Below are 288358 nucleotides of genomic sequence, written 5' to 3' on the forward strand. Positions count from 1 at the left end.
CTTCCACTACTGATGAATTTTTCAGTTAATAATTTCGAACGTGTACTTGTTGCAGACAACAGACTATATGCTCTACAACGTGAGTAGCTGTACTAGTCTGCCTTTTCTACAGCCCAACATTTCTGTCTGAGGAATTATTACCCTAGTAGGCCTTTGTTTAATAATATCATGATAGATGTGACAGTTAGTGTTGGTATTTTATTGAAGTAAGGCAGAGATATGTTAAAATTCTGCTGTTGCTGCAAATTTACATATTTGTACTAGCTGATATAAATAACATCCTTTATCATTACTAAAGATCTTGAGTACTCCATGCTATACAAACTAATTTGGTGGCAATCACTTACAAAATCTACTTCTTATGTGTGAGATCTGTTTCCCTACAGTCCACACACCAACAACTCTTACGAAATATTTTACTTTCCTGTAGTACTTAGTTAGTCTACGCCTGCACCTTCCAAGGCCAAACACCGTAAATTCATTAGAAGGTTGCTGTTGATTCTGTCCTAGCTTATGAACTTTGACACATGCTGGAATATGTATTAAATCTGGACCATGCTTTAGCATGAATATGGTTTGAATGTATGTGGTTTACCATTTCAAGTTGTGTAGGTTTTGGTATTCTTTTTTTTATTTCCTTATAAAAGAACCATTTCAAATATTCATTCTTTACTTGTGCACAAAATATTCATAAGCAGAGCCGTTCAAAGTGTACTCTGAAGAAAAAAAAGTTGAAAACATGGTTTTGGAGAAATAAAACTGATGTTGACATTATTTGATTAACAGTATCAGGGAGAAAATAGAGGGATTAGAAGTGGAAAAAACCAAAATATCTCATGTCAGTTTTGACAAACAGAAATATGTAAGCGCATTTTAAAAAGAAAATAAGGATTGGGTATGTTCAGTAGACCCCAAGTAATTTTATGTATATACATTTCTGAAAGGCCGCTGAACCAAAAGATCTATTATTTGCACAGCTCTACTCATGAATACTAAGTGTTAAATCTTCCTTTTTACTTTACCCTTTCTTTCCTTCAAATGCTTGAAGTAAGATAGCTCCTTGGGTGTGTCTTTTTGTCAGTCTTTCTATATCAAAATAATTCTGCCTGATATATTCAAGTATCTGGTGTTTTTCTTGTTACTATAGCCTGAGGATTTCATAAACAGGACTTTCAGCAGACACTGTTACTCTAGACAAAGAGACTGCCATGGACGTCAGATAGCCTCATCTGTATTATGCTGCCAAGTGATGTTTTGGGATTTTCAACAACATCACATAGCCTTTTTGAAACTCATAGGAAATATATTTTGAAACCAGATTTGATAGATTTGTTGTCCATGTGAGCTGTAAGTCAAACCCGGTATTCAAAAAGGCTACATAAACACAGATTTGCTCTACTGAAATGCCTAAAGGCAAATGCTTAAGGCTCGCTAGTTGGTAAAACATTGCTCCCACTTTGTATTCACCAGCTTTGCGGTTTCCTCATCTCAAATGTGTTCAGTACTTCAGAATGAAGTAAGTCACTAATTTAGATTTCATGGAATTGCACGCGTTTGAGGACAGATCCAGGCAAACCCATGAGGGACTCCATTGCCCAGCAAAAGTGCAACAATGAGCTATGCATCATTGATGGTTGATTCTGTTTATTCTATAGAAAGAAAATGTCTGAAATCACCCAAATTCTCTTAACATCTCATTAAAGTACTCATTCGTTAAAAGCTAACTTGTATAAAGCATCATACAGAGACAAGGCCTTTTACTTTTTACATTTGAGAGTCCTTTGAGAGAGTCTAATTGGTATACAGTAATATTGTATTTGATACATAATGTGGCTTTTTGATGTGGTTAGCATCAAGATGTTCAAAGGAATTTCCAATATTAAGATGTTACCTGCAATCATCCTAGCAACTTCAAATACTTCGTATTGCTAATATTCTCCTGGTTTGGAGAAAAATACCAAAAGCCACCCATACCTACTATCAATTCATAAAATATGGTGCAAGAAGCCATTTTTTCAGTTTACCTTTTTTTTTTCTTGCTAGCGTACTGAGTAAGAACAACATCCTTAATGTTCATGGTAAATCCATCACAGTGAAGCAAAAAGCATGGAGTTCAAACATAAAGTATGAAGTACTTCAAGTGTTCCCTTCCATGCTCAGAATGACACATACGTAGCAAATATCTGGCAACATGTGAATAGTAATGAGGAAATCCAAAGAACTTATTATTAGCTTCCTGACAGTTGGCAGAGAGGCAAGTTGAATGTTTATATTCCCTCATATTTAAAGGTTTGTCTGAGAATTTCAGTTCAATGAGTTAGAGGGAAATCTGAGACCTATTACCTAAGAAGAACAAAACTCAAAAGATATCTGGGCTGCCTGATGTTTTTAGGTTGCCTGCACTTTGAGTGATTTCCATCTCCCCAGTGAATACGACTTTTCTCAACCCTCCTTCAGGTCAGCACTGACTATTCAGAGGAGCTTTGTTGTACACTGCAGAAAATCTTCACAATTCTGTGTCAGAACTTCAGAGGAAAGATTGTAAAAGGCTAAGCAGAGTCTTCAAATTACTTGCTCAGGAAGAAAATCTCAAGTGAAGCAAAGGCTCAATCAGAAATGAGTATGAACACAGTTAAAATGGAAATGGAAAACAGAGCTATTTTAAATTGCCAGTTAATTAGTAGAGTCAAAAAAATTCTCCTAGTATTCTTTAAAGAACATCTGTTGTCCCTGGTTAGTTTAGATATGCCAGAATAACAATGTGTTTTCTCTGCACTCAACCACAGTCCAGGTGGCATTTGCAGACTGTTTACAGCAGAGAAAAGGAAACTGTCTTGGCAAGGATTGGACATGTGGAGGTCTGGAGACTTAAAGCACAGGAGTGGAGCAGTCTTTTGACCTTGAGTTATCAAATACAAAGCAGGGACGGTAAACAGAACACTACAAGAGGTTTCCTTTAAAGGTTTTATGCTAGCTGAGGTATTCAGGAATTATATTTAGCTGAAAGAGGCTGAAAATGAGCATCTCATTCCTTATGGTTAATTCTAGTTCTGGATAGTCTTACAGTACTGCTTGTGCATTTTGGTTCAGAACTGAGGCAAAGCTACCCTGAATACAACAGAGAAACAAGTGTGCACATGGCATATATGAACCGGTTCACTCTCCACACTGTTAAGAATGAGAACTAAGCAGAATGAATTACTAATGTTATATTACCTGCATCCTCTTCAGAGGCCTGGGAGTTATTGTAAGCATATGTGTGGAAGTGTGACCAGGGTACTGGATACAGGGAAGAAATTCTGGTGAGCAATCCCAGCTGAGGCAGGGGAGACTGCCTATGCCATTTCTACAATCTGGCACCTGGGGACAGTCCGATGCACTGCTTATTGTGCACCTTGTGAGGCTGAGACTTTGTAAGAGGTTAGCATAACATTGAGGAGACTGTCACATTTTAGAGTAAGTCCCATACCTTTCCCCAGAGCAGAATAAAGAGTCTGTAACTGAATTTTGAAGGTTACAGTAGACAGTGTGGTGAGGGAGATGACTGACAAAAGTAGAACGTGTATGGACTAAGAGGCCACTAAACTTGCTTGCAATTGCAATGAGCCAGTACCAGTGGGTAAGAATGGCGATGAGGCTGAAGACAACCCCCTTTAGGTCGCAAAGAGTGAAAAGGGCATGATAACCTATACTGCACAAGTTACTGCCAGATAGCTCCCAGATGAATGAAGTTAATAAAGTTTTAGGCTAATTAAACCGTATCCCCTGTGCTTTGTCATTCTTTCTGCATGTCCAGCACAATGAATAATTTAAAATGAGACTGCAAAATAGAGCTGTTTAACTAGCCTTTTAATCCTTTCTCAAATTAGTAGTACCAATAGCTTTTTCATTTCTCTTAATTTCCCTTCCAGCATTATTTAAAGCATATTTGTGGTTTCCAGGTAGGTTTGCAGTTGATGGCCAAATGGGACTGCCATTTCAGCTAATACAGTGTTAGTATCTCTTCCTAGCAGTCCATCTTTTGATACATGTAGTGAGCAGGATGATCATTGGGGACCATATTTGAATGAATGCTGTTCCACTATATATATATATCAAGCTATATTTATGCACGATGATTTGTATCCTGTGTAGAATTCCCACCACTCATTTTACATGCTTCTCTTTCTAATGGGACAACCAGATGCACTAAATGAACATAAAAGTCATCCTTCTTACTGAAAATGCAGTTTAAAGATGGAGATATTTAAGCGGATTTAATGTCCAGGAGGAAGGGCTGTACATAGAAATCTCCTTTTTTCTCCAGAACCTGTGTAATGTAGATAACAGCAGTGAAAACTCCATGTCTGCAGGGAGCTGAGACAGAAAGTTTAGTGTCTATGAAGTTGTTTTTAACCTGTGGCCCAGAGACCTCCACCAGACTGTGAATAATTTTTAATGAGTCCATGAAGGGTAAGCAAAGAAGAGAAAGTTCCTGTTGTCAGGAGGCTTCAATTCAGTCCACAGATCTGTGCTTCTGCTGGAAAATGTTTGGGGATCTGCAAATCCAGAAAATAAAAAAGACCTGCTCTGGGCCAATTTAGTGTGTCACTTGGCTGCCAGGATGATCAAGAAAGGTGATGATGGTGACTGCTATTGAAATATGGACACATCCTCTGAGAAAAAGACAGAGCCCACTGATCCATCTCGTCTGCAGCACAAAATTACTACTGGGTCAGAATAATCACTGTCATTGTTATCAGTCATTATCAATATGAGTGAATCTGAGGTAGAGAAAGTAATATTGGCTTCATTCCTACCAGTAAGGAAACATAGAATAGAATAGAAGAATGGAATTCAAACTAGACCATGATTTTTCAAGGCAATTTAATATTATGTAGAATGTTTAAATATTCAAACATCAGTTCACATTACTTTCAGTTGCACTGGAGACACTCAGCACTTGTGCAGATCAGCCCTTGAAATACAGAGTGAAACATCCAGAAAACAAAGACTATGCTGTAAAAGAAAAGTTTGGTTTTAATGTCTTGATTAATTGAAAGTGTCAATTGACAAAGCTGGGAACAAAAAATCCAAATTTTTGGAGAACCATTCAATTGATTTAACTAACTTCTATTCCTTCTCTTCTTGCAGTGTGTTTTCTAATTTTGAAGGACTAAATCGGCCTAAAAGGTCAAAGATGTAAAATGACCATATGACAGTAAAGCATTAGATTGTTGAATAATGCTCAAGTAATGAATACAGAGGCTTTAGAATACGTGTTTACCAAGGGTTTTCTTTTTAATAGTATCTCTTATTCCCTTATTTTTACTGTAAAGAGTTTTTAGAAAGAAAATTTCCTGCTTGATCAATTTACAGGAATGCTAGTCTTTATTGGGGAAAAAAAAAAAGACATTAATTCTGTTGTTTCTAGAAGGAAGGACAAGAAAAACACACACAGAAGAGGAAAGAAAAAAGAAAAAAGATGTTTTCAGTTGGAGCTGCAGATTCCTACTTGCAAACTCACTGCTAGAGAAAGGCAAACACATCACACAGCCTTATCAGCCCCTTCAAGACCTGGCAGATGCCAGAATCAGGTTCTTTAAGTCAGTGCTGTTAGCTGCCCTTCTGGTCACGGGTCACAGTACTGTTGCAAAAGATGAAATCTTAGCTAGTTAAATCAGTCTCTGTATTTAAACAGGAGGAAAAAGAATAAAATAGGAAAGAGGGAAACAACCCTGAGAAGGCAAAGGAAACATGAGAAAATTGTGAAAAGAAAAAAAAGATCCTCTTTTTGTTCTTGTTGTTCATAATTAAGTCTAATTAGAATCTTACAATTGCTTTAAATTGATTTCTAGCCCCACCTTCATTTTAAACAGCAGTTGTAATGTTACCTCAGGCTCTGGATGACATTAAGAGGCATAGTTTGTTTTCGGTTTGTTACTTTAACTTGTTTGTACTGCAGAAAATTTGGAAGATTCTGCACAATTTGTGTGGCATTTGTGACTGTATCCAGCTTATGCAAAATAAATAAATAAATAAAGTGGAGAGATTAGCATCCTGCAAACAAGACTCTCCTTTACTGAACAGACCTGCAGAATTTCATGGAGAGATGCTTTCTGCACAATGAATGACACTGAGTGATCATACAATGAAACCCCACAAGACAGTGCTTATGCTGAATCCCAGCTGCCATGATCCCAGCCCCACAATGAGTCTCCCAAGTCTCCTCAGGCTCTTCCTATCTCAGGATCCTTGCCTAAACACCCTGCTTCTCCTAGCTGACTGTCTCCAAGTACTCACTTGGGCAATCCCAGGTCTATTTGTCTCAGGTCTCTCCCTGATCTGTCACATTTTGCCCCGTTTCTTTCCTTGGTCCAACTTCACACCCACATTCCTTGGCCATTTTCCTGCCAGCCCAATATACCTTTGCAGGACGCCACGTTCCAAAATCTGAGTCTCTGTCCTCAACCCCTGGTCCAGCAGATTTTTACAGGAAGCAAAAGACTCGTATCTCATATCTTGCAGTCTTTCCTTCTGCTTTTTCTCCTCTCTTCCTGCTCCTCCAAATAAAAGGTATTTGAGTATTTCAAAGAAAAGCTTCTGAATCATATGGACAAAACAACCTATTTTCCCCTAGCATCATTCTCAGAAAAGCTTGAAACTTTACGATGCAAAGATTCAGCTGGAGGCAGAAATCGGCATGGAAAAATTCAGCACAAACAGCTAGACTCTGGCTGAGTTATAAGTAACTGAAAAAAGTCATGTATCAAGGTGAATGCTTGGCAACCTCAGTAATAGGCAATGCTACTTAGTTTTTCCTAAAATATCAATGCTCATAACAAAGAAAAAAAAATGGTAAAAGATAACTAAGAAATTCTAAAGATGTTGGCATACAAGTACGGAGGAGAAGAGAGATTGAAAACAGCAGCTGCTGTACATTAATATGCAAAGCCACTTTTACAATATTAGATATACAAAAGGAAAAAATCCACCTGTGGTTACTTGCAAGCCTGCATACTGGAGCAACGAGTATTTTCTAACTCAGATGGCCAGGGGCCTGCAGATTGTGGGTGTCAGGCATGCCCCCAATATCCAGCTCCAGATGTATCCTCCCTCTGGGTCAGGACAAGACCCGCGTGCAGCAATCTCCTCCCCACAGATCCCTGCTTCCACTGGGAATGAGGCTGGAAGGGGTGCACTATGGCATTCCCTCCAGTCTAGATGACGGACATACCAGAATGGCTAAATATTACCATGGGGTATGTCTGCTCATCATACTTCATACTGTGCAGCCTCAGCTCTGTCATCTGAGTAGACTGCTAAGTTGTGAGGGAAAGCTGTGGAGGTGCCTGATGCCTGGGGCTGGGGCTGCCCCAGCTGCCTCCCAGCTGCCCTACTCTTGGCTGGGGCCGACACAGGCCCCCATGGCACTGTGACAAGCCCAAGGGCTCAAGAGGTAAAAAAGTGATGTGAAAAATGCAAAAAATCCTAAGGAAAAAATCAGGGAATTGTAGATGGTGACTCAGCAAAGCTATTTCAGGGAGCACTAGGCATAGACCGCTCTGCACCCAGCTGATGACCTGGCCAGCCAAAACACCCCTTATGCAGGGTCGTGACGCTTAGCCTAACAGTTCACTCACTCCAGCTCTCCGTTATGTGTGTTATCTGCAATATCTGCTTTATTCTTATAAACTGTGCAGAATTTCTCCATACGTGACAAAAAGTGCCCAGGAAAAGCAATCCAAGGAGGAATGGTGATAGCACAAGTATGAAAGCAGGCACGTAAACAAGAACTCATAAATCTAAATGCAGGAAAGACTTCCTTTTTAAATATTTTGATGGTGCAGGGAAAACTTAAAATATTCCTGTAAACAATGGTTAAAAGAGCAGAATTTAGGACAGAATTTTATGGTTATTCAAATGGTTACTCTTCTTTTCCCCAGCATGACTTATTAATTCGGTCTTCAAGAAATGGCATCCCAAAGAAATCTTGACAAAACTGCATTGTAGTATTCGAGCTCATAGAAACAGAAAGAACACAATGCAATGTAGAGGTCCAGAAAAATGCAGAGCTAATCAATTCAGCCACATGATTTTTTCCGGCTTAAATTAAATCAATGGTCAGTTCATAGCACAGAAAACAGTAGCAAGATCCAACAGTGTATAATCATTCCGGGTCTCATTGCGCATTCTTTGCACACCCAGTTGTACAGAGGTCATTAGACATTGTGGTGCATAAAGAAATTGGGATTAGGTCTTCTACAAACTCCGTAGGAGCAAGAGTAATTAAAATTTATGACTTCACAGTCGGACCATCCAGAGAGCTGATCCAAAGACTCACATTTCAAGCAGAAACTTTTTGTTCAGTGTGTGAACCAATTAACCTTGCCAATTCCTCTGTATTTCTGCAACAGTAGTGGTATATTTAGGGAATCAAAAACTGTCATTGGATCCAAAAACCATTGCTGGTCCATCTCTGCATGTATTTAATTCCCTATTCAAATTAAGTTCACATACACATATCCCCTAAAACTCCTCACCTGTCTATTAATGCTTGCCCATAAGCACTGTAGGTACACAATTTATTACACAAAGGCATGAAAATACCCTTTAAATGACAAGTCTCTTTCTCCCAGAACAAAAAACTAAGGACTTCAATGTTTCTGAACCTCTCTTCATCTTGATCTGCACTGAGCTCCATCTAAATTACTCTTATGATATTATCTAGGCCAGATTAATTACCAGATAACCAAGAATACATTTTTCACTGGCAGAGCAATCATTGCACCTTCTATTTTAACCTGTGGCAAAACATTGTGGAGCTACGTTGTTCAAACATCAGCTGAGATGAGAAGCCCCTGAGTGCCTCACTTGCAATTATTCATCACTGCTCCCTTACTAGACATGGCAGTATGGCTGAATGAAACCTCACACTTCATCCTGGAAAAGAGGAAGACCATGACTGCCATGAAATTTATAGCATTCTCATGGTGACTGACCCCATTTGCCTGTGGTGCAGGACTTCTTATGTTACACATCATTTATGATATTCTCTGCCCGAATGCTTATAATTCCAGTATTGGTCCAGTAGCACATATGCAATAACCAAACGAAGTCTTAAGAACGAAACTAAAATGTCTCTGAACTAGTTTCTCTCTTCATGTTATACAGAGGAAACCCTTTCAAACATCAGTAAAGACAAGACATTTCATTGTAGCTGAAGGTTTGACTCTTTGATTTTTCTTTTTTTGTATGGATCAAAGTCTCTTCCATCATTTAAATAATTAGTGATCCTCTTATTTTATTTATGTACTATCCATGCAGCAATTTGTCTGCATTTGTAACATGTCCAGATTACCTACATTTTCTCCATATACTTTGTCACAAAACTTACCTTTAGAATTCACTGCCTTTGTGAATTAACAGCAACTCTCTGATTCAGAGAAACTGCTCCCTGAACTGCAAACTTGCATTTTACTTCTTTTATTAACATACTGCATTCTTACTGGTGCTATAGAGCAGACATCCTAATTTATAACATAATATCAATGACAGATCACAATGCAAACAGAAGAGAGCAAAGGAAACCTAACATTCTGCCTCATATGAGGCAGAACATAAAAATAAAGCAGCCTCTCAGAGATACTTCTGTGAGAATGTTTATGGGTTTTTTATAGTTTTTGAAATCAGCCCCTTTATGACAGAGAAGAAATATCTTAAGTGCAGGTCATTTGTCAGCAGGTGTATATCCATATATCACAGATGCCTATGATATGTAATTACATATATGTAAATGAGACACAAGATAAAGCTTTTCCAAATGCAAGCATTGGCAACAACTATAATAACAATGACATTGGTTTAAACAAATTTCTTTGCTATCACAGCTAAATAACTGCAAAGGACTACAAAAAAAAAAAAACAAAAAAAAACCAAAAAAAACCAAACAAACAAAGCCAGCCAGAATAACATAAAACAAGGAAGTAGCAGAACACAACACATTATTTGTGGTGTGGGATTAAATACTTCATTTAATTTTAAGGAAGTTTTAAATTATGGTTTTCAATAGCCTAAATTAGAATGCATTTTAAATAGGAATGGGAACGTCTGTTTAAAATACAGGTGAAACTTAAACACTGAACTAAGTGTAAACCTTTCTTTAACAAACAGTTGTTGGAATAATTCATAGAGAATATTATACTTTTTTTATATTTGGTTACAGAAAAACGTATGCTAATGTCAGTAATAGATTACAATAGGATAAGTCTTAACATAGATGGAAATGTCTAGAACTTGGTTGATAATCATTTTGAGATTTTGGCTGAGGACTGTCTCACAACACTATGGAGGTACTTGCAAACTGCTTATTGTTGCATCAGCTGTGGGATCTGCATATCCTCAGCTCGACCTGAAAATTACTTAATTGCTAATGGAGATGGGACTAAATCTATTATCAGCACTGCTGAAAGAATTGCAATAGGTGCGGTTTTCCACCAAATCTCCAATGAATTTTCTATGTTAGGGTTGAAAGTGGTCTATTCCAGTTTCCACTGGAGCAAAATCAATTTCAGTACTAGCTGACTTGGCTCCAAGAGGAATTTCTGATGAACATTATCATCACTCAGGCATATTATTAGTATACCATCTCAATATTTTTCACTGGTTCTTTGTATTTCCTAATAGCCTGGTACTGTTGTCTGAAAAGCAGATTCTTTGCCTGGTGTGCAATAGGCCAATAATCACACACTCAGGAGAGACATTGATTATTTATTTCAGGTTTGCGCAAGCCTGGGTGCTCAGTGGTTTCCCACAAATCAAGCACACGAAACTTCTACCAACGGCCCTTTTTATATCTTACAAACATAACATACGTAATCCATTACATAGCCTTTTTGCTACCTGATTGGTATATGTTAATATACATTCCTAATTTGATAACAAGATAAGTACCTCTTTACAGAGCATGCCCAGAGAGTAGGGGTCTCCTTAATCAGCAGAGGGTCCCACAGTAGGGGGTGTGATTTTTAGTATTATAATGAGGATAGTTCACAGAAAGGACAGGTATGTTGTCCACTGTTTCCATAGTGTCCTTGGTTGGTTTAAATCAAAGAATCCAAAATCAGTTATTACTGACATTTCAAAAGACATCCTGGCTATATTTAAACTTTTAATATATGAACACCATCCATCGGACTACACTCCTACAATCTAACTGTCTATCTATTAAGTATATTCTGTTTCCTAATAATGAATTTCCAGTTAACCCTCAACAGTACTACAATCTCTTCAATCTGTCAGATTTGCCTTCATCACTTCTGTTTTCTCCCTGCTTTGTTAAGATCAGATGCAGTCTGGAGATTCTTACTGTCCCAGACTCGCTGGGAAAAGCAGAATATTAATAGGATGCAAGAAAAGGAAATCAGATGCCAGAAAAAGACAGCTCCAATAAAGAAAGACAGAATCAGAAAGACACAAGGACAAACAAAATGGAGAACAAAAGAAATCCAAAAAGGTGAAGAATGATAGCTGGCAGGATGACATTTGGAACGTGAATCTGCAGAGCGTATTAAGCTTAATTTTCTGGATTGCAGAATGAAACCTGACAGGATTTTCAGCACTGCCAAAAGAGTAGCACCCAGTTCTGGAGGTGGGAAAAGACAATGGGCGAGACGCTATGATGCCAACAAGGACTGGAGTCCTCTGTTTGTGAAGTATGGACTTCCAAAGCCAAGTCAGCAAATCTGGAGAAGAGGAAGAGTTATCCCCAGCAACTCACAAGATGCATCATTCCCAAAAGATGCCCACAACCTCAAGGAGCAGGACTTTCTGGTGGCAACTTTTAATGGCCAAAAAGTGGCTGCAAAGCAGACAATTAGTTTCATCAAATAGCTTCACCTAAGAAGGATGGAGATCAGAACAGGAACAGAAGAAAAAGAAATATCTGGTAATCCTGAGAAAAGAAATGGCAAGAAATGAGAAGTCAGTAAAAATGTGGGGAAAAAAATCAAAATTTGAGGAGCTTATCTGATCTCTCAACCTTTTGGCAGATCATCTTAGTTTTAAAGAGGTCTGTCTTCTGCTTATTCCTTGACACTGACCAATACTACTTATTGAAAATGTCAACTGAATATTAATCCGATTATTGCTGAAAGAGTGAATATACATTTTCCTCCACATATCTTAATTATAGCTATATTAAAGGGTGCCTGCAGGCATACTGCATATTTAAGTAGTCACCACTTACAAATGAACTTTCCAATTTTCTGTGGAACCTTTATTTCCCATTTAGGACTGAGGTCTGAAATGCTACCTTTAGCTTTACCATTTAATCTATTTGATAAATTTCTGTTCGGCTTTGGGCCAGACTAAAGCAAAATTACTTTTGGAAACTACTCCAACAACCTACTTAATGTATCTTGCCCTTGCTATTAGTACTTGTGGACATATCTGTAGGGATCAACAGTTTAGATTGAAAAATGAAGCCAACCCAATTTTTTGCCAAAAGTCCTTATTTATGCAAGCCTACTTCTTGGTAGAATTTATTTTTCTAAGAATATGGAATGAAAAAAACCTAGAAAACCTAATAAATATCAGATGTAATTTTTCAGGCTTAACAGCCTGTTTTTCACTTCTAAAGTATTTATTTAAAAGAAACATCATAAATAGCAGTGTTCTATAAAGCTGCATTTCTTGACAATTTCAAATGAAAGGAAACACAATATTAATGTTTTACTAGTACAGTTCCAATTTAATTTCCCAAAGTTTTTCTTTTTTTAATGGAAACTGTTCAGGCATCATAGAATTAGATGTGACCCTGAGATACAACCTAGTCCAATAGCCCCTCACTTTTTGTAGCCAGAACTCACTGCTGCTGTTTTCTTTTCTTAGCCTAAGCCTACCTCAACTGTTTTACCACACCGCCAGTCTCCACCTGTCCCTTAGGCTCACCATGGTATCTGTGCTTCCTGTCCTTCCCCAAGCATTACTGCAGCATCACTTAACTAACAGCCCAGCCAGCCAAAGCTGAATCTGCTGAAATTTGGCCTGGCACAAAATCACACAGCTTTTCAGCTTGAGCTATACTTTATACCGATATGTCATTTTGGGGAGTAAATTGCTATTTCATACCTCTTTCCCCAGCTATATACCCAACACATTCCTGAGGGACATCTATCCAGCTTGTCTTTTAAAATCTTAAATGGCAGAAGATTCAACAACCTTCCCAGTGAATTTATTTTAGTATTTAACTACCCTCATAATTTCTTTGTTTATAATCTATGGGGTTTTTTTCTTCAAATTGACTATTATATGTCCAATACCCTGCATATGGAAACTTTTTTTTTCACTTTCATTTATTCTGCAGCTACATTTGGAAATCCGTTACTATGCATTCCTGACACATTCTCGGAAATGAACAATCCCATTTCTTCTAATGTTTCCTCACACAGTTTTTAAGACCTCTGATCATTATTTTGTGTCTTGCCTAAATGGTCCATGTCTTGTAGAAAAATGTGCTAAAACTGGACACAGTACCCCAGCTATACTTGTACTAGGGCTGTCAAAAGCAGAAGAATTATTGTTTGAACTTTACACACACATCCCTACTCCTATGCCCCTACATGAAGTAGAATGATTGATAACTTGCACTTGCCAATGGCAGTAGAATGGGTTTTCATGTGAACTGTGGGAGTGATGCAAACTTAACCTTAAAACCATACACTCATGCCTTGAAGCTCTGAAGCCTTGACATGTATAAGTTTTTACCAAATCAAGGTGACAGTGCTGCATGATTTCAGAGGAGTTTTGAATAAATGTGCACTGAGGCCTTGATTCTGTATGATAAAGCTGTGAATTCTGAAAGATAAACATGTTGTTACATGCTTTCTTAGATCAGGTACCTTGTATTTAACATAACAATGACTGGAGCATAGCTCCCCTCTCTTTATAAGAAAAAAGTCTTAACAGCCACAGTGATGTTGTTAGTGATCAGTTGCTAAATGTAGGTAAAGAGGGATTCCTCCATTTAATCTCAGCAATATTTGGTGACACATGGAATACAAATACTTACAAGACCTTATTGCTGTGGATCCTCTCAACAGATGCTACACACCTTACCTACTATGAAAAATCCTAATTTTGAACTTTAGTTTCATTCGTCTTTCATCACTATAGATGGAGTCCCAGTGCTACTCAAAAGTGTTGAAGTCAAAGACACCAAGTCCTGGATAATCTTTGTCACTGGTGAGTGCAATTTAATAGTCTCAGTAAAAATCCTGAGGTGCTGGTTTCATATGTCTTTAATTCAAACCCTCAAAATTACTATGATAACAGTTTCCCATCCCCTCCATTTAAAACTGGGATATCATGCCAATCTTTGAGCTCTAATTCAAAGCAAATTTTGTTCTGCCTATAGTGTAATTTTCTTTTATTAGAGTCACATGCAGACTATAAATAATGTTCTGGTCTGTGGTTACTTTTCAGGATAAATTTAATCTCCATAGGTTTGTAATGTACATCTCATTTTCTGAATTTCTGCCTACACTGTAGATTTTCATCATGTTGGAACATGGATGTGAGGAACAGGATAACATGATGTAAGTCTGAATACTGTAGTCAGCACAGACCATTTGCATCATCATGACAGATAATCACAATAAAATTTTCTGTTTTACACAAATTATCATTTTTTCTATGTTGAGCACAATGAAAACCATTCCATAATTCCATTTCTATTTCTGTTTTACTTTATTCACAATATCTACTATGCTTTGCTTTAGACACTGACACATCTCACATGATCTCAGGAAAATATCAGCTTAAAAATGTTATTCATATTATCCTAAATCAGCTGATCTCTGTCAGTTACAGCATGCTTAGGGCTGGTTTACTGTTGCTGAACATTGAATCTGGCCTCAGACGTCTGTGGTGCTCGGGAGGTGTCTTTTGTCAGATATCCAAGACAGTGGTTCTGAGAGGCCCTAATCAAACTGGATAAGACATGACACATACTAGTCCTAGGCTTTGAGAAATGTCTACATGAAATGTTGGCCTCCAGCCTTTAAGTCATGGCTTCCTTCAATATTAATTTTCTCCCTAAACACTACGAAGTGCATAAGTAAGATGATAAGGACAGAGCAGAGCCCTGTCCCATCTGCAGGGATGGTAGCTGTAGTGCTTCTCCACAGGTACACTGAGGCTTAAGAAACTGGAGGGTTTCCATCTAGTCAGTGACCTGCTCCTGTTCATTAGGAATACAGAAGCACAGTTTGTCAAAAAGAAAGGAAACAAAAAAAAAAAATTTAAGGATAATATGCAATACACGCTTTCATTTTTAAGACTAAAGTTGAAAAGTTACCTTGGTATGTATCTCATTACTGAGAATCTCTAAAACAAGTTGTGGTCACCAGCTCTTTCCTCTGTGTGCTGAATTATGTATGTCTCTGTAGGGCCAGAAATTGTATTAAAAAAAAAAAATTACTTTTCTCCAATACTTCAGAGAAAGATCAGAGTGATCATGTGGAGTTTTGTGTGTCTCCACAGGGTAAGGATGAAGACTTCGCAATCATAGCCTCAATCTATTCACCATTCTTTAAAATTGTCCTCAGGCTGGCCAGGATTGGGGAAAAAAAAAAAAAAAAGTAAAATATGAGATCTGTTGTTTTTATTTAAAATGTTCTTAAAAATCCCATGAAGCATGAGGCAGAAAGATCTTTAAAATTGCCTTAAAAAAATAAACAAGGATTTCCTATGTAGCATCAAACAAAATATAGTAAGGTATAAGAAGCCCAATAAAAGGTGATGTGTACTGTACAGTAAACATAGTGTGCATTTTAAATTTTATGTAATGAAATGTTCCAGAGGCAGAAAAAGATGAAAGAAAAGGAAAAAGTAAAAGAAGTTGAACTTAAAAAGAATACAAAACAGAACTGCTAGAGCTTTGCTCTACAAAGTTCCTGATACCTGAGAAGAACAACTGCTCTGTTCTAATAAATATGAAACACTACAAAAAGATTTTACGCAGTGTCTGATAAAGCTTTCAGTATCACTATTGTAAATATAATAGAAAGAGTAAAGGCTAAGACAGAATATCAGCTATGAGCTCCTATGAGCTAAATGGCAGAGAAAGTAGGTCACTAATAAAAGTAGGAAAAATGCAAAATCCAATCTAATTGTGTTTAATGTCTTTAGGTATCTAGAGCACATACTGGTGTCTGCACCATCATAGAGGTTGAGTCCCTTCTGCAGTTATGTATCTTCACCAAATATACTGAGCCTTCCTTGTCACCAAGGTGATGTTGTTCTCACTTTCCCCATTATCATAAAGGATCTATCTCTAAAATCAATTTGATATGGGAAAGCTCTTTGATGAGGGGATTCTTATTCTATACCTAATGGTGGAAACTTACAGCAGACAGCTACAAAATTTGTACCCCATATATACACAAGGGGAAGGGTTTGCTGCAGCATACTGAGAAAGAATTAATGTCCAGTCATGATAAGACACATTTAGGTTTAAAAAACTAACTAAAGCAATCATCTATGCAACTTTTAAATTACTAAACATTACAGCCTGGGGGAGGTTCAGAGGCTCTGATACTGAGGGCATTCTAGCTTTCCTTTCAACCCATGTGTTCCTATGTTCCCAGGTTTTACCCTTTCTATTAGCTCAGCAATCTTCATGCATAAGTGAGCTGCAGAGCTCTGAAACTGATATGTACAAGAGGAAGCATTACAGCAGGACAGTAATCAATGTAAAATAGGGCTGTTCAAGAACTAATATTGTGACATGGATGATGTTGGAATGCATTAATAAGATGATGTTGCGTGATATATTATATGATACACTAATAATGAAAAACAGAAAAAAATTACCAACATAGCCTTTGTAGGAAAATAAAACACGAAAGAACATTTTGAAACAAAAATTCCATGGTAAAACAAACCTTTGGATTTAGACATTTTTGTGAGCAGCAGCTGAACCCTTGAACTGCTGTTTCATTTTGAACACAATCGATGCAGCTTCTTCCATTGATGGCTATTGGATCAGAACTTTTTGTTTTCCAGGGCAAAATAGTGTCCTTATAGAAAATTAATGACCAAAATCCCATTAATTTCATTGAGATTGAGACTGTCAGCATTCTTTGTGTCTACTATTAAATTCACTTCTTAAAAGCCTCTTGGTTTGGCATATCTTTTGAGAGGTACATTCAATACTGCAAAGTTCTTTGAAGAGGCAGAGCAGATATAGTGAATTCATCATCAAAAAATAGTTTGATTTTTTTCTTGGAAGAGCTGCAGAGGAAATTGAGAAAGGGTAGAAAGTCCAACATGGAAGAAAAATATCATGACTTTCATTTCAGAAAGGAGCAGAATGGAAAGGAAATCAGAAAGTAAAACAGTGGCATTGATTGACTTTTAAAAATCTATCAAAAGACAAGAAAGAAAGGGAAAGAGCAGTAAGAAATATTATATTTAAATTGCATGTACTATATATTAATACCAAATAGCCAGTTAAAAACCTTATATTAAAGGATCTGAGTAACATAGTATGTCAAGATGGAAATAGCAAGTGATTTCACTCATAGTAATTGTTCAATGACTTACAAGACACGCCACTTGGTGGTAGCAACACCATCTGTCTCTCTGGCAAGTGTGTTCCTGGGATTCTCATCTTGATGATTTATATGGATCAAAACACTCTCTTGCTCCATTTCCTTAGTCCTTCTTTGGTGTTATATCTGGAAAGAATATACCATCTATTGAGTGGCAGAATGGGGCATTGCCAAAGGGTGAGGGAAGTGGGGTGAGAGGACAGAGGCAGAAAGTCTCCTGGGGAACAGGAGGGAGAGAGTAGGATCATCGGCTGAGACAACGCAGAATCTGATTGTCCGTTACTAATTATGGGGCCCTTAGGAATCCTTAGCATTTGGCACACTGGTTTATGTCAGGATCAGATATAGAAAGAGGGAGACACAACCCTCTGCCTGACGAAGCCTTGCTGTGTCAAGGGCAATCTGCCATGGTCAATATGCAATACTCCTTGTCTCTCAAATGGGTGTACCATTACCCAAGGGCCAGGAGTAGCTAGTAAACATTTTGTAACGTGTAGACATTTTGATACTTTGATTCCAGCTTATCATATCCCAGTTTTGCAAGGCTACAACTGACAGCTTTGTACCATTTTCAACAGGGGCAATCGGGCCATTAACAGAAACACATATATCACAAATTCAAGCTAATAAATTTCTTAATACTAGACCACACTAAAGTACATTACACCACCATATAATAGATATTCAGAAGCGACAAAGATTTTGAAGCAGCATGGTTAGCGATGCATTCACACTACCTACTTCAGCTGCTTTGAGATGACCTGGATAACTGAAGTGGTTCAGCCATGGCAGCATAGCATTCACAGCTAGCTGCAAAGCTGACAAGGGGTAAGGTAAATCCCCTGCAAGCTGGTCATCTTCCATGGCTGATCTGCTATCAGTGCTGAAGACTGCAGTCAGAGCGTCAGGAAGAGAGGGTGTAATCTAAATTAGGCATACATCACCAAGGAATTATGTCACACATGTTTTTGTATACTCTAAGCGTTGATGGAAATAATAAACCTTACTATATTTTTCAAACTTATGATCTCGCACAAAATGTTTCTGTTTCCAGCAAACTATAATAGATATAGATAAAGAACTCATTAAAAATTAATATATCTGTTCCCACGAGCCCACTGTGAAAATGTTAGAGTATCTCTAGATCTTCAAGTACTCTGAAGTTATCAAAATGGCTGGTCTATTCTAATTTATGTTCATTCTGCCCATAGAGTATTTCTACAACACTAACCAAAGCAGAGTACTTTTCCACATAGCCAGCACTTCCATACAGTTTATTTGAAACTTTTGAAAAGAATAAAGGTTGAAACTCAAAGTATGCTTATTGAATTATAATTTATGAGTAACACATTACCCAGGTGTTTTGGACAAGATAGTGAAAGGGTAAATCAGGAAATATGACACACTGCTTTCCATTAACCCCCTGGCACTGGCAATTTGAAGCTCCCCTTACTAAAGGCTAATCCATTTTGCTGTAGTGCTTAGCATTTTAAAATCTCAGCTCCTCATGTCAAAATATTTATATGCATTTAGATATTAGAAAGGCAGGTAACAGTTTTGATCCCCTTACTATTTTGTGCATTGTCATACCCAATCAAAACAAACAGCAACACAAAACATACCTACTGAAAAACAGAGCTCTTCAGTGTATAAGAATGAACTATTTCAATCCCTATTTTCAGACAAATGCTTTTGTCCAGTCTCCAAAATTCTGTAACAAATAGTAAGTACTCACAGCAAAGCTCAAGTTTAATACATCTATGTTCTAGATAATACTAATAATGATGTTACTTGTGAAAACGGCTTTTCATTGTTGTTTAGAAAGTAGATTTGGTCATAGCAGAAGCAGCCTACCTATTCCTTAGTGCTGAAACTGGAGCAGGAAACATTTTGCCTATGACATTTTGCAACATACATTCTTTTCTTGGATGAAATCTAAGTGCTTCAAGAAATGAAATAATCTGTTAGGAAAGTGTCTATTAGCTTAGTCAGTTCAGCAGGTCTTATATTTTATTTCCATAACAGATTATTCTGAGAACAACAAAGAAAGATAAAAGTTTGAGTATCATTTGGATTGTTATATCCATTTACTCCTCAAGGAGCAGAATAAGGGAACCCTACTGTCATTACTATTAGGAAAATAAAGACTATAATTCAAAAAATACCCTCCATAATTTAGACAAAATTGCCCTTGCTGCCAAAATATCATCACTCTTTCCCATACAAGCAAGAAGCGGATAACCATCTGGAGTTGTTTTAAGTTTTCTCTAGAGTGATTAGTTTAGCAACCTATACCATGATGACATGCATTTGTTTCTCTTGGATTAGATGTTTTGACATCTCTCATTTAAGCTTTAGAAAATCTCATATCACTGAAAATTCCCCAGTTAATATGGCTGACAATCACCTGCTTAGGATGGAGCTGTTCTTATGATGAGTTTATACTGGAGCCTACAGAAATGACATTAATTATTAGAAAATGAAAGTGTCATTTTACTCATTGATATGGAGAGCAGAAGCTGCCTTCAAGTGCCTGCATGCACGCTTGGAGCTGAAACAGAGCTTGCTGGTATTTGTCTATTTTCTCTTGAAGGAGTGTCTCATGTTTAATGTTGCAGAATTCCCTTCTGTCAGTTAACATCTGTATGACTTCCAGGTAGAACCAAGGGAAACAGGAGCTTCTGTGATTATGTCTACATAAAGCATATAACTTTCAAGCTCACTTTCGCCAGGAGGAATGCTACATTGGTATTGACACCACCAAGTATACCGCATGTGGAACATGTCTACATGGCAGTCAATTTTATAGTGCTGTCAACAGTCCCATGTCTAATTAACATGTTTATTGTCCTACAAAGTATAATCAATCAGTGGTTTCCAAGAAGCATTAAAAAGTTCGCATATTTATTGTATGTCATCTTTCCTAAACACTAAATAATTCAAATGAAATTTTGTATAAGTATACATTAAATGCATCTACTTATTTGTATTTTGGGCTGATTTTTACATCATGTTCTCAGAGAACACTAGCACTATTGGAAAGAAGCAGAAATACTGGATAGCAACTTGCATCTTAAAGGTGCATTCAAAGGATCTCACTTTTACCTGGTCTTTCTCAACAAATTTACACAACAGCATACAGAGAATGAAAAACAAAATATAGCTAAGTGTCAGAGACTTTATGAAACCTCTCTGCCAAAAGAACACGGTGAAAACAGCTAACCTTTATACTTTCACATTTCTTTTTGAGAAGAATTTTGGGAAGAAAATCTTGAAGTTGGCAGCCCAAAAATAAGCAGCAAAACTATGTGTCAGAAGAAATAGCTGAGAGTCTGCATATCATGAGCCCCATAACAAGATTTTTAACACCTGTTTTGTAACACAAAGATGCTCTTTGACATCAAATTGCAAACATAGCATGGTAAGAAGTTTTCATAGTGCACTTTGTATTGAATTTCCGATCAAAGCAAACTTAATGAGGACAGAGGGGACAACTGGAAGAGTGGAAAGCATCAAAGAACAAAACCAGCAGTGATGGCAAATGGTAAAAAAGGTCTCTGAAACCTTTATGACAGACCAGAATTAAAATGAAAGAGAATGCACAGACAGTGTATATATATTGATTCTAATACCTAAATATACAAGCCAATGTTGTAGAACCCAAGAATAAAATGCAATATATTGTCTATATGTTTTAAAAAATAAGCTGCTTCTGTGGATGTATGTTTGAGTTCTTTTTACAGTGTATAGCCTCATATGTTAAATTAAGGCAATCAGGAAAGAATAATGTACCTAGTAAACTCCAAGGGAAATAAAGATAGGCCAAATGTAATTACTCAAGCTAGAATTCACATTTTTCTTTACATAAACAAAAGAGTGAAATTGCATATTTTAAAAGTACAATGTATTTTACTGTGTTAGAAGTAGTTCCTTGACACATTTGAATTCAAGAGTATCATCAGGGAATTGAACAGCAGAATATTAAGAAGAGATTTCAGAGCAGATGAAAATTTCATGATTGGACAGATTGTGATAATTTATGTGATAATTTAAATTTCATCGCTGATTTGATTTAAATGTATAATTTTGACCTTATACCAAGCTAGGAACTTTGTTTCTTTAAATAAATAAATAGATAGATAGATAGATAGATAGATAGATAGATAAATAAATAGATAAATCCAATGCAAAATGGTGTTCCCTTCTATGAGTCAAATGTTCAAAAAACCTTTGAATTCATTTGTCTTTATTTGTTTGCAAGTTTGAGCTTTTAAAGTCTTTTTAAACTCTGTATGGTTTTTAGCTCTTTTTTCACACTTATCTTAAAATTTGAATATGAATGTAAGGGTAAACATAGGTATAAAGAGAGTGCACCTGAGAGAGTGGGAGGGATTTGTGGATGTCAATGAATCAGCAAAATTTTCCAGGAAGATCTTTTAAGCCATGGAATATTTTTCCAAGAGAAACAGTTTGCATTCTATCAATGGGAACCCTCAAAATCAGATTTGGAAAAACCCTTGTAATTGCCAGCTTAAAAATATAATCTTGCTCTCACAAAGAGATAGAATAGATCACTCAAAGGCATTTTTCTTCTCTGATGCTTATATTTTGTAATTATGCAGAGACTGAATATTTCACTCCGTGTTCAAAATGTTAATTAGAAACTCAGTCAGGGATTCTGGTCCTTAATCAGCTTCTGGATCTTAGTTTAAAAACCACATCTAGAATTCAAGATCTCCCTGCAGTGGGTGACATTATTAGCTAAAGATTTTTTTGCCTCTCAGTTAGCTTCACTGAGAAATACTTGGCTACGTTTTCTTGGGGAAAATAAACCCTCTTAACCCAATTATTTTATGTTTTTTAAAAGCAAAAAATCAGATTTTTGGTCCTTTTTCAAAGGAATTTAGTTTATATCATTTAAGTAAACTGGCCTACCATTTTCTCTTGGCTATATTTTCAGTTTTTAGTCATACATACATCTGTACGTTTATGCCTATGTATACATATGTTGATTAAACATACATTAATCCTTTAAAAATTGCTGAAACTGAAAAGGTTGATTTGCAAGCATTTAACTGTAGTTAGTCTAAATCCTTATGGTCCAATCTTGTTTTCCTCAAGTACTTTGCAAACTTAGCTATTGTCAGAAAAAAAAAATAATTGCAAGCTTGATCTAATCCTCCCTCTATTTTATTTCAGTGCTTTTACCCACATTAAGTATGTGTTTTATTCCTTACTGCATATCACATCCCACTAATACAAATCCTTTAGAATAAGGTCTCTAGTACCAGCACTTATAAAGAGGTCTCATGTAAGTCATTTCTTTTTCTCCTCTCTGACTCTTACTATTAATCTACCATTAATCCCAGCAGAAAATGACCTTTTTTCCCAAACAAATGAACAAACAAAACCCTCTAGTTATATTCTGCATAAACAGAATGTTGGGGGAAATATGGGCTATGGTAGGGATATGACAGCCCTCATTAAAAATGTTATTAAATCCCTAATTTCTTTCTAAAAACACCAATATTTTTCAAAGACAGAGCTAATCTCTGTTGGCTTTTTAAAGAATATTTTATTGACATTAATTGGAAAACAAAAGCTTAGCTAATAAATTCCTTTGATGGAAGTTTATTATTAGATCGATTGTTTTTTCAATTAGGAAACCAAGAATTTCTTTCAAGCTATCTTTTTTCAGGTGGTGTTTAGTCATAAAGGGAAATTTACTCTTCCCTTCATGGAAAAATCCTGCAGAATCTAGCAGAACTAGTTAGCCCTTCTGTAACAGTGTGATGTGATAGAAATGTTAGAATCTTACTGAATATCAAAATATTTGAAAGCTCCACACTTCATTAAACATTGCTTAATTACAAACTTCCTTGGAAATTGGTTCTCTTTGTTTCAGAGCTGTCATAAATCTGTTCAGCTTTACAGTTTAGGCATAAAATATTCACTCTGGGAAAACTAGAAGCAGCCTGCCCAGACCTGAGTATTCTCTTTACAGACTTTCCTTTCATTGATTTCTTGTTGATTTATGAGACTAAGAAAGGCTCTGACTTATTCAGCTCTGGAAACAAATATGTATTCAAGAGAGTCATCAAAATATGTGCTTGAAACACCAAAGTACATTGACAGTGACACAAGCCAGACTAGTGCAGCACGATAGCTTCCCAGGAGATCAGAAACATGGTCCTGATACTGCTGGCTCTAAGATCACTGCAGCTCTTGAAGCAGAGGAGAGTGGATGGGAGGAAGAGGCAGGATCCCAAAGAGTTGGGAAGGCATGAGCAGGTTTGCAGAGGGGCAACTCAGGCTGGGATTTTGAAATTTGGATTGACAGAAACAGAGGACAAACCAAGGGTCTCACTTAGCTTGCTGGAAAATAAGAGATAGGCACTGTTCCAAAGAGTTTACTGCCTATATAACTAAGACATAAAAATAGATAGGAAGAGCAGCCAAGGAGTGATACACTCAAGATCACCAAGAAAATGACATCATCACAGACCTTAGCTTTTGCAAGTACTTATTCAATGCCCAGTTTACCAAACAGACCATCTGTCTCATAAGAACGTGTTAGTAGGCATCACCAGTTGCTGCACTGCTATCTTGCACTAAGCTTGTTATTATTTTTAACATTATGATGAGTTATGCTTTTCCCAGCTTGATCATAGAATTCAAAATAGATTCTCCTTGTTCTAAAGAAAGTAATATCCAGCTTTGGCAACAGTCCATTTAGCTCAAGTTTGCTATATACGATATCAAATCTGCTTCAGTACATTTTAATTTTAGACTTTGTTGCTTTTTTTTTTTTGAGGGTATCAATTTTTCTCCCCTTCAGTTCCAGTAATTTTCAGTTACACCATCTTTTTGGAAACAATGGAAAAAAGATTATTCCCCCACTGATGCATATTTTAGAAGCTTCAAAGACCAAAGCCAAAGAAAAATCAAGGGAGGACTTCTAAGTAGTGTAGGAAGTATTATGACAACCAATGATTTTTAAGTTATCACAGACACAAGAAATACCATGGTTTCTTTAAAAGGGAAAGGGAGTATTTGTACTTAATTGTCATTGGATTTCAGCTTAGTTACAGCTCCAAATTTTGGAGTTATTCAACACAGAAGGGGTGTAAAGCAGTTGAAAGACTCTTTCCACTCTGCTGCAAATACAGCATGGAATTTTTCCCCATTAATCTTTTCTTAAATTCTTTACTAAATACAAGCGCAACCTAGATTAGGTCTGCTCTGCAATGCAGCTCCATGTAGATCTATCCAAGCTAACTCCAAGAGCTTTTCACTAGCACAGCTAATCGAGCTGGCCATGGAGCAGTACTAATGTGACTATATCACCTCTAGAACCAAGTTGCATGGTGCAAGGAGATATTGCAGCAAATTAAACACTCTCTCACGTACCTTTGCACAGCACTGTGTTTTATATATATGTACTCTATGAGATCCCTGGCTCAGGAAATAAAGCCTCAAAATATAAACTTGCTTTTAGCATCATATCATCTCCTGAGAGTGTGCATGTAGATAAGGAAGGTTACTTTTTCCTCTCTTCACAGTTTTATATCACTTACAGGCATATGTAGTCCATCTGAATAATCACTCCCTTTAATATGTATCTGGTGTTTAGTACATAACTCATTTCATGTATTCTTCGTGGGCTGGAAATAAGTCTATCAAAGTCCTTGCATCTAGTGTCTATCGAAGTCCTTGCATCTAGTGTGATGGGGCTGTCAGTTCTGATCGGTAGCTCAGGTGCTCTCACCATACAAAAAATTAATAATAACAATAGGCCACAAGACTCTACAGTTACACTGAGCTGGAATGTCAGATTTTCTTTGAAAAAAGAAAATACAATGGGACTTCCTGAAGTGAGGTTTTTGAAGTGAAATTACATTGTTCTTATCAAACACTCTTAGAGCATGTTTTTATGTTAACTGTTTATTCAGAAATTTAAAACACAGTCATTTAAAAGAAAACAGATTTTTACAGGCAAAGGACCAGAGGTTAGCATAAAAGCAAAGTGTGGTAGCACAGAGAGTAACTCAAATGGAAAACAAATTAAAATTTTTCAACTCAAAACACATTAAGAATAGAGGGAAGACATAAAATTCAAGATGTGACGTTGATTTAACCTGACAGTGTCCTTTAATCTAAAGAAATCATATAGTATTTCAAGATAGTAATGTAAATTCCACAGCATGCAATCCCCATGACAGCTTCTCTAAGAGATAACCAACTGACATCTCAGAGTAACAACTACTCCCATGCTTAAACACTGAATAAGGATATATGCTTGTGCTGCATACTGTCATGCAGCATGTACATCCTCAGGCCAGCCATAAATACACGAGTGTGAGTGCCAAAAGCAGCCAACCAGCCTGAAAGCAGGGTAAATTAATTCATATGGTGTTCATTTCTACTGCAGCTAGACTCCTGTGGGAGTGCAAACGAATTCACTTACAGCTAGCCTCATCTGCCTCATCATATGCAGAATAGGTACATATTGTTTCCAGATATATATGTTTTTAATACTTACTTGCACAAGCAAAATGCTGTTCCTTTTCAGCTGTTTGTGGGTTTTACACATGTATAGTGTTTCCCAAAACAGTCAAGGAGCACATTGGGTATTTTAGTACTTTAAGTTAAACAGAAGTTGGGCATGAGAAGTCTAGACTCGATCATTGTCATTTCATATCAACATTTTGACACAAAATATTGGGTTTGTTTTGCTTTATTTTATCTAAAATGAAGGAAAGCTCCATGCAAAACTAAATGAAGATTGTAATTTCATTTCCAAATGTCAGTTCAAAACTAAACAATTTGTTTTTACATTTCTTGTTGAAACAAACTGTATTTTCATTAGATTTGACACATTCCTGCAAGACTTTTAGTTTCAACAAAATATTATTCTTCAGCAGAAAAATCTTCAGCACACAAAGTCAGCCAAACATCTATAGTAACACCAATGGAACCAATTCTATTCTGAGGAACCACTAATGTGATGCATTACTAAATGGCCCCAGAGTTGAATTAGGCTCTATCAATAGCTATGGTCATTATAAAGCTTTTATACTTCTGTAAATTAGTCAGTCAATGTTACGTATGGATATTAGAAAAATGTACAAAACACGTTCTGTTCATAACTTCATCTGATGGGTTTTCTCATTCATGATTTTTCTCCACATGCTTCTACCTAGAGTAATATAATGGGTTAACATTAATATGAATGTTGAGAACTTCAGTCTAAATATGTTTGCAAATACCATTACATCTGAAATATCATTTTACTAGGGAATGTAATGATGACTAATAGGTATGAAAGAGAAATCTTACTGCTTCATTTTCTAACTACAAAATACATAGGAAAATGAGGAATGTAGCTGATACATTAACATTCAGAAAACCATTTAGGGATATAATTGGTACTTACTAAACCAATTAGTATAAAGTAATCAAGTGTCAGTGAGCATATATAATTTACTGTTGCCACTTAAAGTGGCCAAATGCTTTGTTATTCTCAGTAAATGTGTACAAACAATTGTAAGCAAACAATCTGATATTTAGGACACAGTTTCCTCAGAAGAGTTTATTACTTGATGAAGTTCTGTCTGTACAAAGTCTGTCAGCAGTCAACAAACAAATGCCCATGTTGAGTCTCAACTTGGCTTAGCTCTTAACTTACATTTTTCTTTCCTTTTTTTCTGTTACCAGCCACATATACACTTTTCAAGCAGATGTTTGTTTTTGCTTTGAACATGGGCTTCTTAGCACAGCCAGCTGTGAAGTTTAAAAGAGAAGCTGTTTCCCTCAGGTTGGAAATTGCCCACTTTCCAAGGAGCACATTGAGATCTATGAATACAGAACACAGCAGGAGGCTTGGGGATCTGTACATAACAGAGCTTGAGAAGTCCTTTTGCTGATCTCCTGAAAAAGAGCGAATTTTACTTCACATGGTACCAATTTCTGTGGAGTCCCAGGCTTTCAAACCAGTGGGCATGAGCTACTTTTGTGACAGGAATACTGTGGGTCATGTGTCAGTTCATTTTCAGGACTCTTTCAATTAGGTAAAGGAGGGCTAAAAGCTTCAAAAACAGTTCACATGGAAAATATCTAACCCCTTATTTGCTCATTCAAGCAAAAAATTACTTGCAGATTTAGTGATCTGAAAGGAAGCAAAAATATTATTATTATTTTTAATAATTTTTTTTAAAAAAGACTCACCTGTCTTTTGCATAGCAGGTGATTAGAGATGTCTTACATGAATGGAGACACTGATTTTGTTCTTTCCTCATTTACACATGGTTCAAAACCCGTAATGGAGAATATTGTGCTAGACAACAGGCTAGGTAACCCCAGCAATTAGTGTGTAGGGGTAGCAAGTAATTAGTCCATCTTCCTCAGAGAGGATAGATGAAGATTGCTTCTGTAGAAGGCTTTTTGGTCTGCAGGTAATGCTAGCTGAATGTAAAATACAGATATGATCCTGAAAATAGACACCAAAACTCAGAATCCCCTTTTCTTAGCAGGCAGCACAACAGCACACGAACCTCCATGCTCCACTGATGTCTCCCTCCTTGTGATTATTCTTCGGAGTCCCGTTTGACCCCTTATAGCTCCCACAGCCCAATAACATGTCTACAAGCATCAGGGGAGGGACACAGCCCCAACACAGACACTGGTTAATGAGCTCATGAAGTCTGTAGGAGACTCCAGAAACAGTTCCAGGCTTGAGGTGCTTTGAGCTGTTGGTGTTTTTTAACTTCTTCAGTGTTAAATGTATCAACAATTCAGAAAGCACAGTTTAAAACCGTGCATTCCTTTCTCAAGTCTCTTTGCCACAAATGTTTAATTCTTTCCTTTTTACTGGACTGTAGGCATCCGTGAAGTGTAGGAAGTCCATATCTTTCCAATTCATCATGACGGTAAGCTTCACAAGATCCAGTGGTTTGAAGAAATTCTAAACTGTGGAGAACTATAAATCCTGACATCTTTGATTAAGTCTTCTGAGACATTTATATTCAGGCAATGCTTACTGCAGAAGAGTCTGCCTTATTATTTTAACTAAGTACTGAATTTTTCCCTGGCAAGGTGGCACACCTTTCCTTACATGCTGTCTTACTCTTCACGCTCTCTCTCAGGCAGCCTTAGAGCACTTCACAGGTTGGACAAAGCAGTAAAACCAGTGCTTTCAAGTTATTCATACCTTTAAAAAAAGAGTAAGGATGGTTTATGCTTAAGGGAACCACAGAATAGATTAGAAGTAGATTATATTTAGTCTGAAATCGTTTACCTACCACAGGCATTCTGGGCAATTAAATGTCTGCTTATTGGGATCACTGCCAAAAGAACAGATTCAATTAAATGAATTGCAATGACTCCTAATAATAGTTAACTGGCCCACCTAATCCGTTTAAATAGTGCATCTGCTCTTGTCTGCTCGCCTGTTCATGGTTCACTCGTACAGCATTTGCTAACGTAAATGGCCTGCAGTGAAATCCTTTTTTTGCTGGTTTATTGCTGAATTCCAGCCACTGAATGAGTAGATCTAACTTGGGCTGGTGACATCTTTTGATATTTGCCTACACCTTTGCCATCTATTGTCAGGCAGTTTGGGGAAAAAAAGTGGAGGAACAGAAAAAATACTAGCTGTAAAAAATGATTAGCCAATCATTTTTTTCAAGAAATACAAGCAACATCAGAACTGAATGAACAGTCTCTAAGGGGAAGGAGAATCTTTCATCACATTATATGAATAAAGTTGCATCAACCAATTAAGAAAATGTGCTGAGGGTAGTAGTTTATTCAACTTCACATATCTGAACTCAACACATGTAAGAAAAACATCAAAAATCAAACATCTATATATTGTAATGTATCCAAAAAAAGAATTTGAGAATTCCCTACCACTGACCTTGAATGATGAAACAGAAAAGAGTCCATAATTTCTCAAAGTTAATAAAATAAAAAATAAGTAAAATATATTTATTGAGAGAAAAAAAAAAAATCCATAAGCTTGAAACTTGTTTTGGAGTGTTGGTTTAGGAGAGTTTTTCAAAATCTACTTCTCTTTCTAGTTATACTGGTCATGAAAATGAGGCAAACTAGTTACTAAATATGCAAACAAATAAAGCTAATTCTAAAATTAGCACTGCTGACAATAAATTAGTTTTTGTCTCCCATATGTGAGTGCTGGGGTGAAATTATATTTCATACACCAGAATTTATTGAATGAGCCTAGCATTTACGTCACTCTGTGCAGCCAGCCCATACTTACTTATGGTCTTGAAAAATCCTAGGGGCTCCAGTGCTGTATCAAGAGCTTCTAGATGCTCTGGCAACACAAATCATTCAGAATGCTCACTACCACAATTACCTAGATGGAACAGGCTTATAGCAAGGCTCTCCTGGGAACAGTAACAGGAGTAGAGGGGTTGCCGGTGTCCACCCACGCCAAAGTCCCTGCTGCTGGATGGTACCCAGGAAAACGGCTGTCCACCCACTGCAGCTGGCCCTGGCTCTGCTTTTAAGCTGTGTTTCTGCCTTGAAAACAAATGTCAACAGAACCTGATTACCTTGTAAAAGATTATATCATTAGTTAGAGTGCCCATGAGAAATTGCACAGAGGAACGAACAGAAAGAACATGAAAACCCCCAAAGCTACTGAGACATAATAGAATTACCAGTCTTTCTCAAACCATTTTTCTTTGGCAGAAGAAATTGAAGTGAAAAGTTATAAATCATTAAAGCTCTTTTCACATAGTATTGGTATATCACATAATGGCTACAAACAAGGTACTAGTGATTATCTGAATCTTATTTCATGAACATGAATTTCTTAACTGGGTGATGCCTTCTTAATTGAGTACAGTCAAATCAAAGTAATTGTCTCCAACATTAAATACTTATGTTAAGTCTTCAGATGAAGAACATATCCAGCACCTAAGTCTTTTCTATGTTACTGTGTTCATAAGATTTAACAGAAGTGGAAGGCAATGCTAAATATAAAAATAAAATTAGGCATTTAAAGAGGACTATTCTCTGTAAATATGAAGGTTGCTAGTATCCTTCCATTAAAAATACTCCTATCCAAAACAAGTGGTAAGTAGATGTAAACATCTATCATTCACCCATGAAATATAAGCTAGCAAAATGCTAATAGTATAGCAGAAAATGCAGGTAAGCAAAGACAAGCAAACAAAATATTTTTTAGAATTAATTTTGATTTCATGGAGTGTCTAGTAGTTGTATGTGTTATGGAAATTACACATGCCAGCCACTATAACAGATTTTGACTCTAAGTTTCAGCATAAGCCGAAAGATAGATTCCTTTATGAAAGTACTTTTTATTAATGGTGCTACAGCTGGAGCTGGGTGCCTCTGAAGAGGGACCCCAAACAAAGAAATTCTTGGGCAATTATACCCTTACAATCTAAGTTCCCCACCCCTCAAGTGATAGTTCAGATCAATAGTAATATTAAGGTCTGGGGTCTTCTTGCTTTTTTATTGGTTTGATTTATTTGCTGTTTCGTTAATAAGCAGTAATGCTAAGTGGTCATCTTCTTATACAATATCACATCTTCTTAGGTCAGTTTTGGCTGATTCTGTTGTTAGCTATTTGACATGTTGTAATACGGTTGTTACAGTTCATATGCCACGATCTATAGGCCTTATCTACTCTAGCTATTAATGTTTAATCTGCTAGCTTTGTCTACTCTAGCTATTATTAATGTTTAAGCTGCTAGCTCTAGGTTTCGACTAACTTTCTCTACAACATACACTTGCTTGCTTGGTTTTACAAAGAGGAGCTTACAAACTGATTGATATACAGATATACAGCATTTATGACTATCTCTGTCCTCTGACATTAGTAAGTGCACACTCACTAATTGTTTTAGCCAATAACCACTTTGGAGTACAAAACCTATTGCTGAACTGCTGCAAAAAAGCTATTTCTTCAAAGAAATAACAAACCTTTTGTCACAATCCAATATGGAGTTTCACATTTTTACTACCTGAGGCTTATGATTGAAATATTTGGAAATAAACCTGAGTACAGGGAAGGTCTAATAACATAAATGGTTTGTACAAAGAAGAGTTTTATCAGAGAAGGCTAGGAGTCATCTTTTTCTGAAAGGCCACAGGTCATCTGGTCTTCAGTGATGTCAACCTTAAAACCTACAAAGATTTCTTTTAGGGTCAGTGGGACACAGGAGCACTTCCCAGGTTGCAGACCTGAGTGTCCATTCAGCCATCTCTGCAACGTGTAAGAAGAGGATTAAGAAGCAACATTTATAGTTGATCTAAAAAAATAGCTGTTACGTCTTTTAACATCATGGCTGAATTACCAACTTTTTTTGAGTGTCCACATTTGAAAAATACATTGCTAATTTGAAGGAACAGCTGGCAGAAAAAGTTCCCCTTACTTTGAAGGATTTAAGCTACTAAATAATGCTTATTTAGATGGGGGAAGGGAAGTAACTCAACTACAATTTATAATATTCTGATTATAGATTATATAGCAATTGCTATATTTATGGAACAACGCAGGGAGACAAGAAATTTTCATTAAAAATTAGCAGTAAAATTATATGAAAAACAAAATTTGAATCTACTGTTTTGACAGGCTATCTTCTCAAGAGCTGCAGGTAGCAAGTAACAGGTTCTGGTTATTGTGGAACTTGTATTTTTAAATAAATAGTATTTAATAAAACAGTTTAAGGACTACACAGGAAAAAGAGGTGTAATAATACACAGGGACCTTTAATCTAAAAGATGAAGGAATAACATGACCAAATGGAGACTGAGGCTGGACAAATTCAAGGAAGAAATAAGGTGCTCATTTTTAGCTGGGGGTAAATAACCTCAGTTAATTGAAATAATTTACCAAGGGCTGTGGTAGATTCCTTGTCACTTGAAGTCATTAAATAAAGATTGAGAATCTTTCTCAAAGACACACTGAATTCATAGCACAGAGAATATGGTGTTACGTGGAGGCACAATCTGGGTTATTGCAGAGATATTTTCTGATCTTAGCATCTGTGAACTTACAAAAGCTAAAGGATAGATTACCCATGATTTATTTTACAAATGCAGAACAATGAAAAGCTATCCAAAAATTCAAGAAAATCATCCAGCAATTTCACAATGAGAAAACTTCACTTCTCTAACACATGCTAATGACTGAGGAAATAAGATGCACTGTTTCTCCTATTAGCTAGTGACATTTACTCTGGCCAGCACTGGATGATTAAGGTAAGCACTCTTCATTTGGGAACTGTCTCCATGATTTATGGCTGTTATCACTGTGCTCTACATGGTCTTAATACCTTACAAGAAAAATTATGATGTTGATTGAATACAATAAATTACAGCCACCCAGTAAATGAAAAGATCTTGGATAGATCTCAGCAAATTTTTTTTCAATTCATAGTCTGTGCTCCACAAAATAGAGTTTCAGGAAGACCAAAACTATTTTCACTGTAAAACAAATATAAACAACGTTCGGGAATTTTAAAAGTGGGATACAGTTTGTTTCAGACATATGCCTAGCAGTATTTTATGGTGTTGACAGTTTTCAGTTCTTCAGCTGGAACTAGAAATAATTATTACATAATTTACTTAAGCTAAAGAAAAATGTTCATGTAAAAAGGTTAAAAATTTGAAAATAAAACAACTGAATATGATAAAGTCATTTCAAGCAAAGCATGAGTTTAATCTAAAGTAGTTGTAGGACTGTTGTAGGATTTTTAAAGTTTTTTTCATGTTTCCAAAAAGATACTTTTTGTTCAACAAGAATATTTTTTTAATGGGGATAAATTTCTTGTTTGATTTCCAAAAATAAAAATCCATTAACAATCCATTTTCTCAGTATTGCTTACAGTCTTTTTTTTCATCAGCCCCCGAATGAAAACTTTTTATTTACTATAACCTGTGCAGATGTTATGTCCAGGCAATGTAAGCAATTATCTGGACTGGAAGATGGACAGGGAAGGCAGGCAGCTTGCCTTGACACTGTTGGAGGGCACAGGAGTCATTTATGTCTCTCTGGACCACAAGTTTTCAAGCCCTTACTCACAAACAGATCACCCCTTTTTTCTGGGAGATGTACCAAATCCTCACCAGAAATACCCAAAGGCTGTACCATTAGACTGTACCATTGTTGCTAACAAAAGCAGAATTTGCATCAAAATTTTTCTTTGTTATGGAGAAAATTGATGTCTGCCTTTACAGATATAGGGAAATTGCTGGTACCAGAAGGAGCTCAGGATGATAAGAAGGATATGATTTGAGCCAGTCTAATCAGTCTCATGTGGAGGCCTAACTGTTCTGTTAATCAGTACTTCACTATGGAGATACTCCACTTTTTTATTCAGCAGTGAGGCTGCATAATATGCATACGTAGAACCTGTCTAATAAGGAAAGGGAAAAGATAATACTCTGAAAAGTCTTGCAAGTCTTCCCTCTCCTAGTCCACCTGCCTATGCTGAGCCTTGGCAAGATGGCTCAGCCTTGCATATGCCAGTAATGAGGCTATTAATACAGTGAAACATGACATGGTGATACAGAACTAATTGATGGAGAATAAATGTGATATAAAATGCTATCATATTCTCAGCATCCTTTCTTTGAGTTTAATCACAATGTAAACCTCATGTTGAAGCACTTTTTATGTGCAGATTATACTGACCATTACATAAAAAACTAAAAAGTACTCACTTTTATAATTCACCATGTGTTATCTTTGTGGAAATGCCCTCCCATTTTATTTATATAATCTTCAGTCCAGTATATATTGATCTATGTGAATTGCTTGTTAGCAAATACATTCTGGGGAAAAGTAGTACTAAAATTTCCAGCAAAGGTACAATCAGACAATTGCCATTCAAAATTACTGCATAAAAACCTCATAGATACGATCACAAACAATTACCATACAATTACAACATGAAAATGTAGTAAGTACAGATACAATCACAAAGACAAGTATAGCTGATGGCAAATCTAGAAGCAATTACACAAAGCCTTTGAAGAATTAAGCACATTTACTTAAACTTGATAAATGTGTATGTATTAGCCGGATTATTATAGCCAATGAGATGGGGCAATTTCATTTGCATAAGTAGTTTTGCAAATTTCTAATATATAAAATTTGATTTAAAAATAAAGTTGCAGTTATTAGCATTCAGGTTATTCACTTTTCTATCTTACAGTCATTAATTATTTCAGAGCCACCAGAAATTTGCAAAATACTTCACATGAATGAGAAACTACAATCCTTTCACAAAAGCTCTTGATATGTAATCTTGGCCACAATTTGCAACCAAGAGGTAACAAGACAGGTAGCAAAAAGACAGACAGTTGTAGAAATTGTTAGCTTCTTGAGCCTCCACACTTACGTCATGATCTAAAATTCTGCAAGTCAAAAGACACATTGCAGTAACTTGCAGGGATGTTGGATCAAGTTCTTTCCTAAGGAATGACTGTTTTATTTTGCTGCTCACAGTCACCATTCAAAAAATGATTCTTATTTTGTCTTGTATTTTGTGGTGCCTGGAGTGAAAATAAATCTGAGACTGATTTGAATGACAAGAGGATAATCATGAAGTTTATTCCTCAGCAAGCTACTAAAACCAATAAACCTAAGTTAGTTCAAAGTGATACCCTGAGAAATTCAATCAGAATAGCTAGCAGCTCATCTTGAAATATATCATTAACAATAAGGCATCTTTCAAATCATAATGATAAGTATTTTAAATTGCTAGAAAGAGAATCGCATACACAGAAGAAAGGTAAACCAAGATAATGATACACCAGTATTGTCAAAAGGAGCACGCTGAAACACACAATTTTACTTTTACTTGACAAGGATTTGACAGTCTTTGGCATGGATATCAGAGCAAAGATTGTCTCTGGCATCAAAATCAAATCAAAGACTCATGGAAAATTTTAGTCTGCAGACTCCAAACTATATCTGACATACTCTTTCATGGATCCTGCTCGTGGATCAAGGACATCATTGCTCTATACAAACCCTCCAACATTTTTCAAGCCAAAAAAGTCAGCCTCCTAAGTTGTTGAGTTACTGAATATTAGATTGCTTAAAATCAAAACCAAACATGCCAAATGCTTTTTTAACCTTATGTATTGCCCAGCAACAGTTCTGCTGCCAGATCTTGCTTTTGATGAAATCAGTGACAGTAGCATTTTGCTACTGTATAGCAAAAGGTGTGAAAACTCGTTTAATGTTATTGAGGAACTATAAGCTTATAAAGTCGTACACTTTCATGTCTTCACTTGCAATTTATGCTCTAAGAATCTGTTTTCCATGCTAGCTATTATGTAAAAAATGTGTGCATCTTCATTTTTGAAACATCAAAGATTTTAATTCTATTCTAAATGTCCACTTTAAATGTGTCATTTCTGTGCACTACTTTGTACTTTCAGTTCTTAAATAAAAGATGTCTGAAGGGTCACATTCCTTTATACTTCACCAAAAGTATGTTTATAATTGATAGTTCACTGTGTTTACCTGGCTCTGTTCTGTCTGATTCCTGCCTAGTGTTTGTGAATCTGTACAGAACTTAATGCCAGATTGATAGGGCTAAGCTTTAAACATTCTACATACCTGTTCCTGCTCAGAAACAAAACAAGGGGTGTGGAAAATTGTTGGTCTGGAAAGTAATGCAGGAAGATTTGCATTTTGGGGGCTGTCTTTGACTACGGGGTCTTAAGAACAAAATTTTGAGGCCTTTAATTAAGCCAAATTCTAATTGACAAGTGCAAATATTCCCTGGGAAACACACAATTTGATCCACAGAGTTATACTGTTATTCATACTATAAGCTATTAGTAGTTTAATCATGCAGCTATGAACCTTGTTGAGTAATCTGTTCTCATGTCAGTCTTTTCACAACAGCTTACCTGCATCTGCAAGATTGAATTCTGATCAATTAATTTATTCTCCCATTGCTATGGAAGATGACCTTAACTTTATGGAATTAGTAAATATCAGGTTTCCTCAGCATATACTTGTAGTTCTCCCACTCTCAGTATAGATTACAAAATAAACAACATAATGAAACAAAGCAGGGAACTTACTTAACAGTTGGTAAATCTACATAATACACTTTACTTGGTATGCACACTACAGCGGCAGAATGAGCAGAAAAGGAACTGAAACAAAATTGCTCGACCTATTTTAATATTTGATGAAGAAATACTAAGCCTAGAAATATCATGTCTTCAGGGACCTTGTAGTTGATATTATTAAAAAACATTTTAAAAAGAGGCTCCTATAGTCTATCATAATAAGCTTTGGGTAATACTTTAAGAGTCCATTAACTTATGCTCAACTAATCTTGAATTACAATAGAAATCCTTTGAAAGTATGTATGATAGTCACACAAATGCCACATAAATTCATTTCCATCCTTTTGTGAATGTTTTCCCCTAGACACACTACAGTTTTTAATCCCTTTGTGTAATAGTCCAGAACTTGATATTTTAACATTAATGGAAGGAAGTCTGATTAGTTCTAACTCTAAGAGAAATCAGACTCTATGCACTGTTGAAGAATCCAAATAAAAACTGCTTGTGAAACAAATATAATGATTTTTTTAAAATTATTTATCCATAACTTTGAAACTACTGTAGGGTAAAAAAATGTTTTTCTTCTATGAGTAGTATAATTGTAATATTTATTATTTCCAGTTAATATTATTGTTGTGTTTTAAATTATCTGAGTTACCAATACAAGCTAAAAATTTTCCAGAGAATCACTATCTGAACTGCAGCCTGGAAAGCAGCAGAGTCTTTCAAATTTGTGTGGAAGAAGCAAAAAGTCATGAAAAAAATCAGCCATGCAAGGCTGAACTATTGAACTGAGAGGGGAAGAAAAATGTTTAAATGGAAAACATCTTTGTCAGAAAATAAGACTTTGGACTGAAACTTAGAAGACTGTAGTTCCATTTTCCCAGTTTTTCCAATAGCCTTCCAAAATCACAGCAATTCCTTTAAGTTTCTTTACTAGAGATTATTTTTTCATCAAAATAAAGCATTTTCTTAAAATCTAAATATTTGCGGTAGCATCTTGCTATTGACAAGGTCCAGTTGTTTCAAAGGAAAGACAGACCTGAGAAGCCTGATGGTTTCAATATCAGAAAATAAATACTTCTAAATAATTCCCCCTGTAAATGTCTTTGAATACATTTGAACGCAAACAAATGCTGAAGTCACGGTCATGACAAAGCAGAACTATTGTTCTTCGGTGGCTCTACTCTAACCCCTCTCTTTTTGTTACTGCTGAGATTTTAAGATTTTTGAAGGGAGAGGTTCCCATTACAGGTTAGCTCACTACCAAGAGCCGAGCTTAACCCATATTCTACTGAGGCCTCATATACTACAGTAATATAGATATCTGTGTCTTGTTCCTTTGTGCTTGGAGTTTTCAGTGTTTTGCCCAGTGGGTTGGTGCAGATACTAGGCTTGGGGGAACCACAGATCAGAAATGGAGACCCACACCAGCCTGGTGATGTGACCTCCCAAAACACACCCTGCAGAGGATCTTGGGCAGAGTAACTGGAAGGACCAGAGATGACCCTGGGTGACCAGGAAGTCCAGCCACAGGCACCATCAGGGACCGGCTGAGGCGCACAGACACTCGCTCCCCAGTAAGCACATCCATTAATGCTCCTACTGCCATTACTACTTTAGAAATTGCCTGTTTCATTCATCTTTCCAGTGTTTGAGAATTCCGTCATCAGTTATGTTTGGGAGAATAAACTGCTGCAATACACATCAAGGAACAGAGACCATCACACCCTCTCATCAGCCTGTAATTTATAACCAGCACTGAATAGTTTGAGCTACACTCTATGTACTTGGCAGGCCAGAACCTTGACTTATCTGTGTGGTAAAAGGTCATGATGACATCGCTAATTTGAAAATAAATAGCTTCCTGTAATGTTATAGAATTACTGTAGCAATCAGGCACATAAAGATAAAAGCTTATATAGATAAAGGCATATTAATTAGGTCATAAAGCCTTATTAATCAGGCTTGTAATGGTAGCAGTTTAAAACCATAAAAGAAATGCGTAAGATATTTGTCTGCAGGCTTAAAATAGAGAAAAGAATGAAAACCCACCCACACAGCATGATGCGATACGAGCTTCCTGCTACTGGGAAAAGGAAGATACAGTCTAAGAGCAGCATCTTCTTTACAGCATATGAATGATTCAATACATTTGCTCTGGTCTAACTGAGGAATAATAGCAAAGAGTACTTCAGACATATCCAAACACATTAATCTACTTCTAAAGTAGTTTGATTACCTTAATTCATTGCTCATGGAAGTTAGTGGGACTCTGACTGAGAGTGGGATCCTATGGGATCCATTTGTAACGAAGAAATCCTATCCAAACTGAATTCAATGGCTACTGACCTCAAAAACATAGGATACTGGTGTATTTCCTGATCACTAGGTCCTAGACCTTCTTCAGTCAAAATTTCCTATTCAGATTGAGATCAAATGAAATTCAAGGATTCTAAAAAATAAAATATGTTCTGTTTTTTCATGGAAATGGTCTATTTCTATCTTTATCTAGCATTTGGTACTTCCAACCAAAGGCAGCCAGTCTAATCCATTGAATTGTCAACAAAAACTAAAGATCAGAGACATTTAGAAAATTGTACGCTCTCTTATTTATTTCTCTGTCATACTCCGCTAGCCCTACAAGTTTCTAACAAATCTTCCTTGTTCCAGAGAAGACTTTCTGTACCCAGTGCAGATGGACATCCCATTTTATTGTAAATAACTGGGCAATTGCAGCAATTTATGATTCTGAAAATACCCTTCCTAATCACTAAATCTCCATTAATTTTATATATATTTCCAGAAGGTAGAACTGTTTGCTTTGCAAGAGACTGTACAAGAAGAAAGGTATGATTCTTCCCTTCCTTCTTTTTGCTCCCATTTTTGTAACAAATGCATAACAGATTTACTTGGGAAAAGCAAGCTCCACTCCTCTCCTGAGCAGCCATGAGCAGCAATGGTAGTGCATGGTACTTGACACTTACCCACCTCCTCCTCATACATTTCACCATTGCATCTGACTCAAATAAACTGATATTTATCCTTGACACAATCTGACATGGCCACATCAGGGCAATGAAGGCTCATATTCCATTTTAAGCCCTTCCAAAGAAACGCATTTTGGGACATCAGAGAAGTTGATTTTCATCTAGGAAGAACTGTATAGGGTTTGTTTCCTTTTTACCTAATATTAAACTGAAATAAGCATTATTTTACATATTCAGCTGTTCATCCCTTACACTGAAATCATGGTATCTCTTAGATTACCAGTGTATTCAGCCTTGTACTTTTTAACAGACATAAGATGGTGACGATTATACCATTTTCATTTGTTGCTTTGCCATATAACATTGTTTACATTATTGCAAAACAACAGTGACATCCAGAGGCACAAAAGCCTAATCAGAAGTATTCATTATGTGATGATGTGTTCAAAATCTGAGTTACTCAGGATTTCAACAACTTTGATTCTTTGCAGCTCTATGAATTTTAGAAGCATGTATAGTATGTAAGGAACACATGTAAACTTTTTATTTTAAATCTGTCCCCACACAACCTTACACTGGTCAACATTTGTTGGAATATGGTTGACTGAAACAATATTGGGGTACTGGCGTACAGAGCCATTATGTCTGGTCATTGAGAAGGCTCTGTGTGAAACCTTTTGGTCTCAGATACATTTTTGCAGTCTTTTTGTTGAAAAGAGAAGAGGCAAGATGAAAAGAAATTCAGATACTTCCAACTGAGGCACAAGAATACTTAAAAATTACATACAGTTAGACACCTTCTTGGAGAATCAATGCTGTTAATGTAGAGTAAGTTGCTAAAAGTACACCTACCAGGTCAGTGTGTGATAGGGAATACCCTAGGCAGACTTCAGCACACTGTTTCATTTCTGGGTTGTGAAAGTGAAATTGTTGTCCTGGTTTCAGCTGGGACAGAGTTAATTTTCTTCCTAGTAGCTGCTATAGTGCTGTGTTTTGGATTTATATGTATATAGTATAAGAATAATGTTGATGATACACTGATGTTTTAGTTATTGCTAAGTAGTGCTTCCACTAAATCAAGGACTTTTCAGCTTCTTGTGCTCCACCAACTGAGAAGGCTGGAGATGCACAAGAAACTGGGAGGGGGCACAGCCAGGACAGCTGACCCAAACTGGTCAAAGGGCTATTCCATACCATATGACATCATGCTCAGCATATAAATTAGGGGAAAGCTGGCCGAGAGGACGCTGTTCAGGGACAGGCTGGGCATCGGTCAGCGGGTGGTGAGCAATTGCACTGTGCGTCAGTTGCTTTGTATATTCTATTATTATTGTTGTTGTTGTTGTTATTATTGTTGTTGTTGTTATTATTATTATTATATTTTATTTCAATTATTAAACTGTTCTTAACACACGAGTTTTCACACTTTTACTCTTCTGATTCTCTCCCCCGTCGCACCGGGGGGGAGTGAGTGAGCAGTTGTGGTGCTCAGTTGCCAGCTGGGGTTAAACCACAACATTGTGAATCCAGTCCAGCCCACTAGAAGGAGTGACCAGCTTCAGCGCAAATTTGCATTCACAGCAAATTGCTCGTTTCCACACAGAGTGTGAGTTTGTAATGAGGCTGAAAGCTCACCAAAGTCTGAGCGCTGAGAGCTTTGCCTGAAAAAGGACTTGAGGATTGACAGATTAGAAAGCTTTAAGATTTTTTTCTAATTATTTTATATTATAAGATGCCAAGTGGGTTGCAGAAAATATAAATATATATGTAGTCCTGAAGAAAGAATAAAATATCCACAGCCCTTAACAATTACCATAATCTTAGAAAAGCTCAAGTCTCAAAGCAATGCACTTATTGACCAGCTCCTCTGCTGACGTGAATCATAATAGCTCCATTTATTTCAGTGGAGCTCTGTCAGGTTACATCAGCTGAAGACTGGGTCCTATCGGTCTCCTTCTTATTGTTCCTGTCATTCCCGAACGGATGTAAGTGCTATATCGTTTTTCAACTCTGTAGCTCCTCACATATGCTGAACCTGTGCTTGCAATGTGAAGATAATTGCATATATTTACCATTTCTGTCTACAACATGGAGGAAAATACTGGTCTATTTAACTCTACACACCCATTTCTTTGTCAAGGAAGAGTATTTTAAAAGATGCCTTTTAAGCTAGCTTTTTATATGCTGAAAAAAATGGCTATTGTAATAACCACAGTACCATTTTAGCTTTCAATAGAAATTTTCTCCTAGAGTAGCTTCTGGTTGTAAATAATGCCTGTGAGTAGTCCATTTTAGGGGGTTATCTTCCTTCCCTACTGACAGAGCTCCCACATAACATTTTGCCCAGGATTTCATTCAAAGGAATAAAGTTTTTTGAGGAAAATACTGTTCAGTTCTCTCCACATCAGACTAGCAGTTGACATACCGGTGAGCTATTTACAAAAATGAATGCTGCATCCTGTATCCAGCTGACAAACTCCTGCGGTTGGTAATTTATTAGCTATTTTTGCTATGAAAGAATATGTACAAAATCTTTTTATTTCATTCATTTTTGTACAAAACACAGAATAATTACAACTCTTATTTGTGGTCACACAACTGACATAGTTCTAGTCATATAATATAAAACAATTTACTGATAATCATGTGTGAAATGCTATTGTATAAATAAGAATCTTTCCCTTTGACCACTGAATGATGGTCAGTTGGCCTAAATTCATCTTTTTTATTATTTAAGACAATATGCTTTTTTCTGAATTCAGAAAATCTGAATTTCTGGAACTAGCAAAAAATTATTTTTAAAAACTTTTAAAAATGGACTTAAGAGTATGATTGAAGAGTAAGTCAAAGCTGGAGTAGAAAAATCTATGAATACATTTACCAGTGACAGAGAAAGCGTTCTATGGATAAATATTTTCTACTTCAGGAAATAGATGCTCAGCTACCATAAATCAGCAATGGCACATCCCTTATTTTCCTGAGCTAAAGATCTAGCCCATATGCACTACTACTACATAAAAATGGTTTTCATCCTGATACAAGAAAGAAACAATATATTCACTCATTTTACAAATTGCAATAATGGAAGGGGAAAGGATGTTAAAGTAGTATGGCGAAGGTTGCACAAAAAGCATCGTATTCACATTTTCAAAGTAGGTTGAACTTAGATTAGGCACCAAGGACTAACCTCTTAGTATCACAAGTAAGTACCCACCTCCCACTAATTATTTAACATGCACAACAACTAAAAAAGAAAGAAATCCATCCCACCATATTTGGGAATATGAAAAATGTTTCCTTGAAAAATATCAAGTTGAACTTATCTTCTGATTACCATCACGCCACAGATGGGCAGAGGGGACACAAAGAAGTGAAGGGGGTTTTTTTTCAAAATTATACAACAGATCATTTATCATCATGGTCCTTTCTGGCTTAAGGTCTGTACTCCTGTAAATCCATGGCAGAGATAATAGTATAAAGGAGGGTTCATGTGGTGCTGCACACACCTGCAGCCCATACTTTAACTGGCAATCAGCAACTGTCTTCCATGTATCTTAATAATAAAATAAAGGAAGCTGATGCCTGGCAAATACAACAACATGTTACTTTAACTTCTGTCCCTAAGTAGCTATCTTGATAGGGATGCACAACTCATCACTAAAGAAGATGTGGTGTTTGGCAAGGGCATGATCATCCATTCCTAGACAGAGCAAGTGCACCAGAGTTTCAGACCAGCATGGCTTGGGCAGCTGGATGCACAGTACATCCCACTTCAGTCATGGTCCCCAAAGATCCTGCAATCTCTTCCAGACCCTACTGGGCAAGTAATCTTTGGGAATACATTTTAACTTCTTGTAAGGGAAAGATGTGTATGTAACAAAACCCCCAACTTTGTAAATTGTTCTATTGATTTCATTAGCAGAGAAGTTGAGGCTTCTTTGGTCTATCTTCCCAATTCTGAGGTCATCTTTTTAAGAATGATTCACACCAAGAGATTAAGGTGGAATTAAAATTGAAGATACATGAAGGATTTACACCATATTCCTCCCATGCACTGAAGTAAGTTGTAATCTATTAATCTCCAATTTGCATGTGATTAAGCTTCAAGAGTGTTCCCCGTCTGCCTATGCTGTATCGCTTTCTTCAGTGCCTATTGCCAGGCATTTTTCAGAACTGATAGTGGTTTATCACTATCAAAAAGAAGCTCAAAGTCCTTAGGAAAATCTTCAGCTTAGCAACCATCCTTTTAAAATTGTAAATCGTACCTGTTTTCCTTCATCTTTATAGCTATTAATAGGCATACTTTTCATGACAACAGGATTTGTTTGTGGGGTTATGAGATATCATCTGCTCCTTCTCTTTGCTCCTCTCTTAAGCTGTAATTTTCTGTCATATCATAATGGGTTGTCCTGGAAATAGCTTGTCACAAAATGAAAGATTTGTTGCTACTGAAAGAGCAGAAACAGCTGTAAAAGAGCAAAAGTTAGATTTCAGCCAAATGTTCTTTAAACAAATGAATAGGAAAAAAGGAGACCCTAAAAAAAGCTTACTTAGGCTGTTTTGTTTCTCCAGACAGTCTTTGCAAAGTCTGGGAACGTAAGAAGAGCCCTACAAATGGTTGTAGCTTCAAATAGATTATGTAGGTGGATAAATATAGGGGAGCACAGTGAGTGATGGAAATACGACGGGCTTGGGTCTGTACTCGGAAGGAAAACAGATTTTTTTTCTAGCAGAAAGCAATTTCCATAAATAAATAGGAAGGCTCATCATTACCTGCTTTAAGCATGATAAGGCTAAATATACTTCCAGCAGTCAAAACAAAAATGAGATCTCAGTTAAGTTTTCCTTTTCTCTGAAAAGGCTGTGCTGCATTCAGTTGGTGTCAGACCTGAGGACGGGAGGGGGCCAGGGTCTAGCTACCACTCTCTTATGTTCAGTCTGTCTTTGGTCCAGGGTGCAGGGGAGAGAAACACGGCAGCTATTTCCATGGGTGCTCTAATCCCCAGGGTTGTTCTGTCACCACGACATGCCAGAAGGCTCCATGCTATAGCCGTGGTATGTGATCAAATATCCCAGTGTGTGCCTTTTACTGGTCCCAACAGGAGGAGCAGACAGATCCATAGCCCACCAACTCTGTATGCATGCATGTGTATGCGTTTGCACGCAAAACTCTCATGCGCTAGGGACATTCCCAAAACAGCAGTGAGATCCAGCCTCTTTTTCTTCTGTACTACACGGGCAGAGCAATGGGCCAAAACTACAGCTTGGTGTACACAGCACACAGAATTTAAGTCTATTCAGATTTTTGCAATTGAGCACCTTAGGGGAGAAACAAACCCATTTTTCTCAGTTACCCAAAAGTCAAGCGATTACAGCCAGTGAAATCAGAAGCATGGTCAAAGCCTTCTAGCAGAAAGATAACTGAAGCCTGTAAATATTCCCAAGAAGGTGCATTTTTAATCAATATACTGTGCGTGGCAGTATTTGGTTTTCCAGTAGTATTTACTCAATGTTACACAGGAAAGTAAACTCAATCAACACAAACAATAAATAGTTGATGTTTCAGTTATACGTAATATGTACAAACAGAAATAAGCTTCTGATATTGCCTCTGGACTTAAAACCTGGCCTTATTCGTTACCTTTAGCTAGCGGCTACGTTTTTTATTCTCTGAATAGTTATTATTATTGTGGCTGTACTGATAATTTCTGGTAGTGGCCTGTTGTCACACCCATAAAAGCCATTGTTATGGACTGCAAATATATGCTAAAATATTCTACCAGATGATGAGAAGAAAAATTATTATAATTTTGATTTACTTGTTCTAAATTAAACATCTGTAAACTAATTACAAGATACACCTTTTTTACAGATACTGTGAATGGAAAAGACTCACTGATTACCAGTTTTGTCTTCACTTCTATTTGATGAATCACTTTAATTACAACATAATTAGGTAGCACCTCTGGAAAAATATGCCATGTAATGGTTATAAAGAATGAAAAGAAGTGATCATACTGTAATTTTTAAATACATCATAGCAATTCTTTTCATTAAATTTCTGTGCAAAGGATTTCACTTATCTTAATTGTCAGTGTCAATAGCATAGTCCTAATATTATAGTTTCAAAAAAACCAATTTCAATCCCAAAGTAAAGTCTGTGTTTACTTAAGAAATCATCCCAGACCTATTTAACTTCAAACACTCAAGGAATTCTGTTAGACTACTAAATATAAGAAAATATAGAATTCTCTGCTTTCTAGAAGGTTTAGACAACATCGGAGTCCTCTAGCATAATTTTGATTTAAAACAATACATTGTGCGCGTTTGCAGATATGTTTTAGTCTCTAGCGAATAGAAATACTGCTAAAAACACCTACATTTACATTATTGCAGCTTCCAGTGACTTTAGGCAGGACCAGGGCCCCATACAGTTGAAATGTATCAGCATATAAAGAAAAGCAGTAACAAAAAAGTCCTTGCTGGATTTATATAGAAAGGAAACAAACAGGCAAAGAGGATTTATGAGGCAGAAATCTCAACACAGCTTTTCTTGTTGACCTGATGACTAGCTACTGAAAGTAGCAACAATACTTGTGGATAGTCCGGTAACCCCATCTTCAGAGGAGCAACCTTCTCTGAAACAGCGAGGTCCACGCCTAACTATAAAATATCTTACATATTGACAGTAGAGGTGTTCTGCTGACAGGTGAGCTGCCTTTTCATTTGGGATGCGTTAGGCATGCAGTCCACCATCAGCCTGGTGCCACACATGCTGAGATCTGCTGTAGGGACTCACATTGCACAGGTTGTCAGGAGCGCTGCAGTCAGTCCTAAGAATCTAAATATGGGCCTGAGTCATCGCTTTGTTACTCAGACTTTACCCGGTTTTATTTTACAAAAGCTTATTAGGAACCAAGGCTGTCTATAGACTTTTTATGTCCTGCTGGATCCTTCAGCAGCATCCAGGATGCTGGGTGAGGCTGAGAGAGTCATCAAGAAAATATCCTCAGTGACCAGGACAGACTTTAGTAGGCCCTTATTTTGCATACTGTTTTAATGGTCCTGTTATTTGACTACTGGCCAACAGTGATCTTTCAGAGGTGACAAGTCAGTTCTAAAAAAATCATGGCTTGGCTTAGAAACCACTGAGTCTTAAAATTGTATATTGAGCCTGAGTTTATTTGCCCACTGGATTTTTAACCTACAGAATTAGCATCTTTAAATGTTTTCCTAGCTCAAAAGGCTGAACGTATAGAAAGTTTTGATGTCTTTTTTTCTGTTTTCTGGGTTTCTTTAGTAGAAGCTTGATTTCTTCAATACCACAGGATACCCTGAGGTGCATTTCCAGGTAAAAATGCCAGATAGTTTAAATTATGGTAGCACCCATGGAGGTTACCAATGTTGCAGACTGAACAGCAAGGAAAAAAAGCAAGCTGGCTAAACACTCACCATCCCTGGCATGAAATATTTTTTTCTGTGCTGTTTTCTATACAGAAAGTGGTTGGGGTACTAGAGGAGGCTGCACCGCTTTGCTGCCAGTGCAGCTATCAGGAGAGCTGAGAACCTCCCAGACAGCTCCTGTGAAAAGCTCCTGTGCCAAAAATGTGCTGTCTCCTCTCCCCCTTTACAGTTCTAGAGAAGAAAGACTCACAAGCAGGGCTTTTCGAGCTAATGGGTGCTGCCAGGTTTTTGGGATACTTTGGAATGATGCGGTGAAGACATTTTTTAAGCCCAAAGGCTTTCAGAGCAACGGGCAGCTGTGCGCAGGCACTGAATCTGTAGTGCAGTTACACAAGGAAATAAACTCAAGGCCAGATATTCCACCTAAATGTCAAGCTGCTTTTCAAGCTGTAACCTAAAGGGAAACTAACTTAAGAAATGTGAGGATTATTTTTTTTCTTTTCTTTTCTTGCCGTGCAATTCACAGTATGAGCTAGTGCTGGCAGGTCACCCAGTACCACGGACCACCACTGGCCCTCTGCGACCTGAGCTATGCATCTCTCACAAGGCCTGGGGCACAGTATTATTTTCCATAAATTCCTAGGTCCTGAAAAAATGCCTAAAGATTGCCTACGTGTTACAAGGGGCATAAAATAAAGAAATGTTGTTATGGGCTTTTGGATAAGTTTAAACACATTAAAATTGTAAAGGTTCTTACACGCAAAAACAGTAAGAAGAAAATCAGGCATGTGTAATACTAAAATTTTTATTGCATTACAAGAAACTCAGTAGTAGGTTGACTTTAAGTACCTTGGGCTCAAGTGAGCATAAATGTGTGGTTTATCTTTTGCAATTGCCTGTGTTTTTAGTACTGTTTTGTTTAAAACATTTTATTGTTAAACTCCTGTCTGAGAAATGCTATCCAAAAATCCCAAAATGATGTTCAACTGAGAACATAACAGAGTCAATTATTGATATGAAATTGCATTTTTCAAGTTTTTAACACAGATAAATAATGATAACAAGGAAGAGAGAATATAGAATTGTTACAACTTTTCATTAAAATTATTTTTTCTTTCTTTCTCATGTGCCAAATCAATGGAAATTTTCTGATGTGATCACAGAAATCCTTGAAGAAATTATTCTGGAGGGTAACTCCAAGATAAAATTCTGAGACCTATATAGCATGGAATATAATTATGGTAGAGGAAGGGAATGATCACAGCCATGAAAAAGAAATATAAGCTGCTTTGGAGAATTAAGTAACTTCAGCCCCAGTAAGTTCAGTACATTTCTCATCAGCATTAATAAAAGTTATACCTGCTCACAGTATGAGTACATTCAAACAAGCTAATTTTATCCCTCTCATTCCAGGAAGATGATTTTAGGAAATGAAGGATTAAGATTGCTAAAATATCTGTTTTAGGATGAAGATGGTTACCTTGTCCTTGTGCAAAACCCCCAAAAAAAATTCTTACCTGTGTTAGCTTTCTGCCAAGTCAAATATTTGTGAGTGGCTACTCCTTGTTCCAGCAGAATACTCAGAATAATATTGTAGTATAGTATAGATTTGGGTCTGAAGAAGAAGAAGTTAGTAAGCTTCCAAATCCATCTGCAAAAGATTTTGGTCTGAAACAAAACAAGCTTTGAATGAACAAAACTATTTTAGAAGGTTGTATACCACCATTTTGGGAAGACCAGCCCCACTGATCTTATGAGATTGGTCTGAAGCAGTACCTTGCATTTCACATTTTGCACCACCTCCAGGTCTATGTTCAATAAGCCTCTGTCCTTCATTAACAGCTTTTCAGTATCTTGGTCTGAGTTCTTATCTCTTTGTTTGTTATTAGGGCACACATAATTCTAGTCAGATTTACCACGGTTCCGAAAACAATAGTTATTCAAAATTCATAATTATGCTCATGACACCTAACTCCTTCATTCCATTTAAATGACATTTGCCTTTCTCATGATTACTTCTGTCAATAGCTTTAAAAAAAAAAAAAATCAACTTCTTATTGGCAAAATCTCCACAAATCGTAGACGTTTCAAACTACAGACTCCTATTCTCTCTTCAATTTTGGCATCTTCAATATATCATAGGTGTTCAAGTAAACACCATACACACCATACCCAAGAACTCAGAGGTATAGACAGAGTTCTGGGCCAGATTTCTCCCAGGTGGAAGAAAAGCAGTGCCAGTGTTTTAGCTTTGTGGCTGTGTTCTTCAAAACCTTTCTTTTCTGAAATGCCAGCTCTTTATGAGTCATATTAATCCCTGCTGCAACTTCTGTTTAGATATAGTGAAAAATTCTGCCTGATGTCATGCAAAAATCACATTCAATCAGATTATATTCTGCAGGTATTAAATATACAATATGACGTAAATCAGTGGTGATCTATGTAGAGCAACACATGTTCCCAGGCTAAGAATTTAAAATAAAGATATTCTGGTTTAAGTTCAGGTAAGTAGCAAGTATAATAGGAAATAAAATGGCCAGATAGTGCTCAACAGCATGTACTGTAAAGAACTGCTTACAACTGAGAATGAAATTTTAATGAGGTAAAGGTTAGTTGGAAAACATACCTTTTCTATCCAACCTTCCAAATTTAATTAAATATCACAAAACCAGCAAAGACTGAGTATGCTTTGTTAAAGCAACACCATTTTGATTAAAATGAATAGTTCTTGAGCTCAGTTCTGCTTTCACTTTTCTGAAGTAACTCTTCTGTAGCCAGTTATCTCTCACTAACAACAAAATCTCTTCCTTTTCCTGAAAACTCCCTGGTATATCACCCAACTCGTCTTTACAAGAAAAGACCTGAGCCGCCTCCAAGCTCGGAGTTCAGACCTGTCTATTTGCATCTGGAAGTCAACTGGAACTGGAATATGAAATATTTTTTGCAGTGTGTCTTGGGTCCTAAGAGAAAAGAAAGAATAGGTTTTTTTACCTCCAAAGCTTCACTATTCCTGGTCTCTGTAAGATGAGGGAAATGAAAGAACTTGCAGCATCTAGAAGACAAGTCTTTCCTTCAGTCTTTATTTGTTTGGAATTTAATAAAGCCATGCTGAAGATTGAAGTTCTGTGATTTGGGGGACTTAGAGATTTCAAATTGACTTTTTTTACGTACTCTATTCAAGTACATAATAATATAACATAGAAAGAAGTTGCAATAAAAAATCATGTAAAAAAAAAATCGAAACATTAATTCCAAAAATAGCGAATGTTACAACACTGCATGAATATTTTAGTTTGTTCAAATTCTCCAAAACCAGAAATCTGGTGAGTATTTTAATGTGTTCCACAGAGCTTTTTAATTTGCCAGAGCTTTGTTTTTCCACAAAGAAGGTTCCATCAAAATATTTACCACCCAGCTTTAGCATCGTCTTGGAGCTAAATTGTAATTTTTCTATGACAAAGTAAAGCACATCAGGATTTCTACTTGCCTCTAGTATTAACCTTGCAAAGACTTCTGTGCAGCTTTTATAGTCACATTCCAGTTTCCAGCTCTCTCCTTTTCAAAGCCCTGGAGAACAAGTAACTTGCAGTAACCATTTACACCGGGGCAGAGCAATGTTCATATTGCTGTGATGGCTGGGAAGTTAGAGGAAGGATCAAGCCAAAGGTCCACTCCAATCCTCAGTCCATTTTAGCTGCTCCTAACCTACCAGATTTGGAGAGTAACTGTGCAGCAGAAACTACCATCACTTGCACTCTAGATAATTATCAAATAGGGCCTATATCTTGTATTTCTCGTCTCCATTCCTGTAAATGCGAACGAGAGTCACGCTTTCATCCCCAAAGCTGTGGAGGAGAAATTGAAGGAGTCAGAGCAGCAGTATACTAGTAGGTATAGAAAAAATTGATATCTACAGCAAAGTAAATTAAACATGGTGGTACCATTCTATGACACCGAAACTAAATGCCATGAGCCAGCCCATGTCCATACTACTGAATTCCTTTCCCCTCCCAGACAGGATGGCCTTACCCAGATTGTCTGTTAGGACTGGTCTCTCCCTTTTGCTAACACCTGAGCAAGGCCCCAGCATGGGCTGAGAGATGGCTGGTGAGGGCAAAACCACCCCAGGGACCACTGTGACAAGTCACCACTGTAGCTGGTTGGGTTCCAGGCCCCAGGGAGGTTTCCTGCCACCACTTGGCTTACTCATATGAATACAGTGATGACAGCATCCGACAAGGCAGGGACAGCTTCAAACAGGCAAGCAGGCAGCCAGGCACGTGTTTTGATAAAAAGTTAAGTAAAATGCAATAGCAAGCAAGGTCTGGAAACATTAGGCTGTTGCAGGTCACAGCCAAGTCACAGCATAGGACTAATTTGTCATAAATTGTCCACAAAAGGAAGTTTAGCTGAATTCATCCTGTTTTATTTTTCCTGATGTTCAGTGTAAGTTACGTAGATATACATGCACCCTTTAAATAATTCAGGAACTACCTTTTACCTTTAAAAAGAAATTGTTATGCTTTGTTGCTCACTCATTTCACTAAGCTTCTCACCAGTGAAAAACTGTAGAGAAATTTTTAAGAAGCATTTCCAGTACAAGGAGTCTTGGAAGTATGTCAGAGCCTTTCCCTCTGCCATCCCATCTCTATTCATGATTTTAACCATACACTTAATGAGACTGAGATTCACCTCAAAAATTCTCCTCACAGCTGTCAAGCATTCCTTGCTCCTTATCCTTAAGCTCATCTGAATTCTCTGAGTAGCACCATTTCTGCAGTGAAGTTCCCTCATGACATGCTGACTCTGATTGACAGGTAGCACACACACCCCAAGCAGAATGTCAAAGAACACAACATGATAAAACCAAACATAGCTTAATACAGTTATGATAATGCCAAACTGCTTAAAATTCTCTGTACCTTTGACAGACTAGCCGTGTATTGTATGTCTTTCAAAGCTGTGCATCTGCCTAGAAAAAGCTAGTTTCTCTGGCCCTTGAAGGAGATAAATACCATTTGCGTTTTAAAACAGGTTTAAACTAAAGCTAAGTAAATTGATTTTTGTTGATGAGAGTAAGATGTTTATTGTGATCTTTCAAACTTACAAGCTTCTATTTCATTGCATAGCTAATGTGTGATGTGAAGGCTACCTGACTTAAATAGCACTCTTATTAAAGCTTGTTAAATGGTAAAGACCTGACTGATAAATATTTTCACAGTTGAAATATGCAAGGTTACCTTTAGTCATATTTGCAGACAATTAAAAAAAAAATTAATTCATTATTTCCTAGAAGATTTTTCTTCAAAACTTGATTGTAGAAGTAACTATTACAGATATTCCTGTCATTCAAGCAAGGAGAAGGCAACTAAAAGATGACACCTCCTCATGCATCCTCTCTCTGCTTTCCTTTTAAGATCTGAGGAAGCGTTCATGTGCCCAAAGCTTTTTAAATCTTACTGGCTATACAAGCTAGTAATAAACTAAATTACCTCCATCTATGTTCTGGCTCTGGCTTTTGTCCATAGGCTATCATGGCTAGAGCAAAATAGCAAGTCCATCTAAGATTATGCCTTTGCTCAAGAACTGTCTTGCACCTGTAATAAATGCTGCATTTTGAGCATATGACAGTAGAAAAACAGCACCTCTGATACAAAAATTTAAAAAAACCCTCACAGCCTACTACGTGAGGATTAATTTTTCATCCCAAATCAGAATTTTTCATTTGAAAAGTTGAATACAGTAGTTTTAAGTCAAGCCAAACCAAACCTCCTTATATCATTTGGCCAAATGTAAACTTTCAGTTATGAGACACCTCACGGTTCCACTATTTTTTCCTGTTATGTCTCAAGGGAATTTGAAGTCTCCAAAATTCTGCCTGGCAAGACAACATCTTCTATGTGGGAGCACAGCACTGATCTTCACTGTCTTCTCATCGCACCTGATCCAACATGAAGCCTGAGCTAGTCTCTCTGCAAGAAGTGACTGAGTAAAAGACTCTGTGAGAGTTTCAGTAAACCATTAGAGGACCATTTGAATACTGAGGCATGACAAAATGAAATAATCTACTTGAGAATTAAAAAAAAAAAAAAAATTCTTGATATATCAAAACACTTATTTATCTAGATTTTTCTAGATTAAATACATCTGCTAAAAGCAAATCACACATGCATTTTTTAACTTGATGGGATTTGTTTGCTTGTTTTACTAAGCATGACTTTTACTAAACATGACACTACTAAGCATGATTTTTACCCTGAAAAATTCTACTGAATCAAAAAAGAGCAAGTCTTTGTTGCTAACATTGTATGAAAAATTTGGCACCCCAATACACAGCAGTTTGCAGTGTTGTTTAGATATGTCTCCCTACTCCTGAGTCTATGGTTAGTTTCTCATTCCTCCCATCATACTTGCTGATTACTGCTGCTTTTACCTTAGAAACATTTAGAAGATTCATCTTTTTTCTTTACAAGGCTGAGCCAGTTACTCAGAACACAGCAGTTTCCAGAGCTATTCCTTAATTACACTCCTTGCAAAAATAATGGCTTAATTTGATAAATACCTTTAATTTGAAACTTTCCTGTCTCAATATCTGCACCAAGGGTAAAATGCTGAATTCCCACTGACAACCATGGAAGAAACACGTCTAACAATACTCTCTGCAATAAGGAGATTTTTTTTCTTTGTTCATTACTATTCCTTAATTTCTGCTTTGGGATCTGCTGCTTCGCGGGTGAAAGAAAAGCAAAATAATGCAGAGAGAGGTGCAATACATAAGCATGGTATGAAGTCACAGATTGTGCTTGCTATATAACAGGAAATTTTCAAGATGAAGAAGTAAAATGACGGGGACAATGAGAGCACACTTACAGATTCATTGTGGAAACTGCAACCAGCATCTTATTCAAATGAAGACAAAGTTCAGCATGAGGAAACCACTGCCAAAGAGCGCTAGCGAAGATTAAAGCAGATCAGCTAATACTAGCTGAAACTGCAGTATTTTGAATTCAGTTGGGTTATTCTTGACTTGTGCCTTTAATGGGTTATGTTCACATTTGTTCTTTCTTGCAATCTGAGTTACATAAATTGCTATGCAACCAGAAGATAATGTTTTCAAATAGACTTATTGGCGCATTAATCTATAGCACTATAATTGGCCTGAAGATCAGATTTTTTTTTTTTCATTAAGCAGTGAATGTCAGCTCCTTTGGGCATACAAGGTGTCATCAACTTTATGCCAGCTTTGCTGACTCATGTAAACGTCTACACTTGTAAGCATTAATTTTCTTAGAGCTACAGCACATTATGTACTAAAGGGGATCAGAAGTAAGCAAAATCATCTGGAAAATATAGTCTAAATTTATATTGCTTCTGCTGAGAGGATTAATTTAACTGGCTGGAGATAGAATATATATTAAGCCATTAATGTTTATAAATCTAGCAACACAAAATAACTCATTTCACACAAGCTATTATTACCATGCTCGTTTTGTTTGTATGTGCTCAAAATGCTCTGTTACCTGAGTGTTGAAAGTACCCTGAAATTATTAAGTAGCTTTATGTTCAAGGGCAAATGCATCGTGTGAGTTTGAATTTTTTGAACATTTGAGAAAATGTAATGTTTTGTTTGTTAGTTGAACAGCACACACGGACTGAAAACAAACTCCAGGTTCCTTTTCTAAGGAGGTGTGCTCTTATCTTTTTTTGATGGCAAGCTATATAGATAGGAATATCCAAACTTAAGCTACTATTTCAAAGTCTCAGCTGCTCAAGTGTTATTTCATCAAATCCTAAGCCTCTCCCTCATTTACTCAATGCCTCCCAAGGGTATCACAGAAGGACAACTCTCCTTTCACTGCAGTGTAGCAACAGGGGCAGAGAGTATGGCTCACATTGGCAGCATCCCTCTTCTTCCCAAGACACGCAGGCAGCAAAGAAACACGGGAAGAGACAGCAAGACTGCACCATAGTGAAAGGATCAGGAAAAACTGGATTCAGTCTTGGGGAGAGCTTTAAAATATTGAAACAGAATATTTCAAGAGACTTATCCCTTGATAAATAATTGTTCAATTTCTTTGTCTTTGGAAATGGACATAGACAAAATTTAATACACAAATTTACCTCTCTGTGGGAGAGGGAAAAGGCTGAATTCCATGTAAATTGATAGATGGCTCGGTTTAGCATGTATGTGTAGATTTATTGACATGGTTTTATGATGCTTTCACTACTTCTGAAATCAAATTTCAGTGTCTTGAAAGTAAGGGTTTTGAATTACATAGTCTCCTGCTGCACAAGAGCCAAACAGTGGGCGTAGTTAGTTAAGTACTGAAGACAATGAGTTAGCTCACCCTGTCAGATGCAGAATAGGTTTTTATTTCTTATTTTATTTGCCTTTGTTATTGCATTGACTTCATTCATATTTATCATTAAAAACGATGTTAGAAAAAATTTAAGTGCATTTAGGTGGTTCAGGGAAATGGTAATGGAATACCGAGCCATCTCTTTTTAAGGTCATCAGAACAAAATTGGCGTGGGTTAGCCTTTATTCCTCACAGCTATACAAATTAAGCTGACAGCCTCCATCTTTTACAAGCGGACTCCCTTCTGTGGCCGTCAGTAGCGAACAGAAACATCTGGTAAGTACAAATACTGTCTCACCTGAATTCCAGCTTTTCTGGTATTATTTCAATAGTTCTTGATTTGATAGCTCCCTCTATATTTTTTTATATTTTCAGAGCTTTACAATTATAATAGAATAAAAATATCTACATTCTCACTGCCAAGAACATTTAAACTGACATTAATACTTCTTCCTTGCACACTCCTAATGATAAGCTGACTGGAAGAGCAACGAGCACATGTATGCCTTTTGAAAAAACACCTACTTTAGCAGCAAACAAGTATCTATTAAGTATGTATTAAACTGGTCAAATGCAATTTTAAATATTTTCTGAAGAAGGGTTCTTAAGACTACAGGAATTCAGTAAAATGTTATAAATTATGAGAAATACATTTTAAACTTTAAGCACTATGTTAAAGAATTAAATGGACTGACAGTAAATTTCACTGCATCTGTACACCAAGCAAATAAAAATGAACCTGTAAACACTGCAGAAACATCTTTGCAATTTTCTCCTTTGAACCAATGCTTTAACAATTTTTGAGCCTACGTGGTGTTTGTATCAACTTACATCAGTGTTTGTAAATCCATACAATAAGGAAGATATTAGAGCAACATTAGGAGCCCAGTGTTTGCTCTGAGAAAAATCAACCCAGCCTTGGAAACTTTCCATTATTAATTTGGCAAAAGAGTATGCTGGGATTCAGTGAATAACAGGAGTGCCTTTCCCCTACCAACATATTGAAACAGAGGTGTTATGTCCAGCCTGTTACCAATCAGACATCTGCTGCTGCAGCTCTCAGTGAAGCAGGGGCCAAATGGAAATCTAAGTCACACAGAAAATAAAGCTTAAGCTGAATTGCCTTCCAGTCTCAGTTTTACAACTAAGCAAGGGTGAATGCTATCTTGAGACTCAATACTACCCCACTGCTCTCTTATGACCTAAGTAGTCCTTTTAAAAGTCAGAGGAGAACCACTCAGTGTGAATTCCTGTGACCTCATTAAATGTTTCCTTCCTAAGATGGGACACACAGAGGAACCTGAGTGCCACAAACTCAGCTTTGTAATATTCACAGCTGAGATGCTTTGGCACATTACAGTCCCATGTAGGGCACCTAAGCAGCCTGTTCAACACACGAGCCTACAAAATGGGAAAAAAAGGCTGATGCCCACAATTTATGAATATTTTCATCCAGAGATGTGACAGATCAGATCACATCAAAGGACACCAGCTGTTGGAAGATCCAAGTCTCCACAGACCAGATAGCATTTTATCTGGGTGATGCATCTCATGCAGTTTCTCAAAGTGTTAGGCTATGGGGTGGGGAGAGGAAAACACCGTTTCCTCCTTCCTTAGGCTTAAAAGCCAAGCTGCAAACTGTCAGCTTGTCACGTCATGCCAACAAGACAGGAAAGCAGATGCATAGTTAGTCAACCCCAATACGAAGCCACCAAGGTACAAACACGAAATTCTCAGCACTCTTCAGATTTAGTCTGCTGGGGAACAGTGCTGGCAGAAATGCAGCCAGAGTCCCTAGATGCTCTGAGGATTAGCCATTGACTGAACAAGGCTTTTGAAGGTCTAGCTGTGAGACTACAATGACCAGTGTAGCACTTTTAGACACTGAATCCCTGTTTATCCCTGTTTAGTTGTGTCACGGGTAGTGGACCAGGTAGGAAGTTTATGGTCTGCCATTCCTAAAAAACTGTAATGTTGGCTACTTATATAAGCATGTTTGAAAATAATCTTCCACAGTCACAAGCAAATGCAGAATAGATGCACCTCTTTTTTCTTCATACACTCATTTCATTGAGGAATATTATCCAATTTACAACAAAGTCTGCAAATCAGGGACCATATCAGAGGCCAGTACAAGCGACTAAATCGATCTGAGCTAACCTTAGGGATAAACTGAATTATCTCTGATTTACATCAGTACCCTCAAAGGAGGGTTAGATTTCCAGAATATCTGTGTTAACCTCAAATATACATTAAACTTAAGAAGCAGAACACTATGAGTAATTTTGAAGGAAAAGAGAACATTTCTCCAGGCAGTTTGCTGATAGACTGTGAAATGTGTTTCTGCAGGGATTACAGTGTCTTATATTGGACTTTGAAAGGGAGTGATCATTTTCAGAAAAAAAAAAATAAAATTTATTGCTGATGGTACAAATGTGGGTAATGGGCAGGAGCTGATGACATAGGATTAAAAATGGAATTTTGCCCTTATGGAAACCTTCATACTGTTGGCAAGCTATGTTAAGTCTGTCCTCTCCCTTCTGTTGAAACATTAGACAAAGCAACTGCTAGAAGTAGAATAATGGACCTGAAGGACCAAAACCCAATCTGGTGGAGCAGATTGTGTTTTTGTATTCAGAGCTATTTAACAAACCACATTGTGAATCGAGTCTGCAAAATCAGTACCTTGATAACCTTTAAACAGGATTTTATATTGGCCAGATGGATCACGGCAGAGCCTAGTCAAGACTGGGGTCTCATTCTGCTAGGTAATCAACAAACATGAGAAATTAAGGCTGCGAGGGAAAACAAACATGGCACTTGTAGTGTGCTGTTAAACACAGTGTACAAGCACCTGAACAAGCAGAGAGAAATTATCCCTATAACTTGAACCAGAGCAGCCACCTCTGCAACCTAATGAGAACTTATGCCTACAGATCTCTAATCTCCAAGGCCCAGCTCCCCCTGGGCTCTCAGCCCACTATTACAATATATAGAAATGCGAAGGGACACAAGAGATTGCCAAAGCTCATGTATTTGCTTAGCTGGATCCTGAGCACCTACCACAAACAATTTTTGTACTATTTTCATATCCCTTGCTTCCTTCTTCATTGGGCATTTAATGCTCTTCTTCCAAGGCCTTTCTAGAGCAGCTTCCTGGAGCAGCCAGCCAGGTGCTCTGGTAGCTCTGGCCAACAACTTGCAGTTCCGTTTTTAACGTCTGGTCTCTTTCTTTGTTCTTTTGGATGGAGATATTGCTACCCTCCTTGCCTTGTTGCTTGCTACGGCCAACACAGCTCAACAAAAAATATTGAGTAGATTATCAGAAGGATTTGCCATTGCAATCATAAAAAATCAGCATAATAAAATATGGATAGCATTTTGAACCAGAGTAGTAGAAAGAAACTTTAGCAATAAAAATTAACAATGTATCAGTTTACTGCCTTATGGTCCATTGCTTATTGAGTTAGTTCAGTTTCCTCTTCGATGGAATTATAAAGGCTTCCAGTAGAAATAATTTGAAAGACATATTTGTTTATGAACTTTCACTACCAAGAGAGAGATCAAACCCACGGTTTTGAAACCATCTTTCAGAAAGAAGTGCAGTGCAGAAAACAAGCTGCCTTCACTCAGCAGGGTGTGCTAAGTGTACGGGAGCATTGCAAAGAAACTCCTCAGAATATGCCATTTTTCAAGGTGAAAGAAAATCCTTGTCAAATCCTAGCAGTGAAAGAAAATGAGAAAGTATGATTAATAGCAACATTGAAAGTAACAAAATAAACCATGAAAGCTAAACAATCTAACCTCATGCAGGGAGCCTATGAATATGAAGAATCCATTTAATTTATGTATGTTTTAATGGTTTCCTACATTTCTACATTCTAAAAGGTATGAGAATGCATTCCCGTATTGACTGAGCAAAGTTTCCAACACTGGACTACACAAATATCCACCATCTCCCTTTACATTCCCACTGGTACAAATAGCACAGTCCACAGCTACTTAAGAGTTGTCAGTCCCTGTTGCTCAGATATTTAGGGGGGTTGGCTCCAGTTTGTGAGAGTGAGCAATGCTGATTTCAGGCTCCTGAAGGAAATATACATAGTTTAAAGAAGAGCAAACCTACATATAAACTTTCTTTGCTTTGTTTAGGTCAAACTAGATGTTTCTTCTAGTGTTTTCTTTCTTCTTTTAGAAATAGCAACACACAGGCTTACAAATAAAATCAAAATAAAGCCCTTAAGTAATGGGTCTATTCCCTGATCCAAATAATTGACAAAAACCCCTAAGAATGTGACCTTTTGGCTGGAACTTTGAACAATTACATTTAATATTTTTCTTATTAAATATTAATTTCATATTTATGAGCCTGCTTGAGCTGCAACTTATGAAATAGAGACAAACAGGACTCACCAGTACCTCTGCATTACATTGATACACTAGGTTGGAAAAAGCCACATGAAGGATGCTCATTTTATTTCTTTTATCACATAAAAGTGATAAATCTGGGTAAACATCTTAACTCCAAGAATATTCCAAAGAGAGCTAAGTAACTGCTAGATCAGTGCAACTTTGTCCTGCAACTACAGCCAGTATTTCTAAATTTCTAGCCAAAACATTGTATATCTATAACTAGACTCCTGCAAATACACATTCCTCTAGCTCAGACTCAGATCCATTTTCCCACCATAAAATTCTTATCTGAAATTTATTTTAACTTATACAAAATAAGAAGGGACAAAAAAATTGGTTTATATATGATCTCTGTCCAGGCAAGACACTTTCTAGTTCCACAGAATGGAGGAAGAAGTAGGTCCAGGCAATCAAATCAGTGAAATTAAGATCCTGTTCTAATCTTAAAATTCATTTCCTGAGACACAAATTCTTGCCAATTGTTACCCTCAACTGCCCAAGCACTTCTGTGGAGGGAATACTTGACAAAACATTGGCTGTACTACATGATGTATCTTCTGGCTTGGGGAAGACCAGACATCCCACAGCCTCTCATTTAAATTTTTCACCTTTTCATTTCCTGATTCTGGTAATATCACAGGATTTCTCTTACTACTAACTCGTAAGTCACTCATTTCTGTCATCATGCTGTCGTGATCAGTCTTACTTTCCTCTACCTAACAACCGCACGCAGTACTTTCTCTTTCCACCTCCCATTCTTTTTCATCTTTATTTTCTGCTGATTTCTCCACTAATTCCCTGAAATTTATTGCTTCCTTTCAGCATCCTTTCTTCTTACCTCTGAAATGACAGACATTATTAGAATTCGTAAATGTCTATTTTAGAATTCATGATAAAATAGGCAAAAAAAAACCCCAGACCCCAGATTTTAATAAAGCAGTCTCACAACCTTATTGTTATGGAAGGGAGAAGTCTAATTTCTATGATATTGTTGGTTTTATCACTGATGCTGATTGCAGTTGTGTCATCTAAATGATGGTTGTTTAAGACGATCAGGTTATGTTCCCCACTAGGTCAGCAGATCAGGTAACTGGAAGCTTCAGAGTGTGTTTGACCAGAACAATTAAGTCAGCATTGTACCAACAAAACTGGACATTTTTTAATACTTGAAAGTATTGTTATGATGAAACTTCTTTTATCAGTTAGGTTTAATGTGATGTAAATTAGCAATGATTATCTGATATGACTTAGAGCACTTTGAGTTTAAATAAACAGATCTTGTCCCAACTTATCTGATTGCCAGAATTGAGGAGGTAATTGTAATAGGCATGATTTCTTTGGGGTTTTGTTGTTGCTTTTATCTTTTTGCTATAAGCACTTGAAAGAAAACAGATCTTCTAACTACATAACCTTGGCTTGTGCTGCATCTCAAAAGTATTGTATTTGAAAGACTGGAGCATTTTTCAGTCTACAAACTATTCTCACATCCCTTAGGTTAACCAGCCACAGTGTTTGGTGTACCCTGTCATATGCTCATCTCTAAATATTTGAAATTACGTAATTTTATAGATAGATATCACATCTGAAACATACCTTGCAAAAGCTGATAGCAAACTGTTGATAGGGAGGTCAGTTATCCAGGCATTTTCATATGCCCTGTACTCCTGTAAAGGTCAGTTTCCCATTGGTTTGAAAATGTAAAGGTTGCTAGAGGGTACAGTATATAAACCGAATGCTAATCAGACACAAAGCATTGTATTCTGGCACTGAAGATGCCTATTTTTTCTCTTAGTACAAGCTTCATCAGTTATTTTAACACCCTGAAGTTGATAATTAATAGTTCATGTTTGTCCTTATCAAATCCATCCTATGAGACTACACAGGATAATTAAGATGTACAAGAGGATTTTAGAAAAATTAAAGGAATTATGTCAAGGCTGGCAGGCTTAAAAATTAAGCATACCTGCTTGGCTCCTGCGAGCAATCGTGTTTCCTTACCTCACCATTCTGCCTACTAGCAACACACTTTGTCAGCCAGCCAGGCACAGAAACATAGTGAATCTTTTGTCAGTCTCTCTCTGTTCCTAAAATTTATAAAAGGTCACCAAAATTACAAATTCTTACATTACTATTAAGTAAATTATGATATTATTTAAATAATTGACTCACAGTATATAACTTGAAAATTAGGTTTTTCATTTAAGTCTTGTGAATCAGTCCTTCGTGATGGGTTGGGCGCACAGGCTGTCTCTCATGAGGTTTTCCACAGGCTGTCTCCAGGACACCTCAGCTTGACTTCTGCTGAACTTAATGGGACTTTGATCATGAAATTCCCATGAGAGTGAGTTTAGCTAGCTGTCCATGAACACTACAGTCATGGTTTAACCCCAGCCAGCAACTAAGCACCACACAGCCACTCGCTCGCTCCCCTCCCATCAGGATGGGGGAGAGAATCAGAAGAGTAAAAGTGATAAAACTCGTGGGCTGAGGTAAAGACAGTTTAATAGGTAAAGCAAAAGCCGTGCACGCAAGCAAAGAAAAACAAGGAATTCATTCACTGCTACCCATCAGCAGGCAGGTGTTCAGCCATCTCCAGGAAGGCAGGGCTCCATCACGCGTGATGGTTACTTGGGAAGACAAATGCCATCACTCCAAATGTCCCTCCCTTTCCTTCTTCTTCCCCCAGCTTTATATGCTGAGCACGATGTCATATGGTGTGGAATATGGAGTACCAGAGATGGAGAAGTGGAAGATTGTCCACTGAGAACTACAAGGGCACTGCCAGAGTGTGCTGAGATGCAGTTAGAAAGGCAAAAGCTCAACTTGAATTGGAACTGGCCAGAGATGTCAAAAATAACAAGAAAGGTTTCTTCCGGTATGTAAGTTGCAAGCAGAAACAGAAGGAAAACATAGGCCCACTGTTAAACAGTAGAGGTGAATCAGCCACCAACAATGCTGAAAAGGCAGAGGTTCTCAACACCTTCTTCACCTCTGTCTTTACCAACACTGCTGGATCCCAGGCGTTGGGAACAAAAATCCAGGAGGATCCAAACATAGACCCACCATCAGTGAAGAAGGAGTTAGTATGTGAATTATTACAGGAGCTTGACCCCTACAAATCGATGGGCCCTGATGCCATCCACCAGAGGGTGTTGAGAGAGCTGGCTGATGTCATTGCGGGGCCACTCTCTATAGTCTTCGAGAAGTCATGGAGATTAGGGGATGTCCCAGAGGACTGGAGGAAGGCAAATGTTACCTCTATCTACAAGAAGGGCTCAAGGGAGGATCCAGGTAATTACAGGCCCATCAGTCTTACTTCAATCCCCAGGAAAGTCATGGAATGGATCCTCCTGGGGGCCATCACGAGTCAAATGAAGCATGTGATTGGGAAAAGCCAACACAGCTTCACAAAAGGCAGATCATACCTGACAAATCTGATGGCCTTCTATGATAAAGTGACCTGCTCAGTTGACATGGGGTGAGTGGTCGACATTTTCTACTTGGACTTCTCCAAGGCCTTCAATACGGTTCTCCACAGCCTCCTCCTGGAGAAACTGATGCGTTACGATCTAGACAAGTGGTCTGTGCAGTGAGTGAGGAATTGGCTGATGGGCCGCACCCAAGGGGTCATGGTAAATGGCTCTTTTTCAAACTGGCAACCCGTCACAAGTGGGGTCCCCCAGGGATCGATATTGGGCCCAACGCTATTCAATATCTTCATAAGTGATCTGGATAACGGGATCAAGTGTAGCCTGATGAAGTTCACAGATGACACCAAATTGAGTGGGGAAGTAGACATTCTGGAAGGGAGAGCCACCCTGCAGGAAGATCTGGATAGGCTGGAAGAGTGGGCTAACAGCAAGGACAAGTGTAAGGTCTTGCACCTGGGAAAACATAATCCAGGAGTGCAGCTCATACTGGGATCCACCTGGCTAGAGAGCAGCTCCGTGGAAAGGGACCTGGGGGTCCTGGTGGACAGGAAGCTCAACATGCATGAGCAGTGTGCTGCTGCGGCCAAGAAGGCCAATAGGATGCTGGGTTGCATCAAAAAGGGCATCACCAGCAGAGATAAAGAAGTCATTATCCCTCTCTACTCAGCGCTTGTCAGGCCACACCTGGAATACTGTGTACAGTTCTGGTCCCCATTATACAAAAAAAGATGTGGACAGGCTGGACGGGGTCCAGAGAAGGGCCATCAACATGATCAAGGGTCTGGGAAGCCTGCTGTATGAGGATAGGCTGAGAGAGCTGGGTTTGTTCAGCCTTGAGAAAAGGAGGCTTAGAGGTGAACTCATCACCATGTACCATTAATTAAAGGGGAGCTGCAAAGAAGATGGAGACTCCCTTTTTACAAGTAGTCACATGGTGAGGACAAGGGGCAATGGGTACAAGTTACTCCCAGGGAGATTCCGATTGGACACGAGAAGTAAATTTTTCACAATGAGAACAGTCAATCATTGGCATGTCTCCCCAGGGAAGTGGTTGACTCCGCTACGCTGAACATGCTTAAGACTCAGCTGGACATGGTGCTGGGCCATCTTGTCTAGATTGTGCTAGAAAGGTTGGACCAGATGATCCTTGAGGTCCCTTCCAACCTGGTATTCTATGATCCTATGATTCTATGATTCTATATGATGATTCTATGAATATCCCTTTGGTCAGTTGGGGTCAGCTGTCCCAGCTGTGTCCCCTCCCAGCTTCTTGTGCACCCCCAGCCTGCTCGCTGGTGGGGTGGGGTGAGAAGCAGAAAAGGCCTTGACCCTGTGTAAGCACTGCTCAGCAATAACAAAAACATCCCTGTATTATCAACAATGTTTCCAGCACAAATCCAAAACATGGCCCCACACTAGCTACTGTGAAGAAAATTAACTCTATCCCATCCAAAACCAGCACAACTATAAATAATACTACTTTAGCTTCTGAAAATAAAAAGGGTATTAACAGTGCTCCTTAAGCTGTAGTTAATGTTTTGTAACAAATATTTAGAAAGCTTCAGCCTGTTCCCTGGCAGAATAGTGTACACCATTAATGTGACACCCTGGCAGTGGAAAGTACTGTCTAGGCTGAATGAAAGCAAATCATCCTTCACTGAACCATTCCAAAGCAAACGAACCCACTATTCCTGTACCTGAACCTGCAGAAAGGGGGTCACGCAGCATCTGCCAGATAGAGACCTATGTCTGCTGATCTTACTTCAAAACTACTGTCACAAGGTGGCTTGATCCTGTTCTCCTGAGTAACAGCCAAACTGTGACAGATTGCTGTTCCTGGTTTGGCCATCTCAGCCAGCCTGGTCAGTCTGTGTAGCTGGCCCTCCTACAGGACAGGAGAAGTGGGTTTCTGCAGCCCTCTCCCCTAGGCCCAGCACATGCGCCAAACGTCCCATGGGAGCTGCAGCCTTCAGGATGCACAGAAGCAGCTCCATCATGCCTCTCCTAAGGCTGCACCTAACCTCTGAGGAGAAGTCATGCAACAGATGTAGGGCAATAAACGGATTTGTATATGCATCTGACTCTGAAACAAAATATAGGCAGAAGAAAACTACCTGTACATAATACTACAGAAGGAGGCAAACTCCTCCCTGCATGCCAGAAGATCTGTTTCCTCCTGGAAAGAAACCTTCTGTTTTAAACCAAGCTGCAATGCTTTGTTTTAAACTACTGCAAATGAAGTCCGTGTTGACTTCACTGAAATAGCACTACATCTGTATTCAATCAGGTGTGCCCACATCTTAAACTTACCCCTCACCCTTTAGTGCCAATGTATAAAGCTTTATTTTTCATACTTTGACCCTTGTAATAGCCCATTTGTGGAAGGTGTACACAGTTTATCAGCATGGTATAGCCCATTAAAGAAACACTGGAAGTGGCATGTAGTACTTTTTTTGGTCTAAAATGCATGAGTTTATTAAACATAGAGTTTGAAAGTGACCACTGAGGTAATTTTCTAACATCTAGAGAAGAGTAAAAGAAACAAACCAGTATATAAGCATTTATTTTATTTTAAAAATAAATTAACACAATTTTCCTAGGATTCATAATAAACACTGTTAACTACTATTTCTACAGAGTAAATCTGCGCTTAAGTCCTGAACACATGTATCTGTTTGACACAAACTGCCAAATATCATTATCAACTGTATGAGATGCCTGTATCAACTGATTGTATTGATATATCAGGTGCTGGCACAAGGAAGTCAACATTTAAAGCTGTTAAACTCAGAAAAATATATTTGAAATCCATAAAACCCTAAATTCATCATCAGACAATAGGCAACTAGCTAGATAATGGAAGAACGCATCCCATTGCATTCAGAGTCATTGATGACATCCAAATGGAGGATAGAAATTTGCATCACTTTTAAGGCATAGAGCATTATTGTGCTAACAGCCCATTAAATCACATCAACATCATTTGTATTACTACAGCAATAAACATAAAAGTACCTTAAATATAAAAGCTGTTTTGTAGAATTTGTATTTGACAGGCTATAAGCTTTCTTTTTTGTAGCTCTTTCTTCATTGCTAGGTGAACTCTAGAGGTTTGGTTGAAAAAAGTTGTATTAACAATGTGATCTTATTTCTTAATAAACTGGCAGCACATATTATCCAAGCAAGGTACAAAGCCTTAGCATGAAATAGTAGGAATGTTTATACAGGGAACAGGAATGCTTATACAGGTGTGCGGCACGGAGTTAAAGGTGATTTACCAGTTGGAGCAAAGAGGATTCTCCCTTCCCAGCTACAATACTCAGAGCACGGCAGCTCCATGTGCTGAGCCAAAGGGTCTTTCAGACCCCTGAGCTGGTGCCATCCTAAGCCAGAACATCTGCATGGCAGGGTTGCAGGAAACACAAGGACCCAGGCACTTTACAGCCCTAGCAATGCCTTGCTGGGCTCAAGTTAAATTAGTCCTACTGAAAGGAGACGCTTATTGCCTCTGTGGTGGGCTGTGTGCTTACACAGCTGATCTATTGGACCGTGCAGCTTCCAGCCTTTAAGTCAGGTAGGTCATCTGGGTCATTCAGGACCCTCTGCATCATTCTCTTCTGCTGTCTAAATGTCCTACAGGGAATAAACTCTCAGTATCCATATAGAAAATGGAAGGACAGTGGAACAAGGGGCACTTAGGGAGAAAGGTGCTGAAGATAACTAGCTGTAAGAGACTGAAGTGTTAAGAACAATTGTCTCAAAGCTTGCTTGTGTGTTTTTTTCTGATAGAGACTGGACACCAGACCACTCTTTTGTCTGATAAGACCCGAGGGCAGGCCATTCTTTGGCTTATCAAGCACCACTAGCTTGCAAGAAAACTTGTGCAAACTTGCTGAAGCAGCAGGCCATTCTTTGGCTTATCAGGCACCACCAAAAATAGGACACCAACTGGTATCCGGGCCAGGCCGCTTGCCCACCAACAATATAGATTGTGTGATTAGATGTGCATGTGTTGGGTACGTGATGTTGCCCTGGGTAACCAAACGGAAAGGAGAGGGCAAACTCCCTCTCCAACACCGGTTAAAAGACGGCACAACGAAACCTGAGTGTCGTCATCCACCACCAAAAACTGAAGACTGAGGACCAACAGGACGCCACTGGATCCATGGTGGTGACTATCCTTTGCTTATCTCTCTGAATGCTTGCTTAATTTCCTCCTAATATTTCCTGCCTTTCCTATCACTTTACTCTTTTATATTTACCCAATAAAACGTCTGATTGGCGGCATATGACCTCGTTTGTGTCTTAATTTCGCTCTTGGGATCATTAGAAACCCTCCCCGAGCCTGACAATCAAACCAGGACTTAACACTAGCAGAGTCAGCAACAGACCCCCGAGTCATGAGGGGAGAGTCAGGAGAGTTACCCACTAATACACACTACCTTAACTACTAAACTAGTTACCATCAGAACATTTCCTGTTCCCTGCGGGGATGTTAATCTCATTTACTTTAGGTTGCCATATGGAGGCCTTTAGAGCAATCCCAGATCTTTGTGCTATTGAAACACAATTGCTCTGCCAGTGCAAAGCAGAAATTTTAGTAAATGAAAGGTAAGGATTTCTTATGCACCTTAAGTGTGGCTCCCTTCTATACAAATTTGAAGGTCCATCCAACAGCAGAGAAAAGCTAAAAGCATCTGCTGTCTGGCCAGCTGGCCTTTACCACTTCTGGCTTTCACTGGTAGGTGAAAGGTGTTAATTCACATCTTCCCCCACTGCTGTGGGAACTTTGCAAGAGAAGGTTAAATAAACATTTCTCAAAATAATTCAGACAGCGTTAATTGAGCTTCAGCATGCAGACTATGTAGATGACCTCTCAGAGGGTCTTCTGGGACTATTTCTGTAACCTGCAACTGTTTCAGGCTTTTGCCTTACAGATTCAGCTTGGTGCTGCCATAAGCCCTCACATCTTCCCATGCTTTTTTTAATGTCACATCTTTTGTAATGGTAACAGAATCTATTGCATAACCTGGTGACAGAAAATTGATTCAGCTGAAATCTTCAAAACTACAGAGAGATTCTTGGAATAGAGTGTTCAAAAGAATACCCTCCATCATGGCCAAATATATTCCTTTTGCTTTAGGTGAGGTTTTAATGTGACGGTGTATATATAGCTAATAGAGAGAGTGGGATCACACGCTGTTGCTGAAAACATCAGCTTTAAATCACAAATACCAAGGCATTTAACTACTTCTGAAAAAGCTGCTCAATAATTTCTTTATCAGGATGAATCAACCAATAATAGCCACCTCCCTGATTCAGAGAGATATAACAAGACCTAACTTCACAGACTGCATCAAAGCAGATTTCACAGGATTAGTCTGGGCTGTTCTTCAGATGCAATGCTGAAGTCCCTCTGGACAGATTATTTATCACAATATATTACAGCTGATTCATGGGTACTGAATACAAATAGCTACACTGATGTTAAGGATGTTGCAAAGCTAATAATGATAGCTATGAATCCTAGTTTACCATCACTGCTCTGCAAGCATGTAATTCATTTCAGGAAGGAGAGAAAGCTATTAAAAAGTAGCATAATGTGACTCATTCTGCCAGCCAGTATAAATAGCGTAGGAGAATCAGAGTTTGTCAGCATCTCTCCTGGTTTTGGATGCCTCTGAATGGTCATTCTCTTCCCCTCCAGGTTAGGTGGGTGTCTTGCTGACTGTTCCGTAGTTACCTATAAATGAAAACTTAGTTACCTATAAGAGAAACTACCTGTTATTTTGTTACTGATGGAAAGTTTTGGTTCTTTCAGCTGGTATTTTACTATTTCATTGAAAGCTGTTTCACTAGTAAAAAATAAAAAAACACACCTGACTCATCTGCTCAGGATTTAGTCACAGGAACAGTAGAGTGGACTAAAACCCTCAGATAATACTCAGAATGAATGATTTACCCAACTTCAGGAGTAGGTGCAAGTTTTTATGTGCCATCTGGTCTGAAACGGAATTCTATTCAGATTACAATTAAAAGGCAGAAAAACTGCCTTTTTAAAGTGGGCAGAAGTGGATTAAGGCAAAGGCACTATAGATCTGCTGATGGTGTTTACAAAATCTGCAAATCATGCTCAACAGTCCCAAACTGAGCTTCCCTTCCTACACTGTTTCATACGCTGTGGCCCATACTGTGCTTCTCACTGGGAAGAATCCCTCAAAACACTTGTCTTTTCTGGATTAGTCTGCACTTGTGGGCAAAGTAGAAACCCATGACTAGCCCAGCTCTGAACACAGTAACATTAAATCACAGTCTCAGTTTCCATAAGAGAAAACATTTCTAGCCTGCATGAAGGCAAAAAAAAAATATTGACTATGTGAGTCCGGGGTAATAAATACCTATGTGAGTTTGCCTGAAACAATAATTTTCATCTGAACCCTGAAGACTAGTATTGTCCAAAGGAGTAACAAGGATATAAAGAAGGGGGAATCCCTGTAGGAGCCTTTTTTGCCTTAAGCCGGAAGAAAGCTCAATGCTGCCACACTCCTGTGCAGTCTGCTAAATTCTGAGTTCATAACTCCTACTATGTTGCTCAAAATCTTGCAAATGGTCCACAGAAATAGTAAAAAAAAAAGCACACATAGTCTTCCATAGTGTACCAAGCTCCTTCGCTGGAAATCAGCCCCAGGCTGTCCTCCCCCATCCAGAGATCACAGAGAGATAGCTTTCTCTTCCTATTTTAAGAGGGCTTTGTCAGTTCTTAGAGAATACAAATAATAGTCAGACAGGAGGAGAAGAATTGATAGTAGATGATAACATTCCGTAATAAAATGTGTGAAATTAAATTTAAATTAATTTTAGTATATTCATTTTAGGTAAGAAATAATTATTTCCAGTGGTTAAAAAATTCTTCCATATTTCTGACACAATAGTTATTAAATCTTTTCAGAAATAGTCGGTAGACTTTTGAAGCTATAATATAAGAGGCCTTTACCTTAGGAAGTATATTCAGTCTGAAATAGAACCTGTAAATGGATTTTTCTTATCATCCGTGAAGAAGTGTAAACTTAATCTAGTTGCTGGTTCTTTATCTCAATTCCTTTTTAATTGACATTCTGCTTAAACTAATGAAAAACCACCCTCTCTAAAGTCACTGCCATTAGTACCTTATTCTGGCCTTGTCAGGAATGACTGACAGAGAGGTGAAGCTTAAACACTGATAGTTGGAAATCTTTCTGTTAATCCAAAGTCAGTAAAATCTTCAGACTCTTCAGACTGAACATATAGCTATTATTCTTTTTAACTAACTTCAAGAGGATTTGAAATGGTAGATAACGTGATTCAATAAGACCTTGGTACACTCTTAAAACTCCACTTAAAAAGCCTCACTGGGTTATTAGATATTGTGATTTATTCCAGAAAATGCTTTCAAAGAAAGCTCAGGAAAAAAAACCAAGAAAGCTCTATTTTTGAAACATAATCTTTCCTAACTTCCTGTAATTCAAGCTGCCAATTCTCCCCGAATACAGCTGTTAGTCAGAGCCCAGATCCAGCAGATAAAACCATGATTGAGAGGAAGTGAGGACTAGCCAAGCAAGCCCAACCTACAATAAGTGTCTCTCAATTCCCTTGACCTATGGCAAATGTATGTTTGCTGGACAGAAATGCAACTTGGTGATACAGGGCATTATATCTGTCAGAATCACATTATGCAGTTTACACCACCACATTATTATTCTACTAGACCACTGGGTTGGAGGAAAATTTTCCAGTGAAACAGGCTGGGGTAGAAGAGCGATCCCTTCTAATGACAGCCAAGGGTTTTTGAGTTCTTGGACAAAATATTTCTTGTTTTCAAAATTTTGGGGCAAGAAATACAAAAAACTTCATTTAATTCTTTATACTAAGGTTTTAATTTGGGGAGAAAAAATACATTTTGTGTTGTAATATAGCCATTCTCTAACCAACTCTATTCAACATTTAACTAAATAAGTTCAACATTGTTAATAAATTAAATACTAGCTGAGCAGAAGATTAGCATTTTTATTTTCTTGAAAGTCCTATGAGTGTTTACATGCATTTATGTTTTCTATATGAATATTTTGCTTTTCAAGCCATCCTGTTTTTTTTTTTCTGTAATCATTTGAACTACAACTATCAACGTTCTTCTTAGAAACCAGGGCTGTAATTCATTCTTGTCAGAAACAGATGGCTGAGAAAATGAAAGCAACAACAGCAGTGAAAGACAAGGCCACCTGGGTCCATCAAGCTGATGAGAAAAGCCTGAGAAGCTAATGCCAGTGGTATCTGGAGCCAACACAAGTAGGCTTTCAAAACAAGAGCTAGGAATCAGTCAATAATAAATGAAAAAAAATAAGAAAAACCCTATGAATCTGTAGGGGAAGCAGTCCTGGGAATTTCAGGCATAGTCAGCATCATGAAACATCCCAACTTTGAACTGAATTAAAAGGTGGAAAGAATGGACAGTCAAGCATTAAGCTACAGGGTTTGTCTGGGACCACATTTCTGAGTAAGGTCAACTCCATCTGATATTTTCGCAGAAGAATACAGTTAAACAGAAATTAAAACTCCTGTTAAACTGCTTGGCCTACCTCCCCTAACAATGCAGGATGATTTCTCCACTCCAGAGATCCTTTAAGTATTTCACGAACCATCATAGAGCATTCACCAGAAATAGTCAGATAGCCACATAAAGTTAAATTTCCTCCTTCTTTTGCTACTTCAAACTACTGAACTGAGTGCCACTAATTCTACCAGACCAGGTCCCTGTTTGAAGGTTATGCTGGAAGGACCTGAATAACCTAGAATTTGCAATGAATGCAGGTAATAGCAAGACTTCTTTTCTTCCTGCCCGAGATCCCATTGCCGTCTCTCTGCACATGCCCTTGGAGCTGGGAATGAAACACAGCTGGGCCAGCAGCACCGTTCAGTGATGGTCCAGGCTTTATTTCTTTCAGAGCTGCTGTGCAGCACCAGTAAGCACCAGTTAGCACTCTGTAGTTTCTCCCTTTTAATAACTTCAACCTCACCAGCTGCTTTTTTATCTTCTTTCTGGTTTATTGTGATTTAATGACTTCTCTAGATCTATAGGTACCTCCTGCCATATAGAAGTGAATGCTAAGTTGAACTGGGCAAAAGAAACCCTTTAATAATGCAGCAAATTTTAAAATTACTCTGCTCTAACCATGGTCATGCCCCATGCATGCAGCTGACATACCACTGGAAGCAAGTGCTACTTTCTATGAAGCTCTGCACCAAAAGCAGAACAGTAAAAGTTTCAGTGATTCCTCTAAGAAACATTACTAGTATCAGGTACTTTCATGTCTTTTACACTTCTCCTTGATTACATCTATGGATGACCCCTGAAGTCAGATATCATGATGTACAAGATCTAATTCATACATTTTCTCATTGGCCTTTCTGAGGAAAAAAAGCCACACATATAAAGAGCATAAATCAGTACACAAAATTAAGCCACCAAGCTGGCCTAAATAATTACACACAATGGATTAAGTAAAGATGTTTGGCCGGAAAAATTCTTTGGAGCTGGTGCTTTCTCTTTTTACTTACCTACAAAATCACATGAATTCACAGGGAAATTGGTTGATCAGCACTTGTTACTGCCGTTATTTCTGCTTACAGATATAACATGTGGCATGCATGCTGAGGGGCATATATGCATAGCAGCCTATGGAGACTTGAGTCCCTGTGCTGCACTTAGCAAAATTCACAAGGATGCCCATATTTCACATGCAAATGATAGCTCTGTGAGACTTAAAGGTATAGTACTTTTAAAAGATGTTGAGGTACAATCATAAACCACAATATTTATTATAGTGAAACTAAAGCCTTGTTCAAATAGAATTGCTAGTCATGGGTTACAGTAGCAGTTATCTGCAACTGCAGCTACTTTGAGCTTTTGGGTTTTATTTAAAAAGCTTAATTGCAATTTTTATTACTCCCAATTAAGCTTTTTAATTAAAAAGAAAGTTGAAAGAGGCTGGAGGCAAGTATTACTGAAACTCATATCTGCATAGACTCTGAGGGGAAAAAAAGGGAGTTTTGTAAAACTGCAACTGTCAGCCAGCTGCAGCTTTCAGTAACGCTTACTGCTGATCCCATTTACCTTGCCAGTGGCACACTGCAAATGCAGATACACATGTCTAATTGGAAAAACAGGCTTTCAGCTTTAAATAGCACTTACAGTGCTTCATTCCTGCAAAGGACACATCACGTGAGTAAAAAATCCTACCTACTCCCCCATCTCTGCTTTATTTATTCCATTAGCAATTTGAGCCTGGTAGATATTTTCCTTTTCCAAGACCAGGGTAGATTCACCACACAATGAATTTAACGGCATTCCAGCAGACATGGGACTACCCGCACATTTCTCTCCAGACCTCTACATGTACAGACAGGATCAACAGATAACATGTTCATAAAACAGGGACCCTTCTGACCCTTCCGACCCTTCCTTATAGAACCCAATCAATATTTTTTGCCCAAAATTTATTTCAACTTTTCCTTCAAATTCAGTTATTCAATGTAGCCTTTAACACTTTATTTGGATTAAGGAAAAAGGACTGGTTTAACGAAGAAGTGAGAACTATTATGGAGAGATCTGCAACGTTTGGCTGGCAAAGCAAAGACCTTCACATATCCAGACAACTGGAACTTTTTTTAGATAATTAATATCTTGGACCAAATCTCAAAAAATTCATATCATTCATTCTTGCACATTAACTTCTCCACTCTTTGGAAGCAAAGATATGTCATATTTAGCCCTACTTGAGGTTTGTTTATAGAGTAAGATAATATTCTAACAAACAGGGATGTTGGATTAGCCATTGGAATCTATTGTTTCTAGAGAATATCTGGTGAAAATATTTTCAAAATATACCCAATGACAAAGAATTTATTTTTTTTTAATATATGTATTATCAAAGTGTAGCAAAGTTAGACAATGGGCTCTTAGTGAACTGGTTTTGAAAGTGTAATTTTAGATATGTTTCCCAGATATAGATCTCAACAGAGCTGCTTTTTACCCCACCTTTGCCTTAATTAAAAATCTTATTGTGAATTGCTCTTAGAGAATAGATGTGCTTTGCATAGGGCTTAGAGGACAAAGCTGTAGAAGGGAATGAAGATTAGTATCATATGCAGTTTTTTTACATAGCTAAAGAGTGAAAAGTGAAGGGATTATCCAACCTGCAAACTGAAACATTTTTCTCAAGAGAAAGAGGGATTTAATTCCATGGGAAATTAAGGATTCAAGAAAGGTTGATTTCCTCCTTGTTATTGTAGCTAAAGCTGTGTTTTGAGCAAAGACTAGAAGGTGAAGTGCATGGGTAAACGTACCATTTTTCTTAGAATGACATAAAACAAAGATTTAGGGATGTTCACTTGCTTAGACACAGTCCAGACAGTGTTTTGATATTTTTAACAGAAATTATAAATCTTGCTGGGCAACTCTTGAAACAGGTAATAGAATCATCTGAGTACATAAATCTAAGAACTTTTGTGTCTTCTCTGTTCTTTATCTTTCCATCTCTTCAATATTTAATTCTGAATATTTGCCTGTTTGTTTGTACATGAAGATCATTATCAAACAGCTTCCTAATTTACAGGGAATATGCTTCACAGATATTAGTAGTCTGAGGATCAGAGATTAAATTATAATGCTTCAGTTTTAAAAATCTTAGGACTGATCTTATTTACGTTGGACCCCAATGATTAACCCCATACCACATGGTTAGACATCAAAAGCTTTGTACTGAAAACGTACTGCATTCTTTTCTCTCTGTGACTTCTTAAGCCAAAATCTCTCAGGACTGACAACACAAAAGGTTTCTTCTAGCCAGTGAACAGCCATGCTAGAAAGGGCAAAACTGGTACCTCCCACGCTGTGAATTGTGAATGATGGTGAATTTTGCAGGCTGCTCACCCCAAGGCCCCCATGGAAGTCATGAGACAAAGCAGCCACCTCTAAGCATCATTCTCCTTTGCTCTCTTGCTCACACACATAAGGTCCAAAGGCAAGCAAAGGGGGGAGCTTTGGCTCCACCTCCCAAGCATAAATTAGTATAGGTGAGCCCCAGAGAGGCAAGGAGCTCTCCTACTGGTCTACACTGGGCATAGACATCTATGCTGTGTTTGATCCTGGAGCTGTACAGCTGTAATACTGACCATAATTCAGAAGACACTATGATATTGCAATTTACATTAAATGCTCTAACAGCCATTCAAGACTACGTAAAGATGCCAGTGATTTTATAGATTCTAATCTTTTAAAAACTGAGACCAACACATAGCATTGTTTCTCTATTGTTCAGTGCTTCATTAACAAGATTTTCTTTTAAAAAAAAGCACTTCTGGCAATATTGTAAATACATTTACTCTGATTCATCGGTGAGCCCTGGGATATTTTTTCATGTTTATGGATATGATTTTATGTATTTCCTCATGAACATGTCTCTTAGATACAGGCTGGTAACATTTTTATATGAATCATTAAATATATTTTAGCAAGTACAACAAGTTTGTTTCCATATAGGAATGAGGTTATGTTGTGTGTTTTGCTAAATGTTAACTATTACTTACTGAGAATCTGCTGTGGCCATACTGATAAGATGGGAATAAAGATTTCAAAGCCAATTTCATTTGTTTTAAATGGGTTGTGTCATCTGGTATATACCGGCAAATGTCTTTAGCAAGTGAGAAAGCAAGGCAAATAAATAAGGTATAAATCTAAATCACTGGCTTTATTGTAAGGAGAATTGCATTATTTTCTCTCAGAAACTCGGCAGAATTTCTTCTTTAAGAAGTTAGCCCTCCTGTGGGGTGTGATACCTGCTGCAGGAGTGACACCAGCACGGCTCCAGCACCATGCAGGAGTGGCTGGAGGGATGCTCGCCTCTGCTCCGACCAAACGAGCTTGGCTGTGACCTAAATACATAACTTTGGATAACATTCAGGATGCGTCCTCGATACAGTGCGGGGAGGAAGAAAAGAAAAAAAAAAAACTTATTTAAATGAGTCTACATTTTTCCTTTCTTCTTACCAGGTTGGCTATAAATGTCTGCCTTGCCTAATCTTTCAATCAGTCAATCTCTGTCAGGGAAGTCAGGGCACTTAAGAGCTGCTGCGGTTCCGAGTAATTACCTGAACAAAAGACCGTCTGGGATTGGACTAACTATTGGCTCATCTGTATTCAGCAGCCTTTTCAGATCATGAAAGGAGAAACTTGGAAAGTACAAGGGAGGAGATGCAAAAAAAAGAGACAAATGAAAAGGGAAAAAATAGACTGTAAATGTACACCACAAGAAAAAAAAAGCCAAGATGTATTTTTCTTGTTTGATCAAGGCAAAGATTTCTGTGAGAATACAGGAAAAAAAAAATTAAGAAGGCTTCTCTGCTTCAGCATTAAATTTCTGCTAAAAATAAAAAATAAGGAGACAACCCACATTTGAATTACAAATAACCAAACACTCACTTGGGCTATCTGAAGCCCAGAGTTAGCTGCTATTTCAAATCATGATGGAAATTTAACCTTTGGTTTCTCGCATAACTCTCCTGGTCAACAAGCCATTTAATGAACTGCAAAATTTCTTTTTTCTTTCCTCTGAACCACTTTGAAAAGCCTCTGATTCGCCCTGATGTGAGGTGGAAAATATTATAAGATGAACTCAGAAAACATTGTGCAATAAGAAAATTGTTTGCTACCCAGCTCTAGTTGAAGCTGAACCCTGAGCCAAACTCTGTGTTCATACATACTGAGTTTAGTGCTTCACTCGGGAAAACTCCAGCGGGCGGTGACCTTGTTTCAAATGTTTTGGTAGGGACTGTAAAGACAATGATTTTTACCAATATCCTCAGGTGGAAACGTTTTCACTTTATTATGTGGGTACAGATAATTCCATACAGCAATGAACTTCTTTAGGGAGACATTATATTCAGAAATTCATAAAATTTACCATTAAATCGCCTAACCTAAAAACTTACATAAGCCATAGAAGCTGTCCCAATTATGCTGAGCTTTAGCTTCATCTCTTTCCTGCATTTTTCTTTGGTTTGAATCACTTCTTATTACTTTCAGAACTACACTCCCAGCTCCTACATTTGTTAGTGGTCTCATAATTGGCAGTAATTGGAAGCCTCAGCCTCAGCCTATAGGCCAACTATGGAGTCAGAGCTCATACTCCTTCACTAGCTAGCAGGTGGTCTTCCCAGAAGAAGGAGATTTGCAATGGGTGTCTCAGAAGATACAACCACAGCAATGTGAATTACTAGCTTTTTTAATTTATCCATGTAACACCTTTGCTAAAGCTAACCTTGTACTAAAAAGTGAAAGCTCTTGTTACTTCCACATAGCTTCAGCCTGGCTTTCTGTTCTGAGGATTAAGACCTTCATATGATGCCAATCTCCACCTCGCTCAGTCTTGTAACTCTTTGATGATGATGCCTAAACAGATTTTAACTCTACAGAAGTCCGAATGTCCAAAAAGCAGTTGAGTTCCTCAGAAGCGAGGCAATGAGCAGAATAGGAGGTTATCAGCCCAGTAACATAAAACCTGCCTGCAGTTGGAATGACTATCAAAGCAGCAGCGGTATCACTTGTGCACTCCTGGCAGTTATGACAGACGTTTTATACATATATGGGTAGCAGTGCACAATATGCAAAGAGGTCAAAATTCTTTAAAATAGATAAAAGCCAGGTTCCTAGTAATAAAAAAATATTGCTTTAAAATTATAACAAATAATAGCCATAAGAAAAGGAAGAGCAATGATAGTGACCCACAGCCCCTCTCATACTACGTGGTATAGAGTAAAGCAAAAAGGATGTTGGCAACTTCGTGAAAACTCTGACGGCAGCCTTTGGAGAAAAAGTAACGGCATGAGGATAAACGACAGTATGAGCAGAACCTATTAATAGCTGCAAAACAGGAACTTTCCTAGAAATCACCTCAGGAAAGCACCATGCTAAAGACCTTTCCTTTGCTGACTGTGCTTTATATTTCTGTAACTATAGCAATGAGTAACTTATTTGGAAATTCTCAAAAATCTTTATAGATTTCTAAACAAAGATTTTGAGCCATATGTTTTAAAATCTTTCATCATTATCTCCATCTGTGGGGCCTGGAGATTGTATTAAATTGTATTATTTTAGTGGCCAGACCAAGAGATTATCAGTCTTAAATGCCAACAGAAAAAGTTGCCCGTAACACAAGCATGGTCAGTGGTTCCTGCATGGCTTTGAAAACATGGGGTGGGGTGGAAGCTGCACGCTCTCATGTTATAGCTGAAGTATGTGTGTCTATAAAATGAATAAATACTTGCTGAAAGCTAAAAAGATTTCTGCTGGTTGTGGAGTTACTTTGATACTGTTCTGAAAACCTCCTTAATTGAGGAGAACACAAATGGACCAGAACTGCCTATAACTCTAGGCTGACATGTATGCCCATCAGCATAGAGGGTGTTTAGTTACCTCTTTATAATATTCTGACACTTTCTAATGCAGTTTCTTCTTCTTTTCACAGTAACATGCACATTACTTTTCCTGCCTTCATTTTAATTCCTCCCAAAAATTAAGGCTATGAAGTGTTTATGCAGATCCACTGATGCCTTGAGCTTGGGTTTGCATTTCAAAAACAACCCTGATTTACTAGGAAGAAGTGATACAGGACACGAAGTAGAAAAATCACTCCTCTTATTTTAGCAGGTGAATATCACAAGAGGCTGGACAAACACAGGACAGACTACTGCAGTACCTTAATCACAGCAAAACAGAGAGGGGCCTGTATTCTGAATGACAGATAGAATAGCAAGTGCAGGCACGTGATGTGCTGTGTTCAGTGCTGTGAACAAATTACAGTATTCAAGATCTGGAGGATTCTAACACAGGCTGAGATTGTAAAGGAAGGAGAACCTTCAAAACCAGAAAATGGGGACAAAAAATAAACTACCAGATTTCTCTTGATTTGTCCTGTAAAAACTAAGAGATAATAGTTTCCTTAGAGACAGACACTGAAATCATTGGAAATGTAAGCATAAGCCTCCACCCCCACGCGACCCCAGAGAATTACAGATCTGTACCAGTTGTGGCATATTCCAGGGTAAAAATATGTCAGTCAGGAAATCTGTAGCTTTAAAGGACTGCGCCAGATTCACCCCTGCCGGCACAGAGGGTTGCAAATAATCTGAATAATTGCTGCAGAGAGCAGATGGTAAAAATACTCCATTAGAAGAGTTCCAAATATAGCTTAATTCAGCAAGGGGAGTGAGAAAAGTAGAGAAAAAGTTCAAAGGAAATCTGGCATCATCATCCTCAAGTTAACATTAATAATAAATAGCAGTAATAATTATATAACTGAATGGGAAATGAATGGGAAAAAAAGGATGCCAAAATTGCTATTTCGGGCTATTGCACTCTAATGGATGCCACCAGACAAGACCAGTCTGGTTTGCATCATCACCATTTCTGAGAGTACCACTACAGTTAGATACCATCAGTCTGGTGCCACATTATATTATTTCTGGCTTTGGCCAGAGCAGTGAATCAAAGGGATCTCCTGGGTTTCCCAACTCTTTTCTGTCTTTGCACATCATTATTGGATGCTTGGGTGCCTCTCAAGGATGAGAAATACTCAGCTCCTTGCAATGCAGCAACCTCCTTGTTCAATGCCTTGCCCCAGGGCAAAGACCCATGGAACTCAGAGTTGAACTGAGTTGCTCATCTTTACACTCCTTTTTTTCCAATGGTAAAACTGCAAGACCACTTGCCCTGCAATGCCTTGGAATCCTAGACAGATCACAACAGCAGAAATGGGTCACAGAGTCAGTGCTACAAAATAATAAATCACCAAAGCTGCAGTCCTCAGGTGGAACTTTGCTGTTGTAAAATCAGGGATCTGAAATTGAGTGAACCCTGCTGAATGCCCTTCCTTAATGCTGCCGTGAACGTTCACCATATTTGTCAGATTAATAAATTATGGTAAGAGAGCAGAAGAACGCACGTCTGAGAAGGACACCATAAATACATTTTGATGGTGATGATAAAAATACACTGCATGATGAAGAGTAATTTGGTTAAATTCTTTATAGACTACTGATGATTAATTTGAACTTCTTTCCGCTACTCTAAAAACAAATATGAAAAAGAGAGATACATAGTTCAGTCAATTCATTAATCACCTCATATGATCTTGGAAAAAAGCAAAAATGAGATCCAAAAGTGGCAAAGGAAGTTGACAGTGGCTAAAATATGTGACATTTTCCAAAAGTAAAAGTCAACAAACAAGGCTTTGTACAAAGAAATAAAGGGAAAGACATAAAATGATACAAAACCCACATATTTTGAAGGTTGCCTCAAATTCTGGGGTTCACCATCCTAAGTATAATATCACATAAAACTCTGTTTAAAATAACTCACTACAATTTACATTGCAGCCTGTTTTAGATACTTTAAAGCCAATAATGGGAATAATGGGTGTACCTACGTTTGGAGGAAAATAAAAATAAATAAATCAGAAATGTTGCCAGCTACATCAGAAAACATTTGAACCTTCTACTTATATCTGCAAAATTTAAGTCACACTCATAGCTGTCCACGCAGACATTCAAATTACAGCATTTACAGTAGCAAACCTGCCTTATTTGCATTTGTTTCTCCTTGGAAATAATAACTTTGCACATGTAGCCTTTTCATTTGTGTACACAAATAGTATTGCACAAGGCATCATTTTAGAGACTTTGCACTACAAGAGCCATGCATATCCATTACCACAGTACATACTATCGTCTCTTGCCTAAGGTTTCTAAGATCCACAGAAAAAAAAAAAACAGCAGAAAACAATACAGGCTAAAAAAATCCAAGGGTTTTCTGTATTTCCTTAAGGACTGAAGAAGGCTTAAAGAAGATCAAACTCTTCAAATACTGCAACCTGCTTCACTGGAAATATTTCTAATCAAATCAAACATGAATAGAATAAAATTACATGAAGAGTAATGAAGTCTATGATCAAGATTGCTAGATTTCAGTGAGTGGTCTGCTACAGCTTCTCTAGTTTCTCTTTTGTAAATGTCACTATTAGCTGCACAAGTAGCTCAATTAGAAAAAAACATTATTTCTGTGAGAAAAAAATTGACAGCGACTTTAAAGCCGAAGATACTCATATTTTACAAAGAAAGTGCATTGCAGAATATTCTTACTGGACTGAAAACATAAGTATAAGCATCAAGACTATAGTGAAGGGAACATCTGAATATGAAATACTGTGGTAACAAGACTGGAAAATGTGGTCGGTGTTTGAGTTTGTAGTGAAACAGCTGGAATGATTTGGCAGCAAAGTGCCCACCAGAACTGGTTGGAAGGATACCACAAGGAGAGAAACCCTCTGGTGCACCTACAGAAACAGAAGCTATAAATCGGCTTGCAGGTATTTTACAGCCTTCCCCTTATACCAATGACTTCTGTATGTAGCACAAACAAAGGGAGAAAAGATGACAAATAGAAAAAGGAAGGGAACAGGATCACAAATGCCCATTCCCAACCGAGCCCAGAGAGCAAACTGCAAACATACAGCGATTCCAACAATGATTCCAGCACTTGTTTCCCCAAGGACTCAGATTTATTACTGGCGCTAGCAAAAACAGCCGGGTGCACCAGTCAGAAGCACAAGAAGGTATTTTGACACACATTTGTGAAGCAAGCTAATTTTAACTTTGCGCTTTCTTCTCGTCCCTCCGCCGAACCGTCTCCTTGCTGTGCATTGCCACCTGCAGGACAGCCGGCTACGGCGAATGGTGCTGCTGCTTCTCCAAAAAAAGGCTCAAAATGCTGCTCTCCTCAGAGCTTTTAACAATCATTTGTTTTCATGAAGCAGCTGAAATCAAGAAGCTGAGTGCACATACGTTTCTGTGACCATAAACGTGTGCTATACTGCTGAGAAGAGCCAGGGCTGCAGTCAGCAGTGTTACCTCCCAGCCTAAAAAGCCACAGAGGGCAAATGTTTACGGCCAATACAACTTCTCTGTCTGTGACGTTGCTGCAGTTAATAAGGCCCAGGCAAAGCTAAGTAAATAAACCATTTTACAAATTAAAATTCTCACTTTCATTTAATGCCTGTGAAAGGGGAGAGAGGAGGAAGAGATATTTGCATTTAAAGCTGGGTACAGGAAATACAGGATTTAAAGGAAATACTGTATTAGTTGGCTTTCAAAAAGTCTAATTCCCCAGGATGACTTAACTAACTCTGCCAACCAACTTCATGCCACCTGGAGACACCAGATACCTTTTCAGTTCTTGCTTAAGACAGGGGGAAGCAGAATCAGTGAATACAAAAATGTACTTTATGATATACCATGTGGAATCCTGGCCCTATTGATCACCACGGCAAAGATTTCACTGATCCATGTGACTATCTTGTTGTATCCACAGTCTGGATATAATGACTATGTGAGATTTTTTTCCTAATTGAGGCTTTGTAACTGTCAAGGGCAAAAATGAATCATAGAATCATAGAATCGTCAAGGTTGGAAAAGACCCTTAAGATCATCGAGTCCAACCATTAACCTAACACTGTCAAGTGCACCACTAAACCATGTCCTCAAGCACTACATCTACCCTTCTTATAAATACCTTCAGGGATGGAGACTCAACCACTTCCCTTGGCAGCCTGTTCCAATGCCTGACTACGCTTTCAGTGAAGAAGTTTTTTCTAATATCCAACCTAAACCTCCCCTGGCGCAGCTCGAGGCCGCTTCCTCTTGTCCTATCACTTGTTACTAGGGAGAAGAGACCAACCCCCACCTCGCTACAACCTCCTTTCAGGTAGTTGTAGAGAGCAATAAGGTCTCCCCTCAGCCTCCTCTTCTCCAGGCTAAACAACCCCAGTTCCCTCAGCCGCTCCTCCTAAGACTTGTTCTCTAGACCCTAATGTTTCAGAAAGCAACTCCAACAGTTTCATGCTGCACACGAGGTGAAACCGCTACCTTCTGAGGACATGCTGGATAAAAACAGCAGCAGTTTCCTTGTTACAAGGAGGAACTATCTGCACACATTCTCCAGAGAACTGCTCCTTTCAGCTAACTATTGTTAACTACTGGAAACAGAAGGAGATTTAATACAATCTATTCAAACAACGAGGAAGTTAAGCTTCAAGTAGTAGACATGGGACAGAGTCTCAGGTGAGGTGAGTAAGTTGTGAGCACTGTACGGCAAGGAACTGTCTCACTGTCCTGGGGAGCACAGTGCTGCTGCGGTTCAAGAAGGCAGCAGGGTCTGCCTGGAGGCAGAGCTGTCTGGTGTGCTCTGCTCGTACAGTACCTTGCACAGTCGTGTCCTGTTCTTGACAAAAGACCAAAGGTACCTCACATCCACCACCATCATCAACACCAACTGGCAAAAACAAAACTAGCAAAAGAGGACTGGGGAGCTATAAACTGTGCTGGAGCCACTTGTGCAATGCTGATGCAAAAAAGGCAAATGCAAATCTGGGATGCACAGGTGCAGGTGCAGTTTGTCAGACACAGAAGTGGCAATTTAGGAAATTAAGTTCAGCAGAAATCAGCAAGACTGATGAACACAATCTATGAGGAGAGAGTATAGAGCAATGGGACTGGCTTAGTTTCAAACAGAGAAGAGACATAATGAGAGTATGTGAAATATTGTCATAAACATGGCAGTGATTAATTGTTTTCTGTGTACCCTCTGTACACAAGAAATTGGCAACACTGGTAAAAAAGAAGATTTATGCTAGGTATAAGGCAAATCTGCCTGTTTATAAGGAGAGTTAAGTCCTGAAGCAGCTGGGGAAGTTAAGAAATCCTTGCACTCAGAGGTTTTTAAGAACATATGAAGCATTATTTGGATTCTTGCCATTTGGACTTGTTCTTATAGTATAAGCTCAAGAGATTCAATAATATCACAGATTTCTCTTGCTTATTTCTTATCAGTATCTCTTTAGTCACGGGTACATTGAAAAACCATGACCATAACATAATTATAAATGGAATATAGAAGGAGAACACACATGCATTATTTCTTTTTCATATTTCATGAAGACAAAGCTAGTTCCATAACTTCCAGATTGACTCATGATTTTTAACACTGAGACTAACCACACTGGAATCAAGACAAATAATAAAAATCAACATCAAGAAATACTCAACAATTTTTTTAACAGGCAAACATACATGAAACCAAGACATACATACTGTTCAGTATGTGTGGTATTTTTACATCTGTATGTTTCAAAGTATTTTATAAATCCAAGTAACACAGTAATGTACTCTTATAAATTCTCAAGGACATCCAGAGAACTATATACAATTTAATAGAATCATATAGCTTGAAATAGACAATGTTATAGAAAGTTTATATGATTTACTCGCAAGATGAAACAGTAGGGGCCAGTGAAGAGACCAAAAATAGGAACCACAACACATCACGATTCATTCTGAATTGTGTACAGCAGCCCACAGATGTCTTCTGCATTGGACACCCTAAATTTCACATGACTACAGAAAACAGATGTGCCACATGTTTGAATCATGAAATGCAGCATTTTGTGCTATTTGGAAAGCTCAGACAGTGGGCTTCTGGCTATTGGAAAGGTACTAGGAATTTATCTGAATTTGAACTACTATATTGAATAAGAGATGTCATAATTAATGTCCAGAAATAGAGAAGGAACATTAAAAATCATGATTCAAGAAATAGGTAACTCTAGCAAAAGATTAACAAGTGACTTACGTATGAAGTCTGTATAAAAATATGTACTTTGGACATTTTACCTTCCATGTAAATTTTGGGTTCTGATACCTCTGCCTGGGTCAAGGATCTGACTGAAACTAGCCCTTCTTTTTTCTTTGAAAGTATGTGTGTGGCCTAGCAAGTCATCTAAGCTGCCTGTAAAGACAATGAAAACAGATAGGCATTTGCAGGCACCAGTCCATCTTACCTTAAATTATTACATTATGATTAATTTCAACATCATACCAAGATGAGCTGTGTCCTGGAGAGACTTACCAGTATCCTCAGGTTATAGACGTGCCACAATGATGGCACTCATCCAGCTCTTCCCTGCTCCTACACAGGCAATTGGTTGAAATGCCAAACATTTGCTGTATTTGCTTCCTGGACAACGAGCAATGGCGTGGGAGCATTTAGACATCCTGACAGGCAATTGCTTTCCCTTCAGGAATATCACAGCCTCTTCATTGCTATCCTATAGAGCTGGATATTCAGAAAACGGAAGATACATTTCTGATTTGCAAACTGAGTATTTAGGGCCTGATGTGGTGATGCATATTTAAATACCTTAGTGTCACTTGAGACACACTAGAGTATCTGACAAATCCCTGCAGAGCTGCTATATATTTCACAAGACCTCTGTGAGACCCATTCCCTTCTGAAAGCTGCTAGAGAGATCTCCTCGGATAGCTCAGATGGCACTAGATGTTCATGCATGAGCAAATGAATCAAGCCCAAGGACACTAAATTTGGACTTCAGCCTTCTCAACTTATCCACCAGGCTAGAAATGTTCAAAACAAAAGAGGAGATGCTGACATAAATAGCTCTGTACCTCCTTGTTAAATCCTCCGACGGAGCGGGAAGAGGCATGAAAAGGGATCAGGGTTGGGGGAGGCAAGTCGCCATTGCTTGGCTCCGGGGACATGCAGCACAGAATCTGTTGCTTTGGGTAGAAATACACAGTCTGAATGACAAAACACAACATAACATGGACCTCCTTCTGTGAAGCCTCTCGAGGATAATAACGTGATCACCTTTCGCTTATTATTATAAATAGGTTATTACACAGCCCTGACTTCTCTAACCTCTAGCAGTACTACTCCACTAGGAAAATAATAACCCAGTGGTAAATTATATTATTTCTACAAATAGTGTGAGAAATTGTGGATAACCAGAAAGGTTAATCCCTGTTTAATCTTCAGTTGCTGTGCTAGTGTGGTATAAATCTAATGGCAAATGGGGGGCAGGACAGCAGAATAGAGCCCTTGTCTCCTACATACAATACCTAGTCATCTGAAAGTTTGCCTCTTACTTTGCTTTAGCACTATAATTTCTCATAAAAGGCTTGTGAACTAACAATAATTGGTAAACAACTACTAAAAAGAATGGCATTTACCTGCCCTTTCTGGCAGGTTCACTTTGGATTCAAGAGCCTAGGGAAAGAAAGAAAGAAATACTGTAGCTGAAATGCACAAACCATTTGTTTTTGGTACAGGAAAAAGGTTCCTCAAGGGGTGACTAAAATACTCAAAGGATGTATCTTCCATAAATCTAAACAACCCTCAGATAACTCTGTAGAACTGCAACATCAGATAAGGAAGCTACTGAAAACATGTATTTATTCTCTGCAGGGTATTTTTTGTCCCTCCCTGCTGCTAATGTTATTCTTATGACACCAGACACTGCATAATATGACATTTCAAATGTATGCCACCGTGACAATGATGTATGAGGGAATATTTACAGACCCTGGCACAAGAAATGAAATTAATACTGAAAAGCAAATTATTTGCTTAGATTGGCTGCTATTTCTCAGTTTGCAGGGTAAATATTCAGTGTAACAGTTAAACTTGGGAACACAAATAACTGATAGCTTTCAAGCAATGACTGTAGATATTTGCAGCCTACCTGCTTAACTACCTGTTTTCTGCCAGCACCAATGTTATTTTGCTGCAGGCATGTTTGGCTATATGCTCAGATGTGGCTAAAAATAATCATATTCATTATGTTCTTCATGTAAAGAAATTGTCTTTAAGATTTCAAAGAGAAAAGGTTGCAAAAACACAACTGAAGCAAACAGCCCATGGAGGTCACTCAAGAGAAATTCCAAAAAATGCAAATTAATAGAGTAGTGCTCCCTGTCCAAAGTGTTTGGTTTTCTTCTGGACAATTTTCAAAACAATTTGTGGAAGGAAAATTAAGAAATATACTGAATTTTTCTGCTAGGCTCCCTTCCCCCCGTCACCCTCCCCCCGCCCTTGAGTATCACCTCCTGTTCATTCAGGACACATCCTCACGCTTGGTTTGCCTGAAGCTCAATCATCTTAAAAGAGTTTTCCTGAAGGTCAAGAAGAAACAAAAAGCATATATCAACATGAAGGGAAGAGGAATAATCTAAGTCTGGGTGCCAAGAAGGAATCAGAAAGAAACCAATCATGTCCTGGGGAGCAGAAGCAGGACAGAGAAAAGCATCACTCTAAATTCCAGCCCCTAAGCAATCATTTGGTTATTTTATATTGGCAGAATACATTATGCAAAAATTATGAAATCACCAGTAATATGTCCAGTGATCTCATCATAGCTAATGTTAGTACAAGGAATGCTTTGGTCTACATTCTCAGGTGGGTAGCTAAAATGGATAGCTGTGTTGCCAAGGAATAAGTACCAAATGGGTCTTTCCCAGATGTGTTTTCTAGGGTGGCAAGGCAAAAGCAAGACTCCCATGGCCTTGAGCACTGCTAGATTAACTTCCTGCAGGTGACAAAAGGTCTGTAATCTCCACAGAGTGCAGCTGACTCAGCACCACCACAACACATTGATGCCTCATACAATCACAGCTAGAAGGACTTTGAAACGGCTAGGTTATCAGCCAAGATCTTTCTAATATAAGATTCAAGTCTTGACATACCTCCAGCCTTCTGGATCTAAAATTTCATTTGTTCAAAGGTGTTAGTAACTTGGTTTTAAGAAGCTTTTGTTCATGTATGACTCTGAATGCAGACTTCTCCAAGAGAAGGGGGTCAGAAAGCAAGGACTGCATACTCTATTCATATTTGGGTCAATCCCAAATCAACAGATCCTGATGTCCTGTTTCAGGGCCAACGTTAATTTATATTACCCTTCACTATATTAAGTTTTTTCTTAGTTACAGAAAAACAAAACACTGGGATAAACATTTTTTTTGTCATTCTCTAGCTACTCAGATCTACCATCAAATATCTGACTGGGTTTTGAAATTTTGATAATAAAGAAAATAATCTTTCCTTCAAATGACACCTTTAATGTCCTTTAGTAAGTTCTGTAAGGTCTTAATTTATATTTTTAGTAACTGTTAAAGAGCTCATTAACTGGTCAGTTCATTACATGATGACAATAACATAACTTATTTCTGAATTGGAAATTGGAAGCAGAGTAAATCTCAACCACAAATTCCTATTAAATCCTTGCACTCCTAACCCTGAAAATGGAAACACATGGAGAAAAGCTGGCGTTAAGTAAAGAAGAAAGAAGGAGTCATTTTATATTCCTGAGAGGAACACGGCCACTTCGCCTGGTCCTGTGTTGAAAGGACTTTTGTGAAGTCTTTAGAGGAAGTCTTTTTCTTCCTGTAAAAGGAATGATCAATAAATATCTATTTGTTTTAGAAAAAATTCTCTGTCTATAAGCAATTTCTCACTAAGTTGACAGCCCTTTCTTTAAAGCCTCCAAATCAGAGCCATCAGGCTGCATGTTGGTGAGAGCTGTGCCCTCCAGGAACATGTTCAAAGTCAAGTGGTCTCTCACCTGTAAGTTGCATCTAGGACTGGCATTGAAGGGACTTAAGTTGGTAGTAAAGGCTAGCATCCCCAGTTAGATCCTGCAGCATGGATGAATCCAAAGGGTTCCTGCCCCATCTCTTTACTGAAATGATGCGTCAAGACAGTATCTGTTCTCTTCTTAGCTCAGATGACTTCCACACCAGTGTATCAGCAGGTCAGATTTCAGCTGAGAAGCTTGCAACTGACATGTCTTTTGCGATAATCAAGAGAAGCAGATGAATAAATGTATTATATGTTTATTTTTGGCAGGTTGACAGCATTTGGCACTGAAAAATAGGAGTGTTGTGGGAAGGAAAAACAATATTTGTTTTCCTTTGCTTTTAAAACCCTGTGCAGCCTTCTGGGACCTCATCAGGAGCCATGATTCATTAGCCTAAAAAGACTATTCCAGATAGGTAAGATTAATAAGTAATAAAGCCAATTATGCACCTACCTGGACCAAATAGTGAGACTGAAACAATTACACTAAGTTTTAATTATTATACACAAAAATACTTTATAAATGCTGTCACTCGATGTGTGACACAGTCCACATTGCAGTCCTGCCCAGAGCCAAGTAGCACGGTGTTCAATCTGGCAGTCGTGTTGCCCAACAGCAGTCAACCACAGCCACATACATCTGTGAACTACGTTGGAGAGTGCTGGAAGTACAGAGAAAGAGATTGAAAAAGGGATCTCCTCAGGATAGGGAGAGGATAAGTTTGGGAGCAAGAACATGGACCAAGACAGTGTTTACTGCATGACATATATCCTAAAAAATTTGTCATAACTCAAACATAAAGTTATGTTGTTGATACAAAATTGTCTGGTATAAGTGAACAGCTTTTATTTTGCTGAGGGACAGATCATCTCATCATAACGGTCTTTTATGCACGTGGAAAGCAAAACCAGCAGTCAGCAACAGAAGTAAGAAAATTGTAGTTTACCTTGAAAGAATTCAGAAGTTGCCAGGAGAGAAGTAATGTGCCCCCATTCCTAGCTCTGAAATAAGAAGGTGAAACTGTAGTTTCCAAGGTAATATTGAGGACGTAATATTTTGCATGTCTTTTGCAATCAATCACTTCCTTAAAACAATGCAAAGTAACTAAGTAAGTGAATATAGGCAAAACTGTGCACTTGAAATCATGACAATTAATAACTTTCATCATAATCTGAAAGAATAATAAACTTTAACAACAGACATGAAGAAATAGACTGATTTGTTCAGCATAACTTACTTGGTGCTGTTAAAGCCAAGCTGCATGAAAAAAAAGATAGATTTATGTATTCTTCAGTATAAAAAATGTCAAAAAGTATTGGGAAAAAAAATCTATATTCAGTCTCACATGAAGATGATTCACCACCATCCACCCCTTGTAGTCACTGAAGTCAGACACATTCATTACCCATTATGCTGAAGATTTTTATTTTTCCCCTTTTGGTGAATAAGCACTGAATTACCCATATCACTGGGGCATCTCACTAAATGCTGCTGCTGCTCACCAAAATAGTCATAAAAAGTTTATCTGTGAGGAATTCCAGACATTTAAATATATGGAAGCTGCCTCTGCTAATAACAGAAATTTATAGTCCATTCTGAGAGGGTTGTACACAAATTCTAAAAATTGCCAGTTGATACCAAATGCAAATACACATGCTCAGGGAATGCTTGTGGTTTAAGACTCTTCCTTTTGTAAAAGAGAAGTATTTAGCAATTTTCAGGGGCAGGGTCAATGAAAACGTGAAAAGAAATCACTAGATGAGGACTTATAATGTTCTAAATTCTCAAGACCCCATGTTCCATATGGACTGGATTTTGAAGTGATAGCAAGATGCAGTTCTAGATACCAAATTTACTATTTTCATGTAAAATTAAATTTCTCTTTTTCTCTAGCTTCACTTTATTCTTATCAACTTTCTTCTTTTAGTCAATTTACTCAACAGTAGTAGAATGCTACTGGTAGGCTGGATTTTTACCAGTCTATGTCTTTGGATGTAGCTAGCTTGATGCTACTTCAGTATGGTTGTGTTCCTATTATGAAATCTACTCAAAATAAATAATAATCACTTAATTAAAATGTAGTGCTGCCATCACCAAACTGTATGCTCCACTGTGTCACACAGAGATCTGCTTCTTAATGTATCTATCTGTGGAGCTTGAGAATAAGCCAATTTATATTGCATGGGTATTACAGCACTGTACAGAAGAATCCTCCCAACTACTATATAAAAGGGCTTTCATTTATTTTATTTGCTGCTTATATGTGGAGTTAACTGCTTAAGTGTTTGCAGAAACAGGGACAATGAGGCAGGTTCAGTCATTCTATTAAAAATAATGGAATAAGAACCAGTTACTGTCACCAAACTTGTCCCATTTAGGATTTTCAATTATTGGATGTGCAACTGACTCTCTCTTGTTCTGTTTTTGAACAAAAAATTTTATTAATCATGTGTGTTTAAGCTTTGATAAACATAGCCAAGAAAAACACCCATTCAAAGTTTTTTCAATTGTCCTTCACATTTTTAGCGAACTATTTTAAATTTCAAAGTGGCTTTTATTCTGCTCTGCTTAAAACTAGAGCTCTACACACCAGTCCAAAGCATGCTGGGATACCTGCACAGGCAGTGGTTGGGGCAGGCTTTCCAGAGCTCGATGGTAGCTGGCCAACCAAGTTTCAAGTGCTGATGAAATCAGAGCTAACTCATTTAACCTGACCTCAGAGCATTTGGGAAAAGAAATTGCCTAAAAGCCTAGATAAAGTCATAACAGTTTAGCTCTTAATGTTTTCCTTTTTACTCCTGACAAAAAAAAAAAAAAAGCAGACATCTAACAAAATCTATACATCTATTCAAAATGTATAAATATCACAAATTCAGAAGGTATCCATAAATACTGAAATTACACTATCCACATGAAATTGCTTTGATAATAGATTAGGAAAAAGTAGTTTCTGTTTGGTCAGAAAACTAATACTTGCTGATATTTTTGTACAAGGATTTACAAAACAAAGTACTCAATATAAATACAACAAGCTCCAGAATCAAATCGGAGCATCATTATTCACATTTCCCTACACTTGGAAAAGTACATGGAGCTTTTTGCTGCCATTGGCACCACAATGTAGCAAATGAATGCAGTGTTTGATTACCGTACAAGAAACAGGTAGTTCACATTTTCCTAACATTTTAATATAGTTTGATTAATGTCAAGAAGCTACAAAGTCATGTATTCAGTGTTTTCAAAAACAGTGGAAAAAGCAAGGCCAAATAATTCACCCATTCGCTTGGTAACTGGAATGAGGATGGGCCATAGAGGGAGGTCAGATCTTCACAAAGTAAGTCTCAGTCCCGACTCACTCCTGACCATGCCGCTAATTAAGCTGCTGTTTGCTTTGGCCTTCAGGCAGTTTAAGGCCAGGTAGCAGAAATGTAGATTTCAGTCATTTGTCAGACTCCCATATTGAACTTCATCAACTGTGAATTTAGCACAATTCAAAAATAACTCAATCATTTCCACTCAGTCAGATTTTGTCATCCTTTATTTCAGTGGAACTGCTTGCCAAGTAAGGGACTCCATCACACATGGTATCTTTCTCCTCACAACTCATGTACGTTCTGAAGACAAAAAGAACATTAACAGTCAAGCCATGAATACATCATCTCAGCTGTCAACTCATTGGTGCAATAAATACATAACAGGGACTGCAACAATAGCTAAATGTATTTAAAAAAATTAAAATGCTAAGGAATTGACCTTTATTTTAAATCTTTTCATCTTCTCCTATTCTACTGAATATCTTGCATACTTTCAGAATGGAGACACAGATGAAGATTTCCATAATTGTTCTACAGATATGAAAGAAAAGTGACTTCTGTGCAACCGCCTTTGGTTATTGGAAGTGAGGTGCTTGCACACAGCATGCTGCCTCTGCCAAACAGAGCTGCAGCCGGTCTTACAGAGGAAAAATGCTGTGCAGGAATCTCAGATAATTATGTGAGTAGCAATTTTAATTCTGAGCATATTGAAAGACTTGCAGCAGATAAAATGACCTATACAAAAGGCAAGACTAAAGAAATTATTCATCTCAAAATGTGTTAAGTATTATTAGAAGTTTAGGTGGGTACAGCATGACATAAGAATTATAATACTCACTTTCCTGTTTCATAATCTGCTTTTTCTGCCCGCTAGGGATCTGCCTGTCCTCCGGTAACACTGTCATTTTTCTCAGCATTTCCCAAAAATCAGCTCTCAATCTACTCAAAAAATGTTCGAAAAGGGTCTGTGGTAGCTGAAGCCGAAGAGAACCAACACTTGGGAGAGCACACCATGGCTCCCACCTGGTCTGTACATCCACAATCGCTTCAGGAGATACCTGGCAGATGCATGACCACGTACCCACTCTGATTGAGTAGTCTGAAACTGTCACCCTGTCACAGCCAGCGTTTACACCAAACTCAGGAACTCTGAAGAATTTGGTTCAACAGACCAGACATGGTCTGCGCGGGCATTTCAAGCCATTGATGCTTCTAGCTCCTAAAACAACTTTTGAGTTGACTTTAATCAAGCTTCTGAGAAAAATACACTTTATAATGCTCTCCTCAAACTAATGGGTTTAACTTAATTTAATCTACAAATATTGACCAAGGAAAGACCTGTTTTCCTCAACTTGTCCTTTTATTCCTTGGTGGTATACATAAAAGTGTTTTTATGTACGCTTTGCTGGGTAAGCAAATTATTTAGGTTGGAAAAGACCTTTAAGATCATCAAGTCTAACTGTGAACGTAGCACTGCCAAGTCCACCACTAAACCATGTCCTTAAGCACTACATCTAACTGTCTTTTAAATACCTCCAGGGATGGAGACTCAACCACTTCCCTGGGCAGCCTGTTCCAATGCTTGACAACCCTTTCAGTGAAGAAGTTTTTCCTAATATCCAGTCTAAACCTCCCCTGGCGCAACTTGAGGACATTTCCTCTTGTCCTATCGCTTGCTACCTGGGAGAAGAGACTGACCCCCACCTTGCTACAACCTCCTTTCAAGTAGTTGTAGACAGTGATAAGGTCTCCCCTCAGCATCCTTTTCTCCAGGCTAAACCACCCCAGCTCCCACAGCTGTTCCTCGCAAGACTTGTTCTGTAGACCCTTCACCAGCTTCATTGCCCTTCTTTGGACATGCTCCAGCACCTCAGGGTCCTTCTTGTAGTGAGGGGCCCAAAACTGAACACAGTATTTGAGGTGCGGCCTCACCAGTGCCAAGTACAGGGGGACAATCACTTCCCTCGTCCTGCTGGCCACACTATTCCTGACAGAAGCCAGGATGCCATTGGCCTTCTTGGCCACCTGGGCACACTGCTGGCTCATATTCAACCAGCTGTTGACCAACACCACCTTTTCCGACGGACAGCTCTCCAGCCACTCTTCCCCAAGCCTGTAGCATTGCATGGGGTTGTTGTGACCCAAGTGCAGGACCCGGCACTGAGCCATATTGAACCTCATACAGTTGGCCTCGGCCCATCGATCCAGCCTGTCCAGATCCCTCTGTAGGGCCTTCCTACCCTCCAGCAGATCAACACTTCCACCCAACTTGGTGCCATCTGCAAACTTACTGAGGGTGCACTCGATCCCCTTGTCCAGATCATTGATAGATATTAAACCGGACTGGCCCCAACACTGAGCCCTGGGGAACACCACTTGTGGCCAGCTGCCAACTGCATTTAACTCCATTCACCACAACTCTTTGGGCCTGGCCATCCAGCCGGTTTTTTACCCAGCAGAGAGTACACTCGTCCAAACCATGAGCAGCCAGTTTCTCCAGGAGAATGCTGTGGGAGACAGTGTCAAAGGCTTTACTAAAGTCCAGGTAGACAACAGTCACAGCCTTTCCCTCACTCACTAAGTGGGTCACCTTGTCATAGAAGGAGATCAGGTTAGTCAAGCAGGACCTGCGTTTCATAAACCCACGCTGACTGGACCTGATCCCCTGGTTGTCCCGTACATGCTGCGTGATGGCACTCAGGATGATCTGCTCCATAACCTTCCCCAGCACTGAGGTCAGGCTGACAGGCCTGTAGTTCCCTGGATCCTCTTTCTGGCCCTTCTTGTGCTTGGGCATCACATTTGCTAACCTCCAGTCAACTGAGACCTCCTTGGTTAGCCAGGACTGCTGGTAGATGATGGAAAGTGGCTTGGTGAGCACTTCTGCCAGCTCCATCAGTACCCTTGGGTGGATCGCATCTGGCCCCATAGACTTGTGTGTGTCTAAGTGGTGTAGCAGGTCGCTAACCATTTCCCCTTGGATTATCGGGGCTTCATTCTGCTCCTCATCCCTGTCTTCCAGCTCAGGGGGCTGGGTACCCTGAGAACAATTGGTCTGACTATTAAAGACTGAGGCAAAGAAGGCATTAAGTACCTCAGCCTTTACTTCATCCTCTGTCACTACATTTCCCCCCTCATCCAATAAAGGATGGATATTCTCCTTAGCTCCCCTTTTGTTGCTGATGTATTTATAGAAACATTTTTTGTTGTCTTTTACAGCAGTTGCCAGTTCAAGTTCCAGCTGGGCTTTGGCCCTTCTAATCCTCTCCCTGCATAACCTAACAATGTCCTTGCATTCCTCCTGAGTTGCCTGCCCCTTCTTCCAAAGGTGGCAAGCTCTCCTTTTATTCCTGAATTCCAGCCGAAGCTCTCCGTTCAGCCAGGCCGGTCTTCGCTGCCGCTGGCTCATCCTTTGACAAATGGGGATGGCCTGCTCCTGCGCTTTTAAGACTTCCTTCTTGAAGAATGTCCAGCCTTCCTGGACTCCTTTGACCTTCAGGACCGCCTCCCAAGGGACTCTGTCAATCAGGCTCCTGAACAGATTAAAGTCTGTCCTCCGAAAGTCCAAGGTAGCAGTTCTGCTGACCCCCCTCCTTACTTCTCCAAGAATCCAAAACTCTACCATTTCATGACTGCTATGCCCAAGATGGCCTCCAACTGTCACATCACCCACCAGGCCTTCTCTGTTCACAAACAAGAGGTCCAGCGGGGCGCCTTCCCTAGTTGTTTCCCTCATCAGCTGTGTCAGGAAGTTATCTTCCACATTCTCCAGGAACCTCCCAGACTGTTTCTTCTCTGCTGTACTGTCTGTACTGTATTTCCAGCAGGCATCTGGTAAATTGAAGTCCCCCAGGAGAACAAGCCTAGTGCTCATGAGACTTCTCCCAGCTGCTTATAGAATACTTCATCCGCCTCTTCATCCTCGTTGGGTGGTCTATAACAGACTCCCACCATGATATCTGCCTTGTTGGCCTTCCCCCTGATTCTTACCCATAAACACTCAACCCTATCGTCACCATTGTTAAGCTCTAGACAAAACAGTCCCTAACATGCAGGGCTACCCCACCACCTCTCCTTCCCTGCCTATCCCTTCTGAAGAATTTATAGACATCCATTGCAGCACTCCAGTTGTGTGAGTCATCCCACCATGTTTCCGTGATGGCAACTATATCATGGTTTTCCTGCTGCACAATGGCTTCCAGCTCCTCCTGTTTGTCGGCCATGCTGCATGTGTTGGTGTAGATGCACTTCAGTTGGGCTATTGCTCCTGCCACCATTTTGGGGGGAGAAGCCCTAGTTCCTACATGAACATTCTCAAGCGCTTCCATGGTTTCTAAGATATCCATAGCCCTTGTGTCTTTGCTGCTGCATGCCTCTCCATCCCCTACCTCCACTGAGACGGCAGACCGAAGGACCTCGCTAGCACACCATCCCTCAAATATTGGACTGCAGCCCCCAAATGAGATGAATCCCATCCTTACTGACTAAGGCTGTACCAAGAAAAAACAGAGCATGCTCCAGGATTTTGATTGCCCAGCTGGGATCCTGCTGGAACTTGCTTGGAAACTCCTTGCTGGAACTCCTTTCTGCGGAAATCAGAGCAATGGGATGCAACGAGGAAGCAGCCTTGTGTACTCCAGGGTCATAGCCTGACAAGGAGCCAGGATGCAGCCTCAGACAGCACCTCAATAAGATTAGTAATGGCATCTTACAGCTGTACAACCTTTCATTGCTGGAGATGTGCCTGCTCAGCATGGTGCAATGCTGCAGAGAGATCCTGGAGACTCCTTGGAACAAGCTAGTCCAGAAGCAAGGTAGCTGCCTTGACCCAGCTCCGCGTATCAGCTTTTCATCACAGCTAATTAGCTACTTTAATTCAGCACACTGTCCTTGTTATATGCAAGCTACATGGTTCAAAGCCAGCTTGCTTATATCTTCATTTTAGACATAGCCAGAATGCCTGAAAACTCACACAGACTTTACTAGTTTGTACTTTAAACGTTGCCTCTGAAAGGAAAGGATTGGAAACACATTTTCCCCACATGAAAACTTAATTTCTGGAGCATAGTTCAGGCTCAGGGGAGACAAGGGAGAAGAACTGTACAAGGACAAGCCCTGAACTACAGGAGACAGTCTACAAACCCATAACAAACAAAAAATATTTCCATATCGAGGAACCTATGTGACTCCAAGGTCAGCCTGTTCCCAGTGCTTATATGTTCAGATAAGCTTATAAAGTAGAGGTGGAAAACAAGTGTCCCTTTCTATCCCTTCAAAAATTTTGAATGCTAAAATTTTCAGTCACATGTTATAACCAGACATTATGCAAACACTTCTAATTTTTGATCTACATTTCGATGAAGGGGTTTTGATAGGGCAGTCCCTTTTGACCTCCAGCAAGTCCTCCCGTGGGGACAGCTCCACATTTGGGTCTGGGATAGCTGAGGCATGGGCACAGAGTCATCAGAATGTGTCTATACCATTTTGCACTGCTTGATTTCTCCCCAAAAGCAGTATAAATAGTAAAATTAACTAGGGGCTCATCTGACAGTCAGTGAAAACAGTGCTCAATGATGAGCAGGCTGAAGCCTTCAGCAAAGCCTGATCCATCATCAGTGAGAGCCTGCCTGCTCCCACCTGGATGATTACACTTTAACTTTGTAAATATAGCATTTGTCTGCAACTACCTCAGCACCTTTATTTATCCTGGGCCCTTGAGATTAAAGCAGCAGGTAAGCAAGGGTCCGTAGCCTGCTCATACATGCACTGGAAAGCAATGGCCTTGACTTCCCCAGGGGATCAAGGCCAAAGTGAGGAGCTGCTGCTGCAAAGTCCTTTCTCCCAGCAGCACACCCACACCACGGCCTTCGGTCTTGACACAAACATGAACGCTGAGCTTACACCTCTGCCGCAGCAACACTTTGGAGTAACAGAAGCTGCATGTGGCACAAGCCACAAATAGCCAAAAGCCTCAGTGGGAGATTGGGCAAAGAAGGATTTCCAACCCCAAAGCAGGAACAGAGAGATGTGTTTCCACACCACACACACTCACTGAAAAAACGATTGAAGTCAGCTGCCATTTGGTTTCTTGAGGTCTGAAGACTGGGAAGTTTGAAGTAATTCATATTTATTCAAGTGATACCAATGAAGAGTGGGAACCAACATCAGCACATGTCTATCATCAACCTGTCTGCATGGTACCTATACCGTAAGCCTTTCCTGCACATCTTCATCTCTTTCTTTTGTTGGATTTAGCCTGTACATTGTTTTGGAAGCAGACTCAGTCTTTCTGTACGTCTGCCATCTTCAAGTGAGGTTATTACCATAAAATCATTAGCAGCAAAGGCAGAGAGAGTCACTCAGGAGACTTCTGACTCACACTTTACAGTGAAAGTCAATGGTGCAATGACTTTTTCAGGGTATTCATGGGCAGACATCAGAATGACATGGAACTTAACTCATATATATATATATTTTGGCAGTATCTGAGGGCAAGGAGCAGCTTAATACAACTACATCACGTAAGTCCAAATGCTCTGCTTCCTAAGTGCTATTCATGGTGTGCAGAAAGACCAGAAATGAGCACTACATTCCCCTGCTGGTAATTCCCCAGGCACAGGGAGCTCTCAGCAGAAACAGACCGTCAGCATCACCTTTCCAAAAAGCTCTAGAAACAGTGATGGGAACTGACAGGAGCACAATGTTTTCTGGCAGTCTCCAGCCGGCATGGAAGCTATTGCAAACTGGTAAAACTCTCGTCTTAGCTTTAACCTTCATATTGTGCCACCACCAATAATGGCAGCTGAGCAATCCTCCTTTTTTCCTTTTTCCCACAGCAGAAGAGAATCCATACCAGAAAGATTTGATCCTTCATCCACCAGGAACAATAACAAAATTTGCTAGAGGTAGATGTGGGCTTCTGATGGTGCACTGAAGCTATCTCTGTGTAATAAAACTAACTAACTTTGAATTTTTTATTCTAAAGATGATTTGGCATGATAGATATGAAAAAGAACCAGTATTTTTCTATGGGCTTCTGAGCACAGTAACACGTGCTAAAATCTTCCATTTTCACTGTCACAATAAATATATTAGTCCACTCACTGACATCCATTTCTGAATATGCATAAATCCTTAAGAAAATTTACCTTGCTGAAGCCTGATACGCTATGTCAGTGAAATCCCAGTGCAGTTTATTTAGGACCTGTAAGAAAGGATTCTGTGGTACATTAGCATGTTGCTGCCTCTCAGCATGAACAAAAAACTCAGCCACTGAATAGAGTCACTCTGTCTCCCAATACAGTCTTGGAAATAAATGTCAGGCATGCTTTCATCTGTACTCCAATCTGAATCAAGTCATCTAAAGGGACAACATACCCTTTCACATACCCATTCACCTAGAATAAAACACCTATTACGTGGTACATGAGACTGGGGAAAAAAACATGAAGAAATTAATTCCAGCTCTGAAAGGAGCTCTTTTTTTTTTAATTTATGGATATGCACACAGTAATCTCTCTGCCTTGTTTTAAATGTCTGACAGAAACTGGCTTCACAGCTGATGCCATATCTTGGTCTCATGGGACATAAGGAGAGAACAGCTTGATCTACAAATGGAAGTGCAATTAAAGTTAGTTAGATTATACTTTAATTTTTAGTAACACGGGAAGATCAATCACACACAGTTTACACTGGAAAAGAAATACCAACGAATACAGGTGAAAAATGGTGCAACTAAAAAGAAACAAAGGGAAGCCTCAGTACCTTTCTAACCAGTTTGGGGTGGGGTGAGAGGATAATTCTCAATAAGAGAGATAAAGTAGGCTTGTGCATTGTCTTCCAGAGGTATGCCTAGCTGCACACACAGAGGTGATCCAAATCAGATTCAACATACACAGACCCTGAAGCAAACACTCAACTGCACCAACTATAACTCAGATTTTTAAAAATACAAATACTATTAAGATTTTTTCAGAAGGGATAGTTTGTTACAGTCTCTTCCCTGTATAAGTAATGTATTAGCATATTTTTGTTTTTAATTCTTTTGCTGTTTGTATCATTCTAATCCTCACTATCCTCATATGGGTCCTACCAATCATGCATTAAGGAAAAATATATGTTTAGCAATTCGTTCAGTTTATGAATGTATTTCTTATAAAATTATATGAATGCTAGCTCCTCAACATTCAGGAGGAATGCCTAGGAGCAAGCATTTTGCTTATACACAACTTGATTAAAACTAAATATAATGCAACTGCTCTTAGGCGATGAGACAGCTGAAACAATCTCCAGCTCCCTTCTGAGTAGTGGGGGGAGAAAGAGGATTCAAAATGCAAAATTAGTTTCAGACTTAAAAATTAAATTATGTGAGCCATTCAGACCTAGTGTAAATGCCACTGAATGTTAAGCCAAACAAACAGATAATCTTCCCCCCAGGGAAAAAAAAAAAAAGTTTAAAATTTATCTCCAAGCATGGGATTAATTCAGTAAAATTACAGTCTAGCCTCTCTTCCACCAACTTCAATCATAAACAGCCCAATTCTGCAAAAGACCAAGTATCCTCCTTTCGCACTGATTGCCAATAAGGCTAATAGTGCTTGCCAGGGCTGCATCTAGGGCTGTTATTTATACCGGGTTTTGCAAGAAGGAAGTAATCATACGCATAACAAAATACAGAATCAAAATATACTTATTTTGCATTTGAGGGCTGAACACAGTAAAAATCTCTTTTCAGCACAGCTTTTTCTACTGTAGTGAGAATTTTAGTTAAATAATGGCACTTCTCACAGCATTCATGGTCAGTACTCACTGGCAAAGAGACCAGACCCGACCTGACTTTTAACTGGGCTGTTCAGTTTACCATTAGCTTAGCAAGATGGACACAGCCAAGAACTCACTGTCCCAGTTTCTCAGACAGCCTGACAGTGGCTGCTGACTCCTCCATTGCAGGACAGTGAGATAAAGTCATTCCCATTTTAACAGTATCGCAGAGCAGTTTCACATGCAGCCCAGATACAATCATGCTGAAATCAAAGAAATAGACCATAAATGAATCCTTTAGTGTGAGAAGTAGCAACCTCAGCTACTTATCCTCCAGACATACTCCGCTAGCAGAACTGATGCAGGTCCAGTGTGAAAGGGAACAGTTAAAATAATGATGCCCTTTACAATCGTTTGCACCCCTTAAGCCTTCTGAGCTCTCCTCCCTGGCAGATGCCCCTACGTAACATAGAAACACAGGCACACTCTTGAAAGTGCTTCTTACCTTGAACAACCTTCTGTCCATGATCCTGTTCAGGAAAGGATTTAATGGCATATATCTATGCTTATTTAAGCAAAGCTGTAAACATGTACTTAAGCTACCAATACAATGGCATTTAAGTTATGTTTAAACACTCTCCAGAATAAGTTTCTTCTTCTAGAAGAAGAATAGGAGAAAGGATGAACCATCAACCCTCTTCCCTCCTTTAACAGACAGGGAAGGAGGCTCAGAGAGATAATGCAACTTGCTAAGGACCAGTCAAGAAGTCTGTGGCAGAGCTGGGCCCTAACACTAGACCTGCTGTTAATCAGTTTAGTACTTTAACCCCAAAACATTTTTCTATTAGAACAGTAATCAAAAATTATATAGATTATTTAGTATGTAACTGGATAATAGAGAGGACAGTGAGGTGAAAGCTGTGCAATACTCTAAAAACAAGAAAGCATGCCTCCATCACTGAAAAAATGTGAAAGCCCACGCAAATGTTTTACTCTGGCATCCCCATTTTATAATGATCACATGGAAAAAACTGCTATGAAACCATTCAACAGAGGAAGACTGTAAGGATTCAAAATCATCATTAGGATCTGCAAAATATTAGTATTTAAAATATTAACTATTAATATAACTATATTATAATATAATAATATAAATTATACTCATATAATATATAACTATTAACTATTAATATAACTATTAAAATATTGCTATTTAAAAATTTCTGAAGTATGATATTAAACATCCATACTACTGTTGTGTCAAGAATCTGAAACATTCTTATCTATATAGTATCTCAAGTAAACAGAAAACCACATCAAGGGAAATAACTGACAAAACCTTCCAAGTATACAATTTAGTCCACAGGCATGTTTTTACTGTTTTTTATTCCTTGCAACCTGATGATAGTAAGTTTTTTACTTTAAAATAAATTGCTTCAGAACTTGACTCCATCCTTGCACTTCAAGAAAAATGGACAAGAATAGTTTCAGCAAGAATTCCTTTGCATCTATAAAATATACCTTCCTCTTCAGCTAGAACCAGTAAAAGGACATTTTCCTTATTTCAAATTTTGCCACAAAAAATGTAACTCTGGCTCAGTTATTTTCATTTCTCTTCTCACCTGCTCGACAAGTTCAAATTAATACAACTGGCAAAACTGAGAGTCCTGTTATCTGAGCTGCAGCTCAATTGGTTCAAAGGCAGTTGGGAGCAACAGGCATCTTCCAGGACGTGTCCAGAGAAGCACAGAAACCTTCACATTTTGCTGTGCAAAGTCAGTCTTCAAAAGTTTTAGAGAGAATTAAAATGGGCAGGCATAATGTTCCATTTCATCAGATGCATTCAACATTTTTAAACTGAATGGCAGAGATGCAAGCTCAGGATTTCTTCCTTGCTGCCTGCCAAGCAAGTCAGACCTTCAGCCCTTTCTTTTACTTCAGTCTACTTAATGAATGGCAACACGATACAAAATCTCTGATTCAGCTCTGAGCCTATTTACAAACCATCAGCCCAAGAAAGAGAGTAGATCCTCAGTTTTTTGCTAATAAGCTAAGCTCAAAATAAGCCCATCCTTGTCTTTGGCATACAGGTGTTAGCAGAGAGACACCATTTTCCCAGGGTAAATACAATGGAAAGTTTTTCTACATAACTTGTGAAGCTGCAATGAGCTCCTGCCTAGCACATCAGCAAATCTAAATATCTATGTTGACATCCATACTAAAAATTCCAACTTTTAAAATCACAAGTTATAACTCTTTTTCACCTCCAAAGAATCATTAGATGCCTAACACAAAATTCAGTCGATTTGAAGACACAGATCAGAGAGCTGGCTGAAGATCAGGCCAGGCCATATTCTCAGGTAAAAGGATGTACCAAGGAGCTAGGTAAAAAAATGTTAAGCTTAACTTAATTTCTGACAAAAGTTCATTTCATGCAAACATTTCCAGAATGAGGCATTTGTAACTTTTGTGCTGGAAACATGTCTTAGATCTGTTTGCCGTTTCAGAGGACAGGTGAAGAATGACCTAACAGGAGAGCCAAATGACAAATTATGTTGTGTTGGCCCCTGAAAAGAGAGACAACTATGTTTAAGTCCTTGTTCCAAGCCAGAGAAAGCAGAGACTCAGACCTTTATTTACCATGATGTACTTTTAGTGTCCTAAATACCTGAATAGTTTCTGTTCCAAGATAGCAGGTTTCCATTTTTGCTGTCATTATTTTCTTGCAAATTTCAAAATATCTAAAGTTTTCCCTATGTTAGACAAAGATCAACAAGAAAAGCTCAGTTCAAATGGTATTTTGTACACCCAGAAAGCTTTGCAAACCCATCTCATAGCTCACTATGACACACTCAGCCCTGGCATAAGTGATTCCATCGACTTGCACAGGTTTGTGCCTAGTTTCACAAGGTCTGATTTAACCCTGATCTCTAAACTGCTCTTGGACAGACCTCAGAGCTGCTTCCATTTATTATTTTCTACCACAAGCAACTATTCCACTATTCAGCATCAATTTAAAATCAATTGCATAGCACCACAGTCAGCCAGTTATCTAAATATACCTCAGATAGGTAAGGCTCAATTACACTGGAGGAGTGAAGAATACATAGAAGAGATTCATCACCAACTCAGATGGATATCAATAAAACATGTAATCGGCAGAGGACTGCATGAAATATAAGAACGTGGGCACATTTTGTGAGTTAATTCTCTTGTATTTCATTAAAATGAACTTTTAGTCTTTTCTTCACTTTTTTTCATACTGATGAATTCAATGGAGTGAACAAGACAAGACTTTTAAAGTAGTATAAGTCTGTGCGCAGAGCCCATGATCTAGGCCATAATAAACAGTGAATGTTTTTGCCTTGTTCTTGGCAGAATTATTCCAATGACAGACTCTAGCCAACACCCAGAACACCGGAAAATTTTGTCTTGGCCAGGGCCTAGGTGTGGATTTCACTGGTGAAACTTCTCCGCAGGGATTTCCCTTACCATTCCCCTGGCCCATCAGAGCAGCCACAGCAGCACTGCAGGACCCAAGCACAGGTCAACAGATTGCGTGGCTGGCACGGCAGACCCAGACCTGGCGTACAGCTCCCCGCAGAGCAGACCTCAGCCAAACCACCCAGCAGGTCACCCAGAAAGGATTGAGGAGCACCAGAATAAGAAGAGTTCAGTGTGACCGAACAAATGGGATTTAAACTCTGATTTTGTGCCCAAGCTAAATGCTCCGAGAGCGCACTTAGAGATGTGTAATAGACCAGGGATCTTGACTCAATCTTGACAACTCATTGGGTATATGATATGCTTATTAGATACTAATAGCAGCTCAAGAGCAATGGGAGAAACGACCTGAAGGAATATTCCTTGGGATGAAGAACAAGCCAATGGAAACAAAAGAGAGATGAACAGGAGAGCCAGGGACAGGAATGGGTAAGGCACCATTATACCCCTTTTCTCTTATTTCAGCTTCCTCCCAGGAGAATTTTCTTGGGTTTTAGAAGTGTTCAACATATTTATTCTCCCTATTTGATAGATGCAAAGACAGCTGGAGTTACAAATTCTTCTTATACTGGAATTTCAATTTTGTGCCACACACAAATGTAGAAAAGCAAGTAAAAATAAAAGAGTTTTGGGTTATCTATTGTCAGTCAAAACTTCAAATCCACTGCATTTGTACAGTGGCTTGGTGGTTTTGTTTTGTTGTTTGGTTTTTTTTTTTTAATTTAAGAGCAATAAAAAGCTTTTATTCTAGATTCAATAATATGGAAAGCTTTGGAGCTCTGCATCCAAACAAGTTTTTAGCAGTGTAAGCATACATTCATCTTTTATTATTACTATTATTCTACCACTATTACTATTATGTGCTTTTTTTCCAAAGCTTTGTTACCTGTGTGAGTCCTATCCTTATCTGTCATGGAATAATTTATCAGTCCCTTACCCTTGGAAAAAGGAGAGGTTTCCTTTTCTTCTTCCTTGAATGTTATCTGCTCCAAGACAAAATATAACACCTGCTGTTTTCTATCAATTACCTATAAATAGAAAAAGATAACGCTATATTTGATATCGTATCTCTTTGTGAATAAGTCGGCTAGTTATATTTTTCCATGGAATACACAATTAGTATATACACAATAGAATCGAAACAAAATAAGGACCGAGCTAAATCTGCTTTTGTAAGCAAAAGGAGTGGCAAATGCGAAAATAGGTCACTTTACAGAGTCTCCTGGCCCTAGGGATCTGCAGACAGGCTTCTGACAGGTGCTGGAAGCTCTGCGGGGGGAGACAAGCAGAGGCAGGGACCGCTGGTGTGATGTAGTGCCCAGGCCACCCCATGCTGGGGACCTCAGCCCTGCAGCGCCTGCACGTGAGCCAGCCTTTGGGCTAACACACCCCCAGGACTGCTCACTGCTTGGGATGCTCGCCTCTCTGTATGGGGGATTACCTTGTGTCCGGCACCCTCTCTACCAGGAAGGAGGAGACACAATTTAACAGACATTTAATAAACAAACTGCAGGAAGGCCAGAATCATTCGTGGGCTGCAAAAGAACTTCGACGCATTCTGCATGCCATTTTGTCAGCAGAGGAAACGAGCTGGGCCCAGCTGGGGATGTAAGCCTGTGCCTCCGCACGCATCCCGCTTTCTTCAACATGCACAAACAGACTCTGGTGTCCTACAAACATTTGCTGGTGCAGAGTCCTTGTGACTGACATGTAAGTGCCAGGAAAGTCCTTGCACAGATGCATTTATTCCAGAAAAACTGCACTTTTGCAGAGAGAGCTGAAAGCATCCCATAATTTTCCTGTTACAAACTGTACCCTCAGCAAGAGCACTTTGATAGCAGAGATCAGCACAACCATACCAGCATATCCATAGCAGTGCTACGTCTGGCCTAAGGTCCTGCTGTTCAACCCCTCTTTCCTCTTCAGCTTTTACCTGGCTGGATCACAACCTTTCACCTTCTCTTACAGCTTTCTACTTCAACCTTCATCATCAGTTCCCCCGCTGCACAAAGGATGCTGAGGCAGGGTAACGTGCACGAAGATTTATTAGCAGGATCCACTGCTGATGACATGCATTGACTAACAGACAAAGTAATCTGGGTGGAAAAACAAAAACAAAAGCAGAGGAGAAGGACAGAGAAAAGAGGACAGGAGAGAGGAAAATGCAGAGAGGAGAAGGAAAAACTCCCCAGAGGCCAGCCAGTAAGGGCAGCCATGGGGTCCCTGGTGAGCATCATCCTCTGGACAGTGTCTCCAGTGGTGATGGAGGTAGGTGGTGATGATGAAGAGGAGGAGAAGGGGTTTTCCCCTCATCCTGAATGTTTCACTGAGACCCACTCGAATTCCCTATGGGTTGCTCCTGCTTACGATGCCGTTAACACTGACCAGAGTACGCTAATCAGATGCAAGCGCTGTACATTGACCGATTGTTAAGCTTTTGTCCACATATATTATTGGATAATGTTTATTGAGCATGTGGATCACTATTATCTACTTTGTTGTGCGGAGTGTTTGCTTTCCCTAATATAAATTAAAATCTACAAAACAGGAGAGAAAGAAAGAGGGGAAAGAGGGGCGATTCTCAAACCAGTGGTAGCTACTTCCATGAAAGCCTGCCATAACAACACTGTCAGGATTTGCAGGTGCAAATCCATGCAAATGATACAAGAATAACAGCATGAAAACAATAATGGAAAAATGCTGGCATGGAGGCTCCAGCTAACAGCTCAACGGCTTCAGGGGGACGTAACAGAGCTGCAAGGAGCAGGCTCTTGCTAAGGCCAAGGCACTTCGGTACCTACAGCACCGTGCAATGCCCCTGCAGCACAGCACATCTTGAAATCGGTGTGTCCCCCCAGAATTTTCTTTCTCATGGGGAGTCAAACAAGATCTATTTCCAGTGTAATCAATATGAATAATTTATTCATATTTTAGTGATTATAATTATCTCGCAGTCTTTCCTAACATAGTGCTCAACTCATACAGAGGTAGCAATGCCAGAACTAAGCATGGGTCTGCAGATTAAAACAGAATTGAGCTTTCTGAATTCCGAAGATTGCAAACAGAATTTGTACCATCCTATCCTTGAATTAAACTAGTAGGCTCACTACGTTTCTGGTTATTACAGGTAGAGCAGGTTTATATCAGAAAACAGAATCCAAACCAGCAGGGGCATCCCAGCAAGGAGGCTGAGGACTGAATGCACATGGTGAGTAAATTATTCTCTCATGTTCTGAACTGCTCCTTCTGGATTGCATTAATGACATGCATTAGTTGTGTGCACCAGCACAGAAAAAACTGAGCCATGTTTCTGAACGATAAATGATCTCTTTATCAAGAAGGGATAGGTGGACTATATAGACGGCAGCAGCTAGACAAATAAACTAAGTCGTCAAATAAACAATTTGTGAACTTCATCTTACTTTCAAGGATTAACTCTAATCTCTCCATTTGGATTCTGTCCTCAGCTTCCATTAAAGGCAAGGTAAAATTACAAGTGCTTGTGATATGTGCAGCCTTGCTGGGCCATTGCCCATGTCGCTCTGAATAAAGAGGGGATTTCAATTATTAGCATTCCCAGGTTAACAGGAGAAGAAAGAGGACAGGAAAATATTCGGAAAGCTCCAGAAAACCCACTAAATGTCCAAGACAGCAATCTGAGCAGTTACTTTCTAGCATAATCTATGACTAAGTGACTAAGTACATCTATCAACATTGTAGGCTGCTAAATACACTGGGAACCCACCACTGAACCTGAAGTGAAGATCCAGGGCAAGACAAGACAAGGCAGACAAGCATGCAGACTCCACTTCATTCCCTGAAAATGTTACGAACGATTTACTACCATTGGCATGGGAAGGAAGGCAGGCCCGCTGCCCTGCGCCAGGGTGGTGGGCCAGCCCGTAGGGCACTGTCGCAGGAAGGAAGAGCCCTGGTGCCAGGCAGTGGGATTTCCCACATGCCCACTTATCCCAGAGAAGAAGGGAACAGGGGTCAGTGAGGCCCATTCCCTGGGAATCATGTCTGTGCTTATCTGGTGATCCAGCAACGCAAAGCACATGCCACTCCCCAGGAGCAGGGGCTGTAATGTCAGTTTTCCCCGAGGGTGCTCCTTGACTCTTGTGTAAAAGGAAGGTGGAAATGCCAACACCAGACTGATGACTACCACCACCCTGTGTGTCCCTATGGGTTTCCAATACTCCCAGCTGAAGAGTCCCGGTTTAACTGAACTCCAGCACACACTGGAGGTGCTACATTCCTTATGCTGCCAGTGGTGAGAGGAAGACACTCGAATTAGGAAGACTAGGTCCTCACTGAATGCTAGTCGTTTTTCTTTTGCCAGTTTCAAGACATTTCCAGACTTATTTGGAATACTCAATGTTCATTTCTAAAATGGTGATACTTGTAAATATTGGTCTCCTGGGTTTCTTCTAAACAACCCTAACTACAGCTGTAAAACAGGGTATTCTAGCAGATGGAAATGTTTACCAGCTGATATCTTTTTTTTTCATAAACAACCTATGAACTTAATTTGGAAAAGGCATGAAAACAAGACAAAAAACTAGGGCAGAAGAGTAATTTCAGAAAGTTGGTAACAAAAAGCAAGTCTTTCAGCTCCCACAAAACCACATACATACAAAAGCATCAGATCACACACTAAGGCATACTCTCTCAATTTTGCCTTCTCCGTTGGGACCATTGGGTCAATGACTATTTCAGGGACTTCTAAAAACTCATATTTTTAACAATTTTGAAAATATGTTAACTCAGAAGATTACTTCTGTCACATCTTTGAAAAAAAAAACCAAAAAACAAAAAAACACAAAACAGGCATTCATTAGAACAATAATGTAGAGAATGGGACAACAGATTTATATTCCATGAGGCTGTAGTTGCAGTTACAGACAGGACGCTCATCCTGTACTCTAAGTTTCACCATTACAAAAGTTTGTATAAACTAGAAAGTGCCATCCAGTTAGAAACTTTTATAAAGGACGTCTTGAAAAAGAATAAACATAAAACCATTTGCAGCAAGCCTCCAGGTCTTACTTAGATGTGCACTCAACTCTGAAGAATCAATCTACACATAGTCCTTGGCCGAACTGTGCTACTGCTTAAAACTAACAGACCCTTGCTAAAACTGTGTGATTCAAATTGTCCTGGGTTATCTTAAAACTTTTCAGCTGACCTCCCACTGCACAGCACCACAGGAGAGAATTGGTTTAAAGCACATGACATCCTCCAAGAAGTACAAGGTTACTACCAGAGCCTTGTTTCTGACCCAGAAACGGAGACTGCCTTTTTGTTACAGAACAGATGGTAGCAGGAAATCAGCATTAAAGCATGCATCTTACAATTGGCATTTAGCACTGTTTCCAGTTTTTAAATATGATTTTCCCCTAAAAAATGCAATCAAAGCATTGTGAGAATTGCATTTTTGTCTTCTCTCGTGGATTTGCAGGTTAAATATCTCAATATACCAGTAAAAGGGCTTTTTCTTCTAAATCTCAGGCCTACAACTTCTCACTGGGGAACTGGAAGTCAAGCTGGGTTGTTTCCATCTTAAACATTAGTACCAGAAATACAGGCTTCAGAAGCCAAATTTAACTCTCAGTTGTGCTTCTGTAAATTCTCTACTTTTAAATCAAGCTATTAGTTTTGAACACCACATCAGGTTAATTGTCTTAAATGGTTCTCAGGGCAAGTATTTAAAGTTGTTGCAGCTGAGATTGGAGGGCTAGAGGTTTCCCTGAGCACTGCTGATGCAGGGACTTGGGACCCTGATGAATATTGTCCTACCAAGGGTCTCTACCACTGGTCAGCCCCACTCTGCACACGCTTGCTTGAGTCTCTGAGCAGAAGTTGCTGGGATGTCTGCTTAATAATCTCCAAACTCCTTTGGCCCTCAGACTGCTGACTCAGACTCCTCTTCTTCTTCTTCTTCTTCTTCACATTTTTCCTGAGGAATAATGGGGATGATATCTTTAATAAATAAGATTTCCCCTAAAGACAGGTTGCAATTAAGTGGGAAAATGAATTATCTTTTCAGTCCGAAGAGGTGAGCACCAGTGCTTCTGTCCCTTGTATAGCAATACATACTGGGGGCAAGGCAGCGTAGCAAAGCCCTGCAACCATGCCTGCCCTGCTAAGTGCCCACTGAACCAAAGAGCGGGCTAAAGCACAGCCCATTCCCCAGGCCACACTCTGCACACTCATACTGCTGAGGTCACTTGTGCCACAGCGACCTATTTCCCATAAGGGCATGTTTCTGATCCACATATGGCAGTATTACATGACTGCAAGTCATTGGGGCACTTATGGCAGCAGATGGAGGCTAAGCAAGAGCAGGCACGCCTGTGCTTAGCTCTCCTTCCTGATACTAAGTGCACATTTTGCTCATGCTAAAAATTTGCACAGGCTCAGTTATTATTCTCCTGAACTCCTCAGGGCTTGCAGAAAGCTGCTTTGGCATTGGCTTGGGTTCAGAGAATTTGGACAAGTCAGTTTAGGATCAAGTGCAAGCTCAGGCCCACCCTGGCAACACAGTCTAACCGCTGCATACAGCTGCATAAAGAATGGATTCATTTCATGGGTAAGCAAGGGAAACTATTGCCAGACCTGCCAATCAGGGACATTTAATCAAAAGTAATTTCACCTTTAAGCCCTGTCACTGAATCTTTTGTAAGCCCATTATTTTCAGACCAGCTCCAAAACACTGCAGCAGAAATTCCAGCAAGCCCAGAAATTTCTGCAACACAGCATTTTTACCTGTTTGTGAAATACTTCCTAGTAAAGCAGACCATATCTTGACTGAAGGAAGCCCCAGAGAAATCTGGTAGATCTCCCTGCTTATTCAAATACACAAAGCTCCACAGCAATACTGGTACATTTCTGAAATAGCTGGTGGCAAGCCATGCTTATTTATTTGTTCAGGTCTACAGGTTCAAATTGCCTCAGCTAACTTACTTGGAACTAATGCCATTATAAATGTTTGTAAATGTCAGAGATTATCCTCTTGGTTGATTTTATATTACTTACTCTTCAGTGCTTTAAAATGATACAGTGTTGTCCTATTTAAAAGTAGACTTTTTCCAAGTACATGCAAATGCACCAAATTCAAGAGTTTCCTATTGTTTTGAAGTTTCTTGAATGGCAGAAAAAATCATCATCCTGCTTCCAGAAAGGAAGCTTCATTGTACTTCCATTGCATTTACTTAGGAAAAAAAAAATCTGCAACAAATGAAAACTTTAGATTGCAGACCTGGGAATGTTAAAGTTCTTACCTATCTATCAGGGAACAGGCATAATTAAATATATAATTTGTAGTATGCACTGAGATTTACTGCAATTTAACCTCTCTTCCCCAGAGTTATCAAGAAAGGAAGATAAAGATACCAGCAGCACTTCCTAGGAGTGAAGCCAGAGTGTTTGCTTTGAAAAGAAAACATTCCCCTCACTATTTCATCTCTAAAATCCCTTTTAGAAGAATACTTAGAAAGGGAAAACTTATGAAAATTAATACCGAAATTACACAAAAAGTGGTCCAGGTCAGGTAATAATACAATCAGTCTTGTCATAAGCAACATCCACCATCACTTAATGGATTTAGACTCAGTGCATATTATGATCTATTTTTATTTCTGAACTTTAGGTACATTTATATCATGCTTTGCTTGAAATGTAAAGCAATACCTAAGAAGAAATAGGGGCCAGAACTGTCAAAAGACACAAAACCAAACCTTACTTTAAGCACTAAAAATTACAAAGCTGTTCTGTACTTACAATCAGCATGAGCCTTACTACTTAGAGAATGGGGCTATATACAAGATGTAACAATAGGAATTCATATATTCAAAATTTGTGCACTTTTCTGCTTCTGCTTCCTTTTATATTCTTAAAAAAAAAAATTGTTTCTCACCCTAATAATCAATGATGCATATCACTGTAAATACTCAGACACCACAGCACAACAATCCAATTTTCACTCCTAAAATAATGTGAGCAATAATCTAAACAGCAGCACATCTATTTTTCTGTCAGACCATTGAAAATCAGGTTTGTACAAAAGCAAAAAGTAGCACTGGAGCAAGGGAGCAAAGAAATTACTTTGAAAGAGCACATATAGAAAAACACTTCTACCATTTTCAATGGCCAAAAATTTGCATTAACATTTGGATTTATCAGCTAAGGACTGATGTTGGTGATACTAGATATAGTCTAGAAATAGGAGCCTCACTGTTTGGAGAGGAGGAATGAGGTAACAAACAGAGACAGATCAGGGGAACTAACTTTGAAATTATGTATTTGCTTAGAGCATTGAATGTTCCCATATTTGCGCAAAACATCCTACTAAACCAATCTCACTGCAACATATACTTCTTGCTAACTAGGCACAGATTATGAAAATCTCGAGACAGATATACTTTATTACATTCAGTAAGCCACTACATAGTAATTCCACATTCATAAAATTTTCCCATATGGAAATTCTGTTTGCAATAGCAACACTGCTAATCTAGATACCCAAATGTTAAAAACAGTCATTTGTGAATATGGCTAATTCCATTCTAAAATACAGCTTATATTACGATAGCAAAAGAACTCTTTTCCTGGTATAATATACATCTTCCTTGGAAGATGTGAGGGTTCACCAGAAAATCTTTTTAAGTGATGACAGAAAGCAATACTTCTGACATCCAAAAATGATAAATATGCAAGACACAAAATAAATTTTTTATTGTTGCCTCATGAATGAATGAGAACATGACTTTTTTTACATGCTGGATGAGCTCATAATATCTCCCTTATGGGTTATTTGAACTTTTCCAGAGAAGAAGGATGATTCGTCTGGCCACATTTTATTACTTATACCACAGATTAGAAGGAATCTTCCTTCCTCCCTGAGACGTATTGCAGTTCTCTGCCAGTCTCTCCTGAACACCCTTCTTTTGTGGGAGTCTTTCTTCAAAAATGGCAAAGGTGACCCCATGTAGATAAGGGATGAGATGCAACAAAAAACCTTAAGCATCATTAGCTATGGAGATCACACTGTTTTAGGCAGACTACCAAAGATGAGCGAGCAGTCTGCTGGAATGTTCAACGTACTCTCACCAAACGTAACTACAAGTTAGGAATAAGTGCGAGTTAGGAATATGCCTATGAGAAATGCACATTGCAGGATCAGCACAAATGCATACCATGCATACCAATTCAAAATGCCTTCCTAAACTCATGGAAAAGCACCTTTCTCATTTCTTTCTCTGAATAAGAATTGTTCTATGCAGACAATAACTGATATTAAGAACTTTCCTAGGAACTGCTAAATTCAACATATTATGTAAATGATGGAATTTATAACTTTTCTCCATCTAAAATGTAATTATAACTCTTCTCTGTGATATAGCAACAATCCTTCTCTGCAAGGAAACGATCCTAATCAGGTTAACCTGAATTTTGACATTGATTTGCATAGGAAAAATATTGGGACCCTGACTACTTATGCATAAAACAGCAGTTATCTGCCTCTAAGACATTTCCTACATTGGTACTGATCTGTCACCTTGCATGACTCTCCCAGCTTCCAAATTGAGCTTCTGAAGTGGTCTGATTTTCACATCACTGTTCCAAAGTCAGCAGCTATTACCCATAACTAATATGATATGACAACACTCCTCAATGTCCCACTCTTCAAATGCCCTTAGAAATTGCCATCATTCAATATTTAGAATTATGCATGCTGGGAAAATGTAGTTCATAAGTATAGCGTCTGTTATGCACAGAGGTTCCTCTCAAACCTTTATTCTTGAGCTCTCGGAGGTAATATGAGCTCTGTGAATGTAGGTGCTTCAAAACAAATACATTTCAAACCAATGTTTTCTTCTACAGAGAACGTCCTTGAAAATATAATAGAAGGAATTTTGACCAAATTGCCTTCTGTTTGCCGGCTGCCGACACAGGTAGATCACGCTCAGTTCGCATTACTTAAGCCATTCAGGTATGCCAACATCCCATTAGAGTTACTCCCAAGCTCTGCAGCTAACTTTGCCAAAACCGCTCTAGATTACAGAAGAGAAATACCGACAAATAATGACATATAATCACCACTTGTGTTCTTCAAGGTGTGTTATCCTGCTGACCTGTTCTTTCTTTCCCAGTGTCAAATATTTCTTTTACAACAGCTCTTCTTCTGTAGCAGAGTCAGTTAATAATCCTATTTCCCATTGGGCTTAAGTGCAAGCAGCCTGATTTTGCTGCCCTTTCTCACATAAACGGCACTTTGTTACATAAACAGATCCACTGAACCTAGTAGTACTTGGACAGTGAGATATTATGTGAAATTGGGTCAGGGTGACAGAATTGAGCCCTTCCCGTTTAAATAGGGCTTAATTCCCAGGTACACACCACTACTGCCTGTTTACACTGCTCCAGCAGCATAAAAGGAGCTTCAAACGGGCGCAAACATGAATGTTAGATCAAAACCAGGCCCATCCCACACGTATTTCTATGTATGCATACTGCAAAGCCATCAGCAAGGTGCACAGTGTGAATGATGGAGACGCAGGTGGTGTTCCTGCGCACAGAAGACAGACAATGAGTGACTGAATGGATGTGCATGACAAAATGTTGTCCGGAGTAAAAGCAATACAACAGCCAGTGCTCCGCTCCTTTGTCAGAGGTTCAAAAGGCCAGCCACAGATCCTCGCATAGAAAAGGGGGAAAGTAAAATGCCCTACAACAGCGGCAGTGGCCACTGCAACCCTTAGACCACCAGGGGAAGTCCCTGAGACCATATGAGCTTTCCTAATGCTTTCCACTACAAATTTTATAAAAGGTTATATTGGTCTATCATAAATGTTGAGACATGACTGGGGTCCAAAGAACCATGGCTCAAAACTCAGGAAGAGGAAGGCATCACTAAAAATAAAGAAGCATCACATGAGAAGATTGGCTCTGAAGGAATTCAATTAATTTTCTACCAAGGGTAAGCAATGTTTATTTAGATGAAGGCAAAAGAGTGAAATATGAACCAAGTATAAGATAGAAATGTAACAGTGTCTTCAGACAAGCTTCTCTCCTATAGAAGACCGACTTCACCTCACCTGACTTCTCAGCACCTTGAGGTGAGAGAAAGCATTAACAAAAGCAATATTTCTGCCTCCACTCTGAAATCTTGAGACTGTGACTTGGTCAGTCATCTGAGTGAGCAACTCACCATTCCCTCCACCATCAAGTATTTGACAGGGTGTTATTTTATCAGTCCTAAGAAGCACTGATGTCTCAATTCATTGCAGAGAGTTTCTGAGGGCAGAAGTCTTCTTTTCAGTCTGCAGACCACAGGAACAGGAGTGTCTAAAGAAATCTTTAAAAATTATTAAAGAGGAAACCAGTCAATTTCCATGAATGGTTACTGTCCTTGAAAGCCTCTTCCGTTTGCATGGAGGGAAAACATAGAGGATATTAGATTGTATTAAATGCAAAATTATATGTATCAGTGTCTTTACTCTGCATTAAACTACATATTTTTTATATTCTCTAGTAGAAATAATTGAATGGACTCAAACATAATGAAATAAGTTAAATAGGAACAGAAGAGAGTTTTGCAAGAACTAACATGGCCCCATTTATTTAACAAGGCCTCTTCCCTTTTGGGGATGTTAACTTATCTAAAGATTGGGTTAATTTTAGTTTGCTTTAGTTTTTAAGGGGTTTTAAAGAAACAGAAAAGAAAGTAGGCAAAAAGATGAACTGTTTAAATGCCTTGGGAAATGGCCAAATTTTCAGACGATACTTAATTGGAAGCACAGTAAAGGATGATAGAGAATGCAGAAGAGCTTTAAACTAAATCCTCAGGCAAGCAGATATCATATGCAGTTAAGTGGGGACAAATTTAGAATGAGACTGACAGGGAAAAAAAAAACAAACTCAAAACATTTTTCTGTTGAACAGAAAACATAACACTAAGCTAAGAAAATATGGAGAAAGAGATTAAAGACTTTGTGAGAGCAAATGTACATTGCTAACAACTAGTACGTCCACACATTTTTTGTTGTGAAAAGGAAAAGTTAGCTCTGTAAGTGGGACTAGCTAGTAAAGATTCAAATTCTGCTTGCCTACATAAAGTTATAGTTTATAACAGGATATGTAGTCTCCAGTCTTTAGGGAAAAAGTAGTTTTGAAGAACAGTGGACATAGTGCAGATGAGATGATAGAAATCTCAAAAGTGTTAAAGCAGAATAGCTAAGAACAGGATCTCAATGTCTTGAAAATTAGCCAAATTTTCCCAGTGTGATTAGATCTAATTAGCACTAAGCTTTCATTAGAAACCCTTTTTTAAAATAAATGATGGGTTAATTTATTACACACTGTCCCTTTTTTATGATGCCTTTTTAGAACAGCTGGGTGCTTTAAATTTATTGCCTTCTATTAAAAAATTCCTATTGAAAATATATGAGTTAGCTTGTTGCACCTTTCAGCACTAACTCAGCTACAGGAAGACAGCAATTTTGACACTCAGGAGAAGTGCTTGAATTATTGCTCTGCTGTCAGCGTGGTTGATCCTGCGTCTAAGTAAATCTCACAGGTTTTATCAGCAATCACACAGCATGCTCTACTCAGTACCTACAACTAAATTATCTTTTAGGGACCCACACTGAGATTTCATTAGTCCTATTTCCAACTTCTAAAAGTTACATTCAGAAATTGCTTGCATCTTTCTTTCCTTTATGGGGATTCTCAAATTCAGACATGAGACTTAAAGGAAAGCTCAAGTACATTTGTGGAAAACCTGAGGGGAGATGACAGATTTTTTAGACCACCCAGAAAACTGGGGTGCTTCATCCTTTTCTTTAACCATATGGACTAAAATCGTACATAACAATAGGGAGTTAGCACAGAAAAAGCTAGTCTTCTAATTTAGCACAGCTTTGTGAGAGCATTATTCTTTCACTGTTGGAAAGCAGAGGGAAATGGTATCCACACTGTATTACTCCTGAAGAGGTTGCTGAGATATCTGTAGAGATTCACACAATGAGACTGATGATGTAAATTACAAAACAGTACCTCACTGGAAAACATAAAGAGGTATTACTGGAAGCCAAAGTGAGAACCGACAGTCTTTCAGTGCACTTATCTAAGCAATCACAATTCACAATTCAAGGCAACAGAAGCAATAAAATAAGTATAATCAAGGCAACTTACTTGCCACTTGCCTAGATACTTTCAATACATAATGGTTTTTTTTGGTTTTGGTTTTTTTTTTCCCTAAAGAAAGAGTCCTGATCTGTTGGTCTTTGCCAACGTATTTTCTTTCGTAAGTCCTGGTAGTGGACAGGCTATATCATATTCTCTGCAATACACAAAATGTGTATTCTCGGCAATACAGCAAATACACACACCTGCTAGGGTTAGAGGCAAAGATGGACTTCACCCAGAAATCAATCATGTTATGGTTAGTTACCCTTTTCCTCATTAGCAGAACTGGCGGTAGAGCAAACATCTGGTCCAGACACATGGATCTTTAATAAGACATGGCAATAATTTGTTTTCCAATTTTCCATAACATCTAAATATATCACCAAGATCACAGCCTAAAGCAAACCTTCTGCTCTGTATTTTCCCTCGGGGAAAAAAAAAATATATATACATTTAAGGCCACAATCAAAAAGGAAGCACAAGGGAGGGTTCAAAAGCTACAGCTAAAAAATTTATGTACAGCTTATAACTCTTTGCTGTTAGAAATGTGATAGTTACATATTTAAGTTAAGTCTGTACCATCGACTTCAAGAGATCTTGGTGCTAGTCCAGGCCTTTGAGCACATACAGCACATACCTACCACTGTTCACCTGTAATTCAACACTGGATTCTTAAGTAACGTTTTTCAAGGGAGATAGAAAGTCCTGATATCCCCCTTTTATTGACTTAGAAACTGAAATAGAGAGCTAAGTAACTAATCTGAGGCCCTAGAAAGAAGAGCTATCAAAGAAAAAATTACACTGCAGGAATTTGTGGAAAGTCTGTGCTCTGAGTAACGGGAAACACTGCTTTCTGCCTTCAGAGTAAGTTTCATCGCTAACATTTTCAGTGTGAATATTTAACATCCACTAAAACATTCCATTCTCCTCCTTTGTTTTTTTTCATAGGAAGAGCTGCCCAGAATACATAACATTTTGTCTTCTGTTCATCTCTGCTCTTAATCTTGTAGCCAACAAGGAAAAGTTTAACCCACGTGTCATTTTACTTAGAGCTTTTACATTAATTTCCTCTCTGGGCATATCAATAAAACCAAGACCCAGCCGTTTCTGCCGGAGGGGACAACCCGGAGTTCAACATTTCTTAACAGTACTACATCGACAACCTGTGCAAAGTGATCCAAAACATTTCCAAGACTGTTATCTCAGAGAAACTGAAGTCCTCTGAAAATGCTTTTGTCTCTGTACAGGCTATGAGGGATCCTAGACAACCACTTCAAACATAAATTTAGATGGCTAAACATGGCAGAAACAGCCTTGTCCCCAGGTGGGTACTGAAAGCCACTCCGCTGAAGTGAGACTAGACCAGATCACACAAGATCCTAGTCAGCAAAAAGCCGAAGTTTCCCTACCACTATACATGACTCACTTAACCCATGTTAACTACAATTTTCTCTCTGCAGTGAATCCCCAACCACTGCTTAGTATCTGGTATTAGCTGGGTGGTATCGATCCTAGCAAACTTTTTCTGTGATGTAAGTATCTAACAGGAACGAGAACGAAACAATCAATTCATTTCACATAGACCACTGAACAGTCTTCTGGCAATAATGACTTCAACCCACTATTGACATGTCTGGAAAAGAACTAATAACTTAGATAAGAAAGATTCTTTATGACATTGGCAATCTTTTTGCCCTCTACTTGCCCCCGCTACAATCCTTCTAAAACTTTAATCAGGGAAGGAGGTTAAGGAAAGATGGCTTGTAATGCAGTATCGGATACAGTGCTTCAGAGACTTCAGCTTTTAACCACATTTCATTTTTAATAGTCACATCCCAGATTATTTATTTTTCAGACAGCAGCTTAAGTCATTTGAACAACTTTGTGAGCCATTTCCTTTACCCCATTTCTTCAGACATTTGCAGTAATTTGGTAGGTACCAGCTCTTTACATTATTTTCTAGCTCATCACTTTTACTATCATTTTGACTCAGAGCTCATTTCTTTGATGTATAATAATTTGTTGTGAGAACACAGGATATCAAAGGACAGAAATATCTTCATCATCTAATGTGCAGCATGATCTACATGTCACAAAGAAATGGTACGGTTATTATTTATGCTTCCTCTCAACCATCTCTCTTGCACAGAAGTCAGATTGCTACCGTTCAAACTACAGCACACAATCCATTTCACACCAAAGAAACTCCATTTAATACCAGGCAAGGAGAATTCATACACTGAGCTTCGTGGTGTAAAATCCTGTGTTCTACATTGCACAGAATAAGAGAAGTCCAGCTCCCTTTGTCACACGATTGTTCACTGCTCTTTAATCATCTGTGACATCACCCAGAACATAAGATTTGGGTCGTACATGTAACATTTCTTCTATTTCTCTTTTCCTTGCTCTCTGGTTTATTTTTGCTCTTTCCTACTTCTCTTTTCCTCTTTGGTGTGAAAGAAATCTGATATAGCTAACTAAGACAGAACCTCATTTCATTTAATTGTCTGCCCGTGACCTGAGAGGTGGCCAATGCAGGTTTGCTGGGTCTTGGGCTGGATGGTAAGATGGCATTGTGTGCCTGTCATTTCAACTTGTGAAGCTGCAAGCTAAAAATCAGCACCAACCATAAAAAGTGCAATGTCAGCTTCTGTTGTTCTGTCCCCTTTTGTGTCTATTTGTCTTGTTTTGTTCCCAGCAAAATCATATGGGAGTATAAACTTAGGAAAAGCAATAGCTTGAACCCACCTCAAATACATTTCTCTTCTTCCAAAAAGACATATCATAAAGTCTTTAATATCAGCTATAATAGAGTTTACCAGGAGGAAGAACTTCCTTCTAAAATCTTTTTATATACAAAGGAAATGAACATACAAAGGAAATCAAATGGTGAAATGAAAACTTTTTACCTTTTATTGTATTACATATTTTTATAGTTACAGGTTTTATTTTAAAATGTCTATTTCAAAACATCACTTAATAAACTACATTTCAAATGCTCTAACTACGTTTCTTCTTTTGTCTGTATCTCTATTAAAAGATTAAAACAATTTTCAGGGGCAATTGTGGACTTAGTGGACTTAGTAGGCCAAGGTCTTCATGCTGAAACTGCAAGTTCTTAATATCGTACAGTGAGAGAGTCAGGCTAACACATCAGACCATTTAGGAACACTTATTCCATTGAAGTTAACACCATCAAAATTAAATTTATGGCGTTTTTAAATTATGCAGGTAGTATGCATTTGTCGGGATGTGGGTATTCATGCCTGTAGTGACATAAGGCAATATTGATTTCTTATTAAAAAATGACCATATTAATATTGACTTTGTTCCATCTTATACTATATCTCCTTAGAAATACCTGTGACAGTTCCGATAGCAAAACTCCACCTGACATTTGCTTACCTTTCTTATAACTGCCCTCATGTTTCCCATCTCACCCTATACTTGCAATGCCTGATGTTGCCATTACATCCAGCCACAGCAATGTATTAATTCAAAAGGCATCCTAAAAATTGCCTTCCTTCTCAGCACATAAAAGACATTATTCACTCATCCAACTGCCTAATTTTCCCCTTCATTTAAAATTATTGAGTTTTTGGGAATGCTGCAATATGCTAGTGATCGATTGTGTCCAGGTTTCTAGGTGAAATGACATTTCAGGTATCTATTACTACCTCTAAGCTGTGGTACCTGGGTTCCTGGGAGCTCTTCCCCAGTCTTGGGTGAGGGTGTGAGACATGTCTGTGTCCTACCTGCATGCTGGGACCATCCCACCCTCTGCTTCTCTCCCATACTCTTACATTCACTGGGAAATAAGATATGTGAGCAGTTCAAAAGGAAGGGATGGGCATTCCAGTCACTGGGAGAATGTCTGGGTGACAGAGAGACTAGCGCAGAACACACTGTGCAGTGGACTTGCCTCTCAGTTTCTGCGATTTGGGGGGTTCCTACCATGCTCACTTAGCGAAACTTGCTGCAGCTGAGATTGGCTGAGGCATTCCCACTAGAGCTCGTCTCTCCTAAAACAGTCTTTGCTCCAGGTAATCATCCATCATGATAAATACTGTTTGATAACAAAAAATTCTATGTCAAGGCCTAAAATGAGTGATTGATCTTCATGTGATAACCCTTGTTCTCTCTTATCAACTTCTGCCTGAAATATTTGTTATCATCACTTGTTTCATCCTGTTCGATATAAAGTTACAAATCCATCCAGAAAATAATGATGTTTTTCTATGCGTCTCCAAATGTTTAGCATACTTCTGGGCTCTGCAAGATAGCAATAATAATAATCACTAAACGGTAGCCTCCGGCCCTAGAATAGCCTGCAAATGTTAAAGCTAAATTAACATGTCAGCGTGCAACATACTCTTGAATTGCAATTCACAAGACAGAGTTGAAATAGAAAAAGACTAAAAGGCTAAATATACAGAAAGCAATAGAGTCCTTCTGAAGGACAGAGATGTTTTTTTCTTGTTCAAAGCCCAAAGTCCAAATTATCTGGTGTTTTTTACCATAAACAAAATACATTATTGTAAAATATTCACCTAAAAATAACTAACTACATGTTGCTACTTCACAAAAAAAGTGTAAGAGTATGATTCTATCCAACTTTACATGCAAGGATGTCAAATATAGCAGTATTTCAAAGTCTACCTCTAACAGAGAAGGAAACACTGCTAGAATTTTGGCTAGCTGAACACAAGCCGAGCACAATGCAAAAGCTCACTTAAGTGTGGCAGTACGCAACACTGCCACCCTGGCACTTACTGAAGCCCAGGGTGTGCTCATTTCCATATCAATGCGCCACATGTTTCTCCAAGACAAAGCTGTTTCACACCACTGCTGCTATTTGAACTTTGGAAATAAAGGGGAAGGTTTCTGTATTATTGTTAAAAACAATGAACCTCACATCCTTTGTGCACAGGATACAGTTAATGAACACTGCGCTTTATAGGGCTGTATTAGTGATTGCGTGCAGGAGGAGCGTATTGTAACAGAGCTGTGCTGTGCAAGAAAGACAAGCATTGCTTTAAATTCAGAACACAGGGCTGTGCAAGTAATAGGGATGCGTTCCAGATTTAGAAGAAGATTATATTCACTGTAACTTTGTTAGCTTGCTTAATGAGCCTATAGCAAAACCCGGGAATCGACAGTAAAGTGAAATTGAAGTGATTTGTCCAAGGTCACACAGAAACCCATGAAACAAGTCTGTCCCACTTCTGTGTCCATTCGTGTTTTAACAAGACCAAGTTTCTTCTTTACCCCACAGAAAAAGAAATACTTTTGAGATGTCTTACAAACCAATACTAAAATACATTGTGCCATACAAAACAGTAAGCCGCAGAGCATCGGCAGGGAAAACCAAAACCTTCTGCAAAGGCCGTATCAAAGGACCAGAAGCTTTGCCATGTCAAATTACAACACAGGGAACCACTGTGTCCAAAAGGTTATTACTGGGAAAGAACCACCGTTTCCCCGCAAGGAAAGTAAGTGAATATTTCAATGATGTAAAACAAAGAACATTTAAAACCACTTTTTCTAGCTAAGGGAAAACTAATCATTGTTGAACCTGAGGCTTCAAATGCATGTAATGAAGTCATTATTGCACATGAATATGACTCCTCAACCAAAATGCTTGAAATTTCTGCCATAATAATTTTATTTAGATTGAAAAGAAACCATGTAGTCTACTATTCAATTAACAATAATTCTTTATTTGCTACTCCCTGGGTTTTCCTTACAATCTTCTTTTCTTTTCACATAGATTACAGGGAGGAAAAAAGAAGAAAAGAAGAAAAAAAAAACCCTTATTCAGAAAAAAAAAGTATCAGAAAGTACATTCAAAGATTACCTGTCAACTTGCAACAAGTTGAATTTTATTTCATCACACAACAGCAAATGAGAACAAATTTTGTTGCCATACCCTTTGAAGAGTAGATGCTTTTAAGAAAACAGAAATAGAAACTGTGTCTGCTATCTTTTTGTTCTGCAGCAACAGAAGGATGGCAGGCCTCTAAGCTCACAGAATCACAGAAGTGCTGAGGTTGCAAAGGGCCTCTCAAGATAGTCTAGTCCAGTCCCTGTTTAAAGCGGGGTCAGCTACAGCAGGTTGCTCAGGGCTGTGTCCAGTCAGGTTTTAAATATCATCAAGCAACTACCTCTCTGGGCAAACTATTCCAGTGTTTGATCACCTTCACAGTAAAATGTGCTTTCTTATGTTCAGATGGAATTTTCTGTATTTCTGTTTGTGCCCTCTGACTCTTGTCCTGTCACTGGGCAACAATGTGAAAAGCCTGGCTCCGAGTTCTTTGCACCCTCCCATCAGGTTCTTCTGCACATGGATAAGACACCGCTGAGCCTTCTCTCTTCCAGGCTGAACAATCCCAGCTCTCTCAGCTTCTCCTCATTGTCAGATGCTCCAAGCCCGCAGTCATCATCATGGCCCTTTGCTGTACTTGCTCCGGTATGTCCATCTCTCTCTTGTACTGGGGAACCCAGAACTGGACACAGCACTCCAGATGTTATTCACTGGTGCTAAGCAGAGGGGAAGGATCACCTCCCTCAGCCTGCTGGCAATACTCCTCCTAATGCAGCCCAGGATACCATTATCTGCCTTTGCCACAAGGGCACATCATTGCGGTTCACGTTCAGCTTGGTGTCCCAGGACCTCCAGGGCCTCTTCTGCAAAGCTGGTCTCCAGCTGTTTGGTTCTCAGCCTGCACTGCTTATCCCACGGGGTTATGCCTCCCCAGGGGCAGGACTTTGCATTTCCCTTTGTTGAACTTCATGAGACTCCTAACAGCCCATTTCTCCAGCCCGCCAAGGTCCCTCTGAATGGCAGCACAACTACCTGGTATATCAACCACTCTCACAGTTTTATATTGTCCACAAACCTGACAAAGGTGTACTCTGTGCCATCATGAAGGTCACTAATGAAGACGTTACTTCATTGGTTTATCTGTGAGGATGTTACGTGAGGCAGTGTCAAAAGCCTTAACTAAGTCAAGATAAACAACTTCCACCACTCTTCCCTCACGCACCAAGCTAGTCATCTCATCACAGGAAGTTATCAGGTTGGTCAGACACAATTTTCCCTTCCTAACTACTATTCTTTTTGTCCTTCATGTTCAGAAACGGTTTCCTGAATTACTTATTTGTAACCGTTACTTGGGAAGACAAATGCCATCACTTCGAACGTCCCCCCCTTCCTTCTTCTTCCCCCAGCTTTATGTGCTGAGCATGATGTCATATGGTATGGGATATCCCTTTGGTCAGTTGGGGTCAGCTGTCCCAGCTGTGTCCCCTCCCAGCTTCTTGTGCACCCCCAGCCTGCTCGCTGGTGGGGTGGGGTGAGAAGCAGAAAAGGCCTTGACTCTGCGTAAGCACTGCTCAGCAATAACGAAAACATCCCTGTGTTACCAACACTGTTCCCAGCACAAATCCAAAGCATAGCCCCACACTAGCTACTATGAAGAAAATTAACTTTACCCTAGCCAAAACCAGCACAACCAGTAAAGACCAAGGCTAAGAAGGCAGAAAAAGCAGGACCCCAGTGGAATATCATAAAGTCTACCTATTGTCAAAATTATGTATTTTGTTCTTTTTCCAGAGGGTAGCCAGATGTCAACGAGTCTTTAGTTGTCAATTTCTAGGACAATTTTGCCCAAGCATCAATACAATCTATTATCAGAATACTTCTGTATGTTCTTATTTATTAATGACACATCATTATGAGCAGTTGGTAATCATAATTACCTGTGTATTTTAAAGCCAAAGCAAGATATACCCAGCTAAGACAGGGGCTGAGAATGCTGATGGTGAGGATAAAAAGGAAGGAAGAAGAAAGGACACAATTTGCTAGGGATCTGAATACCTGCCACAGGACAGAAGCAAATGTTATAACTCTCATATTATTTCAAAATCCACATTTATAGTTGATTCATCTGAAAACACTGGCCATAACACCTGCGAGCTTCTCTACCCAGAAGCAATCCCTGAGAGAGAAAAATTCCCTATAACTCAAAGCAGACCTAGCCTCTGACAGGCAGGAACTTTTTAACTCCTTAGAGGCTGCTGCTTCTGCTTTCTTACTTGAGGACGCCCATCTAAGAGAGAAGCACAACAGGCGTAACTGAATAGAAAGCTGGTAAGTCCCATTTGTAGCTCAATGAATTGCCAGAATACACAGCAGCTGAACTATACCTGTGAATCTGGTATTCCACAAAAAATCTATTAAGTCTATTTTTATTCCATAAAAAGTCTATTATGAGGATACCACCTTGAAACCAATTTAGGTGTAAAACTATATTGCGAGTAAAGTTTACGGCAAGCATCAGAAGATAATATATAGATGTTACCAGGCTGAGAGTAATCAGTAAGGAGACAAAGGGGCAATTGGTCTCCCACACCTGAGTGTTTCGGACAAGGATCAAGTCTGAAATTCAAAACCTGAGCTAGAACAAAGTCCTAGAAATCATAAAAGATCTAGAGCTAACAAAGAACTGAACTTTGGGAGAGCCTAGTCCTCAGCGTGCTACTTCGAACTCTGAACAAGGAGTGCAGGCTTCCAGGAGCCTATACTGCACAAGCAAGATGTCTCAAGCCTCAAGTAAGTTTGAACACAGCCAGCCACAGAGCAGTGAATCACAGAAAGTCAGACCAAACCTGCAAAGAGCCAGCCAGCAATGGAGTTTAAATCCCACCTCTTACCTTCCCCTCAGTCCTTTTTGACCACTGGATATCTGAAACTGTAGTACAACCTCCCAAGGACAGGAGGTCTCAAAGGGTATGTATAAAGGTCAACTTTTTCAGTCCTTTAAAAGCCAATGCCCCTCTGAACATGTGCTGAAGAAGCATCTCACAGACATAGGAAGTATTAAAATCTACCCTTAGTGTTTCACATGAGGGCAGGTGGGACTTTGAAAACATATCGCATTATGCCTCAACTAGCACAGCAGAAGCCACATCTAATTCAATAACTGATTATCCCAGAGTTCTCACCTATAGGATTATTTGTATTGTTTTTACAAGAGAAGATGGAATTGCTGGACCGCTAGTGTTACACAATTAGCAACTCCTGCATTCTTCTTCCCAGCAGAGAAAGTGCTGGGAACTTCACAGAGGTTGCATAAAGTTCTTCTACATTAATAGGCTTTTCTGATTCTGCAAGCCCTAGCCCCTAAACAAGGTAAAATTAAGCTAGCTAACCAGCTAGCATTAGCAAAAATCATGTCTTTGGCACAAAGGATTATGATGGCCTGATAGATTTTGATCAGGCCTATAATATATATACCAATCCTCTGGAAAACCAAATAACTAGTGGATGGAGGCAGAATATGGGTGGCATCTGGTATGTGCAGAAAAAAAAATAGCAAGTACTTCCCAGTCTCATACACGGTAAGTAACTAGTTTTGTTGTCCTTTCGACTCAATGAAGGTGAAATGCAAGGTATTGCCACAGGGTGGCTCATCTAGCCTGCAATGGAAGCCACAGATTTTCTGCTTACACAAGCAGCTGGGGCAAGGCAGTTTCAAACCTTTACAGATTGCTACAGCCGGAGTACACAGGGAAAAACTACTATAAAGAGAAAACCTGGAAGGGCACAGACCCAATTTTAATTCACCTTAATCCTGCATAGTTTCTCTCACCCCAGTGAAGCAACAGTCATTCCTGATGACTTTGTGGGTGGACAGTGCCTTGTGACGTGAAGGCACTGAGCCCACATTCCTCAGCAGCCAAAAATCCCACTGACTTCCTTGGAATTTCCAAATGACCAAAGAAATGCAGCCTCGTGCCTTGTTCCTATACCTGCTCACCGTGACAAAAAACGTCCTGTTCTCTTCAAAGGATTTGGGATACGACTCCTGCTTGATCGACAGTGTCATAGTGAAAACTGACGTCACTGTCCTTGGGGAGGGCTGTCAAAAATTTTATATTAACCTGTACAATAAATGTCATGACACAAGCTGTTAGGGTAGCTGACTAACAGACTGAAAAACATGCGTTTTTAACTGCCAAATGTTTCTAGAGGTGAAAAAATCTCATTTGTTTTTAAAAAGTAGTTTGGTATAGGTAGAAAACTTTAAAAATAACTATTCACAGTAAAAATTAAAAATCCCACAGAATATACAACTAAATTATTGTAATGCTCAGGCATGTTCAACTACTATAGAAAAAAGTGTTCTGAACAACTGGAAGTTAGGATTCTTTTGTTTCTAGCAGTTTTTTCTCCTCTGCCACTATATGTTAGAGGTCATTTTCATCTTGAGCGAGACACAGTTTAAATTTTGTAATAGTTATATGCTCACCCTATCAGGTTCGGCAGTGCAATTTTCAAAATGCAGTTGATTACATTTTCTCTGATTTAATACATGCATTAATATAATGCATTTCAAAAATCCAGTATATTATCTCTTCTGAGTACTACATATTTAAAACAGAATTGGGAACTTAAAGAGAGAATTAGATCCAAAAATGTTCCCCATGCCATGGCTTCTGAAGTAGTCATTCACAAATGCTTTTCAAATCTATTAATTCTACTCATGATGAATGCTAGCTACCCTGCCAAATCTGAGGAAATTGCTTGAAAGACCAACATCCATAAAAACCACTAAGCTCAAAATTAATTCCAAACAGTCTGATGTACTGCTTAAATAATATGACACAGGAAAAAACAAAGAACAAAATTCCCTAGGACTCTAAGAATAGAAGACTTAGAGTCCTAATACTCCAGCAGAAGAATTACACTCCAGTGGTAACAGTAGCCCCCAGGGCAGTATATACTGACAAGAGTAATGCAACAGGCCTATACTACTGTTTGCAATCGCAGAGCAGATCACCTTACCAGCATGGTTTTGCCACACTATTTGCGTGCCCATGCGCTGCAGAAAGTATCAGGTTTATTATAAACAAGCAGATCAGTTGCACAGCACTTGAACAAGAGGTGCAATGTTTTCTGGAAGCATCTAATGGCTTCCAGACCCACGAACACGAGACAGTTGTCGGGCAGTACTCCCGGCTACTGTTCTAGCAGGCTGCTGGCACCCTAAAATCCCAAAGTGGTCAAGTACCTTCCAGGTAAAAGATCCAAAGGGAGGAAAAAGGCAATCCCAGAAAACCGGGTGTGTGGTAGCCTCTGGGTGAAAGCTCAACAGAAAGACTTTCTCAGAAAAAAGACGACTTTCTCTAGGTATCACGTTTTCATGTGATGTATAGAGAATTTAAAATATATAAAGAAAATGTACCTTTCAACACAAACTGTGTTGTGTTCATTTTCTCCGGAATGTCATATTCTCTTTACGCACCTAGGTCACTATGAGATAGCGAGACACCGTTTTATTCCCACCACTATTGAAGAACAGTGATTTCCTCCCCCTCTCCCCCCCCTCCCGGCAAATTCACCGGTGGCATTTCCCCGTGACGTTTCACGTGGCGCTCAGCTGGTGGTGTTACGTGAAATCACGTTAACGCCCCCTCCTTGACAGAGCTCTGCGGGGGTGTCCGCGGCCGGCAGCCGGGAGGGCGAAGACCCGCCGCCCTCCCCTGCCTGCCCGCGGGCCCCTTCCCGCCCCGCTCCTTCCTCCCCCCCCTCCGCCGAGGCCCGGCCGCCCGCAGGCCGCTCCCCCGCCCCGCGGAACTACAGCACCCGAAATGCAGCGCGGCCGGCGGCCGGCTCCCGCCCCGGGCGGCCCCGCGCTGCCTGCCGGGAAATGAAGGCTCTGCCGGGGGCGGGGCGCGCGCGGACTCGTGCTCCTCGCACGGCCCCGCCCCCTGCCCGCTTCCTCCCCTCCCGCCACGCGCCCCAGGTACCGGCCCGCTGCCCCGCCCCCCCCCGCCCCGGGGCGACGCGCGCCTTCCCTTTCAGCGCGCGGCGGGGCGGGGCGGGGCCGGCCGAGGGGGAGGGGCGGCCGCAGCGGTGGCGCGGCAGAGGGAGGCGAGCGCGGCGGCGAGCAGGTGAGTGGGGGCGCTCGCCCTCCCTCCCTCCCTTCAGTGCCGCCCGGCCGGCGGGAAGGGGCGAGCGGGGCAGGAGGCGCCGAGGGGAATGAGGGAGGCAGGCGGTGGGGAGCGCGGGCCGGGGGAGCGGAGCCTCGACACCGCCCGTCCCGCGCTGGGCAGGGCCGGCCCCCGCCGCCCCCGCGCCGCGCCGGCCGGTGGCGCAGCTCCCGCGCACCTGTGCGGAGGCGGCGGGCGGTTGCGCCGGTCCCCGCCGGCGGGGGGCGCCGCGGGCGCTTGGGCCGCCGCCCGGGCCGCGGGACGGCGGGGACGGAGCTCCTCTTCCCTGGGGCGGGGCGGGGTGACTTGCCTCGCCTCGCCTCACCTCGCCTCAGCGGTGGCTCCTCAGCCGGCGCTGCTGCGGAACCGGCCGGCTCCCGAAGGCCGGCGGCTGGGCGAGCTCTGCCGGGCCGTGCAGCTGCGTGAGGCCGGCCCCGCCGGTGCCGCTGGCTCGGCGGCCGCTCCTGAAGTTACGTAAAGCGGCGCTGGGCGAGCGTGGCCGCCCGGAGGCGGGAGCCGCAGCCCCGCCGTGGGGGCGCTTCCAGCGGGTCCCCCCCAGCTTCAGGGCTGTGCCGGTGGCTGGCTGAGAGACACCGACGGGTTTTGTTCGGTTTTCGTCTGTTTCAGAGCCAATAAATCACAGGCAGAGGTAGGCAACGTAAGCGCATCCTGCTGTGGAATTTGCGGGGGGAGAGTTACCTGCAGTTGTTTCTGATTCGGTGACGGGCTTTTTGGGGCAGGAATCGTCCCTCTGTGTGTATATGTGAGATGCAGTAAGTAGGCCCCAATTTTGAGTTCATAAGCAGGTGAAATAGGTTGTTAAGTAACTTGATTGAAGTCGACACAAAAGGATTATTTTTAAAAAACTTTATAAAACCTGTCTTAGCAAGTTGTCCCTTTAAGTATTCCACTAGTTCTTCGGCTGACATTCCCCGGTAGCGTTTAAATCCTAAACAACAGAGGTCAGCCTGACTGCGTTGTCCAAACAGAGAGGTAATATATGTAACCAGATCACAAATAGTATTGCATAGCTAAAGGTCTTCTAAATTCAATTAGAACTGTTAATTAAGGATTGTTTTGTTTCTAATCTACTATCCTTGAATCGCGTGGCTTACATGTTTCTCACTGAACATACAAACCATTAGCTTAAAAGGGTTTGGAATTGCGATAGCTGCAAGCTGGAGGCAAACCCTTTTTAAGTGGTTTTATTATAGGCTATTTGCTTCACCCACAAAGAGGGAGATGGCTGTTGTAAACACGCAGTAGTGTAAGTTGGTGTCATGCTGTTTTGTAGCATGTGATGGTCGGGTTCCTGGGACTCTGTCCTATCCTGTTTCAGATCTAGCAGTTCAGTACTTTAGCAAATGTTCTCTTCTTTTTATTTCATTCTTAACTTATAGTTGGGAATCAAACTAAACCAAATACGGGTTCTGAACAGGAAATTAATTTCTCGCAACAAGTACAGTAAGTAAATATCTAGACAAGAAAGAGAGTGCAGTTGCTGGATTATCTCCTAGGTGTGGTGAGCGATCTGTGTGTTTGGAAGTTGATGTGGTGCAATGATTCTGCTGGTTTCGTGCAGTGACATGCGAGACCAGTCTGCAGTGAAGCTTGGGTAGTAGCAGACTGTACACCTAAATCTTTCCTCCTTACTACGCTGGCATAAGCAAGGAGGGATACGGTTTGTCTCAAAGTTTTGATTTGTTTCTTTTTTAAATGAGATTATTTTCTGTTCCTTTTATTGCATGCGTTGGCAGTAAACTTCTGTATTCATAGAAAAGTCTTGAGTCCTAAGGTTGTGACCCTCATTTGAGCATTGTAATCTTTTTCTAATGTTTAGCTTTCATAAACTGCAAATTAATGTGATTATAAACCCTGTTGTGATTCATAGCATGTAAATATTTTAATTATTTTGAAATTGCGATACTTTTACAGTTTAAGATGGATTTACATACATATATATGCATATATATGTGTTTATGAGTCTTGTAAGTTCTAATGTAATATCTTTGTATGTTTCTTTTTCTGTTTTCTTGACAAAAAAAAAAGTCAAATTAAATGACACGGTGCGCCCTTTGCTCACTTGACCTGACATTTCTGTTACTTAAATAATAGTCTTCTGTTACTTTTCAAAGTTATAGGAAGCTGGGTGTGACACTGGTAGTGTCAGCCTCTTTTATTTATCTACGGGTATGTTTACTGTGTCAGATTGAGTTAAGAATTTCCTTCAGAAGTACATAGTGTGATCATCCCTGTTTAATATGCATTGGCTCACAATTTGGGATGGTCTTGCAGAGTACAAAAGAAACTAAACCAGAAAACGGACCCTGGTAGTAGACCTAATGCAGTCCAGCTGCTAATAAGCATTCAGTCAATGGTACCAAATTACAGCTAGTCTGACATAAAAGCTGCTGAAGCATGTACAATGTGGATGTTGGATTCTTAACACTAAGTGCTTTACAGGTCTGTTTGTGTGGAGCTGTGTTGCTTGCCAATATAGGTGCAGCCTTTCAGTAATGCATGTGCATTTCAGAGTAGTAGTAAGTATATAAGTTCAAGATAGCAAGTTCTTGACTGGCATTTCACTTTAAAGGAAGAAGTTCTTCTAGAAGAGACCCTGTTCACAAGTATTGTAACTGGTGAAAATAGTGTTGTGATTTATGGTTGGTTTTTTCTGTTTTGTTTTTTTCCTAAAAAGTGCTGAAAAGCACAGGCTTTTTTTTCTTCTCAAAATTCCATGAAGTCCTGGGTGAACTTCACCAGATTCCCTGAGATGTGGGCTTATTTTCCTTTCCTGGTTCAGATTCATGAAGTCATGCAGCAGAAGATAATAACCACTTTTTTTTATTTACTGATCCTCTGATTTGTTGCAAACCTGGACTCAGTTGGGTTCTTCTGTTTATAGGGATTTAATCCCACAGCTCCCAGGAGCATAGCTGGGTAGGGCATTCTTTAAGGGGATGCTCTCAATTACTTACGCTGGTAACATGGAAAGGTCACTAAAGTGGCAAGTGAAGAAGCAGTTGCCTTGTTCAGTGTTTTATACAGGCAAGAATATTGCTAGAGAAAATCTACCAGAGAATACTTCGTCTTGATATTTCTCTCTCTATTAAAAAAAATTATTGCAAAGTTTATTGTTTGAGGCAGAAAACAGATTCACTTACTGAGATACAGGTGGAAAGAGGGCCTTAGATCTTGGTCTAGCTCCAGAAGAAGGTCTTGTCTCGAAGACAGGTGTGATTTGCTTCTTTCAAACTCTGTGAGGCTGAAGCAAGTCAGTTGTCTGACACAGGGGGTTAAGTCACATAACCAAGCACAGGACTATGCTGCAACAGAAGCTGTATCCTGTACCTGGCCAGCAAAGTCAATCAGCAGGGGCTTATGATACTGACATTTCTGCTCCCTCGGATGCTGCTGAGTGTCCAGCCTCATGCCACAGTGAAGCAGAAGTTCTCTCCAGGAGTCACTGCCAGTTTGAAATTGTTCCTGTTGGTCAAGTTCCCTGATCTTTCTGACATACAGAGCGTGTGAAGATTTCCCTATGTAGCTGAAAGGATGAGGAAGTTTGGGTTTTTTCCTTCACTCAAGGAATTTTTTCAAGAGCATTTTTCAGTCTTTCTTGTTGATGCTGGTTCATTTCGTATTTATTTCCTTATTTGTGTTCTCTGAGATTTATTTAGAGCAAGAGAATGAAAGCATCACTTCACCCTGGCAATTAGGAAACTCATTTGGTTTTTGCTCCAATAGATGATTGATTATGTATATGATGCGAATCAGCTTTCCCATTTCACAGCCACCTCCAGCCTCATGGTTGATTGGTATGCTCTTGGGTGAAATGGGTGGTGACTCAAATCCTATTAATCCGAAGAGGTGGCATCTAATTTGCATCTTGTAAGAGCTCTTCTTTGAGTACTTCGTTAAAATGAGGAGATGGTGCTTTTCTGGCAGTTTGATACTGCTGTCTTAATTTTCTTTTTCTAGAAATATACACACATGCACACAAAAGATTAATTTTGGCTTGAAATGGTTTTCTTGAAGAAAAAATATCAAATCTTTTATTTATCTCTTTTTTTTCCTGAACTTGTTTTTTCCATTTTAATCTGCTGGAATGGAAAACTAGCTGCTATTGCAACACTGCTTTTGATGTGCACACTTGTAAAACTTAATTGCTCCAATTCAAGCTACAGAAAATGTGCCCAGTTAACGTCGTTACAAATGTCTGCAGTATTATATGCTACAGAGTTGTTTTGAAAAAATATTTCACTTTGAAAACAGATCCATTGTACTTCAGTGAATATGTAATAGATGCAAATATGGTTTTCACCTAAGTTGTTTACTGTGTTGTCTTTTGATTCGTGTCATGTATATTGTTTCATGCATGTTTGGCTCATGTAGTCTGTTCCAGATATCTTCCAGAAGCAATTCTGAGAACAGCTTTTGTACTGTTTATACTAAACCGTCACTAAAACTACACTAGCTTCTTATATGCCTAAAGATTGCTGACTCTTTCAATAAAACAAAATAGCACTTAAATCATAAAGGACAAAAATCTTTTTCTCTTTTGTAATCTTACTTTAACTTTCTGTCATTTTTAATTTTTATAGCTGTGAAAGAGAACTCCTGTAAAGCTATCTGTCAAATAGTAGAGATACAATGTAAAAAGCAGCATTTCATATGAAGTCAAATTCCTTGTGAAAATGTTTAACCATCAATACTGCTATATACCATCTCAATGCTGATACAGATTCTTCCATAGCAGTATCTTGGTGTTGCTTTCACTTAAAAATTACAACAATATTTTCTGTTCTTCACTGCAGGTACTGTTCTTGAAAAGAAGAGAAAACATGGCTTATACAGTGAATGAACCTTAAACTTGTGGACCAAAAACTGAGATTTTTTTTTTTCATGAAGGATGGCAACACCATACGTTCCCGTTCCTATTCCTATTGGAAGTTCATCATCCAGCTTTACAAACAGAAACCAAAGAAGTTCTTCTTTTGGGAGTATCTCGACGAGTTCCAGCTCCTCAAAAGGACAGCTGGAGGACTCTACAACTGGTAGTTTTAAAAAGATGAGCGTGCCTGACCAGATTGGTTCTACGTCATCTGTGTGTAGTAGTCCACTTGTTAGGACTAAATTTACAGGTATGGATACATCCATAGAATACTGTACTCAGCCCGTAGAAGAAATAGAGCAGAATACAGATTCCAGGAGCTGGGAAGATCGACCGTCCACGCCTACTATACTGGGTTATGAGGTGATGGAGGAAAGGGCAAAATTCACTGTAAGTTTTGGGGATAGTACAGTTCATCCTGTAATGACAAGATAATTAATGTACTTTGCATTCTCTGGTAATTAATCCTGCAGTTCAGGGATACTGGAGTACTTTACAAATACCTATTCAGCTTCAAAGTACTGCCATCTGACAGGAAAATATCATTCCTGTTATACAGGTGGGAAAATTGAGACTCAGCAACAGTCTTTCCTGTAATTGTGTATGTGGAATAGAAGGAGTTCATTCTACTTCAGGTATCAATTTCTGCTGGAAAAGTCAGGAATTCCTTGCAAAGTTAGAATCCTTGTGAAATCAAACTTGAAGTTCTGGATAGTTAAACATCTTAAATAAAATGTAGTCTTTTATTTGAAATTAATGATAAGACACCTTCTTATTTGCCCTTCACAGTTATTAGTAACACGCAACATTTGTATTAAAGTGCAAACATGTAGTTTTCAGTTTCTTGCATTGCTAGGTTTAGTTTCTAATATGGAAAAATCTGTTCTGAAAACATCAGTGAGATGTCACATACGCAAGTATCTCATGACAGAATGCCAGCTTAACTGATTTGTATATTGATTTTTCTCAAAATGTACTGTAGCTGGCAATTAAATTTATTTTTATATGCCATAAATATATTAACGCATTTGTGCATCTGTTTTCGTGGATGTGGTTGAAACATTTCTCCGAGATAATTTAGCAATGCTTGTGGGACTGATGGAAGTTGTTTGTTACTAATTATTTAGTAATTATGTTACTTCACGAGAGCAACATTAATCAGAAATAGGTAAGGAGGAGGAAATAGCAGCCAAACTTTTTTTCCCCTTTTTGCTTTTAGATTAGAAAAATGTGGAATCTAATGCCCTTATGACAATTGAAATACTAGTAAAATCATCAAGTTCTCTTTACAAAGAATTAAAAATGTTGCTTTTTAATTACTTGAGAATGAAGGCTTGTCTTCTCATAAGTTTTTCAGTTTCTAACATCTTCACGTATGGTAGCATAAGAGAAGAGCCAAATTTTTTCTTACACGTAGATTAAAAGATTCCTTTTAAATAATACCTTCAAAACTAAAACAATGGTTAGTATTGTTATATTCACAAGGGTTAGCCTGAAAATATGCCAAGGTGTATTTCACTGTGCATGTAAGATGTTCTTCAACTGTAGTTACAATGACAACTTTGACTCCTTATTTTATGTAGAAGGCCAGGTTACAGTACAAACAAAACATTCTTCATCGTTAAAATGCTTGGATGCATTTTTGCTCTTCATGAGTTCACTTCTGTTGCTGTGTTTGTTTCTGAAAGCACGTAATTAACTGCTTGTTTTCAGTTGCGTGTTGAAAATAAGCTTGCTATTGTGCATTAAAAGCAGCAACTAATTAGTCCTAGAAATTTTGGTTGCTTCTGCAGTGCAAAATCAATGAGATGGAAGACAATGGAAATTAAATCGAAATCACCTGTAAAAGAGAGGAGACTCAATTGCCGAAGGTTTTTTACTGTTTGTTAGCATCTCATAGTTCCCAAAAATACAAATCTGAATTACTTAAGCTGGGTGATGTACTAACTTCCAAGAGTTAAATGTTAGTGCATGTAGGAGTGCATGGCTGCTGAAGCTTATGGGAGAAAAAGCCTAGGCTGAAAAATGTCTCTGTTTGTAAGCAGTTGGTCTCAAATGAGTTAGCAGTCCTGGAATGTGCAATTAGCATGGGGGTTTTTGTTTGTTTGGGGTTTTTTTTAAGCAAACTAAAAATGATAATGAGATGCTGAATCAGCCAGATATTGTTACTAAATATTGGAATGTTTTCATTGAATATTTTGTATTTGTGGAATAAGGCAATTCAGGATTGACTGGAATTACGTGAATTTGTTGAATTCATTTGTAGTTTTTTCCCAAGACCTGGTGTGAAGGAACAGACAGTTGGTTTTGTAATACTCTAGTTTTCCTTGTTTATTAATTACGAATCTTAAAAAGAAACCAAAACTTCTTTTGCAATTTGGCAAGAAAACCAAAAATGTTTTTTTTCAGGTTGACCATGTTTTTTTTTGGCCAGTAATTACAAGCTGATTGTGCTCCTTATTACGATTAAGTTGACCATAATTTGTGAAGACTATTTAAGTTGTCTAATATTTACTTGGAAACCATTCAAAGTGAGGGTTAGACTCACGGATTTTTTTCATGTGTGCGTTTGTAAGCAATGCCTCTGCAGAAATTTTAGTAGAATAAAAAAATAGAATAGAATACTGATTAGCAAGTAAATCCGCAAGCATATTCCAAAACTTCTTGTTCTATGCTTTACTGTGTACTAGCAAAGAGTCTTCACAATTTTATGTAGCAGTTCTGCTTTATGAAATTTTCATAAAATAAAACTGTTTATACTTCTGGTGCGACAAGAAAGATAAAACATTTGGACAAACATTTATACAGAAAATGCAAGACAGAAGAATTACGTTTTAATGCTAGCTTCTCAGACGTGTCTTGGAGCTTGAATTTTAAAAGCTAATAGTTTTTTTGTTAATGACTGAAATATTGCCTCTATCACAGTCCATGCTGCTGCTGCTTGAAAGTGGAATTCTGTATTTAAAAAGTAGATGAGAAGTACTTGCTGAAAAATTGCTTTTCATTTGCACCGTAGTTGTTTGTAGTTTGTGTAACTGACTGTAACTTAATATATTCTAGAATACAAAAGTGGTAAAAACAGTCTCACACATGCACAGAAGTTGGCTAGCACGGGGTTATCACATGCTGGGACTGCAACAAGAAAAATACAGTTATAACCTAAGACAGTCTGCTGTCAAAACATGAAATACTGGAAAAGATTTTACTATGTAACAGATTAGAAAATGTTTTAAATAGAACTTGGTTAAATGCCTATAAGGGATTGTTTATCATTATGATGCCAAAAATATCTTTTTCTTCCTTGTATTTTATTTTTTCCAACTAGAGAACACCTAAACTGGGAAAGCTAACCCAGTACAATTGCAGAGCCTCTTTTTCCTTACACTGGAGAAAGTAAGGTTGTGAGATGAGAACCCTTCTTTCCTAGACACTGTTTAATATTTTCTAGTTGAAGTTGTGTGGTGTTAGATTTATTGTGTCCAGGCATTTGAGTATCAGTCCTCCTAAAAGGTAATTGTTTGCCTTTTGTTTCATTATATTATTGTTTTATTTATTTATCCATTTGCTTTTAAATAGGAGAATGGTACTGCCGTGCTGTTGTCTTACTAAATCTGATTCAAAGGATTCATTACTTCAGTTCTATAGTGCTAGTATAATTGTTCTGATGTAGTTATCTAGGGAAGCGGTCATATTTTGCCTGGAAAAACAAAACCTAATGTTCGAGACAAATGGAACCAGAGGAGGATGTTATTTTTATCTTGCATCACTTTTCTTAGTGAAGCAAGTCAGATGAGACATTTTAAAACAGTATAACACTCAGTACCTGATTATTCCAGTCAACTTAAAACCAGATTGGCCTCAAGGATTAATGAGTAAAAGTATAATTCAGCAAAAGTTAAAGTATATCACTAAAACATACTTCACTTATATCTTTGATCGCTGAGACTTGTTTTTTCCTGGGGAATAAATCTGGATGCAGTTTCAGAAACTCCTCACATTTAATTATTTTCTGTCTGTATTTAGGTATTATAGAAACTTCTTCCTTAAATTCTGAAATTAATTTATACTGTTTGTACTGATAATTAAGTTTTTAAAAAAAAAAAAAATCCCATTAAGGATATTTTTTTATCCACAAGTTTTGTTTCATTGAGAAATAAAGAATAATTTCAGCCTTCCAGCCAATGCGGCGTGAAGTTCTGCACATCTTTCTGATATTCCTGTTTTTCCACACAGGTATACAAAATACTGGTAAAAAGAAGTCCAGATGAAAGTTGGGTGGTTTTCAGACGGTACACTGACTTCTCCAGGCTTAATGACAAGGTGAGAATTATACACTGGTAAATTCTCAGCTAACTTGCCTCACACTGCTTTCATGTTGCATTTTCTGTGTGTCTCACATTTTTGTCACTTTTTTCTTGCCTTTTTTACTACATATGAAACACATGCTGTATTAATGAATGAAAAACATACGATTCCTCATTTTTTCAAAGATACATGAAATAACTACAGCTAGTGTAAAGGAGGTATTTCTTCATCTGAAGCTATTAGTGTGCTTCATACTTTATTTCTAGTCTATGTGATAAAGGAAATTAAGTCTTTAATAGTTGTATCCCCTGCACGGAAATAGAACTACGGGCCTGTATTCTCTTGCAGGAATGATCCAGTAATTATTCAGCCCTTTTCAGACCAACAAACTGCTTTTTTTTTCCACGGTAAAACTGAAGTTTCATGAACGTAAGAAGTTCTTTGTATGTTGGTCAGTCCTCAGTTATTTTTGGTGTCTTCAGAGTTAGTTGTGAAATACTATATCAGATCTTTAAAGCTGAAAACAGACACCAGGTAAATAGGAGTTCTGGGTCAGCAACTTAATATTTTTAGAACACTTGAAAGCAAAAAATGTTTGTCTGAAAAGCACAAGTTTTTTTAATTGGTAAATAGCATTTGGCTATCCCATTTAGCATTATTTCTATAGAAGCATAAAAGTAGAAAAACAGAATTACACTTTTTGTCCTACTGTCTATACCTAAGTATAATCTTTCATTACAAGTTTAACACACTTTCTGCTATTATGTTCTTTCATGTTCAAACTTGTAGCTTTTTGATACTCCTTTTCTTTACCCATAGTAAGGGATTTTTTTGTATACCTTTTTCTTCTCCTTGGATCAATATACCTAATCAACCAAGAACTTAATTCTGCTGAAATTTTGAATATGGACTTGAACTTATACACTTCTCTGGGTTCTTGGTTTGATCTATTTGGAATTTTGTTAGTCTACCTTTAAAACATCAGTGCAATCTAAGACTTCTACAAATTTTTGAATGTGAATTAGAGATTTCTTTCTGAAGAAATTTCTGTCTTTTAATTCAGTCTATCCATAATTAAGGAATGCCTTGGTATTGGCAAAAGCCTGACTTCTTTTGAGATGGTGATGTTCTGGGGATTTCAACTCAAATTTCAGAAGTCAACAGTTTGTATTTTAGTCAGCTATGTCAGATATAGGTCAAGAACTGGCTTACATGCATTGACTTCTAGTGAGGTTATCAGTAGCTTGAAAAATTAAAATGCCACAGGTATTCATTTTAGAATAGACATTTAGATTTTACAAGTGAAGTCCTTCGTCTTTGCAGTCAAATCTTTTGACAAAAATGTTTGGCCTCTAGCACGATTTATAGGTATTTGGATTTTTGTTTAAAAGGAAGAACTTCATTTTTCCTTTGTGTCACTGACTGAAGCTTTTTCATCTTTCAGTATACATCTAAACTTTTATTACATTACTATTCTTTAATTCTCTAAAGATTCAGAATTATGGTATGTTTCAGTTCCTGGAGCTGTCATTTCTGTATTATAAAAAGCATAATGTCTTATGAACTGAAGAGTAACTGTTTATATGCACGCATCAGTGGCTCAAAAGGCATAGAGCAACACTTGCAATTCCTTGTTCTTTGATGGCAAATACAGACGTGAAGTTGCATGCACGTACACTTTCAGGATTTTCTGTACTCTATCTCCCAGAAATCCAATATAAACAAGAGAAATATACATCTTATAAGTCCTTTTCTCCACCATCCTTCTTGAGGTTGGTGGCAAATTATTCATTCCCTGAAATGGTATTAGAAACTTGGAATTAAATGCCAACTGAATTGAATAATCGATCACTATGATCACTATGTGAATCAGTTTGAAGCATTAACAGAGAGGGAATGGCTTTTCAGGAAGACCAGGTAAAGACAAAAGAGCAGTATGTTTTGTGTCAGGCATATACTTATTCGCAAGTCCAAAATGAACTGAGAGTTGGACTTTGGCAGTGGCTAAAAATGGAGAAAATGTGAGAACAGGAACAGTGTCACAATGGGGACATGTATAGATTAAAATCAGGACTAGATAAATGAATGCAGCTCAGCTGACTAATAGAAGCAGCTAGAGAACTTGCCCTGATCTCTCAAAGAAAATAAAGAAGGCAAAATAGATAGCCGTAGGATCCTAGAAAGTGTTTTGTACTTCCACTAGTTTCTGAAATATTTTTAGTAAGGAACAGCTAATAAAATAGAAAAGGAGTAAAAGATCTCAAAACCTTGAACTCTCCTTTTATGAATAAAATGAATAAGTGCAGTAGCAGGTTAAGACTTGAAAGGAACAGATTTCAGGTGTGAGCAACAAGTTCTTTGAATGTCAAAGCTATCTACTTTCCAGGCAATGAAGAGGTTATTAAAACTCCATACCTACTGAAAGAAGACAAATAGAAGATGGTGGCAAAGTAATCCAATGTAAAGGAAAGATGAGATATTGCCAGTATGGGTACACAAGAAGCCATATAGTGATCAAAAGTAATTAAAAAAATATACAAATAGAGATCAGCACAAGGAGAGTAATACAGAGTTCTGAAGACTGAGGCAGAAGTGCGGAGATGCAGGGTGGACTGTCACGGGATGCAAAGAGCAATAGGTCAAGTTCTATAAATCATTAGAGAAGTAAGGGAAGGAGGCAGTAAAATAACAGATCCATTACTTGAGAGCAAACTATGGGAAGCAAATAGCGAATGATACCACAAAGACTGAAATACTGCCTTTTGCTGAAATATTAACAAAAAATTTAATCTTAGTGGATGTTGGAACATGACAGAATTTCCAGCAAGGCTAAAATACAGACATTTGGCTAGATGCATAGGTTTTGTTTGTTAAGAACACTTAGTGGATTGGAGAAGTACGTGAAGAATACTCTTCAGTCCCAAAAAAATGGTGGGAAATGTCAAGTTTACTACTATACTGGTAGAGATGTTGAACAAATAATGAAATAGCCAGTCTTAAGAACCAAGAAGTTAACCATTTCTCCCTGAGACTGTGCCTCATGTGACATGCATAATCTATCACAGGATGATGTAGGGGAGAGACATCTAAAAAAGATGCTGGATCCAAGCAAGCAATCATCACAGCCAGCATAACTTGTCTGACCCACAGTTTTTCCTGCTGTGTCTGAGGAGTGTTCAAGAAAAATGCCCCAGGACTGTGCTGTTGAAAATTAGTCTGCTGACAGCAGCTAGCTTTCCCATACTCCCTTCATCCACAAAAGGATGAAGAAAAAAAACCTGTGGGTAGGCATACTCTTTGCTTAGAAATAAATTACATGATCTACATAACCAGACAAGTGAAATTACCATTAAGCAGAAATCTGTGCGGTTGAAAAATCTTTCCCAGCAATGGTTATCTGTGGTCCTCTCCACAGCTAACACAGGAACTCATCTTGTTACCTTGTCTGGGTTCAGTTCTATGCAGTATTTTATTAACTTAAGAGGGGTTATGGAGCATAGAGGGTACTTACATATACAGTATTAATCCTAACTTGGTAAGAGATGAAGGAACTTTGGAGGACCAAAGATAAACTTAAAAATATCAAGAAGAGTCTAGTATCAAGATGAAATTCAGCAAGAGAAGAGGAAGACATATACTTAAATAATAAAATGAAGAAATAAAGAGCTAGGCTTTGACAATAAACCATTCTATAAATAAGAAACGAGAAGTTATCATGGGCTATTTGAATATACAATACTTGGGATGTTAAAAAAGCACCTTTCTTGTGCTGTGAAACAGTATTTACATGAGCAAGAGTGATTCACTAACGTTCTTCCTTTAAACTGCGTAGACAGATTCTAGGTGAAACATTATCTGTTTTAACTTTTTTAAAACTTAATCTGCTGAAAGAGCTACCCATTAACTTTTTCCCTGAATCCATAAAGAGTAGTTAAATAAATAAAGCTGGCTGATTGTCAGAAGGCTTAAATTTCTTTGTGCAAGGATCAAGACACCCACTGAAGAATTACCTTGCCACTAGGTAAACATTGAGTGCTAAACTGTTTTCAAGGCAGATTCTGGAATCCCTGTTACTGGATCATTCATGTGAATATATTAGGTGTACGCAGTACATCCCTGACAGAAGTTGGCTTGATCCTGTCTTCAGAAAAAGATTAAACAATTCTTGTGGCAGTTGGAAGAACATTGGATTTTGTAAAACTTGTTTGCTTTTTCCAGTTGGTTGTAAATCCTCTTCGAGATTTTTCTGTGTCAAGCATTCCTTCTAAGAAAAGGCATCTAAAAATTGCTTTTTTTATCAAAGTGTTAATGTTTTTTTGATCTTCATACATATTAGAAAAATAATTAATTGGCATCCTTGGACAGGTCCATCCTTTTATGCTTCCATTCACTTGCATATTTCATTTCTGAATTCAAAGAAAATTTCTAGGTATTTCTGACGTTGAGTATACCCCGTTACTATTTAAGTAACTCAAAAATACAATTTTGCCTGTTAATACTAGGGTTTGAGCCACATCAGTGCATATTGAAATTTTAATATTCTGGGTGTACAAGGAGCTACTCTTTACTAGAAATATCTCATGCAGATGTTGTAATTCATTCTGCTAGCCCTCCAAAAAAGAGGAGTTGCAGAGTTGTAGGTTTGTAATGGGCTTTTATATATTTTATTTATATAGTACTTATTATCCCTGAGTACTTTAGAAGAAACACCACTGAAATGCTTACTCATCTGATACTTTTTACTTGCGTACAATTTTCTTGTACTTACTGACTCAAAGGCATTAAATAGCAAACTTAGAGACATTAAATAACAAAGCAAAGTTTTCATTCCTATTTTACATGATAAATTTGAGAGGTCATTTGATTGTGTAAGGCAACACAGCAAGTAACAGAATTGTGTCCACAATTTATGCTATGATTTGGATTGTACTTAGGGTTGAGAATTGCCTTGTGCTTGAACTTAACACGAGGCAGAAAGATCCTGTAATTCTGAGTAAAGTCAGTGCCTGTGTCAAGTTCAGTATTCCATCAAAACTTTTTTTTCTTGGTTTTCTTTGGCTTTGATTTCTATTTCAGCTAAAAGATATGTTTCCGGGCTTTCGGTTGGCCCTTCCACCAAAGCGCTGGTTCAAGGATAATTATAATCCTGACTTCTTGGAAGATCGACAGTTGGGACTACAAGCATTCCTCCAGAACCTAGTAGCTCACAAAGATATTGCTAACTGGTACGTGGTTAAACTTTGCTTGTGGATTTGGATTTTTTGTGTCCAAACACCTCATATAGACTCCTAGACTCTAGCAGTATATCTTTGAGCAACATAGTAAGGAATTTCATTAACATTCATGTTGTGCATTTGGTCATTATGTGAATTATTTTGTGTTCTGTTAGATTAATCCCACCTTAGCCTAAGCAAAAAAGGAATTGCAGTATTTTGAATTGTACATGGTAAACTACTAACTAAAAGCTGTAGTATTTAAAATGTTGGACTAATCCCGTGTTTCCTCCGAAAACATTACTTCTATGTGCTGAATGAAGAATTGATATATTGTTAATTTATATTGAGATTAAATGTTAGGCTTTCATAATGGAAAGTACCTACGCTATTATGTGATTAGTTCTTAAAATGTGTATTAAACTAAAGGTTTTTAATGTACGTGACATGATAGTGATAGAAGTACCCTTATAAATTGCTTTACATAAGTAAATGTAAGCCACAAATCAAAAAACGCTTAAGAGTCTGAAAAACATAATGTGTTTAAGCAACAAAGTGCAGAAGTCTCTTTGGATGGTATCTTTTTTTCATACAAAGTGGAAGATTCTTCCAAAGCTGGAAGATGAGTAGAACATAATTCTAGCAAATAAAATGTAAAACCAATTTAATATAGGCCAAAAGAGAATTTTATTAAACAAGTTGCTAGAGGCAGAGCAGCTGGTTCTAAAAACCTTTTCCAACACCAGAAATAAAGTTGTGAGGTTGCTGTACCAGAGATTCTTTGAGGAATGAGTCTGAGGAACTGTCTTCATCTGAAACTTCATTACAAACAGAGTAAGAAATTCTCTAAAGCAAACAGCATTCCTGCAAGAATTTTAGAGGAACTAAAGTGCAAAATTGCTGAGCTGTGAGACCATCTAATGCTCATATCCACTTTACTTTTTAGTAGAATGGCTATTACGACATTTGGCACAATTTTATAAGGCATTTGACTGTTGAGTCTGGGAACTAAAGATTAGTAAGTAAGTTTGACTTTTGGTACTGCTTGTAATAAAAAACCCAAAGTGGTAAGCAGGTAAACAAAGATATACTTGGAAAAGCAATAATGTCTTTTGCAGAGGGAACTCTATCTTACAAGTAGTTATGAGGGAGCTTGTATAAAATGGTTGAAAGGCAAAGGAAAAGGATTGATGGAGATTTAGGGATGTTACGTATGGAATGCTGGATCACAGTTATGGACAGTGGTGTTCAGAATATCTGGAAATTATCTGGAAAAGGGAGTGAGCAATGAGATCGTGAAGCATTATAGAGGATCCCAAGGCACTAACATTAAATTTCATGTCATGAACTGCAAAATGACTGTAAGTACATATGTACAGAATCATAAACTCAATTGTGTTTTTTTCAACCTGGAAAATAACTATTGGTATTGATACAGTTTTCTAAATCAGTTCAGTATTCAGCAATAGTCCAAAAGTTGCATAAAAATTGCTGAAGAGGAACTTGAAAGGGAAAAAAAATGTTATTGCTGTGGGAACCTGAATTGTACTTCCACATAGTCCAGTGCTAAAACAGAGCATTCAATTTCAAAAGAGGATCTGCTAGCAGTACAGAAGAGGCGAGCAAGAGCCCATGAAGCTACAGACAAACTTCCCTGCAAGAAGAGTACTGTTCTCTTTAGTGTGTTGTCGTGGGAAAGGGCTGGCTTAACAGGGTATATGAAATCATCAAGGGGATAGGGAAGATGACTCAAGAATGTTAGTGTTTTGGATGTTTCATAGTCATCTGTCAGTATGTCACACTGAGTTGTGAAGCTTTGTTGTGAGATGTTAGAGACAGAAAGCTTAAATGGTTTCAGAAAGAAATTGGGATCAACCTGTCAGCTTCTCTGACAGTGGCTATTAAATGTGATTATATGGGCAAAATATGTGGCTGAGAAGTTTAAGAATTACCTGATTATTAAATTACACAATGATGGGTGTGCCAAAAAAAAAAAAAGGAATTATTCTCTAAATGTCACTTATGTTGTGCTGCTGGAGACAGACCAGTGAGCTGGGTGGACTGTTAGTCTTCTTGAATAGATCTGAAGGCTTTATGTTTCATGTTGCAGCTAGTTTGGTATTTCAGCTAGCTTGTTTGTAGCTTTATGATGGTCCGTGTTGGACAAAATAGTGTTTGTCATAATTTAAGGCAAAAAAACCCCAAAACATAACTCTTAGACTGCATCACTCATCAGATACAAAAGGGAATTGAAATGTATGTGGAATCAGTTTGTATTTTGGTTAATGAACAGATAGTTAACTGAAATGTGGTTCTGAGGAGAACTCTCGTCTGTGTAAGGCTTTGCATGAAGATTAAGTTTTTTAATAAACTTTATAACCTATTGGTACAGCTTATGTTGTAATGTTTGGATCTATGGAGGGTCTGGATTCCTCAGGAAGTGATTAAAACCAGGGAGATTTGATCTGTCTTTTTTTTTACCCATTTATCAGAGAATTAAAGTTACTATTAATAGAAATTAATATTTTACCTTACATGAGCAGTGGTGAGCATCTGACCCTGCTTCCTCCTTAAAAGCTCACCATTTGCTTCTACACTTCTGCAAATAGGTTGAACTGCTTGGGTCGCACCAAAATCAAATGAGCCTTTTCTTTGTAGAGAAGTCTTTTTCATTTCTCTTTATGCACTGTATTATCATTGAGACATATTGATAGTGGGAAATATTGGCCTTTCAGGGATAGGAGACCTTATTTGGTATAACTATTTTTTAATAAAACCAGATTCACGAAGTAGTTTAAAGATAAAACGTAGGATGTTATGCAGGTGACTAAATTTAGAGTCTGCATTTTATGGATTTCTTCTCATATTTTGCATTGTATTGAAGATTCAGTGAAAGATCAAATGGAAATCCGCCCACAGAGTTTAATGTGTTCAAGAAAATTTCACATGACCCACGAAGTGCGAGAAAGAAGTTTAACCTGCTAAACAGTAGTGTCATCTGGCTTTATATAGATGACACAGCTCTCCTCTGCCCCCGCCCTATATAAGAAGAAGGTTGAAAGGGAGGAACTCAGTCAGCTGTTGAGTCTTGTCAGGGATCCCATGTGCGGCACTGCCCCTTCTTAACGCTGGTGTACGCTGGCGTTGCTGCCTCTCTTGAGAAGGATGTGAGCTAGCATAGGAGCAAAGAAAGAAGCCGTGTACAGCAATCTCTGTTACATGATGTAGAAGATTTCCGTGATACTTTCAAGGCAGAATTTTCTCCTACTTCTTAAATGAAAGGAAGAAGTGTAACACATGGAGGGGAGAGCAGCGTCAAAGCAGACTCTCGGAGTAAAGCAAGGCTGCAAATGAATGTTTATGCCATCAGGTGCCTATTTTAGTTAAAGAAACAATGTTTTCAGTGACGTGTGGCTTTAAGTTTCTTGCCTTCCTTATGTAAAATGATGAATCTAAAGCTTTCAATTTCAAGAAGTTTTGAAAATGATAGAAAAAGACAGTTTTCTGCCAGCAGCTGTAGGGAAAACAGGAAAAAAAAAAAGGTTTGACCTGATGTAAGCAGATGATAATGTAGATTGGATATTTTTGCACATTTATTTTTCTGGATATTTCCTTTTTCACTCACAAGCATTATTGCATGTTATGCCATTTTAATGTTACCCTTTAACACAATAAAATTACTAGCAAAATGTAGAAATTAAATACTTTTGAAATATGTTTGAACTGAGCTATGTGAATAAGGATGAAGATAGTGAAGAAAAATGATAAGCAGAAGTGTTTCCACATAATGAATTCTTCCGCATTAGGCGTACATGAGTTCATTCAGCACAACTTCATCTTTATGAAAAGAACAATTCAACCATTAAAAAATGGACTTGAGCATCACGTTGGAAAAGGGTCACTTCAAACAGATTAAACTACTTGGAGAAGGGAAAAAACAACCCTGCTCTTCTTGAAAATGTACTTTATATGCCTGAATAACTTTTCATTTGGCTTGAGGTTACATTTTCTAATAATTTAACTGATGACTTATTACCATCTATAGTTTTTTGTGCTAATTGGAGTGATAGTCTTCGTTCAAGTAGTGGAAATCTTTTATTATTTATTTGAGTACATGGGAGAAGCTGTTTTAATAGTACAGATTTAGGCTATGGCTTGCACAGATCATGGATTGATGAATATAAACCAATGGAGAGGCCTTGAAAAAGGAAGGTTTTATCACATTTGTCACATAGATTCAGTGGGGAAAGGAATGATCATGGTTATAGGAGAATTTTTTTCAGGTTGATGTAAAGGCTGATGAGGTGAAAATGGATACAAAGACAAGAATTCTTACCAACTATTGCCAAAAAACCCACCAATATCTCCACATGTGCAATAAGCACTTGAAAACAGGCTTACAAAAATCCAGCAACAAAATAAAGGTTCAATGCATTTTAGATAAATATTGTTCAGAGTGTTTCTAAAACTAGAAGTGTTGGCATAATCAATGATTAGTGTTTGCTGAAAAAAAACTTCTCTCCCCATTTTGCTTGCCAAACCTGAAGCTGTTCAATTAGATTAGTAGCTGGGTAAAAGAAGTTTCCTTTCTTGTGTTTGTACTTCGTCTGCCTCAAATGCAGAGAATGAGCAGAAGGCAGAAAACTACTTCCTTTGCCCACACCTTCCCACGGGACTTAGGTGGGAGGAAGAAGCGGGGAATTAGTTTGGATTCACATCTTCCATTTTTGTGCATTCTTTGCAGCGGGAGATGGTTTAAAGATTTGTAGTAGTGAGTGCAAGCACAGAATTGCTAATTAATTGTGAATACAGTATTCCAATTGGAAGTTATTTATAGATGATTGAATACAACAGAGCAGGAAAGGTGGGTGAAGGGACATGTTTGGAGATGTTGAAGAGTTCTGTGAAAAGTAAGCTAAGCTTGGAAGATAGAATGAGCAAGATGCTCAAAATACTTTATAGTAAACCACAGGATTGCACATACTTCCTTCTTCTGGCCTTTGCAAAACAATGCATAGAGGGGCATGACAACTGTTACACAGTTTTACACAATTTTAAGTTGAATGCATTAGTTTAAAATGTGTGTTTAGAGATACTATGTGGTATATCCATGGCACATTAACCTTGTCACTACTTATTCTTTTATAATTTATTATTCTTTTTTAGAGAGAGAGATACAAAATTGTATACTTTGTGTGTATACTTTGTGTGTATATATAAATGACATACTGTGTGTATGTCAATGGATTATGATCTTAGCAAAATGGAGACATGTAAGCATGTTTCAGTACCCATGCTTAGTTCCACTGATACGTCCTGAAGGGATCTGCATATGGATTTCAGCAGCATACTTTTTCGTCCATCTTTTAATATCTATTTTTCACCAGGAGAATTTTTCAAACCTCTTCAATACCAAAAGCCTAAACTTGCTTGTCAGTTGTCATGTAGCAATGAATTCCCTAAAGATTTGAAAAATCATGTTCTAAATTGACTTACTCTCTGTTTGAAAACTCTTTTAACTGTACTTGTGCAACTTGCAACTTCTTAAGTCGTGTTTTAAATACTGTCCCTGGTTAACACATATAACTGAGACTTAATAGTTTGTTAACATGATTTTGAATACTTGGGAATAAATTTGAAGATAGGTGTTTGTGTCCCTTTAAAGAAATACTGCCCTTGTATCATCGTATTTAAGTATTGTTGCTTTTTTTGCACGTCAAGTAATTCACTCTCTTTTATTTGGTAAAGCCTTGCAGTGAGAGAATTTCTTTGTCTGGATGATCCTCCAGGTCCTTTTGACAGTCTAGAAGAGAGCAGGGTAAGTGCTATGTAGTATGATAAAAAGAGAATGCAAAAGGAAGTAGTTGTTGTTAGGATATTGTAAAACCTGCTGAATGGTATGGAACAAAACATTTTTATTTCTGTGCTTTCACAAAAATTTGCAAATGGATGTATTTCTAAAACTGACACAGTCTGATTATTGGTGCACACTGATAATCTTTGACTGCTGTACTTGATCCCTGTCCCAAGATAAAATCTTTTCCTTTTGTCTTTTATGACCAGCAGATAAATTTTTTTAAGGCAACTACTGATTATAAGGAGAGTTTTTGTAGGTTTACATTCAGCACGTTGTCACAATGCGTACGCCTTAGATTTCAGGTCTTGTAGTAAAATGTTCTTGCTTTGAAACGTTCTTGCTATGAAAGGATTCATTCTGACCACCAAAAATAGTGTTCTTGCAGATAACCAAGCAGTGTCAAGTAGTGTTTTACAACAACAGCCTTTCAATGTGCACATGAGCACATTGAACAAATAATACTGTATGCTGCAGCCTGTTTTATTAGAAGTATGTTTCACTGGCATGCAGAGCTATACCAAGTCTGTCTAGAACAAGTTGTCTTAGTTTTCTTGCTTTATAGAATAACAATGTGTTTTGAAATTGCACATACATTGTTAATGCTGTAGAAATTGTGAATGTTAAGTGATGCTCTTTCAACTAGATTTACATTTACCAGTTTGTTTTGCATATAAGGGGGCATGCCTTGGTTCTTGTTGCATTACTATGTATATCTGAAGAATTTGATATGGTTTCTGTCTTATGAGCTCATACTTGATTTCTGTACAATCACTTTTCATCATAGCTATTTAAGTTGACGAAAAGTAATAAAAATTACAGGAATTATTTGTTCAGAAAATCAAGAAATTTAAGTGCTGTCTTCATAGAGATTTTGATCATGCGTGCCATGGTGAAGTCTCAGGGTTATTCTTCCACCATAGGATTTTTGGCAAACTATTAAAGCTGTGCTTTTGTAGTTTTGGCTATTAACCATTTCTGTAAAGTTGTCATACACAGCTGTCATAAAACTCTGGTCTGCAAGGGATACCCCACTTTATTACAGAATGGTTGAGGTCAGAAGGGACCTCTTGGGATCATCTTGTCTAACCTTCCTGCTCAAGCAGGGTCAGCTACTGCAGATTGCCCAGGACGATGTCCAGTCAGGTTTTGAATAATCTACGGAGGAGACTTCACGGCCTCTCTGTGCAACCTGCTCCAGTGTTTGATCACCATCACAGTAAAAAAAAAAAAAGCATTTTCATGTGTTCAGATTGAATTTCCTGGTTTTTAATTGTACCTATTGTCTCTTATCCTGTCAGTGGGAGTCTGGCTCCCTCTTCTTCATTGCCCTCCATCAGGTATTTATACCCATTGATAAGATCACCCTGAGCCTTCTCTTCTCCAGACTGAAGAGTTCCAGCTCTCTCATCCTCTTATCACATGAAAGATGCTCAAGTCCCTTAATTATCTTTGAGTATGATCTTTCAATCATGAGCCCTGGGGTCCTGGTGGACAACAAGCTGGAGATCAGCCAGCTCCCTCAGCGCTCATCTTAGATATGTCCAGTTTGTTTAAGTGCTCCCTGACCTGACCCTCCTCCACTGAGGGTAAGTCTGTCTTGCCCTTCCTTATCTTTCCCTCTGGTTGCAGAGTTCTGGGATTCCTGAAGGTCAGTCTTACCAGTCAAGACAGACAAAGATGGAATGGAGTACCTTAACCTTTTCAGTGTGATTTGTCATAAGTTCCCCCACGCCATTCAGCAGGAGGTCCATGGTTTCCCTAGTCTTCCTTTTGCTGATTATGTACTAGTAGAATCCTTTCTTGTTTCCTTTCACATGCCTTGCCAGATTTGGCTCCGGGTTGGGCCTTCACTTTGTTAATCCTGTCCCTGCAAGATGAGACAGCAGACCTATATTCCTCCTGGGTCACCTCTCCATGCTTCCAGTGCTAGTAAACTTTCTTTTTATGTCTGAGTTTAGTTAGGAGTTCCTTGCTCATCCATACAGGCCTCCTGCAACCTTTGCTTGATTTCCTGCTTGTTGAGATGGATTTTTCTTGAGCTTGGAGGTGGTGATCCTTGAATATCAACTAGCTCTCCTGGGCTGCTTTTCCCTCCAGGGTGGTTTCCCATGGATTCTTTCTTCTAAGCAGATTTCTGAAGAGATCGAAGTCTGCTCACGCAAAATTCATAGTTGTGGTCCTTCTTTTTGCTATGCTCCTGCCTGTTAGGATCCTGAACTGCTACATATCAGAGAGCATCTATATCCATCCCTTGCCTTTTTTTTAACAATGCCCAACTACAGGGCAAGTGCTACGGTTCACATACTTATTCCTGGAGTTCATTTTTAAAGCTATCTCAAAAATCACTTCTGTTTCACATTTCTGCTGTTATTGTTGTCATACAAAGCATTGCCAAAAAAAAGAGTCTTCTATTACTGTTTTCGTGATAATGGAAAATATGGATATCCTCTATTTGTTTTATGTCCATTCTATTATTCCAGTTCAATAAGGACTTGCCAAAACGTATTTATCTTTTTTGGGAGGGGTTCAGGTATCTCCCCCATTAGAAATTGTTTAGGCCTTACAGAAACTTAATCACAGAAATGTAAGCAAAATATTCACTAAATCAGTCTTTTTTTTTTTTATATGCTTGGTGATTGTTTCCACAGGTCCCTTCCCAGCCATCAGTGTTTCATGATCCACTGAAGAAGGAAGCAAAGCTGTCTTCCAGCTGGCCTAGTTCTGTTGCCCTTTCAGAACTTACAGGGAAAATTGGTCCCACCTGGGTATTAGAACTGTACCAGACTCCAGGTGTCCAGCTCTTCAAGGAGCAAGATATCTCATTATTACATACAATTCCCTGATAGGTCTTTCTCAGCTTTGGTTCACCTTTCTGCTATTACAGCATCCTTCAGAATACGTTGATGTTTTCTTATTCAGTTGTGAAGAGTGACTTCCTTCCCTTGGGTAGCTGATACACAGATTGCAGCTAGAGATGGTTTTTTTTCCAAAAGGCTTTTTTCAGTTCTTGTATAGAACAATGAAACAGTTGACAACACATGTGGAATATTTTTAGTTATTCTGTGAATAGGGAAATTTGCATGTGCATAAATCTAAAGGTAGAAATAATATAACTTAATTATATTCTTAAGGAAATAATGGCCAATTTTCAGCTAGGGCACCAGCAACCCTGAACAGTTTTACAAAATACACTGGAATTCGTTTGATCGGTTTGGATGAAACAGGATGACTGCTTAACTGGAATGATTGCTAAAGCAATCACTAAAAATTGCATTCCACATGTTCTCGGCTCTAGTAAATATGAGTAAAGCTGTGGCTTAACTGATGATTGGTCTTCAATGCCTGTCAACAAAGATAAATTTGCTATCCGAGTCAAGAAAATAAATTAAAAGTCAGCACAAAAAAAAAAATTTTGAAATGGTTATTGGATTGAAAAACACTGCATTTCTTTGAGTTGTATAATTACACGAAAACTTAACATTTTAAAGAAGTTAAGTCCGCTTCAATTAAAGCGAAGAATAGTATCTTCTTGATGTTTGTAGCCCATTTTAAAGCTTTAGGAAAACAGTGTCGTAACAGCATTGTTCTTAACTGAGCTCATATAAAATGTTTCTACTCAGTGGATTCTGTGAATTAGTGGTTGGTTGCATGTACTGTTAAGCCAAGAAAGCCTCCTATGTGGGTTTCTTATTTAGCGAGAACGTGTAAATTATTAAATCAAAATTGCACATTACTGTTGGTAGACGTCTGCTTTCCAGTAATAGATCAGCAGGCTCTGTGCCAATGCTCTGTCACTTCCTGCATTCAGTGGATATTGCATTATATACGTTGGCTCTTCACGGTAAGTTTTGAGATTGCTCACCGTCACACTCATCAGGGTGTACTATATATACGTCATGCTCAGCAGAGTAACACAACATACTTACCACGGTTGAGTAGTTAGTGTTCTTAGCATTTCATTAAACTTTTTCAAAATATTTTTTTAATTGGTCTTGTGGCTCTCATGATTGTCATATTTGTAACAGTTATTTGGTACATAACTGTACAACTTTGTCTTTATCCTGGGTGAGGGAAGAACATGCACTTTATCCAAATATTCCTAGCATCTTGGGAATAATTAAATACTTTGAAATTGACTTCCAAGTCATGTGAAAGCAAAGCTTATATGAGGGGAAAAGGGAGAATAGAGTTCAGCTGATGTTTCATATAGGCAAAAAGGTTTAAAATTGGGGACTGCATATCAAAGGAGAGAAACCTCTTTCTAAAGTCTCTTGTGAGACAAACAAATGATGTGATAAAGTATTTGCGATGCAGTTTAACATAATAAATTCATTGTTCAAAGCAAAGCGGCATTGTTTTATTAAGGACGGAACATTTTTTTTCAAGTTTATATAGCTCTTTATGGTAATACAAAGAAAAGCAGCTATAATTCCATTACAGGTGGATATTTCTGAAAGAAAAATCAATAAAGGCAGCCCACTGAAGTTAAATGGAAGATGTTCTTACATTTGTCTTTTAGGCTTTCTGTGAAACTCTGGAGGAAACAAATTACCGTCTACAAAAAGAACTGATTGAAAAACAAAGGGAGGTTGAATCGCTGAAGAAATTGTTAAGTGAAAAGCAACTTCATATAGATGCTATTGAAAGAAGAATTAGGTATGTATAAATTCTGTGGGTTTTAGAGGTTCTTTCCGTGAATGCGTTTTCTCTATACGCTCACAAGCACCAGCTTTAAATGAATTCTTGGAAACAATTTTCCCCACATAACCACACACAAAGCAATATTTTCAGTAGGCTCTTTCTCATATGCTGGCTAACAAGCTGTTGTTTAGTGTAAATGACTGACAAAGTGTTCTCCTATCTTTTTCCCTCTAAAGTAACTGGGATTATGTTTCCTAATCCTTTAAGTCCTGTAAAGATAAGGCAAAGATTCTCTTCTGCTTTTGAAATGTTGGATATGTAAAATGCCCTGCTAGAGATGAGAGCAGTGGAAAAATTGCTTTGAGTTACAAAATTCCACCTGTGCTCAAAGTTTTGACAGAGCATAGTGATCGAGTGATTGTATGTCTGTATTAGTGTCTTTAACTTTGTTCTGAATTGCCTGGAATGATGCTGCAGATCGTCCATTTAAATCTAAGGAAAAACAAATGGTGGAGTTTTATAACAAAACTTTATGGTGCCTGTCTGCCAAATTTTGTAGCAGGCCCAGGGGAGTTGATGTTGGGCTATTCAGTGTCCCAGTAGACCTGCTGAGTCAGTCATTGTGGGGTTTCCTTAGCAAAGGAGTAAATTCCCATGGTCCCTTTAGAAATTATATTAATACTGCTTGGGTTGTTGAGTCTAGCATATCCAGGCTGCCCAACAAATCACATCTTTGGATATAAGGTTTAAGTGAACTACATTTGGAAAAGGATTTAAATGGAATTGTGGCTTATTAAAAATTCTGATGTGAATACCATATTCAGTTTGTCACTTACTCCCGAAGGCAAGTAATTACATTTGAAAGATGCTTTCCCTGTTTGACGAGAAAGTTCTGACTACTGCTGGCTTAAACAGTGGAATAGCCAATAAAAATTAAATAACTCTCATTTGGCTAAAACATCATGATAGGAAATTCTGTGTGACTAAAAATAAAATAAGAAGGCATGAGTAGCAAAAAGGAATTTCATTTTTTTAGTGCTTTGCCTGAAGAAAGGATCACACAAACACCCTGCCAGTTTCCCAGACATTTAAAATTATTGAAAGTTAGCCAGGTAGTACCTGAAGTCTCAATGGAAAATAACTCCCGTGATTTGTAGCTGTAAGAGTTACCAAGTAAACCCGTGACCTTGTTAAAGACATTCAGTTTATCTGATGGGAATTGAATGCAAAAGAAACAGGTGTGTCTTTGGCTTTGTTGAAGTGGAATTTTGATCTGATGGCCCAATAAGAATTAAGCATCTTCTGCCTTTACGCTCTAAAGGCCAGGTACCTAAAATGTATGTGAGGTAGGAGGGGACAACTGGATAAGGCATCAGACTTGTAGGCCTTTACATATCATGCTGGATTTGGCCCAAACATAGGCCAATAATAATGTTAGAGAATACTGCTGAGGTATTACTTAAAATGCATTCATTAAAATAAAACTACAGAAACAACAGTAGTTAATTTAAAAAGAGGGTGAAATATAGTAGTATTGCTTTGAACACAAAATTGTTCACAAGCTTTTTCCAATTCAAGTGACAGCTTTCAACAGTAAATTGATATATTTTCCACACAGAAATACTTCGGAAACAAGGTTTTTTGATAGTTTTACATGACTGTATTCCCATTTGTAGCCAGGCTAGTCAGACTGCCAACTCATGTTGCTGTTAAGAAAAAATTACTACCTGTCTCTTTATCAAAATGTATTGCTCTGAAACTTCATATGTGACTCTAAAGTTACAATCAGAAACTTGGGAAACTGTTGAAGAAATCTTTTTATCCTGCCTGTCTTCCTTCTGACTATGTTTTAGCTATAATCCTTCTGCCATTTAGGCAAGATGTGTGTGCTTCAGATCATCTGCTTGTAATTTCTTACCTGAAGTCATAATCACTCCTCTGGGACTTGGATTTTGTAAAGCTACTAAACTGTGGTTCAACCAGAGGATAGAATTTAGTTTAGGAATAAACAGCTGGAGCAAATAAACTGTTTAAATAGCTATCCAGTGCAAGCCCTGCATCTCTGTTGCAGTAAAAGAAATAGGGCACGTAGGAGTGAGGTTAATAGGTTCCTAGAAACTGCAAAGTTTAAAATGAAACAAACAGCTCTTCAGTGATGAATGTTTGCTGTACGGATTGGTGGTACTCTGTTCTTATTTGTTGTAGGGATTTATCTTTAGGAAAAATGACTCGTCAAATGTCAGGAGAAGAAAGTGAGTGCAGTGGTGAGGTGGAGTCTTCTGCAGTAGAAGCAGACCAGGGTACCCTGGGTGAGGACAGCTGGTAAATACTATTATTTTACTTATATTTTAGGGGTTTTTTAAGTATGTTTTTAAATGTTTGGTCTTGCATAAATTCTGAACAACTGAGGAATTTGGCATTGTATTGCACCTTTCTGCAGCTATCCTATGTTTCATGAAGGCCCTCAGGATAGGTAATTTTAGATCTGGAATAAGTGATAAGTTGAACAAGCTTTGTAAGTGTTTTGTGGATTGCAGGCATAAAATGACTGTGGAGAATCATATTAGTTTCCATTTGACAAAGCTTATTGATCTGTGGTTGCAGCTCAGATAAAGAGAACTGTGAGGCATGCTGGAGTGGCTCTTTGGCTGAAAATTCTGTACCAGAAATTGAAGTCGCTGAAGTAGCGTACACTGCTGATGAAGAAGAATAGATCAGTAGCAGCTGCTGTTACCTGGGAAAGGTTCATGTTTGGGACATACTCTGTGGGTAGAGGCGTATCATAGCTGTGAAGAATTTACAGCAAAGAGCAAGAATGCACATATTGAATGTTTACATACATCCTTACAAACTATTAACGTAAGAAATATACCTAGTGCTGCTTTGATTTCAGTTTTTATCTAGCCTTTATATATTTAATATATTGAAGTCTTAATAAGGGCTAAAATCAGCTGAAGTTTAGATAGTGTACATACACAATTTGGCTGACTTTCCTAGAGGAGTGACGAAAACTTCACATTAAATCACCAAACGCATCTAACTAGCATGTTGTATGTTGCCACTGATGTGACACATTTGATGTGTTCATCTGTTTCGTATTTGTGTTTTCATATTCTTATAGCCATAAATTAATGCTTGTTGAAGTAAAAATGGACTCATCTTATGTTTAATAAGAGTGTAGAATGTGTTGGTTTTAATTTCTAAAGTTGAAAAATATTTCTCTGGAAATTTTAATGCAATGCAATAGGAAAACTTACAGTACCAAGAGAAAAGTACTTACAAAATGGGATTATAGTTGGACATTTTAAAATAAACTGGTCATTTTTGCTGAAGGAACGAATATGAGACCCCCAAAACACTGTGTATTTTCATCCCAAGATAGCATTCTGTAATACTTTTTGTTCGGTAATGCTGCTTTTAAAATCTGGGATACCTTTGCTATATACCCATGTAACAATGAAGTCGGTGAGTTTGCCTTTCACTCGGAACACTACCTCTTACCATCTTGCTAATACATTCACGGTTGTTTAAAAATATTCCAGATTATATGGAGATGATTGAAAGACTTGTAAAGAAGCCATAATTTTTTCCTGCACAGTTCGTAACTACATGGAATCTAGTTGCGATGTATTTTTGTTTCAATATATTGTACACATGGGCATATTGCTACATGTGCTCTATAGCCTATTTTTCAAAATGTATTAAGACAGGAGATGCACTTTATAATTAAGACTCCATTGTGCCAAGTTCAGTTGGCTAATTGGTTGAGAAAGGGGAGTTGCAGGGAGAGGATTATGTAGTGCCTTTTTGTATTTTACTTGTTCATTACTGCAGAAGTTTGTTACAGTGCTCTGGGTCAGCTCTGTGGAATCTTTGATGCAGCTTGTTTCTGTTCTTCACTTATTTACTGAAAGTGCCTTGTTTTATTCTGCTTTTCCAATAGGAAGAATGCTGTTTTGTTTTAATCTTTTTTTTTCGCCCTATACCACCCACATTGTTGTTTAATGTTGTCAATATGCAGTGTCTTTGTGCTGGAGTTTTCAAAGGGAGCTTTGTACTTCAGGCTGTGCATACAATGACCGTCATGCAGAACTGTATAAACCTTCCTGGTGAAATAAAACTATGGACAAAACACCTGTCTTCTCTTTTCCGTTGTAGAAAAAATGTTCAATGCCTTGTCTAGTAAAAGGATAAAAATACTGTTAGAAAGAGACATTTCTTACCTCAGCGATTTCCTACAGTTACTCAGCTTTTGATCTGAGTTCTGTTTGTACCAAAAATTGTCTGCATGAAAAAGAATGAGAATTCTGTAACAAGACACCAGAAAACTTACTGTACTTCTGTTGAAGATTAAAATAAAAAAGGAACTAATTTTTTTTTATATATTCTACGTGAATCCTCATAGATGTTGAGTGAACTCAATAAAGTTTTTGACACCTGGTTGAAAATTCATGTAATCTTTTGTCAGATGTCACTTACATACTTGAAAAGAAAGTTGAACTGTGTATATTGAAATAGTGTTAGGTTTACTACTATAAATGTTTTAAAAATCTTGAAAAGGTGCATGGGTCATAGATGCTAGGAATTTCTAAAGTACTTCAGGTAAATCTGCTAATCAGTCCCTAAAGAAAGCATTAATATAACTTACAATTCAGTCATGAGAGGGCAAAGGAATGGAAATGTTGTTGTGCTCTGTCTTTAAGGTTTATAAGATATTTTGCTGGCCAAAATACTTAGTATCACATGAACAGACAGTTTTGTTTAGGGGAGGTCTTGATATTTAATTAAACTAAGCTGAAAAATGTATCATTTTTCACATGTATCACTTGGCCTATGTTATTGGTTAACAAATGGTTCCCCTGCTAAGGGACATGCAAAATTTGAGCTGTACAACCCATGGTGGCCTTGGACATCCTGATCAGGGTGGTTTCCAAGTCTGTCCATAATTAATTTTTTCAGTAGTGCTGGTTTCTATTCTGACACTATTTTCCACCAATTTCCTTCTCATTTCTTTCAGTGGTGCAATTTCAGTACGGAAGAAGCAAACTTCCAATTCTTTCATTCATGAGAATTTGACAGTGGAATTCTGTGCTCTTCACAATGAGCAGAGGAGTATTCAAACTGGAATTGTAGCAGAGTGAACTAATTACAAGAATTGCGACCAGTAACACTTTGTTCTTCTTTGTTGTAGTTAAATCAGTCCAAAGGTAATTGTCTTAATAGTTCTGCCACTGATTTACAATGGTTTTTTTTTTTTCCCCCTTAGTTTTAGATTTTAATACATTGTACCCAGCTTAATCTTACTGGGGTTTTGCTTGCGTTTTTTTTATACTGCATCTTAAATTTAATAATCCTGCAGGATTTTTTTATCTTCCAAAGCACTTGCAGTCTGCCCAGGCTACTTCTCTGCTTTTGATTTGTATGCTCCTAAATCGACTAAAATGCTGACTAGTCTCGAATCAAGAATGAGTCCATCTAAAACTCCCACTTCATGCCTTTCCCACTGTGATGACCCTTAATTACTGCAGAGATAATAGTCCCATTGAACCAGCTCAGGGAAGGGAGCATGTTCACCAATTCACCAAACTGTACCTCGCAGTTGTAGTAGCAGCCTAGGCAGCGAGTGTCCTGGTAGGCTGCTGTCCTCACCTCTTTGTGTTAAGCATCTCTCTGTTGCTCTGGGGGGTCATAGTTGTGGAGAAAAGGGACGTGGAAAGTGCCCGTTCTAGGTGGTATGTCGGTCCCAAGTTGTTTTTACCTTGTGCATCTTGTTAGACCACTAAGAAGTTTGATTTTTCTCTCTGCTGTTTCTGTTACTTCATTGAAGTGTAACTATGAAGCAGCAGCAATTATCCTGCCAGAAATTTGCATTTCTAGTAGAACTGATAACAAATGCAACTTTATATAGGAAGATTTACGTGGTTTTATGTGTGGAGGTTTTTTTCCCCATGATGCAGCAGGCTCTAATACACCCTGGGGGAGGAATTCGGAAGAGTTGCTGCTGCTGCAATCAGTTTTTTTAAGAAACGTCAGGTAACACAAATAGTACAAGGTCATGAATCGCCAAGGAAGGGAAGAATCCTGTAGGAAACACTGGTATGGAATACCAGTGTCTAGGGCTATCTTCCTATCATTCCTTTCTGTATTGCAATTAAATGTTTGTCCCAGAGATCAGTACATTCAGATTTCTAGACAGGTCCAACATTCAAAACTAGATAGATACTTTTCCTGTAAAATACAGGGCTTGGTTTAAGGGATGCTAGGGTAACCCAACTATATCCTCACATCCATGTTTCTTTCTTTGTACTGGTAATGCAGCCGTCTCCAAAAAATGTCTCTTATTTGTGTTCTGGGTGAACAGGCAATGTACGGACCAGTGGAGTTTTTTGGTTTACATTTTGCTTTTTTATCTTCATCACAGTTTTAATGCATAGGATCTTAACTTCCTAACTGAAAGAAAAGATGAGAGAGAAAGTGGAAAAGGCAGAGGAGATAAGAGGGGATTGCCTTGTCCATAGTTTCCACTTGAGGATTCTTCCCCTTAGAAAGTGAAAATTGGTTCAATCATTTGCTAACCAGAATCGCTTCTCCGCTAGATGTTAGTTTCTGTGTCCTCTTAACCCATTCAGGAACCTCCCAGGGTTTCTTCTCCCACAGCGCTGGCGTTTCTTTGCAGTCCCTTGTTGTGCTAACCTTTATCCTGGGCTTGTTTCAAAGGGCGACCTTTTGTATTTGGCTGTGCATTGCAAGGAAAACAGAGCTACAGCTTTTGTTAAATGTTTTCAATCTCATCCCAAAGTTTGATGTATCTTTTGTTATCTGATGCAACTGTACAGATTTGGAAGAGTGGAAAGGTGGGAAAATGTAGTCCTTTATTCTAAACAAAAAAAGATTAACATATTCTTATCTTGTAACAGATATAAATGACAAACTTATGTCATCCCTACTTACCAGTAATAGTGACTGTTGGCCATATCTGTCCTGCTGTTGCTTTATAGATTATTCTCCAGTTGGATAGCTTGCATGTTATACTGGAATGGGAGATGTTTCTCTCTAAATTTCTCCTTGGGTTGATGAATTTAGAACCATTCTGATGGTTGTTCCAGCGTCAGGAGAAGGCTGTCACGAGATGTGTCTAAGCATAACCCCATGTCACGTACAAAGCATCTTTTTTTCTTCTGGTGGGCAGGTTTTAAAGCTCCGAACTGTGGTTTTATCCAGCGTCATCAGAATAATCTGACACTAGCATTGAAGGATCCTGCCTACCAAGGGTCAGTGCGAGTTACATTTAGGGTGCCCAGAGCACAGGATGCTTCTGACAGACAGGCGTGGTTCACTGGCATTTAGAGGTAACAGGAAGGCTGAAGGAGCTATGCAAATGGCCGAAGTTACTGCACCCTCAAATGTAAATCTGTGTAGCTGGATGAATCAGAAAGCCTGACGTGTAGGCCATTTTTACTTAACAGATAATGAAAAATTTTAACATGAAGTCTTTCTGCAATGGAACAGCACCTGACGCTAAAATTACAGTTCAGGAAAGCTAATGATGTTCTAGCTGAACTGGCAAAGCTTCTCTTTCTCTTTTTATACCTTCAACCTCCAACCAACCGGCAGAAAAGTCATCTGCAACACATCTGTCTCGTGTGTAACCAGATCCTTACCCTCTGCCTGTCCCCGTTCGCGTGACTTGTGCCTTTTCTGTCACATCAAGGATATCGCAGGGGACCAGCCCAGGCTGGAGTTCTGGTATTGCTTGTGAAGATCCCAAACTGCAAGCAGGGCAGCATGGCTCTGGAGAAAGAGGAGACTTGGAAGTGGGAGTGGTAAACCTGAGTAATAATTTCAGTCCAGTCCTGAAAATTGCTGTCGCTGCTAGCCAGAGCTGAACCCTTCGGCTTCAGGAGGCAGGAACATGCATCATCAGAGAAGAGATCACCCCTCACAGTGCAGAAGCCATCAGCGTGGGTCTTGCCTGCCAGTGGGCGTTGTGGCTCATCAGATTAAAGCACTGGCCTAATAAATGGGATTCTGGGCTCAGCTCCCAGCGCTGCCTCAGTCTCATCTGTCCTAAGGGAAGTTCGCGGGTTCTGCACAACCCTTTGTGAGCCTTCAGGAGTAGTACTCTAACCTATGTTTTCATGGTTTTCAACACAGCCTTCACGGAGACGTTTGCCCCTTTTACCCCTTTTAAGCTCCTCATGGAGATTTCAAACGCGTGCTGTTTCGGACTCAGCGCTCCTGTGACTCGAGGATCATCAAGGTGCTCTCCAGATAATGAATTTGTCCCCACTTTGTATCTGAGAGAGAAGTATTGTATTTCCCTCTGCTTTGCAAATGGGGAAAACGAGGAAGAAAGCAATTATGTGATTCACCCTAATTGCACAGTAAGTCAGTTGGTGTAGTCCTAGCGTTACTGCTGATCCCATAGCCTTGTCAGCAGGCTAAAATTAGATGATTCACTGATCCGGTGAGACTCCTGTCTGTATAACACAGGAACTGTGTCTTGGGATATCTCAACTGGGTTTCAAGTCTAAATATGCTTGCTCATGAATTATTAGCTTCTTCTAGATTTTATAATATTCTTTTCTTCTACCAGTTCAAACTGAAAACACTAGGACGTTTGCATTAATGTAGTGGAGAAACAAGCCTCTGAACCCCCTGTGGATTAATGCTTTTCATCTAGAAGAAACCACAGCTGCTTAATGGAAATGTTGAGCATGACTATGAAACGCTGCCCGCAAGTTTGTTTGCCAGTTCATGTGGGTTTGTCAAGCATCGCTCATCTGTCAAGTGCCTAATGAGGGAAGGTTGTGCATTGACCTTTCAAGATCTCATTACTGCTTTGCATGTTTCAAAAACAGATAGATAGATAGATAGATAGATAAATGTAGTTTAGGAAGCAATTGCAACATGTGGCAAACCTCCTACAGGATCGCTCCTCTCAAATTTCCTGTGGCTCTCCTAGATGTTCTCAGCATTTCTGGTAGCCAGGTTATGGGGCGGATAGTTTGTGATGCGAAGGGGTCTCCCTTTCACCCTCGTTCTAGCGTATAAATAGGCCTGTTACGGGGATAAGCAGAGGCGCTGGGCAAGAGATCTACCTTTTATGGCAGCGGCTTTGTACATTTAGAGAAAGCCTTGCCCTGAGAAGTTTATTTTTTGTGTGTTGATGTGCAGTGTTAATTTAGAAGTCTTACAGCATACCTTGTAGGATAATGTAAACCTAACAAAACCATCATGCGATTCCTCTTATCTTTGAGTTGGGCAAGGGGATAATAACTTGTGTGGGAAGAGGCAGATGAGAAAACTGTCTCATTCTACATAATCTTTTGAAAAACAATAAAATCAGCCATTCAGTAAGATGGTGATGTGCCTACAGAGGTGTTATTTCTGCTTACGTATACAAGAAGAGCCCAGATAAGCCAGCTTCTTGTGGAGATCACTGCTTTTTCATCTCACACCAGTCAGAGCTGACTCAATCGTCCCTACTTAAACAGGCAATTCAAAAAATAAGCTGAGAGTGTTGCAAAATGGATGTGCAAAGTAATGTGTTATGAAGGGGTATTAAACAACAAAAAATGAAGCTCAGCCTTGCTGTGAGTTAACCTGAGAAACAGAACGTGCAAATAATTACTTTTCTCTATCTTTCTTTGCTGTCGGCATGCTGTAGTCAACTACTGGCATCCTCTGTGAGATATGTGTTTCAGTTCCGAATCTAGAAAACCGTGGAAAGACCAACATCGTTCACTTCTCAAATGGCACGAGTTACACAAGACTTATGATCGTCCAAAGGTCAGAGCACAAGATCTCTCAACAAAGAGGCTGCTCTGTTCTGCTCTGGTGGAGCAGCTGTTGGCTCAGATTTCAGTTTATTCAGACTCAATACGTGCTCTAGACAGATTCTCAGGCTACATAAATTCATGTCTCAACTACTTATCATTTTCCCTCATCATTTTTTTTTCTCCTATTGTCTTCTTTGTGAAATAAAACCCTTTGTGTTCAACCACAAGTGCCTGATACAACATATAGGTAAGATCTGTTGTCAGGTTAATGCTATTATAAACCTTTTCCAGAATTTCTTGGTCCATGCAGGAGGATTTTTTTCCTAGCTCAGGAAACTACATCGATTGGACACATTTTGCTGACAGAGCTTACAAAGCATTGGGAGCTGAAGGTTTTGACCTGAACAGTGTGGGGTGGTCTCTGCTACCCACAGTCAGCTATTAACTTCTGAGGCTTTGCATTACAGCCATAGGAAGGTCGCTGGTAACATAATCCATTTTACTTGTGCATCCACATGCAGTTTCCACTGTGTTTGTTTTTGTTTTAGCAGAAATTACCTGAGCCCAAGGCAGGATTTTTTTTTTTTTCTTAACCTGGTCTTGTGACCAAATTTGGTATTTGCCACTGCCACCGTTTCTAGCTTAGCCAAGACACTCTAACAGCTGCTTGTTGCAGAAGATCTGGAGGGCTTTTTCTCTCAAGCTCTTGTTTGTGCAGTGCAAAAAGTACATTTGCAAAGCATGCTGAAAGAATCAAAGCATTATCTATATGATTTATTCTCCTTGTTCTTGATATGGTTCTATTATGGCTTCCTCTTTCCAGCCTATTACCTTCCTTCTGGAGGACCATTTTGCAGTGCCTTACTTCAGGTACTCTTGCAGGTCCTGAAGGAGGATACGAGGTGCTCCAGAGTCTAGCGATACTTCTTCAAGCGTGGTACAGCTTTTCCTGGAGAGCCGAGTCAATGACCCTGGTTACACATAGACACTGCACTAGAGCAGCTAATGGGGCTGCAGAGTTTCTTCCTTAGTGGTCAGAGCCCAAACCCAATTCAGCTGTACCGTGTAGCCAGTCCTCAAAATGGGGCCAATCTGCTGATTGTGTCAGTTCAGACTGAATTTCCTTCGATGAATAAGGCCTCTCCCGCTTGGTAAAATTACCTTTAAGATCCAAATCCCCAATAAATCAAAAAGTGATTAATTTTACACTTGAACATTCTCAACAGCCTCAAAACCAACAGCGGCAGTTCCTGTAGGCACGTCCCATGCGTTCCCACCTAACGCGACCTAACACTGACATCACCACGCAACTGTGGACATGCTCTGAACCCTAGCAAGGGCTGGGAGACGCACACTTGACCGTGAAATCCCTCTTCGCAGTTCAGTGTCCTCAATGTGTTGCAATGACTTCCAGCTTGCAGCTGGCTACTGCAAAGCACAATTTGCTGAACCAGTATTAAAGAGGTTAAGTCCCTTCATTGTGCTGAGCTGAACTTCTCTTCAAAAATGGGTACTTTTAACTGATTTAATCTTTGAGTCGTAGCTCCCGTTTGTCACGGGGTGGATACTTCAGGCAGGGGCTGGAGGCCTTCTGCAGAAAGGTCCGCTTCTGAGGTCCTGCTGTCCTGCATGTTTGCAAGTCTGGAGCAGGGAACCAAGCTGGTGGCCACAGACAGGGGAAGGTAAGAGAAGAGACAGAGGCCAGAAAAGCAGCCGGGAAGGTGGGTTAGTATTTAAAAGAGCATTTTAGCTTTGAAAAAGTGGGGATTTGTGGGGGAAGTAGGGAAGGTGGGAGGGTGTCATCATCCCCCCCAGCTTTTTGGGCAAGCACCTCCAAGCAGGCCCTTTTCCCTCCAGCACGAGCAATAAGAAAGACTGAAATCAGGATCTGTCTGAAAATCACAGCCTTCCGAGCCTGCTGGAGTTTCTTGCCGTACACTGAATCCAGAGCTCCTCCTGGAGGTCCGCAGAGTCCAAGTGCTGCTGCTGACGGAGCCCATCGCTACTGCTTGCACGAACAGCAGTGCACCAGGCACTTCAACAACCCTATGTACACAGAGGGTATACACAATAGGTAGGTATAGGGTAATCTAGCAACCCTACATATGCCTACACATAGGCAGTCCTAGCTGACTTCAGTTAGTTCAGCAGCTACACCAAGGTCCCTTTGGTAAGTTGAATCCAATCACAAAAGTAAATATAACACATCTGAATATATTCACATATTAAACATATCTGAAGACTTACATTCCACCTAAAGTGCACATTTTATTTTTTGTGGAAAGCGTGCTAAACTTGGGGTGGAGTGGGGGTCCACGTAAATCCTGTCTGAACCCACAAAATGCTCCTTGCCCACTAAGACAGTACATTTTTGAAAGCTAGTGACGGAGACGTGTTGAGACTCGGTACCTGCATGGGTTAAGACCACTCAGACCAATTATCTTCCCACCTATTTTATTAAATTTAGCTCACTTACAAACTGCAGATCCTCAATTTAGATGTACATTGTCATTCAAGTCTAGGAGAACCAGGTGCCTGCTCTTTGAGAAAGCCAGCTGAGGGGGTACCTATACAGCCCTGCTGCCTTAAAACCGGCCTGGGTAACACCAGCCAGGCAGACAGCCCAGGGTGCGAGGGTGTTGTGTGAGTGGATGCCCCCACTGTCCGAGAGGTCATTTGCCTGCAGCTCATCTGGTTAAAGAGGAAGACAACGATCAACTGTATTAAACAGCAACCAGGGAATTACCAGGAGGCTTTTAGTTGGAGGAGAAGTCAGCTGAGCAGACGTACAAGCAAAACATGAAAACGCGAGGACGTGTAGCATGCAGAAGAGGGGAGCAGGGCAGCGGAGAGGCCGGCGTGACCCTGCCAGACACCGCCATCCTAGTTATACACGGATGTTTAGAAACTTCTAGGCACACATTAACATTTCATAACTATATAGTCTAGCTTTATCTGTTGCACTGCAGACAGTGATCCCAAGCGTATAGTTCAGCAATGGCCAGTTAATTATGTGTTGATAACAAAACAATAAACCACTTAAATGGTGATCAGTCACATGAACTGGGCAGGTTTTCCCTACAATAAACATCTGACTGAACAGTGCTGCATTGGTGGGTCTTGCAGCGGTCTCTGCACTGGGGACAGATGTGAGAAAATATGACAGCTATGTAAGATTAGACTTACGATATTTGCCATTGCTTAAGATGTTCAAGCTAGTCCCTGCTGTTAAGTCATTTTTAAGACTAAAGCTTGCTCCTTATGTTTCTAAAAAAATGACATCATTAAAATAATTTAGGCTCTACATCATGAAAAACTGAGATTTTCTCATCGGAAATATTCCCCATACATGCCCATCCTGTTCTTCCACCCCCCACAGCTGTATACACAGCAGGCACATGTACGTACCGGAACAGTTCCTTGACGTTTTGTGATGAAGCCTTTAGGCTTTACAAATAGGCAAAGACGAGCTGCCCAAGCAACTGAACCCTTTCCACACCAGATAATGAACGATGGTCTTAAATCACTGCTCCAACACTTTATACGTAAATATACGTGTGTGTACACAAAAATGTGAGATACTATAGACATGCTTACTTTAAGGAGATCCTAATGAGATGCATGAAAAAATGCATTATTTTATTTGTTTCAATTCATCCTTGCCTATAGTAATTTTTCTTTTTCGTGTTTAAAAGACCTGACCATTCTTCCTTTCAACTAAGGCCTGGAAAGTGAAATACACACACTTCTGAAACAATAAAGAGATCTTTGGGGGGGGAAGTAGGTATTTTGGACACATTAAAATAAAAGAATCTCTTGAAACGCAACTGTTAAGTGTGAAGGAATGCAGCCCAAACATCACAGCATACACCAGGGTTTTTTTTTTGGTTGGTTGATTTTTTAAACCAAATCACCTTTGAAGAATTCTTGAATTGTAACCTGATGCTGAAAGATTAATACATCAAAAAGTGTTTCAAAATACCCTCACATCCTCTAAAGAGCACTGTATCCTAATGACAGTGTAAGGACAGTACTTACAGTTTTGCCTGATAGGAAAATAAATGTAATACAATCATTTAACACAAATATGACACCAAAATATTTATTTACAGCATATATATATTAATTCTTTTTACTTTTTATTATTTTCCCCCTTTTAAAGCTATCCAGATTAAAAATGTCCAAGCCTGTTAAGAGAAAACATTCTCAAAATAAATAAGAAAGTCAGCTATAGTATACCATCTGCTGCCACAATTCTCTTGTAAAATATGTTCCAGTTAATAGAGAGTACATTTACAATAACACGTTGACACTATTCACTCTCATCTGCCTACATACTAAACAAATACCATCTTGACATGAAGAGAGACATATGTTCAGACTAGGAAGAGCCATTTGTTCCAGTGTCATCCCAATTTACACAGGAAAGAGCCGCCTCCTCAGCTGAATTAAATCCCTAGATCCTCTCTGCTTTTGAAGAAAACCAGTCATCTACTGTCTCCCAAACAAGTATAGCAACAAGCACTCCAGTTCTGGAGGTCCATACTGTATTTTGGTCTGTGGACACAACTATGGTATCTCTGAGTACAGCTTCACCGACCACACTTCTTCATCTGTGAACTGGTATGTGACTCTGTCCTCCAGAATCACCAGCCACTACACACAAGCTTTTAGAGAAGCTCACCCGAATGACCACAGTTTCTTTTCTTTGCCCTTCATAAATTTTGTTCCTAAAGTGCCTGGTCTGAAATCAATAAGCTGAAGACACCTGAAGCTTCCCAGGATCAACACCTGGCCAAAACACTGCTGCAGGTCAGCAGTCAAATGCTAGCTTGCAAAGACGACCTTCCCTAGGATTTCTTCTCCCCTGCAGGGTGTTCCCATGGAAAGTTCTTGCACAAAAAGAGCAGGCCCACATTTTCCAAAGCAGACTGAAAATCACTTTAGTTTCAAACTGGAAGCTTGAGATCTATTTTGGTTAGGTTGTAGAGCACTTAAAATATGCTTAGTGCTAAGTAAGTGCCAAGTACTGGAAAACTACTAATTCGACCAAGAACAGATGCTAGAAGCCAGCTTTTCCAAGCTAAGCACGGGACTACGTTGGCATGGCCTTGCATTTAGAAACACCAGATGTGTCCACAAGCACACGGCTAGCCTCGCATGGTGACGCAATCAGTGTACGCTACTACTTTCTGTACCCAATTCAGAGACTTGCAGAGACTGCATACCTTGAAAATAGGATTCCAGCCAAAAGGATTAGCAAATAGATTCTAAATAACTCAGAATATTTGTTGTTTTATTAAATATACCTGCTTTCAGCTGGCTTCTCATCCTGAATTTCAGCAAGCATTAAAACTGAGTAATATTTTATTAGTGTTTGGTTTCCTACTGAAAGTTCAAAATGTATTTCTAAATTTAAGGCAGTTCTTTATTTTTTTTTGTTTTTAAAACAAAAATTGAATAGTTCCAGGTTTTCTCTACTCTCAACAGAAAGGGACAATTTTCCTGGTACCTCCAAACTTTGGGACAGAATTAACACAATTTTTTCCAGTAAGAAATTTATCCGAAGTAAAGTGTCAAGGCTTGATTCTCCTTTCATATGGATGCAAACCAAAAGCAATTCCACTACAGAGAATGAAAAAGTCCTGAAAACCTGAACCTCTCCACAGGGTTTGTAAATTTTGGGTTTCATCCATGGAACTCAACTTGAAAGGTTCTGAGCACGCCAGCACACCGTGCCCAGAAACACACATTAGCTTACCCTTAACCTAAAATCCAATAAGCTGAAGCCTGTTGCAGCCTATCGAAGCTAAACACCCAGCAAATCACAGGCTAAAGCCCACAGGAGATGGGGTCAGTCTTCTGTTGCTATAGATCTACAGGAACCAAGTCTCCCACTATTCCCCAAGTGGTTCAATCATCAGTAAATTCAAATTAATTTGAAAACAAGAAACCTAGATCAATGTGACTCTGCTTCCCACATCCCTAGCAACTCCAGTGTTTCACTGTTTCCTTGTGATTGACAGCAGGCTACTAGCATACAGCGTAAGCCTTGTTTAATAAAATTTGCTAGTAGAAAGCAGCCTATTTAAATTTTGTTTTGTATTTGAACAATGATTTCTCTGTATATGTAGTATTTTAGCACTCAGAGTGGCATTTGCTCCTTAAGCTAAAAAGCTGTCAGTTGGACAGTAACACATCAACTTTACAAGTAATTCAGAATCAGCTTTTAACCAGGGTTAGAAAGGTATTTCAAATACAACACGCTGGTATTATTTCCGTTCGGAAACTGAGTAAGAGAAAAGAAGCGAATGCTCAGAAATTAAAATTATTTTGAAAATGTATAATTAAAAGGATGTGTTACTAATTCCTTTGAGGATGGGTATCATTGTACTAAGTAAAGACTCACCCTAGAAAGACATGGTGGAGGAGAAGAACACAGGAAGGTCAAATCTCTTCTGGATTTTTGACAGGGTTAGCGGAAATCAGTTTTGTTTGACAGGGATCTAAAAGAACTTGGACATTTCATTTTCCCCAATCACTGTAAAACTGTTCTTGAACTGAGTTGGAAATAGTTCAAGATACGATTCAACTTGACCTATAAAAGTGCATGGAATATTCTGGCCAAAGTTTAAAACAAAACAAAAAACCTGTCCCACTTCAAAAAACCTACAGAAGAGTTTCCTCTTAATATCTAGGACACCAGAAGTTGCTCCAGGCAGACTGTTTAAATCTCCATGCCCAAATGAATGGCTATTAGCTCTTGGGCTCAAAGGAACTTGCAAGTCAGGACATGTATAAAGCTGTTTTGCTAATATTCAAATAGTCTGAACCAAGTAACCCTCTAGGATAGGGCCTTGATGACTTATTGAACTTTTTCAATGAATCCAGCTGTGTGCATAAGTGAGCCAAACCAGCAAGATATAGTAAGACATTACCTAATAAAAACTGATACTAATAAAACAAATCTCTGGCCAAGGCTGAAAAAAACTTTGATGCTTGGAGGTTTTGGCAACTATTGCATTTTTTGTTTGTTTGGTTTTAAACTAATTTTGTAATATGGCAGTAACACTATTCTCAGCAAGATTGGCCATAAAAAACTAAAATCAGCCTGTATGAAATGCAACCACACTAAATCAGTATGGTTATAAAACAGCATTACAGCTCTAATGTTCAGTGTTATAAAAAGACCATGCTCTTATGAAGCCCAGGCAGCCAGCCTCTTCATTTCATCTTCATCCTCCGCTCTCTTCCTGGTCGATGCTGCAGAGAGATTAACAATAACCATCAACTAATGTAACAGTTAGAACCATTTTATTTGTTAGCGTGAGCATTTGCATAGTGCTTTTCAGCGTGAAGATCTCAGATCAATTTACTGAGTAGCAAGCTAAACATAAGTAATGCAGTAATGAAGCTCACGAGAGATGCGACTATTTTGCCCCACCATTATCTCACATATAACCCTGAGGTTAACGATATAGGTCTGATGTAACTCCTACTGAAGGACTCCCACAGAAAATACATTTAAGCTCTAAAAGCTGACACAGAGAGCAAGTGTCCACAAGAATGCTGCCAGTTCTCTCACCGCCACTCGAGCAGGCACGAGTGACCTACCCCTGGCTGGCTGTGCATCCGGCTGCCTTTCCAAATAGCACTGAAGGGCTCTGCACGTGCAGGTCCAGCCTCTGAATGGACTCGCCCCATTTTAATGAGAGGTGTCATTCATTAAAAGGGAGAAAGAAATTACTGAACTTACTTTGTTCAGGTGACATCAGTTAACTGCTGTGTTCACAGCAACAGCAATCCCCAGCTCTGTACCAGGTCCCCCACACACTTTCTCTCTCTTTTTTTTACCCAAATCTCCTATCATGCATCTTTCACATTCGCTGAACTAAAACCTCACCCAAATAGTCTTCATGCACTGACCTACAAACTGGAAGCCCTAGAGCCCAGGTTTAACCTCAGCATGTCTCCATCTGTGGGCTGTGCACGTCAGGATTTGCATTCCTCCAAACATCAGTGGAACACTGTTACCGGGTGCAGTACCCCTGCATGTGTGTTTTTGCAGCAGACAGTTGGCTCCTGCCTGTGGCAGCTGTATGGCCAGGAGACACCATCTTGAGAGGGGCTGCAACTACCACCTTCGGAGACTAAAGGTGGGAGAAGGACACAGGAGACCAGGGGTCCAGTCCCTACTCTGCAAGTGCCACTGACTCACTGTGCGACTGGGGAAGGTCACTATGCCTTGCTCCATCTCAGTTTCCTCACCTCTAAAATCAGGAAGGTAACATGCATCTCCAACTAGAAGCATTATAGAACCATTAACTGTTCTTATTTTTCTATTGCTGTGTAACAGTAAGCACTGGGTTTCAGAAAAGATAAGCCAGTTTTGCAAGGCCTTAAACTATATAGTTGTAACCAACTAATTTTGCCTGAAGCAGCCATTCAGACAGATGAAGTAGCAAATTAAGATAGTGAGAAGCACATGGAGATGGTCTGGGTTTAATAAAAATGTCAACTGGCGCAGCTGGATCTGGAAGAGGATGTATGAACAAACCATAAATGCCCAGACTGCAATTTGCACCGGGTTTTCCTAAATTTTTGGTTTGCTTTGGTTTTTTTACCAGCTGTTCTGCAATTGACTTCAGTAGATGAGGCCACAATCCCAGTTTGAACATTTTAAACTGCTTCTCAGGATTTAAGTGCCGTCTGCCAAAACACACATAAGAGTCTCTGAGCTGAGCTGGTCTAGGTAACCAGTTCTGCAGCAGAAAGCAACATAAACAACCTGTGTCACGTGTGTGCTGTCCTTACCGTCAAATATTTATACTCTTTTACCAGCATCAGCACACAGCAAGTCTTCCAGCTGATAGAGAACAACAGTGAAAGAGGACACAAGAGTGACAGAGGACACAGTGAAAGGTGTAGTAAAAGTTGACTGTCCCTGCCTTAATTCAAAATGAACAGGGCAGAACTACAGAAAAATAAGACTACTGCTTAACACCAGGAATAAGTCTGTTCTGTAGAAAGAAATCAAAGGAATGACAATATTTCTTTAAATGTGTATTTCCTGCTGCCTCCTTCATTTCTAATTAAAATACCAGTGGCAAATATCAAACCACAAACTCTACAAAGCTGGATCTTTGTGATGCAAACATTTTGAATCTAGGTCAGACTCTAATTTAAAAAGACTAAGGATTTAATTGCCAAAAAGAAAAAAAAAAAGTCTTCCCATTCCTCAGTGATCTCACTACATTTCAGTAGGAGATGCATCAGTATATGTGCAAGGTCAAGTTTCCCGAGTTTGTCACCCCAAATCTACAGAGAATTTGTTCCCAAATGCTTTCATACAGCAAACCAGAATTCCACTCCATTTTTTCTGATAAACAGATACAAAAATACAAAAAGAAATCTGTAATACTTTAAAAGTTAAAACAGAGTTAAATACATTATCTGGAACTCTCTCTTCCTCTCCTCCTTCTCACAGCATGGCTTAATCATGAGAAATGTAAAATGGCAAGCAGTCAGTTTACCAGGGCGAGAAGGCAGCGATGTGGACGGAACACTTGGCAACCTGACATCTCTCATTCCCTTGTTCAATTCTTCTTGCTCCAGTTCTTCCAATTCTGCCATCAACTCATCCTAAATTCAAGGAAAACATTATTTACAAATCCATTGTCCTGACAGTGATCTCGGGCAAGGGCACATTTAACCACCATGAAGCTAAGTGCTTCTGAAAAACAGTTTACATCTGAAAACAAATATCAAAAAACAGCATATCACAAGTATAATTTTTACTAAATGTAGGTGATAACAATAAACCTTAATTGAAAGTTGAAAGAAGGACAATGGAAGTTAGAAACAGGAAAAGGAATAAAATTAGAAAGAAAACTGATGGCAATGTAATACTCGTCAAAAAGGCAAACATGAGGCGGGGGGGGTGGGGGGGTGGAGGTCCCTTTGCCGTCCTCAGGTTTGTTCCAAATCTAGAGCCTGTACTCTTCAACGGATTCTGATTTTAATGTGCGATTTCTCCCATTTTAAAAAGCAAACAGCTTCCTCCAGTTAAGACGGTCATTAAACATTATGCTTCAGCCCTATCACACAAGCCCAGAATTATATATGATTTCAAAGCAGCAGTGGAATCAGAGCTGTCCTCCTGGGTCCTATTATTCACTCTTGAAGCACATAACACTCTTGGGCTTTTAGCTGCAGAAGCTGATTTGGACAGATGATCTAATCCACTTGTATAATACTAAAAAACAAAAGGCTATACACTTTTTAAAAAAGCCACAGACTAATCCCTTGGCTGGAGTTTCCCAAAGAAAGGAAGCTAAATATTACATATTTGTAGAGAAACAGACCTTTGACACGTTGATAAAATGATTTAAAAAGAAACAATGGGCAAAAGTGGCTGGGGAAAGAGCAGCTGCAGCAAAGTGAGATCTACTAGGTATTGAAATGGGCTCTGCTTACCCATTTATACCTTGCTTATCACCAACGTGGAAGTTAAAATTGATTACAGTTAATTACACAGCCACCACAGACCTTCATAGACTTACTTTCTCATGGTTTTATATTTTAAGGCAAAAAAAGAAAAGGCTCCAGTTTGCCTACCTGACCTAGTTCACAGCACAAATCCTAGGATATCATCCAAAAATTTCAGCATCAGGTCTACACCTGATGGTGTTCAATTCACAGCTGATTTCTCAAGGAAATGTGCAAGATGGGGCCCCATGTCTAACTTAGGCATTTAGCTGAGGCACAGATGTGTCTGTACTTTGCCTCGGTCAGTGCTGTGAATACAAGCTTAAAAGGTTAGTGTCCAAGTTGTTGTAAAGTCAACGGAAACAGGTATTTCTGAAGACCTCTAGATGGTCATCTAACCTTCTCCAACACCAAATTAGTCCCTACCAACCTCTGCTGAACAAGTAAACAACTAAGAAGTAGTGTCAGCCACAACACACTCTCTTTTAAAAAATAAAAAAAAGTAAAAGAAACCATGATCATGACCCCTACACCTTTAACATAATAATGTAATGGCCAGAACATTTGTTCTCGAAGTAAAAGCCTCAAGTTTTAAGTTCTTCTCATCCTTAAGCGTGGATTTAACTTATATTGCCCACAACTCAGGAATTGCTCTACAACTAGGCTGTGGAGTATTGCAGTAGCTATATATCAAATCTCCTTTCTCCTCTCGAACCTAGGCCAAAAAGAGAGCAGAGGGAAGATACCACATGAACTCTCAAGTTCCAGGCTTTGTCCACTGGAATGTGTGTATTTCACATTTGATTATCAGAAACATGCCTCCAGGCAAGGATCACCCCTCCCAGTGAGCATCCTACTCAGGTAGGACAGAGCTTTTTTGCATTCTTCATGATACACACTGTGTCAACCCAGGGAGAAAGAACCCTTATGTTTCTGTCTCTATCTAGAGCAGTAGAAATTACATGCTTCCATGATCTCGTTACACCCATGGCACACACATGAAGAGGAAATCCAAGTGTGTGGTGAAAATGTCCTTCAAAAAACAAAATTAAATATCATCGTCCAACACAAATCACCTCATAACCCAGCAATTAAGTCATTGATTCTAGTGCTCTTAAGCTGAAGTGGCCTGCAAACCAGGTTTCCCAGTTACTGACAAGTGCTTTAAGTATTAGGCTCCTATGCAAAGGCAGGTGCTGGTACAATGATGCCCCATGTGACAGTGGCTTATTTTCCCAGAATAGGAAACATGCCCATCACCTTAGACTAGTATCTCTTAGGAAGTTCCAGGTCAATCTACAACTTGCCTACTAAGCCTAGACTCCTAAAAATTAAGCCCTGATGAAAAGTAAGTGCCACTGTATAGCTGTTTGGGATGGCAGTATGTTTTTCAGTTGTTTGAAGCTCAGTTTATACAGGCCAAATCCCATTCCTTGTGCCAGTATTGATTAAATGTTTCTTGAAAAGTCTATTTACATTCAAAGTGGAAAAATAGGAAAGCAGATAATGGGAACAAAATACAAAGAATCATTACTATTTTCAACAAATTGTAACTGTTGAATGAAACCTCCCCTCCCCCCCAGTCAAGCAAATATCATAAAGCATATGTATTTTTCTTTGTTGTCCATTTGGGCACAGAGGAACAAATTAGTTGGGGAGGGAGTGAATTGTTTGATTCTTTAGGACATTCTTCAAATGATCTGTAGTGCTTGGTCGCTTTAAAACATAGTTAAAAACCAAAACCAAACCAGCTCTGCATTCCACAGATTGCAAGAATCTTGAGTATACTTGACCCTTGAGTTCTCAGCCATGGCTGGATGAGAAATAAGTAATGCCCTGCTTAGATATGTAAAATCAAGGCCAGGGACACTGGATGAAAGCTATTGCAACAAATTTTCAGGCCTTAAGTGCCTTGTGGGGGTTTCAGAAGAAATGAGCTCAAGGAAGCAACCTTAGTGCCTCCAACAGGAATTACTGCTACCTAATGGATCTACTTCTGTAGAAAATCTGGAAAACAGGGAAAGGACCTGCATCTCCAAGCACCAAAAGCGTCCTTAAAAAACTGGTCCAAATATTCAGAATTGTGAACAGCTGCCTGCTCATGGCATAGGAACATGCACTTAGTCAAACGAATGTCTGTTTGGAGCACAAAAAATTACATGTTTCTGTGTCCACTTGGAGCAGTACAAATTACACGTTTCAGTGACTTCCTCCTTCCATGGTACAAATGAGAATAACAATTACAGAAGTGCAGTTAAAATCACCTTTCTTAAAATTTATATACAAATAAAAATATTTTTACATTTTACATATATAGATTTTTTATTATATTATATATAATATATATTATTAATTTTATTTCATATATATATATATATATATATATAAATATAAAAAAATTGTAAAAATTTCCTAGATAGGGTAAGCCAGAACCAAGGAATTTCAAACCCATACCTTTTGAGAAACAAACCACTGGAACAAGCCACTGCACAACAAAGTAACTATGGAGTCATTTAACAGCTAAAACTCACAGGCCTGAAGTACTAACCTCATCAAACTCATCACCAAAGGCGGCTCGGTTTGAGATAGCATCTGAAATTTCTTGGGCAACATCTTGCTGTTCAGTGATATCTTGCATCAAATCATCAATTTTGTTCAAGTCCCTGGCAAGATAAGATGGAAACATTTTTTAAAGATATATCCTTCAAACGCTACAGAAGAGACTCAGAAAAACCTGAACAGACCCTATTTTCTTTTTATGCCCATGGTTGTATAAAAAGCAGAACCCACAGGGAATAATTTCCCTCACCTACACCTTAATGTTTCCTGGCAAGCTTCTGTGTGTTTTAGCCAGTCGAATTTCTTCCACTTCAGGATGTTATAACATTTTGTTTGTTATAACAAAAGTCAAACTGCAGCAGTCTGTCTGTCTCCCTCTCTGTGCTTCTCATACCTCTGCCAGCCAACAGTCACATCCCCTGGGCAGATCCCATCTCCTTCCCGAGGTCAGCATCTTTACAGATGGACCTTTTTTGATGTTAAGCTTTCACCAGAACTGGGGGGAACTTAACAGGACTATACCCCATTTAAAAGCTTCCCCTTATTGTTAACTTCATTATTGTTTCAGTTCCTGTTTACTTCTCCCAGAACAACCTTTCTGATATAACTCTGTTTATTCAGGCAGGACAGCATCTCATTGAACAATATAAGACATATAAAAACTCTACACGGACAAAAAAATTGCCCTCTCTTTTATTCAGGTCTATTTAGTACTTTGAATCACACAGTCCAGCTTATGGACTTGGAGGAAAAGAGTCCACTTAAGTTTCTTCGACTAAGTTTTCTTCTGGAAAAACCAAGGGCAGAGGCCAGTCTCCACTGCCAAGGCAGACTTAAAAAAAAACAAGTACCACATAGATCTCTCTAGTTAAGTGGACTTCCTTCTAGACTTGCTGTTAAGAAAAGACATTTTTCTGCCAAATAACACTACAGCACCAATAGCATTCCTGACATTAAACACCTGAACGAAAAATGAAGTCAAAACTGGCTGGCTTGATACAATAGGCTGTAGTGATGAAATAGTTTGAAAGTGGTTAGTAAGCTCAACCCGAAAGCTATTAGAAAGCACTTACATATTTTCATGCACTTTTTTCATAGCTTGTGCAGCATAACCCATATTCTTGAGCACTTCTGTGTTGGTGTGGGAATTTTCCAATGCCTCTCTCTGGAACTCAATGGTCGAAAGTGTCCCATCAATTTGACTCAACTGTTTCTCATATCTTTTTTTTCTCTTCAGTGCTTGTAAGGCAGCTGGAATGGGAAGAGGCAAAGCGCACTGTGTATTTTCATAGCAAAATGCAAGGACAAGTAGTTCAGCACCAAGCCGACCTGCAGAATTTATAGTTCTCACCCTCCTACCTTACTAGTAGGGAGACAAACTTTGACCACACCAGATCAGCAGCCTGTTTATCACCAACATGCTGTTGCATGAACATGCTGGGAAGCCTCTCTTAGATTAACTCCTTTTAGCACCACAGGGAAGAGCAGCTTCTTCCTCCACTGCGGGAGATCTTGAACTCCATCCTGTGCACACAGGCAAAGCAGGGAAGATGGGGAGGAAAAAGAAAAACGTCAGGGAGAAGTCAGAAAGGAGGAAATGGGAAAGAAAGAAAATAAGAGGTTGCAAAACATAAGTAAAAACTAAGGAAGACAGCGTAAGAAGATCTGTCATGACAACCACACCTCCACCAACGCTGCTTTCTAAACTTTGTCTCAGCAGCAGAAACTGTCAAGTGCAATGGAAAGCCCAAATGGCCTAACCAAGCAGGTGGGTTAACATGAGAGGAGGACTCACACTTCCCTGGCTTTCAGCTGCATTTATTTCTTACAATCACTTAGGAGCATGATCTTTAAACCTTAGAACTCGAAAACATATAGAACTTTGTAGACACAGCCACAGTCAATTCTAGTTACTCGCCATTATCTTTGTAAATAATTGAGATTAGTCTTTTATATTTGCTAAGTTATGAGCAGCATACTTTGCCCAGAGTAAATCATTAGCAGAATAAATGCACGTGACAAGCAGGAGGAGAAAAGGGCTTTCTCTCAGCCTCTGGGTGTGGAACGCACACAATCTTGCCACAAAGCATTTCCTGACCACTGTCCTTTCCAAACTACAAATGTGCCAGGCAAGAAAAAAACCAAGAAAAACCAAAAGACTGAGTTAATTCATTGCTGTTTCAATGCTACTAATACCCATGTCCTTTCCTTTGCCTCTTACATTTAATTTTTACATCAGGTTCAGAGCCAGCAAGCAGCTGCAGCCTCCCAAACTCAAACAATTGGTAGCAGCACTTACTGTTGCTGTCCTATTCAAGTAATTGCCCACATGCAGTAACACTGAGCCGTGACATTGGGGTACACAACTTTTCAAATGAAGTTAGGATCCCTCCAAGGAGGGGGCATAGATTTATGATGTGTAACAACACACTAAAAAGTTTAGTGCTTTGTTGACAAATGCTTGAATCAACGTGGTCAAAATTGCTCATCATTAGCTGCGCAAGGACAAGCATTCACACAGGCTAAGATACACAATGCCTTCTAGCACCTGCAGTAAAATGTTTCAGGACAGCAAACCGCCATCACAGCAGATGAATCACAGTATTCAAATTCAAGATTTTCCCAGGTTTTGGGGGATGGTCTGAAGATCATGCATATTCTGAAAAAGATGCATGAACCCCAGATGATGTCATGCAAATAGCAAATGTGAGAACTTCTCATTGGCAATTCCAAAATACATCAGTTTGACTTAATGCCAAATAATCTTTTCGCCTACTTATTATTTCCCTACTTATTTATGCTTATTATTGGTAGCATTAGGACACCAGCCATTCTCTTCCTCAGCTTCAGTTGAATCAAAATTTGGTCCTGGCTTCTTAGGTGAGGAAGACAGAAATTTCAGGTAAGTTTAATGGTCTGAAACTGTGCATAACACTGGCTGTGCCAGAGAAGACTCTAAAGCCCTATGGACTGAGGAGCACTGACTGGCTGATGCAGAAAGGCTTCAGCTGGAATAAGTAGCTACCACAGAGAAATATTTCCAGTCAGTGTTTTTCAGAAATGGGACTCTGTAATGGTGCTGTTGTTAGTGGCTCCTCAGAGAGAAAATGGATTTCCTCAGTTACACACAAAGCAGTTGTTTTCAAAATCCTGAAGTATTAAGATTTAATTAAACCACACCCAAATTAAGAAACCACAGAAGACACCAGACTCTGAGTGACTTCACCTATTCATAAACAGCTTTTCCTAATTATTGTAGTGCAACATATAATCTTTATTAATTCTCTTTAGTTTTACCAGTCACTTACAGAACAAAGCACTTCATAGGAAATCAATTCATACTCCTTCCTTATCAACCAAGGCATAATTCCCACACCACACTATAGGTTTTTTCTCATTTATATTAAATGAATGACCTTCATTGTACAGTGTTTTTTAATAGTAGCTCCTATAGCTAAGATATGAGAATTTCCTTGTTATTTGAAATCTATTTGTCTGTGTTTTACAGACTATCATGAACTTTTAAGTGCTTTTCTACTGTGCATACAGGCATTTTAAAATTTGTGTGCAACTCTTACAAGATTGAAATGCTTCACAGAAATGCTACTGCATTGTAACAATCAAACTGAAGAAAAACATATCTACCAAAAAATAAAGAAATTGAGAAGAGAACATAAACTTACTTCACTGAAGGTCTAAGAATGGCACTGAAAAAGGGTGTTGCCCATTCCAAAGATTTCAAAAAAGGAAGACACCCCAGGGAGGAAGAGTCTAAGCAGGGGTAGAGTCTGAGAAATCAAGTGTAATTAATACCAATTCAACCAGGAAGAGGTGGAGATCTTCTCCAGGAAAAAAACAATCTCATACACTCTCTCTGTTGTGCTCCAAAGAAGCCAGTTCAACTCCTGCATTTCATTACAAAGTGGTTAGCAGTTGGCTGGGCTTTAGCATGTTTCCTGTGCTCTACTTCTGAGTCCAGCAAGCAGGATACAGCTCATAGATTAGGAACCACTGCTTTTAATCTGAGTTTTTATTTTATTTTCAAGACAAGTGGCTGGAACAAGAGCAGACTATTATGTCAGTTCAAGTATGCATATTAAAGAACTACTGTTATTAACATACATAAGGACACTTTTCCAGTGTCACTACTATGCTGATACTTTGTTAAGGAAGCAGAAATGGCCAGCTGGGCAATAGTAATCCTGGCCACACTGAATATCCAGGTTTCTAAAGGAGAGAACAAAATTAGTGACATAGAAAGAGTTGTGGCAGCCTCCTCATGGTTTCATGACAGATCAGAATGAAGAGACAGTACAGTGATAACACCACCTTTACCTGTCAAGCCCACCACCAACACCCATCAATACAGGAATTACCAATCTCATCTTCTGAAGCACAAATAAAAGCATTGTCTAGTAATCCTTAACATTCCCGGGGCAAACTGGTGAAGAAGGAAAAGAGTGTTTCCTCAGAAGATATAACACCATTGTGAAAATACTGGATCTCATTCTTGGATACAGTTCACAAACCTCCACTTCAGTCCTGCAAGGGACTGATGGCTACAACTTCTGATCTCCCTTACACCAGGGACAGCCGAAAGAAATGCTGCTGAGGCCATAAAAATCATACCACCTTACTAGCTCAATATCAGCATTCATAGAATCATAGAATCGTCAAGGTTGAAAAAGACCCTTAAGATCATCGAGTCCAACCGGTAACCTAACACTGTCAAGTCCATCACTATACCATGTCCTCGAGCACCACATCTATCCATTCTTTAAATACCTCCAGGGATGGGGACTCAACCACTTCCCTGGGCAGCCTGTTCTGATGCTTGACCACCCTCTCGGTGAAGAAGTTTTTCCTAATGTCTAACCTAAACCTCCCCTGGTGCAGCTTGAGGCCGTTTCCTCTTGTCCTATCGCTTGTTACTAGGGAGAAGAGACCGACCCCCACCTCGCTACAGTCTCCTTTCAGGTAGTTGTAGAGAGCAATAAGGTCTCCCCTCAGCCTCCTCTTCTCCAGGCTAAACAACCCCAGCTCCCTCAGCCGCTCCTCATAAGACTTGTGCTCCAGACCCTTCACCAGCTTCGTTGCCCTTCTTTGGACACGCTCCAGCACCTCGATGTCCTTCTTGTAGTGAGGGGCCCAAAACTGAACACAGTACTCGAGGTGCAGCCTCACCAATGCCGAGTACAGGGGCACTATCACCTCCCTGGTCCTGCTGGCCACACTATTCCTGATCCAAGCCAGGATGCCATTGGCCCTCTTGGCCACCTGAGCACACTGCTGGCTCATGTTCAGGCAGCTGTCAACCAACACCCCCAGGTCCTTTTCAGCCAGGCAGCTCTCCAGCCACTCCTCCCCCAGCCTGTAGTGTTGCATGGGACTGTTGTGACCCAAGTGCAGGACCCGGCACTTAGCCTTGTTGAACCTCATGCAGGTGGCCCCGGCCCATCGATCCAGCCTGTCCAGGTCCCTCTGCAGGGCCTTCCTACCCTCCAGCAGGTCGAGACTTCCACCCAACTTGGTGCCATCTGCAAACTTACTGAGGGTGCACTCAATCCCCTCATCCAGATCATCAGCGAAGATGTTGAACAGGACCGGCCCCAACACTGAGCCCTGGGGAACACCACACGTGACCAGCCGCCAACTGGATTTGACTCCATTCACCACCACTCTCTGGGCTTGGCCGTCCAGCCAGTTTTTAACCCAGCACAGAGTGCACCCATCCAAGCCGTGAGCAGACAGTTTCTCCAGGAGAATGCTGTGGGAGACAGTGTCAAAGGCCTTACTAAAGTCCAAGTAGACAACATCCACAGCCTTTCCCTCATCCACTAAGTGGATCACCTTGTCATAGAAGGAGACCAGGTTAGTGAAGCAGGATTTGCCTTTCATAAACCCATGCTGGCTGGGCCCGATCCCTCGGTTGTCCCGCACTTGCTGCATAATGGCACTCAAGATGATCTGCTCCATGACCTTCCCCGGCACCGAGGTCAGGCTGACAGGCCTGTAGTTCCCGGGATCCTCCTTCCGACCCTTCTTGTAGAGGGGTGTCACATTTGCTAGTTTCCAGTCATCTGGGACCTCCCCCGTTGACCAGGACTGCTGATAAATAATGGAGAGTGGCTTGGCCAGCTCCTCTGCCAGCTCCTTCAGTATTCTCGGTGGATCCCATCTGCATTCATAATGCTTAAAACCTTGTGGGGAAAGCCACATACAGTTACAACTGAGGTGCTAATTCAAGAACAATAATACACTTGACTCGTTATAACCATTCCAGTTCATGGCAAGACACCTGAAACGCGATCAGGAAGATCAGAGAACAATAGCTGAACTCACAGAACAAAGACACACGAAGGGCTTCCTCATACCTCCCCACCAGAAGCCCTCAGTCCCAACCTGTCATACACCCTGCCATAGGCATGACGGCCCTGTCCATGTTAACACGCATCTACTACATCTTTCTTTGGTTTCAACAGCCTTCTGGTTACAACTAACTCATTGAAAAGGAATGCTACACGGCTACATAAGCCCTGCCTAAATGTACCACACAACATATTTAGCAGCATCTACCTGTTATTCCAACTTTATAGTTTTTGTCCTCAGTAGTACTATGTGGCTCTTGATGGTTAAGATTTAATCCTATTCTGGATGGCTTCTTTTAACTTAATTCTTTTCATTTAGCCATTTTTTAGGATCTGTGAAAGATTCCAGGCTAAAACAACACTCATTCACATGTATGTTATTTTCACAGGCACAGGCACACTCAGAAAACACATTTCCTTTTAAACAGAGTTCTCAAATATTCAGTATCGCTTTCTGTCCTTTAAATTTTTCTATATGACCTTCAAAATATTGAAGATGAAAAGCCAATTTGCAGATGAAGTTGGCAGCTGTGCACTGGCTGAAACTGAGATACCCAAAAAAGTACAGCAAGAGATATCAAAAAAAATCATGAGTTTGTATCTGAAATGGGGCGAGATTAAAAGGCAGTGCTAACTGTGGAAAGAAATACTGCTTATCATGACATAACCTCTGCAGGAGGAATTCCAACACACATCGCTATTCTGAAAACGCTCAAGTGGTCTAGCTACTGTAGGATATTAACAGGGAATGCTGGAAACGTATCACCCCAAAAGCACAGCTAATTTCAGATTAGGTACAGGAACTGCAGAGGTACTTCATAAAGGAGAAGCCAAAAATATTTAAGTGATGTTTCACATCTATTTGCATAGCTAACACGTTACGGCTTTCAAATCAAGTTAAGCCTGCTGATGTCACATGAATCCATTCAAGAGTCATCTGAACTCATGAAAAATTGCTTGTGCTTGAATCTTCTCTCTCTTGTGTTAGTATAACTGGCTCAGACTCAGGTGCCTAAAAATCAAATGAGATCATGCTAATTTGGTGCATTTTCTATACCTAGATACATCTTGCTCCAGTCTTGGACACTCCCATTTTAGTTTCCACAGGCTTCTCCACAGATGCAACTAAGAAAAAACAACATTAAAAATTAGCTATGAGGTCCCTTTGAAACATTCGCTTTAACAAGGCAAGGTAGATTAAAACTTTTGTTCTCTCATTTGCATGTATGTTTACATAATGCTACAATAGATGCTGGTTAGCACAGATTTCCAGCTAATATCCTGCTATATGTAAATCAACAGCAATTAAACTGTAAAGCAATTGACATATCAAATGAAAGGGTATTCTTGGGGATTTAAGTTCACTTACTAGCCTGCTAAATTCAAGCACTTTGGCACAGCAAGGTTAGTTTCTCTTGCTTCTCCTCTGACTGTAGTTACACTATCCCATTTTGGTTTTAGAGCCATTTTTGGCACGAAAAAAATCCCACTCTGTACTTCTTGCCCTACTTCTGTCTCTTTACTGTCCTTAACTGCAGGTTCCTGAGCAAACAACAAGATAAAAAGGAGTTATTTTTAACCACAATCAGCTCAACAATCCAGTTTGCAGCAGACTCCGCAAACAATGGCATAGGTAAAACGAGGGGAACTGCATACTGAGCACAGCAGTGGAAACAAACATCTGGCAGAAAAGCTTCACATGTCAAACACTGCATGCCTGAAGCACAAGGGCGTAGTCTGACAAACACCTGGAACCAGCATCAGCCAGCTGAGTTAAAGGAGAAGATCCACCTTCTCCCAACAACAACTACTCATTCCTGCCTGTACACCACCCTCTCCTTCACAGGTGCCCGAGCACTTGTGCAGCTGTGGAGTCAACTGGGTAAATGGAACTTAACATACCCTGGAGAAAATAACCCAGACAAAAATCCCCACAACATCTTACAGCTGCATCCAGCTTTTCTGAAACACACCCTTCAGGGAGCTCTGCCAAGGAAAGGAAGGGAGCAGCATGGGGGCAGGACCAAGGCAGGAAGCATTGCTTCTTCCTACAACCATGCCAGCTTAAAGTCCAGCCTTGGGATGAAGTTCCACAGCAGCGTGTCTAGATCTAAACAGGAATTGCTACAGTCGCAGGAGCAAGCCTGTGCTCTTGCGTCAGCCCCATCGCTCGGGCGATTGCACAGTGAACCAGTCTTGGGAGCTATCTGGTCACTTTGTCCTGCAGCAAATTAGTTTTCAGCCGGATCAGCTTCCTGAACTAGCTCATTGCACCAGCACACAGGTGCCAGTACCTGCACAAGGGGACAAGACAGACACTCCAGTCGAAGCCAGGGGAGTACGGGGACCGGGACAAGCCTGGCAGCTCCCGTGCTGCAGAGCAGCACGCTCAGTTGTGCTGCTGAACTGGCTTTACTCCCTCTGACTCTTTGTGCGTTCAAATCTGTCCCATCTCGACCAACGCTTTTAAATCCTTTCTAAATAAATGGGGTTTGCTAATGATTATTAAATGCTGAAGTATTACAAATACATTAAAGGGCTAACCAAAACACTTTTAACACGCAACTCCTCACAAGTTCTAAGTTACATGGCATTAACTTTTTAAATTATCCAGCAATAGAAAGAGCAAAGAGCTACTTTCTCGTTAGAGAAAGTTTAAAGAAAAATAAAGCTCAGGGTAGACAAACAGGACTCCAGGTGACTTTAGGAAGTGATTAACTTGTTTCTCAAAGGCCTATATATCCGCAAGACATTGGCTACCATCATTTGCTTCCCAGAGATCACATCAGTATAAGTAGGATCCAGACCTTATTATCCCTTAGTATCGTCTTTGCAGCCAGCAGCAGCTCAGACCAGTTGTTACTAATGCTCTGAACTACTGTTCATTTTTTAGTGATATCACGTACTTCCTATGTGATTTGAGGCAAATCGTTGAATAACTTTGTTCTTCAGCTGCCAGCAGTATATTCTCCAACCCTCACAGTGGGGATAATGTGAATTCACCCACGAATATGCAAGAGATCCTCACACGCTTCAGCTCCTCTGCTATCTGCACAACCAACGCTCAGCTTTGCACGTTGAACAGTGCTTTGCAGCACCAGTTACTCAGCTGATACCTGCTTCGACTGTGGTGCACAGCACGAACCAAAGCATCGCAGAGGGAACCGCAGACATTAGCGAGGAATAAAGTACCCCGCTATCAGCCCACCGCAGCGAATCCACAACGCATTAAACACTAATAAATGCCGAAGACCCAAAGCCACCATCGTGTCCCGGTGTGCGCGCACCGTGCTGACGCTCGCTCGGCGTCCACCGCTGGATGACGAAACGCACCGCGTACCTGCGGAGCCGACAGACCCGACCCAGCGACCGACCCGACCCAGCGACAGCCCCTGCGAAACCCCGCGTCCCCCCTCTTCCTAACAGAGCCCCGTACCCAGAGGCCTTTGAACCCTGGGATTTAAAGCCCCGCAAGCACCCGAGCTGCCGCCGCCGGCCCCGCGGGGCGCGCCCGGGCTTCCCCGGCGGCGGGCGGAGGGCAGCGGGGCCCGGCCAGGCCCCGGCCGCCGGGAGGCGAGGACTCACCTCGCTTGTTCTTGGTGCCGTGCTGCCGGGCCGCCGCCAGCTCCCGCTCGATCCTCGTCTCCAGGTACTCCTGCTTCTTGCTGAGCATCTCCTCCGTCTCCCGCAGCCGGGCCAGCGCCTCCTGCGGCGAGGGACCCCCGCGGCCCTTGGAGGCGGCCGAGCCGCCCCCCTTGAAGAACTTGGAAATCTTGCTCATGGCGGCGGCAGCGGCGGCCCCGGCTCGGGAAGGGTCTGGCCGGCCCGGCCCGGCCCGCAGGAGCCTCCCCGCCCGGCACACGCCGTGACGGCACTTCCTGGGCCCGCGGGCGGCGGCACCGCACCTGGCGGCGGGGCGGGCCCGGGCTGCCCGCCCAGGGGCGGCTCCGGGGAGGCCGAAGGGCCGCTGCCCGCCGCGGGCCTCACGGAGGCCCTCCGCCAGCGGCGGGAGGTGTACGGCAGCGCCGGGGGGCAGCCCGCAGGGGTCCCGGGGGGAGAGGGCAGAGCCCCGGGCGGGCCGGAGGGCGGCTGAGGCGAGGCGGGGGCGGGCAGGCGTGCCCGCCGTGCCCGCGCTGCGGGGGCGGCTGCTTAGTTTGTGCTTCCCCCCGTTTTCTCGCAGCCTCTCAGCGCAAGGTGTGCTCCGGGAGGGCTGCGGGCTGTCCCAGCGCTGGCCGGGGCAGAGCCCCCCGCGCCCGGCGAGTGACGAGCAGGTGACGGGGCGGAACGGCGCCTCACCCCGGCGTGCGGGGCCGGCACAGACCCAGCCGCTCGTCACGGTCCTCAGCGCGGTGCCGGCGGACGCTCGGGCACAGGAGCGCACTTGGGTTGGGACTGAGAACAAACACTAAATTTTTAAGAAACGTGGCTTTTACAAGTAGAGGTGCCTCGCTAAGGAAACCACAGCGGCGCTCGTAAATTACAAACGTGCAAGGAGCACCTCGGAAGGCTGCGTTCCCCTTCCCTCCGCCTCTTGGAACAGGCGCTGGGCGGAGGGCGGCCGCGACTAACGACAAAAACGAGACCTTTCCTCTCCCCGGTGGCAGCAGCCCGGCGCACCAACAGCGCCGGCGCCGCGGCCCTGGGCGGGCTGGCAGCCCGGAACGCTGCTCACGCCGACGCGGGCTCCTGAGCACAGGCTGCGCGGCGAGGCAGCCGGTCCTAGCGGGGGCCCAGTGCGGACAGCGGGACGGGACGGGACGCTCCGCCTCAGCGCCCAGCCGCCGGCCCTCAGGCCCCGCCGGCAGCCGCGCCCCGGGGCGGGGATCGGCGGCACATCTGCATAGCAGGCCCGCCCCCTCCCCCCCCTCCTTTTGGGAGGCCGGGAAGATGGCGGAGCTGGAGCTGGGGCAGCACTGCGGGGTGGCGGATTGCCGCCAGCTCGGTAAGGGAGGGCAGGGTGGCGGGGACAGGCGGCGGCGGGGCCAGGGCGGCGGTGAGGGGCCTGCGGGGCGGTGCCTCTCCCTCGGGGCGTCCTCCGCGCTGCTGCAGCCCCGCAGGGTCCGCTGCCGGGGCGTGTCGTTTCAGTTGTGCCACCAGGTGTGTAATCCCCTGCTTTGCCAACTGTCGTTACCCTGTTTCTCTATTTTTCCCCCTTGCTTGCTTTCATTGATCTCAGGAACGATGTTAATGAAAAAAGTAACCTTTCAGCAAGAGGCAGCAAAAACACTTGTACCGAAAGCTTTATGATGGGAGCGCTCGGTCTTACAGGTGAAGTGACTGAGGTCTTTGTGACCTGAGCTATGGAGTACAGGTGCATGGTGGCCCATTAAGACCAAACCTGAAGGATGGAGAAACGGAGTAATGGCCTGGAGGGGGGTGTTTGCTGCCATTGGTGATGGGGCCGAGTTCAGCAGACAGTGAAGTGATTTTATCTGTAAGAATTGATGCAGTAGATGGGGGATGTGTGCAGAGACTTAAGAAGTATGTGCAATTTAAATTACACAAGGACGGTATGTATGATATGAAGGACAGAGAGGAATCATCAGTGTCGTGCTTTAACCCCAGCCGGCAACAAAGCCCCACACAGCCGCTTGCTCACTCCCCTCCTGTCAGGATGGGGGAGAGAATCGGAGGGGTAAAAGGGAGAAAACTCATGGGTTGAGATGAAGACAGTTTAATAGGTAAAGCAAAAGCCATGCGCACAAGCAAAGCAAAACAAGGAATTCATTCCCATCAGCAGGCAGGTGTTCAGCCATCTCCAGGAAAGCAGGGCTCCATCACATGTAACAGTTACTTGGGAAGACAAACGCCATCACTCCGAATGTCCCACCCTTCCTTCTTCTTCCTCCAGCTTTATATGCTGAGCATGATGTCATACAATATGGAATAGCCCTTGGGCCAGTTTGGGTCAGCTGTCCTGGCTGTGCCCCCTCCCAGCTTCTTGTGCACCTGGCAGAGCATGGGAAGCTGAAAAGTCCTTGACTAGTATGAACACTACTGAGCAGCAACCAAAACATCAGTGTGTTACCAACGTTATTCTCATCCTAAATCCAAAACGCAGCACTATAGCAGCTACTAGGAAGAAAATGAACTCTATGCCAGCTGAAACCAGGACAATCAGGGTCATCAGGACTGTCAAATGGAGGAGATGCTGGGTTTTTGGAAGGGATAGCATCTCCTCCAGTTGGCAATCCAGATAATAAAAATTTAAATTGTCCAGTGCTCCAGCAGTTAGTAAATAGTATGCTGAGTGGTCTCGCAATAAGTTCAATTTTTAGCATAACTGGTAAGTTTGATGGCTAGTCAAATGTTCTCGTTTCAAAGTTCGATATTGAAAAAAAATAATTTAAAGCATAATTCCAACTTCCAGAATATTTATAAATATAATTTACCTACTCATATGTTTTTCAGTAATACTAGCTAGGGGAGTTAAGAGTGTAACTGTGTTACAAAAGCCACTTCTAGCAGTTGCTAAGTGTCCTTGTAGAGATACCTACCCCATGATATAGGTAAGCAAAAGTTAATCGTAAAAATTAAGCTAGAAACTATCAGCAAAACAATGACCATACTGTCTAACTGAAAACAAATCTCTTTGTTTCAGATTTTCTCCCCTTTGTATGTGATGGCTGTTCAGGTGTCTTTTGGTAAGTTCATAGAATCACAGAGTATCTCAAGTTAGAAGGGACCCATAAGGATCATTGAGTCCAATTCCGTGTTCCTCGCAGGACTACCTAAAACTAAACCATATGACAAGAGCATCATCCAGATGCTCCTTGAACTCTGACAGGCTTGGTGCCCTGACCACTTCCCTGGGGAGCCTGTCCCGGTGTCTCAGTGAAGAACCTTTTCCTAATGTCCAATCTGAACTTCCTCTGATGCAGCATCCTTCCATTTCCTTGTGTCCTACCCCTGGTCACCAGAGAGAGGAGATCAGCAGCTCCCCCTCCGCTGCCCCCCCTTGAGGAAGCCATAGACTGTGATGAGGTCACCCCCCAGCCTTCTCCAAGCTGAACAAACCAAGTGACCTCAGGTGTTCCTCGCAAATGTTGCTCTCGAGGCCTTTCACCGTCTTGGTCGCCCTCCTCTGGCCACACTGTAATAGTTTTATGTCCTTCTTATACTGAGGCGCCCAAAACTGCACACAGGACTCGAGGTGGGCCTGCACCAGTGCAGTGTAGGGTGGGACAGTCACCTCCCTCGACCGGCTAGCTATGCTGTGCTTGATGCACCCCAGGACACGGTTGGCCCTTTTGGCTGCCAGGGCACACTGTTGACTCATATTCAACTTGCCATCAACCCAAACCCCCAGCTCTCCGTGGGGCTGCTCTCCAGCCTCTTGTCCCCCAATTTGTATGTGAAACCAGGATTACCCTGTCCCAGGTGGAGAATCCAGCACTTGCTCTTGTTAAATTTCATATGGTTGGTGACTGCCCAGCTCTCTAGTCTGTCCAGATCTCTCTGCAGGGCCTCTCCACCCTCGACAGAGTCCACAGCTCCTCCTAGTTTAGTATCATTGGCAAAGTTAATGTACGTTTGATTCCTGCATCCAGATCATTTATAAAAACATTAAAGAGCACTGGCCCTTAAATTGAGCCCAGCGGAACCCCACTGGTGACTGGCCACCAGCCTGATGTAACCCCATTTACTCTAACCCTCTGAGCCTGACCAGTCAGCCAATTGCTCACTCAAAGTATCATGGACTTGTCTAGCTGTGTGCTGGACATTTTATCCAGAAGGATACTGTGAGAGACAGTATCAAAAGCTTTGCTAAAATCCAAAACCACCACATCTACTGGCTTCTTTAGGTCAACTAGATGGGTGACCTTGTCATGAAAGGAAATTAAGTTGGTTTTCCTATAAGATCTCAGTGTGGCAGTTGTGTAGACCTAAACATTGTATAAAACATTCTGTGCCTCAATTCAGGTACATTTAGTTAAAAATAATTGTTTCATTGAACATGCCACTTTTTTCCCCAAGCGGCTGTTGTGGAACTTCGAAATCAGTGGGATTATCTTGAGAATACAGGTAGGTTATTTTGGAAGGCATCTAGCTTAGACCCTGTTTTGTACTGATTTTTTTGGGAGGGGGAGGTATTTTTCCTTGTAGAAAAAAAATCTAAGTTTCTTCCAAGGTTCAGATCAGGGCCTGTACTTTGATTTACACTTCAGATTAGCAGAGGGCATCTGAAATAAACTCAGATAGAATAAGGGCAGATTTCACTTCTAACATGTTAAAGGCCTTCAAGGAATTTCTGCTGTTGTGAAAGGTGATTCAAAATCCATTAAAACAGACAAACTCCAGTTGCTTTGAGCTGAATTCTTAAGCATGCTAATGTCCTTATTCTCTTGAAATGGTTTGTTATCTTGGGGCATAAGTTCTAAGAGCTCAGTGTTTTACATACTAAGGAAGACTATGATCAATCCATTCAAGGTGTGAAATGCATAGGTTAGAAGAAATTTTGGAGATTAATTTTTCAATTGAAGTGTTCCCATGATAAAACTTGTCAGATCACTCTTTAAATACTTAAATGTTTTCATATGCAGTTTTTTTTCCCTGAAATGTTGATAACGGTGTGATATTTTCTTCTTTTGCCACAAAGCCTTCAGCACAGGAGCCGGGATGCTCATGGGTGTTCTGAGGTAATCTAAAATATATGACTACCTTAAAATTAAAATTCCGTGCAACTTAACTGTCTATTTTCAGATCAGATATATAGACATAGTATATAAGTACGAATTATTTAACTGAGAATGTGACAATCTTAAAAAAAAATGAACCTACTCATTTTCTGCCTGTCAGAAATAAATTGAGTTTGAGTAGGATGATGGTTCTTTCTGTAACACTGAGCTAAACTTAACCAGGACAAAAGTAGGAGAAAATCTCTAGTTTTGCCCATAGAATGGAGAGCTAGCACAGTTCTTTTGGAAAGCTGGGGTGGTGACTTGTATCTGTAATATCTGTTTGTTTACACAAAATATTTTGTACTAATGCTTAGGTGAATATAAGAAACAATTCTGTGAAACCAGATCAGCACAGATCTTACCCATGCTCATACAAGGACTGCAACAGAAAGGAGCTTTTGCCAGTTTTATGTCCCTACTGTGAAAAACATTTTTGTCTAAGGTGAGTGGAACAGAGTGTTGAAACATCAATACTTATTCATTATTCATTAGTGTGTGGAAAAGGTAATAAAGGTTTTACACTGTTGTTTACAGACACCGGCATCAATCAGACCATGAATGCGAGAAACTGGACACACCAAAACCTCGAATGGCTGCCACCCAGCAGCTAGTTAAACATATTATAGGCAAGTACACTGGGGTACATATTGTACAGTTTTCTTCAGAAGACTGTTTGAGCTTTGACCTCCTCTGAGGGTTCAGGTTTGACCAAATAAGAAGAAAGGATGGGGGTTCCTTGTTTAAATAGCCCTAAACTCCCATGTCAGCATGTAATACTGTTCATCTAGACTGAAACAACAGCAGAGTATGTCTATAAAGAGAATCTTCAATGTGGCTCAGGTTTCTTTCAGAATTGTTGTCTTTTCTCATACTACAACTACTATAATGTAAGGAATTGTACTTAGCCATTATCATTTACATACTAATTCATGTGCAAATAATGCAATTGTATTGTATTGGGTGCACATGCCCGTCTGCTGGGATTATATCTACATAACCAACCTGGCAAAAAATGTGAGTCTACACGGTAATGTTTTGCAGCTTTTAAACAAGATCTAGGACAGGAAAGAGAATAAACAGCACTGCCTAACTGGACGGTGGGGTTATGGGTAGACAGGAGGACCTGAAACTGTTGCCATATGAATGCTGTGATGGCCACAGGTGTAGGAACTTAGGAATTCGTATCTATTTGGCATTTGCAACCTGTGTTTACCTCATGACAGTGTTCATCTACATGAAAGGAAAGGGAACTTTGGAGATACAATGGGGCCCAATAGGCTAATTCAAGATATGTTCAAGAGACAGTGACTCATCACACTAACGGGAATAAAATTGTTCTCAGATTCTAAAAAAAATGAGGAAGAAAAAAGCAAAAAACGTAAAGGAGCGAAAACCAATGAGACAGCAGCAAAAGTGGCATTAATGAAACTGAAAATGCACGCGTGTGGGGACAAGTCCTTGCCTCAGGTCAGTCATGTTTATTTTCAATAACTGAATTCTCAAAGGAAATGGGAAGTTTTCTAAATTTCTTGTTCTTCATCTAGTTCCCTCAGTTTGGTTTTCGATTTAATTCTTCAAGCCCACAATCATTTATACATCTATTTCAGCCAGTACCCAAAAACAATCTCGCTAGTCTTATGTCTGTTATAAGGTATCTGTGTAGAGTTCGAAGCAGTCAGGTCATTATTTTATAGCAGAAATGTATTTGCCTGTCATACGGCTGTCACCCAACACTGCGAGGATAGACAGGTTCTTTTGGGGATCCTTGGTGGAATGATGACGGCACTAAGTTGTAGTTACAATTAAAGCTTTATTATTTTAACAGAATTTGATTATCAGCATAGCATAGAATTTTTTAATCAGAGTTGCACAGGATTTTTATAATCAGAATCAGTGCAGCACAATTTTACAAGTAGTGTAGCACAGAATTTTATAGCACAGCTTAGCTTATGCTTCCTAATCACCTGGACCCTCTGCAGATTGCGTCAAATCTTAATACCTGGCTTGCAGTATCAATATCACAGTCATCATCTAGACTCGAAACATGTAAAAGAATACGAGTCAGTCACTCAGTCCTCGGAGGAGGCAGAGGATGGTGGAGGCATCCCTGGCCACCGGGGGATGACGGGTTTTGTGTTCCAGCAGCAGTTCTGGTCCGGGTCCCACTTAGGGCTTGTAACTAACTGCTTGATTTTATGGACAGAGCTCTGTGTGTTGCTAGGCTTCCCTGTTCTGTGACGGTGTCGTCACCACCAGGTTGGCCTGGTGCCTGGGACCTTCAAGGCTGGTAAGGAGGGGAGTAGTCGGCCTGGCGCCCAGGGACCTTGAGACCAGTAGGGAGGGGGAGAAGTAGTCTTCCTGGTGCGCAGGACCTTCAGGGCCATCAGGAGGAGGGGAGAGGGGACTGATAAGTGACCAGCTTGGTCACAGAGAATGGCTGTTTGCCATTTAAAATGGTGTTAGTTATGCTAACCGTATTACCAGGGGTCAGGAGCAGGGGCTACCGGTCACACCCCACCCCTTGACACCATCGTGAACAGGGAAGGATGCCAGTGGTGGTGGTACCATCACCTCTTGCCCACAGCCTACAGCTTAGCAACAGGTTCATAAAGAGGACTCCACGGCAGCAATGGGCCATGTATTATCTGAAGGCTGCTCATCCGAGGGGTGAGGAGAGCATAAAAACATTGGGTTTAGCAATTGATATGCATAAAGATTTAAAGTAAGATATAGCACAAAATAACATAATTCCAACAGCTATAACAAGAGTTAACATTAACAAAATGTGACGGACCCATGTTCCGAAGTCAGGTAGCCAGGACCACAGCCAAAACCAGTCAGCGGGTAGACCTTCTGACAAGAGTTGCTCTTGAGATATTTGGTGAAAAGTACAAACATGTCATTGAATGATGTTTATATCATATTTGATTTGTTTAGATTTGTTAGTATAAAAACAACAAGTGGTGTTTAACAGTATACATATACTTCCTTGTGACGCTAAAAGATAATCTAAGGCCCAGTGATTTTGAATTGCTAATTGTGAAAGCGAACTGATTTCTGATTGCAAACATTTTTTAAAGCATCTACAGTAGCACTTTGGACAATTTCAAGTGTAGCAGAAATCTTCACAATAGCTCTTTCCAGCTCATCAATACTGAAACTTGGAAACAATGCATGCATAAATCGATGGAATTTCGTCGTTCTTTATACCAAGGGATTGATCACAACACACTTAATCGCATACAGGGTAATGGTTGTGTAAAAAGGTAGAAGTTAATTTTTTTTAATTGAAATGCATAAGGAACAAGACACGATGTGGTACAAGTACCTGTCTGTTGTGGTGGCAGGCTTATAGGCATTTGTGCCACAGAGCCAGAACCATCCGGATGCTGGAATGGTGGGCCACTGATTTGGTACTGTAAAATTTCTAGGGAAACATTCCTCACACCATTGATGAACCTCTTTTTCATGGCCACGATGATCAAATGTAAGCAGGCGAGTGTGGCTCATTCAAATGGTGTGAAAAGGGTTGGTGTATATACAGCCAGAGGTGTTATTCCAGTTACCGATGGTCCAGTTGTCGTTAGTTCTTAACCAACCATTACTCTGTAGAGTGTAGAATTAGGACAAGTGAGATTATAGTATCTTTGGCAAAATTTGCCATTAACAGTCCATGTGAGATTCCAGGGTGGTGAAATATTTAAAACAGTATTATTTGTAATCACTGATTTGTTTTTACAGATGCATGTGGTTCTTAAATTGGATTCATTACAAAAGTCTGGTTCAATTATAGTGTATCAGCTGAAACCGAGTTTGTGTCCGATTGTAGAGCTGGGTATAATCACAATTGCTTGTTTTTCCCCACCCAGGTTGAATTTGTATGTTGGGGAATTGCAGTGCACCACGGGGTCTTATCATAAGAATGTGCCTTACAAGGTTGAGTTTGATCATTTGGAGAGCTGGGGAGTGAGTATGCCAGCTTCAGTTGGTACCAAGATGTTTCAGGAACAGGTTCATCAACCCACTCAGAATTAGCATCTGAAGACTGGGGGTGATATAAACAATACTAACAGTTTTATTCATTACCCATTTAAGAAATGATGTTCATGAACTGAGCGACATGATTATCATCCCATTCTTGAAATAGAGAGGAAGAGGTACAAATAAGGATAAGTGCAATACAGTGGGTGTTGTGGTCATCTTTTTACAGCTGAGGTTTTCACGAAGATGAAGTGGTGATTCCTTGGGCGCACTCCAGGTTTGTTGAGGCCAAAGAATCTGTCCAAGTACAGTTCATTACCTGAAGCAATAAGAAATTACTCAGTCTTGGGAATTATCCAAGCCTCAGCGAAAGTTAAAGGGAGCCCCCATTTAGAAACAGTTTTCCATATGCCCTTTTCTCAGGTAGTTAGTAAAGTGACAGATATTTTAGCCATCAAAGGGTAGTTAATAAGAACAGTGTCACCCTGAGAAAAATGACATGCTGACAGTGGGGGTTTTAGATGTTTTATGGGTTGGAGAGCTCAAAATGAGCTTGTTCCACTGGGCATCCAGTGGCTGTCTGCTGGTTATTTAAGCATCAGACAGCTTCAGGTAGGGCTTTACCCCATTTTCCTGTATATAAACTTTGCCCTAGAGCTCATGTGAGTAGACCATTCCACGTCTCGACTGTGCCATTACTTTGGGGTCTGTAGGACAGGTGGAACACCCAGGCAGCTCTGTGATGTTCACACCATTCCTGGAAATTTTTTTTTTAATGAGTGCCATTGTCAGACTGCACACCAGAGGGCATGGGAGTGTCAGCAAACCATTGATTAAATCCTGCCACAGTGGTAAGACCATCAGCTTTCCGGCAAGCAAAAACTTTCCCTAAGCCTGATACTCTTTCAGCTCCAGTAAGGATATAATGCCACCCCTCGGGTGTTCGAGCGAGAGGTCCAACATAATGAATTTGGCAGGTGGACTGGGGAACTTATTTCCTACCCCCTATCCGTTTGGTCCCCAAACAGGTGACCTCCTGGCTGGGGCTCTGGCATTGTTTCTTCATCAATTGTTTCAGTAGCCCAGTTAGTGTTGCCCTGTATCCAGCTCACTGAATATCCATACCGAATATATTTAGGTTTCCTAGTCACATTTGCTGTTTTCGGGGGGCAGGGGGAGGCAGAAGGGAAGTTTCAATTTTACTTTAACAATTCAATAAGGAAGCACTGCTCCATTTACTCTAGTTACTCATATTTTCTGATGTTTCAGAGGGATAGCTCCAGGACATGATTCTTCTTTAATCATGAATGGTTGTGCTGCATATTACCAGGGGTCAGGAGCAGGGGGTACCAGTCACACACGGCAAACTCATCTCAAAGGGATGCTTTTCATGCTGGGTACCGAGAGGCTGCTGACACAAAGAGGACGCAGCTTGCACAGCTCTCTACCAGTCAGATTGAACCTGTCTCATATGAAACTGAGCTTTGTGTTCTGCAAAGCTCTATTCTTTTTTCTGCTACTCAGATTTAATAGACATTTATTACATTGCTGGATGAGGTATGAAGGGCCTGACAGCAGTTGTTCCTGCCTTTGGGTTGGAAAAGGGTTTTGACAGCCTCTTTATGTTTCTTTCAGCCTTTAATTTCTTTGATTCTTGCAGTATTTCACAGATTCTTTATTGTTTTTCACTACTTTGGCCAGTCAAAGCTGGTGTTCAAGTCTTTTCCACATATCAGAATTATGTTGGGTTTAGAAACACCTTGATTCTTTCAGCTAGGGTTTTACTTTATATCTGTACTTACGCATCCTCTTAAAAGAACTGTATTTAAATTACTTTTCACCACATTGTTATATGTTGGAGCACACCAAGTCTGTTATATTTATTTTATAATACTGAAAACATTTTATGTGGTAGTCTTATTGTTAGGTCTTATCTTAGTAAAGTACATTTAATTATTGTTTTTAAAACAATAGTTTTTAAAACTACAGCTATTCCATTACTGATTTCTCTTATGAATTTCTTTTTTTATACTTTGCCATGCTTAGAAATTAGATAACTCTGCTTAGGCAGAAGTCATAATACAAAGACTTGCTTGTAGCATTCTTCACAGATAGTACCACTTTAATAAATATCTGCTGGAGGGAAAGTGATTAATTTTAAATATTGTGGAACATAATTAAATAAATCCACCCTTAATATATATAAGAAAATTTTAAAGGTTGCTTCCTAATTCCAAAGCCAGTAAGCTCTAAAAAGTGTAGCACAAATTACCATATGCTAATTTCTCCTACTATTCATTTTCTCATTCGGATATTAATTGTTTAATCATCTAGAATAGCGGTAATTCTAACACTGGTAAATTAGGCCTGTTAACCTTCAGCACCTCTCTATTTAAATTGCTTCCCAGACTCCTTCTAGCCTTCTGCCCAGTTTGTTCCAGTTTGATGACAGTTTTTTGAATATGAAGTTTCTGGAATGCCTCTTAGGCACATTAGTTCTCTCATCACCACATAGAGAAGACTGACACATTTTTGTTGGAGATGCACAGCAAAAGGACAGAAGGCCATGGGCACAAGCTGCAACATGTGAAATTCCCATTAGATAACAGGAAGAAAAATGACAGTGAGGGTGGTCAGACTTTGGAACAAGCTGCTCTGAAAATTTGTGGAATCGACATCTTTGGGATGTTCAAAACTTGATTGACTCTGACTTGGAGCATCCTGATCTACCTTTATAGTTAGGTCCAGCTTTAAAGTTCCCCCTGCTTTGAGCATGGTTTTGGACGATGTGACACCGGAGGTCCTTCCTTAGCTTTCTTAATCTATGCTTCAGGGAAATCAGGCTCTCTTAGAAATATCTTTTCTCTGGCCTCTTTGTTCCATTAGCTTTCTGCAGATGATTGCTTCTTTTGGTGTCAGACCTGATATGAGTTACCCCTCTTGAGACTGACCAGCTTAAAACAGGATGGCCATGCTGCAAAATAACGTTAGTTATTGTGTCCCTGACTGACCGGCATTTTCTTGGATATGGCACAGAAATTCCAGGAGGCGTGTCCCATAGTTAGGGATGCAACAGTAGAATGAGCTGTTTTGTGAATTAAGTTCCAGTGAACTGCGGGAGACTGTCTCGTCATCCTCAGAACTGGAGGAGCAACTGTGGGAAGGTGCCGGGGCTCTGATAGCAGTTGAGTGATGTTAGCGTGTGTCCGTTGTGTTAGCTGTGTTACAAGTTGTGGTCATTTACATTTTAGCAAGATTCAGGCCCTGCTTCCCTTGCCCCTTTGTAATATTCCTGGATGTTAAAGATTTTCTTGTGTGTGGAGAGCACTCAAATTTTGAGGAAAATGCACAGGTTGAAATTCAGACTCAGTTTTATGAACATAGCTGGGGGAAGGGTAGTTCCATATTTTTCTAGGGAAGTCATAAATAAATCCTTTAAAAAGAAGACTTCTGTCTCGTTTGATAGTGTCTGGCTTGGACTCAGCAAGGGTGGTCTTAACTGATGTATATACCAGTCATGCTTGCTCTGTGTCTTCTGTCGAATGTCAAGAAGAAATAAACCTGAAGAAGGGATTGTCCCAATCCCGTTCAAAATCTCTCCCTTGTAGGTTACTCTTGATATTTCTTAAACAAATGTTTCAGTCTAGTCGATATAAAAGGAGGAAAAACAGGATAAAGGATTAGCTGGCTATGACCGGAATGTTGGTTTGTGAAGCAGGCGTTGCTAGTACAGTGAATTATTCTGTTTTAACCACCTTTGCATTCCAATTTGAGACATTATACTGCTGCCAAAAGCCAGCGCTGCTTATTTAAACTCATCTTTTTCTCCCCAGAACAGTCATTGTTGTCAAGTAAACCCAGGGCAGACACCTTTTCATGGCTGTCTGTATGTAACAGTCTAGCTGTGGGACTCTGGCGAAAGACGTTCTCTCCACCTTTCTGAACTTACAGTCCATCATATATGTGCCTGCAGCTGGAGGGGATTGGGCTTGATGATCTCAGTCATTTATATTCTGCAGTAAAAAGGGGCCTTGGTCCTGATGGAATAGAACAAGTTTCAGTTGGTTATTTTTGGGTTGAAATTTAAGTTTTTTACTGAAAAACTATTAGATGGTTATGACTGGAATTATGTGTTTCTTCTGTGACTAATCTTTTGTTTATTTTTCATGTTTTTCTAGACAGAAAGAATTTACTTTCAAGTATTTTTACCAAAGGGGAACAAAGAGAAAAGCAAGCCCATGTTCTTTTGCAGTAAGTGGAGTATTGGCAAAGTAGTAGATTTTGCAGCTTCCTTAGCAAGCCTTAAAAATGACAACAACAAATCAACATCCCAGGTAAATCAGTAATAACAACAAACATTTTCCAGGTTGTTGGGTTTTGATTTTGGTTTTTTTTTTACCCTTTGTTTCCTGCCCCACCCCACTTCCTGCATCTCAGATCGGCAAATCCTGATGTTAATTTCTGTGCTATTTGTCTTACAGAAGCTGAGGTTGTGCCATGCTGCCTCTGGAGAAGCCTTGCCATTTGAGCACACATTGGAGACATGGCTATCTGATAAAGACTGTCCATTGTACAATGGTGGAAATATAATTTTGGAGTATCTTGATAACGATGTTCTATTTATAGAAGATACAGAGTCGTATTTTAGTTAATTGGTAAATTGTCACAAACAAAAAAAATTGAAGATTTTTGTAGAAGTGTGGTATTCAAACCAAGTCCAGTTTTCTTTTAAAATCACTGGTATGCCAGAATCTGTCCTCAGTTGTAAAGACACAGTTCCCATCAGTTTCTCAATTGCTTGACTGACAGAAGAACTATGTCCTGAAAGGAAAATTAGTTATTATAATAACTAATATTACAGATATTCACTTTCTAGAATAAATTCTTGCTTTATTTAGCTCTATGATGTCAATAATGTTTTCTTAAACTGTATATTTATTTTTGTGTAAGTGATGGGAGAAGTCTATTAAAATCAATAAATAACAAAAATGTAAAAACTTGCAGTGTATCAGTTCTTTGAAGGAAAGAAACAGATGACACTATTGCAACATCTTTTCTACATCTACAAGAACAGATTTCATTGAGTTTGGAATCCAGCACTGTCCATGCCCCAGCTCCACATTTTCTTCTCTCCTCGTAATAGCGTAACAGTGTCTAGAAGGAAGGCTTTCTGAAGCAAAAGTAAATTCACACAGATGTTTTTCTTGTGTTTGTAGATCTCAGCATCATTGTGTGATTAGGTGGGGGATAAAAACAGAACTTGAAATTATGCTTTTCTAATTCTTGTGTAAAAGAGGAAGAAATATGGTAAGAGAGGAAGAAGTACAGTTCAACTAGGAGCATAGCATTCAACAGCTTGTACTTTCATCCTGGCATTTCCAACCTTAGGTAAATCTCTGTTGTTTACTCTTCAGCACTCTGCAAGATGGACTTACTAAGTTTTAAAGCGGTTGTTTACAGTGATTGTACATAAAGAAGTTATACCTCCGGGTGCCTAAGTATGACCTATAGAATTAACGGCTTTCTCAATTGTCAGTGTCTTGAAATTGTTTGGTGCTCATTAGGAAGATTGTTCAGAATATCAGTAGTTGATGTACTCCAGTTTTTGGATCTCTTTTAGTAGATTTCAAAGCTGGATTGTAAATTCAAAGCAAATATAGCAAGGAGGAACCACAAGATTATTTTTATCACAGTTATAGCTATTTTGAATTACTGAAACATAAAAACATTAATGTTGCACGCAAATATTAGGGCCAGCACTTTCCGAACCGTAAGTTCTGATGTATAACCAAGGAGCCTCGCTTCATCTTGGAACAGGCCTGTTACAACCTAAACTCCTTCTGCAGGGGTCTTGAGCCTGTCTCTATGTAAGCTAGAGGAGCAGAACCCTTTCAAGACTAATCCCTCCAGTTTGTTTTCATCTGTTTACGATTATTCAGGCAACGTTTTCCAGTTGGGAGGAGCTGGAAAGGCAATCCGACAATGTATGAACAGGTGTAAACGGAGCAGTGGAAAGCACAAGCCTAGGCTCCATTTGCAAAGCTGTAGTGTGTTTCTGCTGCTCCGTGGCGCTGTGCAGCGTGAGCGAACTGCTGGGGCAAACTTGTTCCTCGGATGCTAAATAGGCTAGCGAGATTTTCAGCTGCAATCAGCTGCAGCGTGTAAGGTGTGATCCATTGCTACTGCAGTGACCTAGTGGCTTGTGATTAGGGTGCAGTGTTCAGACAGAGGAGGAGAAATCTCTGCCTCCCACAGCCTGACTCACGGTGAGATCAACAAGTTTGGAAAGAGAAGAGCTACCTTTCTTTTTCAGACACGGGGCATTTTCTTTCAGGCAGCTCTTTTCGTGTGCTGTTCTCATCTTCACAAGGTTGTTCCAGCTTGTACGTGTTACATACTCGGTAATGCCCGGAGGTGTAACTGGGCCACAGGGAGACTGAAGGTCTACATTGTTCAAAAATGTCAACATGATGCATTTCAGGGACGTTGTCCTGCCATCGCAGTGCATATATAGAAGTGGGGAGTCACTCTATGGGGAGGGCAGGGGACATAAGGCTAAGGAATATTGCTAGTCCTGTGAGAAATGGAGTTTTGGTTCGGAGAGCTGACATGAGGCAGAGAGGTGCACTCAGACCTGCGAGTGGTTACCCGGGCATTCACAAATCTGGATTTGGTGTTTTGGCTCATTCAGTTACCGCATTCGCTAACTGAGGAAAACTGTCCAGGTTTTTCTCTACTATGCGCTTGCCTAAAGGGAACCATCGTCCACTGACTATAATGCTAGATTCTCGTTCATTTGTACTGGTTTGAAAACAAGAGATAGCCATGCATTACATAGCCATTCTAGGCACGGCTGCAATAAAAAAAAAAAAAACAAAACAAAAACCACAACGTAAGAGGAGTCTGCCTAGCGTCTTTTTCGAAGGTGCTCTCCATTGGCAAAACAGTAATGTGGTCTTGTTCAAGTGGCTGCAAAGTATCATTGTTGTCAGTACTACTGAGTAGTATACCTTTATAACAACTTAGGAATATCTGTAGGATTATTATATATTGATTGGACTTGCATAAAAACCAAAACCATCTCAGTAAGCGTGTCACTGTTAATTGTTCTTGTTTTGCTTTACAGTACTCTTTACCGTAGTTTTAACATGACTTAGGTATTGATAAATTATTTTACTGGATGTGGTGTGGATGTCACAAAAAGGAGGGTGCTTCTGGTTTCCGTGAAGGAAAGGGTCTTCAGTGGCTGAATGTTTTGGAAATCTTTGTTTCCTGGCAGCGGGAAGTATACGTGCTTTCCTCCACTTTCCCCCGCCTGTCTCTCCAGCTGTTTGTCATCTCCCTTTCCAGCGCAAGAGGAACAGTTCCCTTTTCCCCTGTTATTTCTTTTCCTCCCTTTCCTCTGCAATTCTTATTCACCTTTCTTTGCATCTTAGGCTGCTGTGGTAAAGAATACGCAGTAAGAGGCCAACCATCATTGTGGGAGAAGCGAGTCGGAGAAGAGCTCCAAACTGAACTCGCTCCCCCTGCTGTTGTTACCGAAGCAAGTGGAAAACGCTGCTACAGAACAGGCTTATTTTTTTTTTCAGCAGAAAATCCTCATTCTCTCCTTATCCCTTCCTTCTGCCCCCGATTTTTCTGCCCTAGCGGTTGCAGGGAAAATAATTAAAATAACTTTTGTTGTGGATAGAGAGAAGATAGACTTGGGATGCAGGAAGTAAATCTTTGGGGAGATCTCAAAGGTTTTACCAGGAAGGTTGCTTTCATCAAGCACCAGTTATTGCTAAGGGCTAGCAGCCTGTAAATGACAGTACAAATACAGCAAGTCACAGTTGATAAGACTCGAAAAAGTTTTCACATTCACTTTCATCTTATTCCAGGAATGTGTCTGTGATTGTATATAGAAGCTCATTCCACTTAGTTTTCAGAAACTGAGAAGCAAAACCAAATTAAGCTAGTCTGACAGATAAATAATTGAGGAGAGGTGAAAACTCTGTCCTAATCATCGACTCTAGGAACCAAAGCAGAAACTTTCCCAGAGCTTCAGTATCTTGCCTAGGCTAGAATTGCTCACATTTTAGCTGTTTAGACTCTAGCATATCTTTGCTTAGCATATACAATTTTTTGCTTTTCTAAAGCTTATTATCTTAGCACATTTTCATAGGGAAAGTTAAACAACTGGATTTGGAAGAAAAAAAAAAAACAAAAAACATATCAGAGGAGACATTTGAAACCATTGTTACTTTCACAGGCTTGTGTTTAGAAGTTGCTGAACTGTTTCACTTCAAAGCTAATAAATAAAATGTTAAACTCACTTCTAGTAGATGGAAAGAAAATGTATGCAAAGTTACTTAACTGAGTCAAAAGAAGTACCTAATGATTTTATAATAAACAGTACTTTCAGCAAAACTATTAAAAGAGGTGAATATCAAGCTTTCCTGGTTGCTGTATCTGTATAGTAATTTTAGAGAATGCACAAGGTCAAGGCTTTGCAAACATTTTACCACTGAGAATGCTCTTGGTAGCAGCTCCTGGCCTTGTTCCAGTTCAAATACTGCTACAAAATTGCCCGGCATATATTTGTGATATACATAACACAGTTTGGAAAGGGTTACATTGACATCAAAAGATCAATTTTGCTTGAATATGTGACTTGTTAGATCAGCTGGGCAATGCTATAGCAAACAAGAAATAATACACCACACTAGGAGAGCAGGCAGTAATCTTCATACTTTTATTTTCACCATTTTCCTTTTGTGTGTCTGTTTTAGAAAGTATGTGTCCTGGAGTGTGATCAGTCTGGCTTGAGGGCTTTTATCAATACATCACCTCTGTTCATCTTGCTTATCAGGTGTCACATAAAAATAGGCCTCCTTGCAGCTCAGTTCTCCTCATACATGAAATACAAAATTCACCTCTTAACATGAAATACAAAATTTCCTTTCAGCTGGAATGGAAATTGCAGTTTGGATTAGGGAAATTCTTACACTTCTGAGGAGAGAATTTCAGGCATTTCTCTTTGTTTTACTTCTGCTGATTTTAGGATCAATGCAGAATTTAAAATCCCCTTATAAAACCTGTAAAACACTTGCTATAATGTTAAGTGTACTATGAACGATGTCAAAGAAGCTATTTTCCATAATACTGGTGCATTCCAACATAGCTTGTACTGAGGCATGTTTGGCAGCTTGCCTCAAAAACTGAATCAGAGCCAAAGTGCCTCTTTCAATTGGCTGTATGCTTTTATTATAACCTTGTAAAGAATGACTTGCAAAATAATTAATAAAACCACACCTTATCATCTCTGCAGTTTTTTAATGACTGTGAATACTTTAAAAAGCAGGCTTATATCACTATTCCTGTTTACGAAATGGGAAGGAGGAAACATGAAAAGGCACAGTGACTTGTCCCCCACAGCAGCACCGCTGGGAATGGAAACCATACCTTCACTGATGTGGAAAGGACAAAACTACCCCCGTTCAGCCTCAAAAAAGTGCCTAGTTGTGGGCTGGATTGGCATTGAGGAAACGGGGTAAGGCTGCTAATTTTGGTGCTGCAGACATTTTATGATCATTTTAAGTCATAAAGCAAACTACAACCCCTGTCCTGGTTACAGTAGATCATCATTTTACATATGACAGTAAATTACATCAGTTGCAATTTGTGAACACAAGACAACACCTCAGTGTTTTACCTTTACTTGATGAAAGATCATAGGGTCAAAAGACCACAGAAAAACCATGACACTGGTATCAGTCAGCCTTGGAAAGGAAGGCTTTTTTCCCTCTGTACAACGTTAATTATAGTACTCTTGAAAGTGCATCATTGAAACTGCAAATCGTTTTCAAAAATCGTTTGAAAGCTACGGAGTTTTCTGGAAAATGTGTTTACTGTATATTTTAAAAACATCAGTTGACTGGGGTTACTGATTTGGTATTATTCTAATCAGCAGAACTGTCAGCAGGAGGAGCTAGCGAGGGGGCAAAGGAAGCTGTTTCACGGGTTTTGACACTTTTTGAGGAAAAAATCAAGACGTAATGGAGAAGACCACATCTGTAAGAAACTTGCTCGGTTTACTGTTTTTAAGCACTGTAACCTGAATTGATGAAATGCCGTTTTACTTCGAAGGGACTGTTACACATACATTCATCTTCTTTTTCACGGGCCTTCATACTTTTTTTTCCACACGTTGAGTAACACAGTCTCGTTTTCAACCGTGGCGCCTTCAGCAGCTAAAAGCCCGGGTGAACGCCAATCGCGTGCTCCATGGGAGAGCACTTACGGTATCTTCACCCTGCCGCGTCCAATTATTAAAAAGAAGTCGACATTAAAGGTTAATTTCAACATTTTAACTGTAATTTTGGCGAGCAGCGAAGGGCCTTTTCCTCACCACTACGCACTGCGCAGGCGCGGCGGCCGCCACTGCACAGGGCGGGGGGCGGGGGGTGGGGGGGAGGCGGGGTTAACGGCTTCGCCCCTGGCGCCTGCGCAGTGGCGCGGCTGCGCGCCTCAGGGAGAGCGGAGGGAGCGGCGGAGGTGACAGCGGCGGAGGTGAGCCTCTTCTTCCTTCCTCAGCCGCCATTTCGGGATGCCGTGAGGGGGATGCGCTGCTGCCCCGGGGGCTGTGTGGCCCTGCCGTCGCTCGGGCCGGGCCACACAGCCCCCGGGGCAGGGCGGGAGGTGCTCTCACCCCGGCCGGGCAGTGTGGGCCGCCCTTCAGCCCTTCCAGCCCGGGATCCAAACCTCTACTCTATTTCGGGATCCAAACCTCTACTCCGAATACGCGCCTTGAGTTTGTGGGACAAACTCGTCATGGGGCGTCCAGAGGGGACAAAACTAAGCTGGGGGAAAAAAACCCACACTTCTTCCAGTCAGTGTAGGTGCTGGTGTTTAACTAGAGTAGGTGTTCTGGAGTTACTGTTTCGGTGAGGTTTTAAATGTAAATGATTTTTTTTTTTCCCTCTGCTACGTGAGGCTGTGCCGTTGTACTGGATGTCAGTGTACTTAAGGTTCTGCTAGTACTACCAGTCTTTTATAGATAACACAGTAACTTTATCTAGTGCTGTTGTACCAAGTTCTGTGTCCTCACAAATTATTTCTGTGTTTATATATCGGCACCTGTACTCTAAAGGCTACGATAAGTAAAGAATATTATCGACATAACAGATATATCACACCCTTTGCATTTTACCTAGCTTTTCTAGCCATCTCTAGCTGTTTAGGACTGAAAGAGGCAAGGACCATTAGATCAGGATGACTGGACTGGGGATTCATGGATCATGCTAATTGCACAGGTTTTTTTATACTGTTTCAGTACTGGGGTTTTTATGCTCATTAATCTTTGTGAATCTGCAAGTGTTACAGGACTGTTACCCAGGTCATCTCCTAAAGACTGAATCACTTAAATAGGAAATACCCAGAAGGCTTCTGAAAGGGCTAGGTCTTAAAAATGAAACAGACTTCGAAAATTCAGAATACCATTGCATCATTGAATGAATTTGTGGGCTGTTGAGGGTATATCAGAAATAATGTATGATATGCTGATTTGTATTTCATATTGCTCGTGAAAGTAGAGATGCATAGAAGATAAGATAGCTTGTATTGCTTCATAATACTTAAAAATATAGAAGACACTTTTAAATGACTGTGGTACTTTGTAACTTTCTTATGTAGAATCAAAACTATTTCATATTTGTGTTTGGAATAAACCGCTAGAACAAAGCACAGAGGACTGAAATACAGAAAGGGTAGATTTTGGGTTTAAGTTTCTAATCTTCTAATTTAAGATATTGAAAGCCATTTAAACCATACTTAAAAATAGACCGAGCTGCATGTCAGCAGTCTTCTGTAATAAATTATAGTGAAGATTCTAGTATTTTTAAGCAAAAAGGCCCTGAGCTGTACACTGTATTGGAGAATGTGCTCTGTGTAACCACACTATTGCTTTTCAGAGCCTTTATGTACATTGAGGTCAGTGTCTAAATGTGGTATCTTGTATATGCATGTATCTTTCAAGACTGAGGCTCTGTACTTGTTAATGTTTTTATGTTACGCCTTTTTGATAATCACAAAATGTGGGGAAAAAATCTGGTAACTTAGACACAGCTTTTAATACTTTTTGAGGTTGTTTGGGTTTTTTTTTTTCCAGAGTAAAGGATGGGACTAACTTCTATATTCCAGCAAGGAGAAAACAGTGCAGTCCAGAACAGGGAGCGCAGAAAATTAGAATTTGTAAAAAAATAAGCCATAATAATTTTTGTGTTAATCTATCCTTTTTGTAGGCTGTATATCTAAGAAAAGATGGCAGATCCTTGGCAAGAATGTATGGATTATGCAGTTGCTTTAGCAAGGAAAGCTGGGGAGGTAAGTATAAACTATTTGTAAATAAAAGCATTGTTTATTGAGTCTAGTAGGTATATAGCTTTTGAAGGAGTTTCATGTTGGATATTCTGAGGAGTGTTTCTTCAAAAACATAAATTAACAGAATCGTTTAGTGATGTTCAAGTTGGAGATTGGGGTGTCTTTCATGTTTACAGCTTGGTTAATTTAAGAAAACAACTTTGTACTTTACTTTGGACCAGACTCCGTTTAAAGGCTAAGGAGTATCTGTTGTTCCTTAAATTTGCTTAAAAAAAAAAAAATCTGAATTGTGGTAAACAAAGAACATCTCTGTTTTTCCCCTGTAACTGCACCTGTCTACCTTATTATTTTACCACCTGAAAGCTGTTGACAGTCTTTCTGGCAAACACCTCAATCAACTTTATACAGTGGCTTGTTGTTGGCACAAGATACCACATCATGTTCTCTTTATGACGACTGCTTTACTTCTGTAAATAAGAAGCATCCCTTGCAGTGGCAGTGCGTTGCCCATTCGTGATCTAAGATGGCTTAGAACAAGAAGGAGTTAGCACATCTTGGCAGAGCCTCAGCGTAAGAGTGGGTACCAAATGTTCAGTTCTTGGTAGTTCTGCTTGATACATTTGAATGCTATTGCAGCCAGACAAGATGGCACATGTACTAATTCTGTCCCCCGGAGCTGCAGAATCTGCAGAACATTGTCCCTGCAATAACCTCATTAAAGTCTTTCTTCAGAAAATCTTTCTAAGTTATAGTAAAATAATTTTGTGGGCTGTCAGGCATGGATTCTTGCTTAAGCTGATTCTGGTAGTTTTAAGATCGTGAATGCAGGGTCTTGCTAAAAATAGCTGACTTAAGCTCAGTCTTAAGTGTTTCATTCAACTCTGGTATTTAAATTTATAAATCTAAAACTCGTCCTAACAAAATAGAGCTGTTTCATGTACCAGTGGATCTTCTGGTAGTACTTAGGTTTAAGGTCATGTAAAAGTTTGTGCTGAGTAGGGGCTGGAGATAGATGGAAGGGTAAGCCCCAGCTCCTGCAGTTAAATCCAGGTTTTGTCACTGCTTGTGTTTGTGTTTTGTATGTGCAGTACAGAAATTACAGTAAAAAATGATGCTCAGATTTTTGGGAAAACTAATATTTTCCATGCTGTTAATGAAGAAAGCTTTTTTTCCTTTTTTTATTTGTTTTGCTAACAGATGATCCGTGGAGCACTCAAAGAAGAAATATGTGTTATGACAAAAAGTTCACCAGTAGATCTAGTGACAGAAACTGATCAAAAAGTAGAAAACTTCATAATTTCTTTGATAAAAGAAAAGTATCCTTCTCACAGGTACTTCTTATCAATACACTTTTTACAGAAGAAGGGGAGAGGTGACTGGAAGAAGAAAATTGAAAGTTTATGATTTTGCTTGGTAAAATTTCATTACGATTGGCATGCTGGAAGGTTACGGAATTCTCCCTTACCCTCAGTATATTAAGTATTTTAGAGTAGTAGTAGGTTGAAGTTTTGCCTAAATGCTTCTAAATTAATTGCTAGCTAATTTTGTCATTAGCTTAGAGGGCTGTAGTAACAAAACAAGGTGTCTACTGTCAGTCTACTGACATGAGTTTAGCCTTGCTCAAGACTTATGCTGAAAGTCAATTCCAGTTGAGCCACCTGTAAATAACTTCTTAGTTATTTGTGTTGGAGAATCAAAGGTGGCCTCAAGATACCCGGAACCCAAATTTCTTGTCTGCTGTTGGCCATTGAAACTAGCATGCCCTTGCTGTCTATGCTGGTTGGGTCCCATGGTACCGAGTGTGCCTTTGGCAAATCTCACACAGTTTAAGAACATCAAACATGCTTAAAAGGAGACAGGATCTTCTGATTCTGCATAACTGAAAGTCTGTCATACAACATACCCTTTTTTTTTATTGCTCTTCCCTTTTTTTTTTCCTTCTTCCCACCTCTCCTCACCACCTAAAAGAAGTTTATTATTGAAGGGTGAATTGTATCATCTATTTTGCTTACTTTTACTTACATGGGACTTTCTTTCCCATTTTGACCTAATGGCTCAAGTTTAATACAGTTTCCTTAAAGTGAGTTTGCTAATTTTTCTTGCATTTTCTTGGAGATTTTCTTATTGTAGCTGTATATGTGAAACATAATACATATGCACAGAATTTGAACAACTGAGGTGATGGAAAATGTCGGTAACCTAACCAAGTTAGTTGTGGAATGACCTTGAAATAACAGGTTCTGTGACATTGCTAAACATTTTAGAATATTTTAGCTTCTTTTTATATTAGATAATTGATATCACATTAGACATACTGGTGTTGAATTTCTCTTTCTAATGAATTACTCATCCACCTAAATAACTATTCAGTCTCTCTTCTCTTTGTGAAGATCTGCTGCTTTTTGGAAACATGCTGTTTCTTTCTGAGGAATCATCTTCACTTCCATAGTTAATCATAAAACTCCTAATCAATATTAAGGGGACCTTATTTGTTTACTCTCTGGAGTTCTCCTCATTTTACATGCTTGTGGAGGAAAGCATGTGTTTGATGCGTACTTTTCATAGGTTGAGTAATGTGATAAATTTAACAACATGCAAAAAGCATAGAACGGAATTCCACTCACACTCATCCCAATAATTTTGCACTTCAAAACAAATACTTTCATGAGCAGCAAAAACTGTGAAATTCATGTTCCTGTGGCACTGTGCCTCGTGTATCCCTTGAGTTTAGTATTATGGTTGAGCATGCACTTTACCGTCTTCTTCAGGAGGAGCTCTGGTTTGGATTTCATCCCTTTACCATGTTACTGTTTTGTAATGAGTGTAAAACTAAACAACTTTCTGTCATATTTGGGTTAAAATCAGACTACAAATTTAACAGTTACCGCAGTGGTCTAACCAGATGCATATGACCACAAAGTCTTTCTTCAGTTAAAACACAAGCTAAAAAGTAGTGGTTTATAGCACAAATAAACTGAAAGGCGTTAAATAGCTACCAGTATTCTGACCAAAATTTGATGATGCTGTTACTGGAAAAAATTATGAAAGCTTCAATGTTCTGAATGCTAAATTCCAGTAACGGATATTAAAACATAAATTTCTTTCCCCACATATTATGCTTATCTCTGGCATCATAAATATTGATGCAAGTTTGGTCAGATGTGGTTGATGCTTTCCAGGTAAATTGTGTATTTCTCAGCTTTTTACAGATGATCACTGGTAGTACAAAACCCTGCATCTCACTGTAAGAATTTTAATTTCAAGGTCAATGTTCTAAATCAGACATTTTATATTATTTGTTTGTATCTTTTAAATGTGTTTGCTACTCTAGCTTCATTGGAGAAGAATCTGTTGCAGCTGGAGAAGGCAGCATTTTGACAGATAACCCCACATGGATTATAGACCCTATTGACGGAACTACCAACTTCGTACACAGGTCCACCTTTCATTTTTTTAAGTTAGCAACTTCGCCTGATTACCTTTTTTCTTTCTCCAGTTCCATGAAAGTAAGGTTTTTACACTTTTACATTGCTTTAAAAGAGGTACTATGAACTTGTTAATAGTTACAAATTGCTATTTGCATTTTTTGAGAGCCATTGGGCAGTTTTTGTAATCATTTTAGTATTTCTGTAAGTATTACCATAGTCTCATGCTGTAGCCAACAGCAGTTGTTCCATGAGAGGCCCATACTACATAGCAGGACTCAGCAGCCTTTGGCACAGGTACCAAAGATAGGTGGGCAGATTTTAACAGTAAAGCAATAGGACTCAGAATTAGGAGTTGCAGTATATTCAGAGAGGCGATAACAGCTCCAAGTGCTGATTTCAAAGAAATTTCAAATTCATTGAGATCTAAGAGCTGCTACCATGAAAGAAAGCGGAATATCAACAGTAATTGTCTAGTGGTATTTTGCACCAGGATGAGGAGGGGACTTACAGTGTAATGCTGACTGCCTATTCCTTCTGTCTTTGAAACATGATAGATTTTGACCCTGATGAGCTTTTCTGAGCATACTTGATTCAATTTTGAAATGACTGCTGCTATGTGCACCATGGCTTTAAACAGCTGCTGAATCCTGCTAAATAACATGTTCAAAAAGCTATAAGAAAAGAACCCATTCTGCTGGACTTACAGACTTAAAAGTCTGTATTTTTTGCAGATAGTAATTAAAGCAAATGGTTTGGAACTGCAGATTTTGAAGAGTAAAAAATAATAATTTAAAAAATACATTAATTGGTTGATCGTTAAAAACTTAGGCTGAGATGCAGCCCACCGTGTCCTATATACTCCCACTGCTTTCACTCTTCCCCCTGCATTCTCCCTTCTCACTTCAGTATCTTTCTCGTTGCTTTGGTGGAGAAAGTAGAAGTGGGGGGAGAGGTGACTTGCTGCTTTTGATGAGACTATTTTGGCCACCTTGTTCCTTCTGAGAAAGGTTAGTAGCATAGAGGCTTGCTTGTATTCTTTGGCTATAAAATGGCAGTCCCTAAGCTAGTAACAGCTGTAACAGGAATGACAGGCTGAGTTTCAGTGAGTGGAAAAGTTTGTATGTTTCAGTGAGTGGAAAAGTTTGTATGTTTCAGTGAGTGGAAAAGTTTGTAATTACCATTTAAATGGTAATTGGTGTTGTTGGGTCTATTTTCATAGTAAATTGTGCAAGTTCCAGAAAACTAATATTTCCTGTATAGTCAAAGTTTCTTTTTGAAATATACATTACATTTAACTGAACATTGTTTTTATTAAGAGTAAGCATGGTAATGAAAGAAGCATAGTATCTCTATAAATTAGTGAAATGTTTTGTTTTGTAGGTTTCCATTTGTGGCAGTTTCAATTGGCTTTGTTGTAAACAAAAAGGTATACTTTTTATTACTTAATATGTAATCAATCAAAACCAAATTAATTCCTTGTTGCTAGTTATAACTAAGATCTGTATTTTCACAGTAAGTAGGAAGAAAGGGAAAGAAAACCTCAAGGTATCTTTACTTTTTCTTGCAGATAGAGTTTGGAATTGTGTATAGTTGTATAGAAGACAAGATGTATACTGCCAGAAAAGGAAAAGGTGCATTTTGCAATGGTCAAAAAATTCAAGTATCAGGCCAAGAAGGTAAGCTGAACTAAGTATCTTATTTCTAGCAATTACATTTATTTTGCAAATGAGGCATCAACACTTTTAGACCTGGATATATTCCTGTTTCTTAGCTCATAGTGTTGTTTTGCAAAGACAGGCTTTTTTTGGCCCTGGGTTGTTCAGTTTTGAGAAACAGCTTTTATGTTCTTTTTGATGCGTATAACATGCTTGTGATCTTTGCAAAATCAGGACTCAGCAATTGAAGATTTTATTCCCTGTGTGTCTGTGTGTTGTGGTTGATTGTTTGTAATTTTCTGTATGTCTGTAATCCGTCTGTGATTGTTCTTTAGAGTCTGTAGCAAATCTACCAAACAATTCAACTTCTTCCAGGTGTGAACTAGTTGTTTAAATCAGTATCACTCTTGTATACTTACTACCCTATGTAAACTAAAATCCACACTTAAACTGGGACCTTTAAAGATCTGAGGACTGTTCTAATTTTTATAGCAATAGAATTTTATTTACTAATGACATGGATTAAGATATATGCACAATTGAACCAGATCATGCTTTGTTTGCTGTATTTTATTTTTTTCTGCCATTTTCCATCTAAGAACAGATTTTTATACATTAAATATGTAATGTTTGTATTAAAATACCTTGCTTTTATTTAGTCTTGTAAGAAAGCAATGAAGTAAACTCTGCTAATTACTGTTGTTATATAAGTTGTACTGTTGGAAAAATGAGGATTTGTTTCTTTTCCAGACATTACAAAATCCCTTTTAGTAACAGAATTGGGATCAAATCGTGATCCAGAGACTATAAAAATAATTCTTTCTAACATGGAAAGACTTCTCAGTATTCCTATTCATGGGTAAGATACTTGCTATTTTTTACATTCACTGATAGTGATTTTTGTAAATATGGTAATTTTTAAGAAGGGTTGGTTGCATTACATTTGACACCTTAAATGTGAAATATGATCTCTGCAGAGAAACTCTAAGCATGTTTAACTTTTTCAACCTGGGACATATATAAGAGAATCCTAATAATCAGTATTGAGAAGCAAAGCATGTTCGGTTTTGTAGGACTAAAAGGTTACTAGTTAAAAAAATGAAATACAGTTTTGTGCTTCTTTTTTTCAGAAACACACAAGGAGTAAAACTGGATAAACAGAAGCTGTATTACATTTCTTAGTTTTCTTTCCCTGTAGTAATGAAAATCATCGTTGTTTTTTTTATATATATCAAAAGACAAAAGTAGATCTCCCTTTCGTCTTTCAACACCGTACAATTTTTCTGAATTTGTCCAAGTAATTGAAATGGTTCATAAACTGCTCTTATTTTGGTTACATTCCCTGCTTCCTCTCCTCCAGATAAGCCAAAGCCTATATTTCCACAAACCTTATTATGTCTAAAGGTGGTTTCAGTAGATATTTTTTTGTTATGCAACCCTACTCATGTTTCTGATCTAAAAGGGGTTGTACTTTTATCCTGAGATTCTCAGGATTCTTTTTTTGACACTTAACATGTAGATTTTTTCTACTTTCAAAAAGTCTTCTGATGTCATTAAATAATATATGCTAAATTGTAAGTAGGGAATACATTTTAGATATGTTGTCAGTTCAACTTTGGTATTTTACTTATAAACAGTAAATTGAGTTAGAGTTCATTTGAGTTGCTTCTTGCAGTAACTTAGCTGCTATCAGTTGCAATTTAATGTACATTTTACTGATAATTGAAATAACTGCAATTATTTGTACAAGCCACACTTTCTAACCAAGTGCATCACCATTTCCAAAAGAAACTGGAATTTGTAATACAAGGGTTTTGATGAAGTTATCCAGACCAAATTTATGCTGTGTAATTTATTTTTTGTGATCACTGCTGTTAGGGTTTTTTGCAAGTCAGAGGTGCTTAATGAGCATCACCAGAGAAACTGAACTAACTGTTTCTTCAATGCTGAGAACAGTGTGCACTCTACTTGAATTCTTGTATTCAAAAAGCAAAGTAGAATATCTGTTATTGTTTCATGGGTAGATATCTTCTATAATATGTTTTAGGTTAAGATGTGTTTTCACTCTAAACCAAAATTGTTGAACAGAATTCATAAATGTAACTTCTGGGAATTTACTATATTTGGAGAGCTCTTCAAGCTAGTTAAGCAAAACTTCATTCCAAATTTTTTTATTTGTTTCACTGCAGCATTCCGTCACATTTTCTCTAGCTCAGTTCGCTTTGCGTATGATGCTGATGTGTTCTCTGTGCAGTGTACACAGACTTTGTGACTTTCTTACAAACTGTTCTCAATTAAAAAAACAACTATGTCTCCTTTAGGATTAGAGCCGTTGGTACAGCAGCTGTGAACATGTGCCTTGTGGCAACGGGTGGCGCTGATGCCTATTATGAAATGGGGATTCACTGCTGGGATATGGCAGGGGCTGGAATCATTATTACTGAAGCAGGCGGAGTACTGCTAGATGTATCAGGTAAATACACGGGCATGCGTGATTCTCTTTTGTCCTTTTAAGTAGCTAATTGGGAGCAAAACATCGCTGAAATGAGAAGGCAAGAGGTTTTTCAATCCTCTTTTCAAGTTACTGCTACTGAACAGAGTTCCCATCCAGTTAACAGACAAAGAGAGAGTCAATTGTATGTTCTTAAGCTACAAGACAACCCTTACTCACTTGGCTGAGCACCTGGAAGAGTGAAAAAAGACAATAAACATATACTGAAGAGAATTTAAAGGTAGCTTATATGAGATACGTGTTGTGTTAAATGCATTTTTATCCAGGGGCAAACTTGGTCCTCAGTAGTAACGTATTACACTTAATTTTTTAAATGCTCATTTTCATACCAACTTTTAGTTTTCTCCAGATACAAGCTAGTTACTTTGCTTGCTTTGATTTCTAGGTGGACCATTTGATTTGATGTCTCGAAGAATAATTGCAGCAAGTAGTCAAGCTATAGGAGAGAGAATAGCCAAAGCACTTCAAATAATTCCTCTGAAAAGGGATGATGCAACTAACTGAATACCAAAACTACACCATAAATGTGATTATATAGTGTTGTCTCATACTCCCATGTGGTGGTTGTTCTACACCTTGAACCTGATAAAAAGATAGATAAATAGATGGTAGTCTTTCAGTACTGGTGTGACTGCTGAGTAGCATTTTGAGATTGGACCAATATTCGAAGTAAGCTTTTACTGTTAAGTATTTTATTTAACATCACTATTACATAAAGATCTATGAAAAGAAGCAAATATATACAACTAATATTTTCAAGTTTTATACTACACTGGACGGCATAGCAAGAGACGCTTTGATGTGTAGATAAATAAAAATCTCTAGGTCCATAAGTGACAAAGCAAAATTCACTGTCTTAACACCGCATCATCACACCTGATGCTGAACCCAAAAAGATGAAGGCATTACTGTTTATCCAGTCTTTCTCTGTCTTGTCTGTTTTCTTTAGTGGCATCAGTGTATCCATTTCCTTACCTTGTTGCAGTTTTTGTAGAGGTAGTTCACACATTTCCAAACATTTTTTAGTTGCTTGTAGTTTGGGCTGTAATTTAAAGCCTTTATTACTTAGCTGTCATCGGTTTTGTAGTCATCGTTCTACCTTTCTTATGGTAGATAAACACAGTCTCTTTAGCCTTTTAAGTGGCCAGTACGCTTGCAAATTAATGCCGGTTACAAAAATAATAGTTATTGTGCCAGAAAATATGTGCATCTCCGAGAAATAAGTTCTGAGCACACCTTCTATCACCTAATGGACTTACTCTGAATTAAGATGAAGTATGGTTTGCGTTTGACCATTGGAATCAGCTGATACTAGGTCCTCTATCTTATTCTTGGCAATTATAATTCCTGTTAATTTTGCTTGGGTTTCACCATGGATGAGTGTGTTTCAGAGTCTTAAGGAATCATTAAAATCCAAGAAGGTTTTCAGTAACTCAGCTGGCAAAAAAATAAGCCCACAGTCCAGATTTTTTACATAATTTTCTGTGAGTTATAAAAGCAGTAACGAATGAGGATCAGGTTTCCATTGTGTTATAGAGTGTACAGGCACAAAAGAAGATCCATATCTAAACCTAAAGGTTTTATAAATCTAAGAAATATTAGTAATTTTATTCTTGGTGTCAGTTGTTCTAAACTTTGAAAACTATCCTGGTTCTTTGAATTTTTGTATTGAAGATTGTTGAAAGTATGAGTGTACTGTTCAAATAATTAATGCACTTTAAAAAAAAGATTTGACTGAGATCAGTTTTTAGACTGATTTTTCCATGTCTAAAGTTTCCTACAGAAAGTTGTCTCCTTGATGATCCAGTCAAGACATAGCAATGCTTTGGAAAACCTGACTTTTTGTACTGCTGTCCCACTATTTTTATTTTGGAAAACGGTGTTCTCTGTCTTGAAGTTTCAACAGATCTCTCATTTTAAATGTCAGTCTTTTGTATCAGTTGACTTTTGCAGATTTTGCAAAAATATTTAATTTGAAGTTGTATCTAATGCCAGATGATTAACGTTAATGAGATCAGTCTGCTATTTAAAGGCCTTGTCAAAAAGCCATACTTACATTAATTTTACTTTTTAAATTCCCATTGACAAGGATAGAAACTTTTTGAGCACTTCACTGTAACTTTATTGCTGTAAATGATTTGGGATCATCATTATTTCTTGAGAAGTATGTTTACTGTATCATTTCTGTGGCTTTTGTATAACAAATTCTGCGTAACTTTTCTAAACTGATTTATTTGTGAAATGGAGACGTCTAAAATAATACTTGAGATGGGAGAACACATTCAAAATAAATACGCTTTAGCAGCAGTGGCTTCAGATGTACTTCCTTTCTTAACATCCATCAGAGTACAATGCTGGGTCCAAACTGGCTTTGTGGGCTTCAGACTTTCTCTGAGTTGAACACTTTCTCTTTGTGGCTTCTGACATACATAGATCATAAACTGTTGAGCCTTTAGATAGGATTACGTATACACCTGTAGTAGGGTTTTAGAGTGAATACTCCAACACCTTCCAATGAGATCATGGTGCGTTAATCATCTCCAACCCCAGAGCTCAAACTTCACAGATTATTGTGCCTGTGATTTGTTTTGGAGGCCCATCAGCTGGTTGAAGCACGTAGCTGTCCCACTGTTAGCTTTCCTAATAATGCTCTTTGAGGAAAAATGTATATGAATTTCCCATCTTGTCCCTCTCATTCTATTTGTGTTGGAGACCAGCCTAATTTTTTTTTTTTGACTCTATAAATGGCAGCTTTTATCAATTGTCTGCTTGCTTTTTAATTTCATTCTCCTTTTCAGGGGATCAGAAATCCCTCGTTTGCTACTTTGCTAAGCATTATCTTCTCGGATAACTCTTCATCTAATATGTGGCCACTTCTTTCACCATGTGAAAGGACACCGAAATGCAATTATTAAGTTTAAAGGCATTTTCTGGCCTGCAATTTTGGCAAATTTTTGTAGTAAGTGTTTTTCATAGTAAAACAGAGAAGTCACGATTGCTGTGTAATCAAAATGCTTTTGAGACATTATATATGAGAGGTAGTCCCTGAATGTTCGAAACAATAAAATACGTGGTTTTGTTGCTTTGGAAGATGGAGTGACAGAGATAATCATCTTAAATTATTAAAAAAAAAAAATCTAAGAAAAAGTTATCTATTTACAAGATAGCTTTTGCTGGGCAATGAGGCAATCGGAATGGAAAACCAGTTACCACAGATTGAACAGATAGACTGTCAAATGAAGATCATGAATGTTCTTCATGAAGACAGTCCAGTGTACAGGAAGCTTTCTTACATAGCTTTTCAGTGAACAATTCGTGACTTCAGCCGGCAAATTCTGCTACGGTTTGAATCTCAACTCTGAATGAAGAACAAGAAGGAGGAGATCAGGCGGACAGATTCAGCAACTGGAGCAAGTGTTTTCACTTCCAAGAAATACTACTGGAAATTAAAGGACCACATGGGCAAATTTAACCAGTCCCTTCACCTTTACTTTGGGAATTTGACTAAATGGTCAAAACCATCACTATAGTTGCTATGGAGCCTATTGCTCTTCTTAACAAAGATCTTCAGAGTAGGGGTATTGATTTTTAGCCTGAGACTAAAACAATCATTACTACAGAATAAGTGATACTGATTTTTAGCACTGATATGTATGAAAAAGGGGCGGTAGCCTTGTCTACCATCCTGGCTATCATCCCTGTTCACGAGCCTTCTCCATTTATTGATTCACTGATAGTTTGTGATTGTTTTCTATGACAACCTGCAAAGCTTTGCTCCTTCTTCAAAGCAGGGTGTTCCAGTAGATTCAACCCTTCGGAGCTTTTCCCAGCATGAAATATTGACATAAAAGGCTTCAGGCTCTCGTCCAGCCCTCTTAAGCAGCCCTGCAGAAAATCCCTCCCCTGCCCCCTACCCCGATGAAATATGGACTATTCCTCATAATATCTGTGCCCCAAAGCTATGGTTTTAATTCTGCATAGTCTAATGCCTAGGGGTGAACTAGACAGTCTAACTAGATCTAAAATGTCAACATGTGACCTCAGTATGAAGCAATTTAAATTTAAATAAGCAATTCTTCCCATCCTCTCAAAGTCAGCTGCTAATTCAGCTCTATTCATTATCTGTGAGTGAAGTAATTGCTTCACAGGTCTGATCCTGTTGCTGAAGTGCTGACAGGCGACTTCCCATCAGCACATTGTTTTTGGATCTACAGCCATTGGCATGGCTTCCTTTGTTTGCACAAACTCCAGGCATCAGAAGAACATTGACAGTGATGTGACACCTCAAGAGTCGCTGCCAGAGTCAGATCTCCCAGACAACATAATCCATTTGATCCCTGGATTACTACTTGCCCTGCACCAAAAGTAGCAGTGAATGTAGTCTGTCGCATCACTCTTCAGTTTGTACAATTTTCACGCAAAGATCCACGGCTTCCCAAAGATCAGGAGCTTCTGGAATGTCCTCTGTGCCCACTCTCCGCTGTCTGCCTGCTCTAACAACAGGGCAAACAAAACCTGCCACACTTCAAAGCCATGTGCAACACCTGGAACAAACAAACCAGAGGAGTGCGCTCAGCTGAGAGCACATCATGCCACTGTATTAAAGAGCTACAATCTCTTGCGAGTTTGAGGAGGATGGATTAGATCTCCCACGGTAGAGCAGACATAATTTCCTAGCACAATTCAAGCTGGTAAGATGCTAGAAATAAAGGTGTATGTGTATCCCGTCTCAGAAGCGTATGATGCTTGATGACGCTGATGACTGCTGATGGCTGCTACATTAGCTTGAGTTTCTACCTTGCGTGTCATACTTACACTTGGTTTGCACGGTTGCAGTGAGGAGTTTTACGCTGAGATGATTCTCCCTACACCAATGTTGCTTTAGTTAGGAATCGGGCCTTCTGTACACCCATTAAGTGAAAGGAAAAGAAGCCCAAACTACAACAGCAACTATTGTACCACAGCAGTAGTGAAGAACAGAAGCCTGCCCCCTTTTTATGCAGGGGAAGATCAAAGTTTACGTTTTGATATGTCTGTCCCTAGCTCAGTAGAGACCACACTTAAAACCATGTAGACAGGCAGAGTTCAGCCTCGGAGAAGACTCACGCAGACTCAAAATAAGCCGTGTACCTCACCGTGCCTGACAAAACACTAGATGGCAGCCCGAGCCAGGAAAACACCAAAAGGCCCAGGATTCCCTTTTTATAGATTATTCCTTTTTCCACTCCTCCCTCCCACCCTCCTTCTGCTCTCTGTAATTATTGTTGGATACAACGAAGAGCATATCTGAGAATTATTCAAAAGAATTATACCACAAATTTTTGAGCATTTGGACTCTGTGTTTCATGACTTGACAAGAAATTTGAAACAGGGCTTCCATCAGCAGCGTTAACATTCCCTCCTTTTCAGTGTAAGTACATTGAAGACACTGGTATCTATCACAAGAACAGGAATCTGAATTCTAAAATGAGATAAAAGCCATACGAATGATCAGATTATACTGTATTTAAGGCTGTAGTCATTTCCCCTGGATTTTTGCTGTCATAAATTAAGACATGGCTTTTAGAAGCCTTTTTTTAAACCTACCAGATAATCTTCTGGGCAAGCATGCATCAATCTGTATGCAGATACAAGAGCCCTGGGACCACAAACCCAGACACAAGTGAGCAGCTGTTCATGATCTTTGAGATGCAACTGTTTTCTTTTCCAAAGAGAACACAAGCCCAGTAGCAACTATTTTGCCTCCAAATGTGACGATGTAAAGGAGCTTTACCAACTGCGTCTGCATTGTCACTATATAGTGCAGAGATTAAGTATATAGCCTAGAGATTAAGTGCCAATGCATTACTGACTAAAGGTTCGCTATTATGTCAACGTGGCTCATTAAGGATTGCCTCAACAGTGTTCTCAGGAATGACTTTCGTGCCCTCCGTGTAATCCATCTGGAGATACCCTGCTGGAGCACGCCACCCAGAACATGCCCAGCATTAGCACGCTGCCAAGCACATCTGCACAGGCTATTGGGCAGGCCCCAAGGTACTCTGTTTCCTAATAGTGAGTAGCAAAAGGAGAGAGATGTCCTGGAGTGCTGCAATGCGCTTTCAGTATGGGTCAGGGTGATGTAAAATGAGCAAGTTACTCTAGTATGGATCAGCATGATATAACTCTCTTCTACTATGACTTCTCTGTGATGTTGCAAGACAGCTACACTCTCCTTCCTCCAGCTATCCTCAGTTGCAAATTCCCCTTTGGACAAGAGAAAGCTCCAAATGCTGTTTCTGGCAGTGGGGACCTTGGCTGAGGACAAATACCTGGACAAAGAGAGTCCCAGCTGAGGAGAAGTGTCGACGTGGGGAATGCATGGGGTGTGTGATCTTGGGGAAGGTAGGAGAGGGGCTGACCAGAGAAGGCCAACAGCAGCAGGTAGCTGCAAAAGGGACAAGAGGTCCTAGTTTTGGACCAGCTTATATTAGTACCTACCGGGAATTCTTCTAGTTTTAGAAAGGTCATTCTTTTCCAGCTTTCACAATGAACATGCAGGGTGACATCTATATAGGTTTTCTATATAGCCATATAGAAAGCCTCTGTAGAAATTTTCAATTTCTATAGGTCTTCCAGAATAAAAAAAATTAATTCAAGTCTATGAGTTCATCAGGATGACTTTATTTGTTATTAATGGCAGAAACCTCCACAATATTGGGTGTTTGCATTGGCCTCTTGTAGGCAAACAGCTAAAAAATATGCATTATTTTCACCTCAGTACTGAAAGCTAAAAATAATAAAAGGTCCCTTTATTTCTGCTTCATTATACTTGAAATTGTGATTACAGTTCTGAACAGTCCTCCAGCAAAACACATTTAAAAGAGAGTAATGGTTTATGTTATTAGAAATTCCTGTTTCAATATTTATTCAGGTGTAATTAGCAATGTATTAGCTGTGTAAAAGTAAATTGTATCCCACTTCATCTGCGCACCTTGTTTGGCTCACTATGTTGAAATGGAATTCATAATGATAAACTGTCATAGCAGGGGGAGGTTAAAAGCTTTACTTCTGTAGGCACTTAGATCTTAATAGCAGTTTCCACTGAAAGGAAGTGCAAATCCAGACAAAATGATTCCCATCAACAGTCATTTGTGTATCTGACACTGAAAAACAGTGCTATTCAGTCAACTGAATCAATTAAGAGAGAAAATATGTTTTCCACTAGTGGAACACTCCTGTTCAGTTAATTTCTCCTATCTTTTATTTAAATATCATGGAAAATTAATAACTAGTAGACTCTATCAGAAGTATTTCTTTCAGCACCTTGTGTACCTGCCAACTACTAAGCCTCATACTTGACGTTTTAGGAAATGCCAGCCCAACCCTATATTTAAGTTAGTTCCCCCAGTTCAGCAGGCTCTGTTGTTACTAGTATTTATTTCTTCTTCTTCCTGAAGTTTTCATTGCAATCTTCAACGCACCTCAACTGAAGTCATGTTGATTATGTCTGCTTGGAAATCCAGAATAGAGAGCTGAGTGCCTAGTTTTCCCATGCAATAAACATGGAGAACTAGGGACTCCTCAAAAGAGAGCAGTCTTCAGCTGGAAGTTCTTAAAATTAATCAGTAGGCAAAGCTGAAGAATGGCAATATGTCTTGAATCTGATTCCTAGCAGAAATTTAAAACCAGACCTCAAAAAACGATGTAGCTGAGACTGAAGTTTCCAGTGAAATGAAGTTCATTGACAATTGTTAAATATAAATTATATCTGTCTCAGAAAGTTCTTGAGCTGACAGTGGCTGATAGCTAGGAGTGTACAGGGTGGGAGATATTTTTGTGGTTCTCCTGTTCTTACTGTGGTACCTGAGCAGAAACCATTTTTTCGCATGGCCAGAGAAAAAGGCACCTACCTTGTGCAGAGCATGCTTACGGCTCACAGGAACCCACATTTACAGAATAATAGAATTGTTTAGGTTGGAAAAGACCTTTATGATCATCGAGTCCAACCATTAACTAACACTGCCAAGTCCACCACTAAACCATGACCCTAAGCACCGCATCTACACATCTCACGTCTTTTAAATACCTCCAGGGATGGAGACTCAACCACTTCCCTGGGCAGCCTGTTCCAATGCTTGACAACCCTTTCAGTGAAGAAACTTTTCCTAATATCCAATCTAAACCTCCCCTGGCGCAGCTTGAGGCCGTTTCCTCTCGTCCTATCGCTTGTTACTAGGGAGAAGGGACCGACCCCCACCTTGCTACAACCTCCTTTCAGGTAGTTGTAGAGAGCAATAAGGTCTCCCCTCAGCATCCTCTTCTCCAGACTAAACAACCCCAGCTCCCTCAGCCACTCCTTGTAAGACTTGTGCTCTAGACCCTTCACCAACTTCATTGCCCTTCTCTGGACACGCTCTAGTACCTCCATGTCCTTCTTGGAGTGAGGGGCCCAAAACTGAACACTGTATTCGAGGTGCGGCCTCACCAGTGCCAAGTGCAGGGGGACAATCACTTCCCTGGTCCTGCTGGCCACGCTATTCCTGATCCAAGCCAGGATGCTATTGGCCTTCTTGGCCACCTGGGCACACTGCTGGCTCATATTCAGCCTGCTGTCAACCAACACCCCCAAGTCCATTTCTGCTGAGCAGCTCTCCAGCCACTCCTCCCCAAGCCTGTAGCATTGCATGGGGTTGTTGTGACCCAAGTACAGGACCTGGCACTGAGCCTTGTTGAACCTCATACAGTTGGCCTCGGCCCATCGATCCAGCCTGTCCAGGTCCCTCTGTAGGGCCTTCCTACCCTCCAGCAGATCAACACTTCCATCCAACTTGGTGCCATCTGCAAACTTGCTGAGGGTGCACTCGATCCCCTTGTCCAGATCATTGATAAAGATATTAAACAGAACTGGCCCCAGTACTGAGCCCTGGGGAACACCACTTGTGACCGGCCACCAACTGGATTTAACTCCATTCACCACAACTCTTTGGGCTTGGCCATCCAGCCACTTTTTTACCCAGCCAAGAGTACACTCATCCAAGCCATGAGCAGCCAGTTTCTCCAGGAGAATGCTGTGGGAAATAGTGTCAAAAGCTTTACTAAAGTCCAGGTAGGCAACATGCACAGCCTTTCCCTCACGCACTCAGTGGGTCACCTTGTCATAGAAGGAGATCAGGTTAGTCAGGGAGGACCTGCCTTTCATAAACCCACGCTGACTGGGCCTGATCATCTGGTTGTCCTTCTCTGCTTGAGGAAATTCAGACCTCCATTCTTGGAGAGTCTCCTAACTACCAAAGAAGAATTTGAGGTTCACTGGACTAGAGAGCAAGCAAGGAAGACTTTAAGGGTGTAGTTTGCTGGGTAGGCTGCACACCCAGGCATGAAATGGAGAGTCTTTGGTTCCAGTTCCTCATGCAAAAACTGATAGGCATTTTAAATGAAAGAACTACAGACAAAATGTACAAAAAATGGAAAGCAGAGAGAGAAATCACAGCCTCCTTCCCTCTGTCAGGTAAGTGCGCTCTTCACTGGAGTGCTGATTTCTTTAGGCTAGGATACCCTCCTCTCTTTCCCTTCAGAGTGACACAACTTCAAGAAATGCAAAAAAAAAAGACCATAAAAGTACATCCCGGTCTTTAAACTTGAAAAGAGGGTGGTGGCCACAACTGCGTTTTCTGCACAGTCTGGTCCTTGTGCCACCAGGGAAGGATGCTGGGACAACTTCTGGACAGAGTCCCTCAAGAGGCTTAGTCTGATTTTAGTCTCAGATAGGTAAAATACTTGCCAAATTGGGGTGTCCAAGATGTTCGGCACTGGCAGTACTAGGCCATTCTGGGCATTTGCAGAGTTGCACTCTCTGGGCACCTGGGGAATTCTCAAGACAAATAATGCAGTAATAAGAGAGATTAGGTGCCTCCAGTGGAAACTAGATCTGTGGGGTAATGGATGTGGAGACCTGTGCACCGACATTTCACTGTGCTGCAGATGCTTCAGCACCTTCTCTGTCCACGGCCGTCACTGCTGGGTGTCTGGTACCAGCAGGGGAGTCCCGATCCCCAGATTTGAATGGGACACGGCCAACTGCACTCAGTCAGTACCTCCTTGGTGTCATGCTGTCATCTTCACTCCTAGAAAATAGATGCTACAGGAAAGTTCAGTAATTATATTGTTCCTGAAAACTGGGAAGCCACGACAGACTTCTTTCCTTCCACTTACAGGGAAAAGAAAATAAAATGTACTGAACAAACATACAGTACAAAAGTCGACATTTCTCAGTCACTGGCATGTAAGTAATGCAAGATACAGACTTGTTATAGAAGGTTCAGTATAACCTTGGCAGTTGTGTGGAGATGTTTGAGGGTTTTTTTCTCCTACTTCTTAATTTTCCTGTGGTTACCTCTTCACTGAGAATTAGAATGAAACCACTTCTGGAATAATCCTGACTTAATGGGAGATTTGGCATTCACTTCAGCAGCACAGGATCAAATCCACAGTCTGATCTGGCAAAGACATTTGTACATATTTAACTGAAGAACGTACTCCCTGATTACAGTGAGATCGTTCAACTGCTTGAGCATGTGCACGTGCATTTAACAGACTATCTGTATGAAACCTCTGTTATTTAGCTCATATTCTGTGGTAACAAGTCTGAGTGAATTCCTGGAAAATTAAATGAACACTAAACTCAGTTATTTCTAACTCCACATGCAGCTCTGCTCGAGAAGGTTCTGTACCCATGCAGACCTCTGCAGTTCTGATGTAATCCAGTACGAAGCTTTTAGAGAGCGCTCTCTGGAAAAGAGACATTTGCATCCATTAAAAGAATAATTTTAGTTTAGCAGAACAGCTAGGAAATAAAGTCATTGGTTATTTTTTCCACAAATATTTAAAACTAGTATATTGACTTAACCTTCACAAGAAAAGGCACCATCTGCATAGAAGATGGAACAGAAGATAAGAAAGCAGGAAAGACTCAGTTATGGTTTTAACCTATAATGAGACTAATAATTTTCTAAAGGTGGCATCAGTTACAATAAAAAACTCCCAAATCAAATTATGGCTGTTGAAATAATGTAAGCACCAAATAAAATAAAAGAAGTGAGATTTGCAAATACATTAATAATATTATTTGGATCATGGGGGCAAGACTCAAAGACTAGATAATACTGTGAGCAGATTAATAATAGTCTTTCTTGCAGCCTAAGTTGTCTTGGAGAGGAAATTTTATTCTGTCAATCACATATCAAATTCTCTGCTGTATTCATCTTTACCTGAACATACTCATTAAAGATTTGTTTCATTTGAAGGCTTTTTTTCCCCCCCATTTGCCTCATATCTTCCAAGATACGCAAGATGACACGCAGAGGGAGTGTCTTGGATGTGTGACGCTTCCATTACAGTCTGTGAAAATTTGTCCCTGGCATTTCTAAATGCAGTACAGTAACTGTAAATACACTCCCACCCTGCCTGTTGTAATGTCTTCTGTCAACAGCTTCAGAGACAACATGAACTTAATGAACTCAGACTGAAATACCATTAAAGACAGGGTGCATTTATTTTTGAAAAGGGCATGTAAGGGAGGGCTGGCTTATGGTGGCAGAGATCTTGCAAGCTAATGGTAGAGAGGACATTTTGCAATAGCTTTCCACTAGAAGGAACATGTTTGAGTAAACTGAAGCTTCATGCAAGAGTATGCTTGGGTTGGTTTCATTTCAGCTCTTAGTTTACTGGCTTTTTAAAGCAGACACATTCACAGCAGGTACGTAGGTGGGTCTGAAGACACATACAGAAGGCACTTTGTCATATTAAACCAGACTGGAGTTGATGCAATTTGAGTCAATTAGGTGACTGAAAGTAGGGGAGGAAACCTAGAAGGGCAAGGCAGTTCTATGTGTAACTCCATTGTTTTCATGCTGGAACTGTAAGTCATGTATTCATGAGCCACAGAAATGACTCCTGGTAGCATCATGAGAAAATGTTATGTTACTCTGCCAAAATCCATATACATCTATATTATACATATTTATTACCTAGCCAATGTCCACATACATCAAAACAAAACTGGTTTGGAGAAGCTAAAATTCATGTGTAAATTCATGTGTGAATCCATGTATGATGAAGTTTAAATTTTTAAACTTTAGCTTGGTAAATACTAATTTAACTTGTACCCACCAATTTGCTTTTTTCATGGCTAGGCTAGGAGCCCTGGTGCCAAATATTTTCTGCTCAACACCACCTAGCTCCTTTATATCACTGAGCCTCCACTCTTAGCAGTGACAAACCACCACCGTGTCAGAGCAGAGCAGGCAGCACTGGTGAACAGTCCCTTTTTCCCCAGCTTCTGGGGGGACAATTGTTCAGATCACCGGCTGCTTCTTCAGGTGCAGCTGGCCTTGTGAGTAGCTGCATGCTCAGCAGCCTGACCCTGCAACACCGCAGATCTGAATGAAGACAGTGGTCTATTCTCAAACATCTTTAGTGGATGACCAGCCATTTGATTAACGCAGGTGTGTTTTCCCTTCCCTGAACCTCCTACATGATCCTGTCTGTTGGTGGGATGATATTGACTTTTACAGCTTCATGTACATAGAATCATAGAATCATAGAATCGTTAAGGTTGGAAAAGACCCTTAAGATCATCGAGTCCAACCGTTAACCTAGCACTGCCAAGTCCACCACTAAACCATGACCCTAAGCACCACATCTATACGTCTTTTAAATGCCTTCAGGGATGGAGACTCAACCCCTTCCCTGGGCAGCCTGTTCCAGTGCCTGACTACTCTTTCTTTGAAGAAGTTTTTCCTAATATCCAACCTAAACCTCCCCTGGTGCAGCTTGAGGCCATTTCCTCTCATCCTATCGCTTGTTACTAGGGAGAAGAGACCAACCCCCACCTTGCTACAACCCCCTTTCAGGTAGTTGTAGAGAGCAATAAGGTCTCCCCTCAGCATCCTCTTCTCCAGACTAAACAACCCCAGCTCCCTCAGCCGCTCCTTGTAAGACTTGTGCTCTAGACCCTTCACCAGCTTCATTGTCCTTCTCTGGACACGCTCTAGTACCTCCATGTCCTTCTTGGAGTGAGGGGCCCAAAACCGAACACAGTATTCGAGGTGCAGCCTAACCAGTGCCGAGTACAGGGGCACTATCACCTCCCTGGTCCTGCTGGCCACACTATTCCTGATACAAGCGACGATGCTATTGGCCTTCTTGGCCACCTGGGCACACTGCTGGCTCATATTCAGCCTGCTGTCAACCAACACCCCCAGGTCCTTTTCTGCCAGGCAGCTCTCCAGACAAACATTTTGTCACATGCTTACCTTGAGGTTCACTTGTATTCCCAATGGCATCATGGAGCACACTTAGGGAAACTGAGAACATGCCTGGGAATATGTCACGACCTGACAGGCTACCCAGCTTGCAGGTCAGTAGAGAACATGACTGTGGTTTGTAGGACTCCGTAACGCACAAGGACACAGAGGCTTTTATCCTCTAAATTTCTCTACATTATTACAGATTAGCACAAATACCACAAAAATCACCAATAGCAAGTATACCTATGATTAGTAAAATGAATATATACATATATCAAGCTATTACAAATGGTGGTCAGCAATCAATAGTATATATCAATCATTAGTATGGCAGCAGTTAATAATAACAGCAACCAATTGCATAGCAACAACAAAGTAGGTATATGCTATTACAGGTTACTACAAACATTATTAGTGAAGCAACTTATCAACAATATAGCAGCAAATGTACTTATGAGAGATGATTACTTATACAGGTATATAATACTGGCCAGTATTAAGTGACTTAGACAGATTTCAGAAGGGGCCAAACCATCCCAAAGGAGAGGACAAACTGATCCCGGAGGGTGACCCAACCACCCCAGAGGTGGGAGGACAAACCCCCAAAACTGGGCCCAAAAGGACTCCAATAAGATAAATAGACAGGGTCTCACTTCAGAGATGATCTGCATCACCGAGCCTGGAGTTAGCCAGGCATCCCTGGTGAGCATCCAAGTGCTTGTAGAAAGTTTGTGCGGGATTCAGCCTGTTTAGGAAAGGAAAAGCATGTGTAACATGGGAAGTTCTCAGAGAGAGGTTTCATTTTGGATAAAAATTAAGTTCCTCTTACATCATAGAGGTATAAGAGGGTGTAGGACATCACCACCTCGAGCAGCCAATAGATGCTGTTAATTTCAATTTTTCACCTATAACAGCCAACAGATGATGCTGTTTTCTGTTCTTTTAGAACCATTTTATTTTCCCAGACTTTCCACTTTTTCAGGCAATAAGTTGCTGTTACAGTTTCTTGTTTTGGGGCTTAATCAATAGTATCTCAGGATGTCTCTGGTTTCTAGGTACTCAGCTGTACTTCAAAGGTGCCAGCTGCAATTCTCAAGGGTGTTTCTGGTTCCCAGGCCTAGTCCCCTGGCTCGCAGTTCCAGGCTGGCAGGCCTTTCTCTGTCAGTATTTTTCAGCAGAAGGTTTTCTTTTGCTCAGTAATTTTCACCCTTCCAAGCAGGCCACCTTTATGCCTGTTCACATCAGGACATGCAAAGACTTCAGGGTTTTGCTGGAGCAGAGCCCTCCACCCCAGCAGGCACCAGTTCACATGCTGAGCCTGAGGAGGCAACACTGACATTTCTTTTTAATAACTGTGTTTGCTGATGCTCTCTTTTGTCATGTTCACTCATTGGAATGATTTTCTCCATGTTGCTACTGCTTCTCTTGATAAACGCCTGCATTTCCGTTTAGCACTTAGTCTCCCACAACAAACACATTTTTTATAGTTCTCTGCCATGAATGTTCATCCTTTAATTAACAGCTCCAGAGACTGATCAGTGTCTCAGCTATGCCACTGCAAAGCAAGAAGCTTCAACATGAACCACAACAGCAAGCAATGTTGGAATTATAATTATGATTACAGCTGTTAGAAACAAAGATAAAAGATACAGATAAATAGTGATCTTTACAAACATCACTAACATTTGATGTGATAGAGGCTTTGATTCTCAAAGCTATGTAAGTGTCTGACTCCACAAACCAATAGGAGGGTTCTTCTCCTTTTAAAGTGAGGAAAAATGATTTTTTTAATTGCATTGGCAGTCAAAATTTTTTTCTTTGAATACCTTTAATCACAGCAAAAAGGGAGGGAGAGAAGAGTCAAGGTCAACTACAATTGTTCGTCCCTGACAGGTATTTGTTTAAGCTGTTATTACAGATCTCCAGTGCCAGACACTGCAGTTTTTTCCTTCTCCTTGTGTCATTTACAGTTAGAAATGTTTTTGCTAATGTCTAAAATGAATCTTGCTAAAACTTAAGGTTTTTACTTCTTGTTCCATCCTGTGTGAGCATGTAAAACAAAAATTATTCTTACATTGAGTAGAAAAGTTAACAGGGTTGAACCTAAGTAAGGGCCTTACAGAATCGCCAGTCCTTCCATTTTGACACCAAATCATGGAGAATACAGTTTTCCTTGTACTTTTCTACTGATTTCATCCTACCTGTGCCTCCTTAACACCCTTGTAAGAGCGTCAAAAGGGAGTGTCAAAAGCCCCTATTAAAGTCAGGACAGATGGGGTATTACTTCTTCCTTAACCATAAGACCAATTACCTTTTTGAAGAAGAAAATATAGTTTAATTGATATAATTTGCTCTTGACATCTATGTTGGCAAGTACCAGAATTTTTTTTCATCATCCAGATACTTACAATTAGTTTTTCAGTTGTTGTCAGTAAGGCCTGGTGTTCCCTATTTCCTCTCCTATTCTCTCCCTCTCTCCTAAGGGCAGGTGTTTGGCCTGAAATCTTGTTCCCTTCCCGTATGTTCTCCATTGAAGGTTGCTTCAGCCTGTCTTTAAATATCATACCAGGAAATTTATCAGCCATGCTGAAACAGCAAACATCTAAGAATTTTACCTTCCAAGACCTCCCGACCCCATCCTTCCCCTGTTTCAGGCTCAAATCTTACACTTTTTCAACTGGTGTTAATTATTATAGATTTGCTCATCATTGAACTTTCTAGAGAAAGCTGAGCAAAAGAAAGAACTGAACATTTTGGCTTTCTCCACATCTAGCTGTTCAGCGAGTGAAGTGGAGGCCTTCCTCTTGCCTGGCTCTTCCCATATTAAGGCCATTTATAGCCAAATTTCTTGTTATTTGCCGTCTTCAAGTTGCATCTTCCTTTATGCCTTGGTCTTTTGGATCCTGTCCCTAATTGCTTATGCTCATTCTTGTTTTCCTGTAACTATTAACAGGACGTCCTTTCCATTTTTTTTTCTTCTTGCATTTGAGGACAGTGATGAACTGACAAAGAGGCAAGCTGCCTCTGTGTCGTGTCTGAATTTATCTGTATCTGTCTTTCATATTGTTCCTTTCTGAGTGACAGCCATTCTCCTTAGCTTAGCCTTCCTTCTTACTGGCTTCCCATGGAATTTTAGTGATGCACTACCTGAATTTACTCAAATCTACCTTCTTGAAGTCTATTGTTTTGTTTTGCTACTCTCCCTTTTTCTTCACCTTTTAATTGTGAATTCTCTTTATTTTGGCCACATTCACGCAAGCTGCTTTCAATCTCATATTCTCTCTCCTGGGTGTTAATTTATTTTCCAGAATTAACTTAACTACATCTGAAATTAAAACAAAAGAGAGAAGAAACTCTGTGGGAATTAGGCACTAAAAGACTCCTGAATGGCTGAATTAGAAATGTGCATCCTTAACTTATTCAGCACACCCAGCAATACCACAGTCTGAAACTCTCTGGGGAAAAGTTTGTAGTAAACTACTATAATTGGATAAAAATTCTTTGATGAATAGTAACAAGAAGGTTATGTTAATTAATTCTTGCCCTGTTCTCTAAGATGCAGGATAACAATTTTAAAAGCAGTCAGCATCCTTTAACACATTATTGGTGTAATAGGACCACATTTTGTTCGGGAGCTAGCTCACTGTACTGGAACATGGGAAGTTTTCAGATCTGTAGTTTTCTTGTGAGTGCTTGGGAAGGCAATTTAAATCGAAATTTAAATCCAGCTGTTTCCAGCTGGGGCTCTCAAGATCTTTGTTTGTACTTCACCATGAAGGGAGGGGGGTTTCTGGCATGCCCCCCACCCTTGCAGCAGCAGTTCCATTTCGGGGCCTGTTGGGATGGCAATGCACAGCTCAGTCCCTGCCCTCACTTGTCTAAATTCCCCCAAACACTCCCCTGCCTGCTTTGTGGCCAGGCAAGGTCCCTCTGATCTCCCAAATTTGGATCCACATGAAGTCCAGTGGAAGCTGCTGCTTTCCTTCAAAATGCAGCTGGATGGAAACTGTTGAATGCTCTGCAGCAGCCACCAAGAAGTGGGCTACAGGGTTCATTCTTCTCTTTGTGGGAAAGGATTCAAACCACCATTGCTCACCTTCCAAAGGGTGTGTAACTGAGGGCAGGGTAGGCTCTGCTGCACCTGCTGAACTTGTTCCACTGTGTGGAAAAGTGGCATGTTCAGTGAGTCACGGAAAGTAAGCACAATTCCTGAAAAAACCAGTTGGGGGGTGGAGGGTGATACCTGCTCTTTCAGCCAAAGTTTGTGTATGCATTTTGCATGAAACAAATATTGCATAAAATATTGATGCAATCCTTATGGCCAGGCCCAAACCAACTGTTCCAAGCTTCAACGCAAGCATCTAATTGCAAGGCTAAAAATCACAGTCTTGCTTTCCAGTGCAATGAAACTTTTTTCACATCAAGCAGGGCATTGCAACAGGGGAAAACTGTAAGCAATCGGCGGGCAAGGCACCTTAGTGCAAGTTATGAGCCTGGACTCATTAGGCAAAAGAGGACATTGAAGCCAATATTTTCCTTGTCTTGCATGAATCCTCCACAACTGAGTGATTTATAACAAGCGTTTGTTCCTCTTGCCAATCTATGTTGAAGAAAGGGAGTGAGCTCTGCCAAAGGAGAGGCTCCAGGTAAAGGCTCAGAGCTGTGAAACCTGTGTGGAGGGAAGCATCACTTCATAGCACTAAGACACCTACAGCCCAGAGAGGGAGAAACTTAAGAAAAATGTCAGACCTCAGCACTTCCAGCCACCTAATTTACATAGCTCCCTGACAAGTTTGCTGCTGCCATGCTCAGAGCCACGTATGTATCTACACAGGTCTCTCTGGGTTAGCTCTGTCAAGATATTTAAGTGTGTTACTCTCTTATTGCAGTTGTACGAGAGATAGATAGAAATATTACCTTTCTCTGATCATACTGCTTTCTTGTCTAAAGATAAGTTACACATTAGTTCTGGCTAAATTATACATTAGGAAAGTGAGTGACTATAGTCCAGCACTGGAATAAATTGCCTGAGGAAATCTGTGAAAAGTTTTATCATAGCAGACTTTTTACAAGACATAAGACAAATATCTGCCAGGGAAGTTGTAGGTGGAGTTTATCCAGTATTTGTGTGGGAGGTAGAATGGCTGATCTGTGGAAGCCCTTTCCAGCCATAATTTTCTATGATTCAGACACCTCTGACTGTAAAGACTGCTTCACACAGTGTGTGCATAATAGCCTCTTGATCTTGATAACAGCGCTAGATCCAAGCCTATTATGTCACTTGCAGCTTCACACTTCATAAAAGTTTATTTAGTGAAAACAGCATCTAAAACCTCCACAGCGCAAGTATGTTAGCCCTGTGTCCAGGCAGCAGATAAGGCACACTGGAGAAGAGGAACATATCTGCTGAGTTCTCAGCAGTAAAAGCTGTCAGCACAGGCAGAGGAATGCAGGCGATAAGCAGATGCTTACAGGGAAGAGACACCATGACCCAGATCCTGGCGATGCTCTTAGCATTTCTCCCAGGTAATTGATTTAGTTAAGGGTTCAACATCTGCCTCAACCATCACCAAGTGCATCACATGTGTCAGGAGTACAGGCATGGGGCCAGCAGAAGCCTCTGCTTTGCTTTCTGGTGACAAAAGAAAATATTCTGGGCACAGAGAAAATGTTCCAGGTAGTGTTGGAGCATTTCTAACCAGCTAAGGTTAGACTGAGCATCCAGCACTCTGTTCATACAGGTTCAAAACAGTGCCTTACATCCTTGCATGCAGCAACCCCCAAATCTCTCTGGTTAGGACTATTCATGCCTCATTTGGAAACCCATCTCTCCAAATCCTGCTCAATTTCCTCACAAAGAACATTTGTCCTTCTACACATAAATGGGTTATTATTTGCCTTTCCTCTTACTTGCAGGTCTATACATGGACAACTTTTGGAGCTGCTTATGCACAAATGTTGTATTTCTGCCAGAAGGATGCTAAGAAAACAAAACCAAAGTCCGTGACTATCCTCACAAGCTGGTTTTATACATCTCAATAAAAATATATTTTAAACTGTTTTCTGCAAAAGGACCAGCCACAGAGACATATTGAAGCTTTTTTTGCTGGTCATTACTGAAAAGTGTGCTAAGCATTGACAGCAATGAAGAAGAAGCAAGTTAGAGAAGCCTGTCTTACAGTGTTTGTCAGTGGGAGTTCAGCAAAAGACAACAGAAAGGATCAGGCACCTGAAAGACTTGGGCTGTGAAGAAGAGTGGTTGCTAAACAGAGATGAGAAAACTGAGGGCATACTTAGGGTTACCTAAAATCCTCAGGCAGCTGCTGTAAAAAGTAAAGGAATAAACATTCAGTGGAGAGAGAACAAGAAATAAAAGACTTAAACTGCAGCAAGAAAGATTCATTCTCATTAGAAAAAAATCTCAGAGAGATTGGGAAATATCTACTTGCAAGTTGTCAAGAACAAGTTATGCAGATGCCCATCAGAAATGAGGTGTTAGTGATCGTCCTTTGAGGGACAATGACCTCTCAAGGTCCTTTCCAGCCATATTGTCTGTACTTCTATGATAAGATACAAAACAGATGCAGATATGACAGAAGATGTTAGCAACTGGAAGAAAATTCAACTAATTAAAAACTTCAGAAGGTTACTCTCCTTTGCTGCTCTGCATCAGGAGACTGGAAGGTCCCTGGGGCAGTGTCTGAATATAATAAGCAAATAAACATGGAAGCAGAAACCAAAACTTTTGCTTAAATGATAAGCGTAAAGGCACTTAGCAGATGGAAACAGAATCTACTTTCATTACTCTTGGGCTTGCTGCAGAGCTGGAAGATGTATAAATATTTACAGTAACAGGTAATAGTAGGCTTCTTATTATCTGCAATGGCATCAGGAGGGAATGGAGAGGTCCCCTAATCTTTAGTATGCATCACTACTACAGAAGTCAAGTGAGTCCAACAGCTTTAATGGCAGCACCATTGGGACCTTAGATATTAATTATGGCATTAGTTAAACCTCTAACAAAACGGTAGAATTGAGGCCACATACACAAAATCCTGATCTTTAAGAGGTACACTGCATCAGAAGAAGTGATTTGGTTTTGTCCAGCAGAAGGGGGGAAAAATTGTTGTTAGACATTCATGAAAAGAGCCAAAGGTGTCCCATTTGTTTCTGCAGATTTCAGTCTGGCAGGTTCAGTCATCCTGAGCTGTCAGACCTGAGCCACCAGGGAAGAGCTACGAGCAGTTACACCACTTGAGCACTGAAGTTTTTCTTTGTTGCTGCTTGCACGCTCAGCAAAAAGCCTGTAATGAATTCTACTGGCTTGTTAAAACAAGACCTGCTGATTTCTGATCTCAGCTTTTTGGACATTCTCCCTCCACACTCAGACACGTTTGCAGCAGAATGCAAGCAGCCCAGCCCCGGCGTTTCGCAATTCAACCGAACACTCTACCTGTCATGCAATACAGAAAAGGAGTAAAAAAAAATTTAAAATATTTTGACCGGGGTCATGCTGACTTGAAAAATTTTTGAAGCTGGAATTTTACAAGTATTGTGGGACAGCTGGATCCCAGAGATGCCGGGCTGAGAGGGCTCAAGGGTGCTCAGTGAGCAAATGGAGAAATAGGACCCAAGTTGCAAGGTAGGAACCAACATACACAGAAATACGGGTGCACACCCTGACAGGGTGACCAACGCATGACCCAGCAGGCTCCAGGGACCCTGACTCCAGCTGCCCAGAGCACGTTGTGTCTTCTCTCCAGCTGCCTGTCCAGGTCTCCTTCCTTTACAAGGGAGCAGAGAGTGGTAGGAGCAAAGGGGGGGGGGGGGGCGGGGGGAAGGTAGGCCCATAGGAGTGGCATCCACAAAAGCCAGCACACGGAGAGAAGAGTAACTAAGCATGGTTGGAAGAAACTCGAAGTAGGCATGGAGTGGAAGAAGCCCCAGGCAGCTCAGATTTACTTGATTTTTACCCAGGTCAGGGAAAGGTTCATCCATCCAGTCAAAGACCAGTTCTTTTCCTAGAGTCAGATCATTTCTTGCTTATGCCAGAAAAGAGCTATCAAGGAATCTAGGATCTCCATAACTGCAATAGTTTGAAATGGGAAACCCAGGTTAAATTACTTTCTGCCCATAATTTGGCACATCGAGGCCTCCTTCTTTTAAGACTAATGACCTAGTTGAAAAGCTGCAGGGCATTGTGGAAGCCAGCTGTCTCAGCCTTCCTTCCTGACAAAGTTCTGCTGTCTATGAACCATATTTTGGAGCCAAAAAGGAAAGAGAAAAATTACTGGGTAAGATCTTTGGGCCTCTGCTATTTTTAGAAAAAGATTCCCCTAAAAATTCTGTTAAATTATGTTGCTCCTACAAACTGGCTAGTTACAAGTGGGTGATGCTGAGTGTGATGGATGCTCAGTAGTATTAGTGTGTAAGATGAAGGCAGAGATGCGGGTTTATAGAGGCACCCTGAGTTTAAACCCTTCAATTTTAGGTAATCATAAAACTAACTGATGTCAATAATTTCCAAAGGAAATTACACCCAAATTCACTTCTAGATGTGTGTGCTCTGTCTGGACTGGGCAGCCCTCACTCAGTGTGACGGCTGTTGTTAACACTGTTCTTAGAGGCCTTTCCCTGTTCAGCTATTTTATAATTCATCCACAGTGAGCCGGGCCCTTTCTCTAGTGCCTTTTCTTTGCTTTTGCTACTTGTTTCTGTATGTCAGTTTGACAGTAACATACATCTTGTTTATCAAGAAAAAGCAAACCTCTTTTTTCCTGCCTAAACCATCAGTCTGACAGCATCATTGGGCTTCATAAAGAGATGCTGCCTTTTTTTGTGGCTGCAGTACAGCTAACTGTGTGCTTATCTCAAGCTGCGGAGTGTTTAATAAATTTGTGTGCTTGCTTTCTTGGTTTTGAGGACTTGTTTTTTTCAAAACCCAAAGTCAGAAGTCAAGAAATTGCACTAGACTTAGAGCTTCTGTCTGAAGAGTGTGTTTCTCACTCTCCTAGATGCAGAGAAATTCAGAATACTCTGAAGACCTAGAGGTAAATGGAAAGAAACCAAACAATATCATTCAAAATGAGTTTATTTTAAGGGAATCTCCTTTTAGGGGATGGTGATAGAAGTGAGGAGGCAAGGGACAGCTGAACTTTAGTTTTGGTTTTATTTTTTTCTGTTAGCTGAGTGCTCTGCCATGGTTTGTCTCTGAAATGCAAAAATCCCTCTCTCCTTACTGGACAAAATTGGAAAGCAGTAGCTTAGGCCCTGTAGTTTTACTTTTCATGCAGGAACAGAAGGCCAAGTTTAAAGAGCCTGAGAAGTGTTTTTCAAATAACCCACCAAGCTATTTGTGTATGCATATATATGCACAATGTATGAGGGTGAGAAACCCATTTGAATTTCTCATGATGATGATATCAGAAAAGTATTGCTGTATCACTACTAACTTTAAAGTTTCTTGGATAATGGGTCCACAAGATTACAGGTCCTGTGGGTATGGCGTCTTGTCTGCTCAGCTTGTTCCCATTACCAGCCCACTGGATCTGCCTCTGGAGCTGGGACCTGTCCTCAGGAGACCTCATTCTGCAGCAGAGGCTGCAATGCCACACAGTGATGGGTGATGGGAGCGAGCCGCCATGCACGCCATGCACTGCAAGTGTGCCCTGGGAAAGCCAGGAGAGGACAAAAGGCCAGGGTCATGAGTACTGTGGCAATAATACAGGCGGCCAATGCTTCTGGCACCGTTGGGCACTATAACTGTTCAGGATGACAGCACCACCACACTGCCCGTTGCTGGGAACCTGTCCAGGTCCAGGAGCTGACACCTAATTTCCCTGAACGAGCCATTGCCATGACCTAATGCCTGATGGGAAGCCCTCCAAGCAGAAGTGACCAACCCAGCTGGCCAGGAGCTTGCTACAGCCTGCAGAACTCATGGACAGACTGGTGAATCTCTGCAGTCTTCAGGGTTGCCATTAGAGTTTGGGTGATTTTAGGCAGAGGGTGATGACGTTACCAGGAAGGTCGCCAGGCTGGTGAAAGCTTCCAATTATTATTCACTAGTGGTTGTTCAAGTCGGCAGCGATGAGGTAGCTGATAGTGGCATCAAGACAATCAAAAGGGACTTTAGAGAACTAGGGCGATTGCTTGAAGGACAGGAGCACAGGTGGTGTTTTCCTCCATCCCATCAGTAGCCGGGAGGCGTATGGAAAGGAACAGGAAGACCCACCTCATCAACACGTGGCTCGGAGGCTGGTACCAGCGGCGGAATTTTGGGCTTTTCAACCATGGGGCAGTTTACATGGCACCAGGCCTGCTGGAGACAGATGGGGTTCACCTGTCGCAAGAGGGGAAAAGGATCCTGGCCCAGGAGTTAGCTGGCCTCATTGAGAGAGCTTTAAACTAGATGCGAAGGGGGAAGGGGATAAAACCAGGCTTGCGAGGGATGAGCCTAGGGGTGGCATGCCTGTGCTGGAGATGAGATCAATAGCACAACTGAAGTGCATTTACACCAATGCACGCAGCGTGGGCAATAAGCAGGAGGACCTGGAAGCCACTGTGCGGCAGGAAAACTATGATGTGGTCGCCATCACGGAAACATGGTGGGATGAACTGGAGTGCTGCAATGGATGGCTACGAGCTCTTTAGAAGGGACAGGCTAGGAAGGAGAGGTGGAGGGGTAGCCCTGTATGTTAGGGAGTGTTTTGACTGTCTAGAACTCAATGACAGTAATGATAAGGTTGAGTGCTTATGGGTTAAGATCAGGGGGAAGGCTAACAAGGCAGATATCCTGGTGGGAGTCTGTTATAGATCACCCAACGAGGAAACAGATGAAGTATTCTACAAGCGGTTGGCTGAAGTCTCACAATCCCTAGCCCTTGTTCTCGTGGGAGACTTCAATTTACCAGATATCTGCTGGAAATACAACACAGCAGAGAGAAAGCAGTCTCGGAGGTTCCTGGAGTGTGTGGGAGATAACTTCCTGATGCAGCTGGTAAGTGAGCCAGCCAGGGGAGGTGCCCAGCTGGACCTGCTGTTTACGAACAGAGAGGGTCTGTTGGGCGATGTGCTGGTCGGAGGCTGTCTTGGGCTCAGCGACCATGAAATGATAGAGTTTTCAATTCTAGGAGAGGTAAGGAAGGGGGTCAGCAAGACCGTTACCCTGAACTTTAGAAGGGCGGACTTCGGGCTGTTCAGGAGTCTGGTTAACAGAGTCCCTTGGGAGGCAGTCCTGAAGGGCAAAGGAGTCCAGGAAGGCTGGACGTTATTCAAGTAGGAAATCTCAAAGGCACAGGAGCAGGCCGTCCCCATGTGCCACAAGTCGAGCAGACGGGGGAGAAGACCGGCCTGGCTGGACAGAGAGCTTTGGCTAGAACTCAGGAAAAAAAAGGAGAACCTACCACCTTTGGAAGAAGGGGCAGGTGACTCAGGGGGATTACAAGGATGTTGTGAGGATATGCAGGGAGAAGATCAGAAAGGCGAAGGTGCAGCTGGAACTTAAACTGGCCACCGCCATTAAAGACAACAAAAAAAGTTTTTATAAATATATCAGTGACAAAAGGAGGGCCAGGGAGAATCTCCCTCCTTTGTTGGATGCAGAAGGTAACCTTGCCACGAAGGATGAGGAGAAGGCAGAGGTACTTAATGCCTTCTTTGCCTCAGTCTTTAATAGTCAAGCTAGTCATCCTCGGGTTTTTCAGGCCCCTGAGCTGGGAGATGGAGATAGGATGCAGAGTGAAGTCTCAGTTGTTGAAGAGGTGACAGTCACTGACCTGCTCCTCCACCTGGATGCGCACAAGTCCATGGGGCCATATGGGATCCACCCGAGGATACTGAGGGAGCTGGCAGGGGAGCTGGCAGAGGAGCTGGCCAAGCCACTCTCCATTATTTATCAGCAGTCCTGGTCAACCGGGGAGGTCCCGGATGACTGGAAACTAGCAAACGTGATGCCCCTCTACAGAAGGATCAGAAGGAGGATCTGGGGAACTACAGACCTGTCAGCTTGACCTTGGTGCCGGGGAAGGTCATGGAGCAGATCATCTTGAGTGCCATTATGCAGCAAGTGCGGGACAACCGAGGGATCGGGCCCAGCCAGCATGGGTTTATGAAAGGCAAATCCTGCTTCACTAACCTGGTCTCCTTCTATGACAAGGTGATCCACTTAGTGGATGAGGGGAAGGCTGTGGATGTTGTCTACTTGGACTTTAGTAAGGCCTTTGACACTGTCTCCCACAGCATTCTCCTGGAGAAACTGGCTGCTCACGGCTTGGATGGGTGCACTCTGCGCTGGGTTAAAAACTGGCTGGACGGCCAAGCCCAGAGAGTGGTGGTGAATGGAGTCAAATCCAGTTGGCGGCTGGTCACGTGTGGTGTTCCCCAGGGCTCAGTGTTGGGGCCGGTCCTGTTCAACATCTTCGCTGATGATCTGGATGAGGGGATTGAGTGCACCCTCAGTAAGTTTGCAGATGACACCAAGTTGGGTGGAAGTCTCGACCTGCTGGAGGGTAGGAAGGCCCTGCAGAGGGACCTGGACAGGCTGGATCGATGGGCCGGGGCCACCTGCATGAGGTTCAACAAGGCTCAGTGCCGGGTCCTGCACTTGGGTCACAACAACCCCGTGCAACGCCACAGGCTTGGGGAGGAGTGGCTGGAGAGCTGCCTGGTGGAAAAGGACCTGGGGGTGTTGGTTGACAGCCGCCTGAACATGAGCCAGCAGTGTGCTCAGGTGGCCAAGAAGGCCAATGGCATCCTGGCTTGGATCAGGAATAGTGTGGCCAGCAGGACCAGGGAGGTGATAGTGCCCCTGCACTTGGCACTGGTGAGGCCGCACCTCGAGTACTGTGTTCAGTTTTGGGCCCCTCACTACAAGAAGGACATGGAGGTGCTGGAGTGTGTCCAAGGAAGGGCAACGAAGCTGGTGAAAACTTGTTATTCAAGAAGACACTTGGGAGCACAAGTCTTTTGAGGAGCGGCTGAGGGAGCTGGGGTTGTTTATTCTGGAGAAGAGGATGCTGAGGGGAGACCTTATTGCTCTCTACAACTACCTGAAAGGAGGTTGTAGCAAGGTGGGGGTTGGTCTCTTCTCCCTAGTAACAAGCGATAGGACGAGAGGAAACGGCCTCAAGCTGCACCAGGGGAGGTTTAGGTTGGATATTAGGAAAAACTTCTTCAAAGAAAGAGTAGTCAGGCACTGGAACAGGCTGCCCAGGGAAGCGGTTGAGACTCCATCCCTGAAGGCATTTAAAAGACATATAGATGTGGTGCTTAGGGTCACGGTTTAGTGGTGGACTTGGCAGTGTTAGGTTACCGGTTGGACTCGATGATCTTAAGGGTCTTTTCCAACCTAAACGATTCTATGATTCTATGATTCTATGACATGTGGCTCTTGCCTCATGGGCAGTAGGCTGGTAGGGCTGGTGCACCTGCAGTCCTATGTACATAAAAGACTGAAAAGCAAAGACAACCTTGGAAGAGCTGGTGTGCTCAGAATTTTTTCCATTTTTTTTCCTATAGCTCTGCTGCTCTGTAAACACTTATTTTCCTTACAAACCCTGCCACTCTATTAGACACCTTTGTGGGTTTGGGTCAGCAGAAATTAACAGTCTCCTGATGGTACAAGACAGAGAAGACTAGGTCTCCTCTTTAGTTGGTGGCATCACACAACTGATATTAGCAAAGACATAGTCAGTCAGCCCATCAACACCTAGCTCTGACTAGGCACGCTATAAATAAATATATATATATAAGGAAATTCAGTGTAGTCAGTCCCCAACATTAAAAAAAAACCAAACAACCATGAGCTCATATAGCTAATTTAAAGTCTGTGTGCATTGAATCAATAAATTAGATGTTATTTCTTTTTGAGTACACAATTTCAGTTTGTTTTTTTTCTTCAGAGTCATCAAAGCTAGAAACTCAGCTTTTAAATGAAAGCCTCTGTCTCCCATGGGACTTGAAGGAAGTTACTGAATGTTGACAGATGCAGGTAAACCCATCAACTGGCAACACTGATAGCAGAGTAGAGATATTCCGTGCAGATATTATAGGGAATATCACCAAAACTGATGGGATCAGAAAACAGTCACATTTTTTAGAAAAAAATATTTTAAAGAAAGCTATAAGAATGGTCAGATTTATTATAGTGTTTTTACTGGTTTTGGATACTTTGCAAAACCAGTTTATGATGCCACAGAATAACTGATATTGAGAAAAAATAAACTGAATCTCAGAAAACATCAGCGTCTGTGTTATAGCAGAATTGCATATCTTCTGTGAAGGCAAGCAGTGCTTGCTCTATTGTTGCTCACAGCATGATAAATCTTGCTTTGCTAGGGAAGATAAAGGGTAAGGTACTGTACTTTTTTTTTCTTTTTTTTTTTTTTCCTTTTATTTTTAATTCACAGCTGGTCAGTCTTCTTATCAGTGACAAGACTTCCAGAGCACACTTGCACTCAACAAAGGTGAAGCCACCCAGCTACAAGCTATTTTCATCATCAATTTCTGTCAGGGCTTTGGCACATAGCTTGAATTGCTTTTCTTAGCAAGGCACCTGCTGCATTTAAAAAAACGTCATTTCCCCGGAAAGAAAAAGCTGTGGCAGCAATCTGCCAGCCTTGCTGGCACATGTGAGACTTTTATCAGCCAGCCCTGCCTGCACATGTAAGACTCCCATCAGGTACTGGAAGGTGCACATATTTTTCCAGGTATGTTCTCAAGGGCAAACTGCACATGTCTTGTGAAGGTGTGGGAAGCAGTATTTGGACTGTTATGCCCTAAAGATGATAAAAACACTGTTTAAAGAGTGTCTTCTTGAATAACAAGTTTTCACCACATCACAAAGCTTTATCCACCACTGGGCAATATTCAGTGTTTTTTATACACGAAGTCCATAACTCTCATTCTTTCCCCAGTCAAGGATTTATTTTAAAACTTCAGACTCAGAGTATTCTTGAATTGCTTCCATAGGTTTCTGCAGTTCCTTATGTTACATGATTGTCCTGGGTAGTGTGTTGGAGAGGAAAGCCTCAGGCAACACGTTAGCAGGTTGTCAAATTCTTTTTAATTCTATTCAGCAGAAGTAAATCTAAGTCTTGGTGACCTTCATATCTGTGAGACACCTTCATTTTCTTGAGCCTCAGCTCATTGAGAAGATCAGTATTTTAATCCTGCTTTACCTAGTACCACTTTCTTTCTTAAGTAATTGTTTAGAATGGGATTTAGTGAAAAGAAGATTGGGGAAATGGTAAGGGCATGGAGAGCTGCCCACCAGAAATAACACACTGGTAGCTGGAATAATTGGCCAGTATTAGCTGTAGTGAGATGCACCTCATTGGCATTAAGCTTCAATGCACCTGAGTTTCCCAGGTCTTTTCACAGAGAGTCGTGGGGCAACAAGCAGTCTTTCAGTAGGAAGTGTTAAACTGTTTTAGTAGCTGTAATAGCTTACATCACTCCCTGTTGCTTACATCACACCCTGTTGCTTTGAGCACAAGCCCTGTGCAGGTGTCCTCTCATTGCACACTGGGTTGACAAGAGGGCCACCCACCCTCCCTCTCCCCAGACATGGGTCTAACACAGCTTCCTAAACCTGCAAGGTGGTGGGCTACATTCATCCATGACATCACATCAGATTTTACACAGTGACAAGTTTGGCCTGTCCAAAAAACCTTTCAAGGTGACTCCCAAGAAAACTAATTTTCAACTGTGCTGTGTGATTATAAACAACTGTGGAGTCTGAATGTAACATGCAGGGAAAAAAAGGTAGTGCAATAAATACAGCTGGAGAGCAGCAAGAAATTCCTTTGAGAAAATCTTTTTGTTTCCAACCCAACCTTAGTTTTCCAGACCATTATGTCCATTTCAGATCTGAAGAAAAGTCTTATGTAAGTAGAAGTGTGTTTGTCTTTGTTCTCAATGATTTTAGTTGGTTTAATTAAAGATCTTACCTCCATACTGGAATAAGCTGCTCCAAAAGCATGAAGGTTTTTGTCAAGTTCTAGAACAATTAATTGGTCAATTCCTTTATTTTCATCCAGCAGGAGTTAAATATGAATCAATTTTAAAATGCTCTGTGCCAGATGACCTACAATAAGCGAAATAGTTGGAAAAACAATGTGATGATGGTAAAGGGTCACAGAACGAGCTGCTGCTTCTAACACCAAGGAAGGATGTAAGCAATAGAAAGCACAAATGAGGTTTTCAGCACACCCCTCTACCCAGCAAATTTATTTTTCCTTCAGTTTGTCCATAGGAATCTTATTCAGAGGTTGCATTGCTCACCTTCTCGCTGGCTATTGCAAAAAAAGGCAACACTAAAAAGCACTGTGATACACAGTGCAGGGTATGACAAGACAACCTGGTGGGACCTGGTGAGACACTGAAAAATGCTTTGCGATGTGGCCTCCCCACTTCGCAGTGAACAGTGGCATTAGCAGGGTCTCCCAGCTCCAGACCTCATATGCTGTAATGCAAAAGCAGGCTCAAAACCCAGATCAAAACCATATAGCAACAGCAAAAGGCAGGAGCAGTTGTTTCGTTAATATTTAAACATATATACAGCTCTGAAAGCTGTATATATGTCAAGGACTGAATCCTTGACAACAGCATCTCCAGAGGCTATGCAGAGAAGTCCCTGAATCCTGCCTAGGTAACTCCCAACTCCTTTTTCTTCTTTGGATATTTGAAACTGCGTTTGGCAGGTTTCCCCCCAACCACTCAGACTATTTGAGCAGAGCTCTTCAGGTTTGTTTTATTTTCTTTTCTGTTTGCTGCCAACATCCAGAAGTGATCTCATCTCTTCTCCACTTCTAGCAGATCCCTGAATCTCCTCACCTCCTTTTCAACTGCAATCTCTTCCTCCCCAGTTCCTCCAGACCTTTCACTCCCCACTTTGTCTTTCAGAGGCTCCAGAAATGGTCTTTTGTCACTGCAGAATCAACTTCTCAAACCCATAAATTCTTATCTTCCTATTAACTCTCATTTCTTCCTCTATTTTTTTTTTTCTTCGGCACCACTCTAAGCTAGCCTTAAGCCTTCATCTGCCACATCTTAAACTCATATTTACTAAGTATCCCTATGTCTCCCTAGGTGACCTTCACTCCCTGCCTCTGATGTTTCCTGCCTATTGCTGATGTTAAGCCAAGGACCGGAGCACTGAACACCCATTGCCTTACCAGCCTCATCAGCCTCCCTCCAAAACTGCAAAATCGACCGTCTATACTTGACTCCTGATGCCTTTGAAAACAGAGTGGAGGAGTGCGAAATAGAACCAGTCCTGCTTGTGTTTGGTTCTAGCTGCTGCTTTTATTCAGGCTCAGCTAGGCTCTTTTACCCTCCTGAATTTTTAATGGGAAAAGTGAAATGTTGTGGGGTGAAGACTGAGATGTGAAAGTGAAGTTCTTGTGGGTTGGCTTCTGAGGCATTTTTTTCCATCAGTCTTGGCTAAGTGGCACGTGTCATCATACACTAGAAAATGCTGTTTTGTATGTGTCACACATGTACAGGCGCTTAGGGACAGATTGCAAATGAGTCCCCTTTGGATCATGCTAGTAAAACAGCTGATCTTTTTATCCTTCAGAAGCAGCACTTCACCACATCCAGAAAGGTGATTGACTATCTTTTGGGAACCTAAGATCCTCCTGTGAAAAATTTGAATAATATGTGAAAGAACTAGATGAGACGTGGTTTTTATGCATGTTTTTATATGTGAGCATGCACACACACACATAAATGCATATATATGTATAGTACATATGTAAATACATATGTGAGTGTATATATATGATATTATCTTTTAAAATTCTTTTATCAACACCATTTAAAAATAGAAATAGGAGAAACAGGGATAGGAGATTAAATAATTTACTATCTTATTTGCAAGAATAAGAAGGCAATAACTATGAAGGCATAGAATATCCTGAAGGGAAAGAAGGAATAATAGACTGGGCAAAGGTTGGAATTGAAACTGCAGGGAGTAACCTATTTTGTGAGGAAACTGCCTGTGTAATCTGCTTCACTTGGAAAAGAGTGTCAGGCTCTGCTATTACATCCACTTACTGATAACCCATCTGTCAGTCTTCTAACTCAAGCAGTTCTGATAAACATCGTATCTTTATCACAGAAATAGTGTTAAAAGATAAGCTATGTTTTAATATATTAATGATAATTTTTGTTTCCGGTGAGAAAAATGAATTCAAGACCCTAATCAAAAGGATGAAATTCTGCATCTAGAAAGCAAAGAAACGTTTTAATGAAAGTCCATTTAAACACCAAGAACACTTTCAAAAGAGCCAACATTTGGAAGAAGATGTAAAAGATAAGAGCAGAGACACTTGTTCTTCAGTTGCTAGAAATAAGAAATTACTTTGGAGTGGGTTGTTGGTGGCTTTTGTCTCTTTTGCAATGCCCCTGCAATCTAATATCAAGAGATTTACAGCTTCTCTCAGACACCTTTTCTACCCTGAGAAAACCTGTTCAATAGTAGTTTCCCAAATCCATCTGGTTCCAGCAGGTGTTCCCTGAACACTGAGCTGCCCCATCTTAAGCACACAACCGCTTTCCATTAATCATTCTTGAAAAACTTTCCTTTCCTAGTGGTGTAACAGAACCTTCTTAGGGGACTTCTAGTAGGATTTTCTTGTGATGGTCCTTCCTTCAGACTTGTCTTTGTAAGGCAAGAAGTCTGAAGAGATCATTTTGTCTCAGCTTTTATGAACTGTAAAATTGTTGATGTTTGCATAAAAAATACTTGCGAAACTGTTCTCTGTAAGACATCTTTATCCAGCACTGAGCAAGCTGCCCAGATAGAGTTCAGAATGTGCTAGCAACGCTCAGGAAAAGACCTCATCAGACATCAGACATAATGGACTTGCCATAGAAGGAGTTATATATTATACATTATAATATTTCCCATCTCCCACTTTTAAAAAGCCAATGCTGGAAAGAAATAAAAAGCAGCTGTGGCAGGCCAGTCTCTGGAGTAAAGTGTCACAAAGGGCACAGAGCTATGAACCGTGCAAATATTTTTCGTGAGACTGATCAGGTGGAGTTGTTTCAGCTTGCTCAGTCTACTAGCAGCTCTGGGAATTCCTGGATTTTTCCTTCATCCTCAATCAGCTTGCGAGAAGTTTTGATTGTGCAGGTGTGTGGCCAGGTAGATACAAGCATGTGCTGCAGCTCTTTGCACACCATACTTCTGGTCTGCAGGGACTTCTTTGCAGGTGTGAACACCCTCCAGTCTGCAGGCAGAGCAGTCACATACAGCATTCTTATCAGGCAAAATTCACACATCTATGGCTACAGCATGTAGTGCATGTAGTGACTTTGGCTGTTTTCAGCTTTGGACCACGCAGGCAGGTGGGGCACAAGTTCAGGATAAAGTTTCCTGTTTCTTTTAACATCAGGCAACCTGGCAATAATTCAGTTGGTATCACCCCAGGAATTAGCAGGACGCTGTATTTTGCTGTTTCTTAGCACTTTTGGCTTCTACAGCCACTGTCATTTTTTTCTGAGCACCAAATCCATGTGAAACTGGCTTCTCTGACACAAGATTGACTATTATGCTAAAGTTTTATGATCCTTTCTCATTTCATTATGAAATGGGATGGGTTGATTGTAAGGTGCAGGGGAATATCATACAGCAACAATATGTTCTGCAGATTTGCCTTCTCTTGTAAGAGGCATCTCAGGAGAGGATAACAAGATTCAACTGCCTGGGATGCTACATGATTTTCATTCTTCAGTTATCGATTTAAAAAACAACGCAAAGTATCTCCAGACTCTGGAAGAGTACTGCTACAGGCGTGAGTCAATCTGCCTCTCTCCTTGGTTCTTTTTCAGGCCTGATGCTGGTGGGATATTTGAATCTTGTATTTCAGCTTGTCTGGTCAGGAGCAGCTTTGGCGGTAAATGGAGCTGGTGGGCAGAAACCCTACAGCTCTAAGTGTTATTATGCACCTGGTTTTCTTCACAGAGCCAGTACCTGTGCCAGAAACATGTACCCTCATTTGTGTTTAGTTCCCCACTTAGTGCTTCAGTTACTAGCAATGTTTTATCCAACCAGGAAAGCTGGAGAGGGGAATGTACTTTTGCCCTTAGCAATAGTTCATATGATGAAGATGGTTTAATACATGCCTTCACCTTCACCTCACAAAGCACATTCTGTTCACAAGTGCAGGGTCAGTGTGACAGTTCAACATGCATATAGAATATCTTACAAAGCATTTCTGAGGCAATTGTAAAAGAAAGCAATGGACTGCAGTGACCTGACAATGATGGAAAATGCCTTTCCTACTTAGCAAATAAGAGCCACTGACTTTGATAGATGATATGTCATATCCTATCCTCAGTAGGAAATTAAATACTGCAGATACTAAGAGCTCTTCAGGACCACATGCTGTGAAATGTTTGCATTTCCCGTCAATGCCACTGTTCTCTTTACAAAACATTCAATTCCCCAAGAGTTTGCTCAGGTTTCTGGCAGAGATTACACAATCTGAATTTTTTTCTTTCTTTTTATTTTCCTTTTTAAGTGGTTTTATCCTCAAGGAAACCGGGCAGGCTAGGCAAACCCAGCATGAAAATCAGTGCTGAAAGGCATGTGATCACCATCAAAACAAAAAGTGCCTTTAAAGCATCACAATCTCCTTCACACTGGGTGAGGAGTTCAAAAAAACTACACCACGTGACTGCAAAACTGAGGTAAGAATGAAAGGTTTTCACTAGATTGCCCATATTTCCAGAAGAACAAGAAAAGACATGCAGATTATCAGCAAGAATATTTATGAAACCCAGCTGCTTTTGGAAAAAATAGTAAAATGGAAATAGATAATCCATACCCAAGAACAGACAGGACCACGGATTTTAAGAAAACCATGAGGGGTGTGTTTTCTGCATTAGATTCATAGAAGTTAAGATATTAATCTGGCCAGACTTCTGTATTTCCTAAATTGTTCAGCTTCACACAGTAGTGCCTGCAAGTGGAATAGATAATTTTAATTTGACTAAAAAATATCTTCCAGAGACATGAGGATGATGAAAAATAACTGGTACTGACTTGGAAACAAGACACAGAGAATTTCTGTCAGGCTTTATTAATCTCACTCACTCAGGGAGTGTACCTCAATTCTATTTTTAATTTGTCCAGTTTCAGCTTTCAGACACAGGCTGTTGTTATGCCTTAGAATAAGGAGCTATGTCAAACATGATAGTATCCTTTTACTGTGTATCTGCAGTGAAGGCAAGACGATTATACTGTGTTCAGCTTCCTTCTCAGTCTTTGTTTCTATAGGCAACTCAAGCTATGTATGCCCCTCACTGACAGACATTTTTTCATCCTTCAGAAAATTTGCGCAGCTCTTCAACAAATTTTCTCTTGATCCTGTACAAGACATGCAGCAGTTCTATGCATGCAGCATCCTTAATACCATAAAAATACCCTACTCCTCTTAACACCCTCCAGAATCACATTAGCCCTGTTTGTCACACTGTTAGACTGATGGTAACACTTTGTGGTTTGCTCAAAACCCTTTACAAATTTACCATTTTCAAGTATCCCATTTTATATGCATACTATGTTTGTTACCAAGTCCAGCTCATGCTGCATTACCAGCCCTTAATCTGTCATAATTTTTCATTCTGCCAGTCTTTGTGTCATCCACAGGTTTTTATGGCAGCGATTTTATATATATTTCCATCTTTAATAAAGGTATTAGATTGAGCCAGTACTGACTATCGCCCACCAGTTTTACACAAAACCTATTAAGCTAATGATCTGTAGCATGAAACCCCAGGAGAGCATATGGGCATTTCTGAGTGTTGAATAATTACTCCCTGATTCTGCAAGACCAAAATCTGTTCAGGCAGGAGGTTTAATTTTAAGATAGTAATTTGTGTTCTCTCTGTAGCCAATGGAAAGAGAAATTCACTTCCAGATGAATGCTGCCATAAAATAGGCACTGTTAATATGTGGCCTGGACCTGCCTCTCACTGCACCTTGTCTGTAGCTGGAGCTTAGTGGACTAACTTAGCTAAGTTGACTAATTAATTATTGAATGGCTGAAATTAAGTGATATGAACCCAAACCTGGATGTTTCTGTAGTTACAGTAGAACAGAAACACCATCCTAAGGAGAGAACTGAAATACCACTGCAATCTCAAGTATAACTGTAGCACAAACAGAAGGCTTGTGATTATCTTTGCATTTTCTCACAGCATTGTGACTGTGGACAGCAGGTCACTGAACCAGGTCCAGAAATGGGACAGCACAGCATACATAATCAAGAGACAAGCAGCGGAGGGCGACATGGTGGCAGCGAGCCTATTCTCAGTATTCAGTCCAGTGAGAGAGTGGCTCAGCGTGTGTCTTGACCTGTTCCATCTTCTCTGCATAGTCAGGTCACACACCAGGAACATGATCCACTAAAGGGAAAGCTTGAAGTAAATTAACATGATGGACTCTATGAAAATTACATGTACATTATGAACAACAGCTACCGATTTATAGCCAAGACTAAAAGAACTGAAATATTCTTTACTGGAGCTTTTGCATATCCTTCCCTCCTGGGTGAAAAAAATTCAAAGGAAGCCACAGGCAGAGTATCAATCACATCAAGATCTGAAGTAGGAGGCGAGTACTTTAGCTGCTTGGAACAGATACTGCCTGTAAATCTAGAAAAATCAGGGGGTTTGATGTGACTGGTTTCACCCTCTTCGACTGCCTGTGCAGCTGACTGCGTGGCTGAGGGCTAGGATGCTGGCCTTGGTCAGTCATTAGGCACCAGGTTTCTTAAATACTGCAGCACTTCACCAAAATTGTGGTGATGATGTGCCATATTGTGGTGGTTGACCTCGACTGGATGCCAGGTGCCCACCAAGCCGCTCTACCACTCCTCCTCCTCAACTAGACAGGGGAGAGAAAAAATAACAAAAAGCTCATGGGTCAAGATAAGGACAGGGAGAGAACATTCACCAGTTACCATCACAGGCAAAACAGACTCAACTTGGGGAAATTAGTTTAATTTATTAGCAATCAGATCAGAGTAGGGTAATGAGAAAATAAAACCAAATCACCTTCCCCCCATGCCTCCCTTCTTCCCAGGCTCAACTTCACTCCCGATTTTCTCTGCCTCCTACCTTCCAGTGGCACAGGTGGATGGGGAATGGAGGTCAGTTCATCACACATTGTTTCTGCTGCTCCTTCCTCCTCAGGGGGAGGACTCCTCACACTCCTCCCCTGCTCCAGTGTGGGGTCCCTCCCATGGGAGAGAGTCCTCCAATGTGGGTCCTTCCCATGGGGTGCAGTTCTTCACAAACTGCTCCAGCATGGCTCTTTTCCATGGGGTGCAGTTCTTCACAAACTGCTCCAGCATGGGTCCTTTCCATGGGGTGCAGTCCTTCAGGAGCAGGCCACTCCTGCGTGGGTCCCCCACAGGGTCAAAGTCCTGCCAGAAAACCTGCTCCAGCATGGGAATCCTCTCTCCACAGGCCCACAGGTCCTGCCAGGAGCCTGCTCCAGTGCAGGCTTCCCACGGGGTCACAGCCTCCTTTGGGCATCCACCAGCTCTGGTGTGGGGTCCTCCATGGGCTGCAGGTGGATATCTGCTCCAGCGTTAACCTCCACAGGCTGCAGGGGGACAGCCTGCCTCACCATGGTCTTCACGATGGGCTGCAGGGGAATCTCTGCTCTGGTGCCTGGGACACCTCCTCCCCCTCCTCCTTCACTGACCTTGGTGTCTGCAGGGTTGTTTCTCTCGCATATTCTCACTCCTCTCTCTGGCTGCAATTGCGCAGGGTTGTTGGTTTTTTTTCTCTTCTTAAATATGTTATCCCAGAGGTGCCACCACCATTGCTGATGGGCTCAGCCTTAGCCATAGGCAGGTCCGTCTTGGAGCCAGCTGCCATTGGCTCTGTCAGACTTCGGGGAAGCTTCTGGCAGCTTCTCACAGAAGCCACCCCTGTAGCCCCCCACTACCAGAACCTTGCCATGCAAACCCAATACACATATTTAAGATGCTAGTACAAGTACACAGCTTAGATGTCATGATACCTGCTCCATGCTGTTAGCCTACGCAGAGAACTAGAATCCAATGGCACTGGACTATAGGTAGCCTGAACTACTCATTGCTCTCTTGAAGCTGGACACCTTTGTAGCAGTCTACTCATATCTTCTTTGGGAGGCTAAGATTTCTCATCTTTCACAAAGGTCTGTGTAGAGCTACTGACTGCACTTTCCATTTCTTCTTAGCACATTACTAATAATGAAATAAATGCTCTTAATTCAGTGAATCTGGATGAGCTAATGGGCTCTGAAGTTGAAACAGCTGTGCAGAGCAACATGTTTTAAATTGGAAGATCACAAAGGGAAAAGTAGGACCAATTACATGTGATAAATGACAAATTTTCAGAATGAAAGCTGATGGCAACACCCTGGGAAGTAAGTGATGCTTTGTTCCTTTCTCCTTCTTTTTCCTGCTTCACACCGTGATCCCATTGCATCTGGAAGCGTGACTGAAGATAAGGAGGTGCCTCAGACTGCTGACAAAACTTCCTTGTCTTGTTTTATTTTTTCTTCATGAACATTAATGGCTGGAGGACAAGGAGAAAGGAATTTTTTGGGGAAAAAAAAAGGGAAAAAAAAAATCCCCACATGTCAACCTTAGGATAAAAAGGGATGAAAGTCACTTAAAACACATTTCACAGGAAATTCATTTAAGAAAACACTTAACATATTTTCTGATTCCAATATGTGAAATCAGATAACTAAAGATTAAGATTGTATGTACAGAAATAATTTAAGACATAAGGGGAAAAAAAATTCTGCTACCTTGAATTTAGTTCCTGTCAGAAGAAGGCCTGGTGGTAAGACAGAAGCTTTCTTGTCATCCCAGACAGGAGCCATATTAACACTTCTTGCTGCAGAGGGACAAGGAGCACAACTAGAAGTCACAGCTAGTTATTTGAAGAAAGCAAATTTGACCAAGTCTTCCAGCTGAGCGAAAAATCTACTCTACTCTTTTTAGTTTGTTAACATAATCTAATAGATAACTCATTAAATCAGTTGAGATTGGTGGATAAAAACAATTAGCAGGGAAATTGAATTAATTTTGCACAGATCTGCCTATCAGTAGCAGGAAAATAAATTACTATCAATCAAGCAAGTTCCTATTTCTTATAGCATTTTATTATTTGCTGTCTGGCAAATTCAGCCAAGGATTCACACACTACAATGCCAACCTTTGCTTTATCAAGTATGCAGTCATCCAGTTCAATTTACATGTGTTGGTCTGTGGTGGGTTGTCACCAGCCAGCAATGAAGCACCATACAGGCTACTACAAAAATTAAGTCCATCCCAGCCAGACCCAGTACAACAGACCTCTCTAAATTTCATGGAAAGATTTAGGTACCTAGGAAAAAAAATCCCAAATATTAAACCTCTTACTCTCACCAAAAGAAGTGGCAGCATATCTTCTGCCAATTTGAAGGCTGTTTTTCAACTCAGCAGAAGAACATTATCAGCTTTTGTTAAGAAAGAAAATAAAGGCAGGAGAATTTTAAAAGCAACATTCTTCTATCTAAGGATACTTCTTCTTTACCAAAATCATATAAAATTATTACAATCAGGATTTACAGTCTTTGCAATATAGTTTTCTTTAAGAAAAAGGAAGAGAAAAAGTCAAATTGTTAATTTAAAGACTACATTGCGGAGATTATTTCATCTACTGTACTTTATTAACTCCCCATATCCACAGGGATACAAAGCAGTAGTGACTTAGGACCAAGACGTCACACTACAAAGACAAAGACGACTTTGAAAATCAAGGAAATAAGACATAGCTTTGTGTCTTAGACACGAAAGATTGAATGCTGACCAGTGTTTCAAGGTATGGTTGGAAACTACACTTGAGGGTCTACAAATCATCTAGATTCTAATTCAAGAGAAAAGTACTGATTACTAGAGACAGGGACAACCATAATTTTATAATCCTTCAACTGCTCAAGTTCAGTTAATGCAAATGGATAAAAGCCTTGAGTGCATCCTACTCTCATCATTGTTGTCATTATGTAGAACGTATCTCATCTAAGTTTTGACATGAAGATATAGAGCTTCATGTGGGAGTACTCTTGCTCATTTTTACAAGATGTTCATACAATTTACAAAATTATTCTTCTAGCATAGGCAGTGACCTTAAAATGAGAGCATTTGTACTCTGTAATCCACCATTGGACCTCTGTTGACTATAAAAGGGAATCCAAGGTGACTTGCTTTGATATAGATACCCATTTTCTAGGCATCAGATTTATTCAGGACAGTCCCAACCAGGGTATCAGCCAAGCCACAGTAGCCAGAAAATATGAAATGATTCAGCTTGCCTTAACCAACAGTTAGAGAGTTAAATCCTGTATTTGACACAGGCTGGGGTCACGAAGACATAGTCCATGTACAGATTGCTCTCTTGGTGGCCACTGAACAGCTGGTGAATTACTCTTACTGCAGCTCAGCAAATTACAACCTTATGACTGAATTAAAGTTATCTGCCTTTAATTATCACAACTGAAGTTGAAGATCCAAGCCAACAACACTTTCTGGTTTACAGGTACATGCTACTACTCTGAGACTGGGAATAGAAATAGATGCCTTACAGTGACATTTATTTCAGTGTTTTGAAAAATGGATTACTTAAAAATTCCAGGTGCTTTTAGGGATTGAGTTTGGAGTTTAATTTGTGATAATGACAATCTTTCATATATGCTGGTTTATTGCAGCAGTATCACAACACAGGTCTTCCAGTAAGAGCGTTAAACACGTGCAAATAGCTCACCTCTTCCAAATGCCAGAAACTAAACACTGCTTTGAAGTAAATCCCTAGATAATCCCTGAAAATTGTTGCATTATAAAATGTAAGGAGTAAGAAATTTCTTCCTTGTGCTTTAGGAATAGCTCTTTCAGGGAACAGAAAAAGGGATGGGCAATTTGCTTGGTCTCTATAGCTGTAAGCACTTACCTTCCACCACGTACCTGCTTCATTCCTTACTGAGCTGCACAAGTCTGGGACCTTCCTTTTACTCTCATGGCCCCAGAAAACTACCCTGATTTTCAGGTTTTCCTGAGAAGGGAAGCTGCTGCTTCCTCACTTATACTGTATGAATGCTATATGAGTTAGGAAAAGGAATAAAGCTATTTGATTTTAAAGGAAATTTTATACCAAATTAGTAAAAGGCTTAACTGTTAAGAAAAAAAAAAAAAAAGAATGTTCATGAGCTTTTCATTGCCTTTTTCTACCTTTACATGTTCACCAAAGTAGTTTCCTCATTTGGTAGGCATGTAGAGGGAGAAAAAAATGACACAGTACTTGAAAGGGAGATTTGAATAGCTGGGCCTCAGGAGAGGCAGCGAAGACAAAGGCTCCCCAAGTGGAAGGGCTTGAGTTTGGAGAATAGGAAGTGTAAGCAACTTTAAGAAGTATAAGCAACTTTATAGCATGAAGTGTTACTAATATACACAGAGAGGAATAAATAGAGCAATGATTCTCTTCTGGTTTGCCTTTGCCTTTTCACAAAGTTGAATGACAGAGGATTTAGCTCAGGTTTCAGCAGTCTCACTGAAGTGGCTATTTGGAGTCAGTGCCTCCCTTTCCATTCATCTTGACTCCATTAAAAAGCCCTCATGTAAGAGAAAAAGAGGCACTTTCCTCTCCAAGCAACGGTTCTCTGGTTCTTGGCAGCGCTGGCCCTCTTGTTCACATCGTAAAGCAGGTCACAGAAGATCACAGACAGACACATCGCAAGCTCACTGACTGCTCCTTTTTCAAAAGAGAAAGGTTTTCTCTGTCTGCTTGGTGGGGAAGGGGAAAGAAAAGGAGAAAAGACATCATCTTGTGTATTTTCTTCGCTCCAAAGAGGGTCATTACTAGTGTAGCTTGACACTCAGCAGAAACTAAGCAAGTTTCAAAGTGTGAGGGACATGCTTTCTGCAGGACTTGTGTTAGGTATTAATTTAGCCCAGGTTGTCCAAGCACAGACCACCCTCTTGCCTCAAAGCAGATTAAGAATTTGGCTGTCCAGCTAATAAGCTAAAACCACAGGGATTTAAGTCATTGTGGCTTTGGATAGCAGTAATCCAAATAATACAACTAACAAACAGATTTAGTTCAAGCATCAGAATTAATGATTTCTCTCAATATGCAACATAGCTTTTCTTCTTCAGAGATGCTACTTTTAACAATACAGTGAAATTTGAAGATAAAAGGAAAGGTCAGGCAGGAGGCAGAGCAGCTTGCCTCTGAAATTCACAAGAGAGAAATCTGAGATTGAAATATTCTAGTTGCACTCTTGACACTCTCCCAGAATTAATAGGAAAGTTGCCATTTCAGTATGAAGACTAAATTATGTAGCTGATATCAGCTCTTGGTTGTTGTTATGCCAGAGCACTCAGTAAGGTGTTTTCACAGACTATTTGGGTCATTCAAGTACTATTCAATTTTCAGACTTCAGCTGGCTGGCATCACTGCAGCCTTGAGCGACTAAAAGTCATTATCTCTCCTTTCATGTAAAGCAGACCTTTAACCTCAGCTCCTGGAATTATCCTGGTGTGTGTGCTTGCAAACCTGAACTTCATTTCTCTCCAAGATATGAAGTTAAATTATCTTTTTAGAAGTAAATTGTTCTTTGAGTATGCAATGTTAATAATCTTCCATTTATCTTCAAAATAGAAATATGAGTACAAGTAGAATCTGTTAATTATAGAACTTTAAAATAATGCTACGCTGTCCTGGTTTCAGCTGGGATAGAGTTAATTTTCTTCCTAGTAGTTGGTATAGTGCCGTGGTTTGGATTTAGTATGAGAATAATGTTGATAACACACTGATGTTTTAGATATTGCTAAGTAGTGCTTACACTGGTCAAGGACTTTTCAGCTTCCCATGCTCTGCCAGGTGCACAAGAAGCTGGGAGGGACAATAGCTAGGACAGCTGACCCAAACTGGCCAAGGGGCTATTCCACACCATATGACATCGTGCTCAGTATATAAACTAGGGAGAGTTGGCCGGGGGGCAACGATCACTGCTCAGGGACAGGCTGGCCATCGGTCAGCTGGTGGTGAGCAATTGCATTGTGCATCACTTGTTTTGTATATTCTTTTATCATTATTATTTTTTTCTTCCTCTGCTGTCCTATTAAACTGTCTTTATTTCAACCTATGGGTTTTACTCTTTTTTCCGACTCTGTCCCCCATTCCACTGTGTGTGGGAGGAGGGTGAGCGAGCGGCTGTGTTGTGCTTTAGTTGCCAATTGGGGTTAAACCACAACATCTGCTAACCTGAAGTATTGATATATTTAGCACACTGATTTTTGTCATGTACACCAACAGGTGAGGGATCTTCCAAAATTCTGTGTAAGTAGACGTGAATCCACAGGCCACCACTTCTGATTTATTCAGGTTGATTATGAATGTAGACATTTTAATCTAGATTCCACACTAGCCCAGGTGTGTATGAAAGATACAGGTCCCCTCTGGACAAGACTTATCTCATGGACTTTATACTCATTCCAATAACTTTGAGACATGATAGACACAACTTCCAAAGAACACTGAACAGAAGTTTCATCAAGTGCCAGTGAGGATACTAGGTTAAGCCTGTTCTGCTTTGATCCTAGAACATGCTGCATTACTGGCTACCAGACAGAAATCTACCACACTCAGGTTCTGTACCAGCAAATGTTCAGGAAACACATGGGTAATTTGCACTACCAGTTGAGAAAGCAATCTCCAATAGTTTCTGCTTCGTGGAGCAGAAGATGCTATGCAGTTATATTAGATCATATTAGGCACATAGTGTTTTTGTGGCACCAACAGACTCCATGAGTTGTTTGGTTATAGGGAACCATGCTCACCCAAGAATGAGCCAATATGTTGTACTGGACTAGTCTAGATTTAGTTTTAGCTACCCACTTCCAAGCATTTGCCAGATGTGTCTCACCACTTACCCTACAGGGTCAGAGAGATTGTAGGAGTTTTGCTAGTCGTGTCAGTATGCTCTGGGAGATCCAGTAGCTTCAGTACTGTTGCAGTTTGCACGCTTTCTGTCTAGCAGCAGGTAGTGTAAGCGTGATCATTATCCTACTAGAGTTACTTGCAGAAACTGGCAAATAAGCGTCTCTGCCCCAAAGAAAGCTTGATTCTCCAACATTGTGGTTGCAGCCAGGTTCTTTTATTGCTAACGGGATCAAATGCATAACAAACACCATGTTGCATCTGAGAAGTCAGCTGCTAGGCAAGACAAGAAGGATCTCAGGTTGTTTCTACTTCAGAAAATGTCTATTTCTCTAGGGGATGAGGTAGAAAAAATGATCTCTCAGCTTTTCTAAAGACAAAAAGAGTTCAGCCTAAGTAGACACTGTGGTAATCAAGGAACCAAATTATATAATCTAATAGGCTTATAGCTAGAAGTTACCTCTATACCATTATAGAAAACAACTTCAGCATTGATCCAGATAGTTCCTTTGGCAGTAAATTCAGCAAATTGCTTTGTATGTTTGTAAGTTTTAATAAGCAAAATAACTGGCCGATTAGTTACAGGGATGCTTTCAATACACTTGTAACAGCTTTGCTCATTGTTTTTATAAAAATATGATTGCATATCTCAGATATAATCAAACCAGTTCACAACAGCAAGTTCTGATGCTACATGGAGCAATTTCTCATCAGTTCTCATGCAGATAATTTTATACTGTATTCCTAAGAAGATATAGAAGGATACAGTGAAACTCATGAAGAACTATTATGATTTAGGATTAGTGAACCAGACTGCTCCTTCTTGCAAATCTGTGCAGAACTACCTGTATGAACTGAATTACCGAGCACTTTCCCTTGATGACTCACAAACTCCAGAAGCATCTTGGTCTTCTTAACAATTACACTTGGCCCATTGGGTTAGAGCTCTGTGGCTGTCTAGTTCTTCTGTAGTTTCTTAAAAACTGGCAGTGAGCCTTAAAAAGCTTTCCTGCGTTGTGTATCACATTAATAGCACAGGTTTAATTCAGCAATATTTGATGACATTCTATTATCATTTCAGGGATCAGGTATGGATTTAAAACACTACACTCACCACAGTGAGACTCCTTTCTACAAGCTTATTTTCACAGCACCTACATCCACCATCATAGTTACTCATACTGCATCGTTCACTGCTGCAATGTGTGGAATCTGCCCAGAGATGCAAGCAGCTCATTCAAGGCACAGTGGTCCACTGCAGAATCAAGTCCTTCATGGCTTGATAATGCCACTTTCCCTGTAGATGGAGAGTCCTCACAGACAGCTTGCCTCAGTGTGGCCTAGATTTTGCACTTTCCCATGACAGAGTTTGAAAAGATCTTAATGATCTGTAACTCTTAAAATCTACCTGAAATGGGATTATGTGTATTAAGGTGATCACTTGAGCCCTTCCCTCAACTTATCCCATAAAAAGAGAACCAAGGTAATAGCAGGTGGGGATTTGAATCAGGACTAATTACTGCTCCTTGTTGTCTTGGCATTAACTACCTTGCTAGTTAATGAAGGGGAGTTCAATGGTCTCCAACTGCATTAACGTCTTCCCATTTCACAAGCCCATCTTCCTGTAGGAAGGAATGTGAATGGACTGGTGGCTTTGACTTGATGAGCACCTTGAACATCACCCTAAAACCAGGCTTATTTAGAACTAATTTTAAAGACTTCATGCATGAATCTTAATTCATCATCTTTACTCATTAAAGTACTCCCTCTTCACAAATGTCAGTCTATGACAGAGATTTCCATAAATGAGAGCGAGACATGGTACCAGAAGAATACAAATTTATGCTGTTGCATTACACAATAACCTGTTAGCTGCAACAGTAAATGCTAGATAAAAAAAAAAAAAAAAAAAAAAAACAAACCAAAAAAACCAAACAGATGCTTAATACTTAAGCTGAAGTCTGGGAGGAAGAAATCTCAGTGCCAAGGTAGATGGGAAACTTTCCCTATTCAACATATGAAGAAGTGTAGGTCCTAAAGAGAAAGATCTCTACTACCCACGATGCTAAGAGAAGAAATGCCCGTGCTGGCTCAATGGGAGAGAAGGAGCATCTCTCTGAAGCCCTCTCCATGTGTGGGAACCTCCATGAAGCTTTACCAGCCGTGAACATGTTATTGCTCCACGCAGGTGCAGACAACTGTCTCACTAATAAAAAAGTAACCAGAACAGCTGAATGAAACTTCCCTCTTTCCCACTGTCTAAGTATCAGGAGACAGTAGCCTCTTCAGCCCGAGGAAATTCAAACCTGTGTACCCCACTTCCCACTAGCACACCCGAAGTATCAGCTCTTTGGGGCAAGAGGCACTCTACTCCTCCCATTGAAAACAGGCCCTGGGCAGTCCTGGACATGAGTTGAATATATAAATACTAGGAAAAAGGGATGTGTTTTTGTTTTTCCCTCCTAGCTTAACCAGTGATCTGTTAGGTAACCAGGGCCTAGTTTTCCAACAGTAAAGTGACACATGAAATACCAGTCACCTTTGTCAAAAGTTTTCATACATGGGCCTGAAAGTTATTTACAGCTACTTCGATGCCATATTTTCTGAGAACCGCTACCCTTGGTATTAACAGTTCAAAGCATTTTATAGGATATAGGTGGAAAACTGAAAAATCAAATAAACACAACACTTCTGTAACAGGCTTTGCAGGAGGTCAAGGCAAGGAGACATCAGGCTTCAGGTTCATGTCTTTAAGGATAGGGAACTGAATGAAGAGAGCTGGAAGGAAACATAGCTTTTTCTGGGTATACACCAAACACAGTTCAGTCACCCCAGAGAGCCCAGCAACACCTTATCATGTATTTAGTTACAAGCAAATGTTCATAGGCTACACAAGCCATAGGCAATAACTGGGAACTGAGTGAACAACAGTGCAACACAAACAGTAGATTATTTTCTTCTACCAAGCCCATTTCCGTACAATAGAACTGTGCTAGATGTTTATGAAACAACTGATATCCCTGGCTCAGGCTCTGTGACCCAGGGAGTTGTTCTCAACAGGTGAAAGCAGCATTTCTGCTGTTCACTTCTTCTGCTCTTGATGCTGAAGATTGTATTCGTGACACTTATATGGGCAGGGGAAGAACCTGAAGTGCTACAGCTGCAGGGGGCTTATTCACAGAAGGTTTATATATACCAAGGAGGGCACAGTCACGCCTTAATTGTGGTGAGCAGTTTGAAGGAGAAATAAACCAGGCAGTAAATTATAAACGACAGAAGGGATTTTCAAATACTTCAATATAATTCCAGCAAGTTAGTATTGCCTTACCAGAAGTTCACGTTAACAAAACTAATGCAGAAAGTACTGTTAGAACAGGGATATGTACAACCTAAAGCCATATCAGATCATAAAAGCAATTAAGTTATGTTCAGCTTAAATAATTTGGCAGCAAGACTAAAAAGATATGAGAGAATGAAGAAGCCATGCCTGCAGGGTCTCAGGAAGAAACACCATCTGTTAAAAAAGAGCACGTGTCTAGCCTCATGCCATGTTTGCTGTCTGGTTCCTTCAGTTGTTGCCTGGGAAGATGTGCTGCGGTCCCCTTGTGTGCACTGCATTGGTGGTTCCACCAGGCATTTCATGATACCAAAAGCATGTACAAAGAGCCCCCGTTAAGGCAGCGTACACTGCTGTACTCTCACGATGGAGCAAACACCCCACCAAGTGCTTGCAACAACCCATGCAAAGAGGAATGGCAGAACTCAGCGTAGTTTAAAGAAACATCAAAAGCTCTGAAACAAATAAAGGCAGCCAAGATAGCGGGCTCTTGCTGTAGGGAAAAGGAGGCAGCAATGCTTCTGCAAATGGCCTCAAGTGCTTCAGCCCTTCAGTCAGCAGCTCAGAGGGACACTGCATCTCCAACTCCTGCATGGTGCTTCCATGAAGCAATGCCACACCAGCATTACAATAGTTAGCATACAAACACAAATAGCTGATGTTAGTGTGGGACAAGGCTTCCAGGTCTGTTTATTTCTTCACAATAAGTGAAGAATAGTTCTCATAGTTCAAAACCAGCAGTTTGAGCAGCTGCAAGCTGAAGCAGCACTTTGGTCTTTAATAGTTTGAGGAGTTCGGGAAGATGTTAAGATAAGTAGAAACCCCCTTTAAAGCACAAGGAAGGTAAATCAATGAAACAGCTACCAGTACTGAGAAGGACAGCTGAAGATATTAATTTTTCCTGAAAGATCATGTTGTCTCCACTAGAGACCCACAACTTCCTATGCCTGCCAGCTGTGATGAGATCCACCAGAGGGGAAAAAGTAGAAGGCAGAGACGATTTTAATTTTGGGCTGCAGGGCCCATTTTAGGGTTTAACTAGGTGTCATTATTGTCACTAGCAGCCTTAGAGACTCTGTGTATGCCAAAACTAAGGCTTGACTGCAGTTAGGGATTTGGGCACCAAGAGCCATAGGGACATACCTTACCCACATCTGCTGAAGACGCCTGCTAGGAAGGATGCAGCACATGTGACGGCAAACTCCACCCTCCCTGTGCAAGCTGCCCTGCGCCTCCAGCCCCTCCACAGTATGCCCAGCGAGGAGCTGGTTTACAATCTGACATTAAGCGATGCGTTTTATAGGCACTTCCTGATTGGAGATGTGAGTTTTACATGCCGAACATAAGCAATGTTAACTTGTTTCTGGCAAGAAAACTCTCCAGAGCGGGACGGGCAGGAGTGATTGCTTTAGAAAATGCTTTGCTTTTCTTTCCTCAGACATCCTTTTGATTCCTAACCTATTTATCTGGTACAAGATGATATGAATCAAGATGGCTGTGATGGTGAAAATCAGCAGTGACACTGCAAAGAGGCAGCTGTAAGAGGCCGCTGGCCCAGGCAAGGTGCATGGCTGGGCAGGAGCTGGTGGCCTCTGCAAACTGGCTCCTTCTTCCCTCCAGCTCCCAGCGCCCGGGGGCAGCAGTCAGCTGCAGAGCTCTGCAGAGAGATGGGAAAGCTGCCAGCTTTCACATCCACCCGCTACTCAGCCAGGCATAGAGGGAGAGTGCTGTTTTCAGTAAGGCTTCATCTCTGAACTCAGGGCATTTCATACTTGGATATGTTTCCTTTCCTTTACGTAAAGCAATAGGTCTTTGGATGTGCTCCAAACGCATCTTTAATAACAGATAGCTTTCTGGCAAATACAAGAGGAGATCTCTGAAAGTTTCAGAGCAAGCTGTCAGATTAAAGCATTGCTAGTAATAAACTGCAACATGCAGAGTAGAGAGATGCAGAAACAAGGATGGAAAAAAACCATGTACATTTACTCAAAGTGCAGGTTCAGCAAAGCTTACATGTTTTGTACAGGGTCTTTTTAGTCTTCTTGAAATATTGTTCTTCGACTTTGTTCTTTCTTTAGCTTTCTGAAATTCTGGGAGTGTTCTTGCTTCACGAGAGGGCAAGTGTTAAGAGAAGGACAACCACTGATAGGAATAGTTTAAACTTACAAGATATTATATGTTACCAAGATGCACTAGTCTGTCATCTTTATTTGAAGATTTTTCCTCAGCTTGCTAAAAAATATCTAGCAAGAAACAAACAAACAAACAAACAAACAAACAAACAAAAACAGTGGAAGGATTCTAAATGCAGATCTGCATGGAAATAAGACGCGAGCCTGGCTCTGTGCAGGAGGTATGGTATGAGCTGCAGTAACAAAGCAGAACTGGAATGGAGCCCTGTTGGGCAGTCCCAAAGCAGATGTAACCAGCGGTCTTATTGCTTTGATCAGATGGATGCTTCGAGAGATGGTTTCAGCTGGATGATCTGGGATAATTCAGAAGAGCATCTGGGGAAGGACTACAAAGGAATTTTTCAGAACATTATTAGCAAGTCTTCCAATTGTTAGAAGAAACCCAAAAGTGCTTTGGGAAACAGATTACTTTCTTCATTTGCAAGTCTGCTGCAATACCTAAATCTAGAGAGAAATTTAGGGATAAAGAAGAGAAGAAAAGCACCTTTTCTGTTTTTTTGGGGGGGAAGGAGGCAGGTGGGGGGAAGAATAGGCAGGATTTATGTGCTCTGAGGCAAGTCCAGGGAAATGAAGGCCATGGACAAGACAAAGTGTGACTCAGAAAAAGGCTGACTTTCATTGTACATTCTCAAGAGGAAATGCCCTGATGTTAGATGTAGGACTTGTACAGTATAAGAAAAATGTTGGAGAGATTTGAGCATCAGAAACTTTAGACAACTTTAAACTTGTTCTTCAGGCAAGGGAAATTGGTAGGTGGTTAGAAACATGGAACATCTGCAGTGCCTATGTTATAGCCAGCAAAACAAGACCTTCACTCATACAAACCCTCAGAAGTCATTAGATTTGTCATTAATCTCACTACGGCATTTGCTGAATACAGCATGTCTGAGGTAGAGCTCTGACATTTTGAATATTCTTATACAGAAATGCCCACATTATGTTCTGGAATCCTATCACCTGCATGCCTGTAGGAGCTAGCATACCTGCATTTCTTCTCATTGCAATGAAAAGAAAACTGATTTGCAAATACTCCTCCTTCCCTACTTTTTTGATATTCCTTTTAACTCACTCCCTGCAATTCATAGCATTGCTTGATGGGGTTCACGCTGCCAACTGACTTGGTCCAGGAATGAGGGAATACATACACATTAGAGCAGCGTATGAGAAGTCAGTGTTTTCCTCAGGAATAGCAGTCACCTGGCATAAGCCACAAATGTTTGAGAGCATACATTATTGCCATGCCATCTGCTGAGAAAAGCCAGAATCTCACCTGTCAATACTACTTTAATGAGAACCCAGTGAAGGCAAGGATACAGAGGCCTGCCATTCCTTCCAGCCATAGCTGCATTTTTTCTTCATCTTCAAAGCAAGTTCATAAAATTGAATCATGTGTATTTTAATTGCAATTTAATGGTGACAACCACTAGGTTTTGTTTTGGGCTTCATCTTACTATGCCTTGGAGTTATGAGATTTCATTTATGTTCTTAGCATTACCACAAACTTAGTTTAGTGTTTCAGAAACACCTTTTAAATGTCTCAATTTTCACAGTTCTGCTTTTGGATCTGGAAACCTATTTAAGCGTGTGGAGTACTCACTGGTTGGGCTAAAGTCCGGGAGGAAATACAAGAATCCAGAATCACTAAAAGTAAAAATCAAGTGCTGGGCCCCACCAGCATGAGGTCTCCAGATGTCACAGCCCAGCAATGTAACTGGGTAGAGTGGTGCCAGTAGCCGAAGGAAACAACAGATTTGTTATTGCTGCTGGCAAAATTTGACTCCTTCAGCAAAGTGATCATTTGCAATAGTACCCTCAGTCCTGAGTGAGGCCTGAAGCCACAGTCATGAGTGTGGGATCATCAGTTTGCTGCTGGGGACTGTTCCGCTAAGAATAGGGAAAAGGGCCTGCTTGTGTCTCCTGCTCGCCTCCTTCCCCAGGAGAGAGGAAAAAACACCCACTGAAAACCAATTGGCCTCTTGAACTTTCAAACCAACTAAAGCCAGTATTTTGTAAAGTCAGTGCCTTATGTCATGAGTACTGAAGCTTTAGTTATATGTTTTCATGGCTAGCCAGAAGTCTAAGGCAATTCACCTGTGTTGTGGCTTAAACTGGCTGGCAGCTAACCACCACACAGCCGTTCAATCACTCCCCCCGCCCAGTGGGATGGGGGAGAGAATCGGAAAAAAAAGTAAAATACATGGGTTGAAATAAAGAAAGTTTTATAGGTCAGAAAACCATGGGGAAAAAAAAAATAATCATCATCATCGTCATCCTCATCATCATCAAAATAAGTGATGCACAATGCAATTGATCACCGCCCACCAACCAATGCCCAGCCAGTTCCCAAGCAGCAATCACTACCCCCCAGTCAACTCCCTCAGTTTATATACTGAGCATGATGTCATATGGTGTGGAATAGCCCCTTAGCCAGTTTGGGTCAGCTGTCCTAGCTATTGTCCCTCCCAGCTTCTTGTGCACCTGGCAGAGCATGGGAAGCTGAAAAGTCCTTGATTTAGTATAAACACTACTTAGCAACAACTAAAACATCAGTGTGTTATCAACATTATTCTCATACTAAATCTAAAACACAGTACTGTATCGGCTACTAGGAAGAAAATTAACTCTATCCCAGCTGAAACTAGGATGGTATCCACCCCTTATTCTATACCAACTATGTCATGTCCAGGTCCCACACTTTCCAATACATCCCAATTGATCACCACCACTTTTCCTGTCTTTTGATATATACACACAAATATCATTCCTTTTGTCTATGGGCCATCCTTATAAAATGTTTGAGTTCCTTTAGTCCATGACTTCGGGCTCCATCTGTCATAACAGTCTTTCAGGGCAGGAGAGATGGTGTGTGGTGTTGGACTGTTGTACACTGAAGCCAGTTCTGGTTCCATTATCACTGCACTTGTTTGGTTCTATCATCACTGCACTTTGCTCGGTTTCATCAAAGTTCCTTCTTCATTAACCTGGGTGATTCATACTGTAATACTGTTGATATGGCATATAGCTACCATACAAGTGATGATACACAGTATTATATAGCAATTAACATCATACAATTTAATACATTCTCATTCAAAATCAAATCCCTTTGAGGTACACATCGGACTTCCCCATCCTTCTGCATCACCCACCAAGTGCACCCAGGTCCTTGAGCAAAAGCAATCCCATGAATGGGTTTGCCTTTGCCCAAGGCAGGAGAAACCCAGACTGTCCTCCCCAGCATATTTTTTATGTGCGCTACAGGGACTTTATCCCCCTCTACAGTACGTAAAAGTTTTGACTGGGCAGGGCCACCTCAATTGTGAGATCCCCTACTGTTGACTAACCAGCTGGCTTTTGCTAAATGTGTAACCTAATGTTTGAATGTCCCAGCACCCATTGCTCTCAGTGTAGTCTTTAACAGTCCATTGTATCATTCAATTTTCCCACAGGCTGGCACATGATAGGGGATGTGATATACCCACTCAATGCCATGCTCTTTGGTCCAGGTGTCTATGAGGGTGTTTTGGAAATGGGTCCTGTTGTCTGACTCAATTCTTTCTGGGGTGCCATGTCGCCATAAGACTGCTTTTCAAGGCCCAGGATAGTGTTCCAGGCAGTGGCATGGGGCACGGGATATGTTTCCAGCCATCCGGTGGTTGCTTCCACCATTGTAAGCACACGGCGCTTGCCTTGGCAGGTTTGTGAGAGTGTGTTATAATCAATCTGCCAGGCTTCCCCATATCTATATTTCAGCCATCGTCCTCCATACCAGAGAGGCTTTAACCACTTGGCTCGCTTGATTGCAGCTCATGTTTCACATTCATGGATAACCTGTGCAAGAGTGTCCATGGTCAAGCCCACTCCTCGATCACGAGCCCATCTACATGTTGCATGTCTTCCTTGATGGCCTGAGGTGTCACGGGCCCACCAACTAGAAATGATTCACCCTTATGTTGCCAGTCCAGATCCACCTGAGCCACTTCACTCTTAGCAGCCCGATCCACCTGCTGGTTATTTTGATGTTCTTCAGTGGCCCTACTCTTGGGTACGTGAGCATCTACGTGACATACTTTTACAACCAGGTTCTCTACCCGGGCAGCAATATCTTGCCACAATGTGGCAGCCCAGATGAGTTTACGTCTGCGCTGCCAGTTGTTCTGCTTCCATTGCTGTAACCAGCCCCACAGGGCATTTGTCACCATCCATGAGTCAGTATAAAGTACTGGCCATTTTTCTCATTCAGCAATATCCAAAGCCAGCTGGATGGCTTTCACCTCTGCAAACTGACTTGATTCACCTTCTCCTTCAGCAGTTTCTGCAACTTGTCGTATAGGACTCCATACCGCAGCCTTCTGCCTCTGGTCCTTCCCCACAAGACAACAGGACCCATCAGTGAACAGGGCATATTGCTTCTCATTTTCTGGCAGTTTATTATAGGGTGGGGCCTCCTCAGCATGCGTCACCTCCTCCTCTGGCAATAGTCCAAAATCCTTGCCTTCCGGCCAGTCCTCTGGGCGACTGGGGTTTCCTATTCGAGCCCGTTGTGTGATCAGTGCGGCCCATTTACTCCATGTAGCATCAGTTGCATGATGCGTACAGGGGACCCTGCCTTTGAACATCCAGCCCAGCACTGGCAGCTGGGGTGCCAGGAGGAGCTGTGCTTCAGTACCAGCCACTTCCAAAGCAGCTCAAATCCCTTTATAGGCTGCCAATATCTCTTTCTCAGTTTCAGTATAGCAGGCCTTGTATCCTCCATATCCCTGACTCCAGAATCCTAGGGGCTGACCTTGAGTGTCCCCTGGTGCTTTCTGCCAGAGGTTCCAGACAGAGCCATTCTCCCCCAGCTGTGGTGCAGAGCACATTTTTCACATCTTGCCCTGTCCGGACTGGCCCAATAGCTACTGCATGAACAATCTCCTGTTTAATTTGTTCAAAGGCTTGTCGTTGCTCAGGGCCCCATTTGAAATCATTCTTCTTCCAGGTCACTTGATAGAGAGGGCTTACAATCAGACTGGAATTTGGAATAAGCATTCTCCAAAAACCCACAAGGCCTAAGAAAGCTTGTGTTTCCTTTTTGCTAGTTGGTGGGGACATAGCTATTATTTGTTGATCACTTCCATTGGGATCTGATGATGTCCATCTTGCCATTTTATTCCTAGAAACTGGATCTCCTGTGCAGGTCCCTTGACCTGACTTTGGTTTACGGCAACATGGGCTTTCAGGAGGATTTGGACTATTCGCTTCCCTTTCTCAAAAACGTCTTCTGCTGTGTTGCCCCACACAATGATGTTATCAATGTATTGCAGGTGTTCCGGAGCTTCACTCTGTTCCAGTGCAGTCTGGATCAGTCCATGGCAAATGGTGGGGCTGTGTTTCCACCCCTGGGGCAGTCGATTCCAGGTGTACTGGACACCCCTCCAAGTGAAAGAAAAATGTGGTCTGCACTCTGCTGCCAAAGGGAATGAGAAAAACGCATTAGCAGTATCAGCTGTGGCATACCACTTGGCTGCCTTTGACTCCAGTTCATATGGAAGTTCTAGCATGTCTGGCATGGCAGCGCTCAGTGGCGGCATGACTTTGTTCAGGCCCCAATAGTCTACTGTTAGTCTCCACTCTCCATTAGACTTTCGCACTGGCCATATGGGACTGTTAAAAGGTGAGCGAGTCTTGCTGATCTCTCCTTGGCTCTCCAGTCAACAAAACAGCTTATGGATGGAATCAAGAGGTCTCTGTTGGTGCGATATTGCCACTGGTGCACTGTTGTCATAGCAATTGGCACTTGTTGTTCTTTGACCCTTAGCAAGCCCACAACAGAAGGGTCCTCCGAGAGACCGGGCAAGGTGGACAGCTGTTTAATTTCCTCCATCTCCAAGGTAGCTATACCAAAAGCCCACTAGTACCCTTTTGGGTCCTTGAAATACCCTCTCCTGACGTAGCCTATGCCAAGGATGCACGAAGGTCCTGGGCCAGTCACAATGGGGTGCTTTTGCCACTCATTCCCAGTCAGGCTCACTTCAGCCTCCAATACAGTCAGCTGTTGGGATCCCCCTGTCACTCCTGAAATACAGATGGGTTCTGCCCCTTTATAGCTTAATGGCATTAGGGTACACTGTGCACTGGTGTCCTCTAGAGCCTTATACTCCTGTGGGGCTGATGTGCCAGGCCATCAAATCCACACAGTCCAGTAAACCTGGTTGTCCCCTTCCTCCACCTGGCTAGAGGCAGGGCCCCTCTAGTCCTGGTTGTAGTATTCACTACTCACCTCTTGTCAATACAAATCAAAAGTCCCTTTATTAAGATCAGAAGTAAAATCATCCCTTCTACTCTGTCTGGGGAGCTGCCCACTGGAAACTGGAGCAGCAATTTTCCTGGAAGAACCCCCTTTTGTGACTGTTTTTCCTTGCAACTCGCGTACCCATGCTTCTAGGGTCAAGGTAGATTTTCCATCCTACTTCCTCATGTCCTCTCTGTGGTCATGCAGGTAAAACTACAGGGTGCCCCATGTTGTGTATCCACTATATAATCTCACTTGAGCAGAGGAATGCTTAGTCCTAATAGCTGAGATACTGATCCCTACAGGTGGGGAGAAGGACATACCCTCTTTGAGTTGCTGGAACTCCCAGGACAGTTTTTCGGACAGTTTTTCCACAGCCGATATGCAGGCTCACAGGGAGGAAGAGAGGCTTTCTTTGTGTTGCCAGAGTTGGCCAGCCAATTCATCCACCATTTGCTCCTCTCTGTCTTTCCAGGTCATTACTGCCAGTGAGTTTGCATGCAACAATGGTGTGCTCCATACAAACTTCGGCCACGTGGGTTGCGTGCACTTGGCTTCATCTGGATCTTTGGATAACCGCTCGTTGTCCAGGTCATCGTAAATCATCTCCAGCACGGCTAATTCCCTCAGGTACTGGATACCTCTCTCCATGGTGGTCCACTTGCCTGGGTGACATATAACATCTTCCTTGAAGGAATACCTTTTCTTCACGCCTGACAGGAGTTGCCTCCAAGGCTGAGGGCTTGTGTATAGGGGCAGTTGATACTGGCACAGGTTGGTTTTCTGGTTCAGCCGCAGTGCCTGTCGCCAGGTTTTGAGTAGTCGCGGTGCCTGTCATGGAGGTAGATCTCTGGACGGTATTCTTAAATACTTGTTTAACCCTAAACAAGACCTGAAACACATTCAGAAGACATAGCAATAGGAACATGCCGGTTTGAACATCCCAAGGATATTCAAAATTCTCAAGAGCTGTTCTAACTAGCCTGAAGGAGAACAGGAAGGTGAAGGAGCAGGGGAAAGTTTTCCCCCCGTCTCTCCCATAGATTGGTTCTCCAAGGAGAAAAGGTAAAGAGTGTAATTATTAATAGTTTCCAAGAGGTGGCTCCCGAGGTACGGAGATGATGGCAATGCTGAGTACAAATGCCAGATTAGTCTCACGACCAATAATTTTATCATATCATAAACCAGTGTTACACAGTGCAGAAAAACAATAACCTTGATCCAGCTCCCAGAGGTGAAAAACAGCACAACAGGGAGCATATACTGCAAATAAGTTATTACATAACATAACTTTGAGACCAAGCACGATAAATTTTAAAGCAAATGAATCAACATTGTGACCAGCGACTATTAAACCAATATAAAGAATGCTTATAACAAATTTGCCTTAACACGCTCTGGTCAGATCTGTCAATATCTCAGCCCTTCATGCCCCACATTGGACACCAAAAGGACCTGTTGTGGTTTAACCCGGCTGGCAGCTAAACTCCACACAGTGATTCACTCACTCCCCCCAGCCCAGTGGGATGGGGGAGAGAATCGGAAAAAAAAAGGTAAAATACATGGGTTGAGATAAAGAGAGTTTAATAGGACAGAAAAGGAAGGGAAAATAATAATAATAATGATAAAAGAATATACAAAACAAGTGATGGACAATGCAATCGCTCACCGCCCACCAACCAATGCCCAGCCAGTTCCCAAGCAGTGGTTACTGCCCCCTGGCCAACTCCCCCCAGTTTATATACTGAGCACAATGTCATACGGTATGGAATATCCTTTTGGCCAGTTTGGGACAGCTGTCCTGGCTGTGCCCCCTCCCAGGTTCTCACTGGCAGGGCACAAGAAGCTGAAAAGTCCTTGACTAGTGTAAGCACTACTTAGCAACAACTAAAACGTCAGTGTGTTATCAACATTATTCTCACACTAAGTTCAAAACACAGCACTATAGCAGCTACTAGGAAGAAAACTAACTCTATCCCAGCTGAAACCAGGACAATCTGTATCACCCATTAATCAGAAGTGAAAGTAGCAAGCTGGCGAGCAGAGATGGGCATCCTTTTACATGTTCCTGTCTGCTCTCCAGCATTAGCTCAGCTTTCCTGAAGTTACCCTGGGGCCTTAGAACAGACTCCCACTCCAGTATCCAGTCAGACAAGTATTAAGAAAACTTTTTCTCGGTCTAAGTTACAGCAGTACCAGACACTGTGGCATGGTCCCTCCTTCCTGGCATGAGAGCTGCTACAGTCCATCGTCTCAACACATATTACTGTGCCTGAACAGGAAGCTTGCAGCAAAGCCATGGTTCCTTCCCTGCTTCAGGGAAAATCCCTATTTTTAATAACTTTTCCAGGAATATTTATTTTTTCTTACTATGAACACTGCCATCTGTCCTACTAATAACCCCACATAGAGGCCACATTCCTTTTAAGAAAGTTTTCAACAGAAGTCATTGTTTACAGGCTAGTAATCTGCTATGTGGAATTGAGCACGGATGTCTTTCTACCTTTTCATCCCAGTTTTTGATTCAAAGAGTAGCAGAACTGTGGAAACAACTGTGTAAGCCCAGTACACTGCGGCTCGTTGGTAGTCACCAGTTCAATAGCTATAGCAGTTGAAGGAGTTGTACAGTGTTGCCCTTCTGGGACAAGGATAAACTGGAGAAAGAAGCCTTTATTTAAGCAGAGTGTTGCTAATAGTCATAGCTGTGATTTGTTAATTCAAGTTTTCACATTTGAGAGTAAGCTGTATTTTTACTTGGACAAATCCACACATATCTAAAGTACTAGGAAAGCTTTGGCACAGTCCTCAGTTAAAAGTTGTCCTAAGTGACAGATCTCAGCTACAGGAATAAGCATCCTCTTTCTCATGTACTCTAGTGGAAGCAGTGTCATTTCTCCTGCATGCCCGAAAGAGCCAAAGGGAGGTTACTGTTGTGCTCATTTTTTTAAAAAGCTGTTTATCTCAAGTAGACCTCCACCATTGGTCTGACTCCCAGAGCAAGAGCTAATCCACCATCATCACCTTCCCATCCACCGATCTCCCCTGCACAGCTGCTGCTCTGCTATTGCATTTCTGTACCTCTTGCATCAGAAACCATCCTCAAAGGTCACAGCACCCCAAAACCAGGTTGCAGGCAGTGTATCATTGTTGTTTGCAGACTTCAGTTACATCAGTTCATATCAGGATTAAGAGACAGGGTTTCCCTCTGTGACGAATTTACTTTGCCAGCTTTTCCTCACTGTGATGGACCCTCACCAGCTTCCTTTCCTTGATTTCTCTCTTACCTGCTGTAGTTTCTTCAAAATTCCCTTTTATTTTGAAGGAGGTTTCTACACTTTTGAAGATGCCCTTGCTTTTGATGGTGTTAGATCGCATCAGTGCTGATGACCACAGGGCTGTTTAGCCAGGTTGCCCAGCTCTTGCTGGCAAGACACTTCTGTAAGTGACGTGAATCCCAGGTTTGCCTAAGCTTCCAGGCTCAGAAGCCCCACGGATTTCTTCATGACCATTAAGCACTTCAGTCTTTATCAGCAGGACTGTATGATTTGAGGCCTTTGCCCCATAGAGCAGGCAGGATTTGTATTAGATGACATCAATGCCACAAGCTTATCTCTTGTCACTGGAAGCCTCTCCCAAGGGAAAGGAGACCATCGGTAGGATAGTTCCCAAGTAAGAGCCATAAGCCTGCTCCCAGATAGCTGCTTGCTTTGAAGTAAACAAGCAGGTCACCCCACAAGCTGGCTTTCTTCTTGCATTTTTGAGTCATCATGTTTGCAAGACATCTACAAATAGCTCAGATTCACTTTAAATAGGTGCAAGTAATTGACTGCCTAGGGAGGGTGTGCTCATCTGCTCCAAACTGGTTTGCATGGAACAGGTGCTTCACCTCTCTCCCAAAAAACTCTTCCAGCAGCACAAGCATTGCAGACAGCTGTTTTAACACCAAAGGAAGGCCAATCCCCTCTCTCAGGCTATAGTTTTGAATATAAAAGCCCTGTTTCCCCTCCAAAGAAATGAATGCTAATTTTAGTAAGCCACACACAGAACAGTTCCTAAAAGGCAAGAAAAGTGCAGGAACTGAGTTCAGCCAGATCGCATCCTTTCTATCCGGGGCACTGCAGCAATCCTCACCTGATACTTTCAATGTAATTACTGGATTTGAGTTTTCAAGTTCCTACAAACTGTTCACATATGGTGCAGTGTTTCTCAGGCCAATAATCCTAAGTAAAAAACCCCAACATAATGACACAAACTTGAGGGCCCCTCAGAGTTTCCTTTTAAAGAGGACCTGAGCATGTGATACTCTGAGAATACCAATCAGGAAAGGCATCAGCAACTTCAATAATTAGAATATTATTTTATTTATTTGGGGATTTGTCCAAAGTCAGTAAATATACAAAAACTCAAAAAATAGACCAAACCAAAGATTAGCTATTCTAAGGAAAAAAAAAGGTAAAAAAGAATAATTTTCCTCACAGTCTGCAATCTTAAAGGCACAAGGGGGCAACTAATTATACATGTACAAACATATTCAGCCCTCACAGCAGTGCAGGCTGGGGACAGACTGGCTAGGGAGAAGCTCTGCAGAAAAGGCCCTCAGGGTCCTGGTGGGCAGTTAACTGAGCCCTGGCAGCAGAAAGGCCAAAAACGTCCTGGGCTGTATGAACAGGAGCACAGCCAGTAGGTTGATGGAAGTGATTATTCGCCTTTCCTCAGCACTCATTAGGCTGTATCCAGAGTGCTGTATACAGACTACTGCATCCAGTTTTGGAGTGAGTTCAGCAGAGGGCTCCCAGGATGCTCAGGGGGCAGCAGCACTTGCCCTGTGAGGAGAGGCTGTGAGACTGGGGTGCTTCGTCCTGGTTAAGAGATGGCTTTGGGGCTGCTTACAGCAGCCCCCAACACCTATGGGGAAGTGACTGAGGAGCTGGAGGCAAGCTTTTCACAGCAGTGAATGGTGGGAGGATGACAGACTATGGGTAAAAGCTGAAAGAAGAGAGGTTCAGACAGGAGATAAGGAGACCCTTTCCCCAGGGGGGGACAGCTGGGCAGGGGTGCGAGCTGCCCAGGGAGGCTGTGCTGGCTCCATCATTGGAGATTTCCAAGCCCCAACAGGGCACAGTCCTGAGCAGCCTGGTCTGAGCTCAGAGGTGGCCCTGCCAGAGTGGGAGGCTGAGCTGGAGACTTCTTGACCTCCCTTCCCTTCCAAATTTCCCTGTGATCTTACAATCCTATATAAATAATTTTTCTACAACATTGTCACTTACAAAGTCAGCAAGTATGAAAATATGGGGACCAACATATTTGATGCCTAACAACCAGCAGAGTATTTCCAGGAAATCCAGCTAAACAGTATTTCAGGGGCTGGAGTCTGCACTTATTGGCTGCTTTTTGCCATTAGAATAGCATGTTACAGCCGAAAGGAAAGTCTAAGAAATTGCTTGACTGCTTTCTGATACAGTTTTTTGTGATCTAAGCTACAACAGGGCTTAGGGGATCAGTCAAAGTGGACCTCATTATGTCAGGCCTGTACACACCTTGTCTCAAACAGATTACTACCTGAACAACATGAACAGAAAACAAATGAAATGTCCAGGGACCTTTGGTGGGTCGACACCAGAGCCCAGCTTTATGCCATAACTAGTCATAATGCTAGTCATTGGGACATAGGTCTTCAGAAAGCACGGGAGCAAAAGGGAGAGAAATCATGTTTTGTTACTTTGTTTTTCACAGAGCCCTATATCCCCTCTCCATCACACAAAAGCAGACTACAGACCTAATGGTCAATTGATTCAGGTGTTGCAATGATAAGGAGATCCCAGTCAAGGAAGCAATTTTATTGCCTTACCCTTCTACAGCCACCAGCACTCTGTCTTTCTGCCTCAAATCCACTTCTTCCTGTAATTCTGTGCCTCTCTGGAGAAAATCTCTGACTGCAGGGTTGCAGAAAGCAAACTAAATTATCCCAATGAGCCTTTCAGATCTTACAGTCAGGAATTTAGCTCTGTCCATTGGATATGGTGGACTGAAATGAAAGAAAAGAGTATGGGAAAGAACATAACATTCTGTGGGTTGAGCCTACCTTTTTCTTCTGAAAGACAACATGATTTAATTATTTGCCTTTAAGGTAGAGTGTTCGTGAATGACAAAAATAATTAAATAAAAACAAGACAGTGATCTTTGTGCTAGTAAGGGCATATGAATAATAACACTATGACCTACTGGCAAAGGAGGGGTAAGGGAGGAAGGAAAACACTGGGCACTGGGACTCCCTCTTCATTGGTCATCCTAGAGCATCATGTGGCCAAGGCTCCCTTTTAAAGATAACTCCTGATCTCCTGGAGCTCATACTATCCTCCTGTCCTGCATTTCTGCTTGATCCTGTGGAAGACTGCTCTCTAGCCTGACAAAATGTGTGACCAGTTTGTGGGCACCTGGAAGCTCCTTTCTAGCGAAAACTTTGAGGACTATATGAAAGAGCTGGGTGAGAATTGTTATTTGGAGTTGTTTTATCTGGGACAGGGAAGGAATGCTGATTTTGAACTTTATTCCTTACTTGCTTTTTTTGGCTATGCTGTTTACCAAGGGGGTTTTAGTCCAACTATTTTGATCAGACAGTCTTAAACTGGAGAACTTGACTGTTTGAATTAGGGGTGTCAAATTCCTATAACATAGAAAAACCTTGATTAGGAGGAATAGTTTCAGGTAAGCCAAGTCTATGCACGCCTACTTAGTAGTGTTATAAATGGAAGTAAAACACGTCACTGCGATATTTTGTGTGGATTAGCTTTTATCCTTGGACATACAAAGCGCTGTAATGCTAGAATGCAACAAGCTTCTCTATGCCTAAAAGCAACGCGCCTAAGCTTCTTTAATATTGTTACTGGACTAGGAGACCAATTAATTGTCATGGCTATTATAATGAATGAAAATCTGTGGCTGCCTGCAGTGAATATTAACAAAGAAAATTGCATGCATTCATGCAGATACTTGCAGAAGATTTGAGGGATAACTCTCTTCTCTGAAGGTGTAGACTTCTTGCTTAGAATTAAAACTGGGCTTTAAAAGCTTTCCGTGTTCTTTTAGTGTGTGGGAAGTATGGAGTAACATGCACTGATTGGATCAGTACATGCCAAAAAGCTGGGAGTTTATTTGGAGATTAGGGGTAAAATACTCAGACTTATGCAGCATTCAGATAGCTTTCAGTGAGACTCTTGCACTCTTAATCTTTACCCCAGATTTTACTCAGGACATAACCATTGCCAGCTATTTCTTAACCATTTCCTTTTATTCAGCCTAGCTACTAATAAATATAAAAAGTGGTTTTGTTTTTTTTTTCTTGTTTGTTTGTTTGTTTTTCTGGCTTAGAAACGGTCATATATCTCTGCTTATTTACTTTTAGATACAGTTAGCATACAAGTTAGTGTACAAACCACTGCAGTTATTTCGAACAACTGTATTTGCAAATATCTGGCATTAAAATCTTGCCTCAGTCTTCAAAATACTGCTTTTACTATTCTGACAATGACAGAGCAGAGCATTTTGTTACGTCATCCCACCCAGCTTGGTCTATAACCATATCAAGCTAGTGAGATGTTACAAAGGAACCTCTGCAACATAGAATTAATAAAAAATTCAGAAAGTAATAGGGAAGTCAGCACTGAAGTCTTTTTTTTCTCCCCAACAAATAAGAGAAAAACATTGAGTAAAGATTAAAATTTCATAGTGCCCTGTCTTATTTACAGGTGTGGGGTTTGCTACCAGGAAAATGGCTGGTGTGGCCAAGCCCAATGTAACCATTAGCATCAATGGTGATGTGATAACCATCAAAACAGAAAGTACCTTCAAAAACACAGAGGTATCTTTCAAGCTGGGTGAAGAGTTTGACGAGACCACAGCAGATGACAGAAAAACAAAGGTGAGTCCAAAACCGGCACTTTCCAAATACATCTGTCAAAAGGGATGTGGGAGCAGGAGGATGGAGTTCTGATTTTGACATCCAGTGTAGAAATGCTGCCTTCAAAGGTGGGAGTGCTATGGATGCTTTGTGCTTCAGTGCTTTTTGAGCATTGAGACAGTCTTCTCTTCAGCTCAAAGCACCCTGATGAAACAGCCACGCTTTGCTTTTTTTTTTTGACAGAACGTCATAACCCTAGACAACGGCATTCTGAACCAGGTGCAGAAGTGGGATGGAAAAGAGACTATCATAAAGAGAAAAGTCGTGGATGGCAACCTGGTGGTGGTGAGTTCATTTTTGTTAATCACTGAATTCATTGTGCAGAATTCATATTTGGCAGATGTATTACATTGGGTTCAAACATGGGGATTGAAAGTCTCTGAAACGGCTCTGAGCACTTGGTGAGAAGTCTGCCTGAATGAGTCTGGAGTATATATTAAAACTGAAATGCTGTTAAACTTATGGAATGGTATGGATGTCCCTGTTCTCCGTTCATAGCAAGACATGGTTAGGAAAGAGTAGGGAGAAAAAAAACAACATACCCATGAGGGAAATTTTTATATATCAGAATTTTGATAGTCCTAGACAGTATAGAGGAAGCATTAGCAAAGTCCATGTTAAGCGTGTCCACTCTCTGCTAATGCAAAATACTCCTGTTCATCTCCAGTAAAGACTCAACAGGCATCTGTAGGAACCGTACTGTGGATCACCAACAACTGTGTCAATAATATGATGTTATAGCAAAAAAAAGAAACCTGTATCCGAGCTCTGTTGGTTGGTGTTATCTCATCAGAGAATATTGTGCTTGACTTGGTGCCAGTGAGGCCCACCTGCAGTTTGGGGCTTCCCAGCACTGCTCTCCAGTTTTAGGAAAGACCCTTTGAAGAATCTGGGAGGGGACTAAAACTGTGTTCATAAAAGGCACCTGAGATTCCTACATACTACATACACAAAATTCCTGAAGAGTTCTGCCCTCCCCTAGAGAAAAATCACATGTCCATAAATTTAATATTTCTTTGGATAGAGACCAGAGGAGAATAAATAGAAATAGGTTTTAATAACAACTTCATTAAGAAAGATTGAACAAAACAGAGTTTGATCTAATGGAAAAATAGATGAGGACAGAGCCCAACATGCAGAGGCTGAAGTCTGAAAGCTGTGTAGGACTCCTCTGTGTGTGCATGGGGGGGGGGGAGGGTGTTGTGCACACGTGTGTCAAGAAAAGCCACAGCTGCAAAAGGTGAAAGAAAAAAAGACTAATGTCCATCTCCAGAGTCCAATCACCCTCCACAGAAGTCCTAGGAACCTTCTTTAGAGGTTTTTAAAAGGAGATTAGAAATCTCCTGGGGGTGGCTGGAACAGTCCTTTGATGTTTTTTCAGTCCTGTGCTTCTGTGAAATATGTCAGACTTCTGTTTCTGAAGCTCTCAAACTTGAGTTTCACTGTTTTGGTAATTGGTTTTAAAGGAGAATAAATGCAAATTTTTTCTTACACTGGCTCCCAATGGATAAGTAATTCTCTACCTTCTGACTAACAAACATTTAGTGAGAGTTAAAAGCTGATTAAATTTGCCTTTCTTTCCAGGAATGCACCATGAATAATGTTACCTGCAAAAGAGTTTATGAAAAAGCATGAAGAAGCCACCTTCACACAGGACTAATGCTTAAAGCTGGAGATAAACAACTTAACTGAAGGAGGAAAAACTCCAGAAATCCATTTTAAAGAGAACTGTACTTTTTACAGATATATCCCAAAACAGTTACATGCAGCTAGTCTAATTTGTTGTGGCTATTCAATAAAATGTTCAGCTTTCTACAACCTGTGCTTGTGCTGGATTGTGTCAGAAAGGGGCTTGGGGGGGACGCAACATGGAAAGGGGTGCTGTGCGAGAAAGCATCGTGTGAGACCTAGTACCACACTCAGTAACTGTGACCCATCTCACTGCGGAAAGAAGATGAGAGATGATCCAGTGAGTGGCACTTTTTGTGTGACAGTGACAGATGTAGACCTGGACACAAAAACATCCTCCGGTGAGCGCTGTGTGTGGGCCACCCACTGCAAGGAGTCTATGCACAGCAAGGGGTATAACGGGGCTGCTTTTCTTGGCTTTGGGCGAAGACTGTTGTTCCTGGGGCAGGGAGGGGGATGATTACTGTGGATGCCCAGCGTTGGCTTCCAATGTGAGCAGGGAACCAGGCACCTTCTCCTCACACAAATGCCGACGATTTTAAACCCAGGGATCCTCTGAAGTGGTTTGATCTTGTCCTCTTCCACCTGAAGTGTGAAATTATAGCTGCTGTAGCTCTCAGCTGTGATTATTTTGTTAATGTCCCTTTCCTTAACAACTGGTTTTGTCCTGGATTAGACAAAAAGCCTTGAATTAAGAATCATAGCTTAAAAAGTACTCTTAGGCTTACTAAAAGCCTGTAAAATTTGTTAGTGGTACAACTTCCTTTATTTCCTATATGCATTTTCTACTAGCTCATTAGGTTAGATCAGTCTTGGGAACACAAGCCTCTCTAGATGCAAAGCCCTTTGGACGCTATGTTTTTCCACTCATCTTATTCTTAACTAACTTCTTCTACTGCCCTTAGGCCTGGCCTCCTATTTCAAACTTCACATCCACAGAAGCCCCAATTTCTACACTTGGGAGGACTCAAACTGAGGACAAAAAAAATGAAAAGTCTAGAGCAAACCTCTACAAGAAGTCTGAAAATGTGTGCAGTAACCACAAAATGGGGAAATGAGCATATCTCAAGCTTTGCAATTAAGATCTGTGAACCAAATTCCACATATTCCTGACATTCCTGAGGTCAGCTGTCAGAGGTGACGGTGCTCAGTCCCTACTGCCAGCAGCAGAGACCTCATACACTTGAACTTTCCTCTGTATGACTCAGACTATTCCCAAGTTTCTGCACTATTAATACAACCGGAGAGGGGAAAAGAGGAACTTCTACACTCTGGATGAGCTAAGAAATCATTTAAGAGCAGTTCCAAAAGATTGTCAGTAAATTCAGCAGAAAATGTTAAAAAAGCCATGAACAAACAGCTTCCCTGTTTTCACCTTGGCTTCATTGGCTGTGAAATCTCATCAAGTTGAAGAGCAGCAGTTGCATAGGGGAAGGCAGTATGCTTCAGAGTACCCCATATATACAATACTAAATCTACTTAGCACTTAACAAGAACGAAAATTATTTACAAAAGCCAGGATAAAACTACAGTTTAGTGGCAGAAAAACTACATGGGAAAGATGATCGTAAAAAGCAGCAACATTGATTTAAATAAGCTATGTATAGACATTAAAGATCAGCCCATAGTTAAATATATCCCATTGTCCACAGATACGGAAATACTATATTTATTTCAGAGTTCAAATTTCCAATATTCCAATATTCATATATCAGCCTTTATTTTCCAGAAATCTTACATTCTTAATAAAGCCTGCAGTTACAATTGTAACATTCCCAGCCTAATTTTTCCGAGGCAGGTAATCTCTCCTAAAAGCATCACCATTTATTTTAGTACCTGGTGAATGAATTCAGAATTTGTGAATGAATCAAGCCACTTAAAACTTCAACTGCTGGAAATTTCAATAAAGTGACATTGTCTCTATGAATGTTAGCAGGGCCAGCACCATAACAAAGTATTAGTGATGCTTTTCTTAGAATATGAATATGTCTGAAATTTATTCTCTGAAGAAGGCCAAAATTTATTCTCTAAAAAAGGAGCAGCCCAGTGACTTCTTGAATAAATGGAGATATTCCTCCAGGTGTGTGCTCTCAGACCTGGATGGAGGTGACAGCACACATTTCTGAGGGGTAAATGCAGATCAGTGTCTTGTCCTTGCCTGCAGAGCAGCACACGTCCCCCTCTCTTTTCTGTAGTGCTGAACTATTCTCCAAAAGTGAGAAACCATCCCATAGCATTCCTCTCTGAAAAAGGAGGATCTCACCAAACCCCTACAAACCCCATGAGTGACATGCTTGTTGCAGCAGGCACCCTTGAATGCTGAGAAGAGGAGATTTTTGCCCGTTAGCATATTTGCTCACTACTCCTTTATAGGTTTCTTGGATGACAAGAGGGAAAGGGGACTCACACCCACAGATTTTTAGCAGCTCAGGAGAAAGATGAAGCAAGGCTTATTCTGAGATTTGACCTTTCTGTTATTTTTCTGTTTTTCTTTTAACTCTTTGTTTCCACTGGAAGGAACTCAGAGTACTTTGCCATCCTAGCCAGTCAAGCCTGGTGTGCGCCCAGCTCTGCAGTCTGCCCCAAGCTGCCACCTGTTCCCTCGGCCCCAGCAGTCTTGATCTGGTCTCATGGGATGCCCCAGCTAAGGAGACAAAAGGCTCTTTGCACCCTCCAGTGTAGCTATTGGGAAGAGGCAGACTGCTGGCCTCGTGTTCGGTGTCGATCCCTTGGCTCCGTAGAGTCAGTGTTAAAACATCCTTGGTGTCCTCACAGCAAGGCAGGCATTTGGCCTCTGTTCTCTGCTTTTATTTATGTTTTCTTCATGACTCTCCTAGGAATTTAATTTAGATTTTTTTGGCACTGACTTTTCCCAGATCATATTTCCTTTAAAAAAATTGACATAAATGTACTTTCTGTATTTATTTAAATAGTCTCTTTATATTTTTAGCTCACTATTTTTATCAATTTTTACCTTCATCTCTAGTGCTGCTTCACAGTCTCCAAGTGTATTAATTTCAAATCCTATGTTAATCCAGCCATAAACCAAAAAAAAGGAATCAAAGCTCCCTTTTATCACATATACTCACAATCCTTGACACTTTTTTTTCCTTTAAACTTGAAGAAAAGATTGGTTTTCACAGATATTATTTCTACTGAGATATAATTCCTTGCTCCTCTTCTTTCTAGACTGTAAGTCCTTTAAATGAAAGTGCTGATTTTTCTTAGTGACAAAGAGATAGATGGTAGCAATGTCAACATTGTTTGAGACTGCTTAAGACTGGGGTTTTGTCTGTATAAATAATTCTCTGTCACTTTTGTTCTTAAGGTTACTGGTACTGCAGTATAGTTGTTCTATTCTGACTAATTTGCTCTTCTTGAATTTCTTTGGGCCTGATTTTACAACGTCCCAATCATCTTTTATTTCCCAAAGGCACCAGCCTTGTCTTGTTAAAGTGCCTTTATGTGGATAAGACAATTAAATGAAAGAACAAAGAATGCCTGAGGAGCAACGGTAGAATATTTTTGTATTATTCCTTGAGAAATAATGGATAGTTTCATTTAGGAGGAGCTTTCTCATTTCCAGAAATTGGATAAAAGAGCTAGCTATTCTTTGCACAAAATGTGATACAATGCTTTAGAAGAACTTTGTGCGGACAACACCTTCAAAGACTGACATTTATTTACATATTACAGATACAGCGTCTGCTTCCTACTGTGGGAGAGAAAGAATTCTTCTTTATTTTGCTTTTATTTTCAATCATTCCAGACTTTCCCTCCCTACACTGCACTGTAGTTAGACCTGAGCAGTAATAGGAAGTTCTGCTCAACTTACCCTTGTTGATGTTATGACTGATGGGATAAAAACATTTTGCATATACAACCAAAATTTGTGGCTTAAGACCTTGTTATTTCCCCACAACCACAGTATAATCCAAAGACTACAATATTTTCACTGCTCAGGCTGTATTGTTTTCTGATTTAAGCATGTTCCCGTTCTTGCATATGACAGCTTTCAAGATGAGACCCAAACCTCACCCTCCTTGGCCCAGCATATGCTCCATCTCACTCTTTCTACCCTAAACACAAGAAATTTGGTCCCACAACCTATAATCCCAGTGTCCCTCCATCCTTACAATGTACATCTGAGAAGTCCCTATAAGTGGTCATAACCCAGAAAGTGTAATCATGCAAAAAAGACAAGCAGGCAACTATTGTTCACACAAGTAAGAAAGAAGATATCTAATCCTTTCAATGGAGCAAATAGCAGTTTTCTCCAGAGGATGGTTCAGGAAGGGGAAGGACAGAATTACAGTTGCTGTGGTCTTACACTAAATACTTCCAGATAGTTTGAGGTGTGTTGAATTACAATGCTTTAAATTCCTGCCTGTCAAATATACATATTGTTTATGGGTTTGTTCTTTGTGGCTCGTTTTTACTAACCACAAGACAATAGTTCTAAATGTACATTTTTTAAAAAATTTTTGAATGTTCAAACTCAAACTTTTCAAACTTTCAAACTCAGCTTTGCAGAAGAGGCTCTGGGGGTCCTGGTGGACACCAAACTGAATATGAGCAGCAATGTGCCCTTGCAGCAAAGAAGGCAAGTGATGTCCTGGGCTGCATTAGGAGGAATGTTGCAGGTTGAGGGAGATAATCCTTCCCCTCTACTCAGCACTGGAGAGGCCACACCTGGAATGCTGGGTCCAGTTCTGGGCTCCCCACTACAAGGGAGACGTGGACCCAGGGAGGCTGTGGAGTCTCTTCATGGAAGCAGGGAAACTTGAAGAAATCTGACAGTAGTAGGACACATTTGAATGCAATGCCTTATATGACTGCGCTGGCTTAAATCTGCCCTTAACTCTATGACAGACCAACTATCCAGGTGCAGAAAGGCAAAAAGAGAGCAGTATATGCCTTCATCCCAAGCCAGTAAAACCGTGCAGCTCTCACCAAGTGACTTTGAACTGAGAAGATCTTCTGAACATGGCCTGTTGTGGAAGAAGGGAGGCAGCGAAGTTTGGCTGCTTCTTCTCTTTGTGGTGCTGCCTGGGGTATGCGCAGGGAAGAACCCACAGCGTGGGATCATTACTCTGATGCAAAGGGAGAAAACAGAACAGTATAATTCAGTTCTGCCTTTAAATGATAAAACACACAGACCCTTCCCAGGATGGATCATGAAAGTAAATAAAAACACCCCCCCACCATTATGTATCACAGCTTCTTGACATCTCCTCCCCAAAATCCACATGGCTTTGATTTACCTGACTAGCACACAGGTGACAATAGTGGTAATGCTCTCTACAGCTTCTTGAGGAGGGGAAGTGCAGAGGGAGATGGTCATCTCTTCTTCCTGGTATCCAGTGATAGGACACATGGGAATGGTTCAAAGCTGCACCAGGGGAGGTTTAGACTGGACATTAGGAAGCATTTCTTTACTGAGAGGGTGGTCAAACACTGGAATGGGCTTCCTAGAGAGGTGGTCGATGCCCCAAGCCTGTCAGTGTTTAAGAGGCATTTGAACAACACCCTTAATAACAGGCTTTAACTTGGTCAGCCCTGTAGCGGTCAAGCAGTTAGATTAGATGACCGTTGTAGGTCCCTTCCAACTGTTCTGTTCTGTTCTGTTCTGTTCTGTTCTGTTCTGTTCTGTTCTATATGGTGATAGCAGGAGAATGGCATGGGAAGGACAGTCAGAGCTGGGTTTCATATGGATGCAGTGCTCTTGTGCTTGGTGGCTCTGTGCTGCTGAGACCCCACTGCAGTGTCTCCTGACTGCTCTGTGGATGCAGTGGTAACCTCACGTCGCCGTCCCCACGCACCCCTCAGTGTCCTGATCTATTCAGTGGAGGAAGCTGAAGCAGGCGTCACCCGGAGCCTTGGTACTGACACGGCTGCCTTGGACAAGGTGCACATTGTCTTGCCCTGGCACTGCCTCTCCTATTGGCCCGTCCTGACCGCTACAGGGTCTGGGCATCTTTAAAAGGAGGCCAGCGAGGTCTGAGTCAGGCACACAATCTCTCTGACTCCCACCAAGAGCTGCTGTGGCCACCGCCTCTCTCTGCAGGACCACTGCCTCACAAAGCCTATACAATGTGTAACCGATTTGTGGGAACCTGGAAACTCGTCTCCAGTGAAAATTTTGATGACTATATGAAAGAATTGGGTGAGAAATGTTCTTTCTTTTTTTTTTTTTAGTAAGTTTTCTTTGGGAATGTCTCTTCTTCATCTTATGCTTTGCTCATGGATGGTGTCTTCTTCCTGGCCACAAAAGCACTTTAATTACTTTTCTAGCATAATTTAATTTCTTTCCTTTAGCATTTAAAATGGAAAAACAGAAAGGTAGGTGCTGAATTACTATAATAAATTTATTTCTAACTGAACTGACCTGATATAATTTGTTTTTCTGTAATGAGAAGAATCTATGGAGATGCAGTATATTTTTATGTTTCTCTTGATTGCACCATTAAACTCATGACTTGTGATAATTTACAATATATAATGGAGCTGATGTCTCATGACACTTTGGTTTCAGAGGTCTAAATCCTATGAATGAATCTATCTGTTACTGAAGAATGCCAGGAATGTAATAAATTAGGCATTGTTTTTCATTTTAATGCTGGCTTCATTCCTATATAGCAAGTGCACAGCTACAGAGTTGCTTTTGCTATATGAATGATTCACTGAGACACTGATTCCCTTTATCTGAAATGTTAAACTGAATAACAGAAGAATTGCAGTTAATCAACTAACAAGAGTAAATGTGGGATGAAAGTCCAGCCACAGATATTTTTCTGCAGATCTGAAGAGAATTGTTTAGTGTAGAATAATTACTGCAAATAGTGCTATACTTCACAGATAACTTTGTACCCTTTGATATGGATCTTTTCATCTGAGCGTGGCATAGCATTAACAAAGGCAATAACTACAGCTATACCCATTCTGCTTTTATAAAACAGCAGCACGTTGTCAGTGGCCTTCATTCTAACTTGCCCCAGACCTCACAACTTATAGACAATGAACTGGACTGAAAAGCGCCAGGCAACATAAAAGGCTTTTGACATGGGATTTTCCCTGAAGCCCTCTGCAGCTCTTCACTCTTATACTTCAGTGTTTTTTGTATTTCATACTTGTACTTTTCACTGAGGTTTAGATGTAAGGATCCTTAAGGGATGTTAGTAGCAACCTAGGAATTGCCCAATCTCCAGTATGTTTTAATGGACAAGCACCAGCATATTGGCAGTTCAATATCCAGTTTCTTCCGTGCAGCTGGTTAAC

At 40.2% G+C, this 288358-nt stretch overlaps 6 protein-coding genes and 1 long non-coding RNA gene across 16 annotated transcripts in view; 5 read left to right on the forward strand and 2 right to left on the reverse strand.

Moving 5' to 3' along the window:
* Positions 1-25617: 25617 nt before the first annotated feature.
* Positions 25618-128969, reverse strand: LOC148057287 (uncharacterized). Its single transcript, XR_015703235.1, has 5 exons — positions 128877-128969; positions 105374-105464; positions 89805-89859; positions 88844-89519; positions 25618-28803 (listed from the first exon to the last, which is right to left on the reverse strand). It is a non-coding gene; the product is annotated as an uncharacterized LOC148057287 (long non-coding RNA).
* Positions 128970-129478: 509 nt separating this feature from the next.
* SNX16 (sorting nexin 16) lies at positions 129479-164537 on the forward strand. Of its 10 annotated transcripts, none has more exons than XR_015703222.1 (9): positions 129839-130273; positions 134442-134908; positions 138752-138838; positions 143900-144048; positions 149785-149854; positions 154413-154549; positions 156740-156856; positions 159552-159741; positions 162246-162382. XR_015703222.1 is itself a non-coding variant. In XM_087750798.1 (8 exons), exons 2-8 carry the CDS (start codon positions 134537-134539, stop codon positions 159673-159675), a joined length of 1056 nt encoding a protein of 351 aa, XP_087606924.1. In that variant the 5' UTR covers positions 129479-129585; positions 134442-134536; the 3' UTR covers positions 159676-162235. The 10 variants fall into 10 exon arrangements, 6 of the variants coding, with proteins under 6 accessions (XP_087606924.1, XP_087606943.1, XP_087606956.1 ...); XR_015703219.1 differs by lacking the exon at positions 162246-162382 and adding an exon at positions 161724-162228; XM_087750798.1 differs by lacking the exons at positions 129839-130273; positions 162246-162382 and adding an exon at positions 129479-129585 and having other exon boundaries at positions 159552-162235.
* Positions 164538-168404: 3867 nt separating this feature from the next.
* CHMP4C (charged multivesicular body protein 4C) lies at positions 168405-187666 on the reverse strand. The gene is made up of 5 exons (XM_087750850.1): positions 187317-187666; positions 178437-178614; positions 177353-177467; positions 173850-173958; positions 168405-171579 (listed from the first exon to the last, which is right to left on the reverse strand). The coding sequence occupies exons 1-5, from the start codon at positions 187510-187512 to the stop codon at positions 171515-171517; spliced, it is 663 nt and encodes a 220-aa protein (XP_087606976.1). The 5' UTR covers positions 187513-187666; the 3' UTR covers positions 168405-171514.
* Positions 187667-188590: 924 nt separating this feature from the next.
* ZFAND1 (zinc finger AN1-type containing 1) lies at positions 188591-201349 on the forward strand. Its single transcript, XM_087750844.1, has 8 exons — positions 188591-188673; positions 190333-190375; positions 192331-192370; positions 192727-192854; positions 192947-193038; positions 193755-193879; positions 200572-200727; positions 200875-201349. Exons 1-8 carry the CDS (start codon positions 188619-188621, stop codon positions 201043-201045), a joined length of 810 nt encoding a protein of 269 aa, XP_087606970.1. The 5' UTR covers positions 188591-188618; the 3' UTR covers positions 201046-201349.
* A 5513-nt stretch (positions 201350-206862) lies between these two features.
* Positions 206863-218655, forward strand: IMPA1 (inositol monophosphatase 1). Its single transcript, XM_087750866.1, has 9 exons — positions 206863-206944; positions 208675-208756; positions 209951-210084; positions 212085-212189; positions 213562-213607; positions 213749-213857; positions 214587-214695; positions 216158-216309; positions 216734-218655. Exons 2-9 carry the CDS (start codon positions 208694-208696, stop codon positions 216850-216852), a joined length of 837 nt encoding a protein of 278 aa, XP_087606992.1. The 5' UTR covers positions 206863-206944; positions 208675-208693; the 3' UTR covers positions 216853-218655.
* Positions 218656-277762: 59107 nt separating this feature from the next.
* LOC104018661 (fatty acid-binding protein, adipocyte) lies at positions 277763-281209 on the forward strand. The gene is made up of 4 exons (XM_009471823.2): positions 277763-277918; positions 279180-279352; positions 279575-279676; positions 280976-281209. Exons 1-4 carry the CDS (start codon positions 277846-277848, stop codon positions 281024-281026), a joined length of 399 nt encoding a protein of 132 aa, XP_009470098.1. The 5' UTR covers positions 277763-277845; the 3' UTR covers positions 281027-281209.
* A 5899-nt stretch (positions 281210-287108) lies between these two features.
* Positions 287109-288358, forward strand: part of LOC104018660 (myelin P2 protein) — a 4014-nt gene continuing 2764 nt past the window's right edge. The window contains exon 1 of the mRNA XM_087735185.1: positions 287109-287246. Within this exon, the coding sequence (XP_087591311.1) occupies positions 287174-287246 (73 nt within the window). The 5' untranslated portion in view covers positions 287109-287173. The remainder of the gene's footprint in view (positions 287247-288358) is intronic.

This window comes from Nipponia nippon, unplaced genomic scaffold, assembly GCF_047370975.1.
Source record: "Nipponia nippon isolate SJK-2023a ecotype South Korea unplaced genomic scaffold, ASM4737097v1 scaffold_1, whole genome shotgun sequence".
NCBI lineage: Eukaryota > Metazoa > Chordata > Aves > Pelecaniformes > Threskiornithidae > Nipponia > Nipponia nippon.

Coding starts and splice junctions, on each gene's coding strand:
- SNX16 (XM_087750798.1), top strand. CDS start 134,537: ATGGCAACACCATACGTTCCCGTTCCTATTCCTATTGGAAGTTCATCA. Junction 138,839..143,899: donor TCTCCAGGCTTAATGACAAG/GTGAGAATTATA, acceptor TTTCTATTTCAG/CTAAAAGATATGTTTCCGGG. Junction 156,857..159,551: donor ACCCTGGGTGAGGACAGCTG/GTAAATACTATT, acceptor CATTTCTTTCAG/TGGTGCAATTTCAGTACGGA.
- CHMP4C (XM_087750850.1), bottom strand. CDS start 187,512: ATGAGCAAGATTTCCAAGTTCTTCAAGGGGGGCGGCTCGGCCGCCTCC. Junction 177,468..178,436: donor AAAAAAGTGCATGAAAATAT/GTAAGTGCTTTC, acceptor TTATCTTGCCAG/GGACTTGAACAAAATTGATG. Junction 171,580..173,849: donor ATCGCTGCCTTCTCGCCCTG/GTAAACTGACTG, acceptor ATCTCTCTGCAG/CATCGACCAGGAAGAGAGCG.
- ZFAND1 (XM_087750844.1), top strand. CDS start 188,619: ATGGCGGAGCTGGAGCTGGGGCAGCACTGCGGGGTGGCGGATTGCCGC. Junction 192,855..192,946: donor GAAAAACATTTTTGTCTAAG/GTGAGTGGAACA, acceptor TGTTGTTTACAG/ACACCGGCATCAATCAGACC. Junction 193,039..193,754: donor GCTAGTTAAACATATTATAG/GCAAGTACACTG, acceptor AATTGTTCTCAG/ATTCTAAAAAAAATGAGGAA.
- IMPA1 (XM_087750866.1), top strand. CDS start 208,694: ATGGCAGATCCTTGGCAAGAATGTATGGATTATGCAGTTGCTTTAGCA. Junction 208,757..209,950: donor TAGCAAGGAAAGCTGGGGAG/GTAAGTATAAAC, acceptor TTTTGCTAACAG/ATGATCCGTGGAGCACTCAA. Junction 212,190..213,561: donor ACTACCAACTTCGTACACAG/GTCCACCTTTCA, acceptor TTTGTTTTGTAG/GTTTCCATTTGTGGCAGTTT.
- LOC104018661 (XM_009471823.2), top strand. CDS start 277,846: ATGTGTGACCAGTTTGTGGGCACCTGGAAGCTCCTTTCTAGCGAAAAC. Junction 277,919..279,179: donor GGACTATATGAAAGAGCTGG/GTGAGAATTGTT, acceptor TCTTATTTACAG/GTGTGGGGTTTGCTACCAGG. Junction 279,353..279,574: donor CAGATGACAGAAAAACAAAG/GTGAGTCCAAAA, acceptor TTTTTTTGACAG/AACGTCATAACCCTAGACAA.